This window comes from Leptosomus discolor, chromosome 1 (genome assembly GCF_034619465.1).
Source record: "Leptosomus discolor isolate bLepDis1 chromosome 1, bLepDis1.hap2, whole genome shotgun sequence".
Taxonomy (NCBI): domain Eukaryota; kingdom Metazoa; phylum Chordata; class Aves; order Leptosomiformes; family Leptosomidae; genus Leptosomus; species Leptosomus discolor.
Window position 1 is genome coordinate 8,255,366 of NC_141391.1, and position 288,358 is coordinate 8,543,723.

At 44.7% G+C, this 288,358-nt stretch overlaps 5 protein-coding genes across 6 annotated transcripts; 3 read left to right on the forward strand and 2 right to left on the reverse strand.

The window, feature by feature from the left end:
- Positions 1-1,850: 1,850 nt before the first annotated feature.
- Positions 1,851-10,770, reverse strand: DDIAS (DNA damage induced apoptosis suppressor). 2 transcript variants are annotated; one of them, XM_086481696.1, is made up of 5 exons: positions 10,734-10,770; positions 8,287-8,415; positions 7,152-7,313; positions 5,909-6,026; positions 1,851-4,092 (listed from the first exon to the last, which is right to left on the reverse strand). In XM_086481696.1, the coding sequence occupies exons 2-5, from the start codon at positions 8,397-8,399 to the stop codon at positions 1,897-1,899; spliced, it is 2,589 nt and encodes an 862-aa protein (XP_086337822.1). In that variant the 5' UTR covers positions 8,400-8,415; positions 10,734-10,770; the 3' UTR covers positions 1,851-1,896. The 2 variants fall into 2 exon arrangements, with proteins under 2 accessions (XP_086337822.1, XP_086337823.1); XM_086481697.1 differs by lacking the exons at positions 1,851-4,092; positions 5,909-6,026 and adding an exon at positions 6,858-6,965.
- A 768-nt stretch (positions 10,771-11,538) lies between these two features.
- PRCP (prolylcarboxypeptidase) lies at positions 11,539-42,819 on the forward strand. Its single transcript, XM_086481698.1, has 9 exons — positions 11,539-11,652; positions 27,990-28,130; positions 29,234-29,335; positions 29,652-29,833; positions 30,550-30,707; positions 32,033-32,205; positions 34,178-34,342; positions 35,114-35,301; positions 39,669-42,819. Exons 1-9 carry the CDS (start codon positions 11,539-11,541, stop codon positions 39,871-39,873), a joined length of 1,428 nt encoding a protein of 475 aa, XP_086337824.1. The 3' UTR covers positions 39,874-42,819.
- A 26,322-nt stretch (positions 42,820-69,141) lies between these two features.
- On the forward strand, positions 69,142-70,254 carry FAM181B (family with sequence similarity 181 member B). The gene has a single exon (XM_086481699.1). The coding sequence runs from the start codon at positions 69,142-69,144 to the stop codon at positions 70,252-70,254; it is 1,113 nt and encodes a 370-aa protein (XP_086337825.1).
- Positions 70,255-84,250: 13,996 nt separating this feature from the next.
- Positions 84,251-214,719, reverse strand: ME3 (malic enzyme 3). Its single transcript, XM_086481700.1, has 14 exons — positions 214,531-214,719; positions 144,165-144,298; positions 142,490-142,639; positions 124,741-124,816; positions 120,146-120,307; positions 117,114-117,217; positions 103,105-103,214; positions 89,599-89,696; positions 88,287-88,400; positions 87,578-87,683; positions 86,856-86,998; positions 85,786-85,959; positions 85,245-85,343; positions 84,251-84,412 (listed from the first exon to the last, which is right to left on the reverse strand). The coding sequence occupies exons 1-14, from the start codon at positions 214,717-214,719 to the stop codon at positions 84,251-84,253; spliced, it is 1,821 nt and encodes a 606-aa protein (XP_086337826.1).
- Positions 214,720-271,701: 56,982 nt separating this feature from the next.
- On the forward strand, positions 271,702-272,820 carry PRSS23 (serine protease 23). Its single transcript, XM_009961407.2, has one exon. It carries the CDS (start codon positions 271,702-271,704, stop codon positions 272,818-272,820), a length of 1,119 nt encoding a protein of 372 aa, XP_009959709.1.
- The last annotated feature ends 15,538 nt before the right edge of the window (positions 272,821-288,358 follow it).

A 288,358-nucleotide genomic window follows, 5' to 3' on the forward strand; every position in this document is an offset into this window, starting at 1 on the left:
AAACCTCGAGCCTCTTGCCACCACCACTTACTGTTGCAGCATCCTTAAACACCGGGAAGAATTCTGGGTTGTGCTCAAGTATCTTGCTGAGTAGGACAGCAAGGAGAAAAGGTGGTTTGCTGGTTAAGGGCTTCCAGGGATACCCAGGGCTCGGCTCCTCACTCTCTTAACGCCTTTGAACCTGTGCCTCAATTTCCTCAACTGTAAGTAGTGAAAAAAATAACCAACCAACAGTGGCTGCTATGGAAAAACTTCTCTGTAAAGTGAATTCGCCCGTGTGCAGCCTGGCTGTGCAGCCACGAAGCACCGCTCTGCAGGAACACCTGCACACTTGTGCCCTTAGTAGGAGGGGCCCTATCATCTCATTAATACCCTGCTTTGCTGCAGAACAAGTTTGTTCGATATCAAACACCCTTCTCCCTCCCATTCCCCAGTGGGAAATGCATTTGGTTAGAAGGTGCAGAACTCAGGGTAGAGTCCAAGAAACTGAAAAGGTTTACCTGTGTATTCTGTAAGGGTGATCCATGCTAAAAATAGTGGATAAGCAACAAGGTGGTGAGAGTAAATGCCCTCATACTTCCCCGAGTGTCCTGAAAAGAACGAGCTGGTAGATAATGATTTTACCGAAGAGATACAACAGCACACAAAGATTACAGCTCAAATTCCAAAGGTCTTATTTCTTTTCGTCCATCCCAAACACGGTTTCCACTGGCTGTCCTGGGCAGGTCCTGCCGTAACACGCTCGTTGCTGCGCATGCCCCAGTGAACGTACGGTGAGAGAAGCCTTTGAGCCACACAAGAAGCCCTTCTAGCCCCGACAGTGACTCACAACAGACAGGAGGTAAGGTGCACAGGAACAAGGTGAGCACAAAGTGACACATTCCCCCAACACTCTTCTAACTTCCTGCACCTTCTGCCTCTCAGACTTCCTGAGGCAGAGGCGGTGTCTTTAGAACCTGAAAGTGCTGTAGTTACCTGTCTCCATACAATTTGTTCCTTGCAGAGACACAAAACTCGTCTGAACAAACATGAGTTGGGGCTTAAGTAGGTGCATTAGAAATAAAGCTGCTCCCAGCCTCTCAGGATGGTCCCTTCCACCCAACTCAACTCTGTCACAGGATCCCAAGTGGGCTCAAACACACGGCTCCCGTATGGTGTCTGTAATTCTTTGATGAAAACTTGGCCCTTCCCCACAGAGAGCCATCAGATAAGAATCTGGAGTGGATGTGGACTCCAGGGCTCTTCTTGGGAAGCAAAGACAACACTGAACACTAAAACGCTTCACCTCCCTGTACTTTAGACAAAGTGAGATGTAGTAAACATTCACTCATTTACAAAAGTTTTTATTGCACAGTCTAGAGTTAATTTACAATAAAATACAGTAACTCCAAATTTTGTTTTCCCTGTCTCTGTGGTACAAAGATCTGCAAATAAACATAACTCATCTTAGGAAGACGGATGCAAATAGGTGTATAAACAATTTAATTGTTAAATAGCTCTTTTTCTTCTACTGGATCCTTCCCCAAAGTCTTAAAAATAATTAAAAAGAACACAGCATAGAAATGTCTTCTTTTAGTATTTTGGCTTACTGGAAAACAGGATGCGTGCTTGGAAGAACAACTCGGGAGACCAGCCAGCTGCCCCTTCCAATATACCCCCTGAGAGGAGACCCCTGCCTTCCGAAGGGGAACGAGTTCCCAGGACTGTATCACTGGAGAACAAGGCCTTGGTGACACCTGCAGGCACAGGAGTTGTCAGAACCCTGGCCGTCTCCCCAGGGTTTAATCTCTCCTATACATCATTTTCACTGTTCTTTTTGCTTTCAGAAATAGGGTTCCTGCCAGCGTGCCCCCGGGCCGCCTGCGAGTCAGCAGCCCAGCAAACTGGTTTTGAGTTTCAAGCCACAGTTGGTTTCCACCGTTTGGTGGCAGAGGGAGGGATCCACTCCTCCAGGTCGGCAGGCAGGGGGCTGCTAAGGAACCGCTGTGAAACAGAGCTATCGCGTCCTGCGGCTTCCCTGTCACGCTTCCCTGCCCGGCCAGCGAGCTGCTGCAGCAGAGTGTTTTGAAAGGAAGCCCTGGGTCGCTTGCATTTGGGGTGGACTTCAGCGGGATTTTTAGGGGTGAAGACAGGGACAAAAGAGCTTCTCTTCCCAACAGGCCACAGGTTTGGGAGGGGTTTTGTCATAGGAGTCGACTGTGAATAAGGAACGAAGTCTTGAGCGCTGAGGGAAAGGCATTCTGAATCACAAAAGGAGTGAGTCACTGGGGGACTGGGCTTACCAAAAGCAGGAGGGGACCTATACAGGGATGAGCTCGGGTTTGAACCCTTACAGGGAACGCGTCCAGGATAAAGCACCAATTCAGGAGCTGCGACCTCTTCTGTCAAAGTATCTTCCTCTATTAAAGAATGACATGATTTATTAAAGAATTCTACAGGTTTTGCTACCTCTCTTGCACTTGCATCAAAGAGATCAGCAGAAGCATTGTAGCTGCCCTCAGGGAAAACGCCGTTCCACAGCACCTCTCTCCTATTAACACCTCTGAGCGTATTTCCTGACAGTTCTGTCAACGGTTTTAATTCTTTTTTATATATCCTTCTTGTATTGCTGGGAGTTGCTGGATCAGAGTCCCATGCCCCTGTGAATACAAGACCTGTTCTTTGGCTTGGCGTACAAGAAGAATTTTCTTTATTTTCCCAACCAGCTAACCAGCTGTCGTGTGCGGAATGCACACAGGTAGCTGCATCGCTCCCTTTTAAAGAGGAGGTTTCTCCCTGTTCGGCAGTACGCTGGAGACTGATAAAAGACCAAGATGACTTTGAAATGTCAGTATTTGCTTCTTCGGACTGCACGGATCTGCTCTCAGAAACAGAACGCTCTGATGTAACTGGCAAGGACTGTGATAGAATAGGCAGACGAGGGTTAGGTATAAAGCAAGATGCAACACATTCCTTGTCAGCTAAAGATAAAACACTCGAGGAAGACTCACACTGTGACACCTCATCACTCGGAGGGTTTGCGTTCGACTGCAGACAAGCAAACACGTTCTCCCAACTCTCATTCTCTGCTGGCGGCAAGAACCTCCCCGAGACGCTCGCTTCAGGCAAACCACCAGCTCGGGTTTGCCTGGGGTACGACTTGTTAAGATTTACACCCAACTTGCCACTTTCAAGAAGGGCCTGTTTGCCTGCATCAAGGCTGGGTGACGTGACAACGCTCTTGCCATTTTCTATCCTGGCTAAAAATTCATTTAGGCTTTCTGAGAACGGGAGCTCATCCCAAAGCACAGAGTCCATCTGAGACACTCCAGCTGCATTTACGTGATCAGCAGCTGAGGCGTCTCTCTTGTAAAAAAGTGAGTTGTGGGATTTTTCTGGGTAAGAATAGTTTCTACTATTGGTCTTTGGGTAAATGCTTCTTACCCCAAATTCCAAGGGATGTTGTAACAACCTGGAACTGTTTCCACGTGAACACTCAGCCTTTGAAAAGGATACTCTCTCCAGTTTATCAGGCGCAGAGACACTGCTAGTCCAGCTAGGCTGCGAACTCAATTCATTTTCCTTCTCTTTATCCCCTTCCTCCACAGAAGCGCTGCAAAACCGCGAATCCCGAAAAGTCGGATTGTCGAGGCTCACACTGCACGGTTCTGCAGAGACAGGCCTCCCCTCTCGTTCATGCTGCTCACTCACCCGCTTTCCCACTTCCAGAGTGGGAAAGTCTTCCGCTGTTACCCAAGCAACAGATGAAGTCAGGCTGAAGGACTGCTGCCAGGACCCTAAAAAACTTTCTCTGCCGCTAGAATGAACAAAGCAGGAGTTCCTGCTCAGGCTGGACAAGCTGCTGAGCTCACTGACAGGTTCATCTGTTGGCGCTGAAGACACATCAGCTAAGTGTGAGCCGTTACTACAGCTCCCGAATTTTGCCGACTGCAGGAGCCGATGGACGTAGCTGATAACAGTAAAGCCAGAGACAGCAGCGTTTGGCAGGAAGATCTGGCAAGCTGTAAGGTTTTTTGTCCTTCTATTAATTCTGGACCAGTTTTGCAAGATGCTGCTGGCAGCAGAATGCCCTCCATCTTCCCTTGCACAGCCCTGCGGGGGAAACAAAGAAACTTAGTACAATGCTTTATTTTTGATAGGGGAAAAAAATAAATAATTAAAAAAAAAAAAATCATGGATGTCTTTTAAGCCGGGCTTAAATTTAGGTCTGACTTTTTGTCAGGATCTGCAGGGAAGGGAATACAAAACAGGCTGTCACACAAAGCAACGCTCCCTGGGAAATAAGGACTGGCAAGGGCTATAAAGGACACCACAGTGAGAGGTTCTTTGCTTGTTGCAATTACGCAGAGTTTTGGAGCCGCAAAAACAACCAAGAATTCTAAGAAAGGCCTTCACAGAAAATTCCCTCCTCCCTTTAGAGCACTGGGTGCTTCCAGGCTTCCTCCAGCGAAGTGCTGTGCGAATGGCCAGCTGCCCAAGGGCAACGCTTTTCCTTTATCTGGGAGGCACTGGGCAGTGCTTGAGGCAAAGCACTCTGGCACCAGGTACCTGACTTGGCAGCTCAGCTATCACAGCCCGCACGACACTTTCTATGCGCTACCTCTGTGAAAGGGAAATAAGCTACAACCTTTATCTTCTCAGATTTATTCTGAGAGAAGTGTTTCAAAGGAGCTTCAGCTGCAATTCCTTAGAGAATCTGCTTCTCTCTACACAGAAATTACAGGTGAAAAAATACATTAAAAGCAGAAGGAATTATCTAATGTTTCGAGAAGTGGATAAACCTTTTTTCACCTCCTGCTCAAGGTTTGGCAATGCCAGAGAGGCCAGAAAGCAAATAGAGCTGTCTTCAAACTCAACAACCCTCCTACCCCGAGCCTGTGCAAAGGCTGAGGCTGAAGGCTGTTGGGCAAGGACAATATCCTTCTAGGTAAGTCTTTCTAAAGTACGTTATGTGGCTTCTGAGTTTTACCTGGGGGAGTGCACTGCATGCACAGCTGACACAACCACACAGAAACATCTACAGCCAAAGGCTGAACAACGGGTTTTCGAATGTGAGTTCAGTCCTCGTGCGCGCATGAGCAGCAACAGGGCTGCTGATATGTAGGATTACTCGTATTTGTAAAGGCATCAGACCTAGAGACCTGCTAAATAGTTCCAGCTAAGTAAAGTTAACCCAGGAAGTCCTCTGACTTCCACGACTCGGGATGCTGCGCATTAGGACAGTCTCAGATACAACCTCATGGTACCTGTGGGAGAGGAAAAACACCTGCCAGGTAGGATTTAGTTCACAGACTTTATAAGATGAATGACTCACACTAATACCACTTGATGAGAACTTCAACGACTGTTTCTATGGAAATGCTACTAAGAACTAATATTTCAAAGTCTGTTAAGCACACGAGCGAGCCACAGATGCACACGCTGGACCGCTGTACTTCATCAACATTTTTAAACACGCTCTTGAATCCAGAAATATCAAAATGCTGCAAGGGGATGTGCTTCTCCTTACATTGCAGGCACAGGGAGACTCCGCTGCATGGGAAACGTAGGGCAGTGCTTGAAAAGACAGCCTGCTTCTTGCTTGAACTGTACAAGGCTTGTGACAGACTCCAAGCTGTTCCTGCTACGTGCAGGAGCTGGCACTGCTCAGGCTCGCTGTAAAGCAGCCCTGACAAGCTGTCAAGCTGACTACTGCCATTCAGGATGGCTTTTGGATGTGACTCATTTAAAATAACACAGGAGTCTGGGGGAAGAGGAGCAGAATCCTTCCCGTTGTCCTAGCCCTAAATTTTCTCAGACTCCCAGAAGATGTTGCGCACGATGCTTTGATAACTCAGTCTATGCCCCCAACTGGCTACATGCTAACGAAAAATCTCTTTATAAGAGAGTAATGTGGATTAAAAGTTACCTTCACTCCAAATATAAATCTTTTTCCAATGAAACAGGTTTCCACTGCTTGAACTAACACTCCTGGAGATGCATCTGTGTGTGTTTCTCCTGACAGCTGACTGAAGTCTTGAATACACCTTGAGTGAGAACATACAGAAGTATTGGACCAACACAGGAAGCCTCACATGGCACTTTAGCTGTAGTATAGGTAGGACGCACGCGAAAGCAAAGGTACTGTGGTAGCTTAAACTAAACGTAGAATGAAAACAGGAAACGATGAACCTATAAATTCAATTGTTCACATCACTTAATTAGTGAAAACACAACCCCCCTCTGAACAGGTTTAATGCAGACACAACTTCCAGGTGTTCCCTGTGCGGCTGCGGTTTTTGCATCAAGAGCAGGACCGCACAGCGCTGCCACCGGGCTGCGGCTGCTCACCCCTCCCTTCCGCCTGCACCTGCGCAGCGACAGCAGCAGCCGGACCAAGACATGCAACTCCCTGGTCTTCCCAGCCGGCAGGGGCACAGCGGCCTGGCGCAGAACGGCTGCCACCAGGACGTCGGCAGCGCTGCCAACAGGGGAGTCACAGAGCGTCCATCTTCGCCGGTGGTAACACAAGGCCCCGGGAAGTCACAGAACCGAGAGCCAAGCAGGGAATGTAGCCAGACATCCCGTCCCAGCAGTTTCACGGGAGGTGGTCAGGTCTCTGGGATCTAACAGAGGCTTTCTGAGACATCCCTCCTTGCTAAAGGAAAATCTGGTCCTACCGAACACCGGTCATAAGGTGCACAGCTTTTTTTTCCAAATCCAAAAAAAAAAACCCCAGGAGAGTCTCTATCTTTACCTTAAGACTCTTCTAAAATCTTCAGGAAAAATTAAGTCTAAATCTCTGGAAAAGCCAATTTACTTAGTAATCTCCCGTTAGACAACGAAAATTCAATCGTCTCAAATAAAGGAAGAAGGATGCAAGGAAGAAGCCCAGCCAGCCACACTGTGAAGCTCACTTCGCAGCTGGTAGCTGTCTTCAGTAGTCAAGTGGAGGATCTCTTATGTAGAAGTAATCCATCTCAAACCTTCAAGATTTCAAGAAGAAACCAACCATCAGCATTTTCTCAAGGTGATGGGTACCAAGGAAATGCTGGAAGGGAGCAATTTAGCAGCTTCTTCCCACTCATCTCCCCACCATCCCAGCTCATCTCAGTTTTTTTAGGCTGAAGAAAAAGCAGCAGCTAGACAGTTGGAATCAATCCATTCCTTACCTCTGCAGATGTTCCGCAGTGACCCCGAAGAACGGATCTAAGCAACTTCCAAACACGGTAACGTCAAGCACATCATTAGTGTCAGCCACCTTTAGGGACAGTCTGTACCTGTAGCTTGCATCCTTGGCTTCACCTGTGCAGCCACATTTTAGACAGTTAAACCTGACAAGACAGTAAAAGGATAAAAAAGATTGAATACGTGAACTTCTGTTAATCCCTGCTGAGGCAAGAACTCATCTGCGGCTGTAAATGTTACTCCTACCATGTATCAAATATTCCATTACAGACTGTAAGATTCTTTCTTATTCTTTACTCCTAGAGGCATTAACCTTGCCACAGGCTCAGCAAAGGGGTCGGTATCATGACAGAATCCCTCTGGCTCCTTTTATCGATTTATTAAATGCTCGCCTGTGGGGAAGTGGGAGATAGACAGTGGGCTTTGAGCGACCTGCTGGGGAGTAATCCTGAACTCCCTGCTCTCACAGTGTTTGCATTTTCCTCTGGTTTGGGATTTTTCTTCCTGTAGCTTTAGTATAATACCTAGATTTAAAAAATCATCAGGAAGCAGCACTGTCATCTTTTACTTCAGCATTTGAAACAACAGATATTCTTGCTTTGCAAAGTCAGCTCCTTGCATTTAGTGCTGACATTCACGGATTTACTGGTTTTCTGTGTGCCATAGATTTCACGTAACAGAGGGATTAAAAAGGAAAGCCCACTCGTTTCTGGACACACAGTAAGTGGAAGAGTCATACAGGGCTACCTGATGCATTGCACATATAAAATGAAAAGAAATTTTAAAAAAATAGGGCTTGATTTGGAGGGCTTTCCACAAATGCTTTCCAACTTTGGAAGAGCACTGAAGAACTGGACTGTGGGGGATGCACTTAGAAGATATTAACACAATTTATTCTCCTGCATGGCACTGAACAGAACTCTTGATCCAGAAGGACCTCCAAGTCCCTACTGGAATACAAAGAGATCTAAATAGTGGTAAGTAACACAAATACATGAAATTAGAGCTTATTGCTACGATGGCTGGATTTTCACCAATTTCTTTGAACTTGTGCTCAGCTAACAGAAATTCCCAAGGCCTCTGACAGTTACAGCTACTGGTCCCCAAAACAGGATGTACCTCCTAGAATCCAGTATCAGCCTAGAGAAGCATTTTTGACAGGCAGGATAGATGAAGCAGGAGTTCTGGATGGAAATCACAGAGGCAGCCAAGAGTCCTCTCACACTATTCATGTGCTCACAGCATCACCTGAAACAAGTTAAGTCAAAATGGTTCAAAGAATCCTCATTTTTTGAGATGGTAACATTAACTGCTTTTAGCAGGGTTTTGAATATTTTGAAGGGTGGCCCTGAGGAAACTATGATCTCTGCTTGGAAATGGCAGCCCAACTGAGGAAACATCTATTATTACCCTTTAAAAAGAAAAAAAAAAAAAAAAAGCTGAAGATATGTAATAAGAAGGAAGTGTTCACGATATCTGCACACCCTTGCAGATAAACATACAAATTCCCACTTGTGTTTAGGGAATCTTTATAGCAGAACTATCCTTGAGCACAGCACTGCAGCAAATCAGTTTCTGATTTTTTCCTTACTTTAGAAGGAAGTCACAGCATGGGGTTAAAACCTGAAATGATTCTACCCTTGTAAATCTGCCATACCCACGACTTGAAAGGAGAGGACGCTCAGAAGATCTCAGAAGGGCTTGCAACTGCACCTATATTCACACCCTTTGGGCCAGAGGGACAGCTCTACAGCATTTACCATTGATTTCAACAAAGAGGCTGCATGGATCTGACAAATAAATGAGAACTAAATGTTTAATAAATAGGAATTAATTAATTTTTATTCAGTATTGCTTTCCTGCAGAATTGTCATGCCTTTATTATCACCATACTGTCCAAAATATCAAGTTTTAGGAAACGTCCCCATTTTAGAAAGTTAACTTTGTTCTCATGAGATGCTAGAAACATGCAGACAAATATACTCTAAAATACCTCAAATAGAGTTCCAACTGAAAAGAATGTTCTTGAACTAAAGGCCACCTTAAAACCCCTTCTTTGCAAAAGCACTTTTATCCCAGTAATAGCTAAATACACACCTCTTCCCAAGGTAACCTGCAGAATAAACTCAGGATAGGAAGTGAATTTCAGATCTTCATCCCAGAACTCCCTCAGGGAGGCAGAAGGCCAAGGAGCTAAAGCAGACTTAAGTAGGGCTTTTACATGTTAAAAACCATTCAACTTTTGTTCGTATTTTGCCATAAAAAAAAGTTCAACTTACAGGCTACCCCTTTGCGCTTAGGGGCACCACTCAGCATTCTGGTAAAAACAACATCTATAACATGAGTACTAGAAAAATGTGAGTGACTAAACTCACTACTCTGAGTAGTTCAGAAAAGAAAAAACCAATAATGCCAGCTATCCCAACATTCCCTATGGCAGAAAGGCCAGGAAAACAGAGATAGGAAAAGGTAAATGCTTCACTGGAAGGCCAACCAAACTGAAAAAAAATCTCTCTTCAGAACCCATATTAACAGAGGCATATTTGACCTAATATATTAAATGCTGCATGCCTTCAATTCTGGCCAAAGCAGAACTATTTTTAGTTACAGTACAAGATATCAGGAAAAAGTACAAGGAAAACATACTAATACATAGAAAAGAAGTAATAAAACTAAGTCTGATTTTGTTATTGCCCGAGAAAGCGGACCTGAAGAAACCAGATGGTGCTCCACATTCCAACTGGTTTTCAACTCAGAACTATATAACCAAAGTATACTGTTATCTGCAGTTTTAAATGAAATAAAACCAAACCCCAACAGCCCCAAAGACACAGCAAACACTTCAAGTACTCCACTGGAATATGGGAGGCAAAGCATAGCATGTACGTATTCACACAGGTTCTGGCAAGAGCTCCCTTCAGAGCAAACAGACTCCAGATTTCCCCCCAGCATTGGGCACTTTGAAGATTCAGATGGACAGGGTGCTGGGCCATCGTGTCTAGACCGTGCCCCTGCCAAGGACTAGGTGACCCTCGAGGTGTCTTCCAACCTGGTATTCCGTGATTCTACGAAGATCTACACCTCTATTTCCCCTTGGTAGAAATGCAGCACTCGCTATCTAGACAGAAGTTAAAGAAGAACAGTACAAATAGATGGCTTTTATTTTTTTTTTCTTTTAATAAACGAACCAAACCAAATCTCACCACCTCACAGCCACACGACACTCCGGGTGCTCTCCGCCGTCCGGAGCTTTCCCTTTCAACAGCCCCCGTGTCCCACCGAGACTTCCACCAGCGCCCGCTGCCCTCTAGCGGCCCGCTGCCTTCAACTCTGCCCCCCCCCCCCAAGCCCCCAAGCCGAGCTGTTACCGGGGCTCACGCTGCCACTCCTAACCCCTTAACCCGCGGCCTCTCCCCGCTCCAGCCCCGAGGCGCCCCCGGAGGCGGCCAGCGAGCAGCCCGGCCGAGCCGGCCCAAGGCCGCTGCAGGCCGGACGGAGCCGCCCGCCTCCGCCCCGCTCCTCCTGGGCGCTGCAGCCTCCTGTTCCCGAGGCGTGACCGCTCTTACCGACGTGCCTGCTCCAGCGCTCCGGGGCCGAACCGCGTCTCCGCCCCCCGGCCCAGGCACGGCGCTGAAGCGCTGCCCTCCGGGCAAGGGAACGGGCAGCTGGCGGTGCCGCCGCCGCCCCTCGGCGCCCTCAGGCCCGCACGCGAGGCCGTTCCCAGGGCCGTGCCGCCGCCGCCGCCGCCGCCGCCTCCCCAGCGCTGGCCCCGGGGAAGCACCGCCCGCGGGTCGGCTCCACCGGAGCGGGCCCGGCTCTGAGGGGAGCCCGGAATGCGGAAGCGCACCTTGCCGAGGGTCGTCGCTGGGGGCGGGGAGGACGCAGCGCTCACCCAATCGTGACGCAGCCCTGAGGCAGGGCCGCCCCGCTTGCCCAATAACAAAGCGAGGGCGTCAGCCTCGCTCTCACACGCCCCTCACACGGCGCCTAGCGAAAGGGAAAGGCGGATCACGTGCTCCAAGCAGCCAATCGCTGCCTCCTTGCGGGACGCCGCGCGACCGAAACCCTGATCCCAGTCGCCGCAGCCAACCGCGAAAGCGCCCGCGGGCGATCCTTGCCTCCGTGGCCAATCGGAAAGCCCCGCTACTTAGTGCCCACCCCTCCACGTGCGGAGGGATAAACCCTCCCACTCCGGGGGCGGGGCCGCCTAGCGCTGCCCGCTCCGGGCGCATGCGCGGCACCGCCCGCTCCGCTGGGTCCCGCCGCCCGCCGCTCCCCGCGGGGCCGGGCCGGGCCGGGGCAGCCCGCCGGTGCGGGGCGGGGGCCGCTATAAAGCGGCGGGGCGGGGGGCGGCCTCCGCTTCTCCTGGCCATGCTGCGGCTCCTCCTGGTTCTCCTGCTGCTGGGCGCGCCCGGCGCCCTGCCCGCCCCCCGCGGTGCCTCACCGCCAGCCGCCCCGTACCTCACCCGGTACCTCCGGCAGCAGGTAGGGCCCGCCGCGGCGCCGGGACTCCCTCACCCCGCGCCGGGGCCGCTCCACTGAATGAAGAGGCTGGTTTTAGGCGGAGGGGGTGAGGAGGGGTGTCGCCGCTCGCTTCTGTGCCCCCCTGAGCCGTGCTGGACCGGGGGCGGGGGGGGAGCTGCTTTGGGCCGGGGCGGGGGGGCAATGCGCCCCCCGGGAGGGTGCCCGGCGGGGCTGGCAGGCGCTGCCGGGGCGGCTTCTGTCACCGAAGGGTCTGCCCGCAGGCCAGCCCAGCGCGGCTGCGGGCAGGGGGTTTCCGCGGGGGTTCAAGGGGCGTTTGTACAGCAGGCAGGGGTGTCTTTCTGGGGGTTTCTGGGTTTTGCGATGCTCCATCCCTTGTTCCAGGTCTTGAACATTCCAGCGAAGTTGGAATTACTTAAACTGACAAGTAGCGTGCTCTGTTGTGTCTCTACACCAAAGTCTGTGTTCCAAAACGCACTGCACAGTACACTGGCAGGGAGGGGCTGGGGACCTCAGTTGTACCCTGATGGTATTTGGGAATAACAGTTGTGTGATTTTGGTTGGTTTGTTTGTTTTAAATATGAGACAGATTTCCATTACTAACCTGGTCTTCATTTTTCTGCCTGCTCCAACCATTCTCCTCGCAATTTGTTGGCAAAATCCATGTATGCAGACAGAACAGAGAGCTCCACAGTGTTGGCTGTAAGCGCTGGTGTGGTCCCCTTGCAGAAAACTTGAAACCCTGCTTGTTTATGGGTTTTTTCATAAAAACAATCAACAGTTCCTTTGCACGTGTCAGGGAACATCTGCATCTTCACCTGTGCTGTACCTGATTTTGGGGAAGGTAATTGTTCCTTTTACTGGGAGGCGTAGAATCATTAGGTTGGAAAAGACCTCTGAGATCATCAAGTCCAACCATCAACCCAACACAACCATGCCCACTAAACCATGTCCTGAAGTGCCACATCTACATGCTTTTTAAACACCTCCAGGGCTGATCACTCCACCACTTCCCTGGGCAGCTTGACTGCTTTCTCAGTAAAGAAATTTTTCCTAATATCCAATCTAAACCTCCCCTGCCATAACTTGAGGCCGTTTCCTCTCTCCCATAGCAAGGGCAGAGGACACTTTTCTAGTATTCTCCTGCTTTGGTTAGAATCAGGCTTATAGCCTGCATCGGAATTTCGTGCCCTGGCCTATGTAGGGAACAGTCAGAAGGAGAAGGTGGTTACTTCACAGGCATTTTGGATGATATGTGGATTGAATGTCTCTTATTTCAACTTTGTAGAAGGTGAACTTAGGATGGAATGAGCAAAATGGGCAGATTTGATGTGCCTGTTTTAGAGATTTGAGGTTTGGGTCCCCTCCAGTAACTCCTCTAATAGCCCTGAAGCTTATTTTGGCAACACACTGCGGATGCCTTCTGCAATGTGTGGTCTGTGTTGGCCGGGATAGCAATCCTGCAGTAGTGTTGTAACTCCTAAGCGTGACACCTCATTGTTCTGGCCTATCAGTTACACATTGCTGTCATAGTATCAGCGCTACTAATTCCGTGCCGTGGTCTGAACCAACTTGCTGTCACACCTCTGTCCTCCCTGGGGTGTGTTATCACCTGGTTATTCTGCTCAGCTATCGGCAGAGACAGCCCATGTGCCCTCCAGTTGCCAGCAGAGCTGCTGTGTACCTGACACCTGTGGCTTTTGGGAGGTTGATAGATCTTGAGAGAAGGGAGGGAAGAGTCCCAGCAGTCATCCTGTTGTAAAGTTGATGCTACATCTTGCTCCTTTCAGTCTCTTCCACGTTCTCTTCCTCCTGTACTTCAGGCAAAATCATGTTGGCTGAGAGTGGCTGCTGTGGGAAAGAGGGGTCCTATTCACAGGTCTTGAAGTCCTTGCTTTCCTTGTCCAAAGACCTACTAGTATTGTTGAACATGGTGGGAGATGTGTGCATACTCATCTATTTTTTGTATTCATCAAAGATTTGAAGGCTGCTGCCTGGCACTTGAAAGATGTAGGGTTAGTGTAAGAGGTCTAATCACACGGAGGGTGTAAGGCTGCTTTTTACCAGTGGCGTGGAAGGCAAACTCTTCAGGCCTTATGAAACGTGCACCAAGTGCTGCTGTTCGGGAGTTTGTAATTACATCGTGATTCTGTAGTGGAACATAAATACCATGATTAGCATAATTAATAAGAGTCATGATACTTTGCTGCCTCTCAGGATTGTTGAAGTTTAATTATTTACGTTGTAGTTGCTTGCAGCATGAATCATCTGCTTCTGTTCCGTGCTGCTGAGTTTTTCTTCTTAGCTAAAGTTCCTGTTTTGATTCTTGTTTCTCTTTGGTGGTTTTCAATATCAGTGGAAACTAATTATATAAAAGTAATACAATATTAAAATTGCTTCATAATATGGCAAAATATTATGCTGTCACAAAGGAAACATTTCTTATACCTGTTGATATTTAAAAAAACCCTCATTGAATAGTCTTTAAATATTTAATACTTCCACAAAAGAAAATTTCAAAAAGTCTAAGTGGATTTCTTGTCTTTTTAAGCAACAGAATTCGTGCCTCTTCAGCACTGTCAACAATTGATCGTGTTGCATACTGGAGGAGTGAATTTCAGAAGCTGAGAAATTCCCTGGGGAATTCCAATCTCTATCTGGAGCCTCTTGGCATGAAGGTCTATAGACCTGTAGCATTGCTTGAGGGTTTCGTGTCTGCCTTTACCGAAAAGCAATGATATTCACGTCTGCTTTCACAGATGGACAAATAACAGGGTCAGAGTTAGCTCAACGCTCACTTACGCTGAACTTCCTTCTGTTTACCATTTCAAGTATCAGTCATCCTTGATGATGGGGCTGAAGTCTAGAATATTGAGAAATAAGTCAAGCAATGCCTGTGTCACTGTGACTAGGATCTTAGTGTGCTTACTGGCCTTTGTATGTCCTTAACAACTCTTATTATTTTGGCTTGGGGGGTGTGACTTCACCCTCTGCCTTCCCCCCTCTACTCCTCCAACGCATGAGTGACATTACCACAGTATAAAGGTACTTCATGCTGACCTAGATTAGTAGATGGCCCTTGAAGGAGAAGCTCTGCCATCACTCACATCTTTACATCACCAAATTTTATATTGAGGAAGTTGGTCTCTTTTGGCTCTTCTGATATACCAGCGTGACTTTTGTAGGCAAGACTATTCTCACTTCTGCTTTGGTAGCTTGCTTTCTGAAAGATTACTTAGGGTTTGTGTGTTAAATTAATCCATCCAAACCTGAACTTTACAGAGAGAATGATGTGTAGGGTGTCTAGAGGTGCAGGAAGGCCACCACTAGCTGAATGGCTTCTTTGTAGGCAGCTGCGTCCTTGACCACAGTTCAAATTCATTGGAAGGACTTGGTGAGGCACCCAAGAGCCATCTCTGTCTTTTTGCCCAAGTGGAAATAATCTCATAGCAGGGAGACTTGGGCAGCTTTTCTGACCTTTGGGGAGCCTTGTCTTGTGCCTTTGCATCCCTGTCTTCAACACACAAACTGGCATTGCAAAAACCATAGCCTGAGGTCTTGTGGTGGTTTAAGTGCAGTACTGCTGAAGGATGGTGCCTTAAATTTCCTGATGTTTGAAGGCTTCTCAGTGATAAACTATTGTCTTAGAAAAGAGAGCAGATGTGATGTCTCTTCACTAAATTTGGTAACTGATGGCTGTGTGAGATTTAATGTGCTGGTGGACTCTTCACCCCAGTCACACTTTGTAAGCATGTCACTTGCTTTGTGAACTCCTACGAATTTGGCTAAGAACCAATGTTACAAGTACAAATTAACTTTTGGTCAGCAAGTTGCTGAGCCTGGTGCTTCCATCAGATTGTCTTTTCAACTAATACATGTCAATCGTGTCACCGCTTCCAGAAGATGGGTTCTGATTGCATTTCATAACTTCCTAGATTTCACACCTATGTCAGTATTTCATAGCTTAGTAAATTCATGGGCAAGTCTTTGGGCTCTGAAACGCATCTGCTCTTCATATTGTGTGTACATCAAAGGAAGCTATGTTGAAGCTTCAAAGTAATGAAGTTTAAAAAAAGTAATGCAATTTGATCTCTTTAGCCTTATCAGTGTCTTTAATACCCTATTTTGTGTTAGACTGAAGTTCTGGGGCATACCAAATTAAGGCCTTGACTGAAAGCACAAAACTTAGAACACAACTTTCAAGCCAGAAAAGAGAATTTGAGGAGGACTGCAAAGGAGAAGCAAACATATTTTTATTTTTTTCCAAACACGGGTCTTTGTTTTACAGGAAGGGCTAATTTAGAGGAAGCCAGTGAATCCCAGAATTTTGCTGCTCTGACTGAAAAGCAGTTCAACATCAAAACCCAATTTTACTTCAGTCAGGTCGCTGCATGAATGCACAGAATAAAGGGAAGTGCAGTGAAGAGGCTGGATCACCTTTTTGATGAGAATGCTGACTTAAATTATCAAATTAATCCAAACTAGGGGTGCAGTTTTGCCCTTAAACAAATGTTGCATCTGTCTTACTCACAAAAAGGAAGTTTGCAATTATGGAACACGATATTTTTAGTCCAATTTAGCATTTTTTCAGTATTTGAAATTTTCACTATATGTAAATGGGTGTCACTAAAACCATATATACAACAGTTATGTATAAGCTCTTTTAATTCTGGTTAGCAGCTTTTTCTGCATCTTATTGTGACTCAGGTTGGTGTCTCAGAATAGTAACAGATGTTGGGGATGGTTGAGATGGGTTTGTTTTTCGTGGCTGGCACCATAATACAATAGCACTTTTAACTTACGGTGAAGGAAAAAACAAAGTACTTTTTACAGAGCCCCTTGGTACCAATTAAAAGATGTCAGTGGTTAGAGGAGAAGTGATGCTGCTGTTTGTTTCTGAGGTGAATGACTTGGCATATGTGTTTTACTCATCAAGTAGTACAGGAGTACTTGGCAGCTCTTACTCTGTGATTTCATAGTGTGATTTAAAACAGGAGCTGTAAGCTATAAACCAGGTTTATAAGCAGAAACAATAGCTCTTCTTCAGTGGACAGGAAAATGGGGAAGTACTTGTTAAAGCTTGTCAGTGAATTTTTATTTTTATGCACTGCTTATCTGTGGGTCACAATGCAGACATCAGCTTCTCAAATTAAGCAGGAAACACTTAATTTCCTCAGAACTTGCAGCCTTTTCCTTCAAGCAAACATTTACTACTAGAGACTAGAAAAAGCATCAATGATCACTACTCTCTGAAAAGAAGCATTTTTTAATCTCACTAGCTTTAATCATTAAAAGCTGTAAGAGGCCACTGAAAGATTTCTGATAGACTGTCTTGATTAACGAAAGTCTAAAGGACTAAACAATAAACAAAACCGCATATGGCTGAAGGAGCAAGCTGTTTACAGGCCGGACATGCATGAGATAAATCTTGTTAACTTCACTGAAGTTATTTTGACTTGTGCCAGTTGCCCTTGAGCTTCTAGCAGTTGAATCAAAGTCTTAGATCTGAATTTCTTGCTTTGGGGGGGGGCAGGCAGGGCAGGGCAGCTGGGTAGGGATATAGGAAGGAAAATGAAGTTCAAAATGGAATGTGATGCTAATGTGTTCTGTATTGATTTCTTCATCTGTCTTTGAGGAGATGGAGACCAGTCAACAGCATAAGAAGGTGTGGTAGGCTGCTGATAATTTGTAACGTTATGCTGAATTGGTGAGAGACTAGAGGTCACACTTGATTATTTCATTTTAAGTCTTCAAAACCTGAAAAAATACCTCAATTTTCTTCATTTCATCCATTCTGGAATATTTAGATTTTACATCTAAAGCAGTGAAACTTGTAAGATATGTAATGGGGAAAACCAGGCTGTACTTGGTCATTGTCCATGTACTTGCAAAATGGTTCGTTTCTTTGTCTTCCAGGCATGTGAATTCAGAGAATTAAAATACAGTCATAATAATGGCAATTGCAGTTCTTTTAATCACAGTCAGTAGGTACTGTACTCCTTCTCTGTGGTGTAGGGGGATAATTTTCTTTTTTGTTTCAAATTTTTTGTTGCTGTCTCCTATGCTTTTGTTCAGCCTTAACGTGCACGGAGTATTTTCTGATACTCAGTGCTGTTATAGTGCTACTGCCAAGTCAATGTCAGTTGTGCTGTGGTGTGGTTGCTGTCCTCTAAAATCATACAGTGAGCAAAGAACAAAACTTCTGATCCTTTTGGGCTGTTGTTTCTATCTTCAAATTGACATAACGGCTTTTTCCATTATTCATTCCTGCAGCTGAGATGCAAAGTTTGTGTCCAAGCTTACCCTTGTGTCAGGCCTAAAGTGAGAGTGATTAGGTGAAGTTTATCTCGAAAAGGTTGTTGTATCTCTTTCCTGAAGAGGTGAGGGTTCGCTGAAAGGCCTGCCTGCACGGCGTGTGTGTATGCAGGGAGCGATGATGCCGTGTGCTAGCTTCTCCCTCCGACTGCTGATATGGACACACTTGGTGGTGCATCTCCTTTCATCCCTAGTTAGTTTATGCTGCTTCCAAAAGGTGTAAGTTTTCTTGCATTATGAAGCAAAAAACCTTTCTAAAAAGCGTCCACGAAGGGATTTAATGTGAAAAAACTAGTCAGAGGTAGGCTTCAACAGTGGTTTCCACACAGGAACTTCGTTTCAAGACAACAGGAACAGAAAGTGATGGGCATCAGGCCCTTTGACTTCAGCAGGGCTTGGACTGAGGCCAGACTGAGCTAGGAAGTGGATGAAAGCAAAACTAGCGTTAACAAAACATTTGATTTATGCCTCAGAGCAGCAGCTTGCTTTGCGCTACTGCACGACTCCCTGAAAATGGAGTCTTCCACAAAAGCTGTTCAGAACCACATGCTGCTCTGGAAGTGCTGGCTTTTCTGTAGTGCTTCCTATACAGTGATAAATGGCTGGCCACCTACGAGTGTACAGTTTTCAGTCCTGCAAGTCACTGCTACTGGGGGGGAAGGTAGAGTTCTCCCTTGACTCCTTAAGCAGGAGCTCCAGTCCCACAAGATGGTGGCACATGGCTTTTAGCATGTCTGTGGAGTTGTTCAGAGTCTGTTCCTAACAGAGTAGTTCATAACAAGATGTTCTTGCCTATTTTTAAGTGGAAAAAGGAAAACAGAAATGCAAATAGAAAAATCTTTTTGGATAAAAGTCTGAGCGCCTCTCTTTAGATGAGAAAACTGTTGCTATGCTATGAGAAGAAAAGCATCTGTGGTCCATCTTGTTTCTGGATGTTAACTGCCCTGGTATAAAGACCCATTGTTTATCCATATGTTTGCTAGAGCTTTTCAGCCACTGGAGAACTTTTGTAATGGTTACCGGATGACACAGAATCACAGAATGGCAGGAGTTGGAAGGGACCTCTGGAGATCATCAGGTCCAACTCCCCTGCCAAAGCAGGTTAGCCTAGAGCAGGTCACACAGGAACACGTCCAGACAGGTTTTGAATATCTCCAGAGAAGGAGACTCCACAGCCTCCCTGGGCAGCCTGTTCCAGTGCTCTGCCACCGTCAGAGTAAAGAAGTTTTTCCTCATGTTGAGGCAGAACTTTCTGTGCTCCAGTTTGTGCCCGTTGCCCCTTGTCTTGTCACTGGGCCCCACTGAAAAGAGCCTGGCCCCATCCTCTTGACACCCACCCTTTAGATATTGATAAGTGTTGATGAAGTCCCCTCTGAGTCTTCTCTTCTCCAGGCTAAAGAGCCCCAGGTCTCTCAGCCTTTCCTTGTAGGAGAGATGCTCCAGCCCCCTCATCTTTGTAGTCCTCTGCTGGACTCTCTCCAGTAGCTCCTTGTCCTCCTTGAGCTGGGGAGCCCAGAACTGGACACAGTACTCCAGGGTGTCCTTACCAGGGGAGAGCGAAGTGGGAGGATGACCTCCCTTGACCTGTTGGCCAACCTGCTGGTTGTGACAAAAGACCTGAACGTTTGTTGTAAAGCGGAGCAATCTATAGAAAAACTTCCCACCTGCAGGGAGCCATGGATGTCATTTCCCTGAACGCTGCTGGCCTCCCTATCATCCCACCTACCCGTGTCTCAGAGCCCTGCAAGCAGGCAGCCGCTTTCCAGTGTTCAGATATGTTGCAAGCGTGCCAAAGCAGCAGTTGCTGTGTGGTGGTTTTGTTACTGCATAAGGGCTGGGTGACTAATTGCTGCCTTGATGCTGTGTTTCTGAATTTTTTTTTTTCCCCCCTCCCTCTTAGATGCTCATCAGAATTGGTGGCTGTTAAATAAATGATCCACAGTGGCATGTGTCAAATCCTGAGCACTGGACCTTGTGTGCCTCTTAATGCAAATAAACTGCCATCCCTCCACTGAGCTCCTGCCATTTTGCCTGTGCTTTGTCTAATTAGAAGAACATGGATGATAAGACAGTTTTCCTCTTTGCTTTCACTAAGTCTGTCTCTTCTTCCTTGGATCAGCTGACTTGTGTGGGATTAGCTGTAGAAAATAAAATACAAATAATAGTGGTTGAACTAAAGCTGGGAGAATGATAGAGCAGGTTTCTTTGTAGCTCTGAAAATCTGGAAAGTTAAACAATTGCAACTTGAGTTGAACCTTTAAAAATATTTGTCAAAGTAGAAAGTTCTGCCCTCTTTTGGGGGAGAGGTAAAGGTATGTTAAATTTTAATTTGACTAAATCAAATACTGTCTTGAATCTGAAATGCTGTTCTTCCCCATGTCTTTGCTTAAACCAAAGACTGAGGAAGCTGTTCAGATGAAAACCATTTTGATCAGAGAAGACCAAACTTACTTTGTAAAGTCTTTTGTTTAAACAATTGGTCCTACTCTAAACTTTAGGATGGTCTCAGCAAAACTGGAATATATTTTTATACTGCTTAATCTGTGACATACTGAAGGTTTAGGTCTTATTTTTTTTTTTTTTCCCCTCTCCTCTGAAGTTAATCCTCCAAATGTGATGGATTTGTAATTCAATCTGGAAGGCTGATGGAAAAAATGACAGGCCTTTGCCTGTTAAGGGTCTGAGAGACCTTTTGCAAGGGTAACTTTGTTTCTGCTGGTCTTTGGGCTTATTTCAGCCTTATGAAATAACGGTCTTTGGGTAATACAGCTTTGACCTCGTTGTTCCCAATGCCTTGACCTGTGGAAGAATTTCACCAGGATCATAATGCCTTGAATGGAAGCATCAATGATGTGAAAGTTTGGTGTGTTTATCACCATAGTGGTTTGTTATAAATTTATATAGCTGATTGGTTCTCAGCAGCACGAACCTCTCCATTGCTTGGAGGAGAACAGAGTGGCAGGGGAATGGAGAGCGTGGTTAAGGAGTGTCAGCAGTAAGGGTAATTGAAGTGATTCCTGCCATCTCCTGCTTTGGTCACCCATTCTTTCCCTTGTGCTGGAGCTTTGTGACCCTCGAGTCTGAATCAGGAAATGTTGGGAGGGCCTGTGGGACCTCTCAGACTGTCTTTCCAACTGGAGGAGTTTTAACAAGGAGTTGTAGCTTCACTGTGACTGCTGGAGGATTTTACGCCTAAGTAACTAGAGCCTAAATGTGCTCATGGGATTAATTTTTATACGGTAAGCAGCATCTGGAGTTTCAATTGCAGCACAAAACTACTAATGGTTTGTGGAAGTTGAAACCAACTTGTTTATGTTCTCATTAGCTGCTTAGGTTTCCAACATAAAAATAACGTTTCATCGTATACTGTTTGGGAACTGTTTGTTTCTAACAAGGGCTGACCTGAGTAGCGTGGTGCTTTCCTACAGTATATCCTGTATCTGTTTAAATGTTCTTTGGTCTTTTCAAGTGCCTTGTCCAAACTGTGTGACTCAATGCAGGGGTAGAGTTCCTGTCTGAGGTTTTCCTTGTCAGTGCTTTTTGATCACTAAAGTGATAAATGAGTGCCAAAAGCAGACTTACTCAAACAGTTGCCACTTCCCAAGGGTAGGTGACATGGTTTCTGCTGCACAAAAGAAGCTTCAGTAAAATGATTCTAGTCAAAGGCCAGTGTGTTCACAAGGACATAGTCTCAATGGAAGAGATCCCTCTATTACAAGGATCTTAAGCCTGCGTTTGTTTTGGGGAGCATGTTTGGCTGAAAGCTAATTCTAACCAATGAAAAATTGGTAGCAGTTGCTCTAGACCGTTGTTAGTTGGGTAGAAGTTGGAATCAATTCATAGGTGAAAAGCATATATATTGTTATGCCTGTGTGTTTTGTTAATTGTGACAGATTAATGAAATAAAATTAAATCTAGTGGATAAAACCTCTGAATTATGGGGAGTGTGGAAGATTACAATGACAGAGTCCATCTTTTCCAATTTTCTGATGTTATTTACATGTAGGACTTTCAAGTTAGTGCATTGACACAGCCTGATGCAAGAAGGTGCAGTTTCCATCTCCCTGCTCTTCCACAGAGCATCAAATGATTATGCATTTCAACAGATTGGTGCTAATCTTCCATCTCTGCTGTCCCTTGCACAAGTATCAACCTCGAAAGCAAGGAAACGCCTCATTCCTCGCATTTGAAATGGAAAAGATGAAACAAAGCTAACCTTGATTTTCTTGTCTTTTTTTTTTCTTCCTTCTGCAATAAATGAGCAGGAGCAAACTGAGAGAATCTTACCAGCTGTCAGTGAGATGAAGCCTTGGTCCTGTAAGGCTATGATACATGTAAATGTGCAATAGGAGGAAGCAAAGAAACAAGAATAGTGTCAGGGTGGGAGACTTTTTTAAAAAACTTTTTTTATTTAGCTTTCATTTCTGGTTCAGTGTCTCTCCTGCTAGGAAGACCTAAATAGTGTGTGACTTTGTATGTATTTTTTTTTTAGTGGTACTCTCCTGCTGCAATGGTTTTTATGAGCTTGAATGTTTAATTATATGTAGCAGTACTTGTAACAAAATTTGGGCCTCCCTCGAATAGGATGCTGTGCAAAGATGTCCAGGCAGTCCTTGCCCTCATGAACTTGCAACTTAAAGGAAGAAGCAGATTGTAAGAGGAAACAAAACTAATAGGGCCAGCTAACTGGGCTGGAGTCCCACAGCCTGTCAGGAGTAAAACCCGGAATAGAAACACATCAGTGAAATCCCAAAGAGGCCAGTGCCCACACTGCAGTTCATGCAGGAGGATATCCTCAGACGATCCTGTATCTTCCTGTCCTCAGGAAATAATTCAGACAGGATGAGCACTCAAAACAACTCCATGAACGTGTGGAGGGTGGAACGTGACTCTTAAAATCCCCTGGCTTCTCGCCAGTAAAACTACAAACTTGGTTTCATGTGGAATATCCAAGTTTGGTAAAATGAAGTTATTGCATAGAGGATTGAAATTCAAGGCATGACAGAAAGGCTTCCAGACACAGTCTTGCCAGAAGCTCAAAAGCGTGAAATCATCAGATGCTGATTTACTGCCTCAAATGACATTTTGATTAGAAGCTACCCTGTGAATGATAGTCTGTTTTTGGTCAAGGCTTGGGTTTGCTGGCCTGTCTCTGTAATTGCTAATGACCTTAAGGTGCTGCTGAGAAGGAAGCGAGTTTCAGCCCACATGTCCTGTTTTGTCTTTGTACTTTACTCATCACCATAGTTCCTGAATACTTCCAGGAGTATATTAAGCAGGCTAACCTCTGTACAATAACTAACATCTGTTGTGCCTTTTTTGTCTCCTCCTCAGGGGAGATGTGTGGCAGAGCGGCTTGTTTCATTTTAAATGAACTTTCAAAACCACAAAAAAGCACATTAAAAACCCCCACCCTGAGATAAGTCATCTCGGAGAGCTCAACAAAAGCACATGACACGTGTGCACATGTACCGTAAAGTGCCGTGTATTTCAAGCAGAAGGCAGCCAGGTGGGTTTTGGCCCTTCCTCCCAGTGTGGGTTTGTTCAGTACACTGCTCTGGAGAAGGCTCCTCATCCTGAGCCAGCAAGCTGCTCTTCACTGTAGAAAGGTTTTCTGAGCTAAAGGATGAAAGCTGCTGGCTTGAGCCTTCAGTCTGATCTCTCATCAGGCTCTTGGGCACAGTGTCCCGTGCTGCCTACTGCCATTTTTAATCAAACTCTGTGAGTACAGTTCTTGGCAGCCGTGACTTGGGTTGTGGCTGCAGTCTTCCGTCTGAAGCTTGTTGCCTCTTCAACAATCTGTTGTGCGTATGTTTGTGTTTTCCCAAAGCGCTTTGTGAGTCTTTGGACTCAAAGATGTGCAGGAAAATATATAACAATTCCTTTTTTTAATCAAATGTGGTTCATGAAGATTTTTGTACATGGAACTGAAATTTTATTGCTCGCTTTCTTTGCCTTACAGCTGTACCTCTCTAGAGTAATCCCATCTTGCCTACCTCTGCTGACAAAAGTTTCCCTTAAACTCGCTACTAACCTATTACTTGTGATACTCCTTTTTCTATTTTTATCTTTCCTTTTATTAGTACCAGAACAACTGTTTCTGTGTGTGTTTTATGTACATCGTACTTTCATTCCTAAAACATTGCTGTTGTGTTGCTGATGATGACTGTGTTCTTATTTCTAACCAGACTTGCTGGGTAGTCCTGTTTACAGAGGCTTAAAACTTCAGGCTGTGTAACTTGTTTGGATTAATCCTAGAATAGTTTAGTTTTGGAAGGGAGCTCTGCCCGTCATCTGGTCCCGCTCAAAGCAGGGCCAATTGCAAAGCTGTGTTAGGTTGCTCAGGACCTTGTACTCCTGACATCCATGATTGTAATTATGAAAACTGTAGTTAGAAAACCCCCATATATACCCGTATAGCTGTACCGTTGTTACTTTTAACCAACAGTGAAGGTGTTGTAAATGTGTACTAAACTGCTTTTTTCTTTTGCTGTTGTGATGTATTCTAATTAAGCCTGGTTGCAAAAGTCATTGCTTTTGTCTAACTTCCTTTGTGTAAGAGGGGAAAAGAAATTTCTGGTTCAACTTTTTAATGAAATCTGACTTAGGGAAAAAAGCTAAAAAAAAAGAAGTAATCTGAGTTATAAAGTGTACTTCACACAGTTCGTGGGGTTTATTCCTTGTTGACGTACCTGTTCTGTGAAGGAAAGCACTCGTTGAATGAGAACCAGCAGCTCCCGTGGGCAGCCCTGCATGTTCCTGCAGCGCATTTGGCTACACGAGAGCTCCATCTGCTGTTCATGAGCTAGAGCTTTCCCTTTGTGTCCAAACCTTTCCCTTCACAGTTTTATATTGATTCTTGTGCTTCTTCCCTCTGACTTAGTACATTTCCAGACAATTTTTACTCTTGTGAGGAGACACTCCTTGGGACATCTCCAAACTGTGTCTTGATGGTCTGGATTCAGAATTTCTTTGACTTTCTTGGTGATAACCAGCACTTGTGACACCTTTTTCTCTGTCTGCTTTATGAACATTAATGGTTTTTTAGTCATTTATGTGTCTTACCCTTGCAAAGACAAGCTACTACAAGGTATGAAGCCTCATTATCTAGCAATAAAGGAGTTCCTGCTCTTCAGTTGAGTAGTAGGTACCTGTCATTATTTTTTTTCTGGAGAAGTCTGGACTTGTGTCGTCTGCCTGGGATCTTACCCTTGTCCATGGTTTGATGTGTTAAGGATATGACCAACAGAGGCAGTTTTGCTGCTGTGAGGCTATCAAAATTTAACAGATTGAGGGCGGAATGGGAAAGAACAATGTGACTGATGGCAATGAGAGAGTCTACAGCATGGCTCAGCATCAAGATGGAGTGTGGTTACTAAAACTGGTGAAAGAAAACTGAAGTTCCTGTACTTTCTCCCTCTTGGTATTGAGAGGCAGAGTCATTAGAGCACTGAGATTTTGGGGTTTGTTTTGTGGGAGCAGACTGACATCTACTAAAGATGTCATCTTTTTCTAAAGAAAACCAGCCATCATTTAGGAAAATATATTCGTATTGGAATATTACTATTCTAATTTTCCAGCTCCTGTGGAATAGGAACAGTAAGTTGGGCTTTAGAATCTGTTCTGTGCAATACCTCATTGAATAACCTCAGCCTGGTACTAACAGGGTGCTTATCCGTTAAACTATTCTGATTTTTTTCCCCCTCTACTGTATGTTTTTGCTTGTTGCATATTAAGCTGCCTGCACTGGGAAGATTTTGGTACATACCTTTGTAGTTCAGGAAAGTTGAATGCTTTTTGTGGTGTAGCCTTGTAGTTGGCACTGTGGCTTCAGGCAGGAAGGATGCAGAATCAAGTTTTAAAGCTAAATGTTTAATTTTAGGTGATTCCATAAAAGGCAGACAGGACACCTGAGCCTATTTTTTTCCGATCTCTGGCTGGCAGCCTAACTAGAAAAGTTAAATAGAAAAAGATGCTTCTCCCCTTTACAAACAGACCTGGAACAAAAGATGTATCAGTTGTACTTTCTAATAGTGTTGGAGTTTATTAAACTGTACTGTGATTTTTATTAGATGTTCCTTATCTAATCTTTCTCTTTAAGTGTCCCAAGGTCTTGTGACCAAAGACTTTCTCAGTTGCTGACCTTGTTCTGGTTTTCTGCATGTAATCACTAAATCACTCTTATGCTTGATGTAGAAAGTGAAACTAAAATTAATAGTGACTGTGCAGATGGAAAAGAAGCAGATGAGTTGTCAGTGTAAAAGAAGCCCAACATATGTTGTCAGCACCCGAATTCAGTGAAAGAGCCCTTCAATACGTGCATGATAATATCACTATGTACTTATGTGTAAGTAGTAAACAGTTCCACTGAGCAAAACTCTATAACATACATAAATTAGTTTTATTTGGGTCTGGAAGCAGTCACTGAAGTTAACTTAGGGTGAAGACCTTGTCTCTTCTGTCTGCCAAGACCATGCACAGACCTTCAACTGCTCCTGCTGTTCTGCAAGCAGTGAGCTGCAACACAGCTGTACTCTCCCTTCAGTCCGTGAGTTGAGTAAGCTTTGGGAGAGTTTGGAAAAGACACTTTGCGGCAGATTGTACCTATTCAATAAGTTCCTGCACTCTCTTTGACCCAGAGCACGTGTAAGTACATGGTGTGGAGTAGCTGGATCCTGCGGGTCAAGAGTTAGGCTTCCCTGAGCTGCCTGGAGGAATCTGCCTAGCAGTCAGGTCACTGCATTAGCAGGGAGTGCTTGGATTTGTGTACGACTTGCTGCCTTTTTAGCATTAATTTGCAGATGTTCTCAAAGCAGGAAATGTGAAAGGTTGGTTCCTGGAGCATCTGAGAGTTTGTCGGTTACCGGTGTAAAGGCAGATGGGTGAGCAGAGATGCTCGAGCCAGCAGATGTCAGGCTGTTACCGCCAGCAAGAACCGATGAAAGGAAAAGATGATGCTTTGTGCTGACAGAAGTCAAAACTGGGAAGCTACAGGTCATCTTCAACTGATGAATAAGTAGTGATGATTTGTGAATACATGATAATTAAGCGGCATAGCTCTTCCGGAGTAGTTTTGTGTTTTGCTTTCTTTTTTTAAATTTTTTTTCATAATAGAAGCCTGCATGGGTATTCCAGAATAAGATTATACCCATGCAGGGAGTTACCTTGTGAAAGCAATCTGTAAACTTTCCAGTGTGGATGAATGCTTGGGGAAGGATCAAGGGAAATAGTGCATACAAAACAGTGTGAATAAAAGCTGAAAAACTGACTTTAGGAATTGAAATTGAATTTCTAATGAGGGAATAAAGCCAACACTGTGGGGTTTGGGTTAAGTGGTATGTGTAGACTTGCAACATTCGTAGGGCAGTGAAAAGAATTGGGGAGGGCATGGGCAGTAGTGAGAATTGCAAGGAGAGAAGAAGCATGCCATAAAACTGTCGGAAATATGTGTCAGTAGCACAACAACTACAGAGAATTACTGGTTTCTAAGAATTAAAAAAAAAACCCAAACTGTTTAAATTTCAATCTTATGCCAAAAGGAGAGAAGGAAGAGATGTTGGGTGTGGTTTTTTTGTTTTTTTTTAACCAAATTAGGCTAGTAAGAAATTTTCTTAAGACTCAAAAGACTGCAGGACAGTGACTGGTTCTGCTTGTTGATACAGTTTTATTATATCAGATACTTTGTGAACTCTCAGCAGATTTGCCTGATTTCCTAAATATCTATTTAGAATATCTCATGTTGAGTATGATACTATAAAAAGGGTATGGATTTTTTCAGCTATTAAAAAACCACTATATTTCTTCTTCAACATATACACTTGTAATTTTCACTGGTTTCCTTTGTAAAGCAGAAGAGTTTTGATGTATTTGGAATATAAATCAATTCAATGCCCTATTTTTTTAATCTTAGTAAAACTTTTTTGCTTTTCTTTCATTTTCACTTGCAAAGTGACTGTCAGCACTTCCAGTGGACTCCAGGATCAATTTTAGCTTTCTGAACATGTTGTTGTTCCTTGTTCTTACAGATTGATCACTTTGGATTTGATGAAAATCTTACATTCCAGCAGCGGTATCTAGTAGCAGATCAGCACTGGAAGAAAGACAATGGGCCAATACTATTTTATACAGGCAATGAAGGAGACATCACGTGGTTCTGCAACAACACGGTATGTAGAAAATTGATTCTTGAATCTTGAGTTACAGCCCTTTCCAGTAGTGGTGTACTGAAACAATAAGGAAGAACAAGGAGACAGTGTCAGAATATCGCTTAAAGAGAAGTTTGTAATGGTCGTTGTGATTGCTATAGGAGGAAGAGGAAGCTGAACAAAAGCACAGAAAAAGTTTTGGGAGGTTCAGGGTCCTGTTTGAAGCTCCTAGAAATCAAAAGGATGCACTTGCATTAACTTCCTGAGGTAGTGAAGAAAGTTTCTGGAGGAAACACTATAAGGTGTCTCAAACTTAGAATGCAAAATTTTAGACCAAATTACACCTATCCTAGTGCTTCAGATTCCTCAAGTGAAATGGGAGGTTTTGATAGGGTTTTTTACCTCTATAAGAAAAATATGAAGCAAAGTGAAGGGGACTGGAAATCAAAGATAGATGGTTCTTGTTCCCTGACAAGACCTGGGGAAGTTTCTACTTCCCTGACTGATACAAATGCAGAATGGGGTGTGTGGGTATTTTTCAGCCACTTTAATGTGAAGTCCAGTAACACAACAGGAGGTGGTGTGTGCTGAGCTCAAAGCAACCAAGGACTGCTTACACACTTGGTTCTGTCAGCAGGTGATCTCTGCCTGCCTGTTTCCATAACTGGTGGTAACAAGCTGCTGTCAACAAGTAATAACACGTTGTAGTTGAAAATAAGTGTATTGCAATGCTCTAGATTATTGCTTATTGCCAAACAAATGTTGTAGTCCTAACTCATCTGCATGCTTTCCTCCTGTAGTGTTTTTTATTTTCTATGGATTAAGCTCATGCCATAGGAGTTCTGGCAGGATTGCCTGTGTGTACTCACAAAACAATGCTGCTTAATATTTTTCAGCATTTATTTTCTTTGTATGTGTCCCTGTCTCTGGGTGGATATCTGTTCCCTGTGGGTTTTTTACTTCAGTGATACTTTAAAACCAAATTGCACTCTGTCTTTCTAGTTGTATTTTGGTGGTGATATCTTTCTAATCAAAGAGTAAGAATTGGAAAACCCTAGGCTGAAAGCAGAGACTTTGAAAATAATTGATTCAACTTATTTAAATGTCTCTTTTCCTCCAACCAGGGTTTTATGTGGGATGTGGCTGAAGAGCTTAATGCCATGTTAGTATTTGCTGAACATAGATATTATGGAGAATCTTTGCCCTTTGGGAATGAGTCTTTCAGTGTAAGTGTTGTCTTTTGTCTTCCTTAAGTGTGTTCTGTACAAACATATTTCCGCCTATTGTAATTCTTGCCAGTGCAATGACTGTTGGCCTGAGTAAGATTTAAATGTGCTAGAAGCACACAACTATCCTATTTTTGTAACTGTCAATTCTAGGATAAAAAAACCCCTGATATTTTCTAGCACTTCAAGGAACACTTGGAAATATTTCGTTTGTTCTCAGGCACAGATTTAGAGCTCTGCAGCGGCTGTGGGGAATAGAAAGGCTGCTGCTAGAAGTCACTCCCATGCTCTGTATAACCTGCTTGCTTTGTCTCAGGATTCCAAGCATCTGAACTACCTGACATCAGAACAAGCTCTGGCAGACTTCGCGGTACTAATTGAGTACTTAAAGACAACCATTGCAGGAGCCCGTTACAGTCCTGTCATAGCGATAGGAGGATCTTACGGAGGAATGCTTGCAGCCTGGTTTAGGATGAAGTACCCCCATGTGGTAGTTGGGTGAGTGTACTCATCCTGCTCAAACACGGAGCAGGCATTTGTTACTTCTCTGCTATAAGTATTACAGCACTGAGAGAAGCACCGTAATTGAAGCTGGCTTGAATTGTTCACTATTGAGAGGAGGAATTAAGTTATCTTGAATTTGGGAAGAGGCACTGTTTGCCTAATAAAGACAGCTGTAGGTCAGCAGGTACTGAATGGTGTATATCTTCAGAGCCACCTGTTAGTTTTGTAAAAGCAATTATTATGAACATTGACTTTACATCTCATTATTTTTAGGGTCATCAGACTTTCTGGTGACTTGAGGCAGGTCTTTAATCTCTTCCAGTGCCTTAGTTCCCCTCTGGGAAACAAGAGTACAAATTCCCCTACCTTTGCTAGAGAGTAGATTTTTGTGGGCAGGGGCTCTCTTCAGTTGAGTTGGCACAATGCCTCGTGAGGAGGACATAGTTGCTAGATGAGAATGAAAAATAATAAAAGTAGGCAAGGCTGAATTTCTACTTTATGTATTTACTGATATCTTTGTATGAGTGTCCAAGACTTAAAACCTTCAACACCGTTTGCACGCAGACCTATGTAATAGTTTTGCAACACTATGGCTAGTTTGCCTAGGGTTCAGTATCCAAGCTGAATTATAAGTGCTGCTTAGCTATGGGGAGGGTGTTGAGCAGAGATTACTTCGCAGGGGTTCAGCATCTTCTTATGTCCTTTTGCAGAGCTCTGGCAGCCTCTGCCCCAATCTGGCAGTTCGGTGATTTGGTTCCGTGTGGCACTTACTTCAGCATAGTGACCAATGATTTCAAAAAGGGTGGGAGAGGCTGTTCAGAAAGCATCCGGAATTCCTGGAATGCCATTAACCACCTTTCCTCGACAGGTAAGACCTCAACAATACTCTTTCAAAGGGTGGTAATGTTCAGGATGGTGTTGACTTCATAAAAATCAGTGAGCTTGTGTTATGGCTTCCACCTGTGTATGTACTGGTTTTTTTGAAACTCTACTCTTAGTTCTGAAAATTGCCAATGAGCTTAGCATTATTTTTTTTAAAAGTCTGTTTGGTTGGATCACAAGTTTCATTCAAGCCTGGTGTGATTCAGAGTCCAGGTCCAAACATCCCTAAGGTCAGACGGGAGCTGACTCCAGATCAGAACCTCAAGGCTTGTGTTCTTTTCTGACAAAGTAGGCCAGACAGTCATTACTCTTAAAAAAAAAAAAAAGTTTAAAACCAACTAAGGCAATTTGGTATAGGAAATCACTGCAGTCCTTATGGATTCAGAGCTAGGGAGTCAGCTGGACTTGATCTTACGGGTCTTTTCCAACCTAAATGATTCTATGGTGCTACAACTGCCTGAGAGGAGGTTGTAGTGAGGTGAGGGTCGGTCTCTTCTCCCAGGTAACAAGTGATAGGATGAGAGGAGATGGCCTCAAGTTGCACCAGGGGAGGTTTAGGTTGGATATTAGGAAAAATTTCTTCACTGAAAGGGTTGTCAAGCACTGGAACAGGCTGCCCAGGGAAGTGGTTGAGTCACCATCCCTGGAGGTACTTAAGATGTATAGGTGTGGCACATAGGGACATGGTTTAGTTGTGGACTTGACGGTGTTGGATGCAATGATCTTAAGAGTATTTTCCAACCTAAATGATTGTATGATTCTACATCTGCCGAATTCCTTTGCTGTACAGTGACCTCAGTTTTAAAAAGACAATCTTGCTGCTGCAGTTCAGTGTCCTAAAGAGAAAGCCTGGTATGATGAGTTAGCTAATTAAAATTAAGGAAGCTGAATTGGATGAGTTCTAGACCAAATAAAATAATGATAGGGGAAGCCAGGAGCATCTCAAGAGATCTATCTATTAATAGCCCTTGCACTATGATCTAGCTGGTTTGAAGTTTTTCCTTTCACTGGAAGAAGCATGCCCTGATGTTACTTCCTAGCAAAAAAATGCCAAATGTCTTGTCAATATATCCGATTTTTCAGATAATGTTACCTTAGCTGTGACATACCCGTGTACTGAAGTATGCAGATTGTATTTCCCTTCACTTAGAGGTGCTGACTAAAATTTGTTCTGCTATGCTTGTACGTATGTGGAATAATTTCACCAGATTAGTCATGCTAAGTGAAAATATTTTTTAGCAGCAGCACAACTGGCCTATGTGTTAATGATACAATACATTAAACATGATTTTATTTATTTTTTGATTGAAGATGCAGGTTTACAGTGGCTTTCCAGCACATTTCATTTGTGCAGCCCATTAAAAAATCCTCAGGATGCTGCTATATTGAAAAATTGGCTGAGTGAAACGTGGGTAAACTTGGCTATGGTGAACTATCCCTATAAAGCTGACTTCTTGCAGCCTCTGCCCGCCTGGCCTATACAGGTAACTGAGAATCAATGTCTTGTGGAATTGACCATTAGGTTCAACTAATTCTCTCCTTCTCTCCTAGCCTGCACCTTTTCCTTTATTTTTGGCTCTGTAGAACCAACATGGTTGAAAAGAGAGCCAGGGCAGTATCTTCTTCAGCTGGTTTGTTGACTAACTGCCACTTGTAGGGATAATAGGTTGCATCAAGAGCCCAGAAGAAGAAAGGTGCCAGGAATGACTGGAAAACCTTGGCTGTCCTGCAGATTTGTTCTTGAGGAGCAGAAATGCTGCACAAAAAGCCCATGCAATTAGAGCTGCTGATGCCAGGCTTGGGTGGCAGAGCTTGCAATTGAAAGAGAAAGTTTTGAGCCTATGTCCTTTTTGATGTGGGAGAGCTAGTAAGAGAGGAAGTCTGGATCCCCACAGATGTATTCCTTGCAGGGTCGATTCTCAAAGCAGAACCACTTTTCACACTTAAAAACCTTCACTTGTGTAGTTCTGCTTGCCTGCAGTTCTTTCTCCAAGATTTCTGTTTTCTTGGAGTGTTTTTGTTCTTTTAAGACCCTGGCTGAACATCCTGCATGGCTTTGGGTTACTGTGTGTGTCAGGTAAGGTAGATAAAATATTAGTATTTGTCATCATTAAACAGTAGTTAAATAAAAAATAAAAAATTTCCCTTATGTAGAGCTGCCAGATGGAGGAGGGGTGGGACATTCATCCTATGTGGCTGTCTGCAAAGGGCAGTATGAACACCTTGAAAATTATTTCTTCTTTGTTGTCCATCTGATACAACCTAAGAAATGTGCTCGCCTTAACCACTGTCCATGCTACCCCTCTGTTTGATTGAGGTATATACCTAAAATAGAAAAGGCTGTGGCTTGTCTGGACAATGCTGATGTATGAAATCTGAGTTAAGATGTTCAGATAATCTTCCTGGAACAGAAGCTCTAATCTGACACTGAGGGTGAGAAAGGGGGGAAAATGTGTTTGAGTAGCTGTGTGTATATGTATGTATATGTATGTTGGTTGATCTGTTCTTTGTTGTGGGCTGCCAGTACTTTCTCAGAAATACTGATTTATTTTTTTTTTCTCTACCACGCAATCTGAGCGTCACGTACAGGGCTGTCTGTAGCCCCCTGCTCTGCTCTCTGCCTGCGGTGCATGTTTGCACGAATTAGTGAGCTTTCCAAGCCCCTAACTGCTGAGTTAAGAACTGATGGCAGAACTAGCCAGACCGTAAAACCTCGTTGGAATGGCAAAATGTGAAAGCTGTGCTCTGACATTGTCTGTAGGGGATGAGGGAGGGATGAGTTTCCTAGCTTCCACAATGAAAATGAGGGGAAAAAGATTATACAGGGGAGGGAAGGAGGGATAGTAAGTGCACTTCTTGGAAGTTTGTTTTGGTTTTTTCAACTACTTGTGTCCTCAGTTAAGATTTTGGATTAAACTCTATCCAAGATTGCTCTTAATTTTTCACCAGCAAAACAGTGCCTTGTTCCACCATCTGGTATTTTCCAAACACAAAGAAGTAAGAATTTTGCAATGCTGTTGTATAAAAGGACTTAAAAATACTAGAACTTTCCTTACATGGATGTTTCCATTTGTACTACAGCAAATTGCAGGGAACCCCAATCTATATCTGGAGCTTCTTTGTTATATATTCGCATGTGTTATCTTTCATTACAGAGGAGCTAATTACACTTTATTATCTATTTTAAAGAACAGGAAATGGTGAACGAAATACTAAGGTTGCACTGTTTTTAAAGTTTTAATGAGGAAATGTAAAGTTTCAGGTTCTTCATAGTAGCATTCACTACACAAATGGAACAGTGTTTTTATGATAAAGCTCAGGGTGTATCATTGCATAGAAAGATGCTTTCTGGAAGTGGTCTGACTGTACATTGAAAAGAAATTGATATCCCATCAGGTATCATGTATTAATCTTTATTTCTTGCGGATTTAGACCATCCTCTTCTCTTTGTTGCAGGAAGTCTGCAAGTTCTTGAAGGATCCCAGTCTCTCTGACAAATCGTTGCTGCAGAATGTTTTTCAGGCAGTAAATTTATACTACAATTATTCAGGTGAAGCCTCATGCTTAGACATGTCTGAGACTGCAACAAAGAATCTGGGCCAATTGGGTTGGTACTATCAGGTATGTGCTCTGTCCTTTCTAAATTGTAACTCTGTGAGTGTGCCCAGGTGGCCAAGAAGGCCGACAGCATCCTGGCCTGTATCAGAAATAGTGTGGCCAGCAGGACCAGGGAAGTGATCGTGCCCCTGTACTCAGCACTGGTGAGGTTGCACCTCGAATCCTGTGTGCAGTTTTGGGCCCCTCACTGCAAGAAAGACATTGAGGTGCTGGAGCATGTCCAGAGAAGGGCAACGAAGCTGGTGAAGAGTCTGGAGAACAGGTCTGATGAGGAGCGGCTGAGGGAACTGGGGGTGTTTAGTCTGGAGAAGAGGAGGCTGAGGGGAGACCTCATTGCTCTCTGCAACTGCCTGAAAGGAGGTTGTAGTGAGGTGGGAGTCGGTCTCTTCTCCCGGGTAACAAGCGATAGGATGAGAGGGAACGGCCTCAAGTTGTACCAGGGGAGGTTTAGATTGGACATTAGGAAGAATTTCTTCACCAAAAGGCTTGTCAATCACTGGACCAGGCTGCCCAGAGAAGGGGTTGAGTCGCCATTCCTGGAGGTATTTGAGATGTGTAGATGTGGTGCTGAGGGACATGGTTTAGTGGTAGGCTGGACAGTGTTAGGTTAGCAGTTGGACTCAATGGTCTTAAGTCTTTTCCAACCTGAAGGATTCTATGATAGTTTGATGGTAATTGCTGATCAAATCCTGTTTGAGCTTATTTAAATACTGCACTAACAGCTATTGGACAGTATCCTGGGAATACATCTTGTTGCTCTGCTCTTTCTTTCAGGCATGCACTGAGATGGTGATGCCCATGTGCACAGATGGTGTCAATGACATGTTCGAGCCTCAGAAATGGGACTTTGATGCACTTTCAGAAGAGTGTTACAGGCTGTGGGGAGTGAGGCCTCGCCCCTCCTGGATTCTTTCTATGTATGGAGGGAAAAACATCAGTTCACACAGCAACATTATCTTCAGGTGAGCCTTGTTCCAGCTTCTAGAGTGGAGTCTTCCACCAGTTTGGGTTGTCAGTGCGGAGACCCTGCAAAAGGACCTGTCTCCAACACTCCAGCTGAGTAAATGAAGGGTATGCTTTGTGTTGCTCTTGAGAGTGAAGTGCCCAAGCCGCAGTGGCCAGAGAACTGTTCTGTCACTGCAAGTGTGACTCTAAAAGAGGAATCTGGGTTGGGATTCAGCCAAATGTAATTTTCTTCCCATGTGGATTCCTTCTTATCTTGTGGCTGAAGTCCAGGTTTCCCATGCTGGTAAATCCGTCTAGCTTTTATGAAGCCAAAGCACTGTCTCTTCCACATAAAAGGAAAGTCTCAACAAGCTCTAGCTGTAACACAGGATCTCGGTCACTAAAATTGTTGCTCTGGGTGATAGCCTTGCGGAGGGGCTGACGTGACATTCCTTCATCCTTTTGATACAGAAAAAAGAGGGAAGTAACTTGGGGAGCCTTCCTGTTACTGCCAATTGCCCTTTTGTTTTATTGGTAATTAGGCAAGTTTCAACAAACTTGTGTAAGATCCAAATACAAAGAGATGTTTCCATTCTAATAAGGCATACCGGTAATACAGCAGAAGTCTGTCTGAAACACCTTTGTACATGGACAAAAAGTGAAAGAAATGTTTCTGTCTAGTGCAAAAACTAATGAATTCTGCTTGCTATCCACTCAGCCTTCACTTTCCTTCTTTTTAAGGTTAAACTCTGCTTTCTTTAAAGGGAGGTTCATGTAGCTGTACTTCTGCTGTGAGGTGATACAGCATTTTGAACAGCTAAGTACTGGCTCTTCATCAGGCCGTTACATGGTAGGGAGGCACCTAATAAACCCATGGAAGCCTGTGCTTCAGGAGTTCTGACTTGGTGTGCTGATTGCCCACTGTGGGCAGCTCCTGCATATATGTTCCCCTGTGCTCTGGCGTTTTTAAAAACCCCTGCCACTTCTTTAAACAAAACTCAGAATTAGCCTGTTGGACTTGGCAAATAGATGGGTATTTTAAGAGTAGAAAGTCCTCACTTGAATTGGGAATTGTTCTCTGGATTTCAGCTGTTAGCGTGGTCTGTTTGGCTCCAAAGGCCTGTTGCTTTCCTCTTGTTTGCCTCTTGCTGTTTCTGTCACAGCAGGGTATCTGCTCTAGAGTAAGAAATTCTGCCTTTTTTTGGAAAACATTTTAATAAAAAAAAAATTGTTGGTTTAACTCAATTTCTGCAGGGTTGCTTATTTCCAAAGCTTCACAGCTCTGTACAGTAGAAATCCGCTTTGTAAGCGATAGACAAGCAAACAAATCTAAACAAGTGTTTAAGAATTTATGCCAGCTGAAGGAGCTTGAAATGAGAAAAGCTTGAAAGCAACCAAATGAATGAAGTAGTAGTGCTGTACACACAAAGCTTTGGATCTCAAGCTGCGTTGTTTCTCTTCAAACAAATACATTGTCAACACTGTACACTTCATATAAGAGCCTTTTATCCTCGAACACTGCAGAGTGCTTTACAAAAAATATCCGTATACTTACCGGGGGATGCAGCTCCCTGTGGGGTAGAAATCACTGTTTCAAGTGTCAAGCAACTTGCACAACAGTTCAGCACAGGAAGGGAAGAATACTCCATCTAAAGAGAACCGCTGTAGGGTGGATTTCTCTGGCCACAGCGGGGTTTGACCAGGATGCTTAAACTGGTGTTGCTGCTTCTCCCTCTGTGAGCAGCTCACCGCTCTGCAGATTCACAGTGTGGTGTATGTACCGTATGGTATCGACACACTCTGTTGCCACTTGGGCACCTTCTTGGAGGTATGTAGCACCTGGGTGGTTGCTTGGGCTGTAGGCAGGTATTACTTACCTGTCCTGGGCACCACGTCTTTATTATAACACCAGTTTGAGGAAATTGGGCTTTTCAGAACCCTCTTTGCCCTTTTCCAGCAGTTTCCACTCCTGATACTCTTACTGGAACATGCTGTGTATTCAGCAAGGAAGTGCTGCACAGTGGTGGAAACAGCTTTTTAACACTGCTCATGCATGTGGTGGCAGAGAGCTTGTAGCAGTTGGTAGTGTCTCGTCATCAACATACTATGGTAGCCAAAATCAGCCCAGGTTATATCAGTACAAAATTTGGTGTGCACAGGCTAAAACTTGATTTTTAATTTTTTTTATCTGGGTGGATCACTCCTAGGTTGTATACTTTGGAGTTGGGGCACCCACCTATCCAGTTCTGCACTGGCAGGGGAGACACAAAGTGAAGGCTCTGTTTTGAGAGGTACTGGAGCTGTGTGCAGAAAGGGGGACTGTTAGCGTGAAAGAAGTGAATGGAGGAAAAGGAGAGAAGGCAGAACAGTGCCTGGCTAAAGAGTAAAGGTGAGAGAAGAAAGTTAATGGAAGGAAACTTGGCAGTTGTGGAGAGTGGGCATGTTAAAAAAGGACGCATGGATGATGTGCTTAAGATGGTGCAAAACCTCGCCTTGTTCTGGGCAGGGCTGGAGCGCTGAGGAGGCTCTGAAGAGATGATGGGAAAGGAAACTGCTGTGGAATAGGCAGGACCCTATTTATGCTGTCAAGGAAATATGATGAACTGAAAATAGGACTAGTGTGCTGATACTTTGCCCTAGGTTTTTTCTGAAGCCCTACTTGCCTGGCCACTGCTAGAAAGGAATGGCTGACTCTTTGGTGTTGGTTTTTTTTTTTTCTTTCTTTTCTTTTACTTCTGTTTACATTGGGAAACTCGTGTCCTGTAAGATGGGCAACTGAGTACTTACCTGTGTAGTTTAACACAGAAATAATCCTTTCCAGTTGGTACTGAGTTACCTTATTCTGTAAAACTGTTAAGACTTATGATTATTTTGTGGTGAGCCCTCCCGCCCCCCTCTCACCAAGTACCACTTCCCAAACTGCGTCGGTGCCTCTGGTGCCATCATTTGGCAGGAGGCGCGGAGGACGCAGCCAGAAGCTCCCAGAAGAGCCAGAGACAGTGTTGTTTTCTTGTGGCATGCTTAGTTTCCACATGACTGGGACCAAAAGATCCAAGTTCATGTACATCTTGAGTCTCTCAGCAACTCATCCCCCTGTTGCCAAGGTGCTCTGCTGATTCAGGCGACCTTTTAAATCAAATGCTTTTTGCTTATTGGTCAGCTCTGTATGCTTTTTGTTTTGCAGGTACAAAATGTTTCTCTTCTCCTAAGTCATATTTAGAACCACTGAAAATGAAGAACTACAGAGATTCAAGATACTTAGTTGTTTGGTTTGGGTTTTTTTAATAGAGAAACAAATGAAGTACTAGTTCAGACCCCATCAGGTTTTTACTCTTAGTTATTTCTACAGAACTTTTTCACTCATTATTTCTTTCTGTTATTTTTTGGTGCTGCCATTGTGCTATTTTTCTAGCTTCATGTATCTGAATGCCCAAGGATGTTTTAATTTCTTAGATCCCCCTAGAAATTTACACTGACACACAATAGTCCATCTCTAATTTTTGCTTTTGTGTCCAGTGTTTTAAAGTGAGGAAGAGATCTAGATTTGTGTTGTTTCATGAGTGTATTTCTTTGTGCAGGAAGATGGACCATGTGTGGGAAGAACCTTGCAGTAAAGGAAAATAAGATGTAGTAGGGATTATTTGGTCAAGTCCAAAGCTAGGAATGAGAGAGGCAAAACTCTCATCCCTGTTTAGCCATTGGCTTGCTCCATGGACCAGGCATTATTTGGAGACAGATCTGCAGGGCAAGGAATCCTTTCATTGACTCAGAGTGAGGGAGGAGGGGGAGTAAATTGTCCTGTCCCAGAGGAAAAGTCATTGTAGAGAGTTTTTTGAGGGGTAAAATCTTTATTTTAATATGGTTGTTCTGAGAAATAAGGAGACTGATGGAAAATCCGAGCATTTCTTTGCAAAACCAGGCTGGCACCCAGCTGAGACAGCAAGAGGTAGAACTTCCTGAAAATTCAGCTCTAAAGGGTCCAGTTAGTTATTAGTTTATGGCAGACTGTGAAGAAGGAAAGCAAAGTGCTTTTATTTAGGAATTTGGACATGTCTTGGTACAGGGGAACATGAACCTTTTATGACAATGACAGGTGGCAGCAGATCGGTCTCCAGAGGCTGTGGCTCTATTATAGCTTGTTGTCTGAATTAGCAGGTAATTAATGACAGAAGTGTAGCCTAGCTTAAGCTGCTAATAGCTCGATATCTCTATCAAGAAGGCTTCTCTCAGCAGAGGGGTGGGCACAAGACATTGAGACAGGGCTGAGGTCTGTTTCTGTCGGCACACATGCAAAACTAGTTGAAAGCTGACATGGATATGTTGATGTGAGCTGCAGCCCCGCTGCTGTGCGGGTGTACCCTCATGTGGTCTTCTTTCCTTACAGCAATGGTGGCCTGGACCCATGGTCTGCTGGTGGGGTGACCCAGAACATCACAGATTCCCTCGTGGCAATTGTGATCCCGGATGGAGCCCATCACCTGGACTTACGTAGCCGCCACCCTTTGGACCCCAAATCCGTGCAGCAAGCTCGAGCCTTGGAAGTCTGCTACATGAAGCAGTGGATTGAGAAGGCCAGGCACAGCCACTGAAGTGGTACTGCAACAGCTCTGTTGGCCTCGCTGGGAATAGGCCCAGGCCTTAGCACGTGGTCGCTTGAACATTTCCCTGCTGCTTCCTCACCCGTGTTGCAGTGCTGACCGTTGCTTGTGCCTGTGAGAGAAGCAGGTGGCAGATGGATGGAGGGCATCCTCAGATAATAAACTGTAGTCAAAGTGCATGGATCGAGCTGCCTCCTCTGGCTTGCTTTCCTCTTCTGCTCTTCTCAAACGCTGTGCTTCATGGCAAAGAGTTTCTGTTCTGAGCTTCACGCCTTCCTCGCTGTGCAGTGATTGTCCTGACTGCTGGTTTATACAGTGGATTAGGTAGCAGTGCTGTTGGTGATGAAACTCCTGCTGCCTTCAGTGGGCTTGAATTTCAGACATCCTCAGCTGCTGTAAACTGTCATGGCAGGCGCATGGAGATAATGGGGGAATAGAAATCCCATCTTCCTGCGATGTCTGGTGGAGAGGTAGTGAAGGCACAGGGGAAGTGGCTGTGCTGTTTATAAAGAAACTAAGCAGCCCTTACCCTCTGGAATCAATGCTGGGAAAGAAGTAAATATATTTTTCTTTTTTTCTTAGTTTTCTGGCAGCTCCCTCAGGTGACTTTTCCGTTTTGTGCTGTACTGAATGGTCAGGGCTGGGCCCAGACTCACTCTGCTGATAACTGGCTGAGCTTGCACCATCCGCATCAGGGTTTTGTTTCTTCCTTTGCTGTTTGTCCTAATTCTGAAATATCTGCCACTGTGATGATGGTTGCCAAAGAAAACTCTGGGTGTATTGTGTGCGTGCATGTGTGTGTGTATATATGTGTGCATCCCCCACAAACACTTAGCTTTTTCAAATGGGGAAGCTTTCGAAGCTATTCTCTCAAAGAGCAAATGTGACACTTGTGCTGGCTGCATCTTATGAAGTGACAAATAATTGGGGCTGTGCCTTGTGTGGGTTCCTCCCTCCCCCCCATTCTGTGTATTGTTCAAATTCTGCATGATCTGTTTGCTGATGGCTCTTCAATAAAAGCCTTTTTAAAAAAAATTGTTTGCAGGACAAACTATTCAGAACACAGAATGCAGCTATCCTCTTGGATCAGCCTAAAGCCTGATGCTGAGCTCAACAAGCCAGGTGCACTGGGTTTTCTGTAAGGCTTCCAAAACAGACAAACTGCCCTGATTCATGAGACAGCATATTTGACATTAATAAATGGCTGGGGCAGTCCCCTCATTTTCCAGCTTTGGCTTCATTCACACTGAAGCCCTTCTTCAGAAAGGATTCTTTGCAGTTTAAAGGACAACTCCATTTCAGAAAGACTCAGGCAAGGCTTCTTGTCCCCAGACTTAAAATTCCAATTCTGTTGAAAAGTTTTTTTTCTCAGCTTTGATATGCCTGATAGTTGAGTGTTCTCCTAAGACACCAGGGGGCCTTTTTTGTTTCCAGTTTCCTCCTGTCCTCTGGGAACAAAGTGAACCCAACACTGAAATTTTCTTTTAAAACACTCCTGTGGATCTTCTTTCCAATAGAGTTCCCACCGTTCCCTAGTCTTGTGTTAAACATGGCACTTATGTTCAAACTCCACAATCTGAACTTCTCATGCTTCATACCACGAGTGAGGTACTGCCTTAAGAGACTACGGAGAACAAGATCAGAGAAGAACCATGAGAGGAAAGGAAGAGCTATGTAGAACTTGCCTGAAACCTGTTGGCAATCCCTTTTCCAATAGTTCTAATTTGTGATACTCTGCTGTAAATATACTCCAGTCTCTTGCTTGTGTATTTTACAGTGGCATGGTGGCCTTGAATTTTTTTGAAACAAAAATGCTTGTTTTTTAATCAAGTGAGTTACAGTCCAGTTTTTAGAAATACCATTGTATCTTGTGTGGTAGTTCCTGTACAGTAACATCCTGGTTTACTGCAAGGCAAGGAATGGAATCTGCAAGAGTAAATATAAATTTGGGGGTCACAAATGGTTTGTAACTGCAAAGCAAGAGTCTGGTCCAACTGCTCCTCCTGGTTGCTCAGGGTGCTGCTCTGAGTGCAAACTCTAGGAAAAACACTTCCCTCTTGTATCTTGTCAGGATATTCATGCAATGGGCTGTGAATGGTCCAAATGAACAGCCACTGCATACAGTAATATCCTGTAACCAGCTTGTGTCTCCTCTCTCTCCCCTGTTAGTGAACTTACTGTCTCAGGAAACAGCTTCTTTGTATGGAGTCAGAATAAGTGATCTAAATGTTCTTTCTTCCTTTTTTTTTCCCCACCTCCTTTCATAAGCAGGAAAACGTTGTCTTTAATGGAACTTAAACGGAAAACCCCTGCCACTTTGAATTTGGAGAAATTGCATTTAAAACCAAATTGTTCAGTGTTTTGTGGGTTGGGGTTTGTTGAGTTTTGGGTTTTTCTTTTTAAATTTTGCTATTCCATTCAGTTTCTGCCTGCAGGACTGATTCTAGTGCACTTTGGATCAGGTTCTTACTGCTTGGACCGGATTATGAATTAGGTGACTGGCTTGCTGTTATTTTTAATTGTTCTTCCTTTTTACTTTTTTTTTCTCTTTGAGTAGTTGAAACTGAAGGTCTTATTTACCTTAAGCATTCAGGTTTCATCTTGAAATGTATATACACATCTCTGTATGCTACCGAGGGACTGTCTGTGATGCTGGGCTACCTCATCTAAATCTTAGCTCTCCTGCTTGTTTCATGCAGGTGAGAACAAAATTTGCCATGGGAAATGGCTGATTCCTCTTTCCAGGTATATGATGATGAGCCATCTCAGGCTTATGTATGTCCTTGATGTGTGTATGAATGATTGGAATTTAAAAAATGTGCTTCCTACTCATTGGGGAAAACACAGAACGAAAAAGAATGAACCACTTGCCCAAAGCATGAATCTTCCTGGTGAAACTGCAGTTTGTATCAATAAAAATGCATTAAAATAATGAAACTTGAGTTTCTGAGACTGGATTTTGCTTTGCAAGGACATGGGGTTTTATCCTTTGGCAGATTTTGAGTTCTGCAAACGATGTTGTCTTGTTTGTGCTTGACTTGGGTGGAGTGGGAGGAAAACTAATTAAGGTAATCCTCAAGTTACAGAGCAGACAAGATGTCAGGTGGTGAGCCTCTGCACTCATTCAGAGGTTTAGCTGCGTGGTGAGGAGCAGGTGTATGAACTGGTTGTTCTCCGTAGGTGACCATGTTGAATGCAATCAGGCTAACTGTAATGGGGAAAAATGCATTTTGTCTGTGAAAGCTTATTCCTGTCCCAGGCAAACACACACTTCCTACGCATCAGTGACGATGAAGGTTGTGTGGATGGATTCGAAACACCCCTGACTTGGCAAGTGGAGGTTTTAACTGGGCTGTGTATCACAAAGAGTTAATCAGGCAGGGCTAAGGCTGCAGAGTCTTGGGAGGGAGCTAAACAGCTTCTGTAACTTCTTGTGTTTGTAGGTAATTTTAACTTTGAAGATCATCAAATATTGCATCATCAAAGGAGACTATGGAAAGCAAAGCCCCTCTGGGAACCTGGAGCGTGGTTCCTAAATCACAGGAAAAATGCATGTGAAGTGAGAATCAAGCTTTGCCTCCCATGCTCTCTGCCCATCAAGTATGTTGCAGACAAACATCAGTGTGCTTTAAAAAAAGATTTTTTTTTTTTTCTATCTCTGCTTTTAAAAAGGGTATTTAGCTGTTGTAAATCTAACCTCTATGGAATCAAGAACAACCTGAAGAGCTTTGTGTATGTTAAAGGCTTTGCCCATTGACACTCCGATTATTTTAGCTCCTTCCAGGACTAACGGTGGAATCATTGAGTCTTTCTGAGAGTCAGGAGGATGCTATGAAACCTGTAAACATGAGTTTGAAAGACCACTGGTTATAATGTACTCCAAGCCTACGTTTTTTGCCCTGCTATGTATTCCAATCACCATCACTATGCTGTGACTGGGGGCATGCATCTGTCAATCTGTGTGTTTAGAGGAAAAAAAAAAAAAAAAGATTTTTCTGGTAGTTTGAGTTAAAAATAGTATGTCTGAAACTACTGAGGCTTGTGACCCCATGATAGTTGCACTCACAGCCATAACCAGCTTGGAGGAATGTACTAAAAGACCACCGTGGGACAGATCTGTGCTGTTGGAATAATAAAGTAGGTCCTCACAGAGCTGAGTGAGTAACACATTTGTCACATCTTTCTGAAATATGCTGCTGCTCCTTAAAATAGAAATCTTTCTGAAGTTGAAACAGCGCATATGTGATTTTCACTCTGTAGGAACAATTTATAAATGATCATTTGGAGGGGTTGGTTTGAAACCTGTTACGCTTCTGTGTCTGTCATTTGCTGTGATAGTATAATTGGTGTTGATGTTTAGTGTATTACTAGGTGTTACCACTGTAGTTCTAGCCTCTTTGTTTTTAAACCAAAGCCTTGGTCTTACAAAAATCCAGCTTCTTTAAGACTGTCCCTGTTAAAAAACCTAAAATGGTCTGGTTTTGGCAGTGCAGGTTAGCAGAAAATGTTTGTTATCTTGTGTTACCTGAGCAGTGAAGCAATGGCAAAAGATCTGAACTAAGGATGATATCTGGGAAAATTCACTGTGTTTAAGTGCTTTTCAAATTTCCCCTTCTATTGTTTAAAAAAACCCCAAATATATTAAAAAAAAAAAAAAATCACAGTTTTATCAGTTTAAAGATGCTGGGCATGTGCTTGCACCTTCCACTGGTATGAACAGACTTGTGCTCCTGTATTATTTCAATTCCTTGATTTCACAGCGCTGCCTCCACATGCAGAGATGAGCATTGAAGCCTCAGGTCAGCCTTTCATTATTTTCACCAGTAAATCTGAAACTATTTGAGCCACATGCTTTAGGGCAGTTCCCTTCTCTGTGTCCTTTCACTAACACGAGCCCAACGAAGAAATTGCTTTGTAGCATTTGTTGCATCACTACCAGCTACTTGTATTGCTCCTGTGAGCCTTGCTGAGGTGGGGACCTGCTCTGTCCCCTCTGCAGATGGAGGTTCCCCCGGTCCTGGGGTGTGATGCAGGGCCAGCAAACGCCCACAGCAGTGAAGGAGGAGAACGTGCTCCTTTAGCGTGGAGCGCCCCGTGTTTGTGCTCTCCACGGCAGTAACAAACTCCATCAGCTGTTGCTTATCTTGCAGTTGGGTTTTGGGTGCCAGATATTCAGCCCAGGAAAATCAGCTGGCTGTCAGGGTGCTTTGGGTGTAACGTGGGCATCTCCATATGGAAAATGTATTTTCCGTGGTCCTCAGTGCTGTATCTGAGTGTTTCCTCGGTGGGGAGCGAGGGCTCCTCGGGGCGGGCGGGGGCGGTTGCTGCCCTGCTCTCTGGGGCTTTCCCCTCCGCTGGTGATTTGCAAAAGCTTTTAGTTCAATCCCCCAGTTTAGAAAGTAGGGGCAGCGAGACACTGAGACCGGGAATAGCAAATCCCTTCCGTTTGTCTTGTTGTTTTCTAATGTATGCGACCTCTCTGGGTGGTTTAAGCGGTTTAGGTACTTTCTATAAAAGGGATCTTTTAATGACAAAACTAATGTGATTATCTTACCAAGTGTGAGAGGCGTATTCAAGGTTTAAAGAAAATCTGTTAGAATAGCTGAATGTATCTGCTTAATCCCTTCTCTAATGTGGGTGGACAATGCTCTGGGAAGCAATTGGTCTTTCTTTCTTAGAGTAAATGCCTGGTCTCCAGAGGTAGGAACTTGTTTGCAGCTTTTTATACCCTTACGCTTCACCTTCTAGAGAATACAAAGGCGCAGGAGAGAGGCAGAGAGCTTTGAGAGGCCAAGTTTTTCCTCAAATAGCTGGGGGTGTAACCAATACGGGGCTAATTCTGGCAGGCAGCCGAGCACCCTCCGCTCCCTCTGTCACCTGAATAAAGGGTCCTCCTTTTGCCCTCCTCCAAAACCACGTCCCCCGCAACATGAAATACAGAAACGCTTTCTCCTTTCTGAGCGTGCGGGGAAGCTGCTCGTAGAAGCTGCTTGTAGATACGTGGGTGACGAGACCCTGGCTGGTTTTGCGTGTTGGGTGAGCAGCCCTTCCCACGTGGATCCACGGCTTGGGGAATTCTCCGAAGGTCCTGTTTTCCATATCAACATTTGGAAAGGTTTGGGCCTGCTGACAAATTATTGCAGGGTGATGCCTGAGCAGAGGTGAACACGGCCATGCTTGGACAGGGCGGACAGCACCGAGGGGTGATGCTGTGGGATGCAGCCATAGCTGGACCTTGGCTGGTACCAGGGTGGTGTTGCTCGGCTCCTCCACTGTTCATAGGTCTGTGCTTGTGAATCTTTGATTTCCCCATGTCCATCTGGATACACAGATCTTGGAAACGTTAGGAAATGCTGTTGTCCGCAACGGTTAGCAAGGCAGGTAGAACCTTCCACCTTGCAGAAGTATTTGACAAAGCAAGTAGTGGCTCTGGGACCCTTCAGCACATGGTTTTGGCTTTATAGCAGGTGCAAACAGGTTGCATTTTGTAATTTGTTATCTGAATGTCCTCAAAGCAGCACATAAGGAGGAAAAGGATATTGAGCTGCTGCCTTTCCCAGTTTGAGGGAAATGTGCTGTCTCCTCTCACCACCCAGTAGAGTAACACAGGGAAAAGACGTACCTTCACATCAGAGTGTCCTCTTCACAGAGACAGGCACTGAGCTATGTCCTTACATGCTTGTCTGGCTGCCCCAGCATGGACTTGGCACTGGGTCCTTGGTTGTGGAGAAACAATATTCAAGGACTTAGTGCACAACTTAAAAACCAGTCCCAGATTGTATTTTCTGAAGGAGGGGAAAGCAATTTGTACAGATAAAGCCTTGGCATCTCCCAGCAGGCTGCTGTAGGATCAGTAATCATAGGATGGTTCAGGTTGAAGGGACCTCAGGGGGTCTCTGGTCCAACCTCCTGCCCACATCAGGGTCAGTTATGGGGTCAGACCAGGATGCTCAGCGATGTATCAAGTTGGGTCCTGAAAACCTCCAAGGACGGAGCCTGCACAGCCTCTCTGAGCATGTTGCTCAACTTTTCACATGGTGGGAAAGTTTTGCAACTAGTCTTTTCAGCTTACGTGTGCTTTTATCCTCCCACCATGCACCACTATGAAGAGCCCTGCTCTGTCTTCTGGATGAGCTGCTGTTTGGTGCCCCCAAAGCTGTTCCTTTTCAAGGCTGAACAAGCCCAGCTCCCCCACTCTTTCCTCACAGGTCAAGTGCTCTAGCCCCAGCCATCCCAGTGGTCCTCCACTGAACTTGCTCCAATTGAGCAACGTCTCTCGTAGGAGGCCCAAAACTGGATGCAGTATTTGATTTGTGGTCACCAAGCACCAACTAGAGCGGCATGATCCGTTCCCTGGATCTCGTGGCTCTGCTCCTGTTCATATGGCCCAGGAGGCTGTTGGTCTCTGCTGCCAGGACACAGAGCTGGCTCATGCCCAGCTTGATGTCCACCAGGACCCCCAGGACCTTTCCACAGGGGCAGGACTTTGTGCTTGCTCTTATTGAATTCCGTGAGGCTCTTGTCTCCTTTCTTCAGCTGAGTGGCCACCCTTCTTGAGTGTATTGACTCCAATTGGATGTCATCTGCAAGACTAAGAAATGCCAAAGAAATTGAAACCTGAGAACAATGTAGTTTCTTTTTTATCTCTCTTGTAGAAGATATGCTTGGACTAGTCCTGAAAGCACTTGTTGTCTAAAGTATTTGCAGCACTGAAAGGATGATGTCTTTCCTGAGTACCTTCTTGCTGTCTACACCCCTACATCGATTCTGCCATGGATTCTGCAGCTGAGATCTGACTGGTTGCCAGGACAAGGGAGGAACCCTACACTGCTCTGCCCTCAAAGCCCTGATGTACTTCAGGGCTTCTAGATGTTCCCTGCTGCAATGCCTGATGTCATACAAATGAGCTTTAGAAGTGACATTCAGTCACCACAGCCTCCGTGCTGCAATGAAGACAGAACCCAGTCATTTCTGTGAGGAACTGTGGAACAGGTTTAACAGCTAAGCACTGTCCAAGCAGCTGGGATGGGGAAGAAGAGCGGCTGGGGCTACCTCCTTGCAAACAGCAAGGGTTTTCTTTTGGAGGGTGGTTCATATGATCAAATGAGTCTGAGAGAACTATGCGTTGGCTCACCATTATTTTATCACAGGTATTATATCACCATTTCATAAGTGAGGAATTTGGACCAGAATAAGACCGGAGAGGTCTTGACTCTTTTTCTTCAGGAGGAATTACAAACCTTTTAATGTGATATCATTGCCCAGATCTTGAGTGATGCTCCAGGGCTGCTCAGTGCTCCCAGGGAAGTTATCCAGTACAGCTGGACAGATGCCGGGGGGTGGTTTCAGGAGTGATGGCAGACACAGACCAGTGGGTCACTGTGTCCAACACTGGGCTTCCCTGAGCACCCAGAGCTCTGCTTCCACACCTGCTTGTGCATCGGTTTGACGGGAAGAAACTCAGCTTCTTGCTGTGTCCAGCGCCCATTGGCGTTCCTCCAAGCATCTCACAGATCCACTGGCTGCCCTTAGCTTCTTGGCTGAGGCAGGCTCTGGTGATCTGGAGCCCCATTCCTTTGGTCCAAGGGGAGAATGGTAGGCCCCCTTCTGTGAAATGTGTATATATGAATGAGCATGTGTGGGGGAAAAATAGTGTTCCTCCTCCAGAAAGTAAGGAAATACTGTCTTCCCCCCCCTTGCAGCCTGCTGATGCATGCAGCCTTGCAAACTGGGCCTTTTGGCTGCCCCTTAGCATTCCACTGTGTGCCACAGAGGACAGGAGAGGAAGCGAAGGATGTTATTTCCTTGCAAAGATCAGTCCCTCATTCTCAATCATCATGAATAAGGCCATTAAAAAAGGCCAGGCCCTCCCAGGTCACGCTGGAGGAGAGCGGAGGCTCCCACCTTTCCTCCCAACAGCTGAAGTCAGTACTTGCTACGCAAACTAGACTAATAAATGTCGGGGCAGCGGGAGGTGAGTGCAATCAAGTGCGAGAGCCTGAGTTATAGCGGTAACCTGCTGAATTCCTGGGTCACAAAGTAATTTACAGAACAACCCTAATGTCATTCAATAATTATTCAGACAGCCCGTACCCCGGGGGGCACAGCCTCCTGCTGGGTGTATTATTAATACCATCAACAAGCAGCAGGATGTTGGTGTGAAGAAAAGAACCGCAACACAAGCGTGTGAACCCAAGGAACAAATGGGAAATGGTATTAACAGAATATTGTACTGGTCTCTAACAAGTAAAAAAATCTATCTACTTGGTCCTAGCAAGTAGTTCAGCAAAATATGAGTGTGTCCCATTTGACAGCAAAAATTGCTCGTGGCCATTTGCAGCAGAAGGGAAGGAAGATCGGTGTGTCAGTGGCTGCTCATTTATATCTCCCAGCCTCTGCGATAGTCCCCATGGAGACTGAACGGGGCGGGAGGTGGTTTCCAAGCGCCCCAGAATAATTTAAATTAATATCCAGTGAACAATGTAAACCTTCTCTTTGACGTGGCGTGGGAATAGGCAGTCACAGCACTCGAACTGGGTCAGCTGAAAAGGAAGGTAATGCCACAGCCCGGGATTTGATCAGCAGAGTAAGCCAGGGGCTCGACCTCTGCTATCTCAGCCCCTCCCTTCTCCTCCCACCCCCCATCCTCCAAAACATCCAGAAATGGCAGCAGAAACTTCTTTTTGACAGTGGAGACTTCCTGGATGAAGAGGACGTATATAAAACCCGAGAGCGGGTGTAGAGGGCAACGTCTTCTGCAACGTGTACAGACCCTGGCACGCGGGTGCCAGGCGATGCAAGTGTCGATGGGGTAGCGTTGCCACAGCTGCAATTTTAAACCATTTTACATCACTGCTTTGGGTTTTGTGACCCTTCCTCACCCGGCTGAAGCTCTACATGGCCTAAACATTGCTGCAAAGCTGCAATAAGGAATTATGTGGGCAAAGCCCGAGTGAATCAAGCCTGAAGTAACCCTTGAGTTGTTTCTCAGCTGGGAAATGACAGCAGAGGGCTGCTTACTGCCTTGCTTTGATCTGGTACACACCATTAACAAACAGACAAGTAAAACCTCCCTGGTCTTGACCCTTCCTCATGCAGAGGAGCAAATAGTTTATTAAACATGGCGACAAATGTTTCTTAAGGGCATTTAAAGGATCAGAGAAGGCTTCCTGGCCATTATCTTGGGGATAAATAGCAGATGTTTGTTTATGGCAAAAGAGATTTTGCCTCAGAGCTATTCCTGCTGGGCTGTTGCCTCAGACACTACTTGAGGTGGTAGACCCATGTCCTCATTTGATCCACCACGTGTGTGGGAGACAGGTCACCACCAGTGACCAGCAAGTGGCTGTTGTGCCTGGGGTGCCCTGCTCTGTGTGGAGCCATCCTGGAGCATCACTCTGAGGTTGTTACAGGGCTAGTAGCATCAGCACTTTGACTTGGGGTATGAGATGAACTCAGTGGTTCTCTTTGGTCCTTAAAAATGCAAAATGAGTAAATTACCACAAAATTCTGCAGCAAAAAGAAGCTGGCCATGTGGAGCTGCCCAGTGGCAGGCAATACCCTGGACCAGTGCACTGGTTGACCAGTTCATCCTCCACTGGGAGTGCCTGGCATGTGAGGAGTGAACACGGATCTATTTGCAGAGCTGTCTGGGTACACGATCCAGTAAAGCACTTTACGATAACGAGACTCGCTGGCTCCGTTGTCAAACGAATTGTAACCGTGTAGCTGGACCAGGGGCTACCAGAGCACAGTCTGGAAGGCTGTCGCCTCCCCAGTGGAGACAGAGCAGAGCAGTGCCTGGGACCAGTTTTCACGTTTCCTACCAGTAAACAAAGCACACAGCGTGGCTCCCCTTTTCTATCTGTCACAACTTTGGCCAACTCACTGCTTTTTCATAGCTCAGGTAGACTTCAGGTGGCTGTTTAACTAAATCAGAATTAAGCAGGAGTCCAGCAGCTGATAGATGTCCATCTGCCCTGGAGAGGTGTCCCTGAACCTGCAAAGCCACCAGACTGGAGGGCCCCAGAAGTCCAGCAGGAAGGCATTTAATGTATTTGGGCAATGCAGGGATAGACAGTCCTATAACTGGATGAATGCCCCATCACTGGGAGCGTTCCAAGACCAGGTTGGATGGGACTTCGAGCAACCTGATCTAGAGAAAGGTGTCCACGCCCATGGCAGCGGGGACTCGAAGGTCCCTTCCAACCCAAACTGTTCTATCTATGTAAACAGATGCAGATGGGATCTCTGGCTGGGAATCGGCGGGATCTAGAGTTGATGAGTGTGTCCTACCCGCACAGTGGGCAGCCACAGCCCGAGATTTAAGAAGCAGCTTATCCACAGGGAATGTTTCAGTGGCCATGAATGACTCCACTTTCTGTGGCCTTTTCCAATGTTTGGCCAGTGCTCTTGTTCAATTTTCGGTTTTGCTTTGCTGTAATTTTGTGCCTGTGCTGCTTTTCTTGGTGAGACCCAGAAAAAGGGGTGAGACATGTTATTCTGATGTTATCGCTACTGCTGCCTAAGAACAGGATCACCAAAATACTTCTATTTTCTCTTTTGTGATTATGCACGGATGTTGCTGCTGATATTCCCCGAATTCCCCTGAAAAATAAAGAGTGTTTTATCCGTATTCCCCAAGTGCCCAATACAAATGCAAATCAGCTCCCGGTGGTAAACCTTGGTTTGCTGTGGTTTTTTTCCTGACTGACCAGCATCACTTGGCAGATCTTTTCTCACTTCTTTCTTTTCCTCCCTTTCCTTTAGCTGGTGTGTCCGAAGCGAAGTCCCCAGCAGGGTCAGAGACCTACTCTATTCCCATACCTCTGCCTTCCTCTTCATCCTCCCCTTCCTCCTGTTGCCCAACTTGTTTAAAGCTGGTTTGTTTATTAACCCCTTGAGCAGAAAGAGCCAAAGTGCTAAAAATAAACCAGGACTCACTCAAATTCCTAAAAATAATGGCCTGGTGGGCTGCATCGGTCCCAGATGAGAACATTTTGGTGCTTTATGTTCTTGCTTCGCTGCCTCTCCGCAGGGTTCATCTCTTGGACAAAATTGAGTAGGACATCATGGCGGCAGGGGGCCAAAATCAGAGGGAGGAAGGTGACTCTGAACTTCTCCAACACTTTAAATAGGTCAGTGCTTTTTACGTAATAAAATACCTAAATGAGGGACTCCTAAATCCCCCATGAGTGGAATTTGAACAAGTGAGATTCTAACCAGCAAGGCTGGTGAGAGGGAATGGTGCTCTAAACCCTTAGGCCAAAGCAGGTGTCTACTCACTTAGAAAATTCATGCACTATTTTTAAAAAAATACAAAATGTCTGTAAACTAGGCTGCTGGGTTAAAGACATGCCTGCCATTTCTTCTTCTGGAGTTGGCACGTTTTCTTACATGCCCAAATTTGAGACTGATGCAGACTTTCTGTGCTTTCAGGCCCTCTTGACTTTTTTAACAGAAATTGTTTTTAATTGTATTTAAAGCTACAGCTGAACAGGCCTGCACGTTATGTCAACTGCACATGGGATTACTGCAAGGAGAAGTTAAAAATGAGACATCAACATCAAAATTCAGCTCCAGCAATCCAGCAAAAGACAGCCTACAAGTCCTGCGAGCCTGGGCTGAGCATCGCTGCCAGGGGCAGCCACCAGCTTGGTCAGGATCCATCTCTTCCTCCCATGGGTTTCAGATCAGTCGAGCACTTAAACATACGCATCACTTCAAGTGCATGAGCAGCTCCTGCTTACCACCATGTTCTTGCAGTGGGCTTAGCATTTAAGGTGTCCTCAAACCCAAGTGAAGGGCTGGTGAAGCCCACGTGGGGCTGAGGGATGCCTCTTCCTTCCCCGCTTGGGTCCACCGAGGAGGCTTGAAGTCCTGCGAAGCGGCGGAGCCACGGGCCTGGCTGCGTGTCGCGGTGTTTGGGCTCACGAGGTGGCCTGAGCTGTCTGCTGGGAGTGACCGGATTTGGGTGGGAAACACACAGGGCCCAATCCGGCACCTGCATCGCTTCAGTGCCATCGCCCATCTGCCCGGTGCTGATAGTGAGCAGCTTGTTCTGCCCTGAATGCCGCAGCTGAGCTGGTTCCCAAAAAAAAAGACCTCAGAGTTAAAAAATTCATTTGTGTGGGTTTCCTTCTTTTTTTTTTTTTTTTTATTCCTTTTCATCTTCTTTCCTGCTGCTATTCATTTAGCATGAAATAACCTTCCAAATCAATCCGGAAGAAATCATTCGAAACTGTTGCTATTTTCCCATTGCTAATTGCTGGTTTGAAATCCCATTCGAACTGCCCTGAATACACAGCCTGGTGTTCCTAAGCTAAGTGCCTACCAGGTATTTTCCTCAACGGGCTTTTATTTTCCTGCAAAAAAAACCCCAGTCCTGGCTCGCTGGTTAGCTTTTAATGGGACAATAGCGTTTCCATAGTATGTCTTGTTTCCGAAGCAGAGCCGTGTTTTGGCAGGAACCAACTGCTGCTGTTTCACAGGGCTGGCAGAGCAGTTTGGTACTTTTGGTCCCAGAAACGAAGCAGTTAATTGCCCTACTGGGAAGGAGGAAATTTCTTGTAAAAATCCAGAATCTGGTTGAACAATGTGGCCTTTTATTTTTCAGCCTTGGAATCAAGCCTGGCTGCCCTTGTAAACAAAGAAAGGAAAGAATCACTGAACCAACCCAACACATAAAAACTGACCATGTCTGTCTTTGAAGTTCCCTTTATGTTGTTTGGAAAACTTGGGATTATAGAGGGGTTTTTTCTTTTTTTTTTTTTTTTTTTTTTAAGAAAAAGCGGGATGGGAGTTAAGGGAAACTTTTTCTTAAACAGAGCAGAAGTCATTAATTAAGTATCCCATTCATCCCTGAGGCACCGGCTCATCAATCAGATTTCTTATTAGCATTCTGATGACCTGCCTGACCCCCCGTCTCTGTACTGTCTGCATGACGACACGGAAAACCGGACCACACACCGAACGGAGGAGGATTATTTGACGCTTTTCCTTGCTCTGGGGGCAGACCGCGGCGGGAAGAGGACCGATGACTGACGTTGCTGTTTTGGGTTGGGGCGAGTCAATAAGCAGTTCCTGGAGAAACAGCCCTGAGAACTTGGGAGGGTGACAGAAGTGATGTCCTGGTGGGTTTGCTGATCCGTGCACGGGGCTGCTCTGGGGCTGGGACTTACAGCTTGGTGCCACCGCAGGGTCTCTCTGCTCCCGTTGTGGTCACGGTAGGCTCAAATCCAGAGCAAAGAACAGGATTTTAGCGCAGTGACCACCGTGCTCTTACCCTTGAGTAACCCTGGTAGGGAAACGATTGGCTCCCGAAAATGTGCTGGCAGCTTCAGGCCCCCTAAGTAGGCTGTGTCCTCAAGGTGGGTAAGGATCTACATTACCAGTCCTCCAGCCTTTCTCCCTCCAGATTACTCCGGTTACAAGTAATTAGCTGATTACATCTTTACAGAACTGCTTTTGGGCAAGTTTTTGCATTGAAAAAAAAAATAAATCGGACAGTGACAGCAGCAAGGTACCAGGTGTGCCCATATTTTCTTGTGAGAAAGTCAAACTACAGCGGCTCCTTGCTTAGCACGGGAATTTGCACCTACACACACGTGCACAGAGCGCGCAGCCAAGGATGACCCTGACCGACGCCAGGGAAAGCGGTGGCCAGCGGTGGGAGATCACCACGTGACCTCTGTTAGGTTTGCAGCGATGTTATGCGGAGCCGCAACTCAGGGAGGGAGAAAGGTAGCAGAGTAACGTGCCATCCAGCCGCCGTGGTGATGGATGCAGGAATACGGCGTGGCTCTTGGGGCGACTTGTTACCAAGAGCTGGCTGAACTTTCTAAATGAGATTGGTTTTACCAAGTATTAGTTTCAAAGCAAAAAAAATCTGACTTGCTTTTGTTGTTTTCTAAACGGGGAGGCTGTTTCTCTGGCAAGATAGAAAATTATTTGTTTTACCACTTCCTACTTCTTTTCTCTATTTTTCTCTCTGTTTCAAAAGCAAAGTATAATACAGTGTGTGGCAAATAGAAGAAGAAAAACTGGAAAATGTGGATAAAACTGTACAAATTTTCTAAACTATTTGGGAGTTTCATTTTAAAAAAAAATTATTTCTTCTTTTTTATTTACTTTAGTCGGAAGGGGTTGTACCTGACAAAGTGCGACATATTCTCCTTTAACACTTATAGCCCTGGATAGTTACCATCACAGCTCATCTCTGAATTCAGGCAATATTCTTTGAGTCACACCAGGAACTGGTAGGGACCAGGCACCTTTAGGGGTGTGAGCCTCAAGGTTTTGCCCAACAAGAAATGTCCCTCTGGGCAGGGAATTATATCTGGTCTCCAGCTAAAACCCCAATGGATAAAACATCCTTGTCTTTGGGGCTCATCCTCAAAGCAGAGGGTTGCTGTCACAGCTGAAGGGGAGATCAGGGAATGTCCTGGGGATGCAAAGATGTCCATCAGTCATTGCTGATGGGGAGAATGGAAATGAGAGGGGGCAGAAGTTTGGTCTTTCATGTTAAATACCAAAACAGGTACCTGAACCCAGGGCTTCGCTTCCCAAGCAGGTGCCTTGGGCATGAAGCTGCAGAAACACTTCTGCGCTCTGTCCCAATGGATCCTGAATTATCAGACACTAGTGTGAGGGGTGCAAGTCAACTTCTTCTGCACTGTGTTTTTAAATGAGCATTTTATTTTCCTTCTGCGTAGTGAAGCTTGGGGGACTTCATAGTATCATCTGAGCTTTTACTCCATGAACTCTCCGCTATTGCAGAAGACCAGACACTGACATTGCAGGTCTCCCCTCTCTCTTCCTCAGGCACATTATGGTTGTTGATTTGGTCTTTTGCTGGAGTTTATTTCTATGGCCCAGGGCATGAAGTGTCATGTGAAATGGATGCCCTACAGACCCTTCTGAACTGTATGTCTGCTACAGCAGCTTCATGTCCTCTCCCTGACAGAGGCCAGAGGAGACCCTTGGGAAGAGCTATAAGAATGGGATGAGCACAGAGCAATGCTCCCCATAGTCTGTCCTCACCCTCCTCCAGTTTGTGGTTTGGGGGCCTTTTGCTGCATAGCTGTCTGGGCTCCGTGACCCAGATGGTGTCTTCTGGTCCTGTATAAGCCTAAACACATACCACACAGGCAATCCCTGTGGGCCCAAGTGCCCAATTTTGGCTGATGTCATAGGGGAATAACTAACACCTCCTTGGCCAGTGACTATGGATGGGGGCCAGCAGGATCAACCAGGGCAAGGATCAGGGCAAGCCAGAAATCAGACTACTAGTCAAAGTGGCTGGAAACAAGCTCCCTGGCTACCAGCACAGACACGTCCTCCATGGGCTCAGAAAGGGACCTGTGTATCCCAGGCACTTAAAAAACTCATATTTTTTCATGGTGATGGGAAGAGCCGGGGGTGCTTCCCCCAGACAGCCCTTCCAGGCATGCTGATGGTACCTGGCCCAGGCATCCTCACAAAACCACCTCTGGTCTCAGCTCCCTTCTCCTCATATTCCAGAGGAGTCCTAAGGAAGCATTATCCACTTGGACTATTGCTGGACCCATCTACGTGGCTCTTCATGTCATGGGGCAAATCATGGACTGTGGGCATCAGGCTCATCTCCACGTCTCCATCACACCAGATTAGTGGTGTGTACTTTGCAGCTGGGAAACACAGAAATGCATTCAACCTGTTACACACTGAAGTGATGGGTATGTTTTAGATATTGACAATTAAGTCTAGTTTTCAACAGTGTCCTTGTTAACCAAAGTAGTTGGTCCTTGATCTAGTTCGTCCCTGAGGTATCTGCTATGGCCTGTGACTGTCAGTGGTCTTCTTGTGCTGTGCCATGCTCTTCAATATTCAGTGTATTTTGAATTTGGATCAGCTAAAATGTCAGGTATTTCTCTGATGTAGTCATTTTTTCCAACAGAGTGGCCTGGGAAGCAGCAAGTCAAAAAAAACAGGGAGGGAAGAATGTGTCTTGGATAGATACTGTCACAAAAGAGATCAGGTGGGGAGAGACTTGCAACATGGAAGACCTAAATAATGCACAAAGAGTTGTGAGGAAGAAGGCTCAAACCCCTTCCATCTCTCCAGTGCAGCGAATGAGGGGGTGAGTTCGGCTGGGTACAAGTTTGGCAGCTCCTGATCTGGTGCCGATCTGAGACAGCCATCAGATGTTGTTTGCAAAGCCTGAATATATTAAATTCCATGTACACAGAAAAAAATTAAACAGGATCTCTGGTGCCAGCAGCATCTCTTATCACTTTGTAGCCTGCTTGCATTCCCTGGCAGATAATCACCATGACTAACATTTATCTGACACAGCCAATTTTGCTACCAAAATCTGTTTTGCAACCTTAACTGACTATTCACAGAAATGACAACTCCCCCCCCAATAGTATAAATGCTACCAAAGCTCTCCTAGGCAATAGATGAGTTTTGTGATCGCTTTCTGGTAGCCAAAATAAGATGCAATGAGTGCTCCAGAGAGCTGGATGGAGGGGCTGAGTGCCTTTTATTTCTCCATCTTAGTATTTATGGTAGTTTTGTTCATTTGATTTATTTCCTTTGCTGTTGAGTGTTGCATCTTCCGATATTGAAAGTCTTTGTGCAGTTGGATGGCCACGCTGGGGAAAGAGCTGCCTGCCACCCTCTTCATGCCAACTTGATTTCTGCCCTTTCTTTCTCTGCTTTTTTCGAACCTGTATTTTCAAGAGGTCTGTAATGTAGGAAAAGCTGGTACAAGTGTTTGTCGACGCAGTGAAGGGTCCTGGGGAATTGATCAAGGTTCAGATGAACCTGGCAAGATCGAAAAGGGAGACGTTTAACTTTCAGCAGCTCCTCAGGCTGTTGACCATGGGGCTGCACATGATGCTGGCTCCAGAGGGTGGTGGGAGCTGGGGCTGAAACAAGGGAAGAGGGAAGGACCAGGGCAGATGCACACAGGTCTGCCTGTGGCTTGTTAGTAGATTTCTAATCTAACAGGGCTCTGCTGCCCAGACCAATTCCCTTTACTGACCTGTGTTTCCATAGAGCTCCACTCAAGTCCTGTGCATTATAAATCCCCAGTTTATCCTCTTGGGACACAGACTGGGCAGGAGGGCAAGGAGCACTTGTTGGCTAGATATAGGAACCTTTTATCCACAATGAGTTTTTAAGCCATTAACTTACCTTTCTCAAGAACTGAATTCTTCAAGTGGATCTGCCCATTCTTTCCAAAAGTCTGCAGTTTTCTTTGAGTCCTTCTGCCCTCTTTCTCCTTCTGATTCTTCCTCTATGAAGCCCACACCGTCCCATGAACCCACATGCTTCTTCTAAGTAAAATCCACCTTTAAATAGTGCATCTAGGTCTTGTGTTCACCCTGTGGCAGCCCAGACCTAGTGGTCCTCAAGATCAGAGCTGAAGGCCCCAGACTGCAGAGGGATGGCTTAAAGATGATCTCTTGCAAAAAAAAACCACTGGATTTCCTCCAAGCAGGACTAAATAAACTGCCTCTGAGCAAAACTGTGTGCACAACATCTGTATTTCCATATCTTGCGTGTTTGTGAAGGGTGCCAGGCTCAGCACTGGCTCGAGTCATCGGCTTAAGTGTCCACCCTGTCTGTGTCTGAGGATGTAGCCTGAATCCCCTCATCCCTCAGGGTTTCCCAGTGGTTTCTCTTCTTCCTCCTTGTGCTGCCGCCTGAAGACTGAATTTTGCCTATATTGATGACTCTCCCCACCCATGTTGTATGAGTTTTCTATATTCCCATTCAGATCCATCTGAAAAGTCCCTTCCATAGGCCCAAAATAAATGATTCAAAGCCCTACCCCAGAGAAGATAATTGCCCTTCATCACCTTCATTGTCCTAGAGCATCCAGCCATATGGACAAGGCTTACCACATCCAGCAACTATTTGTTGTAGTGTCTGTACATGAGGCTAATTATGGATATTTTGAGATTTTATTAAGCTTGTTAAGCTTAAAAATGGGAGTAGGAGGGTTTAGACGACTTGGATAATTTGGAGACGGAGATATGCTGAGATACATTTTTTCCAACTTCAGTCCCAGTCCAGTTTAAACCTACAAGAACTGGCTGTGAGTTTTCCCCCTCCAAAAGAAGTGTGGTGACCTCTGGTTAAAAAGCATTTTCAGGACATTTCTGGTCAATTGTCCTGTGCTGGTTTGACACCTGTAGCTCCGAAGGACATTGGGCTGAATTGGCAGGTGCCCCGAGTTTTTAAGATCTGGGTGGGATTATTTTGATTAGGTTTACCATGGGGGCTCTCTTCAAGGTCAGCAGGAAAACAGGCAATCGCAAGGCAGGATCACTAAAATAGGGCAGGCAAGTTACACAGGAGCTGCCTGTTTCTCTCCTCCAACAAGAATCATAGAATCATTTAGGTTGGAGCCCAACATTTAACCTAGGACTGCCAAGTCCATCACTAAACCATCTCCCTAAGTGCCATGCCCACAGAAGAAGAGCTGTGGGTGAGATGCTCATGTGAGGTCCTCTTTATCAGCCACGATCGGTGGCTTTTAGGTCTTTTTAAACCGCTTGCCAGTGTCTGTATTGGGCAATCTGGTGGGCAGCATCTTGTGGGCCTTATTGAGGTCCTTACTGAGGTGAATTATGGCTGTGCTGGGTTCAAGCTGCAATAGCTGGGCTCCTCCTGCAGCTCCCCATGGAGGGAGCATCGAGACCCTCACGTGGGTCACCCGAGGGAGGGTGGGCAGCGTACAAACCCTCCGTCCTTCAGCTGGGAACCCCCTGCGAGCACCAAAAGGAAGACGAGAGCATTAACATGCAGAAAGGGCAAAGCTTGAATGTCTTGATCAAAATCCAAGCCCCGGAGAAGGGTGCTGCCAAAATCCACCTGGCATGAAGGCAGCAGCCCCCAACACGCGTGGCGGTTCGGACACGCTAAGCAGGAGCGGCCGCGTTCCCACCGCCGGGCGCGCCGCGATATGACGGCGTGCCAAAGGATCTTGAGGGGCTGGGGTGGGGAGGGGGGGGGGGGGGAAAATCCTGGCATAGAATTTAAAATGTGCTCTAACCTTTTCTGCAAACTGAAAGCAAGAAAAATGCTCATAAAACTACTCTTTGTGCACAGAAAGAAGTCCGTTTTTACACTGTTGCTAAGTTCCTTATTGTTTTCTGGCTGTTTTTTGTGTTTCTGTGGCAGCCTTTTCTGTGGGCCTCTTTCAGTGACTTAGCTATATTGGCCTGCAGATAATTAGATCAGTGCTATCATTTTCACTGTCCTTTTTCCTCTGGGGCTATTTGCATGATAATGGCAGTTTGTGCGACTCTTTCCCTCCGTCTCCCTCTCTCTTTTAACAAGACACCATTTCTAAACATGAAATAATTCAGGGAACAATCTGCGAGCGGCTCTGTTAAGGAAAGACTGAAAACATCTGGTTAAGAAAACATTTCTGGTAACCAAATATCCAACATTTTTGTTAGGTATAGCTTTAAAAAAAAAAGAGTCTTTTTTTTTTTTTTTTTACAGTATTTTTAGTCTATGTGTACTTGCTGTATGCAAAGCTCCTAACCACAGTATGTTCCCACTCTGGGTATATATGTGTATATGATTTATTATGTGATTATCCAGACAATTTCTAGACAAGCAAGATATTGGGATTGAAGCTGTTAGTGATTCCTATGAACATTTAAAAGGTAGCTGTGCCCCACAGACTGGTTTTGAACCCCTCTTGCTGTGAACGAAGTCTTCCATTCAGCAAGATATGCCCAAATCTAAGCATGAGAGTAAACCCATCGGAATACAGAGGTTGACCTGGGTGGCTGATGCTTGTATTGCACTGATTTAGGGTGTGGGGCTTTCCATGCGAGAACGTATTGTGCCCAAGGGTGGGCCAAAGAAGAGCTTTGTGCAGGAGCAGGGACTCCTGCCATCCCCAAGTCCTGCAGACCAGTGGCCATCTCAGCCTGCAGACTGTGCTGCACCACCAAGATTATTTTTGCAGTAAGAAAGGGGTCTTGGGACCGATTCCTGCTCCTGATGGGATTAAAATCCCTGCAGACATACCTCAGCAGGGGAGAAAATAAATGGTGAAAAAAAATAAAGGGAGTTAATAAAGTTGGTGCTGGTATCAAGAGACCATGGATTTCATTTGAGATTTGGATTTCCCCACGGCAGCTCAGCAAGGGGCATCAGCTGTCCTACACCCAATGTTTTTTGACATGGATCTGTCAGATCTTCATGTCACCCTGGCAAAAATATGCCCCTGGTCCAGCTCCAGCTCTCAGAGGCCTCCTCAGAGCAGCCCAGTGCTGCAGTGGATGGGTGGTGAGGCTGGGAATAGAAAATCCTATTTGCCTGTTTAGTTAAGCTTATTAAAAACTCCTCAAACCTATGTAATGGACAATTTTCAAAAGGCAAAACTGGTCACAGTTTTTGATAGCATTTTCAATTAAAAATTCCACAACTGTTCTTTTCATGAAAAAAAAAAACAAACCTGGAAAAACCCCCAGGGTTTAATCATTTAAATACTGGGACACGGTGCTGACCAACATTTTTGAAGATGACCCTATGCTGCAAATATCTCATAACAATTATAACACACCTGGAAAAAAAATTCCATTGGGCTCTGTTGTTGTCTGCCATGGGGTCACACAGCTCCCACCATTTCAGCACCTGAGCCCCAGCTGTCTCCCTGGCGTGGACACGGATGAGATGGTGCCAGAGCAGCTTCCAGAGGCAGAGGTCACCTTGGTGCTGCTGTCATCACGTAACAGATCCATCAGCTGAGCTGCACTAAGTTTAAGAGATGTAAAGGAATAAGGAGAGTTGTGATAGCATTGCCATGGTCATAGTTACCCGAAGTCACCTCCAAGTCAAAGAGTCTTCAGCATGGTTGAAGCATCATTTGAGAGCTACCTGGCATGGGAGAGAGGGCTGAGCCTAGGCCATGGGAGAGCTGGAAGGACAAGCAGAGTTTAGCTTGTGACTTACAAGGAGGAAAGATGCCACGTGTCACAGGAAGATTTTGGCATGGGGTTTCCTGGCTCAAGAAAATTGGTTATTCTCAAATGGAGGGCAAAGAGACAGGGACTAGCTTGCCAGAGTCATGGGAGCCGCTGATGCTCAGCAATTCTGAAAATTAGGTTCATTAACAGGGGTTATTCATCACCCAATGAAAGTCAGTGGAAATGGCTTCCCTGGGAGTTGGACCAGGTCCTTATTTCAGAGCACAAATAGTGAATGAGAAGGCTTCTTTCTGAAACACTGGTGCCAAGCTATGTATGACCGTGGACCACACACCAACCAGCACCCAGCCTCCCTATGCTCTCCCCCACGTTGTGGACGGCACACAGCCGGACCTCTGAGAAACACCTCAGTGCCTTTGGTTTCAGTGACCAGAGATACTTGAAGACTGGACTAATCTCACTGTTTGCATCAGTTAAGATCTGAGGAGCTCCTGTCTTCCCCAAAGCCATGCAGCACCTCCCAGCAAAGCCTGTCAGGAACCGTCAAATAAACTGGTTCCTGCCAAGCAAACAGAGATTAGTGGAAGGATAGTGTGCAGCTTGACACTAGTTGCTATTTGTTTGCATTTCACATTTTATTTCCATCCAGCAAACCTCTTCCAAGCAGCACGCTGCACGACTAGTGAAAATAAAGGAATGAGTTTGATCTCAAAACCCACACATTTACCTGCAGAAATGTCTCTGAGTGAAGATAAAACCCTGCAAATTTCAAGGAATACACAAGGACCGAGGGGAAAAAAAATAAAAAGAAAAAATATTTCTCAGTAATATGAAAAGTAATTGCCTTTCTTATTCAGGTATCTGTAACTGTTTCCTCAATGCCTATTTCTACCAGTAGCCAAGTACCGGACCATGAGCAGGACTTCAGGAAATGAAATTGCAATTGCAACCCCCAAAACTCTTTCCTGAAGAGGCAAGTGGTGGTTTTGCACAGCTCTTGTGGTGGTGACAGAGAGCCACCAGCAACACACCCAAGTGCTGCGTTCAAGAAAGCAGCCCACAAAACTTAACCAAATGCACTATTTTTGTGGCAGACAAGTTCATGTTTTCACAACTTTTGTGGGATTTTGATCTACACCAAGTCATTTTTAATCAAGCCATGAATCATTATGCAAAATGTAGGTGCAAGACTAACATACTACAGCTGATACTCTTCCTGAATGCTCATGTTTTCAGAGTATGAAAAAATACTTAACCCAGCAAAGAGCTGAAAGCCTGCTGCCTCCACCTTTTAAATTATATAGAGGATTTGAATGGAAGTCACAATAGTGTTTCTCCAGCCGAGAATTTTATGTAATGAAAAACCAGCTACACTGAAACAGCGAAAGCAATATGAAGTTTTTTAAGCTGGCGCTGAGGTTTGTTTTGAGATGATCTAGCCCAGAAATTAGATTCGGACATGGTCCTTTCGCCATTGCATGCTTCTTCTGATCTTGTTTTCCTTAAGCTTCCAGTCTACCTTCCCATAGATAGATTTCCTTCGCAATATATCATATATGAAGTGCATAACAGAACTGTGGAACGGTATTTATGACTGTTCAGATGAAGGAGAATGAGATGGCTATGATGGAAGAGCTGATTCACTGCTAAGCAGCCCCAGTTTTACACTGGAGTAACCTTACTGAAATAAGGAATTCCACTCTTCTAAAACCAAGAGTTGGGTCAGGCTCAGCTGAACGATGGACTTGCTTTTTCATCCAGAGGATTAAATATAGTTCCCCGACATGTGGTCCACGTTTCAGCTGAGTCCTGCAGTCCTCACGTAGGTGAAACAACCATTGGCTTATGAGCAACATGATGTCAGAATGCGATGCTGCAGGACTGGGCTGTGTGAATCCCCAAAATTTCAGAAAGTACTGACAAATCTCTCTCTGACGAATTTATGAACTCAGTTCTAGTGGAAACTTGTACGAATGTATGAATGTATGAAGTTGATTGGATGAGGACTCGAAGTGACCCACTATTTCTTTTCAATTCTAAACCATATATTTTTTTTCCCTTGCTTGCTTATAAAAAATCTCAGATTAAATGTTTAGACATCACCTCAGACACTTGTGTCTAGCTCAGCAACACTTTGCTGAAACCCAGAAGTCTCCAGTGGCATCTCAGAGCTCAGCCCAGCCTGGGCAAGGATCAGGAGAGCCTTTACAGGATCTCCTGATGCAGTGATGATCCCCTAAACACAGACAACACATCTTTGTGCTTTATCCTTGCACAGCCCTTTCCAATGAGATGCAGTGCTGACAAACACAAGCCACCCACTCACGGGTGCCAGCAGAGCCACCAAAACTGCTTTGCCCTTTCTTCTGGAGGGAATATATCCCAGGAGAACATGAAACACACGCTGAGATTAAAAGAGGGGAAGGGAAACTAAGACAATGGCATCCACAGGCAGCAAGAGGAAAACAGCTTCACTTGCAGGGTGCCAAGTCTGCAGTCCTGTGTCCACTGGTAATTTCATCCCAATAAAATAGCATTTCTGCGATGCCAAGATCATAAAGGAAGGAGCCATATATATGCACATGTATGAACGTGCATCATTGGAAGTGGTCTACGGTGATTTACAGCAGGTGAGGACCTACATAAGCCACACAATCTTGTATGTACACACAGGTACTAAATTGAGGTGAAGTGGCTCAAATTTGGCTTAAGTGGAATACGCCTTTCATCCCTTCTTCTGATTTTATTGAACGTTTTATTGCCAAATTTTCTCTATTAGTGGGGAAGCAAACTGGTATGTTTTAAAATTTCTCCCACTGTTGTGAGTATAAACTTCCTGAAGATTTTAGCATGTTTGCAAGAGATCCAGGAAAATGAAGATTTTTTTTTTAGGTCAACATTTTCTTCTGGCAGACTGAGCCTGAAGTGCACTTTATTTCCCTTTAATTTAACAGCTCCAGCAGCTTTTCCAGTTAAATCGACTGTTCATTATTGAGCCCATTTATGAAGGGCTGTGCAGTGCAGTTTAATGAATCCCTGGCACAAAGCTCCCTTTCAGCGTAGGGAAAGAATAGCAGCCTATTTAGGTCCTGTAGGGCTGTATGTCAAAGGCTGCCTATAATACTTGTCAGGGAAGGGCAGAAATTCCCACTGATATAAGAATGTGCAAGAAATCAACTTTCACAACCAACTCGCCGATTAAGACGCGATCAGGAAATGAGACTGTAGGTTGCGAGTGGTGACACCTGTTTGGGCAGCCAGATTTTCCCATAACTCGAGAACCATATGGGCTGTACAACCGGGCAGGGAAAAAAAAAAAAGTCCTCCCTCCCCTGTCGTAGAGATTTTCTTACTTTCATGCTGCCTTCCTGATGCTGTGGTGAAAGGAAAATGGGTGTCGTGAATTGCGAGGGCTGGATTTGGTTTGCCTTCCTCAGGGGAAGGTTTTGCTAGTGATCACAGAATCATGGAACAGTTTAGGTGGGAAGGGACCTTTAAAGGTCATCTAGTTCAACCCCCCTGCAATAAGCAAGGACACTTTCCACTAGACCAGGTTGCTCAGAGCCTCGTCCAACCTGACCTTGAATGTTTCCAGGGATGGGACATCTACCACCTCTCCGGGCAGCCTGTGCCAGTGTTTCACCACCCCAGCTCATCACAAAAAAATTCTTCCTTATATCAGCCTGAATCTATCCTCTTTTAGTGATGGGGCATAGCATGAGGTGTTTCCTTCAGGATGGATCCTAGTGGGATCCTGTCCCTGCATTGCAGAGGATTTACCCTGGTGTTGGACACTGAGACGGATGGTCCGGCGAGCATCAGGAGGGCAGACTCAGCTTCTGCAACAGCCTCCGGTGAGGAGCTGCTCCACAAAAGCGCTGGCACCGCAACGCCGTCCTCAGCTGTGTGAGGCTTTCTTGTTTGCCTAAGCTGCTCTCTCCTTTCTGGTCCGCTCGGTCTGTAAGGATAACAAATTGTTCTTCTTGCAAAGAGCTCGATCGTGTGGCTATGAGCTCAATTTGTGGCCTGTGTGAAGCATTAGTGAGCACGGCGTGTCCCTGCTCCCTTCGGTTCACAGGGTGAACGTGCTGCGGCTCCCTCTAAAAATGCCAAGCGTGATGCCAAGGGCATCGTTCTGGAAAGGCTTGATTTAATCCCCAGAGCTGGTTGAGATGCTGCTACCTATAATGAGCAAGAAAACAAACAAAACCAGATAAATTTCCTACACAAAAGTGGACAAGAAAATAGCAGTAGAGCCCCTGGAGCCCCTTAGTGAGCCCTGAATGCTGTCCTGCAGGATGGAGGTTTGGGGTGGGGGAAGCGTTTCTGCAGCCACTTCACCCACCTCAGTCTGATGGGGGGAGAGAGAGGGATCAGGACATCTGCCTGGGGTTGGGGTTATTTTGTGGGTCTAATCCCAGCACTTCCCAGACATTAGACCTTGTCAGCGAGACGAGGTGGATGGCTGATGGGGTGCAAGTGTCACACTGCAGGGGCTGAGCATCATCATCCTGAAAGAGCATGGGCAGAAGACAAGCATTGGCTTGTAGAGCCACTAGGAAAGAGATGTTTTGCAGGAATAACCACACCGCTGTTTCCTTGGAAAAATTAAGTTTCTCTGCAAGTTGTTGACATCATGTGGCTTAGCAAATTTCCCTCCAGGCATTGCCCAACTTTGGGTAATCAGCTCTGCTTGAGAGAACATGGAGAATAAGCATGTTTAATGCAATTATGAAGGCTTTCTAAATCTCCGATCTGGTTGAGAATATGTAAATTCGGCTGCTTAGCACAACTGAATGCAAACTTTCCTTTGCATGCCTGACAATTGTTTTAATACTCTCCAATTTTTAGGAGGTAATCAAGTCTCCCACTAAACCGTAGCTGAGCTCTGAAAGCTGTTTAATTGAATGAATTCAGCCTTACAGAAGAGAAGCCAGGGCTTTCAGCTTTTTTTTCTCTGAGCCACCGGATATTTAGCCACTCTGCATATAATACCACCCAGACTCATTAACAACCCCCTTCAGACAGGCTATGAAATATTGCAGCTCTGACGCTGAAGCATATACTAACTTGAGGACAACTTAGTTGCTGCTCTATTAGAGCCATTTCACGTTGCTCAGATAAGAAATGGTCCCAAACTGACTGCACATCCAGCGGCAGACAGCGAGCCCCATTTTCTAGACCCACATGCAGGTTGAAGTGGCCTCCAAGTGGACACAAAACTGTCTCATGGAGCATGTGGTGGATAGTTATGTCGTTCTTTACATTTCCCTATCAATAAGGGAGCTTGGAGGAGGCTGCAAAGCTTGGCAAGGCTTGGCAGGGTAAAAGCTTGGGTAGCTAAACTGTATCAGTTGTATTGGAGCTAAGTAACTTAAATCCACCTTCTGTGTAGACATACTCATTCTGGTATGGAGAGAGAGATTTCCCATAGCCCTCTGCCTACCAGGGTTTTTTGCTTCAAGGACACAGTGGCAGTCAGAGCGACCCCCCCAGAGAAGAGACTCTGGGAGGCTCCAGCCGAGCAGGTTTTGCAAGGAGAGCCAGTCCAGATGTGTTGGCACCAAAGCCAAGGCTGTGTCTGGGACCGTGAGGCTCTGCCTGCTGCTGGGACCCTGCTGAGATGCAGGTGAGAGACCAAGAAAATCAGCATGTTTGTTTGGTAGAGGATTTTGAGACTTTTTTTTCCCCTCTCACATGAAATATGTGCTTTCTCCTCTTTTCTCCTTGCCACATTTGCTTTGCATTCAACAAGTGTTTGAAACCACAGTGAGGTGAATTTGGCTGGTTTTTCCATTTTACTACTCAGTACAGTCTCAGGAGCCTGTTTCCTTTCTCTTTTTGCAGTTTTCCTTCCCGTTTTTTCCTTCCAACACAGAACTGCTGCACTTCTAATGAATCGATGCAGACCAGGAAAACTCACTTAATTTCAGTCAAAATCAGATATGCAGCTTTTATATACTAAATAAATTTGTATTTAGATATACAAATCACTGCAAATCTGGAGCTCAAAGGGTTGAGTTTGTTCTGCATCAATGTAAAAGTTTTCTAAATCAACCAAATACCTTTTTCCCCCCAGAAAAGACAAGCTAGTTCCTTCAGGAGCTGTTAGTATTTTCAGTCGCCACTTCACCAATTTTTCTGCTTTCCATATGGAAGATTTATACTGCTGCTTCGTTAAACCTGTGCAAGTAAAAATCTTCAGTTTTAACTGAATGCAGCCCAGTCATTTAAACTCTCTTCTGGATCACAGTGCTGGATTTTCTCAAGATTTGACCTGATGAGGAACATACAATGTGCTGGGTGACGGGCATAGCAATGAGCTTGGAAAAAAAGCCAACCCTTTGCAAATTAACTGAGGCTTGTGCGTCCTGGCAGGTGCCAGAGCGTGTCTCCCGCCGTGCCCTCACACCCGGGGCTGTGCAGCTCCACCAGCTCTCACCTCGGGCACCGGGACGCGTTTTGGGCAGCTGAGAAGCTGCAGGAGCCGGGGGGGGGCGACACGACACACAGCGCTGGGGGTGGCTGCACGCACTGTGCTGGGGATCACACCGGTCGGGTCAGGGGATGCTGTGGAACTGCTCCAGGGCGGCTGTGTGTATCTGGTCGGGGGGTGGCTGTGTGTCTGGCCCCGGGGGGGTGGGTGGGTGGGTGCTGTATACCTGTCCCGGGGGGTTGTCTGCCTGTCCCGGGGGCTGTGTATCTGCCCCGGGGAGTGTGTGTCTGTCCCGGGGGCTGTGTGCCTGTCCCGGGTGGTGCGGACCCATCCCGGGGGGGCTGTGTACCTGTCCCAGGAGGTGTGTACCAATCCCGGGGGGGGGCTGTGTACCTGCCCCGGCGAGGCTGCATGCCGGTCCCGGGGGCTGTGTGCCTGTCCCGAGTGGTGCGTACCTGTCCCGGGGGGGGACCTGTGCACCTGTCCCGGGGGTGCGTACCTGTCCCGGGGGGGGGGGCTGTGTACCTGTCCCGGGGGGTGCGTACCGGTTCCGGGGGGCCTGTGTACCTGTCCCGGGGGTGCGTATCTGTCCCAGGGGGGGTGTACCTGTCCCGGGCGGCCTGTGTACCTGTCCCGGGGGTGATGCTTGCCCCGCCCCTCCGCCGCTGCCGGTGTCCCCGGCCGTGGGGCGGGGGGGGGGGGCGGAGTGGGTTTAGGCGGCCCGGCCCGGCCCCCGGGCGCCCGGCGGGGAGGCGGGGAGGGCCGGGGCCAGCCCCGCTCCTGAGCCCTCCTCCTCCGCCGCCCGCCGCCTTTTCCCCGCCGCCGGCCGCCCGCCCGGCGCATCCCTGCGGAGCTCGGGGCGGCGGCGCCCCGCCGCCGGCCATGGCCGTGCCAGCCGCCCTGCTCAGCCCCCACCACCTCCTCTCCTTCTGCTTCCCCGCCGCCGGCGGTCTCCTGGGCTATGCCGACCTGGAGAAAGGCTACGAGGGCGGCGGCGGGGGCGACGCGGCGGACTTTAAAGAAGCCACCAGGGACCTGCTGAGCTTCATCGACTCGGCCTCCAGCAACATCAAGCTGGCGCTGGACAAGCCGGTGAAGTCCAAGCGGAAGGTGAACCATAGGAAGTACCTGCAGAAGCAGATCAAGCGCTGCACCGGCATCATCGCCGCCGCCCCGCCGCCGCCGCCGCCGCCCGCTCCGCCACCCCCCGCCGCCGCTGCCACCGCCTCCCCGCCCGCCGCCTGCCCCGCCAAGCCCCCGCCGCGCCGGGAGGCCTCGCAGGCGGCCAGCAGCCTCCAGAGCAAGAGCCTGGCGGCCCTTTTCGGGTCCCTGCAGCAGGGCCGGGGGGCGGCGGGCAGCGGCGAGGCGGCGGGCGGCGGGGCGTCGGGCGGCGGCGGCGGCGGCGGCGGGGCGGCAGGCGGCCCGCGGAAGGTGCCGCTGCGGGACCGCAACCTGCCGCCCTCCTTCTTCACGGAGCCGGCGCTGCCCGCCGCCCCCCGCGGGCCGCCGCCGGGCGCCAAGGAGGTGGAGAAGGGCGGCGGTGGCGGTGGTGGCGGCGCGGAGGCCACCGAGTTCTTCGAGCTGCTGGGCCCCGAGTACGGCGCGCTGCTGCCGGAGCACGCCGCCCCGCCGGACGCCTTCCCCGCCGGCAGCGCCGCCGCCCGCCTGCCCGCCGAGCTGGGCCTGGAGCACGGCCTCTACGAGGCGCCGCTGCCGCTGCCCGCCGCCCACCACCCGCTGCTGGGCGGGCTGCTCTACCCCGAGCCGCCCTGGAGCCCGGCCGGGCCCTGCAGCCCGCCCAAGAAGGCGTCGGCCGAGGCCCTGCGCCCGCTCTACCCCGGCGGCGGAGAGCCGGCCCCCGGCGGCGGCGAGGAGCCCGGCGGGCCGCTTTCGGCGGGGTTCGCCCCCTTCTTCCCCGAGTGCCCGCTGCCCCCGCCGCAGGGGCCCTACGACTACAGCGCCGGCTTCCACCGCGCCGCCTACCCCGGGCTGTGAGGGCAGCGCCGCGGGGCTCGGCCCCCGCCCCGGGCGGAGGGGGAGAGGGGCGCGGGCCCCGAGGGCCGCCGGGGCAGAGCGGGGTCCCCCCCGCCGCTCACGCGTGGGGCTGGGGGCTCCGTTGTCCCCCCTCTTTCCCGCCGGGTGTCTGTCCGCGCCCCCCACCCCAGCGCGGGGCCGCGCAGGATTCGCCCTCGGCCCCTGCGAGTCGCCTCCTCCGGCGGGTTGGGAGACGCTGCAAATAAAATGTGAAATATTGGGTTCCTTCAGGTGTTTTTCTAGCGGCCGGTGACTGCCCTTTCCCTCGCCCGCCTGAGGCGCCAGGTTCTGTCCCGCTGCGGGCCCAGGCGCTGGGTGGGCTTCTCTTACGGGGGCTGCACTTCTCGCAGGCAGCCCTGACCACCTGTAAACGACTTCAGTCTAAATGTAAAACTCTGCCCGCCCTGGCGGTGCGCTTCAAATTTTGCCCAGGCTCGTGTGCGTCGCGAGTGCTGGCGGACGTTCGGCCGGGGACACAAAAGAAATGTCAAGGGAAGCAAAATTAAAAATGCTGCTACCAAAACTTAGCGTCCTGAAGTTTAACAATATGTCTTGCAGGATCTTGCAAACAGCAATTTACAGCGATACGTAAGTTAATTGACGGCATAAGTTCGGGACAAAAATGTACTGTAGCCACTGCGGCGATGCGATTCCTACAGACCGTTGGATTTCTTCCAGGAATGTGTCAAAGCTCGGAAAGCAACGGGGCTCGGTCTCATTGTGTACAGGAGATTATTTGATAATCATTTAAGTTATGTAAAAGAGTCTATGATAGGTCCTATAAAAATAAAGCTGCACAATAGATCTGAGGTCTGTGGTTGTTACTGCCGTTGAAATGCAGCGTTCAAGGGGCTTTCACTGCGCCTCCGTCCTCCGTAATGGTTTCTTGGCAGGAGTTAAGACAGGCAGTGGTTTTTGTCTTTCCTAAATCTTTTGAAATGCCGTATTTTATCCGCGGCGACCTGTGCTTGTTTTGCCTTCATTTGTACCGGCTGTTTCTTTAACTTACTAGAAAGAAGGGAACGATAATACGCTACAAAGCCAAGGGATAAAAATTGTTACAGTTATGAAAACAGATCAAAATACTTGGAGGTTTCCTATTGAGATGCGAGTCTCAGAAGGCAATCCCGCAGCCTGGCTCCCTGCCAGTCCCGAGTGGATTGTTTGTTTTTGAAACGGGATCCACATACGGATCAGCCGGAGGTTTTACCCTCACTGGTGACAAATCCTTGTGCCTTCTGTCTTTTAAAAGATCATGTGAAAGGTAAAAGGGTTTTCTTCATTCGTCAACCCAGATTTAACTTTTCAAAGACTTGGGGTCAAGATGTTGGGATGTGTGGGGAAGGTGAAGCAAGATCTTTTGGAAATAAACCGTGAGATAATTTGTTTTGGAAGTGGGCTTAATTTTACTTTTAAGCAGCAAAAGCTGTAATTTACGACGCCTCTTTCCTCCCCAAAAGCTGTCCAAGGTGTCCACAAGCTGTGTGGAAAGGAACCACCATGGATCAGTGCCCACAACACTCCGGTGTCTGATAACGGAACGCTGATAAGGAAATGCACTTTTCAAGTACAATTTTGCAGTAGCTTCTTTAACTGAGCTTCCCAAGAGGAGCAATGGGCGGCTGGTCCAGCCAAGGTAGCTACAAATTAGGTTAATCCTGCCCTGCTGCTGGTGTCGATGACGAGACAATGTCCTGCTCTGTGAACTCGGTCCTGCCTCCTCCTTTTTGGCAAACCTCCCAGTGAAGAGAGGGCAAGTTTGCATTCGCAAGCAGCTGTCTGCCAGGTCCAAGCAGAGCTTGCCTATAACTGCAGTGGAGATTAGCTAGACAAGACCAACTCGGGGATTATTTTGGTTGGGGAGGTGGTTTTTGTTGGGGTGTTTTTTGTTGTTGTTGAGCAACTGCTTCGAGCATGTGAGTTTGTAGCACGTGTTGGCAGCTGCTTGGAGTATTTCAGCTGGATGGTGCTGCTCTACTGTATCTTAGCGCCCGGCTTTCTCACCTGAGCCGTGCGCCCAAGATCTGCGCTAGCAGGCTGAGCAAACGAAGGGGAAGCTGATAATGCAATGGTCTCTGCTAAGGACAGAAAACACCTTTCTTTCGCTTAGGATTTCACCGAGCAATTTATTTATTTCACAAGCCCCATACGCAAACGTGTATTAACCAGGGATCTAATCCTGAAGACCTTACAGCCTGTCCTGTCAGCTGCCTCAGGCTTCAGTGAGATTTTGCTCAAAAAAAGTCTAAAAGAGGTCTTCAGGAATGGACTCTGGGGTATGCTATGTAGACATTGCAAACCTGAGTGGCTTGGTTGCCCACAAGCCTCACCTTTTTATTCCAAGTAGCCATGAAGTGCCACAAATCTGACCTGCCGGTGGTTTTCACTCGTTTGGTGCTCTGCTCCCTTGTAGATGGTGACCTGTGGTGCTCAGAAGCTGCCAACCTGGCCTCTTGGGTGAGATCTTGTCTCGGACCAGTGGGAGAAGTGGCTCTGTGGGTGTCAGCAGAGCTGGGCTGCTATAAAACAGGCCTGGCAGCCCTCTCCAGAGACTGCCAGGCTGGGAGGGTTCTTCGTGGGCTTGCAAGAACTTGGAGGCAGGCTCCAGGAGTCAGCCTGCCTGAGCAGCAGCTGCAGATGTTGCTTCAGCTTAGCTTCTAGTCTGCAGTAGTTCCTTAAAGAGGGGGGTTCAGCTTACAGGAGCATACACTGAAAAAAAAAAAGAAAATAAATTTAGTATCAGTATTCTTCGAAGTACCGCTGCATTTCTGCCAGAGGATGTGTTTGAGGAGTACCTGGTATGGGAAGTCCGAGAGGGCTGGAAAGGAGCTGACAATGGCTGGGTCGATCCCGGCTGCTTTCCCCACAGCAGAGGACAGACAAAGGACTTCTGTGCAGCTCCCGAGGAGGGCTGGAGCTCCTCTCCGCGCTGTGGAGGAGGCGAGCGCACGGCTACCAGACCAGGGGTTGCCATCTAGCGGGGCCGCGTCTTTTCTCTTCTTTGTGCATGTGTGGGCTCTTTTTGTTGTGGCTGTTTCCCCCAGCTTGAATAGTGCAGGCACTGAAAATGTCACATAAGGGTCTCGCTCAGAAACACCCTTGGGAAATTGTTTTCTCTGCTGAAACACTGAAGAGCATCATCTTAAGCATCTGTAAGAATAAAACCTTTTGTAATCAAGCAAGATATTTTGGTTTATCTGGTGCACTTTTATAAGGAGTCTGTCCCTAAGAACTAAAGCTGATTCTTTTCAGCTTTTCTGTCTTAAAAGAAGTGTGTCCCTTTGAGTGGAAGTGGGTTCTGTTTGGTTGGATCAGGGTCAGACTACCAAACTATTTTGTTTCAGAAAGCCTGTGTTCAGTTCCTCAGATACACTAAATTCCATTTTGTTGCTGATGTATTTTACACATATTGCTGGAGATTTTGGTGGAAAAGCACACACATCTTAATAATTTTTCATATGCCGTCAGAGATAATAAAGTGGAATGACAAGAACCCTTCGTTCTCTTTTTAAGTGAGGGAATCTTACCTTTTCTTAATGGTGATTTATTGACAAACAACAAAGGGTTCACCGTGAAGAGTTATTACTGCCTCTCAATATTTTGTGACTTAAACGGTCTGGGTCTTTTCCAAAGCTGCTTCACGAAAGCAAAAAGATTCCTTTATTTTCTTGGATGGGCTTTTGAAACAGGCCCGCTAACTATTTAATGACCTGAGCTTGGGACTCCTCTAACACAGCCTGACCGTTGATGATGAGTCACCTTCGATGAGCTTCACAGTTGTTCAAACAATATTAGTAAAAAAGATACAAAGTTTATTGTGAACTCTTTTTGTTTTCTGACTTTTGGAATAAACTGCTTTTGGCAATAGTGCAAAAACTGAAGGTCATTCTGCTGTTATTGGCAACAGGAGGAAAAAGGTGGCGGAGCAATTCTGCAGTGACGTGCAGGCAACTAAGACAGAAATGTGAACGTTCGAACCTATAAACCTGACTATATGAAATGAGAGTTGGGGATGCTTTTAGGATAGCTTTATGTCAACCGAAGAGATGGCAGCCTGCCTTCTCTGCGATAAACTCCTCTCTCATTTTTTATATTGGTAAACACTTGATTAAAATCCAATGTTTTTTTGTAACACATCTACATAAAAGAGTAAAAATAGATTGTATTATAGTCACTCCCTCTCCCAAAATCCGTGTGGATAAAGATTGGCAGAGGATGGCTGAAAAGTGATGTTGTGAAAAGTGAGTGGAGAACTTCCAGTTTCTGTGTTTTATAGTATTTTTTAATACCTCATCGTACCCTTGATTATCCTTGGTGACTCCCCTCCCTCCCTGGCAGGGAACTGCTTTACTACACTGGAGGTTTTTAGCCTTTTATGCTTTTTGGACCCCCTCCATATCAAATGTAAATATACTGTCAAAGCCTTATTTTTTCGTGGCTATTTTGGCTGTAGTCTGCAGACCAACAGTTGTCCAGTGACCACAGACTCAGCATCACTGCATTGCTGTCCATTGAAAATATTTTCAATTGCTTGAACTGGCCAGTGTAGGATTTGAGGAAAATGCAGCATTTCTCCAATGATCCTTCATGTCTCTCTCCTTCTCTATCACATCTTATTTGTGAAATCACTGTGACCCTCCCAGAGGCAGCGAATGCTTTACCCTGTGCTCCCTCCAGATATTCCTTGACCATGTTGGGCACACAAGAAAATAGGAATTGGTCTGTAATTGGGGTGGGAGGATAGGATTCAAGCTTTGCAGTAACGGGCTCTGGTGCTCCTGTTAGTGCAGTTTTCTGTGTTGGGATGTCTCCTGGTGGGCATTTTAGCCTGCCTCAGTCTTGGAAGCTAATTGTTATTCAGCCTGCAGGCTCTGCTGAACAAATTCTGGTGAATCCTGCTGTGCCAGATGGAGAGGGGACTGCCCCCGTTTGCTGCCCTGCCTCTTTGCCATAGGTGCCATCCCTTAGCTGTGTGCACTGAAGGGAGCTCTACTTGTGCCTCAGTGATCAGTGCCCAAGTCCATCTCCAAGGGTGGTTTGAAGTGAACGGGGGGCTGTCCTGATTAGCCCAGGAGTGGCTGGAGTTCAGCTCAGCTGCTTCAGCCACAGCTCAGCTAAGCAAATCTGCTTGCAGACTGGGAGTGAGTTAAAGCCAAGATACTGGGTGACAGCAAGGTTACTTTACTGGCAGCTATAGATAAGGAATACAGACAGCTTTCTGTTTCTTGAGTAGAAGCTGGGCGTAATTGTTATAGGTTTTTTTTGTTGTTCAGCTTTATAAAAGATGCAGGCCCACTGCTTAATCTTCTGTGTGCCTCCACAGTGGTGAAAACTCAGTGACTGATTTTTAATTTGATGTTGCCAAGACACGCTCCAAATGTAAAGAATCCTGCCTGAGACAGGCTACTGGACCAGGGAAGGTGGCACAGGAGAGGCAGTGGCCCAGATTTTGTCTCTTCTCATTTTTTTCAATTGCAGACTGTGATACAGGCTCTTCTACACTACAAGGTAAAGGAGTTTATAGGGACTGATCCCCACGGCCCGTTTCAATGGCATGTAGCAGACATGGCCCTTTCTGCAGGCAGTCATCCAAACCTCATGGTGAAGAGCTTGACCCTGTGCTGAGTGTACTCAGGTCTGTACTGTGCATTCGGGCTGAGACAATGCTCCAGGGTGGCCTTGAGAGCTATCCTCACCCTCTCTTAGTGTGACATACGTAATATTTCCTTCTCCTTCCATATCTCTTTGATGTGTTCAGCTCCTAAGCTAGCTGGAGTGCTTCTGTGGGTATTTGAGCAACCTGAAAGGTTCTCTTTCCTTCCAACAGTTAAAAATGAGGTTCATAGTGAATTTGTGAGATCTCTGGAAATCTCAGCGATTTTCTGAACCAGTCTGCAGGAGTTCTAGATTAAAATACCATTTATTGTCCTGACTGCTGACTACATGAGTACAGCCTGGGTGACTGTGACTTGAGGCAGACTCTGACAGATCTTGTGTTTGAGTAATGCCAGCCAGTGTCAGAATTCCGTGACCACATCCCCTCCCAGTTCCAGCAGTCTCTTCCCTGTCAGTGGTTTGTCAGCTAGATTCGTTAGCTCTGGAGCGAACAGCCCTGTTGTTCTCAACATACAGAAAGCAGAGATCAGATAGGGAAAATTATGTATGAATTCTAAATAAAAGGGAAATTCCATCCTTCTACCACCATTTTTCATCAGCGGGTAACCAATAAGGAATGATTTTTTGCATAGTAATGCTTCACAGTAGAACTGGGCTTTAAAGAATGGCTATAATTGCTTCCATGCACTCAAATAATTGAATGTAAATCAATTACCACCATTTTATATATTTGAACAGCCAAGCTTGCTTTATGAAGAAAAAACCCTTCTTTCCTGTTTAATAGCCAGACCTTTAGCTTCTTTGTTTATCCACATATCTGGAACAAATGATTCAAACTCAGTCATTAATTAGTGATTTTATCAAGATTTTTCTTTCAGGACTGAAAGGTCAGCACAGCCTTGAAGTGCTAGCAAAACAAATGTCTGTGATTTGCACATGAAGTCAAGGCTTGTGAGGAAGAATGCTGAGAAAATGACTTAAAGGACAGAGGTTTAATTCAGGGTGGCTGCTTGTAAGAACATGCCTGGTGTGCTAAGCACAACTACGATGACCAGATAGCCTGAATTTTATCCAAAAGTCTGTGGTTAATATTTTTTATGGATTAGAAGACCCTTCAGGCCTAGAGCCTGCTGACAGAAACACCAGGCACAAGGGCTGAAGTAAAAGTCAGGCCAGAGGAGCACAGCCCTGCCTTCGATGTAATTTATTTTTATCACATTGTCCAGAGACCCTTCAGGTGTCAGAGCCACCCACTGGCTCCTGGGTGCTGGGGATGAGCCAGTGCTGCAGCCTGCGGCAGAGTGCTCCGAGCAATGGTCGATGGGCCCTGCCTGGGAAGGAAGAACACGTCTTCCCGTGGGACAAACACTACCTGACTAACCCAGACCAGCTGGGATGGTAAATAAGATGCTGTTTTGTTAAATAAGAGGAGAGCCACGAGCGACTAGGCAAAGAGAAGTGAAGGGCTTTTTGTGGCAGAGGTAATTCAGGTATCAGTCAATTGCTAGGCTTAGCATCATGTTAGGATGCCATAGTGATCTTTTCTGGGCTTCAAATAGGTATTAATATGGACACATTATTACCTGTATTGGTATTTTTTTCTTGTGTTTATGCTATTTTTATCACTCGTTTCAAATCAGCTCATTTTTCAAAGGAAGGGAAAAAGAACAACTTAGGAATAGAGGATTTGTTCAGCTGCTAAAGAGAAAAAGTGGGAGCAAACAAAGAAATCCAAAATGATCTGCTGTAGATATACTTGCTTTGAATTAGAAAATATAGACAGACAGCAGCTAAAAGCCCCACAATATCCAGCTTGTGTTTTTCCTACACTGATTTAATCTCTTTTACTAGTTAATGTGCCTCGTAGGGCAGCCACACAGCAATTTCTGATTTCTGTAGGGAGTCTCTCTACAGGAGATTTTTCTTGTACAAGATGGGACAAGAAAAAAATATTCATCGCCACTGCTTAAGTCCCTGGTAAAATGTGATGTATCACCGACAGGACCATCTCAGCGAGGCAAAAGCTACGGAGCAAAGTCCTCTACAGCCCTCAAGTGGTCCGCTTTGACTCCTGCGCATTGGGAACACAACGCTCCAGCCTGGGCAAGGAAGCTCCCATGGCAGGCATAGGCTTCCCTCCCCTACCAAACTTGTTGTCCATCAGAAATATTTTTAATTGCTTGAATTGGCCAGTGCAGGATTTGAGGAATACGCAGCATTTCTCAGATGATCCTTCATCTCTTCTTCTCTATCACGTCTGGCCCTCGCCAGCCTTCCGCTTCCTTCCCAGCCCCATGAGCCGCAGGGAGGATGCGCCATCTTCCAGCAGCTTCAGCTTGTCAGCCAGCATTTTTGGCTACGGGGCAAGCAGAAGCACAGAACACATTTTAAACGGAGGCACAAAGCCAGGAGCTGTCACTCGATGGCGTGGCAGGCCTCCCAGCGGGGTTTGCCCAAGCTCAGGACAGTTTCCCCTGCAGCCTTGTGTCTCCAAGAGAGCCAGCAGGAAAGGCTTCAGCCCTTGGCCTCTGAAGCCAAGGGGAAGAAGGCTTTCCCTGCAGTGGGCTTGGAAGGAGTCCTCGTCCTCAAGGGGGGGAAAAAAGGCTCAGAAAGTGCCGAGCTTTCTCCTGGAGGGAAGATTACAGGTTCAGCTCAGAAAGGGAAAAGTGTCTGCAGTGGCCCCCCCATGGGCAGAGAAAGGTTGGGTTTTGGAGTGCTTTAAACCGCTTGACATGCCCAGGCCCTCTCTGCCTCATTCCTGCGTGCCTGGTACTCTGCCCACAGACGGATGCTCTTCCTCCCTTTCTTTCTGGAGCTGCTCCTCAGCCAGCGGTGCCCGCAGATTTCTTTCAGCCCGCTGCATACACAGGTAGCTTGCTTCCCGCTGGGAGTAAAAGCTGGCAACGGTGAGAGAGGCATCCATGAAGGAAATACCCAGAAGCAGCATCCGTCTAATGACACAGGCACGCTGTCCCCAGGGGGTACCTGTCCTGCTCTCCGGTGACCCTCACAGACCGAGGGTAGAGTTTGGGGCCGTAGCAGAGCAGTGTGTGCACGTGACAGCATGAGGCCCTGTAAGGAGGCAACGAGAAGGCTCTTCAGAGCAGCCCATTGGGGACCACGCAACCAGGCAGGGACTGAGCCTCACTGCATGCAGGTGGGGAAAAGGGCTAGCGGGGAGGAACAGGACTTTCGCTTGTGAAACAGGACGATACCTCCAGAAGCCATCTGGGAAAGGGTGCTCTTTCTACCTGATGTGGCCAAAACCATTGTCCCTGGGCTCTGCAGGAGAGACAGCCCCGGGTGAGACCATTGCCAGGAACGCGCCCTGTTGCCAACCAAGGCAGGCAGTGCTAAAAGCAGAGCAACCCCCTCAGCCAGGGAGGATCCCCCCACCCGAGTGCTTTCCAACAAGCAGCAAAGCTTGGAGAAATGGCTCAGGCTGGATGCTGGGCTGCCCACGCTGGCAGCAGTCTGTGGGTAAGCTCCAGGCTATATGGATCAGTTCCTTCTGCTGCAGCCAGGCTCTTCTTTTTGCCCTGCGTGTCAGAGCAGCAGGACCGGTGGCAGGTCTGCAGCCCGCAGGGTACCTCCAGGGTGTTTCTTTTGTGTTAGGAGACGGTTTGTGGGGTGAGGACTCCTGGGACAAGCAGGATGGTGGCTGATGCCAGTGTCCTTAAACACCCCCTCTCTCTTTCCAGGACAAATCCCAGCACAAGTGCTCTCCCCGCCTCTGTTCACAGCTCCGCAGCTGCAAGAGGGCAGCGCTGACTCCCAGCCTCTCCTCCCAGCTGCAGGACTTGGAGCCCTGTGGCCGCCTGAGCACTGCGGAGCTGAACTGTCCTAGACCTGTTTCTTCTCATGTACACGTGGTGCTGGTACTGCCGTGCAGATGGGGAAGAAGCACCGCAGCGGTGGGGACTGTGGTCCTCCCTGGCACATGGTGCCATGCTTGTCCCCCCTTGTGCTTGGAGCTGCTCCCATGCTGCTTCCCCCTCGCCTTCCCTGCCGCTCGCCCCCCTGCCTGCACACCTCCTCTTAATGCAACGTGCACTGCAGGACTGAGCTTGCGGGCAGCCCCCCCTCCGCCTCCTGCGGGAGACCACTCACTGCCGCCCAGAGCCCCCGCTGATGTTCGACGGCTTTGTGGAGCTCGCTGCGCGGCAGGGAGGACCGGTGGAATCTGCCGAGCCGAGCAGAGATGTCCCTGTGTAGAGTTGGCTGTGCAGAGTTGTCCTAGACCCTTCTCCATGAGCACTGGCTGGGGCACAACAGCCTTGCTCGGAGAAGCTATGGCCAATTTCAGAAATACTGAGCCCTGTCCTGCCTTTTTTCCTCTCTTTTTCAGAGTGTCAGAATACCTGGGCTGGGAACCATCTGCCTTATTGAACACTATTTGTCCATGGAAGGCCATGAGTTCCTCCATGCACAGAAGCCCGTCTTCCAGCTGTTGGAGAACTTCACATGGGTTCATGAGAAAGAAACTGCTCCTGGTAAGAAGGCAGATGAACAGGGTGGCTTCCTCTTGCGGGGCCTTTGGCGTGCATGCTGAACTGCTGCTGCCAGGGGACTGCCAGGACCTTCAGAAGGTCCTGAGGACAGCCTGAGCTCCTCACAAGCAAAGACAGCCCTCCACCTTCCACCACCTGTCAAGCAGCAGCTCCTGGAAAGGTCCCTCTCTGCACTGTTTGCACCCTGATGACTGCATTGGCCGTCATTTCTGCGCATGGCAGCAGGGAGGATGTAATCCATCCTCCAGCAATGCACCATGGGTGTGGGACACCAGGCCCTCAGACCCTGTTTTCAGTGATTGTCTTCTCTCCAGTGTCGATCCCCTTTGCTCTAGCACTCAGGGATATTGCCCCTGGGGATGAGACTTGGGCCCCAAAGCTGTGACACTTGGGTACAGCTTCCCTGGGAAAGGGAATGGCTGCATGTGGTGTGAAGGCAGAAGATTCCTCGCAGGAGCAGCCCAGGCCTGGTGTTTGGGAGAAATCCTTGCTGTCCCCTGGGCATCTCAGCCCGGAGAAAGCTTTGAGCTGAGGGCAGGAAGGGGCTACGCAGTCCTCATTTTTGAGCTGCACCAGAGGAATCTGCAAGACAGCTCTCTAGCAGAGCTTTGCCTGTGGGCTCAGCAGCTGCCCAAACTTGACTGTCCTCCACTTCAGCACTGTCTAACTTAATTTGCTCCCCGCTTGTTTTTCCCCAGGTTCTTCTATGATTGTTCTCTTGAATTATGCCTCGGTATCCTTGGACACCCGTGTTCCTTGGCACATGGTGCAGTGCTGCATGTTCCCGTGTTCCTCAGAACACTGTACTGCACTGTGCTCAGGAGACTCTGCTTTTTCTGTCTTACACCCTGGCAAAGAAGCAAGATGTAGACTTCATCTTCAAGGACACTGGCTGCCTGCACTTCTGGAAGAACAAAGTCAAAGCGTGGTTTTCCGCATTGGATAGCACCAGCTGCTGGCTGAAATCTCTGCTCAGCATGAGTGTCTCACTCTGCTAGTGCTGCCATGGGTTCTTGGGAAATGACCTGAAAGGCCATTGGCAGTGACTTCTCCTTGTGGGTCTGACTCATCTCCTGCTTCAGACGGATGGCTCTTGCCCTCACACAAAGCCAGGCAGTGTTTAAACCCGTCTGCAGGCACTCACTATGCAGCTCCTGCTTCTAATAAGGAGGGGTTAATGCTGAGGACAGGGAGCTCTGCCAGAAGGCAGCTTTCTGCCTTCATAGCCCAAAGGCTGGATGGGATTGGTTGGCAATGGGATCCTTTCCTGGCAATGGTCTCACCAGGGGCTGTCTCTCCTGCAGAGGCCAGGGACAATGGGTTTGGCCATATCAGGCAGAAAGAACGACCTTTCCCACATGGCTTCTGGCAATGTCATTGTGTTTCCCAAGTGAGTGCATTTGCTTCTGCAGCTTTGGGCACTGACCACATCAGCAGCTTTTCAGCTTCTCTTGGGTCAGATGGTAGTGCCAGGTCTTGCCCACTGCTTGGGAATGAGCTGGAGGGAGACATTTCCAAGGACTGGATCCTGTTGTCTTCTTCTTTCCAGGACTGGGCTCTATGTAGCACCTGGAAGAGCTGCTGGGGAAGGGCTGCTTCGGACTCCCAAGGGGCAGATGGAGAAAAAGAAGCAGCAAGGATGGAGGAAGAGCCTAACAAAACAAGCAATGTGGGAGCTGGCTCCTGGGAGTGCCCGTGTGTGCACGTTTTGCTTTACCTATTAATCTTTTATCTCAGCCCAGAGGTATTCTTACTTTTACCTTTCTGATTCTCTTCCCCATGCCACTGCCAGGGAGTGAGCGAGCTGTTGCATGGTACTTAGCTGCCTACAACCGTTAACCAAGAACAGATGGTAATAGTGATCAGGGATGAGTTCATGACAGGGGGAGAAGGGCCACACGCTCTTGGGATCACTCTGTGTGTGTCTGAACTTGTTCAGCGCCCTGGGCTGTTCCTGGAGTCCAATGGGAAATGGCTCAGACACTTACAGGGAGAAGGGCACAGGTATGGAAGGCACTTCCAGACTCCCCACGACGCAGCCATTGCCTCCTCCAGGGCAGCTAAGGGTTGGAGGTACCTAGGTCCTAGGAGTATTGTTGCCTCCATAAAGCCAGGCAGGAGCTGCTGTCTCTCTGGCCGGCCTCATCTCTTCAAGGCATGACACATAACACCTGAATCCAGAAGATAAAAAGAGACCCCTCTGTGGCAAGGGCATGGCTTGATCCTCTTTCTCTTGGACTTGGGTGTTGGCCTGGCCAAGACAAGCTGGACCAGAACCAGTATTCTGAAGAATAAACTGTGTTTCTGGAATAGTGAAGAATTAAAACTTTCAAGCTGCCTGTCAAAAAGTGTCTTGTCTTTGGCTTCATTGGTGGAGGCATGAAGCCTTCCTTGCTGGCAGTGTTTGAAGAGGAGGACTGTCAGGTGACTGTCATGAGACTAGCTGAGCACTGCCCTGTGCTCCCAGGCTGTCAGGAAATTTCCTGTCTTCGTGGCTCCACCTATAAGGCATTCTCTCTCTTTTATTTTTTTCTCTCTTTTTTTTTTTTTTTTTTTTCATTCTTGCCTAATAGAATGAGAGAAGTCAGGCCCAGAAGCTGAGCACACAGAAAGGTCAAACCTTTAACTGAGCAATGGGGAGGTGCGCGGGAAGAAGAGGGAGGAAACCAAGCTGTTTAGGCACCTTTCTGAAACAAAAGAAGTAATTGCCACCCTTCTACTTCCCTTCTCAAAAGCAGAGTTTTTTCCAGAAGCTATGGAAAAAGCAAGGAAACTTCAGTTTGAAGGTCTCTTGCTCAGGAAATGTGAGTATTTCTCAGTGTCTCCCTGAACCTGAAATATGACAGCCTTCTCTTTCCTTCCTTAACCTAGGTGAGAAGACCTACCTATGTGAGGAGCATGAAAGGTGCTGGCATTACAAGTACACGGACACTGGAGAGACCGTGGCTCATCAGCAAAGGGATGAGGTGCGTTTCCTGGTGCTAAAAGCCACTTGAAGATACTAAATAGAGACTGTGGTGACCAGCCTTGGCCTTGCTGTGTGTGAGCAATGAGAACTGGGAAGGGAAGAGCTGCCAGCAAGCCCCTCCATTCTTTCCCAGTTACAGTCAGGAACACTATCATCCCACTGGGAGAGTATTTGGTGGGGCCTGACAATTTTGCAGGGCTAGGAGAGGCCTCCCTGGCACTCTGTGACATGGGGAGAGACCCCCTAGGAGGGCCTTCGGCTGGCAGCCGTGTGTGGGTTTGGGGGTGCCCTGGTCTCCAGCTCGGCTGCCCCCTGCACGTCCCTTGGCTCCTGTTCACTTGGAGAGCAGCCTGGACTGCAGAGGGGAGGGAGTCTGTTGTCCCCATGGGGCTGAGGGACGTTTTGGGCTTTGTTTCCAAGGGGGTGGGGCACAGGACCACGCCAGGCTGTGTGGCCCATGCCCCAGCCTGGGTTGGATGAGACTCCCCAAACACTGGGGACTTTCGAAGCAGGAAAGGGTAGCGCTGCCCAAGGGCGCAGCTCTCCCAGGGCAATGCACGCGCTTCCCATCACATCCAGAGAGCCACGGGCAAAGTGTGGCTGTCGTGTGTGGGCAGTGCTGATTGACTGGGACGGGCTGCAGCCATCGTCTGTCCCTCTCCTTGGAGCACCGACTGCCCAGCTTGGACTCTGTTTTATCCCCTACTGATATGCTCCCACAGAGAAAAAGCAGCGGCAAGTAAAAAACTACTTGGATCCATTTACTTTTATCATTCTGCAAGCGTGGAGGTTCATTTGTATCAGCAATGACATGAAGCATGGGAACTGATGGTAAAAATGAGAAAACAGTTCTCACAAGAACTCATACATCTTGTGTTTGCATGGCTGCGGGGGGCCACCTGTACTCATCAATAACAAACGAATCATAATCAGGACTGTAAACGAGCTGCTTCACAAAGGCTTCCTTGTCTGCTGGCTCAGGGTACCAAGAAGCAAGACCATGCTTGTAGGCCCAGTCAACAATCTGCAAAAAGATAAGCAAAATGAGCTGATGAAACAACGTTGGCACGTTATGAAGTTGAAACCAACTGCAGTGTGGCCCTGGCTGTATTTCCCCTCTTTCCTCCCCTCAAAATTGTGTCCCTTTTTGCTTTTTTCTCTTTGTGCAATCCCGTGAGTCAGCTGCAGTTCCTCCCTTGGGTGCGGGAATGCAAGCTGCCTGCAGTTACTGGCTGTTTAGAAATGCACACCCCTGCCCTGGCAAAACGGTTGGAGTGTGCAATGAAAGAAGGAAGGCAGCCCTTTACCCACCTCCGCTCACACCCTTAAGCTCCTCAACTGCACTGTGCATCTGTCAGTGACTCCTAGCAGGCCAATGTGATTCTCAGTGGGTGTCCCCTGAATGGGAATTACAAATTTCATGTATACAGGGCACCAATCCCACAATTAGACAACAAGCCCAGAGCTGACATAGTATCTAGGTCCTTAGGCCCCTATCAAATGCAGGAGGAGAGGTTCCAAAATAGCAATTTGGAACCTAAAATCTTTCGGCAACTTCTGTCATGTTTGAATTTGACCCTAAACATGATTTTTCGAAGTGCTGAGCACTCACAGCTCCAAGCAATAAAGCAGAGCTTTGTGAGCTCTGAGGCACCCAGAATCAGAAGGTATTTTTCACATTTGGGCTTTAATGGTGGGAGAAATCAAAGCAGCAGTTCTGGCTGGAAGGATTCCTGAGAATCACTGCTTCAGGCTGTAAAATAAGTTGCATTAAAGAACCACAAAGCAAAAATGATGCGAGGGCAATTCTTGCCTTCCCTACCATGGAAAGCGGAAACAAAAGTGGAAATACTCACTTTCACAGCGATTTTGAGAGACACCTCTCTGATGCTGTCCAAGGGGGGATAGAGTCTTCCTTCTGCAAGATTCTGCTCTGTCACCTCAGCAGCAATAGACTAGAAAGAAGAGAAAGGTAGTTGATAGAAATGGTCTCAGGCACGTATGACATTCACTAGCACTACACGATATGCAGCTGAAACCCCAGCAGCAGCATGGAGCTGGGACTAGTTCTCAATGGGAACTGCTGAACTATTCAAAATACGTGTGTCTATACATTTCATTACAGACTTAAAAAACTGGAGCCAAAATGGTGGAATTGCTGTGCCAGGGCAGCAGTTGTGGAGAATGAGGAGAACTCTGTTATGGCTCCTGCACCTCTGTAGGTGCAATGGAAGCGTGAGCCTTTCTTGAGACAGGGAAAGGCTGCGGCTTTTTGCTGAGGCTGTGCCATTTCCATTCAATGCATTGCCCCAGGCAAGGTTCTTGACAACACCTGAAGTAGGTGCATGTGCCTCTTATAATCTTTTAAAAAATATCAGTTAAATGCCAGTTGGAAACCTCTGCTGTGATGAGGAAGATATCATCAGAGATGTGCCGGACTCCGCAGGCAATGACTCCGAGTGCCACTCCTGGGAAGACATAGGCATTGTTTCCTTGGCCAGGGAAGAAGATCTGTCCGTTGGGCAGGGTTACCTTTGAGAATGGACTCCCACTTGCAAATATTCCCCGGCCCTGATCAAAGAGAGAGAAAGAGGCATCCAAATTCAGAAGAAGTCTTACATTTCTGCTGCTCACAGGGGACTCCGGTGACCAAGTGAACAAATCTCCAGCCAGTCAGCAACAGGCATCTCCACCAGAGCCATCTCCAGTTGGCACTTCAGGAGGGCCTGGCCCCCAGAGCCATGAACAGGGCCGTGGACAGGGCTACTGAGCACTGAGTGGGTGTTTGCACTGCCCAACTGCAAGTGTTCTGAGCTGGCTGAGAAGGAGTCTCTCTTCCTCTCTATCAACCACCTGTGAAGTGTGAAGAGAGACTCGTGGGATAAAGGTCTGGGGGCTGTGTGATTGCTCTAGCCAGCAGCAGATGGTGGAGAGGGCAAAGGGGAGAGCGAGACAAGGCCTCCTCTCTCACGCCAAGTCAACTCACATGACAGTTCTTCAGTGACACTGGGTCCAAGTTGGGTGATGAAACTGTTACATTAACAACTAGGTTGGCAAAACACAGGGGACAGGAACCTGGGAGGACGGGACATCTCAGACAGCTATGGGTGGAGGAGGAAACCACTTTTCTTTAGAGGATCACAAAGTAATTCAGGCTGGTAGGAACCCAAACTCCTGCTCACAGCAAGGTCAGCTACGAAATCAGACCAGGTTGCTCAGGGCTTTATCCAGCCTGGTCTTGAGAACTTGCAAGGATAGAGACCGCATGAGCAATCTGGGCCTCTGTTCCACCTCCTGACTCTCCTCACAGCGTGAAAGTTTTGCTTTATGGCCAGCTTGAACTTCTCTTATTTCAATTTATGCCACTGTCACTTGTCCACCCACCATGCACCACTGTGGTTTCCTTGGTACAGTCATGGCCCCGGCGTGCCCGGAGCACCCAGCTTCCCTACGCTGAGCTCCAGTACCTCAGTGAGGCGGTAGCACTGCTCCGCTGTGCACTCCGCTTTACTTGTGGGGTTGCTCAGGGCAAACACGATGGGCCTCTCATTGAAGGCTGCCATGTCCTTCAAAATCTTCTCAGTGAAAGCTCCTGCAATGGCTGCGACACCTAAAACAACAACAGCAGAGTGAGACCGTGCTTTCTGACTGTCTGACTTCAGTGCATCGAGCTGATCCCTCTTGAATGGCTCTACTGGTAAATGAACTGTGGGAGAGAACAGGCTCCGCCCCTAGAGATGAAGGTGGAAATGTTTCTTTCTCATATTATGGTAAGATTAAAAGCCTGTCTCAAAATAAAGCCCTCTGCTTCTCTGGGCAGAGTGGGGATCAGTGTTCAGGCCAGCCTGGCTGCAGCACTTTGCCTCCCAAAGACCTGCTGGAGCTGCCTGTTGTCATCCTCATCCTGCCCAGCCTGCCAGGGCCACGTTTGCTGCCAAGAGCGCCTGATCCTGGCTCCCCCAGCACCTCCCTCTGCAGCCCTGTCTGAGAGGGCTCCTACAGCTCCAACAGAGAGGAAGCCTGTGCCCCATGGTTGAAGTGGAAAGGATGTGGAGAACTCAGCTGACAAAATGGGGGTAAAAAAAGCTCATTTCGTTTTGACTGGGAGAACAAAATGAGGCCCTACAAGAAAGAGAAAGTCTCCTAAGAAGTTAATTGATGTGAAAAAGTCATGCTAACGGAACTCCACCTATAATTGCTGTAGGCTTCACTTTCTGCACAACCTCTTCCAGCGTGTTCACGCTGGGGTGGTCCTGAGCAAACATTTCTTTCTCATGGTTCAGGTGGCTCCTGCCCTGTGAGGAAAAAGAAGGAGTCAAACTTTGGCCTGTTGGCAAAAGGTGGAGACATAACATAATAACTCATCAGTTCATTTCATCTCTTGGCCCGCTACTTAAATCAGATCAGGCCCTAAGCATCAGCCAGTGAGGCATCGAGCTGTTGGTGTAATGTCACATGGGACTGGTTTCTGCTCCTTTTGCTCTCCAAAATACATTGATTGTGTGGAGGAAGGATCTAGCTGCCAGGGCACAAGACTCCTCAAGTCTGAGGAGGGACAAGGGCAGAGGCCCTGAGGACCCAAGGAGTGCAAGTAGAGCTGGCCAGGCTGGATCACCAAGCAGGGCACAATGTTGCTGTTGTAACACTCCCTATGACATGTAAGACTTCCAGCACTGCTTGAGACGATGGCCAGCAGTGTATCCTACCACTTTAGAGGCCCAGCCCAAAGCAGTACTGTTGTCACCACGAGACCTAGTCCTGAAAGCAGGAACAGCTCTGCTGACACCAATAAAACTACAGCCTTTACTCCAGGGCTGAGTGGGGTTCCAAGGTATCTGCCTGCTCTGGCCATTCTCTAGCTTGCAGGAGGTGGCAGGGGAGTGGAGCTTAGCTCTTACCTTCACAATCAGTCCCTTGGAGTCCACCATCCAAATTTTCTTGATAGCATCCTCTCGTGAAATTCCTTCCTTTTCCATGGCCATGAGGATGAGATGAGCTATGCCCATTGCAGCCTGGAACACAGTATATAAACACTTCATTGGGGCATCATCATCTTTTGGCGGGGGGGAGATTTTAAAGGAGTGATGCGTTGGGGCATCGCCCAGCACTGCACACAAAGCAGGGAGGCTTTCTGCTCTGAGGTTGTACAGGAGGCGTGGGGCTGATTTTAGCACTGTAGGTGCTGCCATAAATAAAAAACCCCAACAATCGTCCAGCAGAGCAGGCTGCCTGTGAGGCTGGTGCAGTGGAGGTGGTACCTGGACAGGTAACGGCTGTCTCCAGCATTTAAACCAGCTGCTGCAGGGGAGGAAAAGGGGCAGACACTGAACAAACGGTGATGATGCCAATACAGAGGAACTCAAAAGTGAAGTGGCATTGCTGCATCTGAAGTACTGCCAAGAGGAAAGTCCTCTTCTATTCCTGCCTGAGGAAGCAGCCCTGGACATGCTCTTTGTGCTCGTGGTCCTACAGCTGTGCCTGGCCCTCCTGTCCAGATGGGGACTTACAAGGCAGGAGGGTCACAGAGACAGTGACCAGCACAGACGTGTCTGCCAGGAGGGGTGGAGAAAGAGAACAAACAGTATTTTTTTCACAGAGGGATAAACAAACAGTGAGTAACAGACCTCCCAAAGTCCCATAGGTGGGTGAGAGCTGAGCCAGGACCTGGAGCAATGCCTTTAGTCCACAGTCCAGGCTTTAGAGACTTTTTTCTTCACCCTCTCTCTTTGAGCAACGTGCCATACAGTCTATCTGACTTCTGCCATGGGGACAATATGACTGACTCCAAAAAGTGAGGTTATGTTCTTACAGTTCTTTGAGTCTAAGTCCTTTTGACTCTATTGCTAAAGAGGCTCTGATTTACCCTAAATACCAACCATGAGGACTCAAACCAGCCACTTGAATGGTCCTGCAGCACCTTGCCTCATAAGGGACTTCCCTCAAGGTACCTAAAGCCCCACTGACACCTGGGCAGCCTTGTAGTATCGAGGAAGTCTGCCCAGGAGTCACAGGCCAAGAGGTCACTGAAAGACTCTTGGCTACTTCTATGCAACAGCAACTGTGGGGCCCACTCCTGCCCAGTGACAAGCAACATGCTTCTGTGCTTTGTTTTCATGAAGCCAGGCCTTGCGTGAAGTTTCATGGTTGACTTTTCTCTCTTTAAATTTGAATGTAGATCATATTCAGGGACAAACTCAAGAACATTCCTACCTCTCCAGCTCCCTGGAAAACAAACTTATGGTCAGAGAGCTTGTTCTTGGTGATCCTTAAGGCTGCAAAGATGCCAGCGACTGCAACAGATGCAGTGCCTGAAAAGAGAGAAACACCATGAGTCGGACATCCTGTCAAATGGATTGTCTACCCTACTGATAGGCTGTTAGAAACCTTGTGGTAAGAACCATTCTCTTAGATCCTGTCACTAAAAAATCAGAGTGCCTTTCCTACTCTGAAATATTAATCCTCAGAAGACCCCTGCAAGGCAGGAGAACACCAATTTCCCTCTATACAGAGTCAAAGGGACACTGAAACCTAGAATGCCAGAAGTTAATACCCAGCTCCCAAGGGTTTAGGATGCATGTGCCTTGTCTAAGGTCACATAAGACATCTGTAGCAGAGTGGTGGTCTGAACTTGGGCATCCTTGTCACAAAATCCTCTGTGATCATGCAACTGCCATCCTCTTCTCCTCATTTACTATCACAGCACCACCTTCTCTTTTTTTACTTCCCTGCCACTCTGATACCCTGACTCAGAGCCATCATACCTCAGTGTCATGGGAAGTTTAGGCTGGGTATCAGGAAAAATTTCTTCACTGAAAGGTTTGTTAAGCATTGGAATAGGCTGCCCAGGGAAGGGGTTGAGTCACCATCCCTGGAGGTATTTAAAAGACGTGTAGATGCAGCACTTAGGGACATGGTTTAGTGATGGACTTGGCAATGTTTGGTTAATGGTTGGCCTCTTAAAGGTTTTTCCAACCTAAATGATTCTATGATTAAAGAGTCATTAAGAACATCAACTGGTCCCAGACTAGTAAGAAAGAATCCAGTATAGGGAGAGCACAGTCTTGCTGCTACAGCCACCCATGATATGTACAGCTTTCCATCCATCAAGGGAGGCAGATGTGTAGACTGAATAAGCCTGCCTTCACCCCACATCAATCACATATAGCATTCATCTAATGTCCTATCACAGGTGAAGGAACATGGTGGGAAGAAATCAAGTAAGGCACAGACTAATGAGGATTCAGGCACTGCTGGTATCTCAGGTCACCTGGGCAAGCTGGACACAAGTGTTAAAGGTGAGCTAGGAATGAAGGAGGCAGTTTTATCACAGAATATCTCAAGTTGGAAGGGACCCATAAGGATCATTGAGTCCATTAGTTTTATTTCTCTGCGTTTTAAAGGACATCGGTTTGGATGCGTCTCAGCTCCGATGCTGTCTCCAGCTCTAATGCTGGCCCCTCCAGAAGCTTTGTGAGAAATCAGAGAGTCCACAAGTAACAAGTCTTCTGTGGGCGGTTATGGGTGGGGCGGACAATGAACCCTTTTAGGCTAATAAACCTGATTTCACTAAATTTCCAGCATTTCCTATTTTCCTGCCCATTTAATCAGCCAGTGCATCAGGGTTTCAACCAGCCAGTGCACCAGTGGGACCCCTTGCAGGGTCCTTAGGGCCTGGGGTCCTGCCAGGCATCAGCGAACAGCCTGGTTGGGAAACAGAGCAGCTCATGAGCAAAGCATGACCATGAGCAGTGAGACCAGCAGATGGTGCTGCCTCATCTGTCAAGGACGAGAAAATAACTTCAGCTTTACCTGCTCCTTTTCTTTAGTGCAAAAGCCACAGCTAAACTGGAAATCTACTGGTATATCAAGCATTGGCGATTGATTTTATCTCTCATTAATTCCATGAACACAGAAAACCTAGTGGAAGGACAACTATTCTGACAGAGAAGTTACTTTCACTGACACAGTTTATTTTGCTTAGGGAACCCATGTAAGCAACTCTGGCAAAGAGAAACTTTATTTGCCAGGACAGAAGTGCTTGTCAGTACCATTAGCTCATCAACATTTTTGCTTTTATAACTCTGATGAGTTTAGTTCTCCAAACACGAATAATTAGTGCCACTGAAAATGATTCTGGTTAAGCAGAGGTGGCAGTGGCCACATTCCTGCAGCAAACCTTAGCGCCGTGGTGTCCGTACACAGGCACGCCGGTACAGAACGGCAGCAGCATCATTTCTTACTCATGAGGGCATCGCAAGCGTCCGTGTCTTAAACACAAAATGGACTACACTAATGGTTGGTGGCTTTGTAAGCTTCTTCCTTGCAATGCATCACTTGAGATGCTTGCTTCAGCACCAAGGATGAATGCCCTTCACCTTCATTAGCTCAGAAAACAATTTGTATAATTTTATTTCCAGATCCAGACCATCTGAGTTCAGTCAGTTTCAAAGGGAGTTGACTGGGAGGGAAGCAGCCACTGAGTGCTCTGCTGCTTCAGTATTAACATGTCAACTCAGACAACTGAAGGATGTAAATGAAGGATTTCCTCTTGCTTTTTCTCCACCAAGTCTCTGCCTTTTTAAGGTGTATTTAGAGTAATGCATTTACTTGGCGAAGTGCCGTGCCATTGGACTAGAAAAATTACAGAGGAAGATAATGAACATCCAAGGAATTTAAAGGAACACCAGATCACAGAACCACACAATGGCAGAGGTTGGAAGGGACCTCTGGAGATCATCCAGTCCAACCCCCCTGATAAAGCAGGTTCACCTACAGCAGGTTGCCCAGGAGATATAGTTTTTTAGATTTTGCATTTTATGGGTGTCACAGAGCTAGCGCACGCTCATTCTCTGTATTCCAGTAAGTCTATAATAACCAGCAGGACTGCTTGGCTTGCTGCCACACCAGATGCTAAGGATGGGACTCCTCTACACAAACATGTATGATCCTGCTCACGCTAAAGCAGACGCCTGAACGGGGTCAAATGAAATGCACCCTGGAAGTGTCACTAGCACCAATTTTTTAAGAGAGATAAGATAACTGGAACACATGCAGACACTTGCGTTGCAGACTCTGAACGGTGGAGGAAGGGATCCCACCCTGGCTGTCTGAACTGCAAAGTGGGGAGAGACCAGAGTCCCACAGTTGTCAGCGACACCAAGCTTGTGGCGTGCAGTAGAATATGAACACCTACACATATGCTCACGCATGCTCACATGCCATCTCTCAGGCTTACTTTGCACAGAAATCCCCAAATCCCTGTGTGGGTGGGAGTGGAGAACTGCTCAGAAAAAATCCAAAAGCGGAGCAATTACAGTGTGACAGTGTAAGTGTCAGGTTAGCAGCAGGAGATGCCTGAAAGTGTTTAAAAGAAAGAAAGGTAACTGGAGAAATACCTTATTTCTTTTGGTCTGGACCCAGGTAAAATTGCTTTATGCCCTATGATTGTCAAGAAGTCTGATGGGACAAATGCTGGTATCTGCAAACCCATTTAAATGGAAAATGCTCGTGGGACGCTCAGCAGAGGGACTTGAGGTTTTTCTAAAGATGTCACTAGCAGGAATTTGAGAAGTGGGGCATACAGAAAGGAAGGGTGCATGGATTCAGTCTGCAGAGCAGCGTGCATTTTGCAGAGCGGAGACCTGTGGGACTGGGTGTGCCGTTACTCATCCCCCTGCACTTGCACTGCAGCTCTGACTAACAGCAGGACTCTGTTCAGCTCTGCCATTCCTAATCCTCCTCCTCTCTCTCCAATGTGTTTCTAATCCCTCCGCGTCTCCCAGACCGCATCTCACCCCCATTACTCAAGGAACAAAGTTACTGTACCTTGGCCTCAGCTCAGTATTTTTCTTTGATAATTACAATTTCTGAGCATGGAACAGCAGAGCATCTCTATGGAGGACAGTTCGCAGCTGGTTCGTGTAAGGAATTGGCTAATCATTGTGCTTCAATGCCGAAAAGATCACAAAATGAGATGGCGGGGGGAACCCTTCACCATGAGTTGTGGCAGGAAAAAAACCACCACCCTTCAACATGTAGGTCTAACTGCTTTCCAAGGAGATTAAAAGCTGCTATTGCAGATAGCTACTTCCTTCAGTAATTAGCAAGAGACAGCTTGGTTCATCTGTATCTGAGGTGAGATATGAAGGGGCACAGAGAGAAGAAAGGAAAATCATTGCAAATCATCCTGTCTGTCCAAGACTCAAAGTGGATGCTCAACATAATATCGCAAAATAGCAAGCAGACCTCAGGAGCCTCTCTGGGGAGTTCAGAGCAACAGAACCAGCAAAGAAAAGAGGCATTTAAAACTAAGGTAAACTCTGGAAAATGGCCATGCCCGTAGGAATTAATCTCTGACACTCAGGCATGTTCAGAATATTGTAAAACATGCAGGAAAACCCCTCCGAGGCTGTGTGCACTAGTGGAAGTAAGAACAAGCCCCAGTAGATGTCAGTGGAGCTACACTGGAGCAAAACCCGGGGGGAAAGGACCTGCTCCACAGCTTCAAGACACTGCACAGATGGAAAAGGCTGCGGCCCAGAGGCACCCATGCCCAGGGACATGGGGTGGGGAGAGCAGACAGAGGGGCGAGGGGCTTCGCACGTGGAGTTACAGGCAGCGCTGGCACAAGTGCAACAAGGGCCATGCTGCCCAGCGCCGGTATCAAGGCTGTACCGCGTGTGACTGCACCCAGTGGCTAGGCAGGGGACATGGGGGAGAAGAGGGGGCCCTGCGGATGATTGGGGGCAGGAGTTCCCCCACGCTGAGGGCTGGCACTGCCCCATCACCTGGCCCAGGCACTGGCTGAGCGGAGCAGAGCATCACCACCATGCCGAATCCTTCTGACAGCAGCGGCGATGGAAGCACCATCTGCCCGTTTCTTCATACAACATCTGTGTGGGTGATTTCCCCTTCCCCACAGCATACTGGTGGAAGAGATGGTCAAATTCAGCCTGACCTTTTATTTTTCACCCTTGCCCCGCCTGCTTACACTTCACCCCATCAAAACCATGCCAAGATGAGGGCCCAGGGAATAGCAAACACCAGTTTAACGGCTCCAGCAAAGGGCAGCCAAGAAAATATATCTAGATTTATGGATGCAGAGGAAGCATAGGGCTTTTCCAAATCCTGGTTCACATTAACTCCCTGCAGCAGTTCCGCCTGTTACTGGAAAGCAGAGTGGAGCTTGTCCAGATCCACTCCGAATACATAATCAAAAGTCAAACACAACAAAGCTGAAGCAAAAGCTGCCGAAGTGTTTGCAGCTCAAGGTCTTCACCTCCATGGCTGTGGGCTAGTGTTAGCCTTCCCCCAAAGGGCCTCTGTAAGACATTAAGAAAATAAACCTAGAAATAGTGTGACGCAAGTCAACAAGAACAGCAGTAAAATGCAAAACATCGATGCTCAGGGAAGAAGCTCGCTTTCTCCACTAACAGATTTAGGGACACTGGTGACCCAGAAGAGGTGGTGGTATGGTGAAGAGGTGCCTGACAAGGGAGATGCAGAGCTCATCTTAAACTAGATGCCTAATACAGGTCACCTCTAGGTGCCTGTTTTTAATCCTTCCAGTGTAAAGTGCTTGGACTACACAGTGCAGTGCCTTAAAACTACGTCGCGGTGCTGGCCTGCAGCATGGCCCTCGCTCCTGCCTGAGCAGAGTGCCAGCCAGCTCACAGGCTGTGCCAACGGGCAGACTGAACCCCCTCGTCCACCACGGCAGAGGCTACCAGACAGCTGCCGGCACTTTGCAAGAAAGCATCCCCATCCCCATCGCAGCAGCCGAGACCCTGTGGATGCTGTTTTATACCAACAAGCTCAACCAAGTCAGAGCACAGCCCTGTTCTGTTCATCTGGCCTCCTTAGCTTGGACTTAAAAGATCATGGACAGCTTAACACAGTGGTGATGTATGCTGTTCTTTACTGCAAAGGAGGAGTTTGCAACGGCCATCCAGTGAACAAGAGAAACAGTGAACAAGAAAAGCAGGAAAGGAAAGGGAAACGAATGTTACGATCCCCAAAATGACAGAAGATATGGGCCAGATCTTTAGAGCTCTGTACCACTAAGCCCAAGAAGCTGAGGCCTATTGACACCCAGGAGTCCATACTGTTCTGCCCTGGCTTGTTTAGCAGTCAATGTAGACACAAGTCTAGGAGCCGGTCCTTAAGTAGTTAATGTAGTAGTAGCACCAAGGGAAAATGCAGGAGCCTCTTCTGCTGCAGGGCACAGCAGGTCCTGGTAATGGTGAACCCCTACAGGACTGAGAACATCTCCACGTCTATCTTCAGGCCGGGTAAATCCCCACAGGGAAAGCGTGCTGCTCAGGAGCTGCCTGGCAGGACATAGCCTGCTTTGTTCTGCGGCAGGGTATCATCCAGCGCTCCCTTCCTATTGTGCTTCCCCCCCTCCTTAGTTTCCTGTGATAATTACTGATGCATTTTCCACGCCAGCTGAAACAACAAAGTAAGATACTGTACCATTTTAATCTGCTGAAATTAGTTAATGTCGAGCCAAAACCGAGCTTTGCCTGCTTTCTCACAGCACATGGAAACGTGCCTGCAAAACAGGCCACGTTTGCACATGATTGATTTCTAACTTGCCCAAATGTTTGAAGCCGCTCAGATTTGCAGCGCTGGAGTCAGTCTGTTCCCAACCTCAGCTGAGGTCTGGGAGCAGTGTTCCTCCAGGCTGAGACACTGCTTCCTGAAGTGTCCTGGAAAGGTTATGGAAAGGTTATCTGCTAGGATAATGAGAAAAGGTGGTTGGTGGGTCAAGAGATATTTTGAGGCTCATCAGCAGTCACACATCCAACAACAAAGGGTAATCATTGCTCTAACGACTGGGAAAAGACTCAGAGAGGTTCTGCGAAAGTGATGACCCCGTGCATTGCCTGTAGACTACTTTAGCTGCAGAGGGACTATGGAAGTACAAAAGGCTGAGTGTTTTTAATGTGGCTAGTGATTTGGGGTTTCCCATCTTGAAGTGCCTTGAAGAAGACTCATTTTAGGAATTCTGTCTGTTTACAGCATCTCAAACTGGATATGGATATACCTGAAACACTCAGACTGGTGGTTCTTTGAGAAGCTATCCATGTTATATCAGGTCTAATTTTAAAAGACTGCTAAAGAGCCAGGACATAGTAGGCTTCATGCTTCTGTGCACTAATCTCTCTGCTCTGCCCATATCATAGAATCATAGAACCACAGAACCATAGAATAGTTTGGGTTGGAAGGGACCCTTACAGGTCATCCGGTCCAGCCCCCCCGCAGTAAGCAGGGACATCTTCAGCTAGATCAGGTTGCCCAGAGCCCCGTCTGTGTGAAATGCTTTTGAATGACATGATCAGATAGTTAATTAAATAATGTGTTAGAGATTTCTTAATTTTTCTGGAACTCTGACTAAACCTGCAGAACAACTGCTGCTGTTCCATAGTGAATAAGCAATCGAAGCTCAAAGAATTCATGTTTGATATGTGAATATGGAGGGTAACACACTGACCAACCAGGAGAATGAACTTGTCATAGAAAAAATAAGGTTGGAAGAGATGCCTGGAGGTCATCTAGTCCAGTATCTGCTTAAAGCGGGGCTAGCTTCAAAATTAGATTAGATTGCTTAGGGCCTTCTTGAAGAATAAAATTCCCAAAGCTTTTCTGCACAACTTGTCCCAGTGTTCAACCACTCTCATAGTGTTATGTCTGATCAGATAACTGAACCATGATACCGAAGGATCTCTGTTGCAGCATAGATTTCAGCTCAGCAAGCTGAGTCAACCAATTCCAATCACAGGTTGATGCATCTGATCCTACTTTTGCTTAGCCCAGGCACAAACTCCTGCTGATTCTTTGGCTACTCAGTGCACATCTTTGAAGGCTGTGCTGGAATTAGGCAGGCTCTTTACCACAAAGACAGTGAGGCACGTGCACGCAGAGCCCTAGTCCCATGCTGAGAACTTTAGGCATTCAAATTTACAGGGTTTCAATTGACTTCTGCCTATTTAGCAGGAATTATTCAACAGATGAAGTCCATGAGACCTGATGAGATGGACCTAAGGATGCTAAGGTTTATGGCCAACGGCATTACAAAGTCATTCTTTGAAAAGTTTTGGTAACTGGGGAGATTCCTAAGTCCTGAGAAAAGACAAAAGTCACACCTGTCTTCAAGAAGGGCTGGAAGAAAGATCCAGGGTATTTTAGATCCATCAGCCTAACCTTAGTACCTGGGGATTACAAAGCAAATCTCCTGGAAGGTACATCTAAGAACATGAAGGTGATTGACAACAGTAGGGTTCTCCCAAGTCAAATCATGCCTGACCAACTCAGCTGCCTTCTATGATAAGACAACCGGCTATGTGGACAAGGAGAGGGCAGCAGGTGTTGCTTCCCTTGACCTGCTTGAGGCCTTTGAATTAATCTCCTGAATCATCCTCGTAGCCAAACCAGAAAGATAAAGACTGAACAACTGGACTATCAGGTGAGTGGAAAAGTGGCTGGGCTGCTAGGCTCAAAGGCTTGTCGTCAGTGGTACAGAGAGGCCAATACTATTTAAGTTCTGTTAACAACCTGGCTGATAAGACAGCGAGCACTGCCAGCAAGTCCATGGATGATTACGAACTGGGGATAGTGACTGATGCACTGGTGGGTATGACTGTCACTCACAGGGATCTCAGCAGGCTGGAGAAATGGGCTCAAGGAAACCTCATGAAGGTCAGCAAAGGCAAATGCAAAGCCCTGTAGCTTTGCAGAAGACTTGTAGCGGTGGACAAGTTGAAGATGAGCCAGCAATGTGCCCTTGTGGGACAGAAGGTTAGCAGCCTTCTTGACTGCATCAACAGAAGTCTAGGTAGCAGGTCAAGGAAAGGGATCATTTCTTTCTTTTCCAGCACTTTTGAGGTCATCTCTAGACCAGCATCTCCAGTTCCGGGCCCTCAGCACAAGGAGTATATTGAAAAACTGGAGCAAGTTCAGAGGAGGGCAGTAAATATGACCAGTGTGTACAAAGAGGACTGAGGGAGCTGGGTTTGAACAGGCTGGAGGAGACTAAGAGGGCATCTAATTTCTGTCTACAACTACTTACTGAGTGTTTGTGAAGAAGCCAGATTCTTCTCAGAGGTGCACAGCAAAAGGATGGGGGGCAATGAAGGCAAGATGCATCTAGGGAAGGTCCAATTAGATATTAGGGGGAAAAAAATGCACAAGAAAGATGAGAAAACTTTGGAACAGGTAGCACAAGGAGATTGCAAATATCCATCATTGTAGAAAATTATTTGGCTGGACAAGGCTCTAAGGAACCTGATCTAATGTCAAAGTTGGATCTAAGTTTGAAATCATCTTTCATATGAGTGAGAGCTGGGTGATGTCCAGAGGTCCCATCCAAACTAACCTCTTCAATGATTTTATGTGTTTTCTTGTATGAAGCAGGAAGCCAGAGATACCTGTCTCAGGCATTCACAAGACCTGACACCTTTGTAAGACTTTTCAGTTGCCTACTTTCTGTTTATCACTGTGCACAATTAAGTGGAGCAAAGTTACAGTAAGAAGGCAAAGAGCAGGATTTAAACCATTCTCATGTCCTTCCAATTTCGTATGTGCTTCATCGCCTGCCCTGGTACTTCACTGGGAAAAAGGAAGAAGTGACAATCCATTTTCTCCCAGAGAGCTGAAATTGAAGCTGTTGTCCCTTGCATGAACCCAGCCAGAGCTGGGAAAGGACTGATGTCATCACCCCCACAAGGAAGGAGAAGCACTCCCTTAATGGGGAGCTCCCACGCGCGGGCACTGCGAGCCAGCTCCTGCTAGCTCCCAGGCTAATGGCTTTCAGAATAAGAGCAATCACCTCGTCCTGGGTTGTGGTACCTGGCAGACGTCCCACTCAGCATCAGCAGGCTGGCTTGAACTGGAAGGGGTCTGAGTCACTTTAATTCTGTGGGGTTATGATGGATTTGGCAATACAGTAATTTGTGTGACAAAAAAAACCACCCCAAAAAGTAGGTGTTAATATTTTAAACTGCTTTCCGTTCGTGTAGGCCCTCGAGCAGCAAGAGGGAGGCTCAAGGAAGATGTGGAGCAATTTATACTTCCTTCCCACATCTCGTCTGTAAGTGTGTGTGTAGGCACATTGCATTCAGAGTCCCACTAACCAATGGGCAATGAGTTTAAATTAGTATAGCTCAGGCCTGATCTAACTTGCATGGTTTGTGCCTAAGATGTTTTTAAATCAATGTACTTAAAACAATGCCGGCTCAGAAACCGGGATAATTCAGGCTTCAGGAGGTCTGTTCCTGCCTGACTTGAGTAAAAGGAATCAGGACTGCTTAAACAAGGCTTTGTATAATTCTCATTAATCATTTAAAACAGAATTTCCTTTGAACTCTCCCACTTTTTAAAGCAGGCAAGTCATGAAACATCAGCACATTAGAAAAGAGAGAGCCTAAGGCAAAACCAAAGAACAGGAGGGTGTAAGTAAGAAAATGGTACTTGCTAACTTTCTAATATCATGTAGGGATGCAGAGGGGTATATCAGGGTGGGTAAGTCAGATTGTCCACCCCAGCTTCAACTCCATTAATCTCTGACATGACTCTAAGACAGAGTTAACTGAGCAGATCCAAGTTACAACAGCTTCCCAAAGGTCAAGTCTCCAAAACTCATTCCTGACTATGACCCTGGCTTGGAATCCCTTTTTCTTTCTGACAGCTACATAAAACAGCCCGGAACAGTGGCTTGCTTCTCTTTACTCATCCCTTCTCTGTGCAATAGATCAGCAGGATTTCTTTCCTTATCTACTAGTGTGAAACCAGTGCCAGCTAGATACTTTATTTGAGAATATAAAGGAGTTTAGTAAGAGGTAAAATCCTATTGTTTTAACAGGTGGGACTCTGGGGAATTTTCAGGGGACTCGACATCTCCCATGCACCGTGACAGACATCTAACTGGGGAGAAGCAGACAAAGTCCATTTTATGGCAATGCCATTTTACAACATCCTCCTAGATGTGGTTTGCTCCTCTGAGGGAGTAATTTCCAGCAAGTGTCTGAGGCATTTAGCTATGATCTATGGCCAAAAAGACACTACAAAATAGTCTCCTGCTTCCCACTCAGAATCTTCAGTTTTGCTTGAATATCTTCTCCTCTCCTCTCCTCTCCTCTCCTCTCCTCTCCTCTCCTCTCCTCTCCTCTCCTCTCCTCTCCTCTCCTCTCCTCTCCTCTCCTCTCCTCTCCTCTCCTCTCCTCTCCTCTCCTCTCCTCTCCTCTCCTCTCCTCTCCTCTCCTCTCCTCTCCTCTCCTCTCCTCTCCTCTCCTCTCCAAAAACTGTTCCAATTCACCAAGAAACCTTTCCAATTCACTTTAGTTCCCTCAAGAAACTCTACATCCAGGCCCACAGATCTGCCACATTGCCTGGCCTTTTTTCCTTTCAACTGCTGAGTCCCCTTCCACTTGCAGAGAGAGAAACTAATATATAAAAAAAATTACATCATTGGCTTCTTATTATGGGCTTCTTCTACCCATCTCCAGAATGAGTTCTTGGTTCCTCCATTCAAGACTTCAATTCAAAAATGTATCTCCTTTTCCTGTGTATCTCCTTTCCTTTTCCTCTCTCCACTGAAAGCTTTTGTGGGTGGCAAGAATACCTAATGAGTCTTCTTGTACAGGAGAATCTACCTCACCGTCCAGTGCTGTTTAACATCTTTGTCGGCGACATGCACAGTGACATCGAGTGCACCCTCAGCAAGTTTGCTGATGACACCAAGCTGTGTGGCGCGGTCGACACGCTGGAGGGAAGGGAGGCCATCCAGAGGGACCTGGACAGGCTGGAGAGGTGGGCCCGTGCAAACCTCCTGAAGTTCAACAAGGCCAACTGCAAGGTCCTGCAGCTGGGCTGGGGCAATCCCAAGCACAGATACAGGCTGGGTAATGAGAGGATTGAGAGCAGTCCTGGGGAGAAGGACTTGGGGGTGCTGGTGGATGAAAAACTGAATATGAGCAGCAATGGGCACCCAGAAAGCCAATCAGATCCTGGGCTGCATCACAAGTGTGGCCAGCAGGTCAAGGGAGGTGATTTTCCCCCTCTACTCTGCTCTAGTGAGACCCCACCTGAGTACCGCATCCATCTCTGGGGCTCCCAGCAAAAGAAAGACATGGACCTGCTCGAGTGGGTCCAGAGGAGGGTCACAAAGATGATCAGGGGGCTGGAGCACCTCCCCTATGAGGCCAGGCTGAGAGAGTTGGGGTTGTTCAGCCTGGAGAAGAGAAGGCTCCAGGGAGACCTTAGAGCGGCCTTCCAGTGCTGAAAGGGGGCTGCAGGAAAGGTGGGGAGGGACTCTTGATCAGGGAGTGTGGTGATAGGACAAGGGGTAATGGTTGGAAGCTCGGACAGGGCAGGTTTAGACTAGATACAAGGAAGAAGTTCTTCACCCTGAGGGTGGTGAGACACTGGCACAGGTTGCCCAGAGAGGTTATAGATCCCCCTCCCTGGAAGTGCTCAAGGCCAGGTTGGATGGGGCTTTGAGCAACCTGGTCTAGTGGAAGGTGTCTCTGGCCATTACAGGGGGATTGGACCTAGATGGTCTTTAAGGTCCCTTCCAACCCAAACCATTCTATGATTCTCTGAAATGCCTTAAGCTCCTCTGCTTCTAAACCCCCTTCATGAAAGTGTCTTTGAGCAGGACCGTGCATCCCTTCACACCAACAATATTCCCACAAGCCAGGGTCTTACTCCCTCTTGTGCCATGACAGATATGAGCAAGCTGTTACACACACTGCCAAATATTGCTAGATGGGTAGCAGATGCAGAAATAGTGCTGGAAAATCTGCTCACAAAGGAGTCATCATTGTGTGAAAAAATGACACTGGCATTTCTTTCAGTGTCTTTCAAGTACAAGTGAGGACAAGCCCAACTGACTGCAAATAATTAAATCAACAAACCTTGGAAATTTCTGCATGTTGCAAGCAGGATTAGACAAAAGAAGAAAGGATGAAGAGAGTCACAGGAGAAGAACTGGTTATTTGTAATCACTTGGGAAGATCTTGTCCCTGTCAGATGGGCAAACAGCCCTTCCAATGGTTTAATGCAAAGTCAGCACCAGACCAGGATGCCACCAATATGTAGCTTGCATCCCGCTGTGCATTTGAGCATTTCTGCTGACCACTGAGCCTCACAGGGCCTGGGAAACATGCTGGTTATAGCCCAGCTTTGCTGCTGCCATTTCTCTTTTGCGCTGGAAGAGTTATCTTAGCCATCCTAGGGGAGAACATATCTGTTCTCAGACTACTGTGGAGTTAGCAGTCACAGAGAGGAAAGAAGCAGGTTTACCTTTTTGTTTCGGCATGTAAAAAGGAGGATGACAATAGAAGGACAATGCCAGGATCAGCTAATGACCACCTGGCTCACGGGAACTGAAAGCCTTGCATAACTGTTAAAACATCATAATTTTTTTAGCTAAATTAGACAATTAATGGAACTCTCTAAATTACCTTAATAATCTAAAGCACATGATACATGTTCTCCCTTGAACATTTCTGCAGTGAATAGCTAAGTTCCTAAAAACAACGGAGACCCACTTTTCAACTTGACAGCTGCGCTTTTGTTTATATTTTAAGTGCTTATGTGTAAACTGTAAAATTTACCACACATCTGAGTATTGTATTATAAACAGTCCTGCAATCTTAATTACCTTTCCCCATGACAAGGTGAAGGTTGAATTTGCCTTTCCCTAACAGTACTTACCCTGAATATCATCATTGAATGTACAGTATTTGTTGCGGTATTTATTGAGGAGACGAAAAGCGTTAGCATTGGCAAAATCTTCAAACTGGATCAGACAATTCATGCCATACCTGCAAGTTAAAGGGTAATTAAAAATGAATAAAGATATTTCCATAACACAGGATGATATATACATATTTTACCAGGACAATGTAGCTAGAGACTCTAATGCAGAGATAAAAATATCATAAGAGAAATGCATCACAGTAGCAGCAAACAGGATCACAGCCTTCCTGAGGTCCATACACTTAGAAATGTGGAGTCACCAAGAATAAATTGTATTCACAGCTCAAGGGGCTTCTTATACCTATACCTATGTACCTACATATATACATATATATGTATCTTTGGAACATTGGTATGGCAAATTTTCAGCGGCGTGTTTACTGAGGAGCTTCTTAAAGTGAAGGAGATGCTCTTTTGCAATGGATATTGCAACTGCCGTGTTGCAATACAGCAAAACTGACTGCCAAGTGAATGTCAGTTAAAGGGACACCACCGAGTGCCCACTTCAACTGTACATGACCAAGAGATGACAGAAAAACTGCTTGTAGGATCCCACGGACCCAGTGCTTCACGATGTGATTTCATAGCCACATTTTTGTGCTTCGGAAATGTTTCTCTCCACTGAGTTGCTTTGCGGAAACCAGCACGCAATGACAGCTAGTGACCTGTAGAGTCGAAAGGCAGGAAATAATTGCAAACTTTCCATAATTGTCCAGTAATATCAGGGCAAGCATGCAGTTTCTAAAAATCGGGTAATACTCAGACTGCTCCATATCTATACACTTTCAGCACTCTCTATGACTCTAGGCTGCATTAAAGCTTTGCAAATAAAATCTAAAAGGGCCCTAAGTACTCTTTACTCTCACATAAATGTGAGAGGGCAGTGGGAGAACCTCAGGGAATGAGTAACACAATGATTAGCAACCTCTGGGCTGCAGATAGGTGAAAGGGCTCTAAATAGCTGCATTGTGTTAGAGACCCTCTCTGGGACTGTGAGCAGTGCAGAGGCAGCATCACCTTACATATCTCCCATTCAGACTTTCCTCCTTTGACACTGAAATCTGAGGTAGTGGACACTCCTGCTTTAAACTAGAAATTGATACTGGATAAAACATGCCCCATTTGAGAACCATGCCTCCTGTCATGAAAAGCTCTTTTCATGGGACTCTCGGTGCAGGCAGCCAGGCTTTCCTGCAAGGGCCTTGAATTTTTTATTATTATTATTATTATTTTCCATTTCAAGTATGTCTGTCAGCAAGGAGACAAAGATAAGCACATGCATTGTGCTCCTTTATTTGTCCATCATGAGAAACTCACGTTTCATAAACCCTCTGGTCTCAAAAAGAGAAAAGGGTTGGCTCTTACACTTGCTTCACATTCTCTGCTTGCTTTGAGAAAAGCACCACAATGGGGACAGACTTTTTAGCAGGCCCTGTAGCGACAGGACACGGGGCAATGGTTTTAAACTAAAAGAGGGTAGATTCAGACTAGATATAAGGAAGAATTATTGATTGTGTGCCGTCTGATAGCTCCTACTTTAAGAAGCATACTTACTCCCCACTCTGCAATGTCAGAGTCTGGTGAACCCTGACTGGTAGGCAGATGCAAGCATGACTGGTCATACTGGCGAGAAAGGCAGCAACTTCTTGTTTACTACGCTGAAAGGGGCAACACAAGAGCCCTGTGCAATATCCCTGTTGTAGTTGCACCGCAACTCTCACCCTGGGTATGGTGGTTTAGGCATGGATTGTCCAGGGGACCAACAGGCTTTGAAATTCAGCAAGATCTAGATGCTCAGGTGGGGAAATTCCAGCTTGCTGTACTTCATAAGGAAAAACCCCTAGAAAAGGGACCGGACAGCTGCTCCCATTTGTGACTTTGAAAAGGACAAATTCTTTTTGCACCCTGTATGACAGGCCATGATACACAGCTCAACAGCAACTGGAGTCTATTGAAATTTTGCATTTCTTTTTACAAAGTGCTCTTAAGGTGTCCCCAGTGTGCTGCCAACTACAAGTTACACTGGGTATTTGAGGGACAGACTGCTTATGCACTTTAAGCCTCCCCACTGCAGATTCTGGCAGCAATCAAGTAGACATCCAGTATCAAAATTTCTTCTGAAATGCTAAGCAACACTCTGAAAAACAATAGATGAAGATTCCCAAGTCTTTTTCTCTCTGTAAAGTCTTCGAAGTGAAAATGAACACTGTGGATATCCAAGGAATTTGTGCAAATAAACAATATAAAGTGCCTGTGAAAATCAGTTTTCTAATGGATGATCCTCTTATCCATCGTTTGAACGTGTAAGGAAAACATGGCTAAGAGGGAGATGACACACCATCCAGAACATCTGCTAATATCTCACAGCAAAGAATTAGCAAATCTTTCAGCAACTTTAGTTGCTATAGAAACTATTTCTGTAACACGAGTCTTATTTATTTGTATCACTGAGGAAGTAACATTACTGACTTGCTTAATAAAATCAGTGATCTCAGCCAGCACTAATGTATGTGTGACCAGCTCTCCAAAGAGCATAAGGGTAGGTGGGTGGGTTTCGCTGACTACAGAGCCAAATTTGCAAAAGTATTAAGCTGAACATTTTTTTCTTTTTTCTCTTTTGAGCACAGAATTCTTTCCTCACTTCACATTCCTGGTCAGCAGCATGAGACAGTGCACAGTTACTTCTACCTATTATTGTCTTTGATCATTTTTTATTAAGCAGAGCACAAGGAAAGCATGATGGCCCATAAATTCTTCAAGGTATGGTGGCCCATAAACTCTTCATTTCTCTTCATGTTCCTCAGTACAATGCGATGGTGCTGGAAGGCAAAGTCATTTCACTCAGGCATTTTTGGAAGATTACTTTCTTTTTCTCTGCAATATGTCCACTGAGCCTTTTAAAGTGTAAATGACATTCCTGAACCTAAGCAAGCCTTTGCAGAATGTGAGAACTAAAGTTTTCATTAATAAAGACCACAAATTGGTCATGGCAAGACCCTAAGACCTGATGCTGTAAATGAAAGAACAAAATATTTAAGATTGTGAGTCTTAAAGATGGGAATCTCCAGATGATGCCTCAAGAACTACCCACCTTACTGGGGTTTTGAACTGACTTTATAGAACTTATGCTGCTCAAAGTCACTGAAATTAAACACCAATTAGGCAGCTGACTTACTGAGCATCTTAGAAATCCATCAGTTAATGCTTCGTGCTCTTTCCTAATGGTACTTTGGTGGCTGTGTGCAGTGCTCCACCTTAGGATGACCTAAGCAGCCTAAGGATAAACTTAGCAAGGAGTATGAACAAAACAGCTGATGGGGCCGTTTGCAGTAACATCCTTGTGAGTATCAACACGATGAGTCAGTTCTACTGTCCTTCCTCCACAGCACAGTAACTCACAGTAACTTCTGTAACCTGTTTCATCCCAAAGGAATTCAGAGCGCTCTACGAAGAGTATTTGGGTAGCACCCAAGAGTAAAACGTAGCCAACTTGGGACTGGAGCACAGAAGTGCCTTATTATGCAACAATGCTAAAAAAAACCTCCAGCTCAGGAGAGCAGGTGGAAAATACTTGTTACTGGAAAGGGTGGCCAGAGAGCTGCTACTTGTACTGGAATTCAGCCAACAAAATGCAGCGCAGGATGGGATTTCTTCCACTACCTTTACATATCTAAAGTTTGTCCGTGTAATGCTCAGGTAGGCAACTCTGGCTGACTTCTCAGATAATGGAGAGAAAGAGGCATGTCCAATGGCAACTTCTTTGAACTAGTCTAAGTGGAAAATGGAAGTAGATAACATCCCTGGAGATGCCTCTTGCTCCACAGTCTCTGAAGACAAAGATGAACGGCTTGAATTTAGATATTTCACTTTAGATACCTAAATTAGGAGAGATAATCTAATATTATCTAATTATCACAGCTGGTTAGGCAGATCTTAAATACATGTCATGCACCCTAGGTCACTGGCTTAACACCCTTTTGACTGCACTGCTTTGCTCTCCTTCAAAGCCTGTAATTTATTTGTTGATCTTCTCTACAGAAACTGCCCTGCTCCGTCCCTTGTGTATGGTATCCAAGTGGTCCCCTGTCGGCGTACATGGAAATACTTGAAGATGGAATGAAATACACTGGCCAGTCTCCCCCCATCATGTTAGGTTAACGGTTGGATTCAATGATCTTAAGGGTCTTTTCCAACCTAAATGACTCTATGATTCTATGATCACTACATTTCTTTAAATGAAAAAGATTTTGGCAAAACTGATTTTGCAAAATTGTCGTGCTTCATTGGAAACATTGTAGTTCCCATTAAGAAACCAAAATGAATGATTTCTTTTTGGCTGAATGATTTTTAGTGAGGTATGCTTTTGTCTAACCAGCTAAGAAATTTTGCTCTGTTTAACTTGTGAGACCTGATACGAATGCAGTCCCAGCTAGTACACACCAAAGCACTGACACCGTGCTTGCTGTCTATAGGTGCAGGATGCCTCTTTTTAGAACAAGTGATTGTAAAGTCAGTATTTGAACAAGGATTTCTAAAGATCCCCTCTGCCACATTTAAATACCCTTAAATTTGTGGCTAGATTTGAGGGTGGCCCTGCAGAGAGATCTTGCAACCTGCTGTGGTAGGAAGAGGTTCCTGAGGTCAGTCTGTCTGGCTTGTTGCCAGTTCTCATAGATTCTTCCGTGTTTCAACTGATCTGCGTGACTCACCTCCTAACTTTCACCTCAGAGCCCAGAGGAGAGTCTGAAGCCAAGAGCAGCAGGTCACATCAGGACTAAATGTTTTCCAGTCCAGGAAAGGCATGGCCAGCTGAGGTTGGCTCCCTCCAGTAATCTCATCCTGACTGTCAGTGACTCATCTTCTCTAGAGCATTCTATCATCTTCTTGGCATCTGGGACACTAGTAGTCAACCACCCAGGATCTAATTGCCTTTATCTAAAAGGAAAGCTCAAATGTAGACTATCAGGATTTCAGACTGACAAAGTACGTTGAAACAGAGCAAGTGCCAATCTCCAGTTTGGTTTCTTCCATTCCCCACTTCTTTCATCCCCTTTCAAAAAAGGAAGGTTTTGACCTTCTGATTTTGGATTCAAAGCTGTTCCCATTCCTCTTGGGCACGCTGAAGTGTGCATTTCTTGGGATCTCTTCAGTCTTATGTCTCCTTATGGAGCTTTTGCCTTAGCACAAGTAATTCTTATATTTGCAGGCTGGGGAAAAGGATGCTTGGACAGTTCGTTTCTGTACCTCTGACAGAGGTGGTTTTGAAAGAATTCAAATATGCTGGATAGAAAGGGGGAGAGACTATAACAACAGTCTTTTATGGTCCAGGTTAATGTCTTAACACCCAGCCCTCAATCACCACAACACATACACACTCTTCAGCAAGAATGAGACCTTTTGGAGTTACAAGCCAAACTCTGCTGTACTGGTTTGTCGTATGGCAGGTTAATGTCAGGTGCAAACTCTGACATCCTTTGTTGATGGCACTGTGTGTTTTTTTCTGATAAAACATTGAATCTAATTTCTCTCTAAAACCAGTTCCTCACTTCTGTCTTTAACTGGTGACACTACAAAAGTCATTATTTAATACTATCACCATGTCTCCTGGTTCACTGATGGCTAGACCACCATCAGGGACCCTGTTCTCTATCATCTCTGGAATTAATTTGGCCATTTTATAGAATTGCAAACAAAAAGATGTACTTTGTCAGTTCTTCCTCATAAAAAAAAAATATCACTAGTCTTTCATGGTAAAGATTATATTACCATCTCATTAGTTTGCATATTTTGGGGTTTTGTGCCATAAATAATTATGACCCAAATTTTGGCATTCTCTCCTATACCTTGCAAAGACTTCTGTAAAAATAGCCTCACTGGGAAATGCTTTATAGAATGGTCCCGTACACTCATTTTAGTCCAATCTCCAGACTTAGCCTAGTAAATTTTGCACAAAAAGGATTTTTAATTAAATAATATACTATTGATCAAAATGATAGTATAAGACTGTCACCCTAATGAAGGGTGACTCTACGAGCTAAACATATAGAATATTACAATTTAGTTGTAAAAATTACCACCCAAAAATCTTTGTTAAAAAATGATTCTGTTTCCTGGAAAACAAGCATAGGATTCACATTTTGTTTATCACTGCGGTGTTGTTCCAGAACTGTTACTATCAAACCAGAGCTACACTAAATCTATGGGCTGTGCTAACAGGAAAGATGCTGTTAGCAAAGTCTGTATCCCCTGTAGAGGATGATACACATCTCTTTTGGATGAGCACGAAGCGTGGAACAAAAGAGCGTGAATCCCAGAAGAGGGAGACAGATGTTTTCCTGATGACACTGCTTTTAGCTTCTTTATTAAGAGACTTCTCAATTGCCTGAACGATCTCATTATGCAACTTGCTTCTTTCATCCTCATTTGTATGTACCTCTTTGAGTTCATCCAGCCTCATTAAGAGCCACGAGGTCAGAGAGGAAAAAATTCATGAGGCAGCAGTTACCATTTGAGAAGCATCTGACCAAAACTGCACAAGTCAGAACTTCACGGGTGGCCTAAGGACCTGTGCAGTGCCTTTGCTGACCAGTATCAAAAGGGCATTTTTTTCACCATCCATGAGCAGGGAGTATAAAACATTCCTACATGCATGAAAAAAATGGGTATTTGCAAGAAGGTCTAGTTCCTTTATGGAAGGAATCACAAGAAGGAGGTTCCAATCCTTGTCTGAATTTAGCATTTTATAGCACTGCTTTCAGTATTCATGATACAAGGAATCTGCTTTGATGCTCTGCAATTCCTACTCATAGTCTTACACAAAACCAGGCAGAGAAGAACCAAATTGTCCCTGCCCTTGTCCTTGAGATCTTCTTACTGTTGCTTGATATACCAGCAACCAAAGTTCTGATTTCCAAGAAAAATGAAATTTTCATAAAGGAGCCTGTCATCAGAAAAAAAGTCATGCTTGGCAAGTGATCAGCAGTCACTATTGGAAAACCAAAGTCCACTCTAGCACATCAAACAACACTAGCACTTGAGTCTGGCCAGTGTCCTGAGGCCATTCTTACTGATAAATTGCTAGCATGATCCTTGGCAGGCTTTTGGTCAGACCAGCAGTACTCTGTCATACAACTCCTGGCCACAGTTTAGGGGTTAATTTGGTCAGGCACCTCCTCAAGAGGCCAACTGGGGCATTCAGAGAGAGAAAAGGCAAGTCATTTCCATAAGGTCTTTGGAAACCGAGTTTTCACAAACAAGAGCGGAAGATGAGGCTGTTGTCCCATCTGATGCCAAGGTTGACTCAAGGCACAGAACAAGATACGCTTTAATCTACATTAGAAATAGAGACAGAACCAGCAATCTTAAATAACACTGTTGCCAAGCTAAGAAGAGGCTTAGAGGTAAAAAGGTACCTTTGTTCATCCCATGGAAAAATGGTGCAAGGCTCAGGCTCATTCTTGCTATTGGAGATCCTGTTCATTCCCACCTCTGAGCCTGCTGATAGCCCAAGTGGCAGCTCTGGTGTGGTTGTTGGGCTCTTTGCAACAGGCAGGGTTACCCAAAAGCATAAGTACGTCCCAGGCGGCTAAGGCTTTTCGACTACTGTCTCAGAAATTGCACGTCAGGACTGCACTGTTTGCGTATTTGTATGCGTTTCTGGCCAAGAAGAGGAAACCCAGACAGGTAAAGAGACAACAACATGGCAAGTTTACTACTTGGAGGCATGGGGCCAGGCAAGTGCACTATTGTTTACAGGGAGAGCTTACAACATTTGTGTGCTTACAGGCCACAGACAGATGTTACACTTAACATCAGAAAAAGCCTTTCATTTTTAAGACTTCCACATAGCTAAGAGGAAGGCAAGTTTTCCCTTAAAAAATTGACAAAAACTAAAATTTCGGTAAATTAAAATAAAAGTTGATCTTCTGGTTCTGAATCCACTGAATAAAATGTTCAAACCCTCACTCGGTACCACGATGTGATTTAATAACACTATTTATATCACTCATTAAATAGTTCTAATAGTGTTAAAAGGAGAGATGAAGAGATAAGTTAGAAAACACAATCATATCTTTGTTTTGAAATGGAAATGTAATGAGTAAGGTTCATTGATTGCCAGGTTAATCACAGCATGTTGAAAGTTGGACCCAAGGATCCACAGTAGAGGTCATGACTGTTACAGCAGATATAGCACTTATGGTGGTCGCCATGACTGAGACAAAAATGCAATTGCTTTTATGCTAGAAAGTGTGTTTTGAGACAACAGATGGGAGTTTTGCAAAAACTGGTAGCCTTTTGTATTGTAGTCAATACAAAACTTAGAACTCTGGGTCTTGGGTTTAGAAATCCCATGCCAGGGAGCTGCATCATGAACCCAACAGGACCTGCTGCCTGCCTCACCATCATCTCAAGCTGCAGACAATTTCTAATGTTGGGTAGGAGTCTCATTAGGTTTCTGCTAACATAAACACAGCCACCATGCTCTGAGGCATAGAGCCTGCTGTGGATTCAGTGCATGCTAAGTCAATGAAAGTGACCCTTGAAGCACAAAGATAGCAGGAAATCCCTGAATCTCACCTTACTGGAAGCTGGAGGGTATGCCAAGGATTGCATGCTGGCTGTTCTTAGTCATATGCCAGGGCACCTGCTATGAGCTACTGTTAGAGACAGGATATGGGGCAAGATCAAGCCAAGACAATTCCAAAGTTCTTTGAAAAAAAAACTTGAGAAATCATAGTCAACCTTCATTATAGTTCTTACAGCAGAAAAAACCCAACAGCTCTTTTTCACAGCATATCTCATGACTTCCAAGTGCTAAGAGCAGCACTAATGGCTGCTATGGGCATCCTTGTGTTTTTATGCAAAATGATGTCATCCTCCTTGCAGTGGGTCTGAGCACAGACTGCAGCTGGAGGCACAAGGCTTCTTAGGGCATAAGCAGGGGATGCAACCATATTAGTGTTGCCCCCAAGATGTAGCCTTGAGCTACCCTGTGATAGACAACAAGGAATGAAGCCTCACCTCCTGCCTTCCACAAAACCAGATGGTCTCCAGCCACATCTTTCTGAAGCAGCTGTGGTAATCTGGTGGAAAGCACAGACAGAAAGCCTAGAGCAGAGGGCTCTTTGACATCTGTAACTGCATTATCCCAAAGGATTTGAAGGCAAGGTAATAAAAGCCCATTACCACAGTGATTCTGTAGAAGCACATCTGGAGCTCAATCATTCCTCAGTAGCAGAAAATGAAGCTAATAAAACTTCAATATTGTTCTTTGACTACAAACATCACCCAGTGGCTAAAAGCAGATCACGGGAGCTGGCTGATGAGCTCATCCCATATCAAGCCAGGATAACGGACAGCAGGGGTGGCTCTTCCCATCACCATCACTTCTCCCTTCTGGAGTGTCAGAGTCCCTCTGGCCACGGGAACTGGGGCAGATGGGTAAGGAGAATATCCACCTTGTATTCCCATAAAGGCTGGAGTCAGTCTATACCATTAGCCCTACAGGTCTTCTAACAGACACATAGATGCTGATGAGGGACTTTAGGTGTTAGCAATATTACACAAGGGGGTTTTGGAGGCCAGTGGTGCCTAAAGACTTAAGCCTAGTCTTTCAGGTTCAATTAGCCAAGTTACCTAGAGCATCTGAAGAAATAACATGGGGACACTTGCACTGGTGATTTTGTTTCCAAAAGGTGCTGGTGAATTTGCGATCCATGGCCCTGAAGAACTGCTGAAACAGAGGCTGCTCGTTTTCGAGGAGGCTCTGCTTGTTGGAGAGCACATGGGACCTGACTTGCTATGTTTGTGGGTAAAAGTACTGGGAAAGGATTAGGCAAAGAGAAATCAGGTACAGAACAAGCACAAGGGAAAACAAACTCAGCAGAGCTACTTTCCTTCTTCTCCCATTTTGAGAAACTGAGTGCTTGATCTCCTGATGTCTTCTGTGCTCTGCTATGTGGCACAGGCTGATAGAAAGCTTCTGTTTCCCTGGTCACCCTGTTAATAAGCACTGATGGGAAAGGAAAGGGGAGTGAAGTTATGACAGCTTAATGAGGCTTCTGTGACATGGTTTGCTGGCATGTGGAGGTGCCTCTCGCAGGGTCTCAAGCTGCATGCTCAGCATCTGCCAGCAAGCGACTGAGGCCAGCATTCAAAACGGAGGCTGGAGCTCGGGACAGGCCACCCATCAACACCTCTGGCCACTTGGAGCCACCAAGCTGCACTGTTACTGCATGATGAAACTACAGAAGGAGTGAATGGAATAGGACAGATAAGGAACTGGTCTCCGGTTTCTATCCCAGTTTAGGAGAAAAGGGGAAGGAGTAAGAAAATTTCCAGTGGTAGTTTGCTTTGAAAGAGAGTCTGAGGATTAACGCATATTGTCACTGTAGGCGGTGGGTTGAAGCCCTTCAGAGCCCAGAGAACATGCCCCAGCACAATGGCATTTTGATTTCAACCTTAATTTGCTCATATAGACAAGCCCCAGAAATTCTGTGGGTTACTCCAGTTATGATCCTTGGACACTTTAGGTGAATATTTATTCTAGCCTACAAAAATGTACCGGTTCAAGAATAAGACTGACTTGCCCTTTGCCATGGTAACTGAGGAGAGGGAAAACTGAAGCAGTGGATTTTCCCATACACAACATATTACTCATTGTGAGAGACCAGCAATTTGTCAGGCTGCTTCGTTCAGTCATGGGCTAGGCTCAACAGGTCAAATTTTGCACATAGTTGCCTCCCAAGAGGAGCAAAATGCATAGCTTGGAGCTCTTGTTAAAGAGCTCAGTCATTTCATGTGTTTTAGGTGCAAGAGTAATGAATGGAGGTTTAAGCAGCAGGAAAACCCAGAAATTTATCCAGCTGTTTCAGAAAGGGCTTTTCTTTCTAAAATTGCCCAGAAGTCGCACCTTATTTCAAAATAATGTAAGTGCTAACCCTGAAGCCTCTGACACACTCCTTGTTGCATTACCAGGTGGCTATTATGAGACGGGGAGCCCTTTCTGCTGACTGTAGGGGTCTCCAGCTATAGAAATTTGACATCTGTTTGATATTATTATTCCATTAGAAGAGTAAATCTTTACTCCCCTGGCTTTCTTGTGGGCTCAGACACATTCCACTTCAGTGACAAATGTCCCTTAAGCCAGCAGTGATTTGACAGGGTGGGAGGTACCCCTGCAGAGGAACTGACCAATGGTTTCCATGAGAAGCTGAAGTACCCTCAGGAAGTAGACAGAATTTCTGCATGAACTTCAAGTTGAAAAGGAAACCCCCAAATTGCAAGAGATTTGTTGCAACCCAGAAAGTTCCTCCCCAAATAACTGAATTTGCATGTGACATTATAGACTTGCATAAGAAGATCACAGCAGTTCATACAGGTTTCCTCAAATGTGGAAGCAGGCTCCAATAAAGCAGCATGCTCTTGACCTCCTGAACAATTTCTGCTTCCTTTTGCAACAGAAGTGAGAGCTCCTACTGGGTTGCATCCAGCCATTCCAGTGGAAATCTGAGACCAAATGAATCTGTTTCATATAAGTTTGCCAAACCCAGGCTGACAGCAGGATTATTCACCAGCCCAGAGCTCACAGAGGATCGCACTCCAGCAACACTTTAAAGTGTGCTGGTGGTCAGGATGATAATATAGGGTAATAGCTCCTTTCACTCAAGGATCTCCAAATACTTTACAGATGTGAATGGAGAAGTGCAAAGTGGAATTTCCCAGCCCCACTTTGCAGAGAACTTTTTGGGGGCTTACCACAAGCAATTCATCCTGGATAAGAGAAATAGAAAAGCTGGGACAGGGGCCCCAGGAACTTCGTTCCCATTACTTGGATGAAAGCATTAGATATTACATCACCTCCTCATAAGATAAGAGTTCATTGTTTCATGGCTAAGTGTCTTCTCCCTTCAATGCGGAGATTAGCTCATGTAAAAGAAACACAGGAAAATAACAGCCAACTCTTCCTCTCCAGCAGCAAGCACAGAAAAGGCAAATTGTCTTTCTGGCCCTGTCACAGACATTGTGGGAGTAGCGAGTGCAATAAACTTTGCATTTAACACCACAAGCATAAATCTCAGAGCCAAATTTGTGATGGCTGAGACCATCATCTGGATTCTCGTTCTATTGTTCCCATCCTATCATCAACACCAACACTGCAATACCCCTGTCGTCTCCTGGCCAGAAGGAAGTGGGACAGTTTCCTTGAAGGATTAATTAGTGACTACAATCAAAGCAAACAAAAAAACCCACAAGTCAACCCTGGCAACTCTCAAATCTTTTATACTTGTAGAGCCTCTTCTGATTTCCTAGTTGTGTTTTACTGGTTTTCTGGCTGCCAAGAATTTCTTCCTCCTAGATAACACACAAGTTTCTAACATAAAACTACATTGCAATTAACTGACGTTCCAGTCAAGCTTTTTTACTGAATATAAAGAAGGACAAACCAGAGCACAAACACAAAATTCTCTCCTCTGTAGTCATCCTTAGGTATTTCAAAACAAACAGGCAAGGCAGCGTTGTTGTGTTTATATTTACAAATATAGTGGCTATAGCACCGTCTGATAGCAAGTGTCTTTAAACAGTAAGAGGGTAACTGCAGCCGGGTGGGTTGATGTACTAGCCGGCCATCATACAGGACATGTCTACACCATGCTGCCGGACAGCAAAGGGGAGACTCCTGGCCCAACAGCAGCACTGCATGTGCACAGGGCGCAGCACAACGCTGCACAGAGCCACCACATCAACAGCTGCTAAAATTCTCCATGATGCACTCACCCCCTCTCAAAACTTGGTTCGTCAGCTGCGACTGAATGGTCCTCAGCACCTCAGCCCCTATTTCCTACATCCCTCCACCCTCACCCAGCTGGCAGTCAGACCATATGTAAAGATATGCTTCTCAGTGGACGGGTAGGTGTTGTCATTACACACTGGACATGATGCCTCCTACCTCACGGGAGAGAAGATGAACTGTGAGCTGGTTAAACACCTACCACCTGCTCCCTTCCATTTACGCAGGAACACACACACACATACAGCCAGCTGGAGACAAAGAAAGAGGGAAGATCAAACGTAGCTCCTTCAGCTGGGAAGGAAAGACCCTACAGCATACAGACAGGCAGAGCCTATTCATCAGGCGCAGACAGCAGCTCTCTGACACTCCTTATCAATATCATCTGCTGCTTTATGAAAGGCAGAAAAAGCTGCTAAGGGAGCTTGGGGCTTTCCAAATATTATTTTTCTCCTTAGCAGTTGTTCTCACCTATGATAATCTCTCCAGACAGTCATGGAGACTTTTAATATATTTTCTTTTTCGAGAAAGAGGAACTTAATGCAGTGTCATAGGTGCACATACAATGCTGAGGTAGCGGTTCTGCTCTTCCCATACCAAACTCCCTGGTACCCCAGAGACCCTCTATCCCAGCTATGCACTTGGTCTATCCCATCATTGAAAAGACAACACTTATAATCTTGGCCTTCTCACTCAGCAAATTTAAATGCCAGCAGGAAAGCTCCTATTTTTAACAATGCGATAGTTTTGCAGACTCACACAGACATCACCGTGCGGAGTAACACGCCATTTCCAGTTAAGTGATTTCCTTCACAATGGTGAAAGCTAGAAACTTCCTTTACAAAATGTAAATAACCCAAAGTTTAGATTCTGCTTATGCTGAATGAGGCTTATAAATGCATGATGGAGGCCAGATACAGCCCACAGGGCATATGTCTGACACCTCTGGCCTATACGGACAGGAAATGGTCCCATTTCAGTTCTCCGAAGACAAATATTTTTGACACAGAGTGCTCAAGCACAAAGAGTCATTTGTAGACCACCCAGGAGACTTGCATTTAAATGACCTTTCTTTGCTTGGACAATCAATTATACTAGTGCTTACTTCATGAGTTGCAACATTTGTTCTTAAATGGAAGCAGCCCAGAGGAGCCATGTATATAATCCTACTTACTTGTTGGTAACTGCCTGCATAAACTCATCAATCAGTTCGTCGTACTGTTTCCCACGAACCCGCTTGTGTTTCAGTCCAATATAGAGTGGATCACTCAGGAGAGCCTAGGACATAAAGCAATTCTGTTGACATCTTCTCTTCCATGGGTGGATGGAGATTTATGTCACAGACTACCCAAAAAGTTTGTGTGTTTGGTCATATTAATTTTACTTACTGCACAGTGAAGGCCAGCTCATGCAGCTCTTCCTAAGCAGAAAGTGTTTTCATAAGAAGCTACGGATTATCTTTTTATGCAAATAAAGTTGGAGGGATGTAATGCTTCTTGACTGCTGTAGGAAACGGAGCTCTGCATCCCCTGAACAGCTCTGCCAAAGGCTCCCTGCCAAGGTGCGTCTCTACTTAGTGAACAAAACTGACCTTGTCTGGGGAATGTTTACTCTTCATTCAGTTCTTAATTTTGCACTGAGGTCACCAGGAAGGTCGCTGACCATAAACAGTGCTTTGGGCAATGAAGATCGCCTGAGGTAACTTGAAATGACATGTGTCATTTGGGCCTTTAGGTGGCAGCCCAGAGTGGACCAGAACCAGTGATCAGATGTCAAAACATTCCCAAGCCCTGCACCTACCTAGCACTCACCTTGGTTATCTGCAGGTGTCAAGGCAAGGTATTTCTATCCAACAGATTAGTTTATTTTTTGGCCTCTGCTAGGAATATAAACCCAGGCCATTCTTCCAACAAAAAGTTGGGACCCCTAAGCCACCTAAAAAGGACTGGGTCAGTATGGAAATAGCACATGTTTTGGGGAAAATTACAGGACAAACGGTGGCAGGAGACAGGTGGGCCAACACCTCTGTGAGTCACTGCAAAGCAACTCTACTTCCCTTCTAATTTCAGGAACTGAATCATCCACATGAGAAGCGGACGAGCCATCTCAAACCTATTGTCCTGCAGCCATATGGGCCCTAAATATTGGCAGGTATGTTAAAATTAGATCTGTTTTTACAGCCACAGCTGTTTTCCCTTAGAAGGAAAGATGAAAGAGGTTTTCCTCTGGGTTTGATAAATTAACTCTGCAGGGCCATGAAGGAGAAAGCAGACCCATTTGCGTTACTGCACCGATGGCTACTAGAGTACCATGTGCTCTGGGGCTGGTTCATGGAGTATGAAATTATCCCATAGGCAAGCTGAGAAATGCCAAGCTCTGAAAAAAGACCAATTTGCTGAAAGAGTATACAAACTGTTACGGACTGTCAGAAAGACAAGCTGGGGACTGATGCTAAATATATAATACAACTGGTATATTTACTCCATTCTACCTGAGGCTTCTGTGTTAGCAACACAGTTATCCTAGGCTAACCATACATTAAAAGGCAGAGATGAACAGGATGAATGCCTTTAAGAGGTGTCTTATTTCTGCACTGATAAACAAGTTTAGTCGTAGGGCAGGATGCTCCTAGGACATGCTTAGGGTTCAGTTAAGGTGGGTTTATGCACATGAGAAAGCCATGAAATAAATAAGCAAATTATATATATCATGTTCATATTGCTGGAAACCAGCAACTTCTATATGTTAATCCCAGATGTGGAAACTGCCTCCACAGAGAAGTTCCTGGACACATAACTAACACTTGATCTTGGGCAGCACAAAAGAGTCCAAGACTGACTCTGGGAATCCCTTTTTCTGACACCACCTGACGCTTGGAGATGCCTAAAAATCATTGGTGCCACTTTGGATTTTACTGTTCTCTGGATGCTGAGACAGAAAAAGATGCTTCCCCCATGGGAAGGGAAGCACTGGCACTCAGATCCCTCTGGAGGGAAACTACAGCTGGGGAGCTCAGAGCATGCCAGCACTTGGTGGTGTGCAGACCAGCATGGAGGATAAGGAAGAGATGGAGGAGAAGGAAAAGATGAAGGAGCCAAAGTCAAATACAATGCTCTATTGACTGGAAACTCCAAGAAGTGAGAGGCTGAGACTTAATTCCCGCTTTAGCCTCAGAGGGTCCAAACTCAGAGTTCCCACTTTTCAGGAAAGACCATGGATCAGGCTGAGATGAGCACACCCTATATTCCACCAGCCCATGACAGGCCTCTGTGCTAAAGGGATAAAATAATCCTAGGACCAGGGACCAAAGAGGTAATTGGGACTCTCATCCCAGATGTCATCTGTGGCTGCTGATTTTGCTTTCTTTCATTCTTTTCAAATGTCCAGTGTGAGACACTTGGGGCTGGAGTGAAAGAGGTGCAGAAAATCTAGCTTTCCTGTGAGCATATCTGAAAATGTCGTACTCATTTGTCTTCATACACAAACTCAAAGCTCTTATACCCCAAATCTGTTATTTCTCTCAAGAAACATTTGTTTGGTTTACTTGGGGTCAAGTGAGGTACAAGTACATTTTAAAAAAATGGACAAACCCAGGCCATCACAAATAACTATAGGATATTCATTTTTAAAAAGACATCCTCACAGATGTCCATTCTGGCATTGCTAAAGTGTTGCTCTTCGGCCTTTCTGAGCCAGAGTCATAAGGCAAAAATCTGCAAACAGATGGAGTCCTCTTGTCTGGTTATCATGTGCAGTAAAGTGTGCAATCTGACAAAACACTGAAATTAATCATTCCCAAACCACCCACCAGGGATTCTCCATTTTCTGGAATAGAGTCACCTCTATGCAGAACCGAGTATCCGCCTGTTTTCTCACAATTACCAGAGGAAGAATAACAGGGACTTCCTGTACAAAACCTTTCAACTCACCTTGCCATGCTGAAAGGCTCCAACTGGCAACACTCTGAGCCTTCTCACCAGGGGACCATGAGGCTATTTAGTGTTTATTTCAGTTCCCCATAAAAGCAAAAGTTTTCTGAGCATCAAACAGGAATGAAACCTGCCCACTTCCCTGCAGTGCTGGTCTAGCCATCTTCTCATCTTGGATGTCTCTGGCTTTGCCTCCACATTTAAGGGAACTGGCTCAGATAAGCATTAATCTCAATCCCTTCTCCCCTCTGAGAGATTTGCGAAAAAAATGTCTTACCTCGTTGTCTGTGCCAACATCCAGCAGGACAGGGAGACACTGTTGTGGGTGAACTCCACCACAAGCTGTGTACAAAGCAAGCTTCCCGACTGGGATACCCATGCCGTAACTTCCCAGATCTCCTAAACCGAGAATCCTCTCTCCATCTGTCACCACGATAGCCTAGGAGGATCAAAAAAGACTGTTGTATGGTGTTGCCAAGGCTCTAGAAGCAAAACCAGCTCCACTGCCTTCACACCAATGCAGTTTTGCAGTTGCATTGTTGTCACGGTCCACTCAGTGGAGTCATGATGGTTCGTTTGCTGTGATCTCTGATTGCTGACCGACCCTTACAATTGTGCAATGGGTATTTGTTCCTTCTACATGACACCATGTCACTTAGCTGTTTGTGATGGAGGGCTGTTCATTTTTGGGGGTAGAGAAAATGTGGTTGGTGGGTAGCTGCTCAGCTTTGCTTGCCAACACTTCAATTCACTTGTGGCAGAGCCCAGCCCACAGGGCTTTTGGTGCATCCTCAGCTGTATAACAAGAAGAATCACAAAGGAGATCTGCTCTCGATTTTTCCTCTCTTTTTCTGGAAAAAGAGCTCTGTACAAAAGCATTTGTGCTTATGAACTGCATCTCTGGAAGTAACCAGCTCATGTCTTCACACTGTTGCAGAGTGGCTGTGGAGTAGCCAACATCAGATAATCAAACCAAAACTCATTATAACTGGGTCCCTTTGCCTCTGGTGCCCCTGACTGCAAGGCAGGTAGACAGAAGCCATCAGCATGGGCAGCAGCATGGACTGCGGAGGGGCTCCCACTCTATGTGTTTAATATTAGACCTTCTTCCCACCCAGCTGGGAGCTAAACAATTGCCATTTAACTCTTTGTGCAATTGGCCTTTTTCATTTCAGCAATACTATAATGTGCCACCTCACCAAAATCTATGATCCACAGCTTTCTGGTTTTCTCATCACTGTATCATTTCTTTGTGACAAAAAAGGAAATAAAAGCCTGCTTAATGATGTCCAAATTAGAAGCCTAAAGCTGAGCTGTTCAACCCACGCTGTACATCACTGAGACCTTAGGAGGCAAATGACCAAACAAATCTGACTAAACATCCCCATTTTTAGGTTAACTACTATCAGTCTTGTCCCCAGGGTCCAGCACTCTTTGGGGCAGTTCTGAAATCCAGTAAGAAGAGGAGTATACTTGTGTCCAGTCCCACTGTGGGAGACAAGCTGTAAATACAATAATAAATTTCAACTTTCAGCACTGTCCCAGCACTTCAGAGAACAGAGCGCTCACATCAAATGGTTTACCAGACTGTGGGGGTCTCAAGTGCACAGTCTAGGTTGGATCAAAGGAAAAGACTGCAGAGAAGTTCTTTATTGGCTGATCTGCAAAGTAAAGGCTAAACTTAGGACATACACATGCGTGTGCTTTAGTGAGAAATAAGAGAATGGGGGATCAGAAGCTATCTCAATAGCTTCTAATGTACTTTCCTGGGGGGGGTGGATGTAATAAAGATGCATTGGTTTAATGCTGTGATGGAGAGGCAGTTCCTTGTTTAGGACTGGAATAAACCTCTTGCTGCACTTTCCTCTTTCAAGAAGAATTGTACTCATCTGTTGCAGTGCCCTTTCCCTGCATATTTCAGATGACTAAAGGGAGAAGCCATGGAAGGACTTAAGCTTTCACACCGTAGCTTCACAATGAGCAACCAAATGCTCTTATTCAATATAAACTATATACACATCCCAATGCTATTTTCTCCTTCAGCATAAACCACTGTTGGTAATGGCAGAACAGAATTACATTACATTACATAGTTCAGGAACAAGCCCGAGGAGAAACTACAGATACAGCAGACACATGCATCTATTCTGCTGTTTACATCTATTTTGCCATCTAGCAAAAAAAACCCTCTGGTAGTATGAGGCATGATGCATTCCAGGGTTGTAATGCATGTAATAACAGTGACAACCAATGTGTAATAGGAATTATTTTGAAATGGTCCTCCTATATGTAGAATATTTGTTGTTGTGCTATTGCCACTTTCTTGTCACTAGGAGTTAGAATTCCTAAAAGTGATCCTTCAATGAAAAGTCTATTAAAACTAAAAGGACTATACACCTATCCTTAGGCTAGAGGTGGGACAATCCCCTACACAGGAAATTCAGTCATCGCAGTGATACACTCATCCACCTCCATTTTTGAACATTTTCCTATTTGTTTTTCCTTCTGAGTCAATGTGAAGTGTTAGCAATGAGAAAGTCTCTTTTTGGGTGGGCTCCATCTGTTTCTGGGTATGCGCTCACTGCTTTACCACACCCAGAGGATGCAATTGGGACTGGAAGGCAGTAATGGGAATAGGGAAAGCAGCAAGCACATGCGCTGCTACAGGTTTATCCTGAAACTGATGTAAATTATATGAAAAAGAGTTAAAATCCCAACTCTGCAGTGAATGTTTTTTGGTTTTGTTTTTGTTTTTTTTTTTTAAATGACATTATAATGAATCAAAATGCTTCTCTGGACCACAGATACCCTTTCATCCAAACAAGTAAGTGTTCTCAGGCAAGCCTAAAAACTGCTCAATAGCACGTAGATATCCATCAGAGAGTGGAAATTTCTTCAGCCTTAGATGTGCTGCACTCTGTAGGTACCCATAGCCCTGTATAGCAGTAATCCTGATGGAGATTCAAGATGTTGAGTGCACTTCTCAGGGCGAGCATCCTACAGCAGGAGGGAGAGAAGTAAGGTAGGAAGGCCAGTCTGGTAGCTTGCAGGGCAACACACTTGTCTAGGAATAGGAGATACAGTTTCTACATTACCCTCACTTTGAGCTAGTTTGTTCAAACTACCGCAGGATGACACCCTACCACAACGCATTCCTCCAGCTCTAGTTGGGCCATCATACAGAAAAGAGTACAAGATCAAGGAACCAGAGGGAAATTTAGGAAGGGGAGGCACTGATGAGTGTTATTGACATTTTATCCAATGTTTCTTCATGGCAGGATTCATTAGCAACTATAGAAGAGACATAAAACCCCCACACTCCCAGGTGAGTATACTCAGAAATGGCTTCTTCTCACTCATTCTGCTTGCAGCAGTTTCTTTCAGAGCAGCCCAGCCTCAACAGAAAGGGTGCAAGTGGGGCACAGTGGAACTTGGCTGAGGCTTTGCTAAGCTAAGCAGAGCACCCTTCCAGGCAGACGATGAAAGCCTATGACCCAGATTTCCCATTTCCACAGTAAATGCTGTTGCCACGAAGCTCTAAGGAGCCACAAAGCAAGAGGTGGGGCAGCATCTCCAGGTATTTCTTCACTGTCTTTAACAGGACTTAGTCTTGTTGGTGCTCAGTATGGTCTAAGCCTTTTTTTCAAAAAACTGGGTCCCTCCAGGGACTTAGGTGCAGTGCAGGTGCCTCTCTACATATCTCATAATCTCAAGTGTTCCAGTGCCTACCAGTTTAGGCATGGAGAAGTCTGTGTACAAATACACAGGGAACCCTGCGGTCCAAAACAGCAATACTGATGAAATTATCTGCCTTTGTAGTCTGGCAAACCTGGAAAGTAGATAGTCTGAATCTCTTCCATGGACCACTGCCCTTCCTATGGTCTGTTTTGGGTGCCAGAGGGGGTTGTTTCAACAACAGTCTCTAATCTTTCTGTGCCAGTTTCCCCATCTGCAAAAACACCTCTACTAGCCATAATGAGTTCTGCTCATAGTCCTGAGTCAGAAACAAATGGAAATACTTAGATCTTTGGACAGAGCAAGGGCAAAGTATCTACTTTGCATCTGTTCTCCATGGTTCCAAAGACAAGGTTATAGGAATATGATCACTTTTTCTGGAAACATGTTAAATTCCTTTTTTTCTTTCCTTAGAAATGGAAAATGTTTGCAAGATTTCCTCAGCTGCCAAACCTTTGTTCCTGGAAGAAACAGCTAACTGATATGGGACTGAAGCTCTGTCAATAGCCAGGGAAATTCCCAGGCACACGTACTTTCAGACTGATGGAAGGAGGTGACTGGCAAGACCTGTCTTAAGTGTTGACTTTATTTCATGCCAGGGACTTGCCCAGCCCCAAGCTCTAGTGAAAAACACTTCAGAAGATCACTTTTTGGGTGGAGTGTCAGTAATAATTTCAGCTGCTGGATATCAAACATTATTTGTGGAGTTGCCAGTGCTCTGGATGCTGCATGACTCATTGGATTTGGGAAGCAGTCCTATGAGCAAGTCGGTTACAGAGATATCCTAAAGAGCTTTAGTACATCTAACAAGTTGCAAGTTAGCCACAGAGTTCTTCAACACACACATCTTACTTCTTTGCTAGGGCCGCTATTCTGTACAGATTTATTATCATGCATGCTCTTTTCATTGCCCAAGGTCCTGCTACCTTTGATAAAGATCTTCTTGACCACATACACACATGACAGGAGCTCTGAAGCCCAACCACTAGCCTGGAAACTCTCCGAGGAAGGGAGTATCTCTTAGCTTGTCCTTTTAAATCGGCAATTCTGTAAATAATGCTGAGCAGTTCCATTCGCTATCCCTTTTTCCACCCAACTCCCTGTAATTTCCCAGCTCACAGATGACATGCCACATACCTTAATATTTTCTTCAGGCCAAGAGTTTAGCATTGTTGCAATATGGCCTTTGTCATGGATGGTGATAAACAACCCCCTAAGAATAGGAAAAAAAATAAGAAAAAGAAGCCTTGTCATAAAATTAATAACTCCAAGATAAAATAAAACAGGTGAAACTTAAAAATGCAGGGAAATGAGCTACTGAGCACAAAAGAAGGCTATTCACTAGCATGGAAATGAGACCTCAAGGGACTGCTAATAACAAGTTTAGCTCTCATTACAAACCCCAAAGCTCAAGATCTTTAATGGCAACTTCAGCCAACAGCCACTGGTGTTGCACATTTCACCCTTGCGAAACATCTTTGCTTCAGGGAGCAAACTGCTTTACTGCGGAAGAGCTTTCTAGTTAAAATAATTCTGATAAATGCGGGAGAGGCTGATGGTTTTACCTTAAACCTTGTTACACGTTCTTTCCTGGGGAGCTTATTGCTGGCAGTTCAAACAGTGAAAGCATGATCCTTCTCACCCAGCTACCAATGTCAATGATGTGGATGGCTATTGCAGAGCTAGACAATTTGGGTCCCCTCTCTAGTCAACAGAGCTCCAACTGGATGCAATTAGATCAATACTTGCCGTGGCATTTGCTTTGACCAAGCCAAACCTGCCCTTGCAACACCATTTCCCCCCCCCCCCCGAATATCTGGCTCCAGTTTTTGACACTCGCACTCACCAAATGAAAAACATCAATAATTATGAGAAGTGAAACAGAAAATTAAATGTTTGGATGAAACCTCACTAATGAAGTCTTTGCACAGACAATAGCATACCTGATCGTACTAAGGCTAATCACTTCCCAGCACCAAGGTCTTCAAGCTTTAAATGAAAAAGCCTTCTTTTTAATAAAATTAGGAACTGGAAGACAGAATTCTTGAAACATGTTTTAGACCTGTGGCTTATTTTTCCCCTCTTTGCTGTTATTACCAAAAATAGTATCCTTAGCAAGGATTCTTCCAATACCCAGGAGAGTATTATTTCCATTCACTGATCTCTGCTCAGGTATTTTGGGATTTTTTAAAGCTCCTTTTAGGTAGCACTAACCCCAAAGAAACAATCTCCTCCGTATCTGTCTCGGGAAATTGCTTATGTTGCTCACAGTGCTCTCTAATCAGCACAAACCAAGGGCTCTAACTCAATGACTCTGCTTAGTAGGTGGAGGCACCCCATTTCCTTGCCTTATTATCTGCTCACAAAAGCAGGAGTTGTTATCAGTGATTAGTATCTGCTGGAACAATGGGGAAATGCATTTTTGCTGCTTACATCTCTCTACTGCTGCTCAGCCCCAGAAGTTCAGATCAGCTCACGGTTTGGGGTTCTAATGTGAAATATTAGCTAGAAAAAGCCTAATTTTTAGAGAAGACTGAAAAAAACTTCCATTGTAAGCCCATATGAGTGATGAATAATCAGACATAATTGGGCTATCCCTCTACAGACAGGACTTCTCTCACAAGACTCTTCTAGGTGGGCAGATATCTTCCCACAGTTAACTGTGGGAATCCTAATGAAAAAACACTTTACTTTGAAAAGAAGAAAAACAAAAGTGCTGACTTCAACACTGATCAAGTTGCAATCACACAGAAAGATCAGAAATGAAAAAAAAAAAAAAAGAAAAGGAAAGTAATGGTTCATTTATTCAGCATAATTGTTTAAAACTGTGGCCAGTAACTAAGGAACTAATCACATACACATGGCCTATCTCAAAGGCAGTATTCACAGATGTTAATCTTCATAAAAAAGGGGTACTGTACTGCTGCCATCTACGTTTAGAAAATAGCTGTTAAGCAGGAATTAAAAGCACAAATTAATAACATCATTGCAGATACTTCAAGTTATGACATGCTTTTAAAAAGAATGCTGTTGTTTAATGTAACATTTTCCATACATGATACTATTACTTAAGTGTCTGGCTGCATGTCTCATACATTCATATCTCTTCAGTGCTGAAGGGACTCCACCAGCTATTTAACCTTTGAAAGACATCTACTGCTTGCAGGAAAAGCCGAAACCCAACTGTCTACCCACCACTGGCCCTGCAGCTTGATGAATTACTAGTTGTTTCATACAAAGTGAAGAGGGCAGACACCCACTGCCTCTGAAGAGCTCCTGACTCTGACTGTTGTCTTGGGAGGGCAGTGGGCTGGTTTCCAACCCCAGCTCTGGATCTGGCAAAAGAGAGAGTTCCAAAATCTGATGACTGCCCTCACCATGTTGCGTGGGAGAAGGGCTCTCACAGCTATCACCATGGCATGTCTTGCCTGGGGAAGGACTAGGTTGGCATAGATAGCCAGGCTGGTGACTGAAAACCAAGCATGGAGAGGCACCCCCCTTAGAATTTCCGTTCCTTTCCTTAAGGAAAATACATTTATTTGACGTTAAGCAGACCCTCCCATTGACTCTACTGACTTCCATGGATCCTTTTCTGACAACAAAATGGCTGTGACACACATTAACTCTCCCTCCAGGCCGTGCCATGGACCAGACCTCTAGTCCTAGCTGCTTATGTCCGCTGTCACATGCATGGAGTAATTCAGGTGAACAATTGCTCCTTACTTTACTCCAGGCAACATCAGACGGCTTAATTTAGACTAACAATTAACACGCTTATGGCACTACCAGCTTTGGGACGGAAACCTTCAGGAGCAGAAGGGGGAAAGTGACCTCTCTCACTGACGCAACCACATCGGGAAGTGGGCACATACCTGAGCAAGCCTCATATTTCCCTAACACCAAATCCAAGAGCCAAGGACCCAGTTTCAATAAAACACAAGTTTACAATGCCTTTAGGCACCCAGCTGAAGCATGTTACTGAACCTGGTCCAGGCACTGTGGACTCCATCAGGTGTTCAAGCAATGAGAAGAGGATCCTGGTAGTGGTGAGCTGGAAGTCCCTTTGTAGAGCGAGTATGAAACAACCAACTGTGACAGGCAGTTCAGTGAGCTCACGGCGTTTTTAAGAAGATGTAAAAGGAAACAAATGCATGTCAGACTTTAGACTCAGGAGTCACAAATAAGTCCTCATTTTGAATGGTCCCCAGGAGAGTTGTGCTCTCTCCCCTGATGATTGTTCAGCCTGAAGAAAAGAAGGCTCTGGGGAGACTTTCTAGCAGACTTCCAGTATTTAAGGGGGCTACAGGAAAGGTGGGGAGGGACTCTTTATCAGGGAGCATAGTGATCGGACGAGAGGTAATGGTTTCAAACTGAAAGGGAATAGATTGAGATTAGATATTAGGAAGAAGTTCTTCACTGTGAGGGTGGTGAGATACTGGAACAGGTTGCCCAGAGAGGTTATGGATCCCCCCTCCTTGGAAGTGCTCAAGGCCAGGTTGGATGGGGCTTTGAGCAACCTGGTCTAGTGGAAGGTGTCCCTGCCCGTGGCAGGGGGGTTGGACCTAGATGGTCTTTAAGGTCCTTTCCAAACCAAACCATTCTATGATTCTACAATTCTATGATTCTATGATAATGGTCACCCACAGAGATGAGCTGGCCAACTTACCTGTTTAAATAAGACGCCTAATTTTGGAAGAGGGTTAATCTTTCCCAAAATCCCTTCTGCAAGGCAGGCAGAAGGAATAGACAAGCTCTGCAAACTGAACTCAGGAGAAGGTTTGCTTATGAGTGAACAGGGAAGACTAACAGCCAGATTTCTCTCAAGGGTACACAGCTTACAGGAGAGGTAACAGGAGCAAAAGCTTATTTCCGCCTTTGAGGACAGCAACGTAGAGCTCTGAATACTGAGAAGGACAGGTTGATCTATGTGGACCAGTAGTAAATAAGAAACATCCAAGCAGCAATAAAGCGAATTAACTTGTTTTTTTCTGAGGAAAAGATGCAGCCTAAGCATTCTGAAGAGGGACTGCAACAGATGCTGCCTTTATCATCCTGCCTTCTCGATCTCTTTTGGGATTACATTTGATAAATTGCTTCAGAAAAATAAAAAGAGAATGAGGCAATTTTCCTTTAGTCTCCCTGGGACTCAATAAAAATGATTCAATTAAAATAAAACGCCAAAACAGTAAGTCATTTTGATCAAGTCACATTACATGGGCACTGTGTGGGGCAAACACACACCCTGGTTTACTGGACCAGAAGACTCACCTGGGCCCAGGATCTTGCCATTCTACATGGGCTTAAGTCATTGTATATCTTTGTCCCCCACAGAGAAGCAGCTATGCACACAGTTAGCTGGAAGCCAAACACACATGCATGGGGATAAAAATACAAGAAACAGAGCTTAGTAAAAATTAACTGCCCCAACAATGTCAAGCCACACCGTACCACTATTTCTGGCTAAACAGTAACCTTCGGAGAGCTGTTACCTTTGTGGGGGTAATTCAGAGTGGGGAGTGCTCCAACCTGCATTCATTAGGGTTTCAGAGCTCCAGTCTCCTATTCAGTACATTAACGTCGCAGGTTTCACTACAGCTGCCTTTAGTTAAGGTGGAAGTCAGGCTAGATTTTATTGTGCCACTGAGCACGTCTGTAAGGTTCCAGGAAACTCTGAGGAGTGTTACAGCTTCTTAATTTGTCACTGAGCCAGTATTTCTATCTGGCTTTCAGCAAGTCAAGTCACACTGCCCAAAGTGGACTGCACAATCTGTCAAAGGGGTTGGATATGTTCACCTACACCAGACAAGGCCTTTTCTCATCCCTAAGTCAGGGACATTTTCTTTTCCTTTCAGATTTTGATCTGGCTGAGTTCATGGAAGTGCTTCAGGAATTATAAAGCTACACACTACCATGCAAGCCATGGGAAGGATCCTTCCATGGTGCTCAGTACTGGTTAGATCTTGGCCATCCTGATGGCACTTTGAAAGAGCCACAATGAAGACAGTCCCAGAATTGCTAGGTTCATCTTAGAAAGAGTTCAGTGACAAGGCAGACAGGACACACTTGATGCCCAGAGGAGGCAATGCCAGACACTGGTGATGGCTTTTTAGAGTAACTTTCATTTCTTTTAGCCATTTGGGAAGGAACAAGTTTTAACACATCTCAGGTATTAGGAAACAAAAATAATTCTTTAATGCTTTCATTCAATGAGCAGATACTTCTTCAAAAAGGCAAAGTAGTGTTCCCCTTTCTGACCTTTGTGGTTAGCAGTGCTGCCTTGTGAGCCATTTCCCATCAGAAGAAACAGTGTATGATGGAGCCAGCAGTGCTATCTCTAAAGCACTATTTATTTACAGAGAGTGTGCAAAGCTTCATTTCCCAAAACACAGAGGGGAGTGAAAAACATTATGCAACTTGTTTCCTCACAGCTCCAAATCTCTCCTCACTTCTCTTCTACCCAAAAGTGTCCCTCCCTCTCCCTAATAGCTTTCCTTGGTAATTATCAGTGCTTCTGTGCTGTGTTTGCAACCCTCCTGGTGCTGTCTTGCCCCACTTTTCTAGCCTACTGCTGCCTCTCTCATGCAATTAAACAGAAATCCAATGCAATCAAATGCCATCAATGCCTTTGCTTTATCAAGCTCCATGTAAAGCTTCTTTGGCCAGAGCTGTGCTCCTCTTACAGCCTTGTCCTGTGCTGTGGTTTTGGGTAGCACTCCTATGACTTCAGTTAGCTGTTTACATCTATACAATTAATTGCCTCTTGACACTTACCATACATGAATAACAGTCAGCAATTATATCCACCTACTTTACCACACAGGTCAAAAGCCAAGGAAGAGCAAAGCAGATGATGGGCGCTGGATCACTGATACGTATACTAGCATGAAGCAAAAGAACACCCACTCTTTGCGTGAATGTCCCCTACTAGCTGAGATAGGACCATATTTGTATATTTATGTCCCTGTGGAGGAAGAGAGACACTGCTAGAAGGATCTCAAAAGCTCCTGAGTTGACAGGAGCTGAAAACCAGAAAACACCCCACTCAACCATTGCAGCTTCATCCTTCTTTTCCTCTCTCACTCCTCCGAAAGGACTACTCTCTGAAGAAAAAGATACTTGCTCATAAGGGAGGAATATATTTGCACAGCATTAACCATTATTTACAGATACTGCAATGGTCAGGCTTGCTCAGGGTTTAGTATATAGCATGAAAACACAAAAAACTCAACTGCAAGGTCCACATGCTTTCTGCACAGTCATCAGTCCATCAATCTTGTTTATTTGATTTCAGAAAAGAAACATCAGTTATCTTCTTTAATGGACTACCAGTCTTTGCCTTACTTGTTCCTGAGAAGAGGGACTGATGAAGGGAAGAAGATTAGAATAGTACTTAAGGCCCCTGATCCTCCAGTTACTTACACTCTGCTTGTCATCCAACACAAGAAAGGGTGCTTGCAATGAGTCCGGCTCCTCGTGTGTGCTGCCGTACCAGCATGCAAGGATTTGCAAGACTAAATCATGAATAGGCCAACGAAACTCAGGCTTTTGTTTCACTTTCTTTCCACTTGTTAACTTCTAGTCTAGGTACTATGAGGGGAACTTGCTTCACAAGCGAGGAGAGGATAAAGACTACTTGGGTGGGTTAGCATTAAGAAAATGAACATACTCATGATACTTACATCAGGGGGGCAGGCATCATGATTCAATGTTTTCATCCAGATAGGAAAAGCTCATTCTCAGAACAAAAATGCTCAGGTCAAAGGTTAGGCATTTCCACTCACAACCTGAAGGTGAAGAAATCCTGCCCACATAAAAATCCTTGAATGTTTTTACTTAGTAGGGCCTGGGCTTCCCTCAGAACGGGTAGGAAGTCCATGGGAAGCCATTGCTTAAAAAAGCAACAAACAAAAGAGATGAGTCAGATCTTTGCCAACATCTGAGACTGCACGAGGCTGCCATTAAACAGTGATGAAAAAGTTGTGAGACAGCGGTCAGAAACCTACACTGAGATACGAGGATGCACAGGAAAGGGCTCTGACAGGCACGGCACGAGGCGACCTTCTGCAGTGACCACAGCCACTGCTTTACATTAAGTCATGATGCCTTTGGAAAGCTTTGAGCAAGACCATCTCAGAGTAACATTGAGGTTCAGCTGGCAAAACTATCTTCACACTCAGGAAAGAAAAAGACAAGCTGGCTTGTCACGGTGGAAGGATGCTGACTGCTGCTGCAAGCCACTCTGTGCTCTTTGGAGTTTGGTTGAATTATGCCCCAAGTCCAGATGACCAGTAGGTATTTTGGCTGTTCACAGCTGCAACAGGGACACACGCGAGGGAGAGATCAGCTGGCGGCCTTGGCTTTCGTTGCATACTAACCACAGAAAATTGTCACTCTTGTGCCAGAAGAACAGGCTGGAGGACCTGCTCTGGATGCAAGGCCAGTCTGTGCTAGAGATGCAGTAAAATGTGGTTACAGTAAATCCCTACGTTTGGTTTTATTTATTTACACTCTCAAGACTCATACAGAAAATTGACAGGTTGAGCAATATGAGCCTCTAGAGACATTTCCACCAGCTGCACCCCTATTGTTCATTTTTTTTGGTACAGGTGTCTGCCAGAACAGGATAAGAGGCTTCAGAATAACAAAATAAACTTTGAAAACGCTTGGCTCTTTTAGGGATCTTGAGATTACAAATGCCTGTGGGCTACAGGCTTTGGAAAGAAAGTATGTGCTAGCATGCACTGATTTGTCTAAATACAGTACAACCATCAAATTGGACAAAATCTCTGTGGTGATTCATCAGCTATTTTTGCAGATTTGTTTATAACAAAAGCCAAGAACTTTTGTTGGTTTAGATAATTGTCTTTGTAAATTGTAGGATGCCGAACATTAAGAACTGATGAAAAAATAATAGAAACCAAGCACAATCAACTATTAATGAAATCTAGATTTATAAGGCAATATCCTATAATTTAAGTATGCTAAGAGTTTTAATTTCAAATAATCTTCAAGGTGAATGATTGCATTAATATTATAAATGTCCTTAAATTGTCATTCTGTATTTCAGGCAGGAAAACCAAAATTCAGTGTGGGAGCCAGAAGATGCAGGCTCCAAGGTACAATAATGAAATATATGCTACCCACACCAAACCCCCAAACCCACGCAGGGAAATCTCCATGATCCTGAGGGACAGAAAGCAGCTAAGCTGTCGGAAACTGCCAAAGATCAGAGAGATTTGAATGAGCAGCTACGAGTGAGTGCTCCCAAATGCAGAGAGCAGTGCACACAGACTTCAGTGCAAGCTGCAGCCCTCCCAGTTCTTTGGCATAGTCCAACCCATGCCACAGCAGGAAGGTCCAGGTCAGAGCCTAAACCAAAGCTTTTGAATCCATCTCCTAGTCTGCGAAGTAATTAACACCCAGCACTAATTTTAGTAGTTTTTTTTTTCCCCAGGAAAAGGGAGCTTATATAATCACTCTGTGTCCTGACTTACCTGCTAGCTCATTGCAAGCACATTTATCAGAAAGGCAAAGGTCTCAAAGATGTTTGTTCCTACACCCTTTTATGGAAATCACTGTTGAGATACTGGGGAAAGATAATGGAGTTCATGTCCCCACCACTCTGGGGAGGGGAGCATACACTTTCCTCTAACAATTATTCTGACACTTGGCCAAAAAGATAGCTTGCAGCTAGACGCAACATGTGCCACTTCACACCTAGTTCCTACTGAGCCCTCACAAGCCCAGCCCTAGCAAAACCTTGGAGTCTTCCTGGGCTGCAAGACTAAGCAGAGGGCAGAGAAAAGGAGGAAAAAGCTCACTGTAGAGGAAACCAAATGAAAAAAAGGGAATGGTTATGGAGCAGGATCAAAAATGCATATAGGAAACCAGAGGGGACAGCAAGCAGAGCACTCAAAGCTGTGACTGCTGCTCCCTAAAGAATCACAGAATGGTAGGGGTTGGAAGGGACCTCTGGAGATCATCTAGTCCAACCCCAAAGACGAGGTGAGAGAACGGGAGAAGCACAAGCTGGTGCGGGTAGCTATGGTGGAGCACAGGTGGATATGGAGAAGGGATGAAAGGGATGTGGAAGGGAACAGAAGCTGTAATAAATGTGAAGTGTTAGGGGACAGTGGGCAGAAAACAGAAGGAATCCTGGATTCACTGGTTCTGCTAGTCAGGAAACAACCTAAAGAATAAATAATCCTTTCTTCCTCTGCAGAGGGCAGTCAATGGAGAAAGACCAGCTCAGTAACTACTGTTACTGGTCATTATGTGGCAACGTGAAAATGCAGAGTGTTGACAGCAAGTCCCCAAGGAATCTCTGTTATCCACAGTCTAGGATTAAGGGAGGAGGCAAACAGACGCATCTTGGCTTGTCATGAGCTGCTTGTCCTTACTGGATTCTCAGGACTGGATTCTCAGGTTTAACCAGAGAACTGGCATGTCATAGCATAAATCAGTGGTTAAATCTTTTTGAAAACTTCAGAAACCAATTTTTCCCAGTGTCCTTTTCAGCAGTGGTGTTTCAATAGTCGTGTTTAAGAGGACCTCTAAGAAGGTCTATGTTAAGATTGAGCCTCTGGAGCCAAGGGCTGGGCAAAAGCCAAGCAAGGTCTGACTCCTGCTTACCCTCAGCACTCAGAGCTCCCTTCTTGCCGGTGTGCAGAAGGGAAAGGGAGAAACCAGGCTGTTCATAGCTACTCTGCCACCCATGTGCAAATTTACAGATGCACATCGGTCAAGACCAGACTTTGAGGTGAGACATAAGATACCACCACTCAGAGATTCCACCAACAAGTAAGTGTGGGCATTTCCCAAATTCAGTTTCCTTTGCTGCATTTATACTCATCATGCTCAAGGGGCTTGAAGCCCTCCATTCAAAAACAACTTTAGGTGTAGGAAAATCCAACTCAGCCCTGACTTTTCTCTGTCTTTTTGGAGGCTCAGTCCTAGACCTGTCTGTATGTTGGATCCTGGCAGTATCTCAGTAATTGGAAGATTACAGGGTTTCGAAGAGAAACATGTTGAGATGGGCAATCAGTGCTGTGGCTCGGTGATGTTGACCAAGAAGCCCTTATCTGTTTTCACTGCTAAGTACATAATGTATTCTGTTTTACTTGATAGCACAGAGGTTAAGGTAGGATCAAAAATCCCTGGGAAGTTAAATTAAGTCCTACCCTGATTATATTTCCTTCCTACGGTGTGCAAATTCTTCCAAGACCCACACCTTCACTTTTAAAGCGCACTGCAGGGAGCCCCAAGAAGGAACACAGGATTAGGACAAAGTTTGACAAAGAAAATAAGCATTATTTTGACAATACCAGAGCAATCAGCTTTCAGATAAATTAAATCTAACTTGGCATACTCTGTTTCAGTAAATTCACCTAACAAAAAAATGTAACTTTTGCCATAAATTGCAGTAAAATACAGACAATACCAGCAGCTTTTACAGCAGGTTTTCCACAATCAGATAGTGAAGATGTGTGTGGCTTGCCTTGTTAAAATGTCTGAATGGTGTATCCGCACATGGAGTTCTCCAGAAACAAAACACAAAATGCAGCAAAACCCAAGGAAGGTAAGAATTACAGTATCAAAGCACAGAAGCCTTCACTCTGTGCAGACCTGTTGGGAAGTCTCTGGCAAATGCAAAACAGCTCTTTATGCTGCCTATTGCTTTCTCTTCTCTTTCTGAAATGGATGCCCTGTTATCAGAGGATAAGGGTGCTGGCTTGCTAGCTCTGACACAGCAACATGAGACTGCATCTCACAGTTACCTTGCAGTGGCATATAAAAGCCGATATAAACGATATAACAAAAATGTATCATTTATTGATATAAATATTCCATAAACTAAACAGTTAAAAAAAGAGGATTGCTCCTCAGAAAAAATGTCCCCAGGTCACAATGCATAGTCCATGGGAGATTGTCCTACAGCCCAATGGATATTGCTTTCTGAGGTCTTCATGATAGCTGGTGTTATTTCCCCTCCAATTTACATCCTGGTATTCATTATTCTAAATAATTCTCCTCCCTGTCTTTGGCATTTTTTGTTTAAGGTGGGGTTGGTTCCTTGTGGCAGCAGCATAAATTTATGCCAGATTAAAGGCAAACACATCCTCTTGAATTTCCTTCACCAGGTCAACCTCTTTCTCTTGGCCAACTCCACCTCTTCCTTTGAGGTTCTGCTGGTAAATCAGGGAATTTCAACAGACTTAAATCTAATTCATCTCTGACAACAGGGGAAAGCCTGACCTTCATAAATTAATATAAGGCTTTGCTGTTAACTTCATTGGGCCTGAGATTTTACCTCATGTCCATGGAAGTTTCTCTTGATTGTTAGAGCCACTGAACATACATTTTGCTCAGGAAAAGTAAGGCAGAGAGAAAGAGAAGAGTGGAGATACGGAAGGGAGCACTGATTGTTTTTCAAATGAAAAAGTGGATCTAAGTCCTTTTTCACTCACATCGCAATGTAATAACTGTGGTACAGCCTCACAACACCAACAGGGTCCGTCCTATTCCCCAGGCTTCATGGCACCTCAGATCACGGCTGATACACTACCTCTTCTCTCCGTACGCCCAGAAATTGATCTGTGCTCCTCTCCCCATTTTAAGAACCACTTAACTGAAGGGGGAACAGAGAAGGGACAAGATTGCGGGTACAGCATGCTGAAAAGACTTGCCTGGAAAAAGGGGGGTCAGCACAGAGCAAAGAGTGGCAACCCTTGAACTACTTTGCCACCCCTCAGCAGAGGTTCCCAGACAGGCTGAGCCATTCTCAGCAGCCCTGGGCTCCCTCTGCACTAACTGCTTCCTCTTCACCTACTCCAACCATGTTCTTCTCCTCCTCATTCCATAACCTGGTCCCATACCAAGGACTGTCTCCCACCTACAGTTTCTTTCAGGGCTTCCTGACTACACACTGCCTCCATGATACTTTCTACAGATCCCCCCGCCTCATCCGTTACAAGACCAGTCTGCTTGTGGTGATGTTATCTAAATGCAGCTCATTAAACACGTTCATCTTCTCTCACACTGACTTCATGTTCTTCTGGAAGAAGGCTAAACCAGGCAACAGGCTGGTGGCAAAAAGAGAAGTTACAACAACCAGTGTTTTTACAACAAGTAGAGATTGCCTAAAGGGGCTTCAAAGCACAATTTTCAGCACGATAATCCAAAGCCCAGTCTTCCCATCCACTTTTGGTCTCCAGTGTTTTATAGAAGAGGGTGTGCAGACAATGCTATGGTTAGGGACAAGTCTATGGGATTTACACCTTTATTCTAATTTCCATTTGGTTTGGGCTTAAAGTGTCTAGAAACGGCAGCTAACTTTCTCTCCTGCTGCTCAGACTATGCAATGCCATTAAAAAAAAAGAGCCTCAGCAGAGCCAGATCTCTTGACAAGATAATTCTGTAGATTGACTGATGTTTCACTTGCTCATTTTTCATCAGAGACACAGATCATTATTCTGTCAGACTTAATTTTCGCACCATCTGCATCCTGTTAACATTCATTCTCCAGGTTCAGCTTCACCCCAACGTTTTGCATTGTTCTGTGATCAGTCCTCAAGGATATTTATGTCTCCAGAAAAGAAGAGTGAACTTAAGCAAGATTTTTCTGTCCCCATAGCTTTCCTCCAATGGTAATGCACCAACCTGTTCCAGTCCTGCTCTCAGGGGATGCCAAGAGCTTTTGAGGAGCAGCTGACAACTTTATACTTTTAAACACCAGTATGCTCATGAATTACCCAGTGTCTTGAAAGACTGTGATCTTACGCCACTGTAATAAACTACCCCTCACTATCACAGATTAAATGATTCCTTGCACTGAGATAAGCGCTCTCTATGCTTTCTCTTTGTGAAAAATTATAAAGTCTCTTTCCAAAGATACTATCACAATTAAAAGAGATTCTCCAGCTTAACAAATACCTTTTAAATAGCATTGTACATGTTCAGTCCTGTGCTGCATAAGGATCCTCATGATATTCATTAAGTACATTTTACATCGAAAAAAAAAAGAGAAAAAGGAAAAAAGATCACAAAACTTGTCTTCTTTTTCTTCCGCTTTTCTTCATAAAGGACTTTGTATCTTCACTCTAAAGAAAAAGGACTCTCAATCACAATCTGAAAGCTTTTAGAGTTGGTAGAAGCATTTCCTAAGATAACAGTGACTCTTTCTGTTAATGGGATCAAAGAACAGAGATTCCTCCTTCCTTCCCTCTTTTAGTGTCTCAGAAAGCTGCGAGCCCTGCTCTGTTACATTTCATTCCTTCCTCCTACCAAATTTCTGATGAGGATAAAGGATCCCTGGGCTTTGAAAAGCAAACACTTCCAAGGCCCATGTTCCTTAGTACCTAGGGTAACCTGCTCTTTGCTTGAAGCTACAACTGTGTCATCACTGCTGCTGAACATAAGCAAACCTGGTCTCCCCATGCCTCGAGTAGCTTGCTCCTGCTTCTGCACATCCCTGTCATCATGCCTGCACAACTCCTGTTGCAGCTGACAGTGAACTGGCTATCTGGATTACCACTAGTCTGGCCCCAAAAGGATTTGGATGTCCCCAGATTTATTCCTGAATCAGATCATTGCACAGCTGCATGGCCATCTGTGGAGGCGCAGGGCTGGTGGGAGGGAGGAGTGAATAACCAGGGATGGGTTGTGGCAGACAGACTGCAAAGCTGCCTATGCGCAGCCACAGGATCCAAAGCTGTACAACTGTGCAAGGGATCTCCCTCAAGCCTGCGTCACCCTTGATCATCTGGAATTACACCTATATGTGAAACAAGGCTTGTCACCTTGGGACACTATTTCTAGCCATATCCTTTGGCCTTGACAACATGCATACATCTGGGTCCCCTCGCAACCGTTCCAGACCTTGCGAAGCCAAACACAGCAGCAGATCCTGAGACACAAAATGAGGAAGAGCATAACCCAAGAAGCCCTCAAGAAGTGAGCGTATTTGCCTACCCTAGTCTTATCCTGTCGTTACTGGCCACTGCTGCAGACAAGATCTGTGGCTAGGAAGACTTCTCTTTGGAGATGGTTGCTCTTCTCTCGTGCTTATTTAATGTGGTCTGATCACAGAAGAGAGATTTTGACAGGGTCCTTAATCGTAAGCGTGACAGAGGTGCTTGGTACTTCTACCTGTACTTACAAATTACACAATAATATGTATTTTTTAAAAATTCAAAATATAAAATTATACTGTTCTTTGGCCTAAGATTTTAATGCTCATTGCACGACTGAATAAATAAATATTGGTAACTCATCAGGCAGCTGGCTGGAAAACCAGACAGGAAAAATGTGATTCAACATAAGACACCTTCCAGCACAAACTTCTGAGCTCTTAAGGGACAGTGCCAGAATGCCCTTTTTAATAACTGGATGGTTCAACCTCTCTTCCAGTCATTCTAAACCCCTGAGTCTTCATCACACAGGAAAAAGCCTGAGGCCACAGAAAAAAAATAAAAGTCTGCTTGAAGAATTTAAAGTGACTCCTGAAGAGAAAGGCAGTAGGAGTTTGGGGAAGGCAGAGACAGGAACCTGCTGGGGCATCAGGAGCTCTGCCTGGCCCACCAGAAGAAGTGGGGAGGCCATTGTAGATAAGCATATCAAGAGCTGGATGTTTGCAAGTGTTTTTTTTTTTTTCCTAGTAGCTCTTTTCTACTGGTAAAGAGAGAAAGCCTGTGCTTTCAGACTGCTGGCTGGGTAGCCTTTTGAAAGAAAAGAACAGCAGGTGTCTGATCCCATTTGAAGCATATAAATCTGCTGGCAGAGAGGAAGCCAGAGCCCTGGCCTGGAAGGGGAACTCCGGACACCAGCCCCATAAGAGTGCAGGTAAAAGGTCCACTCTTAGAGAGTTTGCATATAGAGACCAGGAAAGGTAAAAGAGGCATTGAGCCCTGCAATTACGACAGCAGTATCTGGCAAACAAAATCTGCAGCCATGCGAACACTGATAACTGTATTCTGATGAGAGAAGCCCTGCTGGACCTTATAGGACTATTTTCAGATGCTCTTCTTCAAGAGTTGCTTTGTAAGCAAGTTACTTGTGCTTTAGTCTTTCCAGGCTCACCTTCAAATATAAAGCCAAGCACTAATGGGGCTGAGAAAGATCTCAGCACAGAGAAGAAGTTTATTGTCTCCACAGGTCGCTAATTGGTGCTGTTGTGGCTGCAGAAAGACTGCATAACATTCTAAAGATGCCCCTCCTCACCGTAAGCTGTGCTGTATGTGCACATCCGTCCACGCTGGAGTACCAACGTGGTGTTTTAAAACTGAGATATCTCGCCTGCCTGATCAACAGCATTAAATGTGACAGTTTGGATGAATAGGGAGCAAACATTCAAACCGGTTCCCTGTTGCCCAAAAAGTCGGGCTGGGAAACACGGCACTCCAGAGGACAGGTTCAGAAAGACTTTGGTTCACTAGAGAGATGACCCAAAACCAACAGGACAGAGTTCACAGAAGGACATGTAGTGAGCAGAAATGCTACGCACAATTATAGAGTGGCACATATCTGGTGGGGTAATTGTGTCAAAGAAAAGCCTCACAGGGAGAAGATGACAAAATGAATTACAGTGACCAGACCACTCAACTAATCCCAAAATAGGTGAGGGCATGCTGAGACAAGCAGAGCAAGTCTGAATGGCTGGGACATCCTCTCCAGTTCTAGGTGCTATGTTCTCCCTAGAACACCAGTGAAATATATTTATATGGGTGTCATTTTGTTTTAGAAACCTTCTAATACAAAGAAAATTAGGTTAGAAGAATCAGCTTTTCAGACTGCCAGTGCATCTTAGAATAACAAACATGGGAAGAGCTAGAAATTCAAATTTAGATTTTAATTCCTGAGCTCCCCAAATCTGCAGGTCACAATGATTGTAGCAGAAAGTGTTGGCATCCTACCCTGAACTAAGTGTCTTGCAGGCCAGCTCCTGATGTACATAATATGTTCCAGGAGAGAAAATATATACTGCAAGACAATAAGAGTCAGATTGACAAAAAAAAAGCACATATGAATGCTTCTCATTTTAATCTCATCACCTTCCATGATATACTAGGTCTTTTCTTTTTGGTTGAAAAACACTCTTTTGCTAAAACAACATTGATTAAAATAAAATCTGAGGCTAGGCTGAAATTCACTCTACATCTTCAGGGAAACAAACTCTCTGCCTCAGGAAGTTCAGTGTACTAAGGGCATGATAGTTTTCCCTTTCCTGCAGAAACCACAGGCTGGAATCCAGAACAGCTCCAAGCCCAACTTCAGCAGCAAAACTGTCAGACTAGGAGAACAGATGTTCTTACCACATTGGTAAGATACTGTGGATTTAAAACATGAGAAAGAAGTGAGTTACAGGAAGGGGAATTCTCCAACAGCAACAAGTGCAGAAAGAGTCCAGTACATGGAAATACACCCCTGCTTTCCTGAGGATAACATCAGGGCTGAAAAATAAAAGAAGCAAAGCTCCCAAATATTGTTTTAACTTCTTGCGAGGTAAAGGCAGACTGAAGGCAAAGACGCAGTGGCTGTACAGCAGGAATTGCTGCTGTGAATTTTGATTAGCTAAGAACCAGCAGTGTGCTCTTCCCTGCCTGACAGTGCTCACAGCTCAACACTTGGAGACGGAGTCTGGGCTCTCTTACCTCTGCTACCTTTTTACTCCTGCTCAGAAGAAGAAATTGTCTTTCCCCAGTACAAAGAGCAATTCTTTCTCTGCTTTCCTCATACACACTGAGGAGGAGGAGGGGATATGATCAAGGCTTGACTAGATGAATGACTTCACCACAGCCCAGCAGATGCAGAAGCTGAGTATCAGGGAACAGAGCACCATTACCCGGGATAGATACCCGGGATAGACACACGCCAAAACACGGTCCTGAGAAGCAGTTCATGTGAAGCAATACAGTGGCTTTACTAGAAATTTTGATGACAAGCAGGATGCAAGCATGTTTGCCAAGATAATCTTACCCATAGTATGTTATTCATCTGTCTACACAGCCCTTACATATTCGAGGTCTGCCTCAGGGTGCCCCTGTGACCTTGAGCCAGTTAATAGAACTTGCCTCAGCTTCCACACCTACCACACTACTCTCAGCGGAAACTGCAGTTAAACCTCAGGCTTGTTAATGCTTTTAAAATGGTATTATTCTATTCCTTTACTCTGCTTATTTCTACAGTAAAAGCTAAACCTTTTTATCTGCCTACTGGTACATTTCAAGGATAAAAAATTAAAAAGCTTGCAAATAAAACTGAGCCTTACCATTGAATTTTCAGGCTAGGACTAAAACGTATTTCAGAATGCTAATAAGGGCTTTATCTAAACATAAAGCATTAAAAAGAATTATGCAGAACAGGGCGTTCCAACATGGTACAGAGTGTTTAATGTTGCATGAATATACACAGTAACTGTTCTGACAGCAGAGAAGGCATTGATGCAGAGCATCATCTCCTATGAAAATGATTCTTGTGGGGTGGTCTGTAGAAGTGCATACAGAAATTCAAAATCAGCACAACGTATCCAAAACCCAACAATTACTCAAACGCCAGCACTGCAGAAGGCACTCAGTGCTCCTGAGACAGCAGATGGGGAGGGGTGCAGCCATAAGTTCAGAGAGCTGTTTGGAGCTAAGCTGCACAGACTGTACAGTACTGTTTGAGAACAAAACCACTCTGTTCGCTGTTTATAGGAAGAAGGCAGAGCTATTCTCGACTCCCCAGCTCATCATCAAATGTACACACGTGAAGCTGCTTGCTGGTCCATCTTTTGATGCGGGATCGAGTTTTATATGTTTCAGGCCACCCACATAAAGATGGACTGTCAATACAAAAGGAACATTGACATGAAATTAAAAAAGGGGGCAAGAACAGTCTCTTTGCTCACCGTGGTCTCCTGAAAGCCAAACCATACTGCTGACAAGCTAGGCCAACTGTTGGGGTGTAGACGATGGGCATGAATCTCTCAATGTCAGAGGTCAGCACTCGGTAGAAAAGCTTCTCATTCCTGTCTTGTAATGTCATAAGAACAATATACCTTAAAAGTAAAATAAAATAGATATATATCAGTATTTATGGATGTCGGCAGCAGTTGGCTCACTCAGTATGTACTCAGTTCTTCCAAGCCCTGACACTCCTCATGCTACATCACGAGCAGGTGCTTGGAGTAAAATTTCCCAGAGGACCTGACCAGCTCCACCATCCTCACTGACAGCTCACAAAGACTTGGTAGGGCTGGAAGTCAGACTCATGCATAACCTCAGAATTTTGGAATTTGATTAAAAACAAATGCAACGGAAAAGGTCAAAAGTAGATTTGGGGGCTATTTGGAAGAGGACATCAGCTTTATTATCAACATTTATTAATGCAATCTAGAATACAAAATATGCATATATGCAAATGTTAATATGCACATTTCAAAGCACTGTCTTTCCTAAAATATTTCCGTGAAACCTCTCTCTCCATTATCCTGCATTCTCAATTAATCACTAAAACCAGAAGGATAGCTAATTTCCATCTTTAAAAAAAAAAGCCAAACCCATTAATTTAGAAAATGAAAATGTTAAATCAGCTTAGTGTTCTTAGTGTTGTCCGGACTCACGCTTGCATCACCAGGTTTATATGAATGCTCAGTGACTTAGCATACGTTACATTTCTCCAAAAATTTTTCTTTATTGAAAATGCTTCATTGGCTAAGATTGAATTTGTCAAATTGAAGCCAGAAAAAATGAAAAACTCAGAAAAATAAAGACAGATTGCAAATGACTTTCTGTCTGAGAAACTTGTATGAACACAATGACAAACTCCCTTTGTTCAGCACCCAATCTTGCAGCGTAGCTTCAAAAAGGCATCACACACTGCCAAGGATATATATTTTGCAAGATGGACACAGGCATCTGTGGCACAGAAAAGTCAATGGAATCGTTCTACAGGGAAGAGTCCTGCTGCCTCAGTCCCCAGATCAATGGCAGCTGAGACAGATGGAGAGGCAAACCCTACCATCCGTCACAACACGAGTCAAACACCATCTCACATCAATAACCCTGATGCACAATACAGGATGCGATGGAAGCTCAGGAACAGAAAGATTAGTTCAACACACACCATTGCTTCTGTTGTTTTTATTTTTTTCCTACCAGTTGGCAGGTTCTTTTTGTTCTTCCATCCAGTATTTCAGTGAATGCACTGATGAGCGTACAGATAGGTACGTGCAGTACATGTGTTCACTCCACCTCCAGTGCTCTGGGGCAGGGACTGCCTTTTCGTTCTGCACTTGTACCCAAAGTATAGTGAATTGCTAGGCTAATACCAGAGCTCTCCAGCAATATGCTGCTAGAAAAAAGCAGTACCAGTGCTATTTTGGGACTGGGATGGCATGTAACTGAGGTGAAGGTGGACAGGCCAGAATAAACACTCTTGGTGCTGGAGGGTATGTTGCTGGCAAACATGACTCTAAGGGAAACCTGTGTGCCTTGAAGTAGGTTCCTCAAGTCTTCCTGGGGGCTTTAAAGAACTGGAAATTAAAGGGGGAGTAAGGAGGAAATAAGATGTTTTTGACATACTTGTCTAGATCGTTAGATTTGTTCTCGTAGTTTTTCATCACACGGAGGACTTGTACGTCTTGGCTCAAGAAGCAGGGAGGAAGGAGGCCATGAATTCCCAGCTGAAGCCTCTCCTCAAGTGTAAAAGCCATTCCCTGGAAAGAAAAGAGCAAGGCATGTTCAAATGGCACAATATGCACTACCAGGTAGGATATTCAAGAGGAAAGCAAGCAACAGCATGCAGCCCTCAAGGGCCTGGAGATGGTCCTTCACTGCAGGGACCATGGGGCTTGGACCACCCGGATCCTACGGCTTCTGGATCAGCAGTCCCAGTGCCAACAGGGCTTTGATTATTCACACTCTTTTGCCATTTGAATTTGGTTAGTCTCTATAGTATATACAACTTTATAGTGTATATATTCTTATAGTTTCTTTATGGTCTTCTTATAACACTTAATTATCTCACGCTTACTAGTTTCAACGGCCTTCCTGAAAGCCCAGCCCTCACAATCCTTTAAAACCCACATAATAGGTTTAGAATCATAGTATCACTTAGGTTGGAAAAGGCCTTTAAGATCAGCAAGTCCAAACATAAATCCAACACTACCAAGTCCACCACTAAACCACGTCCCTAAGTGCCACACCTACACATCTTTCAAATACCTCCAGGGATGGTGACTCAGGCAGCCTGTTCCAGTGCTTGACAACCCTTTCGACGAAGAAATTTTCCTAATGTCCAATCTAAACCTCCCCTGGTGTAACTTGAGGCCATCTCCTTTTGTCCTATCACCACTTTTTCCTTGGGAGAAAAGACTGACCCCCACCTCTCTATAACCTCCTTTCAGGCAGTTGCAGAGAGCGATGAGGTGTCCTCTCAGTTCCCTCAGCTGCTCCTCATCAGACCTGTTCTCCAGACCCTTCACCAGCTTCGTTGCCCTTCTCTGGACACGCTCCAGCACCTCAATGTCTTTCTTGCAGTGAGGGGCCCAAAACTGCACACAGGATTTGAGGTGCGGCCTCACCAGTGCTGAGTACAGGGGCACGATCACTTCCCTACTCCTGCTGGCCACACCATTGCTGATACAGGCCAGGATGCTGCTGGCCTTCTTGGCCACCTGGGCACACTGCTGGCTCATGTTCAGCCGGCTGTCGACCAGCACCCCCAGGTCCCTTTCCCGCAGACAGCTTTCCAGCCACTCCTTCCCAAGCCTGTAGTGCTCCATGGGGTTATGTGACCCAAGGGCAGGACCTGGCACTTGGCCTTGTTAAACCTCATACAATTGACCTTGACCCATCGATCCAGCCTGTCCAGATCCCTCTGCAGAGCCTTCCTACCCTCGAGCAGATCAACACTCCCACTCAATTTAGTGTCATCTACAAACTCACTGAGGGAGCACTCGATCCCCTCACCCAGATCATTGATAAAGATATTAGACAGAACTGGCCCTGACACTGAGCCCTGGAGAATACCACTTGTGACCGGCCACCAACTGCATTGAGCTCCATTCACCACCACTCTGGACCTGGCCATCCAGCCCGTTTTTTACCCAGAAAAGAGTACACCCATCCAAGCCATGAGCAGCCAGGTTCTCCAGGAAAATGCTGTGAGAAGCCGTGACAAATGCTTTACTAAAGTCCAGGTAGACAACATCCACAGCCTTTCCCTCATCCACTAAGTGGGTCACCTTGTCATAGAAGGAGAACGGGTTAGTCAAGCAGGGCCTGCCTTTCATAAACTTATTCTGACTGGGCCTGATCACCTGGTTGTCCTGGACACACCACGTGGTGGCACTCAAATGATCTGCTCCATAACATTTCCTGGCACCAAGGTCAGACTGACAGGCCTATAGTTCCCCAGATCCTGCTTATGGCCCTTCTTGTAGATGGGCGTCACATTTGCTAACCTCCAGTTAGCAAAGATTTAGATTTGGATACTGATTACTATACACAACTCATCAACTCATCATAGTACACCCAACTCATCAACTTCAGTTACTGTCTAGTTTTCCACTAGACACAATGTGTATTAATGGCATATTAGCAGCACAGGAGACAGACACGACACGTAGGATGCTTTTTCAGTGCTTTTTTTTTTTATTCAGTGAGCACACAGAGTGCCACAAGTTTTATTAAGTAGCTGACACGCGCCCACAGCTGAAGCTTGAATGTGAGATTGTGTAGGATAACCTTGTTCTTACAGGACAATTTCATCCTTCCTAAGCAGAAGCCTGAGCATGTCCTGCTCCTGTCCATGCAGGGACTGATGCTCCAGACAACTAGCAGTTCCCTGTGCTGGATCCAGCCTGATAAACAGCAATAGAAAATGAATTCTGCAGTCTGGGAGGAAGATTATAAAAGGTCTTAGTCCTTAATTAATGGGATTTCTGCTATGCTGATAGCAGATTAGACAGCAGGATAGAAGGAAACATTTTCAGAAGCATCTAAGGAGCTTAAATCCTAATGAAAACTTCACCCATAACTAAGCAACTGATTCATATCTTGATGAACAGCTGGCAGTAAAATATTCAAAATTAGTAATTATTGGACTACGTCTACTCAAGACTTTTGAAAAAATCTTAATGAGCAGCTTTATGACTGCATAGCTGTTATCTGCTATTTTCTTCCATGGATTTAGTGTTTCTCTATGACAAATAACTTATTATTGTTGCACAAGAAAAACTGAGGACATATCTCGATGAACTTGGTTTTGGCAGCCTTCCCTTGCCTCCTGTTGCTTGTTCCTGTCCCCATGCCATCCCAACAGTTGTGCCAGCACAAGCATGTGTGCAGTCACATGGTTAATCAGCGAGAGGAAGTACCTGGATTAAAAATAACCAGGTCATCTGAGCTCAGAGCAGCTTCCCTGGTGGATGACACACCATAGATGGCTCTACAGACATTGGCAAACCTGGGCACAGCCACTGGGGACATACAGCCATGGGAACTGACCACTGTAAGAGCCGCTCACTTGTAAGTGGTGCAGACGCTGGTGAAAATGTTTGTCAAGCTATCAGTGATGCCAAGTAACCTGTGACAGGATAGAGGAAAGGACCAAAACTGATTCTTCTGTTTGCCAGATTCATGCTTTGTAGATTGTGTGACACTTCTTTTATTAGTAAATTGTGCACTAGTGCAAATTAAAAAAAAGAAAAAAAAAAAGGAAGTCTTCATATATTTCAGAAAAGATATTCAGCCTCCAGGACATCTGAGAAGAAACTGATCTTGACCCCACAAGCATTTTCATAGCTTTTTTTTTCAGCTCTGTATCAGGATAGGGCCAAGTATTTTTGCAATCTTTGATGTAAGAACATGGCAGAGGGAAATCTTTCCTCTTCCAGCCAGCAGACAAGGAGTCAGCACTTGCCCAGGAGGCAGGAGGTCAAGATTTTGCTGTCAAACCCAGAATTGGCATCAAGGTCTCTGCAGTTGTTGAATGTTGTACGTGGCTGGTTCTGCTGAAGTGCCTGACATTTCTGACCCAAATTTCCTTCCTCGACCTGAGAAACCTTCCCCCAAATGAGTTTCACAGCAGAACTGGTATGTTCCCACAAGATAAAGTTTGAGTTTTTGTGAGTCATTATTTCTGAATTTAAAAAAAACCCAAAAAATTCTCGTCAGAAAACTTGCAACCATCTGTATTCTGCAGACTGGAGATTTCTGAAATACTTGACTAAGATCAACACTGGACATCAGCTCTACGTCAGTATTTGGCTTTACACTGACACTGACACTATTGTATCACAGCAGGGAAAATACAGCTACTGCGAATGTCAAAGTTTATCTGCAATGAATGGAAAAAATAAAAGATACCATTTCAAACCATTTACTTCTTGTAACCTTTGAACATGGAGGATAGATAATGGGTGACAGAAATATTTGGCAGTAAATGCTCCACTTGCTTGGCTAGAGGGAGCCACATCACGGGTTGGTTGGTCAGAGACACAGACCTGAGCCCTGCTCATCCCCTGGGATAGAAATGCTCAGCAAAAAAAAAGTAAACTAGTGGTGGTTACTCTTCTAAAAGAGACAGAAAAGGAAGAAACAGAGTATCACAGGCATTGCTGCCCCCAACCACTAAAAATCTTCTTGCACTATTTTTTTCAATAGGAAAAAAAGGCCTCTCAGTTATTTTCCAGGCACTAAATTAGCAAAAAGTTTCAATACGTAATCAAATGATCACACACCCTATACAAGAAAAAAAATCCTGTATTTCAGCTCATTTCTGTTCAAAATAACACCATGATGCCTTACACAAACGGCAGTCTGCATGGCCACTAGTAACCCCTATTTTTTTTTTTCCAGTACGTTGGGCTCTGCCTGGATGACATCTCCAACAACCCAGCATGGCCAGGAGCATCCAGCATCCAGCAGTGGGAGAGCTGTGATGAAATTACAGCTGCCATGAGGGTGAAGCACTTGTATCTGGACACTGGCCCTTCAGTCCTGCTGAGGTTTTTTTCTCCTTTTAGGAGGAACTCACCAGGCTGAAAAGTGTTCAGCAGTGTGCCGGGAAACCTCTCGATGTGGTATTGGGAATTAATGTAATAATTAATAACATTGAACAGGGTCAAAAGGGAGTGTGGGGTTGTAGAGCAGTTTGTCTGTGTAACTTGGGCTGGGAGGGACATTCGTGCATACCTTGGGCACAGCTCTGCCCTGCGTCTTAATTCCTCGCTAGTTTTTAGGTCTGCATAGTGCCAGGGGTCCGGTCACCCATGCCAACTCACTATTTCAAGACACAGCAAATGCAAGACTCTGAACTCTAATTTTAAGCAATTTGGAGATCTATGCGCATGAATGCATGTTTTTGGATTGTGAGAGCAGATTAAACCATTGAAACACAGCCACAGTTGTGCTGATGATAGTCTAAGGGTAAGCATGGTCATACAACATCTCTAGCTCACTGCACTTGTGCATTTATTGCATCTGAATGAGACATACCAGTATAACCATCTTCATACTGGAGCAATTGCAACCCCATGAGATGAGGAAGTCACTCCCTTCACAACTAGTTAAATCTCCAAAACACTTTTAAGTACAGAGCTGGTCCATCACACAGTGCCTCTGTGGCAGGGTCTGTGTGGAGCAGAAATTGCCTGCCCTAACTTTGAAGGCTGCTTTCTGAAGTTTCTCAGGTCTAGGAGTAGGACCCCTGGGTGAAGTGGTTATATTCACTGAAACAGCACAGCGTGAAATGAATTTGGAAACACATTCTGCCCCAGATCAAAAGCTAGAATTCACTGAGGTACTGCTAAGTTTAAGATTAAAGCTTTTAGGGTTGGGATTTTTTTTAAGACTGCCTGAAAGCCATATTGTACCTCTCTCTTTCTGGTCTTGAAAGGTCCAATGATTAGATGGTGAGCCACAGCCCTGCAGAGCTAAAGCCAGGTGCTCCAATTCGTTTTTAAATGTGTGGGAAATGAGTTGGCATGGAGAGGGCAGATGCTATGTCACTACCCAAAAACAAAGGCAAAAATATCAGCTGCCCACAAGGCTTCATGCTATGTAGGAGCTAAGGGAGGGGTTTTGTGCTGAAAAAGGCTTCCTGCAAAGAACCCCAAATGCTTCTGCTTTCTTACTGCTAGCAGCACTGAACGTGTTAGGTGGCAGCTCCCTCTTTGCAGCTCAAGCCAGTAACAGCCACTTATTTCAGAAACTGAAGGGCAGAGCCAATTCACAGATAACGATTAGTTTTATCACAGCCTGCACTCTCCAGCACTGAGAAGAGAGTGTTTCACTCAGGGATGAATACAAGCAAGAGGGATGCAAGCATGGCTTAGCCTTATAATTTACTCATTATAGATCATACTTCTGTAGGTGGGAACACAGACACAAAATGGTAGTTCCTAGGGTATCAGAAAACTGTCGTTAAGACAGTGGGGGCTTAATCAAGGGCTGAATAAGGCCTTACCTAGTGCAGAACATGCAGAGTCCACTGCAGCTCGGATCACCTCCAGCTACTCAGCATCTTTTTGGAGCAGAGTCTTGGCTTACTGCATCTTTCTATATCCCTGTGCTCTAGAGTGCAACTAGCAGCCACAGCACAGGGAGGGCTGTGGGGCGGCTTGCACGGCCAAAGCAAGGGGTTTATGCAGTTTGTACGGTCCCAGGCCACCGCCCTCCGTGATGCCAGCACTCAAGCTGTGGTTCTCAGCCCGCCTTCAGGGACCACAGTCCCTAATCCACGCCACTGAAAGCTGGCCTGGCAGTCTCTGAGCTGAGTAAACAAGGATCAGCGAACATCTCCCAACCTTTTGGGAACAGTCCCTGGAACAGGGAACTTCCTAGTCTGATAAGAGCAGAGGACACAGGGGAAATACAGACACAGAGGGATCACCGCTGCAGGAGCAGGCACAGCTAATCCACCTCTACTTTACAATTAGTACGTTAACAGCCATGCTAGGGGAGTCCTAACAGTCAGGGAACTTAATAAGCTTATTCTATACAGATTTTTCCTGTAATGTGTTTTCCATAGATATTTGCACCCGTCCAATTTTACAGCCAGGATGTACTTTGACTATTTGCAAGCAAAAGTTCCTCCCATAAGGGGTCAGTACCAGAAAATAAACTAATCCCCACTGAGACTGCAAACAGGGGATGGGAAGTAGAGAGCCACAGCAGAAAACATAAATTTTCTACACTGTGAAAGATTTTCCTAGAAAGGTCAGATCCTACTGTGGCCTCCTTGGCTCTGTCTGACTTGATAACCCTCTTCACAGCGCTCCTTCTCAGCTACTCAAACTTCTCTTGCTGGTGTGGATGAGGTGCCACAGGCCCTGTCCTGCATTGCATCCCACCCTGGAAAAGCTGTATCGAAAATATTGCTTGCATAAAAAGAGAGAAGGAGGCACATTGGAGGGGTAATCCTTTAATTTCTCATTTTATACATCTTGTAGCTTCTTATTACCTTTAATTTGTATGTGTTTGTGCTTTTAAGCTTGGAAAAAACCCAAATCTGTGATGCTTTGGAGTATGAGGAAGACATCATTCAGCGTGTCTTCTTTGAAACTTGGAAAGAAGATTCCCCACTGTGCCTTCTCAACAGTTACTGCTGGACAAACCTTTTGTTGACTGTGATTTGAAAACTCTTCTCACAGTGTCTAGGCCTCTTTCTGGATTCAAAGTCACTAGCTGAAAAATCCCACACTCTTGGCCATCCCCTTTGTTACAAAGTGATATAATTGTGGATTTCTAATTCTTTCAGATTGTTGTTTTTTCCTCTCCCACAGAGCCTGGGAATGCAAAAAAACCCCTCCAAGACAAAGATAATTAAGCAACCCCATGTTTGTTTCAGTTCCTGGGGAACCATCTTTAATGAGGTACACTAATTCAATTACAACGTAAGTTGTCCCTACTATTAACGACATTTTACCACTAACTGTTTTGTTCTGTGCAAGTAACTTCCTTTCACTGGATTAGAGGGACATATTTCCATTATTATCCTCATTTTTACCTTGTCTTAACAATGGTGACTTTTGATTTACACCAATGTTAAGAGTGAGCAGAATTGGAACACGACAAAATCCCTGTGCCAGAGTACTTACTGACCAGGGACCTGATCCTGCACAGTTTATCTCACAGAAGTAAACACTTTCCTGATGAGGACATCCCTGACGGGCATGTGCCGGGCAAGATGTGACAGGGTCACAGGCAAGAAGAAGCAAAGCCATGCTGTTCCCACATATTACGGGAGGTTCACCTCAATAAATAAAACTCATAAGCCAAATGTCTTCAGGGTTTTATTCCTTAATCCATAGGAAGAACTTCAGTGCAAAGCTCCTCAAGCCCCACACTGTGATTTCAGACTGCAGGGGCACAGCTCCCTATCGAATTTATCAGAGAACTCATTACTATTTCCCACAGTCTGCCAGCCTCCAGGGCAGAAATTTTTCCTCTGTAGGAAAAAAAATAAAAATCCATACACTAGAAATTATATGTGTTTTGTCTGCAAACAAGATTCTCGTGCATTGAGACATTGAAACAAACAGATTTTTTTAAGACTGAGCTAGACAAACTTCCCCAAAGAACAGCTGGTTTGGCAGGCTGGTTTTGCGAAGGATCTATGAACTTCACAAACAGTTAAAAACAGCATCATTGCTCTATTGATAGGAAAGGTGGAAACAGACAATTGATGCCAAGTAACAGGCGACAAGATACAACTGTTGTTTCAAGAAACCCAAATTTTGGGCCAAATTCAATGCCTTCCTTCTCACAAAAGCAATATTAAGATCCTCACGGAGTTCTGGCCAACCTAATGGGAATACTTCTTTGGCTTTAGTGAGAAATAAATCAGGCTGACATTTCTTTTGATTTTGACTAGATTCACAAATGTCTTTGCATGCGTGAAATGTCTAAATGCAAGCTTCAGTGTCTTTCAGTAAAGGAGAAGAGTAAAATCATTGCATGGAGAATAGGACTGTCATGCTAAAGAAAAACGTGGTGTATCAGGGAAAAAAAACCCGACAAATCCTGAGAAATTATTAGGAGCAATAGGGCAGCACAGAGTCCCAAATGGGGTGGGACACATGGTGCATGCATACATGCATGCATCCTGCCTGGATGAGCTTAAAACATGAAGCACTTGCTGGTTGTCTCTTCATGTATGGCAAAATATTTGATAGAGAAGGAAATTTGATAGAGAAGGAAGGCCTGATGGAGCAAGCAGTAATGAGGACATCAGGTTTTGTGCTACAGCCAAGCTCATGGGTCAGATTCCTGAGCAGAATCCAAACTTCTCAGCCCCCTATCAAAAATATCCCATGTGATCCTGGCACACAGATCCCAATGGATTAGCCTTCTTGACTCCCAAGAAAATGAAGACACCCTGGTGTCTCCTCTACATGATTCCCATCTTGTGCTGTTTTACACCTACCACTGCCACACCTTTTTATGCCAACTAGCGAGTGAAAGGAGCTAGTCCAAGAGAGAAATGAGAAGCTGGTAGTCCACATGGCTATCTCTCTCCTCTGTGGGGGATGCTATTCTTTCACCTCATGGGGAGAGAAAGCAGGTTAAATCAGTTTCTGCAGGAGGTCTGCCATGCACAAAACTCAGTATTTCTGTCAGAGTACAGCAGTTTCTGTGATGCTGCAGACACACATTTCTCCCAAACATGATGTTTTTCCTAGATGGGAAGAATTCAGCATAAATTACAACATTCACATTCCTATGTCTATGAAAACCAGCCATCATCTTCAATTCAAACAAGCAAGTATGTCTGAGAAGAAAGATCAAGACCATTTTAAGGTTTAAATGTGATCCAAAACATTAAGAGAATACAGTTTTAAAAGCCAGTTTTTCAATGTCTGGAAACATCTTCCATTGAATAGGCAGCTGGTCATGTGAATCGTGGCTGCATATAATTTGGGTTCGGTGCTACAGAGAGCACTAACTTCCTTTTGAGGTTCCAGCAAATTACACAAAATGAGGCCTGTGTGCTTACTGCTCGCACGCAAACTGCATCATGCTGTGGGTTTGGAGGATGCGAGTCTCTCCTCAATTTGTGTCTCACTTGCTATCAGCAAATGAGGTTGCTCCAAATGTGGGCTGGAGCTGGACTACAGTTCATGGATGACTGCTGATGGCTGTATTTGATTGAACACCACCGGAAAGTACTGCCTAAGCCATTGAAATAGCTGTTTCACAAGAAGATCGCTTGGATGAAAGCTTAATCTGAACGAAACCAAGAGTTTAGCAGAGATAATTCCTCCACTGTACCATTCATATGTCCTTGTATGCTCCTTCTACCAAAGCTCTGTAGAAAGAAACCAGCAGCAGCAGCTTCCTGAGCAGTACCAGATGCTCTCTGCTCATTCCCATCTAATCCAGAACAAGCAGGCTTGGCTTCTGAACCACATTTTTGATAGCTGTTTAATAAGGTGTAATATATGCCTGCTTCAGAGCACTATAGGCCATTTGAGAGGCTTACAAAACATTCAGCTATGCCCTCAGATAAAAGATTCTAGAGAAAGGCAATGTTTTCCTTTAAAAATTAGGAATATGAGAAATAAAGAAGGCTCTAACAAAGGAATCGGTCATCTCGGTAAAACAAACGCACTAGAAAAAACACCACTAAGCTCTCCTCCAATTACACAACCACCACTTGAAGACCACTAAACATGCAGGTAAACACAGAGCATCCCACAGGAAATCTGTGTGAGCCTCCACTTCCCGTTTGAGTAATTCGCACTGCTTTTGTTTCTCTCCCACCGCTTCTGCAGTCCATCCGCACTGCAAGGTCGTTGATGGACTTCAACCCAGGAAGCTCACGCTGGGGCTCAACAGAGAAACTGCAGCTACCGTGGTTTGCATGGGGCCGAGGTACAGTCACCCATTGTGGTGCCCATCGGCAGTGGAGCACACCAGCTCAGAGACGTACAGCACTCTCAAGTGTCCAGCTGCCCTTTGGAAGGCAAGAGGAGATCTTCATGCTGTCCTCATTTGGAAGCTCACCCTAGAGCTTAGCTGTGCTTTGCACCATGACGATACTTTTCTTCCCACTTCTCAGCCTTCTACAGACTCAGCCCACCGATGGTCTTATTTTGCCTCTCAAGGCATGAAGCATCTTGCTTCCCTCTACTCCAGCATTTCTACAACTGTATTTCACAAACCCCTTTTTAACACTGACAGGCAGCTAAAGATGTTATGTGTGCCCCGGCGCATGTCCTTTTCCAATCTGGCCTCCAGCCTGCCCTAAGACCATCTCCGTGCTGACCTCAGGGGCTGTTGTGTTGCCAAGCACAAGTTTTGCTGAAATGCTGAGATCAGTCATCCAGCTGTCCAAACTACTTTTGGCATCACCAGGAATGTAGCTAGCCTACCGTGACTACCCTCTGACCCGCCCTCTCGTCCTCCTCCTTGTCTGAACATTTTACTTCAAACTTTTTCTTCCTTTTCAATGCAGAGAGGAAAAAGGAAGATGTGTGAAGTGCTCACATACGTGCAATGTGACCTTTCGTGTCTACAGCTCTCATCACCTTTGCGTGCACTCCCCCTACTATCTTGGTCTATTGTCAATTTGATTTGAGCTGTCTCTGAATTATATGCAGTTGAATGCACAGCGCTCAGCATGCTTGGCCCCGATACCAGAGCATCTGGACTGCAATCTGTACATTAACACAGATACAAAATGATACATCCTTTCTACCAAACTTCCCCCGAGGACCTCTAAATATTCTTCCAATGATATAGTCCTTTCATTTTCCACTTTCTTTGCTCCTCAAAATTTCAGCTCTATTTTTTCCATATGGTGTGAGTAGAACTATGTCCAAATATCCCAGATGATAAAACACCACTAATTTCATACAAGTGCTTTAATTTTTATCCCTTTCTTGAGATTGAGCTTAACCACTTCCAGTTTCAAAAGCACTCGTTGCACTAGAAAGATATTTGCACTAGACTATAAATCAAATATCTAATAAAGTTCCTGAGATTTTTTCAAAAAAGTTCAAAATGTAAAACTCCCATCCTCCTGTTCCAACTGTTTTTAATCAAGGGCAGTATGAAACAAGTTATCCAAGTTCAGAAAGGAAAAAAAAAAAAAGTACAATTATTCTGAGATGAAATTTAAAGATTAAAACTCTTTTGATCCCCTAAACTGTTTGACAACACTTCTGTGGAACAGGAATTGCAGCAAGACGTTATAAAATATTTATGTCAGTTTGCAACATGCGTGACCACATGTTGGTCAAGACAGCTGAACTCTTCATTATTACTAGGAAGCTGTAAATCGCCCTTTTGGCAAACCTTCAAATGAGTTTAGAAAAAAACTGGTTCTGTTCTCGATTCCATTAGATGCTATAACTTAAAATGCAAATAATATTGTTCTTGGCATGGCTGCTGCCTGTCCACCTCGGCACAATTACTCCAGCCTCTCCTAGCTTAGACAAGCATCGTCCGAGGCCAACGCAGCAGCTTCCTTCCTCCAACAGAACATCTATTCTTCTGTAACTGAAATAATTTGGCCAGCTGACGCAAAGATGAAGTGTGACTGCAGTAAGGCTAACAAAACAGTCCGGGCTCCTTGAAGACACAAGTGTTATTGCAAAACGATTTGCTATATGGATGATCAGGAGAAAGTAATGGCTAAAACACTGGTTTCACTCATGCACCTCTGTTTGTTAGGAGGCACCAGCTGATACATCAAACCTTCAAACCTGCCATTCAAAGTTGGGTTTCAACTTAATAACATGTGCCTTGCTGAAAGAGCATGGTGCAGTGTGGGGAGCACTGGAGGCAGAGCCAGCCAGAGTCTGCAAAGACTGGGAAGGTTGAAGTGATGTTCACTTATGACCTGCTGTGGAAGACCTGCATGCAGGAAAACATGATGGCCACTGATTTTGTTTTCTTCAAAATCAGTTGATGACAATGGGCACATCTTTGGGAATAGACCCCTCAAACACAGGTTTCATTCCAAGTTTTTTGATTCACCTCTGCCTGGCACCACAGTCATGCAGCAACATCAGAGTAAAGCAAATGTAAAATCACTTTGAGCTTGCTCAGGGTTTGAAATAACTAAAGCCCTGGCTATTCAGAGCTGAAAAGCTAGATGGAGACCTTACTGTGGTCTTTTAAAATATAAATGGAACTTCTAAGAAGGATGGGAACAGACTGTTTAGTAGGGCCTGTTGCAATAGGACAAGGGGTAACGGTTTTAAATGGAAAGAGGGTAGGTTTAGATTGGACATAAGGAAGACATTTTATAAGATGAGGGCAGTGAGACACTGGAAGAGGTTGCCTAGAGAAGTTGTGGATGCCCCATTGCTGGAAGCATTCACGGCCAGGTTGGATGGGGCTTTGAGCAACCTGGTCTAGTGGAAGGTGTCCCTGCCTCATGGCTGGGGGGTTGGACTAGGTGATCTTTAAAGGTCCCTTCCAACCCAACCCATTCAATGAGTCTATATTCTGGGTAAAACAAGGCTACACTTCAGTGTTAGTATGATTTTGTCAGTCCTCAATGGCTATATGATGTTTTATCAGACCCAATCGCCTTCCTCCTGGGGCTGAAACTCAGATATAAGAACTTATCACAATATCCATAAAATCTGAGTGAGGGAGCACTCACTCCTGAAGTTGTTGGGTTACCATTATATTTGGTATTGAACAAAACCTAAAAAGTCACTTTCTGCTTTATTATCTTTCACAATAAAAGCATGGTTGTCAGAGCACATGTCCGTATGGCATGTCTTTTGTGTGTTTAAAAAAGCTTTGTCTTCTCTTCCAACTTTATGTAGAAGTGATGACTCTGCCAGGTCAGTCAATAACCAACATTTTTTACCTTCTGGCTGTGTCTCTGCCTTGCTGCCACAGGACAGCACCCTTTCCCAACCCAGGAGAAGAGGTCAGTAGTTTTGACTGACTGATCCATTATTGATGTTGATGAACTAAAGGATGCTCTCAGAGGGAAGTCATGAAGCTGAACGGCACCCCAGGGAGTTATTTAACAGTTATTTAAGGATGTGCATGCAACTGCATCAACAGCCTCCTCAATAAAAAAAAAAACATGCTCTGGACAAAGGTCCAGGATCCCTAAAGATGGGATCCCAGTCGGGATACCCGTGTAAGCAAACTGACAGCTTTTTTTGTTGGTTCCAAGAACCCAAAAGCAATTTAAGAAGAACAGCACAGTGTTTTGCTTGTGCCTTCATACTTCTGTAATTGTTTCAGTGGTACGTGCGTGATGCCATATCCTTGTGTCTGAAAACTTGCCTAAGAGCAACAGAGTAGCTGGAAAAGCCCAGGTGATCTCTACCTGAGGAAGCAGCAGTCTCTACATGAGGGTGCTAGTCCAGTCCCTCTGCACCCAGAAATCAGTACAAGATGGGAGTGAGAGGCACCAGGCTTTTCCTTCACTGAGCTGTACAGATTGGTTCGCGAGCCGGTAACATTGGGGCCCGTTTGAGGAAAATGTTTTCTGCTGGGAAGCCCTAATCAGGGCAGCAAGAGGCATACCTGAGCATAAGGTCTCTTGCAGTTGTTAATGCCACCATGTCTTACACTTGGTAATTCAAGAGGATCATATCCTGCAGCTCTGAAAGGCTGTAATGACAACAGAAGTCCATACTAACCAAATGCCAAGCGAGTCCAGCCAGCTGGTTAAGAACCTAGCTTGACACACTTCCTAGACCTTTCTGTCAAAAACAACATGACCAAAAAGAAGTAGAATGGGACAGGCAAGGGGAAAATGAGCAGTTAATGGGTTATGAACTGTGCAGCTCTCTAATACTATGCAATGGTCAGGAGGAAGTCCATGGGATACTTCAGCCCCCGCAGCAGAGTCATGCACTGCCCCAAGAGCTGACTCCGTCCCTCCAGGGCCCAAGGGGAGCTCCCAGAGAAAGCCACTTGGGCAGCAGCATTTCCAAGCTCAATGGCATTTCCATTCCTAAAGCAGTTTCAACTGCTCTATTACAACACAGACGTAGCTGGCTGATTCAGTCCCCTATCTTTCTCTCTCTTCCGATTTTCTTTTGCAGAAAACGCAAAGAAGTGGCAGAGCTGATAATTAATGCCAGATTATCTTGTGGAAGTTGCTATTTCCAGGATGTATTATTTGAAGCTTCCAAGGATGTCAGTGAACATTGTGTTTGGGCTGCAGCAGTCACACATTGTCATCGTATTTCCTCTGATGACTTCCTGAAGCAAGGTTTTTGTTTTAGCTGATGTTAGATGTGTGTGACTCAGAAACTAAGGAAACAAATACCGTTAGTGCCAAATCTGCAGGATGAACCTTACTGCTACTTCACCACACAATAAAAACATCTTGCCACTAAAACTTGGTTATTTTCATAATTATTAGTAGCTCAGGTTACTTTCATGAAAATGTTCTGAGTACGAATACTGTCAGTGATAAATACAGAGGATCCTTCAGACAGTTCCCAAGCATTTGTTGCTCTAGGCTGTGTTAGGCAACTCTCTGCACACTGATTTGAAGATCACAAAATAATTCCAGTTGGCACAGGGTGGATATCTGCTCCTTTTGGGACAGCGGCTGCTGTGAGTCCACCAGCCTTTTGTTCAAGTGTATACACTGGTTTCCAGATGGCAATGTTAAACCTTGGGTCTTGGGTTTTTAAAGAAATCAATGGACTGAGCCCTTCTGATACAGAGCTTGATCCCTGAACTGCCACAGGGTCTGGTCTTCTGAGAGCAGGCCAGACACCACGTCCCAGGGCAAGCTGTGTGCAAGCTGCGTACATGCTGCCAAGGATGTCTAGCTCTGGAAGAAGCTTTTGGAGAAAGTGAAGTAGATCCAGGGTGTGACCTTCTGGAAACAACCAAAAGCCTCTCCCTTCAGCAACTATACTACTCACAATTCAAAATGAACTTTTATTCCTAAAGCCCTGTCAACTCAACACTTCAAAAACACAAAGCACAATGAAGAAGAGTCTAACAACAAAGAGAGTCTGGACTCCCCAAAGGAAGGAGGGCAGCGTCTCTGTAGCTCTGTCCCAGGATGACAGCCAGTGATAGGAAGTCTAAAGATGAGCATCTAGGAGGATTTGAAGACAAAAGTGCTGAGTTAATCCCTCTGCTAGAATAAATTTCAAAAATGAAAACTTTAAAGCCAATTTCAGAAGTCTGTCTGAAAGCCATCTCTTCTGCCCAAGGCTTGCAGTTTTGTTCTGAGCTTAACTCAGGCCTTTGTTCAGCAGCAGGCTAGGGTGGAAAGTATGAAGCTGGCATTTAGGCCATGCAAAATCATACCCTCTATGTACTGAAAGGGAAAGCAAAGTGGACTAAGCTTTCTTTGTTCATTAGCCTAGCCCTTCTTTCCAGCTTAAGACAAATTGGATTCCAGTGGTAAAACCCTGGCACCAGTGAATTACACAGCAAAACTCATGTTGAATCCAGAGCAGATCAGATATGATAAGTCTTTGGGACAAAAACATAAATGTAAATAATTACAATTATTCTGTTGTTATTCAAAATAAAACCTCCTTTCAGTGAAAGTTGAAGCGATGGCAAGACATACCAAGGTTTAATCATATTAAACCATGCGAGGAGCAGGCTGTTGGACTCAATGATCCTCATGGGTCCCTTCCAACTTGAGATACTCTATGACTCTGTGATACTATAGACTTAAGTTTTTTAAAATAACAAAAATAACAAAATAAATGTTACATTATTAAGCTACATTTCTTGGAAGGAAAACTCAGGCTTTTTAATTTACATAGAATCAGTAGAGTAAAAGTACAGTATCAGGCTCCGTATGTAACAAATACCAATGAGGCACACTCTTCCAGATATAAATCCTTTCATTTCTGCTACTCTCAAATGTCTCACCTTAATGTCATTGGATTTTAGTTTAGTTAGCAGGTACAATATTTTTTTTCCATTTGGGCTAGCCACAAAGTTGGAAAACCAACTCATATTTGATAAAGGAGAACTTGTTTTCCTTCTCCATTCTTTTACCAAAACAGAATCAAGAATCAAATCTGTTTAGTCAAAACGAAAATAAAGTTTCTATTTATTTAATGAAAACAGAGCCATATTTTCCAGGGCTATTTAGGTACTTGTAGATGCAGACACTTATCTACTGGGAATATCAAAGACATATGAATAGGATAGGTCTCTAACTCAGGTCCCAGAGATTTAATATAGCACTGCCTAAATACTTCCGCAACTCTGATTGGAAAGGTAATAAAAAACTCTAGTGGCTGTTAGTATTTCATTAATACATTTGCTTTCTCAGTAAAATGAAATTATCCTAAGAGGGGGTGGCTACACACAAAAAAAGGGCCATTAAAAATTGCTTTCAAAGACAGCTCTAATTTCTAGCCAAATAGCCCTAATAGAAAATCAGAGTAAAAGCATCTGGAAAAGGAAGAAAGCGTATGAATGGATCTAGACAAGCTACTTGACTGCTTAAGTAAAAACAAATTTTTGGGGCTGCCTTCTGATAACAAGAACTTGCTTACAGACAAACACAGACAAACACACGCATAAGCATTGCCAGCCAAGGAGAAAGAACATCTAGGAAAACAAAGGAAAAATATAAAATCAGGTTTCCTGCTTGTTATAGGTCAGGCCATCTCACCTTAATGAGCCAGCACTTCCCTCCAGATCATTTAGTGCAGCTGGATGCTGTTTCTGCACCACAGGGCTGTAACCAGTGAGTTGCTTCCCCTACAGGGTTTCACTTCATTCAGAGGGCTACATGAGTTTTCTAGATGTACAGTTTGATGGACAACCAAGTTCCTCACCTTCTAATTTTGAGGGGTCCTCTGCAATTTCCAAGGCTCAAAGCATGCCAGTATATTAAGAGGATGTGCATGTGCTTGGCATTTATTGTTTTATTAATGAGAGAGTCCAGAATCACTAATTAGGAGGTTCGTGCCCCTAGCAGAAGTGTTTAAGATAAAACAGCATTTTGGGAAAGCCTCTATGAGTTGATTTATTCTATTTAACCATTAACACAAAAAAATATAGAAAAAAAACCCCAAAAATAAATACGTAACCCATTTTTCACACGGAGCCATGTAAATGTAATTTTTCAATTTTTTTTTTTGTTGGGTTTTTTTTTTGATTTAGAGGGAGAGGAAATAACGATGCTCGGGTATTAAACTGTACCATGGAGACAGACACATTCTGTTAGCGTGGTTTTGTCAGCAACTGTTTGATTACTTGGAGCTTTCTTTAGAGCCTGGAGCAGAGCCAGGTGGTGCCTACTGATGGCACTGAAAGCAGAGAAAGGCGGCGGAGGTCAGTCACCAGAAGAGACCTTTCTGCTTCCGCTTTGCCAAGTTGCCTGACAAGGTGGCTGATGGAAACATCTTCTTTTCATCAGTTACAATGCAATTCTTTCAGGATTTTTCTCATCTCAGCCTTATTGTCAGCACCGTACACAGGCCAGTGCTGAGTTCTGCAATGAAGCCACCATGGAAATGACATGGCGAGTGTTTACTGACCTCCCAACTGCATTTCCTTGTCCTGAAATAAATTTGAGCTCAGCTATTATGGTGCCTCTGATTTAATAATTGGCTTTTGGGAGACACTCAAATGCTTCAAATGGAATCTTTTCTTAGGGTCAAATCCTGTCCCTATTGTAGCCTATGGGAATTTTGCCATTGGACTTTAATGAGACAACAATTTGGCCATTAATCCATGAAAAATTGCTACTGTAGTTCACACTGCACTCCCATTTAGGACCCTGTTGCTCAATTCACTCTGAACCAGCTTGTTTTCACTTTCAAGAGAATCGCACAGACTAGAGAGTAATTCAAACAACAAATTCAGCAATAGCAGACTTTAGCTGCATTAACTGTATGACTGCTGGACGGACACCGCCAAACCCAGCTGCAGAATCTTCCCAAACCAGCTAACAGTCACTAAGTCAATGAAAACATTGAAGAAGCATCTTCCCCGTCATTTCACCAAAAAGACAACAAAAGCCCCACAAACAAGTAGTTTCTGTGGTGACAGCCTGGGGCCATTAATACCTTTCACTTCCAAGAGCAGGAGCTGATTCTTTAGGTCAGGGAACACCAAGGATCAAATTCTGCTCTAGATGTACATCAGGGCTCACAATGATGACAACGTACCTTAGGGCAGGCCTTCCAAACTGGCACTTGCACATCTCAGCTGACTTCTATAAGCTTCTATCTATCAAAACGTATTGCATTTTTGTAGTTTCGTTTGAGTTGTAGCTCACTGAAGATCTTCCAGCAAGATGCAAATGTTCTTTTAGAAATGCCCATACATTGTTTGCTGTTTAGCAGACGTGCACTTGTGCTCCTAACCACCCTTCACAGACATGCTTAGAAGCAATTCACAGACTCCTGGAGTTCACAGGTTAAGTACCAGTGGTACAGAAAACACAGCAGATTTTCAGAGGTGACCAAGGTCAGAGTAACTCCCACTAATTTTAAGTCTGTTGGCTGACTTCTTCTACCTTGGCAATCGCTCATCACTCTTGTACACAGCTAATTCCAAGTTATACTCCTGGACTTCATTCCTACTACATTTTGCAACACCTGGAGAAATACCTTTATAAATACAATGGCAGATTTCTGTGTGTGGAAGGGGGTTAAATAAGATAATATCCAGCTTTCTGTGTCTCTGGTTAATAAAACACACAATTTCTCTCCTGTTGCCTCTCATCAACCCTGTTTAAGTGATCTGGCATGCTCTGAAAATGCACAACAAGGGCTCTATTATGTACACACACTAGGTACAGCAGGTTTCACTGGACTGTAACTGATTTGTTTCAGATGAAGAGATGCTGTTAACCACCACTGTGAATATAATTGCTTAGTTGATTTCCACATTCTTGTCATTGTTGGCCTGGCTACCGCAAGAACAAGCTGGTGAGGAATTCCCTAATGCTGGTTAAAAAAAGAAAAAAAAAAAAAAGGAAGTCTTCATGTCAAACCAGGAGTTCATCCAGACATGCCCACACCAGAGGCAATATGAATAGCCCCTTTCACCACTTCACTCCTTGTCCTTTGCTCCTTCTTTAGACCAGAACCAACTGGAGGAGGACAAACCCTGCAGGTGAAGAGGAAAAGGAACTTTCACAGATGGCCAAAATACCGATGTGCCACCTCCGCAAGCTCTGGGATGCACAATATCCGATTCCTTTCATCACACGTGGCAGGGGGCTCAGGAGGCTTTAGCAGACTTTCACTACAGGCTGTCACTCACAGCCCGTCCTTCCACAAAGCATGGCTCTGCTCCTGACATGTTCCCTCTGTAGCATCTCATGTGCTATCAAGTTTGGGGGAAAACCCCCAAATTCCAGCTGAGATCAGAGCTGGGTGCTCCCACCACAGTGGAAAGAAAACCTACAGCTAATTCATCACAGGGGGACTTGCCACTTCTGGATTCAGTTCCTGCCCCTCTCCCAGGCTCAGAGCAGAGTGTTCCCACCTTGGAGCCTGGTGGCACCTGCAGCCTCCAACAAAGCCTGATCCCTGCCTGTGCCAGACACTGAATATACACAGGGTGCATATATTCTGGTTTAAAGCTTGTTGAGCAGCGTAGCACTACGAGTGGGAATGCTGCGGAGAAGGCTTTTGCAAAGGCATAACTGGAGAAGCCTGGTAGTCCATGGGGACTGGTTATCCAGGAGACCTTAATGTCTCTTCTCTACTGCCATTTCACACTGCATTTCTAATCCAGATTCTTTCACCTGAGCGAGGAGAAAGTTTTTTCATTGTGTTCATCACTGCAGTTTTATGGTCATTTTGTCCCTCTCATGGAAAACTCCCCTGCACATCCTTCCTCCTCTGATACATTCCTCTCCAAAACCAGAAATGAAGGTCTCCTGATTTTACAAAGGCTTTTGGACACACTTTTTTTCCTCATTTGACATGTAATGTCAAGCGTACACATATTTCTTTAGAGAATGAGTGTCCCAGGCTTGCTTTCTTACCTTTAAACTTATCTCTTTTGTCATTATTATCTAAATCTAGGGTGTACTGTATTATTCATTTCTCAGTAAAACTCCCTTGAAAATAAGGAGGAAATACTATCATTTATAGCATTTTTAACATTTTACTTCTTTTAAGTAATTAATCAACATTAGTTCTCCTTATGAAAAAAAAACAGTGGTGAGACACAGCCCTTTATAGAAACAGCCTGGCAGCATTTAGTATAGACGACTACACTTAAGAGCGTCACTTAACAACAGCGCAGACAAATAAGCTCAATGCATTCCAGGTACTAGGAGAGGACTGTGAGTTGCAGACGGACTGAAAGAATGGGAGCATATTTCTTTTCAATGAATGCTAAAGTTTTGTTCTGGACTATGAACAAACCCTCAAAAATATTCATATCAAGATAGTTCTTGTCATGCATCACAGCCTTAGGGTCCAAAGCACATTGTAAAAACAAGAAAGAGGAGATCAAAAGGAAGCAGTGAAATGAAGATAGGCTCTATCCCAAAGAGACAACTGGTAAAGAGAGGCAGGAGACAACAGAGGAGCAATACTGATCAGCACGATGAGCTTCGTCCTCAGCACAAGTCTCGCAGTAGTCTCAGCACGCCCCCAGCCAAGTCAGTAAGTCAGCTCAAAAATATTTGTTATGTTAAAGTAATCCTTCTGTGCAAGTCGTTTTTCTCTAGGATGGCATTCATCTCAGAGGTAAAACACAGAGGATCTTTGGCTGAATTCTTATCGTGAGTGACACGGATAAAAAGCCCTCGCCATAGGACACCGACTTATTGCCTATGGCTCCATTGAAATGTTTGCATAGAAAATCAGGCAGCTCCCAAGGAGCTGCATGACACCCAGCTGAGCCTGCCGCGCAAATTAGGAGCTCACAGTGCCAGCTTTGGCAATAACCCGGCCTGTGGGGGAAAGACGTGGCTAAGCAGGAAAATCATGCTATAGCGTAACAGGCAGCCAAGGAATGCTTCCTCAGAGGGACTATGTATCTATTGAACAGCCACTATGGATCTATACAGTAGAGCAGAAAAGAGAGCATGTTTGTGAGGGCAAGAAACACCCATCAGAGATGCTCCAAATTTCTGCCTTGCTTCACGCAATTGGGATGCATTACCAGCCACAGGAGGTACATAATCAGCATAAATTACTTGATCATTAGCTACCTAATATGCAACAGTTTCCCTCAGAATTAATTGGGTGAACTAGGAAGGGCAGAATGAAAGTAGACAGTGACACTGTAAGAGAATTTTCCTGCTAATGCCAGTCAGTAGCAGCAGTAGACCAGCCATAACTGCTTCTCCCAAAATTTTAATCAAAATCTTCCTAGGAACATTCAAAAGGAAAAAGGCCAGGAAGGCATAACAGTGTGATGCCCATAATGATATGATGCCCACAACAATGTGATGCCAATGACTCTCCATACGAAGAACCCCAAAAGTAGAATTACAGAATTGGCATAAACTGCGGAAGACCCTAAGGGGGAAGCTGTGGGGCTAAAGATCTTGTGTTTCTTTGGTGGAGAAATGATCATGTGCCTGTAAAGTAATTTCATGGCATTTACCTGGGCAGGCATATTTCCACAGAACATTGCTATATATGTTTTTGCTGATCAAACTTAGCTAGTCATAGCACTACATTATGTTACAGTTCATCTACGTATTTATACTAGCAAGCAACAAAAATAAAGACAAATACTAAAGCCCAACAATCTAAACAAATCTTAAAAAAGATAGTTAATGTTCCAAGTAGTGTATAGGAACATTCAGAAATCTGGTATTTGAGTTCATAAACCCATTATTTTTATCAGTCATTCACTTCTAAAGGAAAAAAAAATTGTAATGTGGATTGTTATATGGTGACTCTTCTTAGGAGAGCTCAAAGAAAACCAAACTCCTCCTGGGCTGTATAATTTGTGTAAAGCTTTATATATATACGTACATATGAAAACTCACTTTTCATGAGAGAGAGTCCTTCCCCGTGTTCTCTTGCTTGGTGGCTCAGGCTCAGCCTGGATTAATGCCACCCAGCCCTCACACCAGGAATGCCTCATACTGTTAATGCTGGTGGTCTCCTGTCTGACCAGAGAGGTCCCAGCAGGGCACAGGTATCTAAGCCAAGCTAAGGTTTGGGTAAAGCAACATCATTTCTCACAGCTGAAAAAAATGCCTAACAGAGGCAATACTGCTGTAGCTCATCTGCACGCGGATTTCTCAGCTCGGGTCGTAGTAGGTGCTTACTCCTTCCCACTGGGCATAAGGGAAGCCCAGGGAACCACCTCTGGTGTAGATGTCTACACCCTGTGTGTGTCAAAAGCAGACCAAGGAGAACACGGGTCAGGAGGCTGTTAAGGAGGAGTTTTGGGATGGCACTACACCAAAGGGTACAGATGGCTCCCATTCCTAGGGACATTGTACTTCAGTCCTGTTACATTCTTTCACAAATTTTGTGATTACATCATCCATCCTATGAAGCCGACATGGAGTAAATAAGCAGTTAAACATGATCCAAATTCCCCCAACAGCTCACTTTCCATACACGTTTTACTGAGAACAGAAAGCCACTTCAGCTTTCCAACCCCGCTGCCGTGCAAATTTCACAAGTTGAATTTTGTGGTCTGCGGCTGAAATGGGCAAAATGAGTTTTCAGTTTTACTGCACCAAAGGGAAGTTTTTCCAGACTGCGGAAGAACTGCAGCCAAACATGGATGTTTCGCTTCAGCCTTGCAGGAAGGGCTGAGAAGCACACGCAGAGAGCGCTCCTGCCAGCACAGCCTTTCAGGGAGGTCACAGGCTAAAGGTTTACAGCACTTTCCCTAAAACGAGAAAGGAATTAATTCATTGTTTCCATACAGGACAAAAGGTTAAAGAAAGACTCTCAAAGGCCAGGGCTCAGAGGTAAGCAGATGGAGCTTCTGCAAACTTCTTTCTCCTTTTGAATTACTGTGGTACCTAAGGGGGCGGGTCTCAGCCAGTAAGATCCAGAGCGATTGTCCTGGAGGTGGTACTAACAGAGCAAAAACCTGCCCCAAATAGATTATAAGGCACAGGAACGTCCATCTGGTACAGGCACACAGCAGAGCACAAACATGTACCTGCAAGATAAGCAGTTATTGATCTATCAGTAGCCTAACTTGATAAGGTTCTATCAGCCTTAAAACAGCCACAAGGCATGAAGTCTTGCACTCCTTAAAAATAAATTCCTAGCCTTCAAAAACCCTGCTGAGGAACCTGCCCTGTCCAAAAGCTCCAGATCTCGGCATCGTCCTCTACATGGAGGCTACAAATGAGGCAACACCACTACCAGCAGCAGTACTAGGCTACTCCGGTAGGATCTGGAGCAAGGTCTTCAGCTGGGCCAGCAACCTCCTGCAGCTAACGTCACGGCAGAAGGCAACTGTCAAGAGAGGAGATTCCCTGCAGTTCAGGGTCCCTCTCTCTTTTTTTCTCTTTTGATTCCTTCTGAATACTGAACAGCTCATCAGTGTGATTCTTAGATCCAGGGCCAAAACAATTTGAACGCTCATAATGTGGAAGTTATTGAACACTTCCCCCAATAGCATGCATCCTTGTTTATAGTCCCTTTGACTAACGCAGGCCCTTCCCAGTTCAGAACCTAAAGGTCCGCATATTTTAACAGGGTATTCATCCTGTGTTAAAAAAGCATCCCTTAACCGTAGCCAGATGTCCACTGAACTCTGCAAAAAGCTTTTTCTACCAGTGCCACTTGGTTTACCCTTACATCTGTTGCGTAGCTCAGGAATTAGTAGAATGTAAAACGTTTTACGAATTCCCTCCGCTCTCCTTCAGTGTTAATATATTCAACATGTTTTTCTAAAACCACATGCAGGCACACACATGCATGCTTTTCCCCTTTTCTTTTAATTTATTTGCATAACTTAACTCCCAAAGCTAACCTGGAAAATTCACAGAAATTGGAGACTAACCTCGTCCACCTCTATAAAAGCTCAGCCTATTTCTAGCCACAGGGAGGATCATTTCCAAAGGGTGAAATCTGACCTTACTGAAGGTAGTGGCAAAACTTTGAGGGGCTTCGTTAAAAGCAAGTTTGGCCCAAAACTACCCCCAGGACTATTCCGACATCCCTTTTATTTATGGTTAAGGCACACTATCCACTTTATACGAACATGTTTGAATTAGTATTCAGGAGTTTAAAGCTCCTTGGACTGTGCTTAAGCCTATACACACCATAATGGCATCATGCTGGAACTATTAGCATCACAGTTGGGTTTTTTCTACAAATTTTTTTTTTGTCTGAGATGGAACTTTCCAACTTGCTTTCTCCCCTTCAATCCCAGGAAGTAAGCACAGGTGTCAAATCTGCCAAATAAATCCCAAATCATCTCAGTCTTTTATTTTTTGGAAACAAGTAAGGGAAAAATGACAAACTGTAATTAACATCTTATTCCCTACTGCGCAAAGCTCAAATTGCTTCATATTCTGCACAAATGGTAATTTGGTTTGCTAAAGTAAACTCTGACCTGATTCCAATTTTCTCCTTCGTTAAAAAGATGGTTGGTTGTTGCACGGAAGAAGGGAGAAAGCAAGTGCTCAGAGCTGCTTATACAGTACAGACTTAACAAGAAGCGTTATGAAAATCAATGAACAGGAATTTGCTGTTCTGGGTGCTGCTTTTCTGTCATTCTGATCTCAGGCTCTGCTCGCAGTGCCAACACAAATTCACAGACAGCAGAAGTCTCTACAAATCTTGTGCTTCCAGCTGAACTTGCTACTTTAATGGAGGTGAACTCCCTCTGCACACTGTTACCCCAGCTGAAGGCTTCAAGGGGATGATCCAGCTCCTCTCTCATTGCCGCTGCCCTGCTAGCATAGCCCACACAATGTTATTGCATGTTGGCACAGGGTAGGAAATACATCTGGAGGGAGATCTATGTACAATTTTACAGCCATGAACCAATTTTTTTTGCCTAATGCTGCTTGCTCCTATTAGTTTTCCTGGGGTGGAGAGAAGGAAACATATGATTATTGATCTAGCTGAAGAGATTACATTCCCCATCAAGCGGCCTTGGGAGAGGATTCATTTAACTGTGTCTGTTTCCTTCAGTTCAATAACCTGAAACTGCCAAAAAGTGAACTGCTCATCTTAGTGTGAATAAACTGAATTGTATTTGTCATTTTTGAGCTTGCTGATGGTTTCTCTCCCCAGCAAAGTACAATCTTTTGTGAGAGAAGAAATATTGTGTATTTAACTGCACACTGGGCTTTGTTGTCTTTTCATTTCCTTCTCACTCAGTCAAGCCTCCATGGAAATACAACAGCCAACATACCCTTTGGGTCTAAGGGCCACTCAGGTGCAAAGTTACTGTCCTTTGGTGCCAGAATCAGAGAAAAAAGGAAGGAGCATGAGAGAGTCATCTAGCTCATTCTTCCGCAATAAGGCAAAATGAGCTACACCTACTTCTCTCCGGACAGACCCTTGCTTTAGTCCTAACAGTCTCCCACATTGCAGGTTCCACATTGCCCATTCAGTTCACTCCAGAAAGACCTTCCTGTCACGCAAACCTCACTGCAATGAAGCTCGCTACTTCCCATCGTATCTCTCACAGCTACAAAAGACAATTTATCCCCCTGTGTTACTGCTCCACTTTACATTATTTGAAGACCACTGTCTTATCACCCTCACTTCTTTACTCAGTGGCTACCTTCTGGCCAAGTGGGCCACATCTTTTTGGAAGCACCATGCCCCACATGGGGCACAGCACCCAGTTCAACTACACAGGCCAGAGGAGCTGGTTTACTAAACACATCTTGCAAACAACACTCCAGTCTACACATCCTAGTACGAAGACTGCTTTTTTTTTTTCACAGCAGTATGACATTGTCGTGTGTTTGGTTTGAGATCCATCACAAGCTCCCCCCAGATCCTTTCCCGCAGAACTGCTCTCTGGCTGGGTTTCTCCCCTCATCCTGTGTTTGCACTATTGACTACTGCAAATCAACCTCTCAAGTATGCTTTTCCACATCATTTCTAGAGTTTCTGCAAATCGTTTTGAATTCTAGTTCTGCCCTCAGATGTGCTCACAGGCTCTCTGCAGCCCATTATTGTCAGCAAATGTAGTGAACAAATACAATAATTGCATTGCATTGCTTAAATTTCCTTCAGAATCACTGCTAACTCAGAGCCTACAATATTCAGAAAGCAGTAAAAAGCACGAAAAAGACAGACATCTTCTCTATCACTGCTGGCTTTTGAATTTCTAACAGCCAGCTTAAAGGAGTGATTTTTCAGTTTCTGTCTTCTGCCATGGCAAAGCGCATGGGAGCACGATGGGAGGTTCTTGTTTCAATAAACTCAGGAAGGGGGAACATTCGCTGTCAGTGCCAGCATTCACAGGATCTCAAGCAGCAGCAACCACCAGCATCTGACAAACGCAGGTTGCTTAAAACTCCCCAGTCCATGAGGACTTAGAAGGAGCAGTGAGTGGAGTGAAAGGGGAGATAACATACCAACTAGTCATTTTACCATATCATTTCTACATATTGCATCCAAAACATGCAAAGCACAAGCTGTTCAGGTGAACAAAAAGTAAATACTGCTGCTGCCACCACCAGAAATGTTGGCTACACCTCACATTTCAGGAGTAAACATCCTAGACTGGATGTTTCAAAGAGCAGCAGGTTCCCACCAGAATGAGTTACTCAATGGCTATTGCCAGAGGATGTCTGCACTGTGCTTCTAGGGGGAAACAGTGCAGGACTGGAAAACTCAAAACGACACAAGTGATTTGTTTTACTTTATGGGCCATGGTCATTATAAAAGTATAAAAATTAGGCAGAAAAATTCCTCTGAAATCATGAACCAAAGCAAAAATGAGTTAAGGGAACAGTCAATGTACATCTTTCTATCCTTCCGTCTTGTACATCTTCTCTATCTTCTTGACCCATCTTCTCTCCCTTCCATTCTTTTAAGCTCAGGCACAGCTGTTACTATGTTGTAGTAATGAGCGCTCTTGAATGATTTCTTCACACTAACATGGTCTACACACCGTCTTCACACTAACACAGCCTTGTGTATAGCATCCAGGCAGCTCACTGCTGTCAGGAATTATCCTTCACCTGGAGACATACCTCTCAGGTCTGGCTGCAATCAACCAGGACAGCTCGGGGCTGCAGGCAGAAGTGGCTGCCACCTCACATTTAGAGCCTGCTGATGGCTGCTTCAGTCAGCTAAAGGACTTGTTTCTCATTGCAAAGACCCTGCAATGCCACCTGTAGTCCGTGACTTCTCCAGTTTCCCTGCAAGTCCCCTGTGCGGAAATGTAAAGGGAAAGAGATGCACAGGGCTTGGGTATCAGCTTCTCTCCCCACTAAGAAAAACCTTTTATATCAGCTCTACCTGTCTGGTTCACAGGCCTTTTATGACCCTGCATCAGCCAACCTACAAACCACATGTTGAGCACAGCATCGTTGCATTCATAACTTGTGCTGGGGGAGTGAAAAGAAAAATTTCCTGATTCCCTAACCTACAGTTAGGGAGGACAAACACCATAATTCATGCTTCAGAAGGTCTTTTCTTCCAGACTTGGACAATAACCTAGTGGTAGACAAGGAAAAATAGCAAAAATCAAGAAGGTGTCTCCTGCCTCCCTATGAGACCTGAGTAAGTAACAACGTTCAGCTATGTTTTCCCATTTCTCCTAGACTCTCCAAAGGCCAAATTGAAAAGGTAATAGGAACCAGACAATTTGGAGAAGTGATCCTGCCGCATTACATCTGCCCATGCCACAGGCTACTTTTTCCAAGCTTCAGTCAGCAAGCTGTGGAGGTAGCAGCACGTTGGCTTGAAAGGCTTTCACCCACAGGGAAGGGTGCAGAAGCAGCAGCAGCAGAGCACCTTGGCAAGGTCCCCTCCACCACACAGCACCTTCAAGGGCAGCGAGCGCCCTTGTAGCCCGGTAGCAAAGCTGGGTGTCTGTGTTTCTGGAGAGCTGGGAATTGCAGTGCAGGAGCAGATGGCATGTGTCCTACTCAAGCTGGAGAAAAGGCAGGAGGTGTGGGCAAGATGCAGAGCAGCTGGCAGCCAGGTAGGTGCAGTGGCACAGCCAGAAGACCAATGATCCCAGCAACCTGCTCTCCTGGCTCAGACAACGGCCAGCACCAACAGTTTGAAAAAGTGGGAAACAATTTGCAAGGACTGCAAATGGGCATTCCCTTTGCATCTAGTGGGTTTCCTTTTGAAGGTCTGGGCTTTACGGCTACAACAGTCTGTCTGCACCTACTTAGGTACCAGCTGAGGCTTTCACGCATTCAGCTTAAGTCCTTTGGAAGTAGCAAATAAGGACCTGTATTTTTATTGTGATCCAGAAATGCTCCAAACCTTCAAGTTCATTCAGTAAATAACAGGAAAATCCAGGGAACTACCCCAGGTATCTTAAATGCCAACTTTCTGTAACCGAACCTCCCTTGAGAAAATGGGTGATGATGTTCCCCATTTCACCGCTTCTTTCCACCTCTCCCTCTGTCTCAGGGCTGTTCCTGCTGCCTCTTCAGCATCCGTCTGGAGCACAGCACAGACCCATCAGTGCTGGTCCTGCTGCCCCAGCTCCATCGCTCCAACATGCCAGCAAAGCTCTGCACTGGGCTATGTCTCAAGCAGAGAGCATTGTACTTCTTCCTGGAGTTAAGGTTTGCAACCCAATGCCTTTCCAATCTCATCTCAGGTGACTGTAAATATCGGCCCTAATCATTGTATTAAAAAGTAGCTTCAACAATGTCCAGGGTTTCATGGGTTTTATAAGCAATTTCCTTTTTTGTAGCTACACTCTGAAACTGGGGCATTATCGAAAAAATAAAAAAAGATAGGGCAGCAACAAAAATGTTTAAAAATCTCATATTATGACATGGCACAAACCCATTTTTATTTCGCCAAAGCAAGAGATATGGGCTGAAATGTTTGAATACTTCAGATTTCTGAACACAGTAGAGTAGGAAGAAATTTGCAAACAACTTGGGTACCTTACTGAACAAAGCACAGAAATGGGTCAGGGCAGGTCAAATAGCTAAACCCAGCTTTTCAGGCCAAATGGATCTGAACTCAAACCAATGATGTCCAATTCTGTAATTTACAGCTTAGTAGCATCTCCCTCTGGAATGTCAAAATAGCAACTCAATACATAGTCCAGTGCTTTCACATTTCCCTAATGGAGCTATTCACATGCTGAACAAAGCCTGAAAGGAGCCAGGCTAGGGGGGGAAAAAGTATGAATCTCACTAAATATTCAGTATTTAAAATGCAGGTCAGAGAACACAATGGAGTTTAATTAGAAAACTAAAATGGGATCCTGCATGTTAATGCACTTGCTCACTGCTGGGGTTCATTTCAAAGTGTTCCCATTTGATTGTCCTTGGAGACATTTGTGTTTATATCTAACAAAGGAGACAAAAAATGTCAGGAAATGTTTGTTCTGGGTGTATCTGTGTAAATCTGCTTGCAGCAAAGATGTTATTGCAGCCCTCCACTACAGCACTGAGTTCATGAGACAGGAACAGTTGGACACTCAGCGCTGCACAAACCCTCTCCCCTGGAAAAGCCCTTACTAACCTGCATCCGCAGCAAAATCTAGTTTCCGGTGCAGTGGCTTTTGACTTTTACAACTTCTGAAAACCGTGGCAAGAATTAGTGCTGTGACATAGATCTGTGTCACAACCTGCCTGGAAGTGATCGGGTTTTCAGTGCCTGGTGGCCAATTCCCAGCTGTAGTGCACAGGGATGCTGCTGAAATGCACAGATGCAACGATGGTGGATTTTAAAATTAAAACTTTACATGTGTTTTTAGGGTTATAAATAACATTGCTTCTTGAAATCACTCAGTGTAATACTGAAGGCAGAAAACCCCAAGTGAAGGATAGTCCCCACTGAAGCTCATCAGCTACTCCTGTTGACTCTACTTGAATGTAATTATAGTGCAACAAGTTGGCTAGCATTCCTAGAAACAAATTTTTCAAAGAGCTCTCTAGAGCTCTTCACAATCTGTTTTTCAAAAGTTGTGATATAATATAAACCAGCAATTGTTATAGCTGGATTTAATAAATTCTGTGTAATCAAGAAATAAGGATGTGTTGTGCTTATGTTTCCTTCAATTTATGGCTTTTGTGGAAAAAAACATGGGGCAGAAATCACAGCTGAATCACAGACTATGAAATGCATTCAAGAAACAGCTCAGGACTAACCTGCAGGGAAGATACTAGGGGGTTATTCCCAGTATCCCTATGAAAGACTGTCCTCCTTCCTTGACCACATTATATAAAGTACGTATATGGGTACAAGGAAAAAGAAAATTAAATACTGACTGGAGACACTGAATATTGTCTGTGTTTGCAATGGACCTGAAAAAAACAGCCCAACAGGAATAGTCAAAAAAGTCCGATTGTTTTCAGACTACTCCCGTTTTCCTGTTGCATGTGCAGTTCCGAAGTTTCAATACTAAACCGGTGCACTGGTTCTCAAATTTTCCACACAGAGATCTTTCCTTCACAGAGATCTTTCCTGGCTAAAAGATACCCCTTCTATTTGTAAGACGCAGGAAGGGATGGAGGGCTGGAGTCCCAGGGCTGGGGCAAGCAAGGAATTGAGCTGGAATCAAACCAGATTACAAACAGAAGATTGGTCCCTGTAGATGCTTGTTATTTCAGCTGAGGAAAATGCAACTATAGCAAGTGGCAGCAAACATAACATACATACACATGAAAGCTAAGCTTAACACCAATTGTAAGATGTAAATCATACTTCTGAAGAAACATTCAAACTCATTTTAGAGTATTATCCACAGGTATAGACATAAACAAATCACAATAATACAACCAGGTGAAGATTAGGAGGAATCTGCTCTTTGTCACTATCTCAGCCTCAAGAGTAAGACTGGGGCATGGCTGTGGGATTGTCCTGTTCCGGGTAACAGCCACTTGTAAAATGGCCAGTGCGTGGACCATGAAAGCCTTACTTTGTGTTGCTTCATGCTAGACTTAAGTGGTTGCTTATTGAAATAACTGAATCCCCAGGTCAGTGCAGCGGTGGGTGGGTCATCCCGCTCAGTGTGACCCAGATTCACGGGACAGTCCCGAGGAGTCCATCCACAGTTCATTGCTCACCAGTGTCCTTCCCACAATTGGTACATTGTGGCACCAGCCATAGGGACCTTTCTGAGTTTTAATCTCAGAGAACAACTGGTCCTAGACAAGGTCTGCTGCAGCTACAGGCTGTCCCATGAGGAGCATTCCCTGCCCACATGGACTGAGTGCACTCAAGACCAATCTCAATATAACACCCACCTCCAGCAGCTGGAGGTGGGACTTGACGAAGGCACAATTCTTCTTCCCATCTTCTTCCCCTCATTCTCTCCTGTGGTCATCAACAAATCCCATGCCCATTTGAGAAGCCAGCTGGGATGAAAGAGAAACCCCAAACAGATCGCCCTACCTTACTCTTAGGAGGGACTAGCAGAACTGGAGTATCTCTCCAGGGACCCTCATCTGAAGGACACACAGCGCTCTTCAGAGAAACAGACTGAAACCTGGGAGGAATGTTAACCACCTCATTTGAACCAAACCTTATCCAAAGGTACTGGCCCAAACAAAACCAGAATCTGCTTTTAAATCCCTCATCTCTTCATTTATGGTGAAGGATTTTCTTTGGCTTGCAGATGCTTGTATGCTTGTATTCTGTCTAGATGAGAGCCGTTCCCCTGCCTGCCCTTAGCGTTGCACGGCTGCAGTTCAGGACAGATTTCACTCACCAGCAGCGCAGCAGGAATTTGAGGGCTGCATTTTTCTTTCCCAAAGAGGAGACAAAAGCTACCAAGCATTTCTGCTCCTTTGAACCTTGCAGATAAACTGACACACACAAAAAATCTCATTACTTGGGACATATTTTACCTCCTGCAAAGGGTGAAACAGGCCAAGTGCAGAGATACTTTAAAAAAAAAAACCCAAACCCAGCCACCCCCCCCCCCCCCCCCATTCCTGCAAACTCACTCGAGCCTAAAGCATTACCAGAGATCTCCCACTGTGGGGAGCTACAGACCACAGCGCCCTCGGCTCACCCAGAGAACAAAATTAAGGGGCTTTAATACAGCAGGTAAGAACTGGCTGTCAGGTTTTCCTCCCGTACGATGTGTAACAAATGCTGCGGTGAAGAGAGAGCCAGAGATGGGTATCCACATGCCAGAGCCAAGCTGGTCCCCTAAGCAAAGGGCTGGCAGGTCCCGTGCTGCACGTCCCCCTGGAAGCCGCAGGTAGCTGATGCCCTGGAGGAATGTGAGCTTGTCCCTCCTTCAGGAATGCTCCTGGCTCTTTGTGTGCTGCTCCTGATAGAGGAATTCCCTTCCCGACCCCCAGCAGGAGTTCGGTCTAGGCATGTGCACAGACACAGACGGACAGCCTGCTACGCCAGCCAAAACAGGCTTTCTTAAATCCTTCACCATGACATCAGGTCGTGAGGTGATGCCTAAGAAAAAAATCTGTTTGTTTTAAACTCCTGCCTGAGTGGGAAAGCTCGCAGCTGTAAACAGATGACCCTGCTTCACCTAGTAGAGAGCAACGGGAAAAACTAAGTAACTGTTCGATGAACACTTGATTGAAGTGAGGCAGAGTAGCCCAAGGATTTCAACATGAACATGTAACAGAGCTGAAATCAGACGTGAGCTTTTGGATCCCAACAAAAAGCCTTCACAGAAACAACGACAATGCAACACAGAAGGCCACGGAGGAGTGGCAGCAAGTCAGCCATAATCAGAAGAGAAGTTGTTGCTCCTTAAGTTAGCTCCAGGGCTGACTTGTATTTGAAGATTTAGCTCAAACACCCACTCACCTACACGACTCTAGGGTGCACCAAGACACTGACCTCTCAAAAGGTCAAATTCTTAATAAGCAGCAGAGTGAAGAAAGCACAAGAAACAGCCTGTTTCTCAAATTCCAGACAGGACAAATCCAGCCCCATCAGCGGTGGAGAAGTGTCCAACGGTGCCAAATTCAGCCCTGCTTGGAGCTGGACTTCTGCTGCTGGGCTGAATCTGTTCCATACAGTTCAAAGACGGTTGTTTCGGTTCTTCCCACACACCCACCCAAACTGCTACTACTTTTCCACCTTTTAGTTTATTCATAAAAAAATAAAGACCCAGAACAAAGAACATAGTCCAGACAAACAAAAGTTGCTCCAGCTGAAATTACTAACGAGAGAGGCCTCGCCTTCTGGCAGGGAGTTTGAATCGAGTTCACTCACAGGGCTGTTTAAGTTGGTTAGATACAGAGTGGAGGCCATGAAGTATACAAAAAGCATTCACAGATACAGCAGTGAAGGCATTATGATCCCCAGAGCTTACCAGGTTGAATAAGCAAGTACTTTTCTGCAGCAGGTTGTATCAGTATAAAATCCTTCTTTCCTGTATTTTCTGTATCTGCTGTATTTTCACACACATAACCACTGGGTAATTTGTTAAAAACACAAGATCTGATGATTCAGCAGAAGCGTTGATGATATATGACACACATAAAATGAGACTAAATTGATATCAGTTCCTCCCTTCCATCTGCCCTACAGCCTCTCGTGTCTATCGACTACCCCTTCTCCTTCAAAACCTCTCCCTTCCCTCTGCATCTGATTTTGGTAGATTATCTGGAGGTGTTGACTTTTTGTACTTCTAGAAGGTTCACTTTATACAAGTGAAAGAAAAATGACCAAACAACACAGCTACATTTAAATGTTTGCTCACTACTTCAGAGAGGTTGAGCACCTTGGAGCAAAGAGGTTTCTTTTAAATACCTGCAGAGTTTGGTGGATTACAGTACTGCAGCACCACACCACCAGCTCAAAGCCTCTCTCACCCGCTGTGGGAACAGCTTAGAGCTTTATTGAGCACATATAGCCTAAAATAGGATAACTGCATTCCTGGCAATAGCTGAGGAGCTCTTAAGTAAACAGTCTTAGGGAAAAGTTGATGAAAGGAGACAACAAACACCCATCTTAAATCTCTGGGCAGTGCTGTCCGTGTTTATGATGTGCTGCAGCAATTCCTTTTTTGCTCTCTTCCCATTACTTCTTCCACAGCTCGGTGTTGAGTTTCCCTGGCTATATTAGGATTACAGAAGATGCAACATGTATTTATCTGTAGGATGGCCCCAAAGTCAGAAAACATTTGCGTAGAAGCACACACTCACTTCCCATTAACTTCAGCATCATGCTGAGATGAGGCCACAGTTTACGTCTTGCTCTGCTTCTAACGAATGCAAGTAGTTTTTCTTCCATAATTGTACACAGGCACACACACAGCTGCTGAAGTGGATGTAGGTAGGAAATACATTATCTGTGAAACTTTTAAATAGTCAGAAAAAACGGTTGGCTAATACTCTTTTTTTCTCTCAATGGCAATAGACATTTTAGCAAGATACACACCGAGGCTTTAAATGAAAACCAGAATTCGAAGACATTACAGGTATATATCTCTAGATCTTTCGTTGTTAAAGCAGTTGAGCTTTCTGTGCCCTATACATTAGAATGCCCCTATATTTTCATATCAAATGTACATGGCCAGAGTGAATGAAAAGTGAAGTGACAACAAATCACAGGCAAGATACAGTCCAGGCAGCAGAGTGACACTGTGAATCTTCTAGATTTTAAGGTCCCTGCAGAAACTGCCTTTCTGGAGTTTCTGAATGCAACACTAATAGAAATGTAACATTCATAGTGCATGCCAAGCGTCTGCATTTTCATCTTCAAAAGGAAGCAAACTGTGGAACTGGCAGAACATAATCTTGCCTTAAGGTGAGCACACTCAGAGGCAACGAAGCAATCCGTGGATGCTGTAATAGCAAAATCCCCAAACTAACACGAAGGGAGGGCAGGCAGGTGAGGGGAGTAATTTTAGAACAGGACTCTGCCAAATCTGGTATATAAATTACTGTACTGTGCATGAAGTGCTTGCAGCAAGCTCCACATGGCAAATCCAATGAGATATGTGTGCATTTAAACATCTTGGATTTTCTGAAGGCTACAAACAAGAAAAATCAGCTTAAAGCCAGATTAAATCCCAGAGCCCAGATGCAAAGGGCAGAAAAGATAGAGATTTTAAAGATATATTAAATGTAAGTCCTAAAGCAGAACTTCTACTGAAAAATCCCCAAACAAGAAACCTAAAAGGACAGAGAAAGCAGGAAACATCATCCCATCCTACAGAAGGCCAAGTCTCAGCCTGAGTGGCCCAAGGGTCCAACAAAGAAGAGAGTCAGCTCTTTGGCAAACCAGCCTCGGGTGGCTGGAAGAGAAGTCAGCTGCAGTGAACCAAGACACTGCCACTGAAAAGGAAGGGTATTTGCCTAATACTCTCTAGAAACGCATTTCTTACTATTTTCTTTTGCAGATGTTCAGAGTAGTACAATCATAACATGATTATCTTCACTCTATGAAGATAATGGTCAAACCTAACTCTTACCTTTTTGTCTGGCAATAAAACAATATCCCAGTGATCTGACAGCTGTGGGGAACTTCTGGGAGCAGGAATTCATTAAACAGAGTGAAGGACAAATAGTCTCAGATGTAAGCTAACTAGTTCTCTAAAGCTGGAGATAGGCTTTACGTCCTCCCAAAAGCAGCTGATTTAGGGACTGGTGGGACAATAAACTTCTTCAGGTCTCTTTAGTGAGTGAGAAATCATTGCCTGAAGGCAAAGAGCAGGAGTGTGGAATCAGCTGCTGACCCTGAAAATACTATCTTATTTCATCATTCAGAAATGAATACAGTTAAATTAAATGTCCTGGGAAGAAATAAGTCATTTGAAGGGCACAGTATAAAAAGGATAGTTTGGGCATTCAGGACTTTGGGTTGGTTTTTGAAATTATTTGCTGGGCATCTTGCAAACATGTCCATTTCTGTGACTGCACACGCAACAGCAGTAGTACATTATTGTCTCTAAAAGTTGGTATGTGCTTCAGAGACCTAAGTCTACTCAAGAGTCTTTACTTGTGTTTTAATTGCAAATGCAGTGCCCTAGGACAAGACAAACACTTCTTTGCCAAATGTGATCAACCTTCACGTTCTGATGATTGCAAAATTTCATTTTTTAGCAATTTTCATGGTCTTCAAACACAAGCATTTGTAATTATTGCATTATCTAGATCAACACTTTAATACATAAATTAAAATTAATTAGTTAAGCTCCAGATCTTGCCTAGCAGCGTTTCCTGTTCAGTGATTCGGATCAGTGTGGGCTGATCCTTATTGGAATGCCTGAAACCTTTAATTGTATCGCACGTGAACACAACAGGATTTTATGTTCATGGCAGTGATTTAATGTCCACTCCCCTTTAATGAAGTAAGTCTTTTAAGTGATGCACAGAGAAAAAGTTAACAGCTTTAATACTTTGGTCCATTCAGCTCCTGGGAATCCCTTTACTGATCAGCATAAACCCCAATGCTTTTGCAACAACTCTCATAGCAAATAAATGTCAGCAATGGTTGGGCTGGTTTGGAACTGAGCGCTGCTCTCCTTCTGGCAACAGCTAAGGGAACGGTTCTCCCTTGAAATAGTAAGCCTAGTTCTCATTAAAAGTCTGATTTTGATATCACTTATCAGCAATAACTGGAGCAACTCCACCGATGTTAATAACATAACAACAAGGTAAAATCAGGCTAAGTGAAAATAAGGACTCGGGGCCACAGGCAATAAAAACTTTGTGTTTATTTACATCAGATCCAAGCCTGACCTGGCTGATCTAACTCTCATGTGTATTCATGAAAAACAAGTATGTACAATGCAGGAGAGATACCAAGTAAACTCAAAGGAGCACTCGCTGAAATGTTTTTGGCTGCTTCTAATCTCGTCATCCTTTATTTACCCAGCGAATGCAAATTGCTTTAAATGGTATTTCTGCCCCAATACAGATAAAACTTGAAAATGCCTTTCCTTTCCTCTCTTCCTTCTATTCTGGCAGGTCTGTAACATCCTTCAGAAGACTATGAACCATCTGGGGGCTATACTGAACACCCACATGAAAGAGGACAAATTCACTGTTCTCACACTCCAATCTAAACGAACCACAAGGTGCTCCACTCTGCAAAGAAGGCAGCAGGCTGCTTCATCAGTGACTAATGTGGCCGCAGGCTTCTGAAATGGAGCTGCATTATTTCTGGCCAGTTTTCTAGCAGAAACACGTAAACTCAAGTCTCTTTAGACCCATTCACTTAGATACAATGTGTGTCTTAGAAAAAAAAAACAACCCTGAGAAATACTCAGAAATTTGAAAATTGTCACTAATTTTGAGTTCTTGTGTTGAAGCACTTTGTGTTTGACTTTTAGATACCGGGAGAAGATATGACTTCATCAAGCCCTGGAGATGTCCAGGACTTCAGAAACAAAAAGAAAGCAGAAAGACTGAAACCAATCAAATTAAAGTCACCTCTCAATTTGGGGTCTGAAAATTAAAGAAAGTGCTAAGAAATTCAGAGGGAACTTTGAGATTTTCATCTCCCTGTTTTAATTCCGGGGGATTTTCTTCCAAGAGATAACTCATGAAAAGGGTATTCTACATTTCATACATGCTGGGAAAACTAAAATCATCTTTGTCCACCCTTTCTGTGCCACTCACAATTTTGGAAACCACATAGTCCCAATCCGATCAATTGTTCCTTATATGGAAGCCCTTCTACATCTCTGATCAGCCCTGCTGCCCTTCTGTGGACCTTTGCCAGGACATCCCTTTTTGCAGGGCACTTATGAATAATCTGAGCAGGACAGATCTCAGCACGGATTCCTCTGGGACTTCATCAGTAACTTCCCTCCATTCACCCCAAGACTTTGCTTCTGATCTTTCAATTACTGATACAACCATGCCAGGATCTCCCCTCCTCTATCACAATCGCGTTGCCTCCTAAAAAGCCTTTGGCAAGGGCTGCATCAAAACGTTATCAAAATCCACACAGACAATACCAACCAAACCACGTTACCTACATATCTGTTGATCCCTTTGGAGATTCACAAACCAAGAGGTTTACGGAAGCCTTTAAAGAAGCCATACAGATTCTTCCTCAGCAGATTTTATTTGTTCAAGCATCTACTCATTCTACCCTTTAGCAGAGCTAATCAGCTGATGTTGCAGGCTTACAGCTCCCCACATTCCCTCAGAATTTTTTTAAGGTGGACTTCCAATGTCCACCTTGTAGTCTTCAGATACTGAGGAAGTTTTAAGTGACGATACAATTTACTGTAAGCAACGCAGCTACTTAATGTTTGAGTTCCCTACAGCTCTTAGGTGAGCACCATCATGTTTGCAGTATCTACTGTAACATAACTTCTTCCACAGTAGCTTCAATATTGGACATACTCTCTTGAGTTTACCCCAAAATGCTCCATGGCTGTCTCAGCTGTTTCTTCCACAGTGAATAACAATGCAAATAATCAATTTGGCTTCTCTGCAATGGGGTGTCCATCATCTCCAGCTGCTCTTTTTTAAACTGTGATTGTAAAGTGACTCTGCACTCTTTCTGGTCAGCTTTTTGCTTCTGATATGTTTGAAGAATTTAGTGCTAGTTTTGAATCCTTTAGCTAGTTGTTCCTTATTTTTGCTATATTTTTACATCTCCTCTGACAGAGATTTGGATCCTTTCCATTTTTATCCTTTGGATATGCTTTCAGCTTCTTGAGGAGTGCCTTTCCATCATTTCATCACCTAATTTACTTTGTTTTTTAGCCCATACCTGCTCCCTTTGACCATTGTCTAAGCCCTTATTAAAAGGTGATACGTATTAGAGATTCTGGTGTGGTATTGTTCAGCATCTCCATACCTTCTGTAAGTGTTTAATTCTCTTAAAAGCCCCTTTTAACAACTTTGTATCACTCTTCCTCATACATACATACTTAATCTTACAGAAGCTGAGCACAACTGTGGTGGATGTCCCGCCTTTCTGTCTCTGTAGGGACACCGAATGTAAAACACCTCATAGATGCTGGTATGAGCAGCACTTCAAACTGCAAAATTTTCAGCCAGATCTGGCACCTTACTTAATGCCAAATCAAGGGTTCTGTTTTCTTTTGTGGTGCACCTTGATCAGCTGCTGCAGGAAACAATCACTGACAGTGTCTCCCCATTTCACCTCTGGGCAAATATTACACAAAACATGAAGCAACAGATATGGTGGTAACTGGGTTTTCCACATACAAGAGTATTTTCTGCCCCTGTGATCCCTGTATACGCAATTAGAGTCACAGTCCTGGTAGAAGAGCCAATAGTAAGGATCCAATGTCATATTCTTCCTATTCAGACATGAAATTTCAATCCAGGTTGCACAGAATCCCTGGCAACTCCTGCTACCGAACTTGGCCTTTAAACTATGGTGTGGGGTTTTGTTGAGTAAGCTCAAGCACTACAAATTCATGTCCAGACTTGCACCTCACTGTGAATTAAGCCTTTTCTTGATGGCAGGTGATATCTAAATGTTGGAAGTACAGTTGTTCTGCTCTCTCGCCTCTAAAATAAGCCACTGACAAGTCCTCCTGGTGGCCTTTAAAGAAAGAAATCACCTATGTACAAATCTTTCTCAAATAATAATAAAGAGTCTGAAAAATTGTTGCAAAATATGGATCCATTTTTGTGTGGGACTGCTATTTGTAAGGATTTTACCTCGGTGCCTGTGAGAGATGAGATGGCAGCAGCTATCTGTCTGCCCGGCTTCCACATAAACAAAGCACTGTTAGGAGATGCTATTCTCAGAATTAATTTTTCACATCCCTATAGTGCCATATCAAGCACACGGACTACCGTCTTGAGCAATGGTCCTAGTATTTCTAGTGGAAAACAGGTCCAGCCCTGGCTTCAAGTTTTAAATGAACCAGAGACTTTTGTGCATGAAAACAAGTTGTCAAAGAGCAGGTTTAAGTTATCTGTGAAGACCTAGCTAGCAAGAGCAATGTCCTTGCTCCTCATTGCTTCAGAGATGCTGTATGGATGTGCATGGTTTTTAATTGTGTGTGCTCTGTGCTAAGAAATACAGAAGGAGAAATGAAAAACTACGACACAGATTAAACTAAAATATGTTTTCTGCCAAAAGTTGTAGTTTAATTTTGGTGTCACTTTTAAAATAAACATTACAGAACATTAAAATCCAACATTTTATATCCCTTAAGAAGCAGCAAAGTATCAATTAATGTCAAGCTAAAGAAAAAGAAACAAATCAAATTTTTTTTTTAATAGCTAGAAATTAACAGCTAGAAATGAGAATCTTCAACCCCTTAAGCTCCTGGCTTCAACCAAAAGGACAGAGTTGTTCTTTGAGCTGCCCAGGGCAGCAGTGGAGGCAAACTCCAAATACCGTAACACAATTCACTGAAGTACAATCTCCCTCAGTTACATGAGTGTGTCATACAGTCACAGATTAATTTAGGTAGATTAGTACCTCCAGAGGTCATCTCGTCCTACCCCTGCTCAGAGAAGATCAGCTTGCTCAGGACCACGCCTCCTTAGTAGCTGGCAAAAATCAGGTAGGTTTGACAGAGAAGAGAGAATAATGTGACTGGAGCACAACACTGATCGCCTAATTTAGATTCACTTTTCAGAATAAAAGGGATGAAAACAGTAGAACACGTTTTTGGATACCCATAGTAAGCCAAGTTTTATTGTGTTTTTTAATAACAAAATGCCCAGGAACAGAGACAAGAAAAACATTTATTGTTGCCGAGACTTAGCACGCTGTGCAAGGTGATCTGAACCAGGCATGCCAGACTTTCTCATCCTGCTGAAGTTCTGCACTGACTCTCACTGACCGAGGGTCTGCATCTTTGTTCAGCTGCCTGAAGGAACCAAAGCCAAGTGCCTCTGGATCTTTAATCGTTCCTTCTCCTATTCCCTGCTTCTCTTGTGTGGCAGAGGAGAGCAGAACAGTGTCTCTCGCTATTTGAATTAACCATAATTAGCACAATGAGACCAGGTCACATATGCTGTACAGCTCTAGACAATGTAATTACAGGAATACATTTATTGTGACAATTTTTCCATTTGCATATTCCCCTTTTGCCTCATTTTTCCTCAGATGGATTACTAAAACACTCAGCTGGTTGTGTTCAGTGAGTTTATCTCTGCCCACAGGACCTTTGGAGAAGGCTGGATTTTGTTATTTAAACCTTTTATCCTCCTCTTCTGTTCTGTCTTTCTAAAAGAAAATATATAGATATCAGTTCCCTCCTCCATCCACATTTTAAACTCCCTTCTCATTATTCTAGCTTCTTAAGTTTGAGCTATTAAAATAAAAAACCCTGCAATGTGGTAACAGGAAGAAGAGCAAAAACCAGCAGGTAGTGACAAAAAGTAAAAGTTTCTTAAAAAGAGTAAATGAAAAACTAGAGAAACCAGAATAAAAGTTTTCCACTGAAAATATTTGAAAGATACTTTTGTAAAGGAAAAAGTTTTAAACAGCAAAGAAATGAAACCCCATAGTAAGTTCTCACCTTAGAACCTCAGGGACAGACATTTTAGCAGGGCCTGTTGCGATAGGACAAGGGGTAATGGTTTTAAACTAAAAGAGAGCAGATACAGACTAGATACATGGAAGAAATTATTTACAATGAGGGTGGTGAAACACTGGCACAGGCTGCCCAGAGAGGTGGTAGATGCCACATTCCTGGAAACATTCAAGGTCAGGTTGGACGGGGCTCTGAGCCACCTGATGTAGCTGAAGATGTCCCTGCTCACTGCAGGGGGGCTGGACTAGATGGCCTTTGACAGTTCCTTCCAACCCAAACTATTCAATGATTCTATGAACTGAAGGGCTGTTTCTAGCTGTTCCTATTCACAAAGACACTGGGTCGACCACTTGTCCAGCACTACCAGTCCTACTGGAAAAGCTGCCTAATAATTTTCAGCTGATTCCGAATTTCTAAGTAGGCTTCAGGACAAAACAGCTTGTACTCCACTGCAAATCAACAGAGACCCACAAAAAGATTCCAGGTCAAATTCCCTGGGTGCAAGGGAGCTGAATTATGACAACCATAACACAGGTCCCAATTACAGTCTGAAAGAAAAAAAAAACAACAACCAACTCAAAAAAACCAAAACCAAAACACCCAAACCAGAAAACCCAACCACGATGATGACAAACAGCCAAGACAGACAAAACTGCACAGACCTCTTGGGCTTCCTGCAGAAGAAGCTTGGAACCACATGCCAAGAGAGCTGCTTAGGCACCTGGGGTGCAAAAGTTGACAGATTAAAGTTACAAATGGTAAGTCAGGAAAGAAACGTACTTTAGAGCCAAAGCTGAAGAACACTTTACCAGAGCTGCACCTCTCCAGAGAGCAGATGAGCACTACAGGTCATACTAGTCCTCACGGGTGTCTTCATGGGCACACTGTCACTCTGAGGACAACACTGAAGGCTAAGTTCACAGTTGCCCTGGCTCCCCTCCTGCACTCAGGTCATCCTCATGTGTCTTCTCCAGCATCATAGTGGCAGAATCCTCTCCACAATTTTGAATGAAGGGACAGGGCTTTCTGTCCCCATATTTCCCCAATCAGCAATTTTTTTTCCTTAGTTCTAGGTTGCAGTTAAATCTGAACATTTTTTCACATTCTCTCCAGAACTGAAGCCCAGTGAGATACTCAGTCAAGCTCAGAGATACTCCTCAGTGAAGCAGATGAGTGCCTGGTAAGATCAAGTAGATGGACTGTCAGTCAGGTGAAGTCCCTGGTGACTGGAAGAAAGGAAACTTGCGCCCATTTTTAAAAAGGCTAGAAAGGAGGACCCTGGGAACCACTGACCTGTCAGCCTCACCTCTGGGCCTGGGAAGATCATGGAACAGATCCTTCTAGAAGACATGCTAAGGCACACGGAGGACGTGATCCAAGACAGCCAGCATGGCTTTACTAGGGGCAAGTCCTGCCTCACCAACCTAGTGGCTTTCTACAATGGAGTGACTGCATCAGTGGACAAGGGAAGAGCTACAGATGTCATCTATCTGGACTTCTGCAAGGAGTTTGACACAGTCCCCCCCAACATCCTTCTCTCTAAGTTGGAGAGATACGGGTTCAGTGGGTGGACTGTTCAGTGGATAAGGAATTGGCTGGATGGTCGCATCCAGAGTGTGGTGGTCAATGGCTTGATGTCCAGATGGAAAACGGTGACAAGTGGTGTCCCTCAGGGGCCTGTACTGGGACCAGTGTTGTTTAATATCTTCATTAATGATATTGACAGTGGCATTGAGTGCACCTTCAGTCAGTTTGCTGATGACACCAAGCTGGGTGGTGCAGTCGATATGCCAGAGGGATGTGATGCCATCCAGAGGGACCTGGACAAGCTGGAGAGGTGGGCCCAGGGGAACCTCATGAGGTTCAACAAGGCCAAGTGCAGGGTCCTGCACCTGGGCTGGGGCAACTGCTGATATCAATGTAGGCTGGGAGAAGACATGCTAGGGAGCAGGCCTGTGGGAAAAGACTTGGGGGTACTGCTGGATGAAAAGCTGGACATGAGCCACCAGTGCGCAACTGCAGCCCAGAAGGCCAATTGCGTCCTGGGCTGCATCAGCAGAAGTGTGGCCAGGAGATCGAGAGAGGTGATTCTGCCCCTCTACTCTGCCCTGGTGAGACCCCACCTGCAGTATTGCGTCCAGCTCTGGAGCCAACACAAGGACGTGGACCTGTTGGAGCGTGTCCAGAGGAGGGCCATGAAGATGATCAGAGGGCTGGAGCAGCTCTCCTATGAGGACAGGCTGAGAGAATTGGGGTTGTTCAGCCTGGAGAAAATAAGGCCCCATGGGGACCTTATAGTGACCTTCCAATACCTGAAAGGGCCTATAAGAAGTCAGGGGAAGAACTGTTCACGGGTTTGTAGCGACAGGACAAGGGGCAATGGTTTTAGGCTAGAAAATGGAGCCAGGAGACCCACATGGTTAAACAGGGAACTAATGGGCAAACTCAAGTGGAAGAAGAGAGTCTATAGATCTTGGAAGGAGGGTATGACCACTTGGGAGGAATGTAAGACTGTTGTCAGAGGATGTAGGGAGGCAACTAGGAAATCTAAGGCCTCCTTGGAGTTAAGCCCTGCAAGGGAGGTCAAGGACAACAGAAAGGACTTCTTCAAATACACTGCAGACAAAACTAACACTAGAGGCAATGGAGGCCCACTGTTGAATGAGCCAGGTGCCCTGGTGACAGAGGATGCAATGAAGGCAGAGTTACTGAATGCCTTCTTGGCCTCTGTCTGTACTGCTGGAGACTGTCCTCAGGAGTCCCAGACCCCTGAGGCGCCAGAGGAAGTCCGGATAAAGGAGGAGTTTGACTTGGTTGATGAGGACTGAGTTAGGGATCAGTTAAGCGAGGTGGACATACATAAATCCATGGGCTCTGATGGGATGCACCCACGGGTGATGAGGGAGCTGGCGGAAGTCATCGCTAGACCAATCTCCATCATCTTGGGTAAGTCGTGGGGAACAGGTGAGGTGCCCGAGGACTGGAGGAAAGCAAATGTCACTCCAGTCTTCAGAAAGGGCAAGAAGGAGGACCCGGGTAACTACAGACCAGTCAGCCTCACCTCCATCCCTGGAAAAGTGATGGAACAACTTATCCCCAGCACTGTCTCTAGGTATATCAAGGATAAGAGGGTCATTAGGAACAGTCAACATGGCTTCACCAAGGGGAAGTCATGTTTGACCAACCTGATAGCCTTTTATGAAGACATAACCAGGTGGACAGATGATGGGAGTGCAGTGGATGTGGTTTATCTTGATTTCAGTAAAGCATTTGACACCATCTCCCACAGCATCCTTGCAGTTAAACTGAGGAAGTGTGGTCTGGATGATTGGGTAGTGAGGTGGATTGTGAATTGGTTGAAGGAAAGAAGTCAGAGAGTTGCAGTCAATGGGACAGAGTCTAGTTGGAGGCCTGTATCTACTGGAGTCCCTCAGGGGTCAGTACTGGGACCAGAACTATTCAATATATTCATCAGTGACCTGGATGAGGGACCAGAGAGCACTGTCAGCAAGTTTGCTGATGACACAAAGCTGGGAGGAGTGGCTGACACACCAGAAGGCTGTGCTGCCATTCAGAGAGACCTGGACAGGCTGGAGAGCTGGGCAGGGAGAAATGTAATGAAATACAATAAGGGCAAGTGTAGAGTCTTGCATCTGGGAAAGAACAACCCCATGGACCAGTACAGGTTGGGGACTGAGCTGTTAGAGAGTAGTGTAGGGGACAGGGACCTGGGGGTCCTGGTGGACAGGAGGATGACCATGAGCCAGCCATGTGCCGTTGTGGCCAAGAAGGCCAATGGCATCCTGGGGTGGATTAGAAGGGATGTGGTCAGTAGGTTGAGAGAGGTTCTCCTCCCCCTCTCCTCTGCCCTGGTGAGACCCCATCTGGAATTGTGTGTCCAGTTCTGGGTCCCTCAGTTCAAGGAGGACAGGGAACTGCTGGAAAGAGTCCATCACAGAGCCACAAAGGGGATGAAGGGGGTGGAACATCTCCCTTGTGATGAAAGGCTGAGGGAGCTGGGTCTCTTTAGCTTGGAGGCGACTGAGGGGTGACCTCATCAATGTTTATAAATACGTAAAGGGTGAATGTCAGGAGGATGGAGCCGGGCTCTTCTTGGTGATGGCAGTGACAGGACAAGGGGCAACGGGTGCAAGCTGGAGCACAGGAAGCTCCACATTAACCTAAGGAAAAACTTTTTCCCTGTGAGGGTGACAGAGCCCTGGAACAGGCTGCCCAGAGAGGTTGTGGAGTCTCCTTCTCCAGAGACATTCAAAACCCACCTGGATGCATTCCTGCGTGATCTACTCTAGATGGTCCTGCTCTGGCAGCGGGGTTGGACTCGATGATCTTCTGAGATCCCTTCCAACCCCTAACATTCTGTGATTCTATGAGAGGTAGTAGAAGCCCCATCCCTGGAGACATTCAAGGTCAGGCTTAATGTGGCTCTGAGCAACCTGACCCAGATAGAGATGTCCCTGCTTATTGTAGGGGGGTTGCACTAGATTACCTTTACAGGTCCCTTCCAACACAATACATTTTATAATTCTATGACTGGGAGCATAAATAAGCTTTAGAGTCTGCTCCTGCAGCTCACAGGACATCCTAGGGAGTTTCCACTGAGGCTGCAAGGATGAACCTGCTGATTTTGCATTCATTCCTTCCCAGCTAATAATGAATCCTCAGCGCCTGCTGTGCAGCTGAGGACTTCAAAATATGTGGAAACTTCAAGCCCAGCCTGTGGCATCACAGCTATTTATTTATTTTAAATCAAAGCCAGGCTCAGAGTAGACTATCACATAAAATAGACAAGGACTGTCTGCTTATGAAAAAATGTATTTTACAGTTGTCTTTTGAAAAATCCAACATATAAAAACTGCTGTAAAGACCCTTAAGGCTTACCTCTACAGCTTTACCACCATGGTGGCATTTACTCTTTCACAGAGCTATTTTTTTATTGAAATTCTATCACATCAATTTATTAAATATGTTTTGAGGCTGTGGAATATGTGTTTATGTGATGCACTTGAAGTTACAGCTTCAGTTTATGGAATTAATTTTCATTGCACAGCTGTATTCTAGACATGGCTTTAGAATTCTTATTTTCTTATGAAATGAGAAAATTTACTTCATATAACTACACATTTCAAATTCATTTTCTGGCTCTACTCCATCACACTAGGGCTTTTCACTACCAACTCTCCATCCTATTTCCAAATTTTCCACTCATTTCCCATGAGAATTTAAGCAATGGGCTGAGAACCAATTACTTTTTAAAAATTCATTGATTTTTAGATGTGCTAATTTTTTGGTGATCAACTTGTGTGTGGTTGGGGGCTATTTTTTGTTTGTTCGTTGCTTTTTAAACTTGCTGTAACTCAAAATTTATCTGCTTCAAAGGGAATCCACATTTCCTGAGTCTTAGCATTATTCTCTTCCCCACACACACTGGAAAACATGGTGTTGAGATCCAGGAAGTCATGAACTAATGTATTACGTGAAGCAGAAAACTTGATAACAAAGAAGAGATATCCACCCTATCTAGTTAGCCCTAGTAAAAAGTCTCTAAATCTGAGAAACTCAATTAAGCTAGTACACGTTGTCCTGATGCAGAGCCTTCAATCCACCACCACAAGGCCTTCACCAGTAACTCCTTCATCCTGCCACCACCTTGGGCACTGAGATTTTCTAGAATTCTCTCAAGAAGCTGCTGGAAATCATATTTCTCTTGGAGGGACAGAGAAATCTGTGGTTATTCACAGTCTCTTCTAATAGAAGAGCAAGAAGGCATCAAACAGTATCACCAAACTGCAGGTTCAAAATACAATGAGACATCCCTTTACACAACACTCAGTCATCTTAAAGAACCCCCTGCCTTGTATGTTACTACTTTGAATATGGAGTTTAAACACATTTAACAAACAGGGGAAACAAATACTTTGAAGGCTGTTAAATGCAATGATTGAAGCTAGTAGGTCCCTGAGCTGCTAACTGCTGGCAGCATGTAGCACTGTTGCTGCTTGCTTGCCTATCCCCATTTTTCCCTAAGCATCTGCTGTTGGCCACTGTAAGAACAGGATACTAGAATAAACGGCCTGGTCTAATCAAAGCCACGTAGATATCCAAGCAGTAAAATTATCAAGTTACCCGAGATAGAAGAGAAGGTAGGATACAAAGAGCCATTTGGCTGGCAGAATATAAATAAACCTCAAAGTAGTTAAAAGTTTCTCACGTCTTTTCATACTGTTTCTTGCTGTGGGGTTCTCCACAGGCGTCTTTAGCATTGATGCTTTGAGGCCAATTCATCGCGGAGTTGAGGCATGTGCCAGGGGATCCTACCACACAGTTTGTGCAGAAACCAAAATTCTGCAACTACCAAGTAGTGGCTTGTAACAAGATCCCCTAAAAAGGCAAAAGTATGTTCTACTAGTTTATAAAGCACTGAAACAGCATCAGGAGCGACTCAAGTAGCTGCATATCACGGAATAAGATTCTTAACGCCAACAGAAGGTTGCACTTTCTCTACAGTCAGCTTTGCACCGAGGTGATTATTTACGGGGGAACTGGATTTCCTAATGGCAGAGGACTGGAAACGAAGCAGTGGAATCTCTGAGATCTCTTCACTTTCAGATTTTTCCTTTCCAAGCTTTGGAACAGGGGAAAACAAATAAGAGGGTGGGTGGAAGGAGGACAGCATAGAGTCAGCTTGACCAGCCAAACCCTGCTGACAGAGCCAAATACCATCTAGCATCAGTTATTGGCCAAAAAGCCCTAGCCAGACTCGAGCATGTTCTGTAATCGAGATACAAGTAGTTCCAGCCACCGCAGCTAGGCAAAAACGCTGAAATAAGCTCAAACACAGTTTAGGTAGTGCTACAGAAATAGCACCCCTGACACAGTGAAATATGTATGAATGGCTTTAGAACAGGCTGTAAAGTAACAGTTGAAAGAGCGCTTTTTGCCATTTGAAACTGTTTGGATGTAACGCCACTGTCAATGCAAGGCTATCCAGAAGGAACTTTTACTCTAGAAAGTAAGATTAAAAAGCAGCTACATCATGTTTGGTTGTTTTTTTTTTTTTCCTATGCGTACACACAGAGAACTCCTAAACATATCAGGATGTCCCTCAAACTTCCGTTTGTGGGGGAACTACCTGTCCATGAATGGTCTTTACAGAAAAGAAGCTGACTATGTGAACTGAAAAGACTAGCAAGGCACATCCTTTGGAACAGCAGCATAAACCCCATCACACACTCTCTACTACTAACATGTTTGCTTGTAGCCAGCTAACACCACTGACAGGATTTATGCCTGTTTCCCTCAGAAAAACAGCCAAGACAAAACTGATGTCTCGCAAGTTTGTGAAATTAGAAACTACAGTGCTCCTTGAAAGATGCTTAATATACTTAAGAACTGAATGCCTTTCTGAAGTGCTGAAGCATAGCACAGAAAAAGTATGTGTCATTCAGTTAGATCCCCATGCCAGTGCCAGATCCATCTGAACCCCATGCTAACACCCAACAACGCTTCTGAACTGAGTCTTGCTAAGCATAAACACCACAGGCTTTTCTTAACGTTTAATCAATGTGAGATCTGTCTGAAAAAAAATACCCCAGAATGTCTTTTCCCTTTCTATACAGAACCACATCCTTTATTTGTAGAAAGACTTGACAACACTCTATGAGTGAGTAGAGCCCCTTTGGGGCTCACAGATGCAGCAAACCCTTTCAAAATGCAAACACCCACATAGGAGGGGTTGTACCACAAGACAGATGAGGGTCTGTGAATCCTATGGTGGTAGAGCTTTATGTTCAAGCATGAACATTTGCTTTAGGGTAGAACGTGTGTCACAAGGCCCTGAAGATAATTGCTGCAGCAGTTTAAGATCTTACAGTCTCTGATGGTCCAATTTGATTGTCTGGCCCTGCTGAAGTTGATTGCCTCTGGAGAAGCGTGAGCAAGAGTCTACCGCATCCACATAAAGCACGAAGCAATGAGCTTAAACCACTGATGGACAATTACGAAGCAAGATAGACCTAACTTTCCAAACTCCCTCTGAACTTGGCTCATTAATTCCAGAAAAAACAACTACCTGATTACTGAACACCATCCAACATATTTCGCTTGACAAGCATCTTTATTTGGAAGTATAATGAACTACTGTTTGAAACACAAGTCATCACTTATTCTGGGGCTGATGGAGTACTACTTTTTGGAGGGCCATCAGACTACTTGCCTTGTATTTGGGACCTCTTCTACCCACACATCTCCATGGAAACCTTTTGTATGTACCTTCCAACCACAGAAACCTTACAGGTGTTGCAGGTTGGAAGGCACTTCTACCAACTGGCCAAAAAACCCCAAGACTACTGGCAATCACCAGAAGTCGTGGTGTTCTAAGCACCCCTGTTCCAGAAAACAGACCTGATAAATGGGCTCTAGGTCTTCATTCCTCTCTGAAAGTGCTGCCTCCTTCAGATGAGAAGCAGCAAGCAACATACCATGATCTATAACTAGTTAGTACAAAGCAATTAGGAACCCAAGATTTAAAAGACATTATTATGGAACTAAATATTCTAAATAAAAGTTTGAAAACTAAAAAGGCCAATGCAATTGTATAGAGTTATTTGCAATTACTTTCTCAGCTTTCATACTAATAGTTATTGTTAAAGACTAGTCCACAAGAAATGATCGTCCTGGGGCAACAAACAACTTTCCACTTGGAAATGCCCCACAAAAGCATTTCTGGATTAGACATATGCATTGCCATTCTCAGCATCAGAATTATAAGCTCCTAGCATATGTCAATCATTCCCATAGAGCTTGGCTAAGCCAATCAATACAGTCAGAGGAAAAACCGGACGAGGTTTCAGGGTCACAAATTCTTCTTCAAATACTGGAAATTTTTGTTTACTCTAGACCACTTAACCAAGCTATAATTTGTGGGTTTAGTGCCACATGATTCACCAACGTTGAGGTAGCCCACAAGAAATATAATTTTCAAAGAATTCCTTAAAAATGGGGGTGAGAAATCCCTGTTTGTGCACAAGAGGTCTTAAACTCTGACTCTGCTGTGGACTAGGATAAAAATTGGCAAGCAGCTGCCATACAGACCACAGTGGATTTACACCGAAAAGGTGCAGGCACAGAGGTCAGAGGAAGCAGAGCTGTACTGGCGCTCAAAGGGGACAGTGTACTTTTCCATATTCTAAGATTTTAGCCACCACTTTGTAAGTCTTACAAAAGCAAGACACCATCACACACAAAAAAAAGAAAAAAAAGAAGAGAGTAATTCATAATTTGCACATCCTATTCCAAAGCAACAGAAACAGACATAACAGCACAACTGAGGTACATCAAGAGCAGTAAGGTAATGTGAAGTACATTTGCATATTTTGTAGTTTAAGAATAGAATTATATACAGATTCTGCTCCAAAACCAAATTCTACTTCTATCCAGAAGTGGTTCATACAGGGATGAGACTCTAAGTAGAAAACACGTAGCAAAAGAAATGAGACCCTGGGGTCATCACTGATGGAAAAAAACCCACCCAACAACACAAGCCCAAACAAAACAAACAAACAAAAAATACCCCAACACCCCCCAAAAAACCCCAGTATGAAAAGTCTCCCTAGCTGAAAAAATTGAAATAGTACAGGGAAATGAAAGACTACAGGCAAGCTGCAAACCAGAACTAAACCCCTAGTCCTTATTTTGAGATTTAAAGAAAACTTTGCTAACAAAAACTGAACTGTACTTTGTTAATACGAAAGTAGAATTGCAGTTTCATAACAAATTATTTAAAAAACAAGTGCAGGGGAATAATTAAATAAATACATAACAGCTGCTGATTATCAAAAGCTGTAATTACCAATACCATATTTTAACTGAAACTCCATGACGCCTCTCAATAATAGTTAGATTCAAAACTTCTGCAGCAGTCTATTTATAGGACTGGTAATTCCTGGACTGGCCATTTGGGAGTTACGGCAGGTCTCAGACCATACCCAGTAAGCAGACCCACTGTTTTGAAGGGTTAGAGTCTAGTAGTGAACATCCAGACCTTGCAGTTGGCCTCAGAGGAAAAAAAATGATCTTGGGTACATTTAATTTGTCAGGACAGATACTGCCTACGTCAGATGTATGTCATTTGGTGTTTCTTGAGTTTTCACATCAGCAGGAATCCAGTAGAGCACAACATTCAAGTAGCCCCACTCAAAGAAAGCGTTGGCTGAAGTGTTCTCATGAAATAGGAATGAACTTGAGCTATAAAGCCTGTATTAAGAGATTATAAACAGATTATGAATGCAAACATTTAATTATGTCATTGAGACCGGCTCACAGGGCAAAGCAGCCCATCAGCCGTGGTTTTAAATGAGTGTCAGGCTGTACTTGTCCATTACGAGTCCAAGGAAGGCTGCTAGTGATCAAAAAACAGTTGAGATCTGGCAGATTACCTGGATGTTGAAATGCGCAATACATCTTATTTGATTTTGATTGTAGAGGTCAAGCTACAACCTTCCTGGATATCACACACACAGAGAAACCTCTAACCACTTTCAAAAAGCTCATAAGCTCGTGGGGAAACAGTGGCCATGTTATCTGCAATGCCTACCCTTTACAACTATTAAGAGAGTTACAAATACCTCTTTTAACACCATCATACCACCAAAACCTGTCTAATGAAGCACAGTGGATACAAACAGGTATTTCTAATGGAAAATCCTCAATTAAAATTCAAATTAGATGTTTTCCTAAAGCATTCCTAGATGTACCAGAAAGCTCAGTAAACTGGGGACAATTAAAGTAGTTATATGCTCACATCCAACAAATGAATTTATTTGTGGCCAAAAATGCTTAAAAAAATGGTTTCTCTTTTCTTCCCTTGGTAGCTGAACAGGTTGCCAGACGAACAGAAAAATCTCATGAATCTTAAACTTGACTGTGAATTCTGAATACTTTTTAAGTCCTCAAAGGGCAAGAGAGAGGCATACTACCGTTGGCTTCCTGAGATATACCAGTAAAGTTTAAAAGAATGATCCTCGACTTCAGGGTGGCACAAGATACCCATTTCTGTACTAATGTGCTGCGAACTCAAAGAGCTACTGACAGAGAATGGAGAGGCAACGTACACTGTGCTGCAGTTCTGAGATATTTTATACCTGTAAACGGCATTATGCAGCCTTCACTTACTTCCCCACTGTACATGGTCATCCTTTTATTCATTTTGAGAAATTTATTTTTGCTTAAAGATTTAGAACAGCAAACTAACCGGAAACAAAAATATTTTATATGAGATTTCATAAACAGAAATACCACCTACTTCTACAATGTCATCTAAAAAGCCAGGTTCAAGGCCTGTTTCACCCACTTGCCCATCCTGTTCACCCTCAAAAGCCCTCCAGGGAGCATTACCAGGATGATCAGGCTGCTATGGCTACGGACGGGTCCAAAGTACAGTCTGTGCTTTACAGTACGCTCAAGCATGTGTCTGTCTGCTGTGGGGCAGCAGAGCACTGTGAGGTTCAGGTGCCTCTCATTTTATTTTATTTTTTCAGTGACCTGATGCCAACAGACAAGACGACACAGGTTTCTTTCTGAAAGGGTCTGCATAAGGGTCTTTCAACTTCACAAACAAGCTGAAGTCAGGCTGCTTACCGGGATAAATGGGCAGACACAACCAGGACCTGGATTCCTCCAAGCCAGCCCAAGTAGAGCATAGACACAGGCAACACACCAAACTGCTTTTGCTACGACTCTTCATTTTATTACAGAGCAGAGATTTTGCTTCTTATCTCCTTACCTTATACTGCTGATGGTAAAAAACCCCTCCCACTGTTATATTAAAGTATGTACATCATATTCAAAATAAGCTTATACTAACAGCATGCAATGTTTCACACTTTTCTCAGAGGTGTTACAGATCATCCACAGAAAGCAGCTTTAGGTTTGAAGCTATAAATGTATTTCCCAAGCATTTCCATTCATGATCTACATCCAATATTCATAAAAGGAGACCTCTGAAAGAGATGGCTTCTGTAAATACATCCAGAATGTTCTGTTCAAAACTCAGCACCTGAAAGCTGTTACTGCTTCACAGAAATGACAACTGTAAAATACAGAAGTGCACAAAATAATGAGTTAATACAAAGTAGATAAACAAATTTTTCCATCACCAGAATACAAGACCTGAAGCATGGATTCATGACTGACATGAAACACCATAAGTTAACCGATGCCCACCTTAAATTAGTTACACGACAAGACATATTCAGTCTCAACTCCAGTGTTTAACAGAAGATAAGGATATGCCTTTGAACATTCTTTAAAAGTCATCATATGCTGAGAGGTCAGGGTGATTTTAGCACGATGTAGAAGATGTTGATGTTTTGCAGATGGCAGTAGCAATGCCTCTTCCTGCAGGAGAATCAGAAGGTTTTCATTTCAGAGAACAGCAGGGGTGAATTAGGACTCTGAATACAGAGGCCAGATTCTGCTAAAAATCATGGTCTAGGCACATGCATGTGCTGGGTGGGTGAGGGAGAAGCAGTTTCAGACAAATTTCATGTGAAGTTCTACTTTGATGAGTATTCAAATTATACTGAAGTTCCTCAAATCCTATACTGTTGAGGACACAGATTTTGTACTTATCAAAACCTTACTTCAGACTAAAATGTCGAGATAAGTGCAGAGGGGTGTCCCTGCAGTTGCACATTGTAAATTAGCTTCCTATTACACATAAAGTTTATAGAATCAGGTACCTCCCTATTCCATTATGCTGGCCTCAGTCAAAATTTCTGGATAAAAGTCGCCCTGATGCTTCTCCAAGCCTTTTTCTCCCCAGACAAAAGAAAGCAGTTCTGCAAAGCTTGAGGTTACCTGAATAACTTAAACATAAATTCGTTTTTTCCAAAAGCCAACAACTTCTGAACTACGCTTAGGTTGGAACAGCATTGCTAGGACTCAGCACAAAGCAAACATTCTGGATTTATTTTTATCCTCACTGAAAATCCATGCCTTGCTGGTTTTTTGGGTTTTTTTTTTGTTTGTTTGGTTGTTTTTTTTTTAACCACAGGTCTGGCCATCCACATTCACGTTATTCACAAACCTTTCTACCACTGAATTTTCCCACCAGATCTCAGAACTTGTGCACCATCCTGAACCTGCTATCAGGATCAAGGAGACAGGATTCCACTTCCTCCTAACTGTAAGCACTACATCTAAGGACCCGCAGGATCAAAACCCATTTACACAACATTGCTGATCGCTTGTTTTCTTTTCAAGAAATACACAGACTTTTTGCTTGCAAAGGTGCCTGGTATGTAGAAGAGGGACCAAGTTTACCATGGCTGTAGGGTTTTATTCCTTTTGTCATACCTTACAGGCAATCCTCACTATGCTCTTTGTCACTGCTACACTTTGCTTTGTTCTCCCTACTTCCCAAACCTAGGAACGAGGGACTAACAAATGCATCAGAATAGGTACTTTTGCACCAAAACAAAGTGAACCAAAATTTAACATCTAACTACTTGGAGAGGAGAAAAGGTTTGCTCTCCATGCCTTGGAGGCAAGCCCTGTCTCCAAACACCCTTAATGTGTCTATTTAATCAACCATACTTTAATCAAACTGCTCAGTTACTGCATAGTACACGCGAAGGTCAAACTTCTAGACTAGCATTAAAGAATGTAGGACCTACACCCACCACTAATACAACATTCTGTCATACTGCTTCAGGACTTTCCTTTCATCCACTACTCTTCCACTCCTCCTTTTTCAAATTAAAGGAAGAAAGTGATTCAACAAGAAAATTCCATGTTACCTCAGCAGTACAAAGTTGAAAGCAAATGTATACATTCAAGAGTTTTGAATGTGTCGCTGTGTCACTTCATGGGATATTTATTTCTAGGCTTTTTTCTCATTTATTCAATAAAGTAAATGCCAGCTGGAGACATTATAAGCTGTCTGAACTTCATCCTGCAAGTTCATTTCACTTTTGCAGTTGATTTTCTTCTCTCTGGTACTCAATAATACAGATATATTACTGGTTTTTATTATTGCTTCTCTTCCCTCTGAATGCAGAGCAGAAGTGCATCACTGCTTGTTTACAATCCAGCTGTGCTCCCATAAAGCCACTCCTCAGACAGGTTTTGGCCAGAAGAGTCTTACAGCAGTGGGATACTAAATCAAAAACCCATGCTCTAGTTCAGCAAAGCACTTTCTTAAATAATATGAAGCCAGTAAGGCTATAACTCTGAATAATTTACCGCAGAGGGCTGTAATTACTCATTTGTTTCCCATCAAATTTAATCTGCTTTGGATCTAGTCCTAGACATTTGCTGGAAGGTGTCATTAAATAAAGTGAGAGGAAAGTCAGGCCAATAATCTCTCGATTTCTAAGAAATCACTCATTGTAGCATCTGTCCAATCAGACGCTTAAGCAGCAGCCACAGGGGGACCACACATCACACCCAGATCTCTGGCCCATGCATAAATATTTACCCTATTTTGGTTCTTTCTTTGAATTATTACTTTTGTAATATAGACAAGGTAATTGTCTCAAGTTTACAGGTACTGGCATCTGTAACTCATACACAGTGTGATGAAGTTTTGAACTGTTACATAATAAAAACAGAAATTTTAAATTATTAACTAAGCATATTAATGGAAAAAACGAAGCAAGTTCTGGTAAACAGAATTAAAATAAACTTCCTAGAACAGCTGCTCATTAGAGCTTGCTTCCTTCGCACACAGCTTTTGGGAAATATTTCACAAAATGCTTTTCATTTTATAAAACAATGCATATTTGATGGCATGGACGGGATAGAGAAACACATGCTGTATCAACGGTGAACAGGCTGTGGTTGAGATCACTGTTGGTACAGATAAAAGTTGCTATGGTAAGGTAACGGAGCACACAGGTACGCTGGCTGAACAGTTCGGGAAATAATCTGGAGACACCCAAGTTCACCCACTTGGTCTGCCACAAATGCCCTGTATCACCTTGGGCAAGCTACGTTCAGTTCCCCACCGAAGCCAGAAGAACTCTATTCCCCCGTCTCAGAGGGATGCTCCAAAACTACATGCGAAGCGTGCCAACATGAAGCCTGCGACTGCCCAATCCTTTCCCGAGTGCTATCAGCGAGCCAGAAACTGCCCTCCACAGCTATCTGATAAGAAACGCAACAGAGCTCAGAAGTGCTCGATGTAACGCAGCGAGCGTGTTCAGGGTCCCATAGCTTGAACTTCAATACCCGAATGAATCTCATTAATGAAAAGCAGAAGCTGAATGACACATGCCTTGAAAGTCATATTACTTGCTAAGTGCCTCCAAGAGTTAGGAATAAGAAATAATAATCCACCAATATTTCTCCCAGTCACATTGTTTTGTTTTCTTCTTCCCCTCAAGTCTCGATGTTCAAACTCACTAGTTCCTATATTTTGCCACAATCTGGCCACCACAGCCAGGGATGATGTGTCTAACCACAATCTCACTGGACTGACAAAGTAATCTGTTCAGGCTCAAGTTGAAGAAAATTCTAAACCTAAGTGGTGCATTCTAGATAATGAAGATGTTTCTTAATTTGTAGAGCAACAAGTACCTACCTTTACAACTTCTAGTATCTTTTTTCTTCACCTCATATTTGTCAAGTGCGTTACCAAACATGTACACAGATGTTCTCTCTAAAGCATGAGCTTTAAGGTCTTCTCTCTCACATACTGGTGTCTTAAGGCATGCCCTCTGTTTCCACCTAGATCCTTTTATTGGAGAACAATGTAAGGGCTTTGGCCATTGCCCCAGGATATCTGGAAGTCCAGAAGCTGGCTCAGAGCTACAGTCTTGCGTGGAGAGTTAGCCTGCAAGCGGACAGTAAATCCAACACATCCAAAACACGATCAGCCTCTGCATATGTACAGACTATATGCAAAGCAGATGCTGGATGTCCCAAAGTCCCAGATATATGGCCCATCTCATCCAACACGGAGATGAGGAATATCTGCAATGCACAAAGTAACATGAGTCCAAATGGTCCCACCACCGTGCACACCAAAGATCTGGAAACTCTCACATACTAGAGGGTCCTCAGCCCAAGTGCCTCACCTCTCCTAGCAGCATTCTTCTGCCTGGATAGGAAAAAACAATGCTGCCTCAAAGTTAAGCTTGAAACCTCTTTTTAAGAGAAATAAAGCATTTCCTATAGTATGAAATGACTATGAACCTGAAGTTGCTATGAACCTGAAAGGTAAGAGGCTCACAGGACTTCAAGCAAGTCTGGTTTGGGCCCCAGATCAGGGTTCACAGCAGTCAGCTCAGAGTTTAAGAAAAATTTGCAACACGGGGAAACTTGAAGCCATTGGTGAACTGACCAAGTGACAGTTTCATCAACAAGACTGAAGTTTGCGCCCCCTACAAGCACACTTGACACAGTATCACAGTTCACTTGATACAGTACTACAGTTCAGAGATTATATTACGATGAAGTCATTCAAACACATTGAGAAAGACTGGAGAACGGTTTTAGCTTCCTAGTAGATCTGTAGCAACCACTGCTCTTCCCTACGCCAACACTGTGGAACATTTAAGGTCCTGTGAGCTGAGTTATCTATTCTCTGACAAAAAAAAAAAAGTTAAAAGCATCCACTTTACTGAACTTGCTGTTCCTCAGGAAATACTAATTGAAAACTTCTTGCCCTGCATTACAAATTGCAGTGCAAATATTATGATTCTGCAAGTCAAACAAGATTAATATCCCTCTTTCCCTGCAGGAAGCCTTAACAAATGCTACAAGGGTTTCCAGCTTTGCAGGAAGTGAAACTGCTGGAGTCTCATACACTTTTATACTTGGCTGCAGTGGGAAACTCATTTTGCAACTTCACCAAATACCAGTGACATTCCTACAAGCAAAGCAGTCCAGCTGCCAGTCAATAGGACATTTGACCTTGCAGAGCAACCTGAAAGGCACTTGTACAAAACAACGAGCTCTGGTTACAGTTGCACTCTCACTGCCAAAGCCATTAAACCTTATCTTTAAAACACAATTACCTTTTTAAGAACTGGCCAACACCAAACCTATTTTCCAGCAGCAGCCAGAGTCTTGCTGCTGCTTTCCAGCTCCGTTGCATCACTTCTACCTATACAAGAAATGACTTTGTTATCTTACAACTTCAAATCCAGTTAACATGTTAAACCCAAAACAATCACTTGCCTTTAGGGAGAATGCCCCAGTTTCAGCAAGCATCAGTCACGCATTCATTCTGGTTTCATAATCCCAGTTACCCGTGACCAGTGGACATTTGGAAGGTCACAATTCAAAGGCACTTTTCTAAGTTTTATTAAGCTACAAGAACTCTCCAGGGCAGCTTCAAGCTCTCCAAGGTATCTCGCTTAGTGCCCTCATTTTTCCTCCAGCAGCTCTTGCTGAGAAGTCCAGCTCTTCTTGCTTGCACGCCAGAAGACAACTTTTGGCATTGGAAAAGCATCACTGAGTTGGTTGCTCCAAGATGATGAGCTTGGAAAAGATAATATTAAAATAGAGTACTAAAAAGCACTTTCAGTTTTTGGGACACACAACTATGGAAGCAGCTGGAGCCTTCATGTGATCCTCTATCATTAGAAATTGATGATATTGGCAAATTCCATTTTTGCTTTGAGATTTTGGCTTAAAACATTGATAAGTACAATTTTTCACATATGCTTCCATTTTAATTACCATCTATTAACAAAGCAAGATGGTGAAATTTCACACTATACCACCTTTACTCTTATCCTTTCATGATCAAATGATCTCACCTCTTGAATAGTGCAGTTGCTTATTCCTAAATTCAAAAAAGGCTCGATGCAAAGTTGATTGAAATCAACAGAAAGCCTCCCAACAGCTTAAGCCTATGCTCCCTTTTAGTAACCAAAAAGGAATACTGGGGGAGACCTCTGTGCTGTTGCAAGCAGTTCTTCTTCCCCCTGCCCAGATATAAGCCAGTAAAAGCTGCTGGCATCAGCACATGGAGTGAAAGGCATGTCACACATGTCTCCTCCTAATAAATACTGCTGCACATCACAACCTGGGCAATTTACCAAACCTAAGAGGAATCTGTTGCAAGTGTGCAATGAGAAACAACTCCCAGCACTATGTGCACTGAAAATCCTCCAAACTTGAGAGGGGAAAACCCCTGTTTTATTACCTTTGAGCAACCAAATTTGTGTTTGCACGTGATTTACTTGACAAGCTTATAAGACACCAGTGTAAGCAAATTCACTAGGGAGTATAAAATAGCAAACATGGCAGAACACAAGCCATTCTGGTTATGACCAGCATCAACTTGCGCTTGGAAAGTTTTCTGTGGATGCACCTATCTGGAGCACGCGGTCACATTTATCATTGCTTTCCACCTCTTTCGCTGCCAAGCCATCTGCTAGGCACTGGGGGAAGAGAGAATTTTTCAATTCTTCTTCCCAACACCCTCATCACTTCAAACACTCCAAGATCCTCTTGTGCAAACTGAGTCTCTCAGCCAGAAACCATCTGAACTGCTAAACTATTCTAGTACAAGTACTTCTCATGCGCCTGCAACCATCGCACAGCTCTTTTCTCTTCCCTACAAGAGCATCTGCTGGAATTCAGGCTTTGTGCACATTGCACTAGCACAAACGGACTTGTCCCTCCAATAACTGCGATCAAGGGGTCTGATTTACAGCCGCAGTTGTTCTACCCAGCAGTGAGCTACAGGCACAAATGGCAACATGAAGACATCCAATTCCCTGTGAGGTAGGAAATGGCTAACAGGGAGAGGTTTTGGGTGGGATTTTTTGGTTGTGGGGTGGTTTTTTTTTGTTTGTTTGTTTATTGGATCAACTGATCTAGTTGGGGATAAAACAAATTGAGTTGCTAGAAGAACAGCCAGGAACATCAAAATCCCTAGCTTTACTTCTCCCCCCCATCTAAATCAGTTAGCCTAATAAAACACATTATCTCTCCCTCCAGCCCCTGCCCTGCTTACACGCTTAGACCATCTTGACAACAGAAACTCTTAATAATCTGGACACTTCTGAGAATTACAAGACTCAGCACATATAATCCATTCTCATTTGCAAATAATCACAGCTAAAATCACCTTCATGTTTAACATCAAACTCTTCAAATGAAGAATAAACAGAGTTTAGCAGTTTCTATAATGAATTTAACCACTAGGCAAAGTGACAAATCCATGAGCCAAGCCAAAGAGTAAAAGTTCAAGATGTCTTCTCCAGGAGAACATAGTACTGCTGTATTTGAAATAACTAATTCCTTCCTATGTTGAGAAACACAGCAAAGCCTTAACTACATGTTTTACGAGGCTGAACAGAGCTAATCCATATGGACATACTACAAAACAGACATTACCACTTTATAAGCTAGACACACAGAAAAGAATTGCTCTGAGATGCGAAGCTAATCTTTTCTTAAGCATAACACAGAAATTTACTGAAAATCTGTTTCAGTTCCATGGTTCCACATGTTGAAAAAGGATACGTGCGCAACAGAGAGCTGCAGAGTGAAGCAAAGCAGAAAACATTGATAGACAGAAAACTTCTGCGTTAGTGTTATTTTCTTTGTCAGAACCACAGTCTGCCCAGTTTATGTCTGAGTTTTGTGTTTGGCAGCTGCAGAACTATGAAAAGCTTTGCCATTTGAAACATTTTTAAAAGAAAGATACTGTATTAGGCTGACAATACATAAGTCATGTATCAAAAGGTCATGTTGTTTGGGGAGACAGTGTCACCCCTGGGCCTCAAAGAGGAGGTTAAAAATTAAAACGTGCTCATCATCTCTACTAGAGCACATTATAAGCTGCAAGTATCAAGTTTGCTGTTGTGCTAAGCCTTCTATTGAAAGAGAGGGAATTACAGCACAGTGTTTATTCTCCCCCAAGCATCAAGGCCTGTCTGACCTGCTCACAACAGCTCTAAAACAAAGTCTGTCCCAAAAGAATTTATCTGGGTAAAAGCTACAATAGGCTGTTCAAGGCTTGGTAGCAGGTCTGACAGGTCAGCGAGAAAAAAAAAGACAGAAAAATAAGTAACGATCAGAGGAAAAGCAAGAGACAAAGCAATCCCTTTGTTTTTTCAGCCTGACTAGTCTCCTAGGTTTTGCCAGTGTAAGAATATTTCTAGATCCAGAACCCTAAGAATAATTAAAACAATCATTTGCCTCTTAGCTCCCTGCTCCCTTAGTAAAAACAAACAAACAACAAACCAACAACAACAAAACGGGACAATCTGTACTCCTGCATGGCATTTAATCAGAGATAGATATAGGCAAGGCTTCTCCCGCACAGGGCAGCATCCAGCTTTCAGGCAAAGCAGGGACGTACTTTGGCAGCTCCATCATCAAACTCCAGGCCCTAACTCTGCAAGGGGCTCGGTGCTAGAAATGCCTGGGTGCCGTCTGCATGGAGGCACATGCTGGCAGTGGTACTCTTTGAAGTGAAGAATGAGGAGAACATTGAAACCACAGGAAAGCTGCCAAAAGCAGCTGTTTGCACAGTTCTTCCCATCAGCCAGGCAAGTTGGGTGGGCAGGAAGGTAAATGAGCATCACTTATAGTCAGTCAGAGAAAGCCCAAAGCTCTGGAGAAACCTAAATATTATAAACAATCATAACCTCCCCCTTCAGCAAGGGGTATCAATAGAGTGCAGTTATTGGTTAAAGACCCACCCTTCCTTTCTCAGCTCTGAATGAATGCCCGTAACAGCAGCTGGAGTATTCTTCTGGATGTGGCTGCTGTAGAAGCTAAAGAGGAATTCAATTTACCTTCTCTTTATCCAAAACCAAGTCCAATGGAATTTGCTCTAGGTCCAGTTTTGTTCAGCAAGTTCCAGATCTGACACACCAAATCCAAAAATTCAGGGGTCTAACTCTGCCACACAGCACTACAAAGCTGCCAGACCCATCTCTAGTAGGTACCTTACTGCATGGTAAATCCATCTGAATTCAAAACCAAGCCACAAACTACTGCTCTTCACTTCACCTTGTGAATTAGCCCTGCCTTTCAGCAGCTTCAGTTAAATCATCACCAATTCTGATAAGCACCAATGACTCATATCAACATCCAGCAGCACACAGTTTTAACATCAATGACATTATATGTCATGTCACTTACGTGGGGCAAGGCTTGAAGCCTGCTGGGGTCAGTGGAGTGATGACTGTTTACAGGCCCAGCCCCACATCTAACATGCTCAGTCTTCCCGCCAACACCTACAGTGCTTCCAAAGTAATCAACTGGTTGTTTTCACTAGATGCAATAAATAGGAATGCTGAAGAAGCTGTAACATGCAGGCCTAGATCCATTCTAACTGTAACAACATCAATTTTCATACTATATATCAGTTTGTGTTATTGAAGTGCAATTCTTGCTCAAGTGCCAAAATACTTTGTCCACCCTATGAAACAAGAGCTACATTCAGCCTTGGCTCCGCCCTAGCAAAACGTGCCTGCTGTAAGGATTAAGGCTTCTCTGGAAGAAAGGACACAAAAAGAAAGCAACATAGGCGCCTACCAAACTGATGAACATCCACACTGTAAAGGCAATTTAAAAGGTATTTTTATAACACAAACTGCTCAGAAAACAGAAACAACCATTTCAGTCCAAACACAATTTATTTTTATTAATATCTTAGAGTGACTGCAAGCATAAACTCAGCACTTATAAAAGCTGCCCAACCAATACTTTCAAGACCTCTCAATGCATTTACAAGGACTAAAGGCAAAAGGAGGACCAACACATTACAGGCTTAGTACAACACAGCCAGAGGCACGGTCTGCATCAAAGCCCCTCTCACCTTGGCAGCAACAGACTTGCTCTGCAATTCCAAGCTTTTCCACAAGAGCTCTACTCCCAAAGCATTGGTGGTATCCCAAAGGGGAGAGTGACAGTGTTGGCAAGAGATTATGCAGAGGGACAGGAAGGCTGATGGCCTCCTCATTTGGCCATGATAAGGGAGAGGGACTGGAATCCAAGCTGGAGAAGGCAAGAGACTTTTGCAGGCTGCTGCCAATACCAGAAGCAGTGACAGATTTAGTTTGGGCTTAGTTTGCTTCTTTGGTACCAAAACATTAGGAAATGTCATTACCAAAAGTCACTTTGGATTCAAAAGATATTGACATTAACACCAAACAAACAAAAATGAAACTCCACAGGTCAGGAGGAAGGCCAAAACAATTCTAACAGCAATCATATTTCCAGAACACCATCACATTTGCCTAAATACTGGGCCAAGCTCATCTCCTCAGACTTTGCTTCCACTGAAGCCAACGGCAATACACCTAGGCTTGACTGATGAAATAAGGAACACATAAAAACATGAAAACAGCCTCTCTGCTCTGGACACCACTTAAGACTTCGCACACCGCTCCAGCTGACTCACATTTCAACTCTAGAACAGAGAAGAGCTGGAGCACGATTTCCCAAAGAGCTCGCTCTCCACTTTGGTTTGGCTCAGGTTTGAAGTGGTCCATGTGCTGCAGGGTTTGGCCATGAAATGTCTTGTTTGATATCCCTAGAAGCATGAGTCCTGTCATGTCAGTTCATCTACACGAGCATCCTGTCTCCAGCAGCAGCCATAAACCTTAAGAAGAGTAAATAGCACAGGCAAATAAGATACTGCTCCCCTGCACACTCCCATTCTGTCATTAGTTTCACAGAATCACAGAATGGCAGAGGTTGGAAGGGACCTCAAAAGATCATCTAGTCCAACCCCGCTGCCAGAGCAGGAGCACCTAGAGTAGATCACACAGGAATGCATCTAGGCAGGTTTTGAATGTCTCCAGAGAAGGAGACTCCACAACCTCTCTGGGCAGCCTGTTCCAGGGCTCTGTCACCCTCACAGGGAAAAAGTTTTTCCTTAGATTAATGTGGAGCCTCCTATGTTCCAGCTTGCACCCATTGCCCCTTGTCCTGTCGTTGGACATCACTGAGAAGAGCCCGGCTCCATCCTCCTGACACTTGCCCTTTACATATTTATAAACATTGATGAGGTCACCCCTCAGTCTTCTCCAAGCTCAAGAGACCCAGCTCCCTCAGCCTTCCATCAGAAGGGAGATGTTCCACCCCCTTCATCACCTTTGTGGCTCTGCGCTGGACTCTTTCCAGCAGTTCCCTGTCTTTCTGGAACTGAGGGGCCCAGAACTGGACACACTATTCCAGATGGGCTCTCACCAGGGCAGAGGAGAGGGGAGGAGAACCTCTCCCGACCTACTGACTACACCCCTTCTAACACATCCCAGGATGCCATTGGCCTTCTTGGCCACGAGGGCACATGGCTGGCTCATGGGCATCCTCCTGTCTACCTGGACCTGCAGGTCCCTTTCTCCTATGCTACTCTCTAACAGTTTGAGGACTCTCCTCAGTTTGATGACTTTCTAAACCAGGTGTGGTTTTAATGTATCTAGTAACCCCCAGTGGATTTTTTAATTTATTTTTTTTAAATTTAATTAAATTTAAATTGCCCAGCTCAGTCCAATAGCTATAGACTCCTAAAAAATAAAAGGGGAACCTCCAAACTCTGCCCATCTCGTACTCTCTGCAAAACATGAGCAGATGGTAAGTTAACAAATGCTGGGAGTTGCACAGCCACTTAAAGCCCTCAGTGCTTAGCCTATCGAGGCCTACATCTAGCCAACTGGAAACTGTAGTTGTAAGAACAAAACGTCGTGCGTTTAGACAAGACTAATTTGAAAACAAAATCCTGCCTTGATTTGATCTTGTCAACTGCCATTTCAGATGCACCGTTCTTGTGCTCATTACTAATTTTGTTTAAGTGCCTTCGTTTTACAAATCCAGTTAATTTTAGGCCTGTTTCACCACAGTTGAGGAGTACAGCCATGTGCAAGAGTGTATCATTTTTTCCTCAGCTGCAGTGGCAAATTACTGACCCTATGTTCAAAGAACCCTTAGTTAGCTCAATTCTGACCCTGTAAAGCTGAAGGACAAACCAACTTTCCGCATTTTAATGATGTGTACAGCAGTACATTCCAAAAACGCTGCAGAAACCTAGAGCAATCCTTCAAAGTTTCATTCTTACAGATTCAGGCTGCTAATTTTGTTTTGTTGGAGTTTTAGTGTTTGTTTTCTTTTTTTTTAATTTGTTATGACACATACCATAAAAAAAAAAAAAATCAATGGAGAACCTGCACACACATCAAAAGAGTAGAGGGTATTATCTACACAGAAGACCCCAAATTCCAGTCTCTGTGCTGCACCTTGCAGAAAAGTTTAGTGTAATATCTCAACCCTTCAAATACCGCAATATCCTGCCACTCTGAAAACAAACTGTGACCTCCAGTTGTGCATCTGTTTGTGATGGCAGATCTCCAAGCAGGAATGATTTATCTCAAAATTAGGACTTCCAGCAAAATGTATCAAGTGCTATCAACCTTCCAACTGAACAGTACAGTCAGATGTCACAAACAAACTTAGTCAGTTTTGGACAAGACAAGATTTTTGAGTCCTACAGGTGTGTGGTCAAACTGGGAATTGTCCAGCTCAGTCCGTGTTTGTTAAAAACACAGAGAGGGCATATGAATTTGACAGAGTCCCTGGAGGGACTAGGGAATCATGAACAGCACATCCAAGACGAGCAGAACTGCACAAATATTCAGAACTAAGAGCAGTGTCAGAGGCAGGACACAACACGGCCTTGGTCACACCAAACACAAGGCAACTTTGATAAACAAGCTAGTGGGTAAGAGCTGCCCCATCTTTCCTCCCAGGGCCTGAGTGCTGAATTAGCTTTTCACAAGGCTGAGGCCCCACAGTAGAACAGACTTGTCTCTCAGCAAGTCCAGCGCTGCTGCTGCCCTGTCAGCAAGTCACCTACTTGCACGTGGTCAAAGCTTCAAACAACTCCTCTTGGAATCCAGCTTGCACTTGGACTGCCACAGAAAGGTCTCAACAGTTCCCTGCAGTTATGTGACATTGTTAAAGTTTTTAGGTTTTCCAATTTTGCAGTATTCAAAGGCAGGAAAAGAACTACTTCATGAGGCACTTCATGAAAACATGTGACAAGCTCTTCTTCATCCTCCTATTATTTCTCAGACTGTTCTGTCAACTGAGAACAACTGCTATTGCCTTTTAGGGCCACAAGTACCTCTCAGAAGAATGATGACATTTCCCGAGTCTGGCCTGTGGATCAGACGTGGGCTGTGATACTTCACAGCAGAAGGAAGAACAGCATATTTGAATTGTACAGAAACATGCAGTGCACTTAAAGTCTCATCAGCATAGATGAAGCATTACCGGTTCGGTCTTCAAAGTTCCTCCTTTAAGGATTTAAGCTACAAAATTTCCTTGCATGTGACGTCCCCAATGTCACACAGAAGTCTAAGACATCATCAAACCCAGCCTCAGAGATGCAACACAGTCTTGCCTTAACTGCAAGACAGATTTTTCCTCTAAATTTTCCCCAAAATGCCTAGTCAAGCAAGCTCTTATACACAATGCATACATTGGGCAAATAATTTAAGGACTGGAGGTAACTCACAATTCATGCTTAATACAGTGTTGACACCCTTGATCAATATTTAGGAACTAAATTCCTTTACATCAGAAAAACCAGCCAGCTTCATAGTTAAACAATGACCAAAGGAAAGAAACAAGTGCAAGTTTCTTACATCCATCACCAGTTTTTCTATTGATTTTTTTTTTTTTCTCAGGCAGATTTGAAAAACAGTGGAGCTTCTCAGAGGACTGCCTGCTTTTACTGATACTCAGGGTATTACAGAGGACCTGGCAGCAGTAGCTTCCAAGTCTGCTGCTTCTTCAAAGCACCTTCAATGCAGTAAGCAAGCAAAGCCTTGGATCAATAACCTCAGACTATAAATCCGTCTGTGATTCTGCTGGAGGGACACAGTCTTCTTCACTGAATAAATACCACAGGCTTCACAGCTTTAGACTGACACTTTAAACTTCACCCAAAAGCTACAAAACAGCTAGGACGTTGAATAAAGCAGCAAAACACTTGCTGCCCAAAGCCTCACTCCCGAAAAAACTTTTTCAGAGGTTCTTGGAGAGATGTAAGGACTATCCCCTGCAGAGCAGCCTTCAATCAGATGAAAGCTTAGATTAAAGTAAAATCCACCACAGAAAAACAGTGATGACCCCATGCCCATGTTTAGCTACCAAAGGGGTAAACAGTAATTGCTATGTGATCAGAGTACAACAGCTGAAAACCTATCGAGATCCCTCATTTTGACCTACACAACTGCAGCACAGCAGACCAAAGGGCCATCACTCATACACTGACAAGATATGAACTGCCTGAAATATCCCATTTTGGTTGAATATATTGATTCCTTAGGTACTACAACAAACTCTTAAGAGCAATAGAGAAATAGAAGCTGTTCAGAAAAGTTTGGAAAGCGGGCCTGAGAGTTTCCTAATGACTTGTCACACAGAATCACAGAATGGCAGGAGTCAGAAGGGACCTCTGGAGATCATCTAGTCCAATCCCCTGCCAAAGCAGGTTCACCTACAACAGGACACACAGGATTGTGTCCAGGCGGGTTTTGAATATCTCCAGAGAAGGAGACTCCACAACCCCCCTGGGCAGCCTGTTCCAGAGCTCTGTCAGCCTTAATGTAAGGAAGTTTTTCCTCATGTTGAGGTGGAACATCCTGTGCTCCAGTTTGTGCCCACTGCCCCTTGTCCTGTCACTGGGCCCCACTGAAAAGAGCCTGGCCCCACCCTCTTGACACCCACCCTTTAGATATTGGTAAGTATTGATAAGATCCCCAGGTTACCTAGGTACATAACAGGCAGTCCTTCTCTCTTATTACAGGTGTCAGCTGTTTCTGTCCTCACTTGGGTGTTCTGTAGATGACTGTATCGATGAGTGTAAGGTCTGTACTGACAGAGGAACACAACAACATAAACAGCAAACATCCAGGCTGCAGACCAGCAGGAGGTTTCTCACGGCCAATTACACACAGCACCCTAGAATATATTTTCCCTCTGACAGAAGCTGTTTCCTTCCCTTCTCTCCACACAGACCAAAATTCCATTGAGACTTAAAGAAAAATACTTCATTTCACCAGAAGGGCAGAAAACGCTTTAAAACCCCTCAGTTTTGAAAATTATCAAATGGGACATTCAAAATCTACTTCTGCGGAGGCCAGATCAATTTAAAATATGATAGAGTCAACTGTTTGTGTGTTATTATTGCATTACACTGAGCAACGGTCCAAGTATTAATTTCTCAGTTTGAACTGATATATGCAAGACGAGTAGAAACAGCAGCTATGTAACTCCCCATTACTGCCACTGAACACCAAAGAGAACAATCCAGATGTTGAACAAAACGCCATCAAAACCATGTAATGCTGATGAATTACTGTTGCTTATGAGCTGGTTGGCAAAACGTCTTCTCTTCAGCCTTACAGACACGCACTGTATAACAATTCAAAGCAGATTGCCTACAAAGACGCCTATTCACTAACATCCTGTGTCATCGCGTGCCTTTGTCCTTAGGGCTGCACCTCCACGGATGCTGAAATGGTACCAGGAGATACAAGTCCCGCGCATCGTGTGCTACACAAAGTAAAAGTTGTCATCCAAAGAGTCTCCTGTCCAGAAGAAGACAGAGGAGGCTTGTATACCAGATAACTACATACCAAGCAGATGACAAATAGTCACAGCCCCATCAACTACTGATACCATCTTTAGTATCTGCTCATTTTTAATGTAATTAAGGTATTTGTAGTTATTTCTAGCAATATTAACTCAAGAACATCAGGTTTCAGTTTCTTGTATGTGACATATTTGATCCCAAAATTTGCATCCAGCTTATTTTTTTTCCTTCAAATTACGCAAAGGGATGGAAAAGTAGTGTGGGGCTAAATTACAGGGTCTCATTTTGACACCTTGCAGACCTTGTTGAAAACATTTCTCCTGAAGGTGTGGGGTTTTTTTAAATAACATTGAGGTTTCCACAGTACTTCATCCCAGCAAAACATGCTGCTTTGGTAATGGAACACACAGCGCTGTGGGTAACCTTTGAAAGGAAATTTTACAAGAACAACCACACACGCTTGTTTTAACACGAAGGTGTAAACGATCAGTTCCACTGTTACATGCTTAATACAACGTATATCAAAATACCGCAGGTATTTTCGTGGTTTCAAGCAAGTTTCAGGTCCTTACCGAAGGAACTTCTGCCCTACACAGGCTCTCCCAGGGCCACCCCGGCAGCGGGCAGCCAGACACCGGCTCCGAAGGAGGACACCGATGCCCAAACAGCAGGTGCTCACCTACAAAACCCTCCCAGCGCTCTGTCCGGGTCAGTCCGCGACCGCTTCCCCGCCTCCCGCAGCGTTCCAGCCCCTTTCAGAGCGGGGCTGCACCCGGGGATGGACACCCCGACACTGCCAGTCTCACCCACCAGGACACCCACCACCCAGCCAGGCACCTTCCTCCACCTCCCATCCGCCCGCCAGCTGCCACCGAGCCCCTCTCGCCCAGGCCCCGGCAAAAACAACCCCCCGGCGGCACCGACCTTGTTGAGGTGGGGGTTCCTGGTGATGTCGTAGCCCCGCTTTTTGACGGCCAAGGCCCTGCCGTGGGCGGTCGGGCTGCCCCCCGCCTGGCAGCCGCGGCCGCGGGGGACGCCCAGGAGAAGCGGCCTCCGGCCGGCCCCCGCCATCCGCAGCAGGCGGCCGCCCGCCCCGCCGCACACCGGCACCATCGCCCCGCCGCGGCTCCTGCGGGCGCGGGCGGAGGCGGCGTTAGCGGACAGGGGCGCCCGGCGGGGCGGGAAGGGCGCGGCGAGAGGGCGGACCCGGCCCAGCCCAGGTGCGCCCGCCCGGCCCCTCACGGCGCGGCGGCCCCCGCCGAAGCGAAAGGAAACCCAGGAAGCAGATCCCGCCTCGACCCCACGGCGGTCGCGCCTCCTCCGTTACCTGTTAAGGCTCAGGCGGTGGCTGAGGGGAGGGGGGTGCCCGCCGGGGCCCCGCCTCCGCCGGGGACAGCGGGTCCGTCCGCCCCGGGACCCGGCGGCGGCCTCAGGGGAGGCGGTTTGCCCGGCCGGGACTTCGCCTTCCCGCCATGGCGGGGCCGGAGGAAGCCCCTCGCCCCGCCGCGGCGTTGCGGTCCTCGCTCCTTTTATATTTGTGTTTTCTCCATTCGCCTTAATAAAGGGCACCGCGAGGGAAGAGCCCGGGCCCTTGCTGTGGAGGGCGGGGGGCAGCGCCGGCCCCCGTCGTCGGGGTGGGTGCCGCGGCGCCGGCTTTGGGTGCCGGGGTCCCTGGGCGAAGAACGGGACCTCCACCGGGGGGGGGGGGGGGGGGGGGAGGGCAGTAAAGCAGCGTGGGGGGGTTGTTAGTCCTTGGGAAGCGCTTTGAAAGGGCTTGTCCGGGGTCATCCCCCTGTCACACCCAGCTGTGGGTAGTGACGAGTGTCACTCCACCTGGGATCCACACGTTCTTGATATAAAATACCTATACACACTATACCCCATTATATAATGTGTATACTAGAATGTACATAGTATATATTATGTATCTTACATGTATCGTTTATGTATTGCAATCTATATATTCTATTCACTGAAGAAGGCAGGTCCCTGCATCCATTATTTCAAAGAAATTAGCTCTTTTATCCTTTAAAATGATGAGATCATCACTGCTACCACTTCTCATACAAAAACCCAGCGGCTGGATGACTCCCCAAGAGAGAGGAAGATTCAAGTTCACAGAATGGCAGGGGTTGGAAGGGACCTCTGGAGATCATCTAGTCCACCCCCCCTGCTAAAGCAGGTTCATCTACAGCTGGTTGCATAGAATCACGCCTAGGTGGGTTTTGAATATCTCCAGGGAATGAGACTCCACAACCCCCCTGGGCAGCCTGTTCCAGTGCTCTGTCACCCTCAGAGTAAAGAAGTTTTTCCTCATGTTGAGGCACAACTTTCTGTGCTCCAGTTTGTGCCCATTGCCCCTTGTCCTGTCACTGGGCACCACTTAAAAGAGCCTGGCCCCATCCTCTTGACACCCACCGTTTAGATATTTATAAGAGTTGCTAAGGTCCCCTCTCTGTCTTCTCCAGGCTAAACAGACCCAGGTCTCATTCTCATCTCTTCTCTCAAAAAAGACCCAGCCTTTCCTCATAAAAGAGATGCTGCAGTTCCCTCATCATCTTCATATCCCTCCGCTGGACTCTCTCCAGTAGTTCCTTGTCTCTCTTGAACTGGGGAGCCCAGAACTAGGTACAGTACTTCAGATGCAGCCTCACCAGGGCAGAGTAGAGGGGGAGAATAACCTCCCTCAACCTGCTGGCCACACTCCTCTTCATGCACCCCAGGATACCATTGGCCTTCTTGGCCACAAGGGCCCATTGCTAGCTCGTAGTCAACTTGCTGTCCACCAGAACTCCCAAGTCCTCTGCAGAGCTTCTCTCCAGCAGGTCAACCCCCAGCCTGTACTGGTGCGTGGGGTTATTCCTCCCCAGGTGCAGGACCCTACACTTGCCCTCATTGAACCTCATCAGGTTCCTCCCCACCCAGCTCTCCAGCCTGTCCAGGTCTCGCTGAATGGCAGCACAGCCTTCTGGAGTGTCAGCCACTCCTCCCAGTTGAGTATCACCAGCAAACTTGCTGAGGGTGCGCTCTGTCCCTTCATCCAGGTCACTGATGAATATGTTGAACAAGACCGGACCCAGTACTGACCCCTGCGGAGCACCGCTAGTTACAGGCCTCCAGCTGGACTCTGCGCCACTGATCATGACCCTCCGAGTTCTGCCATTCAGCCGGTTCAATTCCATCTTCAGATCAGCACTGCTCCCATACCTGTGCCCCCATCACAAAGCTCAGGTCTGCTTTGGGTGAGGGACACTCTCCAGCTTCTCCTCCCATTTGTGTTGCTGTCTGCAGATGTATTTTTTAATATGCTGTAATATTTTGGAGGATAAATGATACAGTCCATGCAGAAAGGAATAGACTGCAGAGTGAAAGATGTTGATTAGATGGATATGGTTGTCTTTTCTCAACTTGGCATTTTATAGGCACTCCATAGAATAGAATAGAATGGAATGGGATGGAATGGAATGGAATGGAATGGAATGGAATGGAATAGAATAGAATAGAATAGAATAGAATAGAATAGAATAGAATAGAATAGAATAGGACTATTTCAGTTTGATTCCATGACCTTATGAGTTCTCCCTAAAGAGTATATGGCTTCATGCCTTGCCCTCGGTGTGCCCAGGATATTTACATCTCTGCTGTAAGACAATGATTATATTCAAAGGTCATACTCAAGGACTATGGCCACTTAATAACTACTAGAACCATGAGGGAAAAACCCTTTTGTTTTTCTCCCCTTCCCCAGTCAGATACATTCTGAGAGTGAGGTTGTTTGTCTGGTCCTTGTTTTTTTCCGCCTTTCCTTTCAAATAGTAGAAATTGTCCATAAATGGAGACACAGTACTGGGGAGACCCAGACAGTGGAGATAAGGAATATGTATGTACATCACTGAGGCCAGATTGTAATCAGGGAGATTCTTAGTGCATGGATGACACAAGAGGGAATTTGCCACTATTACTGCTTTTTTGCATAGCTATAAATTGGAAATTATTTTGATCTTTGATCTTGTGAGGATCATTTTGCATAAAAACAAAGTCGATATCTTACCATCTTGTCAAAGCTTTCCTGCCCCTGCCAGCCACCACCATACTGGTCTCAGCCAGCCTAAATTCGAGTGTGCTGTGCTCCATCCCACCACAGCTTCGCTGCAGATGTTGCGATGTCTTTGCGGTGGTTGTGGCCAGGTGCGTAGCAAACAGGACATTTGACACTGCTGTCTGTAGGAGAGTCCATAACACTAAATCTCTGGATTCTTGAGCTGCTCCTAGTGAGCAATGATAAAAAAGAGGAGAAGCTTCCCTGACTGCTTTGCAGAAGTGCATCATTAAGTTGTTTGAGGAGATTTATATGATGGAGGAAAAGGTGCCAAGCTGAGAGCCTGCACAATGAGGCTGCTCTGCGCAGCTGAGAAGTGTCTAGGGCAGTAGGCTCAGCTCTCCTCACGAGAGGAGTCTACCCTCAGGCTCAGAGCAAATGTATTTACTGTGCCTTGGAGAATCTAGACAAGCCCTTCCTGCCCACAAGACCTAATTCCACCATCTAGTGCTTTCTGGTGGAAAGATTCACCACCACCACAACTCAAAATAAACCAGTTCACTTTGCCTGCTTTGTAAATACTGCATGCCTCTTCTTGGAAAAAGCATCCTGCTGTTTCATGCTGAAAATGATCTACAAGAAGAACAGAACTTCAGCATAATTTGGCTGTGTATGTCTAAGAGTTAACTTAAACTGGTTTAGACTACAGGCAGAAGGTCTCTTCGTGGGGTCCGTGTGCTTGTCACTGCTGTGAACAGCAGAAAGAGTGCCAGTTAGTTTCATTTGAACTGGTTCACTAACTAGTAGCTTTAGCATCTTGAATTGTCAGAAGTCAAAACCATTGTGTGTTATGAAAATGTCTGGGAGGTGAACCATGGGCTTCATCACCACCTCTTTCATAAAGGAAAAACTCCATTCTGAGTGATACAGAGACAGTGTTTCCAAAAAATCTGCACTGCAACCTGAAAGGTATTCAGTGCAAATTTTTCACAAAGTATTTTTAAGTTTTTAACCCAATATCTGCAGACAGAAAAGGTTTCCTTGCGTGTTGAAGACTGTATCTTCTATGCCTAAGTAACAGCTGGACACATACACGAGCTGCATGAGAGAGGGAAAGAGAACTTCGGGGCTGGATAAAATCCCTCATTATGGCAGTGTAAGTAGGTGAAACAAATAATCTGGGAGGATTTCAGACCTGCTATGGACTAAATTTCCATCTTTTTGGAAATACGGAAAGGCCTATAAAAGTGTAAGATATTAAGTATGAATATGATCTAGTGAAAACAATTTTTTTTTACAATAATGATGTTTTACTGATGGAAATGGCTGTTATCAGAGAATATTTTCATTTCTATGGAAGTTTTCAGTGAAGCTGAAACCCTAGATAGCGTCAATTTTAAATTAAAAAACAATTATAAGAAAATAATTTACTAAGAACAGATTTTCTAAGTTTTTTTACTGTGTGGATTGACTTTTGAGTTTGATTTACTAAATATAATGCATTTAACATCTAAAGTTCCAAAATTTCATCTGAAGTAGATTTGAATCTTTAGATCAGCCCAAGCAAGAATAACTTTCATTGGGTCTTTTGCAGAACTGATTGCTTAAATTTACTCATCTGTAGCAAATACTGAGGCTATAATACTTCCCTGTCTGAGAAAAAGGCAGGACATTGCTGGTTTCTATCTACAACCCATGTAGCCTGCAGCCTCCTAATCCTCTAAACCTTCTGGTAGACCTTACTTGTGCCAGAGGAGAAGTAGGAGAATAAATACTATTAAAGACAAGATGCAGAAACACAGACATCAGCTTAGCTACCATGGAAGGCAGGTACCAGTAATGAAAAACAAAGTTACGATCCATGCTTGCTTGATAAAGCACAGGGAAGCTGTGGGAGGAGGAAATAAGACATCAAAAGGCCTTTCCCACGCCATGGGGCTGCTGGTCAGGCTGACAGCTTTGGTCTGTTATTTCTTGACATTGGACCTGAGTGGGTGAAGGTAACTGTGACACCTCTTTGGGCTGGGCTCCAATTTTCTGCACACTACAGGAATTTTATTCTATTTTTTAATGTTCTTTGAGACGCTTTCTCCGAACTCGTGAATCACGGCCTCTTTTTGTACGAGCGTGAGCAGGACACCTTTTTTAACTAGGAATGCCCATAAACTAGCACACAGTGAGCTAACTGAATTAACTCATTGTCATCGAAGGGATTTCACACAGTTTTCTCAAAAGTAAATCAGCTTCTCCTGCTTAATGCTGTTCCAAAGCACAACAAAATAAAGGGGCATCATAGCTTGCTTTGGAGCTTGTCAGGCAGCGTTATCCCAAAGCAGCAATGGGAAATCAAGAAAGCTCCCTGAGTTGTTGATTCAGCCTCTGGCTCGGGGTATATCCCCGGGAGAGAGCTGCCATATAAATCTGGACTTTGTAGATCTATTTTCTCCCCATCAGTGCTGGATCGAGGGTCATGACCAAACCATAAAGCTGTGTGTGAACTGTCAGAAGAGAAGTCTGTTTTCTTTTCCTGGCCCTGAATTGATAGAATTATTATCTGGATTTCAAGAGTGCCTAGAAATATGTCTCACAGTACCTCCTCAGAAGTTTATGGTCTGTATGTGAAAGGGGGACGAATGTAGGTAGGGAAACTGAGACAGTCACTTGCCTGGGGCTACACGGCAGGTCCAATGGCAAAGGTGGGAATTCCTGCACACCCCTTCCACAACGGACTGACAAAAAGTGCAAGATGGGAGTGAGGGAAGTGCTGTATCTGTAGTATCTCATTCCTAAATGGGCTGCAGAAACGGCTGCATGTAAGATCTCCCACTATTGACTGCTGAGGATATGGGACAGGATTATAAGGAGGGTTATTTTTAACAAGCTCACAGCATTTGGGACATTTCTGGCTCATGCACCCACTGCCACAGGAAGATATATATGTACACACACACATATGTATGCTTTTGACTTTGTTGTTACTGCATGGACTCTTTCACATATTTTATTTCCTTCATTTTAAAATTCTGGCTTATATGCTTCTCCGACCAGGGATGTATTGTATATTTATAAAAGTGAAAATAAGATTTCCTCTGCAGCCATGAACTGTCCCCCTACCATTGTGCAGACACTGAACAGTGCCTTGCCAGGGAGCTTCTCATCTTTTCCTCCTTTTGGCTGACAATAGCCATCAAACGGATTTTTTGCCACTTAGTGAGAAACAAATTACAAATGCTGGGTTTCTAAAATTTACCTGGCACTGCAAATTAAAGCTTGAATCTGATTTAGATTCTTTATCTCCAAGATGCAGAGTGCTTGCTGTCAGATGCACATGAATGCACTTTGTCTAACGTGCAAGCATCTCTTGAATACAAATTTGATTGAAGCACTGGAGAAATTCTTGATTAAAAAACTAGGAAGAATGTTACAGAAAAAGCTATAAAACCGATGAAATGCACACTTATATGCCAGCATTGAGCTCTTAGGATTTTATTTAAGCTATTTTTCAGCAGCAGGAAGGAAACAATGGTTTGTAGAGTGGGATTCTATATACACTTGGGGATTTGCGGGTTGCTGCAGAATGCAATTGAAGTTTCAAAGCGTGTTATAAGAGCTAATTTATTCCTCCAGTAATTTAAGAAACCTCTTTGTGCTGTGGCCTTGCATTTAACAGTTTGGCATCTAAGAGAATGCCAGTGAAATACTCTTTAAACTTACTAGAGAATGAGTGTCTGACATATAAAGAGAGACCATATAGTGTCTATTCTTCTACGGCATTATCTTTCCTCTCAGGAAATGAATCGAGCTGCAGTTATAGCTTACATTGGTGTGCTTTTCAATCCACATACCTTGAGAATTCTTGGCATTGTGCAGCCGTGTGTTTCCCGGTTTATTAGATTTTGCAGAGACCATATAGTATCCATTCATGCAGACTGTTAATTTAAGTTCATCGTGACATAACAGGCGAGAGAGTTTTGCTTGGGAGCCCCCTGTACAACAGACAGTGGCAAGAAAAACTATAAGTGCTATAGAAGAGTCTGGAGCCAGCTGGATCACAGACAGCTATGGTGAGCTCCCCATATACAGGATACACCACTTCCATCTGCTGTAGCGTTTAGACAGCTCTTCTTAGTCATACTGCTATACAGAATGTATATTTATGCATACATACATGGAGAGAGAATATCTGTAGAGTAATGTATGTATCGTAAAATATATACGTTATAAAGGTATGCTTTAGCTCAGTTAGAAGTTATGGGCTCAATTAATATGACATATACAGGGTTTCAGATGGGGTCAGACCATGGGATTTGAAGGCACCACAGGGATCATCGCACCAGCCTTTTGCAACTGCAAGCAATTATATACTCGGTGTTTAATCCACAAGGATTCAGAAAAGCCTGCTCCAGATGCGGCAGCCCCAGAACCCTTCTGTTCACCTCAAACTAATACAAGGCCTAAGGTTACAGGCAAAATGCCACAGATGATCGCATGCCACCATAAAATAGAAGATCCCTGCAATGGGATAACAATCCTCTCCAGTCTTAAAAATCTTTATTACTGCAGCCTGTCCCATGCAGCAAAGTTCAAAGGTTTTTTTGTTTTTTGTTTTTTTTTGGGTTTTTTTTTTTGAATATAAGCACGGTTAATGCCACTGTGCTAACTCCATGTTTTCTCATACACGTTACAGATGGAGGGACATGCAGGGGGCTCTTGTTCTTGGTCACATATTCAGACAGTGATGGAGCTGGGACAGGATCCACACATCCTGGCTGTCAGTCCCTCGCTTACTTTGTCATCTATCACTAGGGTCCCTTTGTCACAGTTTACTTCCTTGACATATGGTCTCATGATGTTATTCTTCATCAGCGAGAGACTTCACTGTCGTCCAGACAAAAAACATCTGCAGTTGTGCAATTAAGGCCTCAGTCAGACCTTTGGACCTCTTTCCTGGCTTTGGCTAGTTTTAAGTGGTAATGATGATGGTTTATACTTACACCTCTTAAAATGAAAAATGACCATGGAGATAAACGTCAGTCAATAAATTCTCCTGTCCTCTCTAATGTAAATGTTGGCTTTTTCTTTTTGCTTTCCTGCCACCTCACTACAGATGTCCTAAGCAGTACATTAACCCTGTAGTGCACATGCATGATCCTCAGTGTCCAAATTCTTGAAGAGAAATGGAGTGAATAGCAAAGACTGCACTATTTAACATCTTCATTTCTACTGAACAGAATCCGTTTATAGTGAAACACAAGCATATAATTTTGATTTATTTTACAATCAAAATTTTTTTTCCCATAGGCATGAGCTTTGAGCTTCCTCCCATAGAAGGTGGCATAGTTTTTATGGCTGGCTTCAACAGGACTTCAATACTGCTATAGTCCAGTCATAAATTTTAGTCATATTTGAAATTCATAAATAGTTCTCTCTACAGTGCAAGAGTAGAGAGTAGTTTTACACCTAGCACGATGATAGTATTTTTGAGTAACATCATACATGTCTAAACAGAAGGTTTTGAAGACAAAAATGAGGTGGGTAATCTTTTTCCTTAGAAGTTAATTTGTTATTTGAAGGAGCACAACTGACTTTCCAACTAGTAATGTGCCAGAAGTCTGACCTGGACTGTTATTTTTCCTAAACTTTGTGCAATTGAAAGATTGCATTAACAATGTGGATTCGTTGAAAAGGTGCTGAGTGAGACTTTGCAGCTTGCAAAAAAAAAAGCACATAAGCTATCCTGATAATGCCTTGTGATATAAAAGAAGGCAAGGAGGTGATCAAAGGCTCAGACATATGAACAAGAGCTGTTATACAAGTTACTGAGGGGTAAAACTGCTGTGTCAGCTGATCCACCCATGCACATCCTCACTCACTGCTGCTGTGAAGGCAGTTTGAGGTGGGTTTGTAGTTACAAGTGAAAATACACTACAGCGATCTACAGTATTACCTTCAGCCTGACTGAGCTAAGCCAACAGATGGTTGGGTTGACCTGTTTCTGAATAGCTCACATCTGTCATGGCATGGGAACATGTCCGTGTACGGCTGATATGCAGCAAGTTTAACAATTCATGCTAACCGAAGTTTTAACAGTCCTCTCTGGCTTTAAAGCAATGAAATATTTACCATCATACAAGAGTTTGGTCAAAGGAGGTTTAAATAATGACTTGCTGCCACAGAAGCAAGTGTAACATGTTTCTGAACAATCTTTTTTGATTGTGCAAAATTGCAGTTAGCAGTTGACTTTATCAGTTCAATAGTTTCAGACTAGATATAAGGAAGAAAATTATTTACGAGGATGGTGAAACACTGAAACAGACTTCCCAGAGAGGTGGTAGATGCCTCATCCCTGAAAACATTCAAGGTCAGGTTGAGCAATCTGATGTAGCTAAAGATGTCCCTGCTCACTGCAGGGGGATTGAACTAGATGACCTCTAAAGTTCCCTTCCAACCCAACCTATTCTATGATTCTAATTATTTTAGGTCATGTTCTGACATTCCTAAGTCTTTGAGGGCAGTACGAGTCTATATGATGAAAGAACAGAACAGTGTGAGAAGCTTTTAATGAGAGATGATAATTTATACTTCGTAAACATTGTATTCATTGGCTTCTTTGCCAATGTGATTTTTAAATGTTTTACTTGTATGTGTGAAAAGATGAGGTTTAAAAATAGCTATTTTTGAATATTGCAAAATGAGAAAATAATACCAGGTTGCCCATAAGTGAACATTATGAAAATGCCGGCAGAGCCAAGTAAACCTGGCTATCATGGAAGAGAAAATGTCATGAAGAAATCTGCATGCCTGCATGCAAAGCATTTCTTCACCCTTCTCCCTACAACCAGGCAGTTGCCGTCCCTTCATTTTTTGAATCTCATTCCTAGAAGACAAGCCTTTTTAGTGTTAGGTGGAGCATTTTCCAAGTGCTATATTTATGTATTACTCCTTATAGTCATCCCTATCCCAAAGGACATCTTCCTCAGTGGGCAAGTCTCCAATTCAAACTGTAGTAAGAGTAAGGACTGGAAGAATTCATCTGTTGAAGATTTCTCAGGCTCTTAGAGAAACTGGTGCCAGTGTGGTATAAAGCCCTTTTAGAAATCCACCTTAACTCAGCTGGCCTCTGTATAATTATATTAGCTCTGCAATTAACAATCAGTAGCTATCAAGTGAAATTGCAGCCATGGCCTCCTATAAAGTCATCTCGTTAGCGTCGTATCCAAAAGCGTGCCTTCCTGAAACCCTTTGGCAAAGGGAAAAGGCCGGCACGAAATTTCCGAGCGGTAACCAGTTCACAGAGGGCAGCAGCCTCCTACTGACCTTTCCTGTGCAGCCAGTTACGCACGGCAGAGCTCTTCAGAGGTATATTGATGGGATACAACACTGATAAGGAAAGTAAACAGCTAAAAGTGAGAAGTAGCTTGAAAGGTCAGCTTGCCACTGGATAGGTACAGATGTACTCAGCCGCTGGCGCGCTCTCGTACCAGGAGCGGAGCTCTGTCTCACTGCCACTTAAAAAACCTGTGTGTAACGTCAGCACAAATGTTTTGCAGGGTCCTACGCAACGATAAAAGGAAAAAAAGATGACAGGCTTCTTAAATCATGCAGCATAAAAGCATGTTATTTACATAAGTAGAGCAGAAATGTTTGCTGGTTTTCTCATTAAGTGCTCTTTTTTGGCAAAAAAAAAGGTTTGCAAAAATTTTATCTGTTCATCAAGTCTTCAATCAATTCTATAACCTCCAAGATAATCTTCCAAAAAGCCTTTGGGTCTGATTTTAGGAGACTTTGAGTCTCTTATGCCTCTTAAAATAAATCAGGACAAACATTTTTGAAGCCTATATTTTTGACTGATATAAATCATTGTCGCTTTTTTTGACATCAGTATTCCTCTTATTTACACTAGCAGAAGTTTAGCAGATTTGTATCACTGACTTGATCACATCATTCCAAACACACAGCATTTTTCCTGAGTGCTTGTAGTTATAAATACATATTTATTACAGAGACAAGAAAACCAGAAAATAGGAAATTGATACCTTAAAAGGCCATTTAATAGAAGAGCAGGAAAGCTTGCACTGCTAAAAGTCAATTAATCTGGATAGTTTGTTGAGAAATCTCTCTCAGATGCTCTGCTGAGAAGGTAAAACACAGTTTAGGTAATATACTTTATGTCATGGAGTCTGCATGCATGAGCCAACCATAGGAAGCAATTTTAATCAATGTGTTCATTTTCTAGTCAGAACTGCTGCCCATCATTAAAAATCGTGGCCTGCCAAGCTCCAGCTGAAGCTAGACTTCGCACTGAAGCTGCTGGGGCCTGGGCGGATCTTCACTTCTGCTGACTTTGCTGTGAGAAATTAATTCTGGCAAAGGGGGGGGAACAGCTGGGTCTGCTGATGTTGTAAACTCCTGCAGCACAAGTTGCCAGACTCAAGTGTCAGAGAGAGATTTTCTTAAAGGAGAGGGAGAGAACAGCAATCATAACACTGTACCAGTCAGACAAGAATTTAGGGTTTGGGGTTGTTTTTTGGCAGACACTCTTTAGGTCACAGTGGGGAATTTTGATATTGCGAAGGGGATGAATGGATCAGTAGGCAGAATAAGAACAGCCTCCACTTGTAGCTGTAGTGTGCAGAAGCTGCCAGCATTCCGTACAGGCTGACGGGTCCATGCAGAAGTCTAGGAGGCTTCCAAAAGACTTTTTAACCCATGGAAAATGCTGCATGCAAAAATTAACGCTTTGTGAATTGCCATCTACTACTTGGGGGAAACATAGAGCACTGTAAAGTTGTACTGTGCAAAATGGCTGATTCATGCCATGATGAATAATTAATTTGTGTTACTTCTAGAATAGGAGGGAAGGATACAGCAAGCCAAAGGTCCATCCCTGGGGAGCTCCAACTAACTCCATTAACACTTATTGGCACATCCAGTGCTCTTGAATAAGCTCCTTCTTCAGGGCTGAGTGGAGGCAATTCATCACCCATACACAGAAATCTGATTTGCAAGCAGCAAAGATCGCCGTGAGCTGTTCTTAAATGAGGAGACACTCCTGCAGAATCTTAAAAATCAATTTGATATCAAAATATCTTCACGTCCAAAACTTCTATCAAGATCAATGTAAGACTATATGCCTGTGCCCCAACAAAACTATGGCCAGCAATGGAAGGAATAGGAGGGGAAAGGAAGAGAGACATGTCAAGTTCCAAGCGCACACACAAATTATAGATCATCTAAAATCTAAAGAGCTGCTAAGATCAAAACCTTTCCACAGCATACATCATGTTTCTAGCAGCAATATGTGGATGGAGAATTTGTTCATATTATCCAGAGGAGAATATTTCACTGAAACAGAGCTGTGAATGTCAACTCTTAAGTACCCTCCTCTCCTTTGACATTTGATTAGCAGAATATATAAGGGTTCAGCACAGTGAGCAACCAAGTGTTAGTGGAAGAAATTCTCCAAACCGAACCACCTGAACAAACAAGAGGGAAGTTCTATCATCTCTTTATCCCAAGACAAACTATCACCTGCTCAGGTGTCAAATTGCCAATGTGGTGGAATAAAACTTTGTGTGATGGAAGACAATGAATGAAGGACCTTTCAAAGCCTCAAACCATATAAAATCCTCGTCAGACATTAGATGTTGCTAAACCACTAGAATTGGGGTGGCTATTCTAAACTAGGGGAACAGAGTCTAATCCTGAGTCTAATCTTGAGCAAATAGAGAAAGATGTCTGCAGAGGGGACTTTCTCCCATCCTAAGCTACGAGTTTAAGGGGTGGTGAATCACCACCTGGGAAGTGCCTGACTCCTCTCATCCTAAAGCATGGAGGCGTATCTTTGAGCTGCTGTCTAATATTTAAACAGGCAAAATTGATTAGGATTGATCCTTACAGACCACTTGTGACCAGCCTGGTGCGCGTGCCTTGTTCACTACAGTTTAGGAACTGAGTTACAGCAAAGATTAGTTTCCTCTGGCTGAAGCTGGCTGCCTCCTTCACTGCATATTTGCATCAGTATTCATTGGGAAAAGCAAGACTTTCCCTACAGCCAGAGAAGGGTTTCAGCTGACAGCTAACTCCTGGTTAGATGTTGCATCTCTAGAAGTGAAATCTTGGTAACAGAAGGATTAAATCCAAAAAAAAAGCAAGGTCTGTGTGTGTATGCTGGAAGGAGGGTGGAGGAGAAGACACAATACAGAAGCAAAATTCCTCTGGAGTACTGAATGTGCTGGGAACCTCTGGTATGATGTGTTTGCATACCAACAGCTGCAATGAGGAGCACAAGCCCCCTTACAGCGTGCCAGGCTTCTCCTTCTTCCCGCTATAGGCAGATACAAGAGATCTTCCCCTTCCCACTCACATTTTTTAAAACCTGGATGCTTATTGACACACACTCAGCTGCATTTCAGAGCCTGTGTGAGTCACTGAGCTAGGGTTTATTGCTCACTGCTGAGCAATACCTAAGGAATGAGGAGCTCTGGGGCTCCTGTGTCAGTGGTCACTGTATACATGATGTGAACTGTGGCAGGTTTGCCTGGGAACCCTCCGAGTCATCCCTCTTTTTCTTTTATTTATTTATTTAGTTTTCAACAGGGTTCAGGGACAGGGTGTTCCTGCTTTCTGGGTTATTTTGTTACCCTTGGGTGAACAAGCAGACAAACTGTGCAAGAAAATGGATTTTATTCATTGTGGGAAAGTGAGTGTATACAGGGGGAAAAAATGTGTTCCACATTCTCTCCACATGATGAATTTAAGATTCATGTGGAGATAAACCAAAAATACCCATGAAAGGGCTTTGGTTTTTGCATTTCATTTCCACAGGAGTTTCCCAGAGTTGTTTGTTTGAAATAAACAACATAAAAGGAGACACTCTGCTCACTCTCTGATGTGAAGTAATTAATGGCTGGATCAGCATTTCCACTCTTAATTCTGCTTTTCATATGGTTTGTTTTAAAAATTTGCTCCAGACATAAACTTAACATGTAATAATACTTTGCATTTAGGAAAGTCTTTCATCTGAGCAGCACAAAGTGCTTTGAAAATATTAATCAATTAAGAGTCACGACATCATGAGAGATACAGGCTTTTTTTTCAAAGCAAAACTGAGGCATTCAGGGTCAAACACCCTGGTGACATTTTGCCTAGTGATATGACAGAGTATCAGAAACCCAGATTTCCGTTTGTTAATTCTGACAGTCATTTGAACCCATCACTCTTTCCATGTCCTACTTAAAGATGGATTTTTTATTTTTCATACTGTGAAGAAATTTGAAACAATTATTTAACTAAAAATGTTATATGTGTGTAGATGCAGCTTTATGATATGAGATAATGGTGGATGACAAGCTCAACATGAGTGAACAGTGTGCTGCAGTGGCAAAGAAAGCCAATAGGATGCTGGGTTGCATCAACAAGGGCATCACCAGCAGAGATGAAGTTCTACTCAGTGCTGGTCAGACCACACCTTGAGTACTGCGTTCAGTTCTGTCCCCGCTATGCAAAAAAGATGCAGACAAGCTGGAAAGGGTCCAGAGAAGGGCCACGAGGATGATCAGAGGACTGGAAGACCTGCCATATGAAGAAAGGCTGAGAAAACTGGGTTTGTTCAGCCTTGAGACAAGAAGGCTTAAGGGAGACCTCATTACCATGTACCAGTACATAAAGGGTGGCTACCAAGAAGATGGAGACTCCCTTTTTACGAGGAGTCACATGGAAAAGACAAGGGGTAACGGATACAAGTTAATCCTGGGGAGATTCCGACTGGACTCCAGAAGAAGGTTTCTCACCGTGAGGACAATCAGACATTGGAATAGTCTCCCAAGGGAAGTGGTGGATTCCCCTACACTGGACAGTTTTAAGACTCAATTTGACAGGGTGCAGGGCCATATCATTTAAACTATACTTTTACCTTGAAAGGTTGGACTAGATAATCCTTGAGGTTCCTTCCAACCTGGTATTCCATGATTCTACAATAACAATAAATAATTGATGATAATAAAGATCTCGTGGTGTGTATAAACATCCCGTGTTATTGTAACAGACCTCATTAATGACATAGTGGGAGTCACCCACTGCTGATCTGCAGCCATCTTACGGGTGTCGAGCACCAAATGTTAACAGCACACTACAGCTGCACCGCTGTACCTTTAAAACTTATAATGCAGATCGGAAGAGGAACTGTGAATTGTACTTACCTGCGGCAGAATCGGCCCTCGGTTATTGAGAGTCTTCATGGGGTTTACTCTGGGTAATTAGGCAACTACCTTACACCCTAAATTTCCAAAACCTAGTATAACAATTCTTGTCCATTATAGGCTGGGTTTCCTGTACAGTCACTGGAGAGCTAGGTGCTGCTGAAGGCTGCCAGCAGGAAACCTTGTCTAGATTTAAGCACCCAATTTAGGTGGAAACCTGCCTCTGGAGCCTTCCAAAGGCATTTACCTCTTTCCATTGATCACACAGACCATGTGTGTTCGGACTTCTAAAAGATAGCTGGCTGGCTGGATACAATGCAGGGTACTGCTTAGGTGCTTCCATTAGACAGATTGGATGCATGTCTCCTCCTGATGTTCTGCAAAAATTGCAGTGGAATCTACGATGTCCCAAGTGTCGTCCCCGCCTGCCCCGAGCGTCATTTCAGCACTTGCTGCAGCATTTGCTGCAGTATTTAAGTGTTGCTCAGGGATCTCTCAGCCCAGTATTTGAAGCTGGCCTTCTGCATAAGAATGTGTAAGTTCACAACACAATACAGCCAAACCACAGGTGAAAATCTTTCTTTTACAGCACAAGAAAGTAAGTGTAAAAGTCTCAGTATTTTTTGTTCTTGCTCATTTTGCTCAGCACCGTGCTTTGCAGCGTGGGAGGGAAGATTACGCCACCCTACTTTGCATGGTGGGACATCCAGCCTAAGCCTGTGGCTGCTCTGTGTATTATGGGAATGACCTATAAATAACCAAGTCAGAAATGATCCTTGTCCCCTTCCAACCTTGCTACCTGATTTATGGAAGACTGCAGAAGGTGGTTGTAACAAGTAATCAGAAGGAACTGAAGGAGGGAAAGAGATTTTATAGGAAACCACAGGATTACATAGCTCTAATGAATGCACAATCAAGCGGTTTCAAGTCAAGTAATTACGAAAGAGTAAATGATATGAAGCAGGCATAAAATCAGTGAACGAGAGATAAGATGCCTCTCCTGACCATCTACTCAGCTGCAAGCAGTTGCCATTTCCCTGTAAGAATAACAGAACAGCATGGCACACAAAGCAGTGGCAGATGTGGGAAAAGCCAACAGACACACTGCAGGAGCTGAAGCTGGGCTATTAAGGTCCTAACTAGCTCCTGAGTGCCAGAATTCACAAAATTAAGCCAATGTGGACAGCAGTGCTCTGATATCCTACTTGGTTTGTGACATTCAGTTTGCCACCAATATCCCATTTTGGAACAAGGCAATCCAATACCTTAGTTGAGAAACAAGAGCCCTGGAAAGAAGACCATGGTAGGCTCCATTTGTGGTACTGCAGAGAGAAACATGGAGGGAAGGGCTAAGTCCTCATTAGTCCTGTTCATCTTTGTTTCTCTTTCTGAACATATTGTTTCCCAGCAATTACAATGATTGATGAAATTTCAGTAGTCAACCACCACCATATCTGCTCCTCTCATAGTGTAATCTCCAATGCAGAGATTAATTATCAGTGTTTTACACTTAATGGCATAATTAAGGCCAAAAAGTACTAGTATTTCAGTAAGTTTGCCTCCAAACAAATAAATTTAAACTTTGTATTACATGCTGTTCAAATCCCCCCCAAAACCACAATGTCACAGTTTGCATATAAACTGGTTCCCTGACCTTTATGAGGAGAAAATGTATTTCAGCTTTAACTCTGGAGAGGCAAGAGTAAGGACTATATGTGATTGCTAATAAGTTATGCAGCACATGACATGCTGGAAAGATTGCAGAGTCATGCATTACTCTAATGACTTTGAGGGGGAGTGACAGCCCTGCTTCACAGTATATTGATCACCAAAGCAGCTGCCAAAAAAAACCAGCAGTGAAATATTAAATATACATTGAACTCGGTCCTTTTTCACAGTATCTCCTTGCAGGATTTGTAATTGAACAACTTGGGGCATGAAATGGTCCTGTTTGCATTAGCTGTGTGTTCCTCCCGAGGAGCCCTCTGTAACTATGGTGTCAAAACACTTCTTGCCTTCAACCTGGTCATTCTCACTCCAGCCTCCTGTGATTTCCCCTTTTCAGTAGGGGATCTGCACCATAACTAAATAGTGACTTTTCTGGGATCACATGGGAAGTCTGTGTCAAAATGGAGGAGTTTCACCTGTCCAGCCTAGTGCCCTAAGACCAAGGCCATCTTTCCCGTTCGGATTTTCCATAGGTTCGTGGGTGTAATCGTATTCTCTGTTGAGCTGTTACAACGCCGAGTGCCACAGGTTTTCTGACTGCTAGTGCAGTAGATACGAGTAGAAGCAATCCTCGTGGCCCAGTACCTGAAGCTGGGGAAGCTGCATACAGTCACAGGAGGTGACTCTAAACTGATGTATAGCACAGAAAGCGACGGCAGCAAAGGGACTGATGTAGGGATTGTAGCGAGAAGGTACGTCCCTGCTGCGTACAGAGTTCAGACTTTGGTTTGTGTGGAAGCTTGTGATTTTGCATCTTCTTTTTTTTTGGTTTGGATTAATCTAGTGCCATTGTTAATGGCACATAATCCTTTTAACGGATCGCCTAGGGCATGGCCCACTGTGATCAAGGGCAGCACATTCAGTCCCTGTCATTAAACAGTGCTGCCTTTAATCCCTGGCGGTGAATGACATTCTGTATTTTACAATGCGGCAAATGCATCTGGCAATGTTCAGACATGGGTTATGAGAAAGCATTTTTTACAGGCACATATGCAAACATATAAAGCTGTTCCGAGCAAGGTCAGTATGATTCACAATACATATTTTGGCTCAGCTTGAAGATCATCTGCAAAACCTATAGAAATACAGAAAATTGCAGGCAAGACTAATAAAAACGTTAATGACCCTTGAGCAGCAGGAATAGTTTATTATGATTTGGTTTAATAGTCCTTTCAGCTACTCTTTCCTCATGCCAATAAATATGGCCATTACCTGCCCATGAACCTGCTCTCAGCTCGCCATGAATCACACCTCAGAAAAGACACTATGTGGGAAGCAAGTTTGTGTAGACACTCAGTAGGTTGCAAGGACCAAAGCCAGATCTGGTATTTCACGTCCACACCCAGAACAGTTACATCGGAGTCACTTCTCTGTGTCAAAGGTTAGTTTCAAAATACAGTCTTGTTTATAATGAGCTATTCCTTTTTAAGGTTAATGCCAGAAGATTAAATGCCTTTGGATTGCTTTACCTATTATTTGAGGTTATTTTGTTTGTCTGATAAAAGTCCTACTTGAATATTTGAGATTTATGCTGGGGAGCCCATAACAGGATATGGTCAGACCAGCAACTGGCTGGGAGGTTCACTAGCAGTGAACTTCTAACATTTCAGCTGTTTTGTGGTAACAGCCCTTTGCGTGCTTCATCCTCAGTCGCCAGGGAGCAAGCTCCCTGCAATCAGGCCACGTTTCCCATGGAGTTACCAGGACGTGACCAACGCTCTGGGAACCCACATCCCAACTAAACCCTCAACGACATGTTCATAGGCCTAAGCCTGAGACGTTTACAGCTGCAACATACAATAATGGGGACTCTTTCACATCAGATAGGGAACTCTTTTGTCATGTGAAAGATTTTGGATGTTAACAGAGGGTGGGAGCAAGAGATTTGCTAGTGAGTGGGTTTTGAGATGAGCTTTGAAGGAAGAGAGGGGAGGATTCTTGGAGTGTAGAAAGCCTGAAGTGCTAGATTTTTTTTCCCCATCTAAATAACAAACAAAGCTGTGACCACAGGGTCTGCCCATCCTGAGTCCCTGGGATACTGGAGGGAGACGGTGAGTGATTAGAAACAGCTGAAATATTGCTTTAAATCTCCATTAATTAATCCTGTAGCAATTCCACTGTCTTCACAACTTCCTTTAACAGGAAATTTTCCTTCTGCTGTCTGCATGCTGAAAACTATTTTTGTCTTATTATTATATGTCAAAAACTTGTTTTGAAATGAGTTTGTCAGATTGCCCCGAGTCACGCTGCGCCTACCAAATTAACCTGCAGATGCGAAGAGCCACCACAAAGCATTAAACAAATCACTCCACCTATAGGAAGCAGTTTGTAGTGCATAAGCATCCCCCTGGGCACGATCACATCTGCGTTCCCAGTGCCAGGCATCCAACTTGGCAGGACAGAACCCTTCAGCTTCTGAAAACAAACCTGTGACACAGCAGGATGGTGTCACAGGCTCTCTCCCACGACCAACTTTAGCAGTCTTCCAAAGCTGGAGCTGGGAAACAGCCTTTGGAGAGGTGTCAACAAGGAGAATTGTCCCAACTATCCTAAAGGGCAAGTCTGCACCTCTGAATGTACGTGTATGGATCCTATCGGTACTAATGCGCAGGTAAGGCAATGTATAGGACACCTGGGAGGCTGTGCTGAAAACCCCAACGGTTCAAAACCCTCATCTGCAAGATAAGGCGACAGGAACACACATGAAATAGGTGTTAATTGTGCTATTCTTGCTCTGCACAACACTGACTCATTCCTTCCATTTTGACAGGCTATATCCGGAAAAACAGTCCTGGATGGCGGCTGTGTGTTGCCTACAGTCCTGGCAGAGGTACAGCAAGATAGATCACACCTCTTTTTGTAGATGTAAAAAGGCCAATGGTGAGAAACATTCAGGATGGAATGAGGCATTTTTGTTTACTCCACAAAGCTGTTTGAGAAGTAGGTGCGTACTGTCCTGTCCTCTCCTCTCCACCCTTTTGTCTGGGTTACTCCCTGGAACAGGTTCTTATCTTGCCTACCTGGAGATAAAAACGTGTGGTCGGTGTAGGTAACCTGGCCGTGCATCTGTGAGCTCAGCTTGCCCTGAGCTTGCTTTGCTCCTGAGTGTGTTAGATGGGTGCGTGTGATCTGGGAGAGCCGGAGGATTTCTTTGAGACTGACACAAAATTCACATGGGAATAATTCCTTAAAGCAAAGCCACATCCTCTTAATGGAGCTCTACGCAGAGCAGGGAGGAGTGCTGGGAAGGTTTAGAAGAACTGCTATGGGTCAGGAGCAGAAACTGAAGGATGTGGCTGCTGCCAGGAGACGGGAGGAGGGTCCCAAGTAGCTTGAAAGAGTGAACCTCAGCTACCAACAGGTCTTGCTGCTGTCCTGTTTTGAGGATGACCTAGCTTGAATGCTTAAGATAGGACTGGCACTTGAGCTTGGTGGTGTAAAAATATGCTGCAAGGTCCTCTGAAAGTTTGTGGGATATAAAGTGAGACAGGGAGCGTGTGGGAGAAGGTTGCTGTTCCTTCCTGTTACACAGTGATTCACCCACGGCCATGTAGGAAGCTGTGGCAGAGCTGGACTTTGCACATGGTTTCTCTGGAGCCCCAGCACCTCTCTAACCCCAGCCAACCTTCTTTGCTGGTTGCAGATGATATGCTTTTCTCATTGACTGGACAAAGCCTGAATACCACAAATATCTGAAAGGCAGGGACGCTAAACTGGTATTATCTCACATAATGAAACAAAAAGAAGCACAAACATCTCTCATACAAATCCACAGGATTATGAACATTTATAAGAAAATAAAACTAACCCCAAAACCTGAACACACTCAGTCCCAGTTCCCTCTGGAGTGTGCTGCAGTGTGTTTGCCTTTAGCCGTAGGGAAGGGATGGGAGAACAAACACAAAATGCCAGATGTTGTATACATTGCATAATGTATTACTGGAAAAGAGTATAGGAATGAATGAAGAGATTAATGGTGAATAATACAAAATAAGTAATAATAAAATGCATAGATACAAACCAGAACAAACAGCTCTCATGCAAGAAGCACTACTTGGCTGAGAAACTGTTACCTATAGGAACCAGAGGAAACTCCATCCCTTGTCAGAGTTTCAGCTAGACTGGACAGGGCACTAATATACACCCACCAGGAATACTCCTAGGAGACTGATGGATCATATCTGGATCACTTTCCCATCTCTAGATAAACATCAGACTATAGATAATTTGGTTATAAGACATTCAGTTAACGTACAAATGAGCTGTCTTTTTGTCTTGGTAAGATAACTTCTCAGAAGCAGACTTCCTTATTTATTCCCTTGAAGATTTTCCTAATGTTAGATAAAAATTAGGAAAATATCTTTTTTTATCTTACTAAAAAAAAAGAATCTTTACTCTAATAGTGATTGCTCCACTGCTTCCAAACATTGGAACTCGTTGTAAAACAGGCCTACAATTACACTCCTGGCGTATAGCTACACACATTTGCCCACACCACCGACTCCTACCAGATGGAACCTGAACTCTGAGTCACACAGCCCCATGACACCAACAGCTATCAGTGACTCTCCTTTAGTTCAGTGTCTGCTTTCTCCGGGGTGGAGCTCTGAGCCACATGTTCCTTCATGTGGTGAAATTTTAAGTAACCATAGCTCGAAGGCAACATCTATTCTAAAAGGTGAACTTCTTAAAAGGCCTCTGGATAAAGGTACCAGCAGATATTGAGATCACATTTGAACAGATGGTTTCCTGGGTTACTATGCCACTTATTTATAAGGAGCAAGGTCCATTGCATGCTTTAAACCCTAAGATGTGACTTACACAGAGGCAAACAGCTTGGTGCAGCATAGACTATCTTTTGGCAGAACCACTGAAAGTCAGTGGTTGTTTTCCTCGCCTCTGCTTTTCTCCATGCCTTGCTCCCTACTGTTTCCTGGCTCCAACATGACTAGCTGAATACACCGTGAAACCAGCAGCACACTGAGCCTGAGCCTATTTCCTAGAGAAATGCTTGTGATACCTATTGAGAAAGGATACGGCACAAGAGGGCGGTGACAGATGGCAGGGAGAAGGCACGGAGAGGAAAGGAGAAAGGTAAAGGTACAGAAATTAAGTTTCTATGCATTGCCGTGATGAATGCAGTAGGAACACCTAGAAGGGGACTAGGGCATGGAAAGTGCTGATATAAAGAGCCAGTGTGAGTGCACAAAGACCAATTGCTTGAGATGTATACAGTGGCTTCATCCTAATGCCAGGGAAAGAGCAGGGAAAGGGAAGGATAGATGAAGATACTGGTGTTACTAAGGGCTCTGTCATATGGGCATCCCTGTGCAGAGACCAAAGCACATGGTTTCATATTGTAGGACGGAACCGAGGCTTTGAGCTTCGGGGTTCAGGGGGGAGCACAGGGGCAGCGGTTTCAGGCATCCGACTGAGAGCACAGGAATGCAACAAATGGGCTGCGTTCGTACAGCTTAATGAATCAGCTAAGCTGCTGTGCACACCAACACAAAACAACTTCACCAGTCATATCTGCAAACGAAAATGTGTTAACTGACGCTAGCAGCAAGGTGGATCCTTTCCAGACAGGCTTAAAACAAACCTGAGGTGCATCTTATCTGACAGATGGTAAAGGCACAGCAACCATATTGCCTTTATTCAGACAGTCATGTAAACCGCCACGGTTTGGGTTTTGGCACCGATAGTCCACGGTCAGTTATTTCCCCATATATTCCATGGGCTTTCCTTATAACACACACTGAGCGACTTCCCAAAGTCATTTTTCCTTCCTCCTTTGGACCCTGTATTAATAAGAAATATGAATATTATAAAACTGCCTTGGGAACAAGAGGGAGGACTGAGTTTCATACCTATAGCTACACTTTTTTTTTTGCTTAATCCAAGGTATCCCTTGTGCATTATAAAACATGGCACGTAAATAAATCATAAGCCCCTTAAGTGGAGGAGGAGTTAGGGATTGTAAACCTTTCCCTTTATGGTCTGTGCTCTAAGTAGCTTAGAAACCTCCTTTTTTTGTGTGCTCCAGGCAGTTTTTGAGTTCAGCTTAGCCATTCCAGCAGACCTTTTCTAGCATGCCTGTGCCCTGTGTGATACCCTCCATGCCAGCATAACCAAGCAAGCAGTCATTGGCGCTGCTGGTGAAAGGCAAGGTCGCTCACTCACTCTGTTAGGAAGGGACTAGTAAGAGTGTGTGGGACCCTACTGAGCCAGGAACATCCTTTATGAGATTACCTTTGTACTACCTGTGACTGTATGAGCGTCACAGTCCACTCAGTGGACTCCTGATGGTTCGTTTGTTGTTGTCCAAAACGCACCCGGTGGTATTTTTAGCTAGTGAGGGAGACTTTGACCGTGAGCACAGAAGGTTTCAAGCCCTTTGCAACATTTTTTTGGAAAAACTATTAGACTCAGAGTCCCACCGTGGTTTAAGCAAATCACCTTCTATTCTTTGTGATAATTTTCTGCCATATTCTCCCGTTGCTGTGGCATTTGAGAACCATAGAGCCTATTTTCAGCACCAGTGTAAATTGCTCAGAGGTCACACAATGTTTATAAAACCATTAAACACCAAGTCTTTTCCCATAAAAAGCAGCTACGTCGCTCTAGGCCTCTTTTTAACATGTTCATTCAGGTTATGATGGAGAGGTAAATTTAAAAATAATCGTTGCATTGTCCCTGAACCTAGGGAAGCACCAAAGGTGCAGAGTACTCAGTTGCCTAGTACTCATCCTTCTCACGGCTGAATCAAGCCCTGTGTTTACGCAGCATCACCTGGTGTGAAAAAGACTATCATTCTGTTTCCTGTTTTTAAGAACTTTGGTCCTTGCCTATTCAAAACCCAGTGGGTCCCAGTTCAAACTGGGCTGTTGGATATAAAAGTAAATGTGGCCAAATCCAATAGAAGACATGTAAACTTTACACACACAAACATTTGGCATACATACATGTAAATAGTGCATCTGAGGCATATATATGCTTAAACAGTAGGTTTGTGTGCCCTGAATACTGTACCCTTGAATGAACTTTCCCTCAGAGCAAAAGTGTAGGGTTTTTTATGTGTACTCATCTTTTTTTTTTCCTATAAAAATATTTTAATGATTTAAGTCCCATAAGCCCAGAGTTCCAGATGCATATTTTAGTTGTTTGTCATAAGAACTATCCAACATAAAAAATGACCGTTCTTTCTGCCAGAATGAGTTTGCACAACACTTAAAGTGAAATAAGCGCTCATGAAAGTGTCATTTGTGAAGCTTTAAAACAGGCAGTGGCAAATTAAGATTTTTGCCATCTGAAATGCTTTAAAAGGAACTAGGTCTCTAGAAGGTGAACTCCAGTTCCTATCAAAGGCAGCAATAATCTTTCAGTTGATTTCAGTGGTGCTTAGGTTTTACACAGAGATACAGCTTTTAGGTTTTTCACCTTTTGACTTTCTGGGGTCTTGAATTATTACCATGCTACCAGTAACTCTTTTGGGAAGAACTATGTACCCACCATACATTAACCAAACTCCCCTGCAAGGGTAAGTTAGTAAGTCAGACATATTTTTTCCTAAGTTGTCATAACAGATTAATGAAACTAAGTACTGATTTTTCCAGAGGGCCACACAACACATCGCTCACCTGCCTGTGATGTTGCTAGATCAAGTCAAGACATGGACTCACCTGTCCGGCTTCATATTTCTTCTTCTGGGAGCATCCAGCTCCTTTGTTAGGGCCTGGATGTGAATGCAACAGAGGAACCCAATGGAATTGCCTGTATATGTGGAAATGTATGCTTGTGCTTCAGAACAAACTTGCACTGATTTCAGGAGACAAAACTCACTGTAATCCCCCTAGGAACAGGATTCGAATGCATCTCTTATGGCCCTTTCTTCCAAACATACCTATCTCTACCTCTTTGTGGTAAGTGCTTGCAGAGGGATCTGCCGGAGGGAGCGGACTGGTTCAAGTCAGGTGTGGTTAACAGAACATCCACTTCTCATCTCTATATAAGACAGTGTCATCAATTATCCAATTCTTTTTCAAACTGCTTATCTTTCAGTCTTTGTTAATGATTTTCCCGTAAGCAACACTGTTTGCTTCTGGAGTTACTTGGGTGATGCCCACCTAATTGCCTTTTGTCCTTTTCACCTTGGGATGAACTCAGATATGAGCAGTGATTTACCTAAAAGGAAAAGTTCTTGCAGTCTTCAGTTAAATATTTACTTATGCCTTTTTTGGTTTGCCTTGTCCTTGGTATTCCCAAGTCCTTTGAGACATCAATTTCAACTCCCACTGACTCCATAGGCACTTCTCTCCTCAAGCAGGGTTACTCAATACTGTTTTGGATGCGTTTTCTACTACTTAACTTGACTGCAAATATTTTCATATTTGTGTTACAAAGGCCAACAGAGACCTTGTGGACAATTTCCTCCTGTTCTTAAAAAAGTACATGCAAGAGTGGTTAGGATGCAGACATTTCAAATGGGGTTCAGACTGGACTGCAGGACCAGGCTGGAGTACTAACCTGTATAACACAGAGTGACTAAGAAATTACTGAACAAAGAACCCAGGTCACCCTTCCCTCATCAAAGCACATTTACCGAATATCAGTAAATTAAGACCAGTGCCAAGGTGCCTTGAAACCTCTTGGCTATTCATGAAAGGAAGCAGCAGAGAAGGAAGAGAAACTAGGGGAACACCATGGGCCAGAAACACAAGAAAAGTGAGAACAGATTCAGGATAATGTATGGATGTGGCTCAGCACTGAAGCTGCCCCTCATACTCTCCATTGCAGCACGTTGGTTACTTAGACTGCCCATTTTCTGAGGAGGGAGCATTTGTGAAAATGAAGAAGAGAGTATGCTGCATGGGGAATTTCCACAGCCTTGTGGTTAGGGGACTCCCTTGACACCCACAATGTCTCTACTCAAAGGCCTTCCCGCAACAGGGACTTGCTCTCCAGCTGCTGTTACCTTTGGTGACTGCCCCAAGTACCATCTTACTTGTTATTATGAAGCTGATCTTTCTTCAGCTCTCTTACTTCCCACATTATATTAAAAAAATAAATATTTTTAAGGTCAGATAGAATTGTCTGAGCCAGCTTTGGGTATAATTGGTTGAACAAAGTGGGAGTAGTTCCAAAAGGCTGAAGCGACTGAAGGCAGTCCCTGGTGAGGACACCACTCACCTGGAATGTGGATGAATTCAGATGCAGAAAGAGTTTAAACAGGAGCTTCCCTCCTGCCCCAGCTGAGTGATGCTGAGGAGTTACACGTAAAGGGCAGCACATGAAACAGAGGCACTTCCCAGATGTCCTGCCCTGGCTGGTTTTTATGCCAGACCAGGCAGGTAGATACTCTCTGAGCCCTGGGAAGAAGACAGAATGCCCATCCTGAGGGTCTCACCAGAACTTCATCTTTAATAAAGACCCCCAGTGATGAGGTGGTGGCAGGATGTAGGTGGCTTTATTCGTACCAAAATGTTTCTTAATGAGGACTTTTCCTTTAGTCTAATGCAGCAGCTGACATGGGTTCAAGGCTGCCAGTGGCACTTCAGTATTGGACTTCTGTACCTAAATAACTATTTTGGTGGTTGAAGTCTGTTAGGAACCTAGACTTTAATGTCTGCACTCCAGAAAACCGATTTTTTTATACTCCTAGCCTGTATGTGTAGCTGAACAGAGAAGCTTTTCTGTGTTTCCCACTCTTTCCCAACAAGGATCCCTCCCTCTCCATTCAGTTGTACCTACACACTTGGGATCTCCTCACGGGCTGGAGTTCAGCAGGAACTGGTGGCTCAGTCAGCTTTCTGCCAGAGCCTTCACCTCCCCAAATGATTTAGCATTACCAGAATTGCTCATGGTGAAAAGTAACACCCATGCTTTCTGGAATGCAATGTGTATAATTTCTGCTTGTACCTTGTCTAGAACTGACATTTATATGGCAAACATACCATACTGAAACAAAATGGAGATGTAACAGAATTGTCTCTATGATGTTTATGAACTCCTTCCCATGTATTAGTATAACAGTTCTACCAAACTCAGCCATGCATTTTTTAATCTCAATATTTGATTTTACAAACCATAGTGATGCTGGTTTGCCTTTTTACCTTTTACTGAGCGAACTATCAATCCACTGACCCTTAGGTATCCCGCCCAGTCTGTACCCACAGGTGTCCAGCTTCTGTGGCCTCCAACAACTGAAACAAGAGGGAAAAAGAGTGCTGGCAAGAAGCAGAGTCTTCAAGTCGATCCTTTCCAGCATCCAAATTCTCTACACAAGTGGCACACAGGAGCAAAGAGGTATTCTTCACCTCTGTGAAAATATCTGTGTGCTGTCAATCTGAAGACCTATTTAGGGTGGTGGCTGGCCTAGGCGATTCAAACCTCCATTTGGTTATTCACGTAAGAGCACCTCAGGTTAGAAGGTGTTGGTGTTTACCTCGAAGATAACTGATCAGATTCAAGCCAAGCTGTCTTGAACAAGCCTTGAACATGTCCACAGGCACGGAAAGGTATTTGGGAGGGACAGTGCCAAGCCTTCTTTGTGCACGTTTAGTCTTAGGTTGCTGATAAAATTTGGGAAGTGTGGCGAAAACCTTACAACACAGTCTGTGCTTTGACGCAGCGCCAAGCCCTTTGTGGAAATGTTTTCTTCCCCTGAAGGGGATCAGGCTACTATCTGCATATTACGGGCTTTCTTCAAAAGGTACCCAGTGATGCTTTTCACAGTTTGCTTCATTGTTCCATGGAGTTTGTCACTAAAAGGTTCTACTGGCTACATCTGTACTACTAAATGCAACAGACCAGTGACTGTTGCCTGGCATGAAGCCAAAGGGCATGTTATGATTCATATCCACATGACTGAACTCTTTCCCCCCTAGAACCAGGGCAGCCACACCCAGGCTGCCTATTGGGAATGATCCCAAGAATGTGCTGTTCTCTACACTCCGTGCAGATATTGTCTGCTAGCTGATGCTAATCCATGTCAAGGGACCATGAAACAATATAGACAAGCATGCACCAGTGTTAGAGCTAGTGTTGTGGCCCTGTTTCATTTACTAGTCTAGACATAGCCATTAATATCAAGAATTTAGCAGGATTCTTGAAAGGGCTGATGCATTTATATGGCTAACAAGAATATCCAGAGGAACAGGGAAAATATTTGGAAAGCAAAAACTAAAACCAGATCAGGTGGCAGTGATAAAGTGCTAAGATCCTCCAGGAACAGAATACACAGAACTGCTTCTTATAGGGTTCCTGGTATCCTCCCCAGCAACATCTGGGGAGGTGCTGCAGGTTGTTGGGAAGAGGATGCTGGACACAATGGCCCTCTGCCCACTCTGCTATGGCAGTCCTGGTGCGGACTGCCACGCAATGTCACACTTTTGGTAAAAGGTGTGGAAAGACTGTGAAAATACCCCTCAGGACCTCTGATGTCCTTGACTTGCTCCCTAGTCTGAACAGGGCAAAGATTGGAGCTGGGAGCTGACAGCCGGCTTTTGCCCAGTGCTGCATCGAGATTAGCAGGCCTGAGTGCTGAATGAAGCTGTGCTGTTTCACACCTGGGCTGGCAGATTGTGGGTTTGGTTTGTACGGTAGCTTTACTGCCTGGCATCTTTATACTTGTGGGAAATATACTGCTAAGTTGTGTCTGTCATGATTTTTGAGCTGAATTCTACTTATGGCCAGCTTAAGCTTTTTCTTACGATTTTTCACTTAAATCTAAATAAAGACATTTAGTCTCTCCCATGCACACATACCATGCCTTGCCTCCTGTGTTCATTCTCTTACCTCCAGGATGCAATTCAGGATCTTGTTCCAAACATGCTCGTGGTGGGATGAGTTGGAGAGTTTTAACAACTTCCGCTTGAGCTTCCTTTTTGTGAAATAAGAAAGGACCAGAGCAGTTGTGTAGAAATGGCACCATGGGCAGACCCAGTCAGCAGAGGCACTGATTCTTCTAGCAGCCAACTCGTGATTGACCTGGCTGGAAATACCAATAGATGATGGGAAGTTCAGAATAGCCATGAACAACATCTGCACCCTCTTTCCTGAAGCTGGAACCTGGGACACAAATGTAGACATTATATGAAAAAATACAGTGATGCCTGAGTGAAGAACCAGCTTAGCATCCCACTTGGAGTCCCACATGGAATCTGTAGCAGGATCTCAGGGAACCACATGCACAGGTCTGTTTGCATGGTTAGGGCCCAGCTCGCGTACAGACACAATGCCTCTTAGTGTGGGAATGAAGACACGGATTGCGAAATCCCTATGGGAGACCCTGAGCCAAAATGACTCACATCACAATGTTGCCTTCAGATGAGTGGCACTACCTTTGATCAACAGTAATTGGTCTGCAGATATTTTATGTGCAGTGTCCATTTACATCCAATATTATCATGGGCAACAGATCTGTATGCCCCTTTCATTACAAAGGCAGGTTTCAGGTATGAAGTGAAAGGTGAAGCTACATCCTACATCCCATGCTGACTCCAAATTCCCAACAAAAAAGGGCTGTGGAAATACAAAATCAGATCCAGGCAAAATCCAAGTGCAGTTTGTCCCTGTTCTTTCTTGTGGATGATGTTCAATCCATTACTGAGGCTTAGCACAAAGCCTAGCCAGCACTTAAGCCCCTCAGCAGGATGTTTAAGTGGTGTCTTGGCTTTGTGCTGGGTCTCCGCACTAATGTGAATTTTTGCCAGTGGGGAGAAGGGTTGCTTTGTCCATATTGAAAAGTACACAGCCAGCCTTCTCTGTAGTACATCTCTTCACTTAGTTTTGACTTAATCCTTTGCATTGAGGGAATTGCTGGTTGCCCTAAAGGAATAGAAGCTGACACTCAGAGGCATGTGCCTTTTACTATCCATGCAATCCAGACAGTTACATTCAAATAAAATCAAAGCACTTCTAGAGCCAAATCTAGAGCAGTTTTTCTTAATTGGCATGTAAAGTTTTAGTTCCTTTTGTTAATATTTTAAGGCAAGTTAGAAGCAGTATTTAAAATGCTGAGGATTAAGCTCATAGGCTCAGACATGTGAATACTTCCACACCTCTTACTTCCTACCGTCTACCTGAGCTCTGACTAATTGTAACCACAAGCCTTTGAAGACAGGACCTAATCCTTATGAGCTGCAATAGCTGTATTAAGTATGGTTCATCATAGAAATATTAATATATGTAAATAGATATCCACTTACAATGCTAAAGACATTTTCACTTTGGACTGTATGCACAGATTTCCCTTCATTTCTGTTCTGCTGCCACTAGCAGCTGCTTTTTGGACACTAGGACATCAGATGCTGGCCATGTTGCCATTGCATAGTGGGTTTCTGGTGAAAGACTCAAGGATTTTGGCTGTAAAATGAGGGGCTGAAAAGCTCTGAAAAACTGGCAGCTGGAATATAAACCCAAAGTTTTGATTCAGTGGCTTGGCAAATATTCCAGGAACTACTCTTCTTTCTGTGGGATTAGGGTGGCAATCCTCCCTCATTTTCCCTGTCTCCCTGTGGAGGTGGATGTATCTGGTACTCATTAGGGGGTGGTTACAGCAGTGGGATCGGAAAAGCTCAGATTACAGTCGTGAGGCACTGTGGTCTCCTGGTTCAGGCACAGGGCTGAGACTCAGACATCCTGACCTCCATTCCCGGGTTTGTCACACTGACTCATAGTCAGGCCAAGGACAAGTCCTGGGTGCCCAGATTCCTTTTACCTGTACATTCGGCATACACGGTGCTCTCCAGCTGTGCACAGAGGCCAGGAGATGCTTCAGTGAGAAGGGCTATAAATGCAAAGATGCTGGCACATGGGTGATGAGGAAGAAGTGTTTTACTGAGCCGACCTACAGATATCATGATCAGGAAGGGGACAGTGGAAACAACAGTCAGTAGCTGGCAACACTGGACAGAAGAGCGTGATGACTGGTGACCCAGATGACCAGTACCAGCTGAGAGCATGGTCCCTTGCTTGGCTCTAGAAGGTCTCAAGTACAGGGCTGTGAGCACAACATGGGCTTAATCACTGAGCTTAAATCCATAAATAAGCAGCTGCTTTCCAGGACCGCTGAGCACCAAAATGAGGTTCTCTTGAGTTGCTTTAAAGTATTACCTTATGTAGTCTTACCTTGTCAACTTAGATGTTGGCCTGTCCCTCCTTTCTGATGAGTAGAATCATCACATGGCTACAGGATAGAAAGACTTAACCCTTCCCTCACATAGCCATGTTGTCGTAGCTCATCCCAGCTAACTGCAGACTCTTATCTCTTACATCTAAGGCTACACCTCCACTAATAAATGAAACAGGCCAAGGAATGTTACAGGGCACAGGGACTTGAACTGCTGCTACACTGTCAGAAGGGCCCCTGACATTGGTGTAGCGGAGGGTACTAGCCCTGTCCCAACAGTCCCTGATCATGACCTGGGAGCCCACCAGGCTGGGACTGCTCCCAGCTGGTGGTCCCTAGGAGACACCTTGATTAGGAGAGCAAGATAATTTCCTTGCCTGGATGGCAGCTGCATGGTGCCAACTGGCCTCAGGGCTAGAGCTTGGATGCATTTAACTTACTAATACAGACCAAGCCTGAGATCTGGAAAGATAAAGACACTTCCAGAGACTGAGTCAGCCCACCCAGGATGTGAAACAGTCCTGGAGGTGTCCGTCTGTCTCTCTGCACTGGGAGACTTAGGTGCTACCTTCCTGTGCAGCTGCCTCAGCTGCAGGCATAGAGCCAGGGCAGATGAATCTGGGCGAGTAAGGGTAGCCAATGTGTGTGGGATTAGACTGGAGGAATGTGTTTTCCCTGGTACTGTGCTGCATGAGAAATTAATTAAATGATTGATATTGTTTTTAATACTCCTATCCTCAGTCTCCAATCACTGTAATAATAAAATATAGTGCTTTGAAAGCTAATCTGGATGGTTTTGGAATAAGAAATTAATACTTTGCATCAATCCATGGCCACAGAATGCTTTACAAATCGTAATTCATTTCCATAATGTTTTCAAGAGGACTCCGAGTCGTAGTGTCCCTGCTTGATAAATATGTAAACTGAGGTACAGAGAGCTGAAAGGACTTTTTGTCCTTTTTTTTTTTTCCCATATAGCTAGTCAGAGATGAAGCTGAAGTGCAGCCCCTGGGGCTCGGTTCCTACTCTTCCAAACCTGCCAGCCGAGAAAGTGTCTCACTTTGTTTTAATGAAGTTCTGTTTGCCTTTTCATTTTACAGACTGTTAGCCCAGAATAATGGGAAGTGGGTACCCTGATGGATGACAGGAAGCCTTTCTAATTTGTCAAAGTACAATTAATAGCTGGCAAGCTCAAGACCAGCTCTCTGTCAGTAAATACAGTTTGGGCCAGAGTCACTTAAAGGTTTCTGTCCTTTTGGCAGTGTCAGCTGCAGCTCAGTCTGGGATTGGAATCCTCAAGTGCAGAAGCAACCCTGATCCTGCAGAGCCTTCTTAGAAAAGACATCCCAGGCCTCCAAGACCACGAGTCTTTTACATCTGGTCAGAATAAAGGAAGAGAGACAGTCAGTAAAGGGCGAGGTCTGATTTGTGTTTTTTAGTGGAGTTTTGTTGTCCTCAAGCTTTTCTCCAAGGTGAATTTTCTTGCCAGACATTATCAGCTTCAGTGGTTTGGCTCAGATTTTTGCTCCAGATTCTTTTGTCCTGTTGACTTTTGGATCAACTCTGCACTGGCTCTGTTTTGAAAGTTGCTTTACTCGTATTAATGTTTAATTTAAACAAGTATTAAATCAAAAATCTAACAGGGAAATGTTGTAGTCTCTGGACAGTTCCTTTCCTTGCTCTTTCAAGCTGTACATGAGTACAGCTTCACTTGGCACGACTTCTTCTGTTTGGTGTTGGTCTCATGACACTCCGTTATTACTGTTGCTTTAATGCAGTGGAAAACAACAAAAAAAACCCCGCTATGGTATTGTAGGCAATGCTGTGGACTCCTGTGAGTTAAAGTGGCCCAAGGTGAGGGGACAGAAGCCTGAAACTTGTTTATTTCACATTATATCCATCCAGTCTCCACAGAGAGTGTTTTGGGGCTGGGAACTAGGTGGTGGATCTAGAGGCTCTGTGAGGAAGGAAAATGTCTCTTACTGTTGTCATATACCTCTTTATGACTCATCAGGCATGGTCTGGGCATTAAAAGCCAATTACAATAGGAATGGGAGAGGAAACCAAATATTACGTGTACCAGGGCAGTTATCTCCATGAAGAGTAACACAGCTTTCCATGTTGGTATCTACTTTGTGCAGATAATCCAGGGAACATGCTGATAGAGTTGCTGCTGTTCCCAGTGCCCTGAGTTGCCTTCAAGATCTCAAAGAGGGGCTTCTGAAGGCTAAATACCCTGAATAGCATGAGCCTACCACTTTCCTTTTCTGATGCTACTTTGTGAAGGCATCTCGTCAAGGTCCTTGCTGCCTCTCCCTAATCATTGAATCATAGAATATCTCAAGTTGAAAGAGGACCATAATGAGTGAGAACAGAAACAGTTTCAGTTATCAGACAACAGACATTGGTCAAAAAATTCTGCCAGCCTCAATGGCAACAGAGTTTGAACCCACACTGACTTGTGACTGTCCCCTCCATACCTCTGAAAGACTCAGACTGATGTTCTTCCATGTGGTACCACCTCTGCATGGTCCCTCTGGTCCCAGTTTGCAGAGGTTGTCTGTGAGCACCTTACGGACCATGCTCACTGTACCTGAAGTCATTTCCACTCTCCACCATGCATGTTTAGTAGCCAGACTGCATGGGCTTTGGTCTTCTCTTTGGGCAGTTACAGAGCCATGGCAGGACAGTGGAAATAGGACCTAAGGCCTCTCCAAATGCCTACAGACCTCATTCCATCTGTATTTGCCTAAGAAAAGTGTTTCAGAGAAAGAATGACTTATTTAATCTTTATTTCCAGCACACCCATCAACAAATAACCCTTGATTTGGGGCAAAAGACATCTAATGATCATCTAATGGTCGTCTTCTGCATGGTAGTTGTAGGTTCCCTGCCTTTGCTCCTGCAGGTGCTTGCATTGCTTCAACTCACTCTCCTGCTGTGTCTCCACTGGGACACATTTTGAAGGAAAAGCTGTCGTCGTGCTCAGTGAGGGAAAGCACAGCAGCCCGGGAGTGAGGAGAAGAGCTCCACATGTTAATCTCAGGGTATTATCTTGCTTCTCTACCTCCCTCTACAGCCCCAGTAGAAAGCTCTGCCTTTGTAGAAAGCCATCCTTCCTAGCATCTGAGTGAGCTTTCTAGACCTTTCTACTTGGCTGTGTACAGCACACCCTACCTGCCCATTCATATCCATGGCAGAGTCTTAGATGCTGCACATAAAGCACATCAAACCCTTTAAGCCATAGGTTGCTGAGGCTGCTGACCACCTTCTGGGGCAGAAACGCAGTGCAGGTGCCTAATGTCTACCTTGTTCAGATGAACTGGGGGACAATCAAAGGGCCCAGAGCTGTGCTTCCCCTCTTAGCACTCCCCAGAGCAGTGAGCATGCTGCTTGTGGCCTGATGACGCTGAGGCTATCTGGGTTCACCAAGCCCTCTTTGTCACCATTCAGGTTCTGGGTGCATATGCTCATGGTTTTCAATAAGCTTGCAATTTATTCTCAAGGCATTTTATAAATGCAATGCTTAAAGCACACTCTGCTTGCCACTGCAATACTGTCATCTAGGCTGGTGCTCAGCAGAGCAACTACTCAAACAGCATTGGTAGAGCTGTTAAGGTCAGAGAGTGACAGACAAGTCTCCAACTGCTACTGTCAAATCAGTGCAGATATATTCATTGTACTTCCAATTGGAATTTATCTAAGACTTAGAACTGAACAGCTTTGTCTTACAAAAAGATCTCAGGGTCTTCAGGGAGCACGGGCAGTTTGGTCTTCAGATTTATATCCCCTGCTCTTCTGGCAGTACATGTGCCGTAATATGCAATGGGATGTTTGCCTGCTGTTTAGTCAAATAAAAGTCATTTTCTACAAAGACTAGGAGGGTCTTTTGGAACCTATCTACTCTCTCCTGACTTCTGCTGCTGCTGCTGGCAGAGGAGATATCAGCCTGAGGGTAACTCTGGCATCTCTGTCCAGTTTCACAAAATGGAGCCAGAAGCCAGCAGTATGAGTAAGGCAGGATCCCATGTGACTGCATAACCACTGCTTTCCATGGGAAGATATTTCTCACATTAGAAAGTCCAGCGAGTGGGAGGGGGAAATCTATAGCAGTGGTTTGGCTTGGGACTGTGGAAAAGATATGTGATGCCAGCTAAACTACCGGCCTCTTTCACCTTTACTTGGCATTGGAAAACTGTCTCTTCTTTCCAGCTCACAACTGGCAAAGGCTATGCAAATGGTTATTGACTAAAAGGTGCTTCAGTTCTGGGTTCCTCATTGTGATTTGTATTTTATTAGATGAAAAAACTCAAAAACTTTGGCTTTGTCATGGCTATAAATAAAAAGACTGGGCGGAATCACTTCTCCAACACAGTCACCCAGAAATATGAGGATGAAGTTCACTCAGTGAAGCAACAGGGTGGTAAGGGGACCTGTGCACACCGTTCCTGGCTCCATCCAGCTTACTGACATAGCTTGCCAACCTCGCTTATCAATGATAATATATTGAATTTTCCTCCCCATGACATGTGAAGTTTAAATTAATCGAAGCAGCAAATGGAGACAGAATCTCTATTGACTGATTTTGGCCGGGAGTACATTTTCTGACTTCCAACAAAATTTTTCAGGGAGGTTAAGATTGTTTTATGACACAACCGTGTCTCCATGCTTTTATGAGAATACAGCTGGATTCTGCAAAACAGGTGTGAGTCCCTGCTCTTAAAGTTTTAGTCTATATTAAAATAGGGAAATAGTCTATATTTAGTCTATATTAAAAAGGGAATAGATACAAGGGAAACTTTTCTCCCTTTCTGTGAAGCAGATGCTATTAGATCTAGCGGAAACCTCAAGTTTCCATTCCACAAGAAATGCCAACATTTTCATTCCAGTTCTATTATGGTAAGAACAAAGAATGCTATTCTGACTTTAGCTTTTTGGAATATTGATATAATGTAATATTGAACAAAATATATTTGGAGACAACAAGTTGTGAAATGAAAAATTAGTCAAAGAAGTCAGACCAAAATATCTTCAATGTCAGCACTGTTACAGAGGAAGTTTTCAATGTAGATGAAACAGGACAAATATGCTGCCAGTATATTCTCAGGCAGTCATGGATGCTTTAATTATAGTTGCATTGTCATAGATGCCAAAGTAGACATAGTAGACAAAGCTGAAATAAATGTATGGCTCTTTTTCTGGTGAAATCCAGATACTAAGTCAAAGTGTCCTTTGGTTTGCTCTTAGATAGTGTTAGCACAGTTTAGTGAGAGGTGCAGATAGCGCATATATATATATGTGTGTGTGTGTGCGTGGTACAATCCAGCAACTAGGTGGATGAAAACTTTCCACAGTGATACGTTCCCAGGAACAGTGTGAGAAGACTTCCAGAAAGAAAGTCTCCAGCTTTGAGGAGAAGGTGACGGAGGAATAAGCTGTCTTTTGCAGTGAGGATTTACCTAGGGATGACGGTAGAGGCAGCTGCTCTGTCATCAGCACTGCCCAGAGCTCCTCCTCATCTCTGTCTGAGAAGAGCTGTATATCTGTTTCCCCACTTGCTATTACAGAATCATACAGAATCACAGAATTTAGGGGTTGGAAGTGACCTCAAAAAATCATCTAGTCCAACCCCGCTGCCAGAGCAGGACCACCTAGAGTAGATCACACAGGAAAGCGTCCAGGCAGGTTTTGAATATCTCCAGAGAAGGAGACTCCACAACCTCTCTGGGCAGCCTGTTCCAGGGCTCTGCCACCCTCACAGGGAAAAAGTTTTTCTTTAGGTTAACGTGGAACCTCCTGTGCTCCAGCTTGCACCCATTGTCCCTTGTCCTGTCATTGGCCATCACTGAGAAGAGCCCAGCTCCATCCTCCTGACACTCACCTTTTACATATTTATAAATATTAATGAGGTCAGCCCTCAGTCTTCTCCAAGCTCAAGAGACCCAGCTCCCTCGGCCTTTCATCAGAAGGGAGATGTTCCACCCCCTTCATCCCCTTTGTGGCTCTGCGCTGGACTCTTTCCAGCAGTTCCCTGTCTTTCCTGAACTGAGGGGCCCAGAACTGGACACACTATTCCAGATGGGGTCTCACCAGGGCAGAGGAGAGGGGGAGGAGAACCTCTCTCAACCTACTGACCACATCCCTTCTAATCCACCCCAGGATGTCATTGGCCTTCTTGGCCACGAGGGCCCATGGCTGGCTCATGGGCATCCTGCTGCCCACCAGGACCCCCAGGTCCCTGTCCCCTACGCTGCTCTCTAACAGCTCAGTCCCCAACCTGTACTGGTCCATGGGGTTGTTCTTTCCCAGATGCAAGACTCTACACTTGCCCTTGTATTTCATTACATTTCTCCCTGCCCATCTCTCCAGCCTGTCCAGGTCTCTCTGAATGGCAGCACAGTCTTCTGGTGTGTCAGCCACTCCTCCCAGTTTTGTGTCATATTAGCCCCGCAGATACCTCCACCCTGGCTTTGCGTTGCTGCAGGTTCACAGGGGTATGTACACAGGGCACGGAACCAGCTGAGTCCCCCACTTTTGAGTCACCTGTTTTTACCAGGGGGATATTTTCAGGCTGCCTGACCCAGAAAAGATAATTTATCCCTGAGCCATGCAGCAAGAGAATTGCTGACATTTTAGAATGGTTGGCACGAACTCCTGCCTGGCCACTGGCTCCTTGTCCTTGTGACATTCAAGTTCACCTGTGATTTTGATTTGATTGCTGTTTCCCAGCAACCCCTTTTTGCCTCCCTGAGTGCCAGGAGCTCCCTGCATTGCACTGCAGCCCCACGGACCCTGTCAAACTGCATCTCTCAGCCGCAGGTAACTTGGTCCTAATTCCCTTATGGCAGCATTGTGCATCCTTCCCAGTTCATGTGGCTTCTTTTCTCCATACAAAGATCTGGATCCTACAGTGTGAAGACAAGAGATGGCAAAAATAAAGTATCAGCATGGTTACCTATACGTATCTCATTTAATCATTTGCTTATTGCCATTTGCTTTCTTCTGCTGGAGACAGGAGCAGTGCCTGATTCCATAGAGTATTTGAAGTTGGCTGCAGTCAGCTTTTTGGAAAAATCTCTTTTTTTTTTTTTTTTGGACAAAACTGCTGTCCTTTTGGTCACCAAGGGACCTCTAAGTGAAAGAGACTTTGCCAATCTGCAGTCATTTCCAGTTAAGCACCAAAGGACTTCTTCCTTGGAAATCACTGGAAAACATGACTGCAGAATTAAGGCGGCAACAACCCCCAATCCCAGTCTTCTGTTTCAACTTCCAGAAGGCTGTTTCTGACAGTGTCTAGCATCCAAATGAGGAGGCTAGAACTACCCAAAGCAGTTAAGCATGATACTACGTACTTCCTACCCATTGCATTTAAACCACAGTCTAATAACACAATTAGCTGCTTCCATCACCAGACATTAGTTTTCACCTGCTGTAAATTAATGTAATTGAATAGGCAAAGTGATCGGTCAGAATAACTTCTGACAGATTTTAAGAAAAAGCTGAAATAAAAGATTTCAAAATTTGACGTGGCATTTCTTTATGTTACGGCTCTGACAGTACTTTCCTTCAAATAATGGTTTGCAAAGGAGCTTTCAAAGGGAATTTTTATTCCAGGTTACTATTTGCTGTAAGGATGGAGAATAATACTGCCTGCAGCTGGGCATGGAAATGATTAAGGCCTTCTGGGCAGCACAGGTAAAAGTTCCCTCTTCTGATGGTGCCAGGGCAAAGGCCAGAGGGAGACATAGAGGGCTGGGGAAGACAAAATGTCACCAGGCTTTTCACAGAAAGTCCAGTTAAGCATAAAGTAACTTGGAAACATCAGTGCAGGTTTAGTTCCCTCTGTTTAGCCCACCCCTCTGTCTGAGGACCCTTTATCCCAGCCCAGCCCTTCATGAGATCCACAGCTCTAATTTTTTGCTGTGACTGCTCCTTAACAGGCTTTTGGGCTTCTAATATTTCACAGTAGGAAAATGCCTACTTCTAGTGCAGAAAACCTGCCCTGCTTCTGCTCTTATCATTTAACTGATCTCAGTTTCTTAGGTTGCCCTGTTTTCCTCTATAAATGCAATGCTTGCAAGAAGCAATTGAATATGAGTCTACCAAAACAAGAACTAAATACTGACTGACATTCCCAACCACAAGCAGTTTTTCAGCAGAGGATGTCAGGAACTTGTCTTCTGGCAGTGTCTTTGTAATTCCAGTTTTATCACCAATTTCAGCAAATTACCAGGAGGGGAAAAAAGATTTGTCTAGCAGAATGCAAAGGGAATAAACTGTGAAAAGGGAAAACTGACAATGTAGGCTGGCCTCCTGATGAGAGATCTGTGAGGCTGAAGAATAATCCTCCGTGGCAAATGTCTCATGGAGAATTGTAGAGAAATTTTGTTTGTAAGAGACCTCTGGAGATGTCTAGCCCCACATCCTGCACCCTGGAGCTCTGCACTGAGCACAGCCTTCTTTCCATCTTCTCTGTGTCTCCTAAAGCGTGAGTATGCATGTATTACTGCTCCACCTGAGTGCATCTGTGCCCTCCAGCCATGCAAACATCCCACCCCATCTCTGTAATTCCAGCGATGGCGTAGCTCTGCAGCTGCACAGACCTCCCGTTCCTCCTATTTGTTTCCCAGACGGTGTGTTAGTGTGCAGGAGCTCCCCAGGATGTCCTCTGCCTCTGGGGAGCATAAGAGCCTCTCACAGTGCCCTGTCTCCTCTGTGACTTTGTCTCCATGCACAGAAGAACCTAGTTTAAAGTCTTCCTCAGTGGGTTAGAAAAGACACCCAGAGGAGCCCAGGCCAGACAATGACACATGGAGCCTTTCCCTTTTGTCAGGCATTCCAACCAGGTCCAAGGCCACAGCAAACAGTTACTGTTAGTTTGGAGACATGGGTGTGTAATCTAAACCCAGCCTTCCTACAGCACCACTTTTTGACATATTTATCAGTTGTCTCAGCAGAAAGGCCAGAGACTGAGCGAGTGAGGAAGACCAGAGGGTCCCTTTGCCCCAGCACGGAGACTGCCCCATGCTAAAGGAGCAGGTTGCCGGTGCACAAGAGGTCCCTCTGATGCTACAGCACACTGCCGACCCTATGGGGAAATCACAGAGGTTGTTACCTAAACTGAGAGCCTCTTTTTAATTCCCACACTGCATGATCTCTGTCAGACTATGAAATTAATTAACTACCATGAGGAAACAAACAGCTCCTCAGATAGCTTTCTAAAAGAGAATAGTTTAATCTCAAAAGCTGCTGTTTTCCAACTCCGCATTTCTTTTGCTTTCTGCCCCTCAAACTTTTCCCAGAAGAAAGAAAATCAGCTCCACAAATTTATTTCTATCATCTTCTCAAGTATATTAGAGACAAATTAAAAGGTCTGTCCTTCACTGAATGTCACATGGGGTTGTATTACAGGATCTCTGTCAGTCTCCTGAAGCTACTATAGGAATATGGAATATGAAAATAAAACAAAATTCAAAGGTGAGTTAAGTACTAAGGTTAGGGATGTAGCGGAGAAACCTAATTAAATAACAGTAATATTGCCTACTGGACAGAGCTTCAGGGGCCATTGGCTTTATTCCAGGTTGTGCCCGTAACATGGTGTGCAAACATGGGCAGATAGACTGTTTTTTCTGTCTTAATTGCAAAATAGGCCAAGAAAGTATCTTTTATTTTTCTTTTCTGTAAAACACAGCACGGTGCAGTTCCAAACTGCATTAGGACTTGTGGATTCTGCAGAAATACGAATAATGCATATAGCAATATAATACAATGCTGTTCTCAATCAGACAGAGCTCCCATTTATTTCAGTGAGAATATTGCCTGCAGGATCAGGTTGTCAGGTCCTAATTAGGGCTCAGTCAGCTGTCAGCTTTCCCTGCCGAGTTCAGTACAGGGCACTCAACTTCTTCTCACCCTCCTTCTGCTACTCGCCTCCCCTCACAACAGAAACTCCATAGTCACATTCAGAACAAGAGCATTCACGACACACTGATTTAATTCTGACCAGGCCTGGCATTCCCCTGGCTTTGTTACCGTCTGCGCTTGCTTCTTGCTTTGGTGCCGTCCTTTATTGTAAGCCTAATAAGTACAAGAAAGCCGAGGAATGGGGATCCGGGCAGACTCACAGCAATGAGCTTCGAGGAGCTTGTTTGCCTGGGCAGACAGACTGGGTAAACAATTAGATCCAGCTCAAACGTTCAGGTCCTGTAGAAGAATTGGATGCTTGGCGCTGGCCATTCTCCATGGCATTCAAAATTTGGCTTTTCTCCAATCAAATATTTAAACATTTGTGACCGTTTGTCCAGCCCCACAGGCTCGGTTAGGAATTTCTGCTCCATTCTATTTTTGTAAATGGAGATACGGTGATTATTTACTAAGAACTTTGAAAAAATGTGCTTAGCTTTACAGCAAGGGTAAAAGAGAGTTTGTTTGAAAGTCATATAATGGAACACGTCAGCAGCTACCAGCATAATACTATAAGCAATGTACCCTTAGACAAAGTATAACTTGGAGCGTTGCTGTCACAGACCCTTCTGTGTTCATTGCTGGTAGCAAATAGCTGGCTTTTAATGAAACATAATAGAGAATTTGTTATTTTAAAACTGCCTTTCCATTTATAATCATGCCTGTTGCAGTATAATGGAGAATTGTATCCTTATTCCTTCACGCTGGCAATGCAGGAAATATTTAACAAGTGCTTGTTAAGTATTTATTTTAAAATCCGTTAATAGCTTGTCTCCAAATCAGTAAAGTTAGCATAATTTGAGTCATGCATGCACGTGGTACCTTCTGTGTCAGGACATCCTGTTTATTATAATCCGTGGCTTTCGTAGTTTCAGATTGACACAGTAAAAGATGCACAGTATTATCTAAGTCAATCTCCTGTATATCACAAACACTTATGTTTCACCCAATTTAGCTTTATCCAACCCATCTCTTCAGTTAGAGTCAGGAACTTGAGTAAGTTCTCAGGAAATTAACCTGCTGTATGCCACAGGTCTGCCAACCCAGCTTCAACACAGGAAATAAATAAATAAAATCTGGTAATCAACAGATGAAAAACTGCAGGAAAATTTCTTTGTAAGACACTTGAAGAAAAAGAGAAAAAAAGCTTGCTTGTTTTCATTGTTTTTCACTTGTTTGAGAACAGAATCAAGACACTCTTGCACATAAGCACTAAACTTGCTGTTAATTGTTTTCTTCAGCCATATACGCACAAGACGTTGAGAAGAGAACAGAGGGTATGGGGTAGATCGCTGTGGAAATCTGTACTTGTTCCCATAAAGAACCTGAAACCCCTTCAAAGGCAGCAGATGGTCCTTGATGGATATTCTGCAAGAGAAGGGCTTTACTGGACTTAAGAGGTGCATCCAAGTCTCACCTTTGGACTCGGTCCTGCTTTGAGCAGGAGGTTGGACTAGAAGACCACCAGAGGCAACCTAAATTATTCTATGGGTCTCTAAATAGATTTAATGACTACTCATGGTCTAAATGAATACTAACGACAGGTACTACTGAAAGTAGAGATCTCAGCAGGCAGCCGCTAAGAAGAACATTCAAGTGATCTGGAAGAACTGGCAAATGCTAGGCAGAAGCTAGGTAAGAGCAAGGTCAATAGTTCAAGTTAAAGCCTTGAGAAATGTTGGCCTGCTTTTCTACAGAAACGGGACAGTTTAGATGGCTTCCAAATCAAAAGAAAGGACTATAGATTTCTCTGGGATCAGGCTGGGGCATTAAGCTGATAGAAAAAAGGGCAAAGTGAAAAGCTAGAGCAGAAGGACACTCATTAGCACAAATTTAAAACGTGAAAGAAATCAGCAAAGCATCCAAGACACTTTTCCTTAAGGTAACTCTCAGTCTGGAAAATAAGCAAGAGGAATTTGCCTGCTCATTAATAAACATCAATTTGACTTAACTGGTATTGCTGAATTTAGGGGCAGGATTTCTGTGATCAGACAGTTTAAATCACTTGCTACAATTAAGCCAGCAAGTAATGATCTCAAAATAGCAGAAAATGTATGTCAAAAATGACATCACCTCCTTCTGTCACTGGTGATGGAAACCATTGATCTCAAAAATTTTTGAACCACAGGATAAATGTCTACTTAAAACATGTCTGCAACGTATAGAGAAAGTGGCTTAGTCTGAACGATGTATTCTGGATTTCCCACAGTGACAGTGGGACTTTCTAAAAATTACATCCAACAGTTTCCTAGACCAAAAATCAACATGGAAAATCTGTATTAGCCTTGCCAGCTAACAGAGGTATCGTTCAGGGACTTAAATATTATTGCTTACAGCTGTCACTAAAATTAGAAATTTTAAAATCAGGAGTTTTCAAACACTTGTCAAGAAGCTCTCTTGACCATTACTGTCAATTTTCAATTAGTCCTAAAGCAGAAGGGAAACTAAAGGTCTGGAAGAAGGTGAAGGTGATATGGGTATTTGAATGGGATATATGGAATTACCCAGATAACTGTGGGCTTTTCTACTTGATTCCAATCTCAGATCACATAATCAGATCAATGATGTATTTCACAAAGGATTAAAGTAATATAACTAAGATTTATGGAACCAGATTTTGTCAAAGAATAATAGTGCTTTTGAGGAAATCGCAAGCTTTAGAATAACAGTAATTCTGCTGATACAGGATACTTAGACCTTTAAGGCCTTTGATTATAACACAACTTGATAAACAGCTGAAGTATAAATAGAAATAACCAGGCAATGATGAACCAAAGGCTGTAACGTATAACTAACTGTGACAAATTTCAGCTCAGGACTGACTTTTCTTTAGCATGTCTTTCTAGCTCAAACAAGAGTAGTGACCAGGCGCAGAGAAGTCCACTGGGTAGCGCAGGGTGCCAGGCTGGGTCACAGTGCTTCCTTCCAGCTATAAAACCCTCTTCGTGTGCGTAACTTGATTACCAAGTGAAGACAGACCAAAGGGTTTTGCAGCACCTGGTACTTCTGCCTGGGGTCTTCCCTCACAGCCCAGGCCCACTACTCCAAACAACAGCTATAAGGCATCCTCTTACTAATACACCAGGACGAGGGCAGTGTCAGGACCTTTACTTCTCCTGAGTGTGCCTGAACTACCATTCGAGGAGCACCCGTGTAGATGCCTGGGTCGGGTGCACTGCTCACTCCTCTCCTGTCCCAGGAAGTCTTCTGCCAAGGTGGCCATGGAACGATGCCATGGAGCTATATGGGATGCCTCTCAGACTTACTGTCTTAGGCTGTTGCTAAAAGTAGGCAGATATCTATACTCTGCTTGTCTTAGTTCATGATTTCGATGAGGATGAGAAAATTATGTTAAATTCTAAATAATATTTACAGGTTTGATGCATCACTCGGCTCCTGGTGAGGTGTGGAGGTCCTAGATTCAGGTCCGTAGTATCTACATCTTTATTTGATTTGGCTCATGCAAAGCTGAATACATGTCATTAAAAATTAAATTTGTCCACTTAAATCTCTCTCCTTTGTACAGAAGAGAACCCAACCCAACTGAAAGGGCGTAGACTGAATGCATGGATTTGACATTTTGGAAACAGGCTTTTTTGCTGAGTACATTTGAGAGAGGAAACATTTACAGACACCAGTAAGTACCTGGTACGTAGTGTGGAGCAGCAGAGGCCTATTTTTAGACGTTCATCTTTGAATTCTGAAATGCACTCAAAGGCACACTGTGTCGGAAATAAGTTCTGAGAAACCCAGACTTGCTATAAATATTCCTTATGGGATGTGTCTCTGCAAGACATATCACCAAATGGTTTTCTTATCTTCCAGGCTTTGAACTGTAGATTGTAGTAATTAGTGCTAGGAAAGACCGATTGGATTACTTAAACTGCTATATGATATTCAGGATTGTTCCCTTTCCTAATGTTTTGCCTCACACAGTTTATATATCCTTGGGGGGAAAAAAAAACCCTGGGATACTATTTCACAACCAGTTTGCACAGTCAGAATTTTTTCTGGTGACATTTAGCCCAAATATATCTTTTCTTATTGCATTATACTCTTGCCATTATACTCTTTAGTGCCATGTGAAATAATTCCTCCTTAGGGTCCTATATACACTACACTGCAAGTGTAGACTGTTAGATTCATCCTGTGATAAACTAGACAAGTTTTCTTTATTTACCATTAATCATTTTTTGTTTATTTTTTTCTTAAAAAAATTTCACCTGAAATTTGTCTACGTCTCACATGGAACTAGGTAGCCAGAACTAAATACAGTACAGCAGCTGCAGTCACAGCTCAGAGGCATAAAATCACACTTATTACCTTGCAAATGAAAGATGTCATCTGCCACAAGGGAAGGAAAAGGATTATAGGTTAGTGAAACAGGTTGCCTGTTTGGGAGAAAAATCATCACTGTTTTCATAGCTGGATACACTAGATTTGGAAAACGAGCCAAGCTCATCTTAAGAAGATGTGAACAAGAGCTGCCCGAGAGTAATTCTCTGATGAAAAGCACTTAACTCTGAATGGTGTATTGCCATCTAACTTTAAAAGCCAAATGTCCTCTCTGCATGAGCTGTCTTGGCTGCCTCTATCGACACCCAAGAGAAAATAATTCCAGACTGCAGTTCATTCCATAATAACGGCAGCATCTAACATGGGTGGGATGGATTGCCCTCTGGAGATGGCTCCTCTCCTCTAACTTAAAGATGGCCTTCCTTAGGCTACTGCTGTAATTTTCAGGGGGCTAAAATTAGCTGAGGTTCATCTTGTTTACTTGTTCCCAAGCTAATCATAACTGAGCCCTCCTGGTTCTAACACGACTCCTCTTCCCGTTTCAGACCAGAGGCTCCTATCAGACAGTCCCATGTGCTGGCTCTGATGGCTAAACAGCACTCCCGTACGCCCTGGACCCCTGTGTTCACTCCCCTTAGGAGCACCGATTCACAGGTGTTATGTGGACTCACAGAAATCCTGCCAGCAAAGGCTTATTTGACTGAGAAATTAAGGCAGAACTGCTCATTAAAATAGTCCCAATCCCTGCCTGGCTTTTCTTTTCTTTGTCTCCCTAAACTGGGGGGATACACCTGCTTTAGGTGTCCCCACAGAGCCTACATCCATTGCAGGATGATGTTGCCAAGAACACCACCTTCAACCCTTCCTTCTCCTGAGGGAAGTTCTAACTGCATAGGCTCTGATGTGCTGCCAGGGGGGCTGTAGCTAGAACATAGTCTGAAATACAATGTGGTCCCTCGCTTAGGAGTCACACTGCTAACTTCAGGGTGCCTGCAGGCTGGGTGCAACATGACCAGGCATCAAACTAAGTCTGAGCTCAAGCATCTTGTTAGATATCCTACCAATTCTTACTGTGCGACAGGACTAGGAAAGGCCCTTGGCAGCATTAGCCACGTAACGTCCTCGCAAAGGCTGGCAAGCAGATGGCGAAAGGTTTGACCAAACCTTTCGGGCAAGCTGTGCCCAGCTCATCTGCTCTGCAGGCGTGGCTCTCACTGCGGGGAGAACCTTCTCTTTTGCTGTGTGCATTGAACACGGGCTTCTCTCCAAACCAGCCCGGCACGAGGTGAGTACGATCTCCAACAGGAGCTGAAAAGCCGTCCTTTAATACCCTCAATGACCTTCTAACTACACAGAAACGTTGTGGGCACATACAGCACTCACAAAACGTTATAGCTCCCTATTCTGAGTATATGGTGGATTCAAAACTGCCAGCCGGAGCAGTGAAACCTACAGCAGAATCTAAAACCAGCAGATAGACACAGGCTAGCACAAAACCAAAACCAGTGGTGATGAATGTGATGCAGTTTTGCATAACACTGAAGATTCCCTTTTTCAGGAAATTCCTGAAGTGCTCAGGGAGTGCAGTTTCAGTGGATGTTTTATTTTTAAGGTGTCATTTTGGGATTACTTCACTGTAGTGATATGCTGTTTATCCAAATGGTGAAGATGCAGTGTCTTACAAGAATCTCAGTCTTGTTGGAGCAAATCCAGATGCCTGTTTTATTTCAACAAGTTTTCACTATCATGAAATTAAAGGGGAACTGATAATTTAAATGTCATTTGTCAGAAATATTTTCAGTAATATGAATAGCAGTAATCCCCAAGATCTGTATAGTTAAGAGCATATATAATATATATAGCTGTGAATTTTGAACCAAGCTGAATTAAAAATGTTCTTCCTCATTTTCTTCTTTCTATGTATCTCATAGTTTGATCAAAACCATCTACATAATATACTCAAGCAGATATTTAGAGAATCCCATGCCCTGTCTGACAGATACAGATAATCCCCCATAAGCCTTTCAATTGAGAATTCAGGGGGAGATGACTACAAAATTGTTCCTAAACATACTATATTTGCAATCCAATGTTACCTCTTGTAATAACAATTTTAGAAACTTTCTGTAAAGCTTGGGTTGTCTCAGGCAAAGCTCTTTATTTGCACAGTTATGTCTGCAGGTGGAACTGTGCAGGAGAAACCTTCCCCTGTCAGTATGAATTGCAACTACATGCTCAGATATCCCTATTCACCAAAGAAGAAGATGGAGACACTGAGAGGGATTCACTTCATGTAACTGTAGGCATCCAAAAGTTAGATTTAACCTCTCCTAAGAGACGATGGAAGGAAATGAGTGCTTTTAAGGAATGACTGGCCTATCTTATATCCACTTTTAGGATATAATAAACTGCCTTTTGAGGTAGCCCCTAAAGGCCTGCAAAAGGAACCCAGAGTGGTCATGCCTAGCTTTTAGTTGCCTTTATTCGGGCAGAGGCACCCTCTCCAAGGCTAGAGTCCTCCTCCCTGCTCCACTGTGCCACAGTCGCTGACGACAAGATTTTTGCCAGCACAGGAAGGACACTGTATACATTCAGCTGTCAGTTCTCCCACTTGGCAATCTTTTTCATAAACCAAACAACTCAAATTGTCTGTCCTCACGTGCTTCCTTTAAGAGCCGACAGCAAAAGCATCTTGCTTCTGGGAACTAGGAATAAGCGCTTCCCCCACCACCCTTGCATCCATAGTGTTGGAAAACCCAAGAAAAAGACTTTATTTTCTCTGGGTGGTATCATCTTATGGTGCGACATATCTGAGGCAAATGCCTGGCCTTCCGCTTCCCGTCATCACAGCACCCAGTCGTGGGACAGCTGTGTTTATCGTCGTAAGACTGCATTGAGATCGAACATGCTCTCACACTCCTTGCTCAGATCGGGAACCGAGGCAGCAGAGCCTTCCTGAAGTCCTGCAGTGAAGTAGGGGGCAGAGAGGGGATAGGACATGCTTCTCCAAAGTCCCCGTCTGCATCCTCCTCGCCTTCAAAATAGACTGTTTTCAAAAGGATAGAGAAGGTCTTCACCTTTAACTTCTTCCCCCTGCAGTTAGAAAGAGCTTTGGGAAATGGGGCATCTGTGAGCAGGGGTCTCTGTCCCAGGCAAGGCAGAGGGAGCCTGCTGGATAGCTGCCATTGCAGTGGGGAACTCCACAGCCTTTTCTGCAGCATTACATCAGCAGTGAGCAATGGGAGGACTCATTTGAGCCAACTGTGAGTTGTCATTCTTCCTTCCAGACTCAGTGGCCTCTGAAATCACTCCATTGTCTGCAGCGGAATCTGGCACAGGCCCATAATGCCAGGTTACTTCCCTTCCCTGCAGAATAAAAGATTTCTTCAACCATGAGAAATTATCTCCTGGCAGTGCCATTCATTAGGGCTCCCACCTGTAGGCTGTTTCATTTTCAGATTACTCGCAAGGTGCTGAAAAGCCAGCCTGTGTGTTATCACTTGACAATATAGTACAGCTAATACCTCTTCACCCTTACGTATGTTGTCACTTACTGCTCCTTGCCTCAACAATGGCTCACAGTAACACTCAGATCTTGGCCTTCACTCTCTTCTTAAAAAAGCTTGTGCAGCCAAATTTCACCAGAGCTCTTATTTCTTAAGAATTATAGGGAAAAAAAAATCTGTAATTGTTTCTTTTCCCCCCTCTTTTGAATTAGAAAGTTAAACCATTAGATTTTGTCTATAGCTGCAGGAGAGAACTGGGCAGTGGTTCATTTGTTCTTAAGGCAGGCATTAAGATGGGCCAGGCGAACTCTCTTTTCTGAGCTTATGGTCCAATGTATGCCCTAAAAACAAAATCTAGAAAGTCTTGTGGCAACCAGTTGTCTCATAACTCAATTTCAAACTAAACGTTCTTCTCCACAGCTTTTGGCATGGAAGTTTTGCGCGACACTTTCTTTAAGGTTTCATTCTCAGGAGGAGTCCTGCAGACACCAAGCCTTGTGGCTCCTGTACACCTATCTCTGTTGTGCACAGAAGTATGTAATGCCCTGTAATTTGTCTCACTGCAATACTGTGGGCTGGTAGCTATGGACCAGCTCCCCACTGTGGCAGGTGCTGTACAAACAAAACACCGAATGATCCTTTCCCCTAGTCAGAAGTAGAGAGACAGCAGTCAGTCACAGGAAGACACAGCCACACTAGGGAACTACGAGAAGTGTGGTGGGACGATTCTAACTATGGGCATTCACACAGGCACCTTTTTTGGATGGCAGGCCTTCAGCTTTTCCTGTTGAAGTGTCTAATATAAGTCAGACAACTTCATCCCCGACAGTGCCTCCTTCTCTTCATTGGCAATTAAGGTGCACAGAGTGAGCACCTCACACGCAGACCACTACATACAAATGCTTATGGTTTGAATGAGGTTTCTAGTCTCATTTGAGATGCCTTAGAGCATCCACCTGACTTTCAGCTGCTGCTCCAGACAGGGAAGGTCTATAGCCCTGTATGGTATCATGTCTAGCCCAGGGCATCCCAAACCCCTGCAGCTAAGTGAGGTGAATCCCACCATATGTACCTTAGCAGTGTCTTGTATCTCCGCCTCCCTGTCTGCTGTAAACATTTCTATCAGTGTCTTGTCTTCTAGGATTGTATCTATTTGAATTTGTGTCTCAAACAGTCCTCCTTTAGTCATAATTTATTCACAGTCACTGTAAATAAAATATTGGAGAAAACAAGAAGGAAACAATTATGCTAATATTTATTCCTTCTTCCCACTGAGACGAAAACAGCAGCTTTCAAGTGATAGAGGAAGGCTGGTGCATTTGAGATAAAGCAGGAAAGGGACATCCAGGGAGTTGTTCAGTGGAGGGTTTGTGGTCATCTAGAAGTGACTGCTGGGCAATCTGTACCTTGTCAGACGGGCAGAAGTGACCAAGATGCCTCATTTGGTGTGGTGACCTACTACAGACAGGAAGACCTGGAGCGCACATGGCAGCTGTGACAGAAGAGGCTGTATGCCCATGGAAAGCAAGAGCCCACCTGGACCACTGCTGCAGCCCTGACTCCCACTACATAACCACACCTCACAACGCTTCCACCCCCTACAAGGCCAAGGCATGGACCACCTCCTCTGCCCATGCAAAACAGCAGAGATGCACAGGGCAAAGCTTCCTGAGCAGCGGGGCTGCGTATCTAATCGGGAGCTGAGTAGATGCAGAGCCCAGACAAAGGAGGGACCTGTGACTGGTATGGTACTGCTGATGCAGTCTTACTTGTTAGCCACCTACTGGTACTCCAGGTATCTTCCTCGCTGTTGCATGATCATTTCCTGGTAGCCCAAGAGCAGTGGAACTGGTATCACCAGCCCTAGCTTCCCCCTGACACCAGTTGTGTTCTCTAGCTGTGTTTCTGCTGGAGATGTTTGCCTTCTACGCTTGGGGACCTCTCCCTCACGTTGTAATTCTCCTCTAATCATTCCCAGTTGAGAAAGGCTTGTCTGAGGAGTTACGATTTTTGTAGTACTTGCTTTTTCCAATCATTTGTTAAAACCTTTCCAGAGACCCAAATGGGGTTGGTGCTTGGCCCAAGTAAATGCAAATTAGAAAAATCACATCTAAGAATGTGAGATCCTGCAATGTCTCAGCTGCTCATGTAGGGTCTGTGCGTGGGGCAGAGTAGAGCTTTTGCTGAGCTTGAAGATCTCCTGGTCCTTTGTAACGATAGCAGCAGGGTGAAGAGGTCAGTAGAAGGCAGCAAATAAATTGATTCCTGTAAAATGTATATTTCCTTTCTGGGGTAACGGGGATCAGCCAGGAATTTTGGCAAAACCTTTTGTGGATTCATCTTTTCTTGCCAGGTATCATTATAAGGATTCAAGAAGGATGAGTAATTAAAACCCGTGCAAAGAATGTGTCTGGCAATTAAATTCGAACATCTGCCTGATGAGGCAACACAGGAGACAGCTGGCCGAGCTCCTGGGGCTCACACCCTGCGATGGCAGCAGGGACCCCCAGGGCTCACCCCACACCCGGGGACTCTCTGGGAAGGGACCTGCCACGCTGGGGCCCCAGATGTTGGTGACAGAGAGCCCGGTGTCCTCGGGGCCGTGGAGGTGCCACCCCTGGACCCCAAAACCTTCCACCCCCCCAGCCCTGAGGTGGCCTGTCCATCCCCGGGGTGGGTGGCGACGGCGGCCCCTGAGCTGCCCGCAGTGCTGGGACATCGCGAATAAAAACAAGGATGAGGAAAAAAAAAATACGGTTTTCCTCAGGAAATAAATGAAAATAGCAGTAAAAGAGAGAGAAAAAAAAACCAAACCAAAAGGGGGTGACCACCTCACAGGGACGGCGGCCCGCGGGGGGAGGCCTGCGCGGACAGGCGGCCTCGGCCTGCGCGGGGCGGCCGGTGGGGCGGGCGGAGGGCGCCGGGGCCGCCGGGAGCGGGGAGCGCAGCCCGGGAGCGGGGAGCGGAGCCGCGGAGCGGGGCCCGGCGGCGGCGGGAGCCGGAGCCACCTGCGGGAGGCGCCGCTCCGCCCCGCGCCGCCCCGCCCCGCTCGGAGCGCGCCTCTGAGGGCAGGCGGCCGGCGGGAGGGAGGGGGGAGGCGCCCCCGAGCCCCGCGGAGGCGGCGGGAGGGATGGGACCGGCCCCGCCACCTGCCTGAGCGGCGCCCGGAGACGCCGCCGCCGCGGGGAGCTGGTAGGTAGCGGGGTCCCGCCGGCCGGGAGCGTGCCGCGGGGTGCGGGTCACCCAGGGGGACAAAGGGGTGGCGGGGCGGATGGCGAGGGCCCCGGGGCCAGCGCCTCACCTGCCGGCGGGCGGGCGCGAAGCCGGGGGCACCGGTCGTCCCCGCCGGGCTGCGGGAGCCGCTGTCCCGGTTCGGGGCGAGCCCTCCGCGCGGAGCTTAATGTTTAACCCCGCTCGGAGCAACGGGAGCGCAGCCGGCGCCGCCTCTCCGGCGGCGGGCGAACAAAAGGGATAACGCGGCTTCTGCCCCCGGCTCCGGGTCCCCGCCGCTGGGGCGGCCGGGCGGCGGGCACGCCCGCTCGCTGGGCCCGTGGCGAACTTTGAAAGGGCGTCTGGTGAGGAAACAGCTGGCGAAAAATTCGCCTTTGCTGCGTTTCACGCTTGGGAGGCGTCGGAAGGAGCTCTCCGGTTGAGCCGCGGCGGTCCTGTACTTTGGTTCATCAGCGTGAGTGAGAACAGCGGTATTTTGGGTTGGTTTTGGTTGTGTGGTTTTTTGGGTTTTTTTTGTTTGTTTGTTTGTTTTTAAGAAATACGTGACACGATCTCGTCAGTGAAGCGGCTGCCGGAGCCTGCGGCAGTTGTTCACCTCCTGCCCCGAGCGGGCTCCGGGGGTCGGTAAGGTCCTGCCGGAGACCCCATTTGCGCGGCGGCCCCGTCGCTCAGGTGCTTTGGTGGCCCTGGGAATGCGTGTCCTGGCTTACAGCTTGCCGGGCTATTCCAGTCCGCCGTCACTGTCCGCCTGTAGCACAGTTTGCTCTTGTACAATGAAGCTGAAGCTGCTTCACATGCAGGGAGAGAGGAAAGAAAGGAGGGCGAAAGGAGGCAGTAAAATTGTTCTATAGGAGTCGGACTAACTGGTAAGCACCTAACGTGGTCTCTTTCTTCTGTGTGTGCTTGTGTGGCTGACACACGTGTCAAAATACCCGCTGTGTGTGTTAACAGCCACCCTTGGCCTGCCAGTATCGACGTTCATCTCAGGTTTTCTGAGACATCTCTTCTTACAGCCCTCGGTCTGGCAGGTAAGGCGGTGTAACTCTCACACCATCCTCAGCATCGCAGGCAGGCTAATGGAGATGTTAGATTTTAATGTCAGCGAGGCTTCTGTAATTCTTAAAGCACGACTCAATTATTTTTGCTGTGTTTTAACAAGTTCTGTGACTTAAGGAAAGCAGCAGAGGTATTTTGGCACGGCAGTGACAGTAATTCAGTACACCTTTAGAATTTGGTTTGAGGCAGGTTTTTCTCTCTTACTGTCTTGGTTTTCTTTCTTCATTTTTTCTTTCCATGTTAATCATTCTGGCTTCCAGCACTGTGGAAAATCTTTCTTAATTTCAAAAAGTAATGGAGACTGTTCAGTTCATGGGCTCTCATACTGGATGTTCCAAGATCTATTGATATTTAACCATCTATTACAAGAACCACCCCTGAAGTCGTGAACTTTTCCAGAAAAATTACTTGCTTATTAGAAAATGATTCGCGTCCGTCCTGAACAAGGCAGTTCTCTTTCACCAGCATCTATCTCAAGGCGTGAATGCCCATAGCAGGCAGGAAAATGTGTCTGTAAAGTGTTTTAGCAGCATGGGGAGCCCCGGGGTAGCTGTCACTGTTTCCATTCTCTAAACAATTTTAATGCCATTAGCAAGTGTGATTATGTACAAACCGCTTTCTAGGGGGTTCCTAGGCTGGATATCAGAGCAGGGCTTTGTACTGAGTCAAAGGGTGGATTGAGTTTATGACACAGTTTAAATAGAAACAGAAGAGCAGTTCTACAGTAGAGCAGCACATCGTAATTCATCCAGGGTTGTTTTGTGATAGCTGTTCAGGGAAGTGCTCGCTTCTTCTACCAGTTTGTTCGATTTGAGAACATCTTTCAGCATCACCCACTGAAAGCAGCTGAAGGTAGAGACTGTTAACCCTGATTTTTGCAGCTTTTTAATTTACTTTTAAGCAAAAAGGAAAAGAGAAGGGAAAAGGAAAGAAGAGGCTCCCTTGTAGGTCCCTCTTCAAATTTAGACTGCTTTTAAAATTCCTTCATTTTTCTGCTTAACCATTTATTTTTTAAGGAAGAAGGATTTACAAAGAAGAGGTACTATGTGCTAATTTGGCATGTCATTGTAAGTAAGACATATTTATTCTATTTATTACAGCCCAGAGCTGATTTAGTACCAGTTATGTCTCCAGAAAAGACATAATTATGAAGACTTCAGTAAATGCCTTGGTTTGTGAGCACTGTTTATCTTCTATGGTCAGGTATAAACTCAACAACTGTATTTTATTGTTAGGTTTTAATAACATTTTAAATAATAGAAAAGTTCTGTAGCTGATGAAAAGGCTTTTTTTGTCCCATATATCTGCAATGTAGATCCTAGCACAGAAGCAGCAGGGGAGGGATGTGGGGAGGCTTTCTCAGAGACTTGAAGTCTCATGAAGAAAGAGTGCCTCTTTACAGAGCACAGCACAGACACAGATACCATCTTCTGAAGGCTTTTTTGGGGACCTGCTTGAGTCTCAGCTCCTGTCTTGTTCTCCTCATAGGGCGGCTGCCCTCTGCTGTCTAAAAGTGCCTTTCCAGCGTTGGCCTTGCTGTAGTGGTGATGGTAGGGAGATAAGGGAGGGCAGGTTGCGGGGAGAGGTAGTTTCTCTTCTCGGCACAGACGAGGCTCTCGGAGGAAGCAGAGGAGTTGCTGGGCACACGGTCCCATCATCAGGTCGCTGTGCTGACAGGCACGAGGGAATCTGCTGCTTGTGCAAGTAACAACTGACAAGACACTCCTAATTTTCCCGTGCCAGCTAAATAAACCAGCCAAAGGCCAGCATTGGCTTAGTTAGCATGAATGATTTTTTGATCCAAGAAGTGGCATGAATGGTGCAATTTAGACAGAGATTCCGTCTCTCAGGAAAGTTTCAAATGTAATTTGTGGGAATAACTTTGGTGTGAAGCAGATGAGAGCAGACTGCTTATAAATATGTCCTCTTAATGATGGGATCTGCTACGTGATACACAGTGCAACAGTGATTTAGTCTGTTCTCAGCTTCTAACTGGGAGACCAGTAAACATTTCTGTGTGCAGTCCTTGCTGTCACAAGTAGGACAGTTAGCAGCTGACCTGTGCTCCTGGGTATTGTCTTTGTGGGGATGGTGTGGTGTCATTTGACCCTGTTACCTTCTTTTTCTATGTTTTCCTAATCGCTGGTATACGATGAATATATTTGATACACAGCAAGTGTTCCCTGGGCTATCCTTATACCGATGTGAGAGTACCCCATTTCATAGCTTGCAAAACCCAGCCACAGCCACTATTGATCTCTGCTGTGGAAGGAGCCAGAGGAGCTGACAGTTTTCCTTGAATACATAAACAAGTATTTTCCAATTTTGGGACATCCAAAATTATGCAGTTCTGATTCATGTTTAAAATGGCCTGCATTTTCCAGCATGACTTGCCCATTAGGTATAAAGCAACACATTGATTAGAGTTTAACCCTTCTAGAAACAAATACGTCTCGTTAAAGATGAGCTGTTTGTTGATGAAAGAACTACCAACAGAATGTCCAGTCGCTTCTGGAAGAGTCGATACCTGCCTCTGTGGTATCACTAGCATCAGCTTTGTTTGTCTATGTCTGTTTTTTGGAATGGAAATGTTTTGATATCCTGCATGAGTCAATTGATATCTTGAACATCGTGTGCTTTAATTATGGCCTCCATTCCCAAAGAGGATGCAACCAACAGTGGGAGAATCCAGGCCAAATACTTGAGTTGGACACCTTGGGACTTTAGCAGTCTGTAGCTTCCAGTGTCTATGTCAGTGCAGCTTAGGGATGGAGTATTCCTACAAAAAGCATTGGAGAGAAGGATTTATCTTTTTTGTTCTTAGATAGTTGTGATAATCTCCTGCATGATTTGCTTTGGTTTACTCATTTGAGGTATTCCAGGAATGATCCTGCAGTTGTGATCAGTGTAACCTCAGCAGGGTTTTAAATATGTGTAAGCTCAACATAATGGCAAAGTTTTGTTTGAATAATCTTTGTATGAGGGAGATCCTGCCTGCCTTCTTGCCCAGGGCGCAATGCCTCCCGCAGCGATTCAGCTGTATGGCTAATTTTCAAATAAACTAAAGCTACACAGTTTCTTGACACAGTACTAGTGCACGCTGTTCTCTGCAGTCTGAGGCGCTCTGCCTGTGGTTCATAAACACATTTACAGTCCCATTTGCCTCCCTGTGCTCAGAGGGGGTTGGTTTGCATTTCTAATTAATTGAGTTTATAAAGGAATAAGCCAGTATGTTAACTGAAAATGCCCTCAAGAATTGTAAACTTGCTTCATTAGCTGCCCTTGTGTAATTATATCACCCTTTCTCATGTAAGCCTGGGGGAGAGCAAATGCTACACAGAGCAGAAACCTTCCTCCGGTATGAGTTGCAAGGGGAAGTGAGTCTCACGTGTGGTTGTGTTCTGCCACCCAGCTCCTGTTCAGGTTCCCTTCTTTGTCCACCCGACTGTTCCTATCACCAGCTTGATGTCTCTGGATAAGACAGCAAACGGTGTGAGGTGATTTAAGGACCTCTCTCAGGGGAGTCAGAGAGTAGGTTGGAGCTTTCAGAGAATGCTGTACTCTGGCTGAAGTAAGACACATCTACTCTTTGCAGGAGCTGTGGTTTCCAAATGCAGGAATTTACACAGAGTCTGAATTTTCCTTACAGCATGTGAAAACAAATACCATAACTTCCCACTGATGTCAACTGGGAGTTGGTGACTAAGCACACCTAAGGGTTAAATGCTCTGTGTTTCAGTGTTAATTTCAAGATACAGGTTAAGGCACTAGTTTAACACTGAGAAATCTGAAGTACTTAATGATAATTGGCTTCATTCAAATCGCTTGACCCTTATTATAGTATACTTGGTTAGCAAGCCATTACTTAGCAAGGTAGATTAATCTTGCAACGTGTTTGGGTGAGTAACTGGACTTCCTTTTGCTTTCCACAGACCAGCATTCAGAATGGCAGGCTTGTCCACTTTAATCCTCCTTTTGTGTGCTGCTAAAGATGTGGTGCCCTCCAGTTCCCACTGGAAGCCAACTTGGCCATCTTACAGAGTTCCAGTTATCCTGCCACAGTCAACCCTTAACTTGGACAAACCACAGTTCGATGCTGAAGCTAGACTGGAAGTGGTATCTCCCTGTGGCCCAGCATGTCACAAAAGTTCTCCGCTGCCAACTTACGAAGAAGTGAAGAACTACCTGTCCTATGAAACCTTGTACGCTAATGGTAGCCTCACCGAAACTGAAGTGGGCATATATATTCTGAGCAACAGCGGTGATGGGTCTCAAGGCAAATCTCGAACTAAGAGGCAGATTTATGGCTATGACAGCAGGTTTAGCATTTTTGGGAAAGACTTCTTGTTGAATTATCCATTCTCTACATCGGTGAAGCTGTCTACAGGTTGCACAGGGACGCTGGTGGCTGAAAAGCATGTTCTTACTGCAGCTCATTGTATCCATGATGGCAAGAGTTATGTCAAAGGAGCTCAGAAACTGCGGGTGGGGTTCCTGAAGCCCAAACTGAAAGATGGCAGCAAAGGGGCCAATATCACCAACTCGGCAATGCCTGAGAAAATGAAATTCCAGTGGATCCGAGTGAAACGGACACATGTCCCGAAAGGATGGATCAAAGGCAATGCCAATGACATTGGCATGGATTATGACTATGCCCTGCTGGAGCTGAAAAAGCCTCATAAAAGAAAGTTTATGAAGATAGGTGTGAGCCCACCAGCAAGACACTTGCCTGGAGGGAGGATTCACTTCTCTGGCTATGACAATGATCGTCCGGGAAACCTGGTTTACCGTTTCTGTGATGTCAAAGATGAAACGTATGACCTGTTGTACCAGCAGTGCGATGCCCAGCCAGGTGCAAGTGGATCTGGGGTGTACGTGAGGATGTGGAAGAGGCAGAATCACAAATGGGAGCGTAAAATTATTGGAATATTTTCAGGCCATCAGTGGGTGGACATGAATGGCACCCCACAGGATTTCAATGTAGCTGTTCGCATCACACCCCTCAAATATGCACAGATCTGTTACTGGATCAAAGGCAACTACCTTGACTGCAGGGAAGGATAAAGACAATGAAACTCCTTGAAAGCACTTAATGACTGATTTTAATTACTCATCTGAGGAAAGGCTAGACTTCTGCTGCAAACGTGTGTGATACGATCTTGTAACACTGGGATGTGATATATAACTTGTCAAGCAAGCCACCTTGTTCTTGGGACAGGGGCTGTGTGGTGTTGTCGTTACAGCTCGAAACTGGGGAGAAAGGAACGTCTGCTGGGTGGGGAAGGAGCAGGTGGACTTGCAGAATTTGCAGCTGAGTAACTGAAGATTAATTAGGGGCGGATCAGTAAACAGTACAAAATCAGAACCGTCTCCAAAGAATCTTATAAAAGGGACGCTGTTGACTATCTCATGCCTACAATGTTTGTTTTAATAAATCCTAGGATTAGTAGAAATGCTTTGATCTGAACTTTTAAAAGAAAATATTTCTATGCTGTTGGGGGCTGAAGAGGGGCATTTAACGGTGTTTGCAACCCAAACATTACAGCTTTGTGTTCCTGCATGAGAAAGGGAGTGTGAAAAGGGCAAGGCATGCGCTGTGGGAGATGAATGTCGCACAAATAGCGTGAAGGGTAAATAACTGTATAACATTCTAACCTTCTTTCGGCCTGAGTGATTTGAGACTTTATTAGTAACATAGTTAATAAAAATGCCTTTTGAGCAAACAGACCTTGATGTTGCAAGGACCTGACTGTGAAGATGATCTTGGCCACGTGAGCAGTGCTATTGCATCCTGCTTTGGGAAACACAAATCAGACGTGGGCTTAAATCTTTAGAGCAGCTGGGACATAGTCTTACACCTAGCAGGTTCCTTATGAATATACTGTTATAGAAAGTGTATGGGGACAGAGGCTTGTTTTCTGTTATGACCTACTTAGATCTGTTAAGGAAAATCTCATGTCAGCAACTCAGATTTTCAGAGGGGAAGCCTGTCTTTGGTCTTGCTGGCCATCTGAATGGCTGCCTGCGGAGCAGGTAAAGGGAAGAGTAGGACAAGGGTTCTACTGAGTTTTCCCTTTTTTTGTTGAAGATCCACGCTGTTATACCTAAAAATACACCAGGTGGATGGACCCTAGATTTGTAAGTGTCTCTTTGTCATATCCCTTTGACAGTGTAATTTGTACGGCATCGTGACTTCCGTTTCTTCTGTTGTTTGGGACAGGAATCCTCCTTCCCATCAAATTGCTGAGTTACAGATAGTTCTTGGCAAATGCACAGTTCAGTAATTCTGCAGCTGGAATAGAGCCACGTTATAGGATGCAATCTGGGTTTGCTATGGGGTGATGCTCTGCTCGCTCTTGCAAATAAGTGACTTACATTTTTACTATAGCAGAATTGGAGTTTAAAACAGAAACTGTCTTTTATAGATAAAATCAGCAGAGCCAAATACTTGTAGCTCAGCAAACAGTGTTGGGAAGTCAGTGTGGTTTGTACAAACAATGTTTCCGAGGTGGATTGCGCCACTGTATTGCCGTAACATGGTTAAGTACATGCTGCCATGCCAATATTTTTTTAAATAGAGGATAGACACTGGCTTCAGTTCCAGTTTCTCTTCCATCCATCTCTCATGTCTCCTGAAGCTTACCAAGTTGCCTGTGGTGCTTGGTGTTGTGGAGCAAGTGCAAGTCCCTGGTGTGAAATGGCAGAGCTGGGAAGGAATGAATCTAAGCAGAGCTTCCCTATGCTATACAAGGAAAATGTTAATTCAGCTAAGCCTTTCTTACACTCTACTAATTACTATGGCATTTGTAAACATATGCCTGATGGTGCTTTATCTTTGTGATGGCTTTGGCTCTAGTTCTGAAAAACATTTTTTGCTAGAGCTGCCTATGATTTTTATAGGTGCAGCGTACAAAAACATGGACCCTCATGTGGGCTTTTGGTGCACTCAGATACAAGCAGTTACTAATGCTTTGAAATATGAATAATCACCATATGTATCTGATGGTCTTTTTCTGTGTTTTTATTTTAATTTCCTTTACTTTATGGCTGTTATCTGGAGCACTTTTGTTTGAATGTATCACAGTGAATAAAGAAAAGTTATGGAATTTCAATGCAGACATTCTTGTGTTTCTACTATACTTGGGTTGCACTTTCAATCTTGTTTCTGTTACTTATTTGGAAGGACATTCAGATACAGAACAGATGTATTAATATCCTCGATGCTGTTTGCTTTCCTTCCTTTTTTTTTTGTCCCACTTGTTATAGAAATAATTCAGGTTTTTTTTCAGTAGGCTTAATTACTCTATGTCTTTGGACAGTAATAATCAATCTTAGCTTTCATATAATTGTTGCAGTTCCAAAGCCAGTCATGAGCTCAGGTTAGTTAAAGCTGAAAATAACCTATTAGACTAGAGAATCACATTTTTTAAATTAACTTTAGGGTTGATAAACTATGGAGGCATTTGAACCAGTCAGTATAAGGTTTTACATCAGGTCTATCTTTTCTTGTAGTTGGTGCAGTAAGAAAAAAGTTCCTCTGAAGCCAACAGTGAGACCCACAGTTTTCTGAGGACCACGGGACCGTGTTCCACTGTTTGATTTTAGGAATTGCTACTTGTACACCTTTCCTGATTTCTGGATGTGCATGCTATGTCCTGTGGCCCTGAGAACACCAGTCCTGGCTTATGAGACATATTTAACATCCACTGGTCCTGTGTTCTCAACTGCTTCATTGGATTGTAGACTGAGATCTTTTATTCTCTCTAGATGACTGGCAGAGTTGAGTTGTGCAGAAGGAAAATGAGCCTGAGTAGTGTAAGCAAGGTTTTTTTTTTAAAAAAAAAAAAAAAAAAGTATGCAGCAAGTTTAGTGTAATCGGGGTGGGAGAGTCTCTTTCTACTGTACACCCTATGCAAACATTCAAGATATTGTTTTTGGAAAGAAAAGGAAATCTCAGATAATGTGGTCAGAATTGTTGTGCTGAGGCTCAACATTGTTTTACTTGGGCCCACCTGAGTTGATGGTAATTTTGCCAGCGTATTCATTCAGAGTGGGGTTGGGCCATTGCTAGGCAGGTCTGGAAACTGCATTCTGCTTTGATGCTGTACATAGGGGTCTTCTAAAACTAGGCCTTTAAACCCTGAAAAAGGTAGCCGTGCAGCTAACATAGTTCATCAAGGAAACACGAGCATCTAAACCATATACAGGCATGACACTAGATATTTTATTGTCCGGCTGATCATGACTGCCAATAATCTGCAGAACTGGATCACGTGCCTTGTTGTTCTTGTATCCTAAGGCAAGACAGCAGATGGGTATAGAGGGGCTGTTTTGGTGAGTGGAAAGGATTAGTCTTCTGCTCCCGCATCTTTAAGAGTCTGACATATATGAAAAATCCTAGTTAAAGTGGTACAACTCCCTTGGAGAACAGTGCTGGAGATGGAAACTGAGGTCTCGAGAAAGCACAGACCATGCTGAGCTCTTCCAGAGCACAGAGTGAACTTAGCGTAGTGAAGACTGCAAAATATCGTCAAGTTTCTTTCTCAGAGGAAAGGTATTTTCCTTGCATCTGTAATTGTTTTGCAACTGAATTCCCAGGCCTGCCTGTTTAGAGGACAGCCCTCGTCTTAAAAGTTGCACGCTGAACTCCAAGCAAGTATAATACATGCTTGAAATTCTTTTCCGTGTTTCCACTTAATCTGCCATTTGTTAGTGGGTTTTGGTAGCGTGCCAATGCAATACGCACAGGCCTTGAGAAGGGAAGCTTTCAAAGAGTGGATAAAGTGTGATGGGTGGGTAAAAACGTCTTTCCTTTCCTGCGGTAAAAAGGAAGCATGGACAGAGCAGAGTGGCAGAGAAGAGTAAAAGGGCTGTATGATACGTATGGCAAGAGCAAGATTCCTAGTGAATCAGTTGCTGTGTATACATGCACGTGTATGCGTATGGACGTCTGTAGTGTTTTTATGAATAATACTGTTCATTTCCATTCCCTCTTCCACTAGGTATAGCAGAAAAAGTTTCAAGCTGAAGTACATTAAGCCTCTTAAAATCAGTGCGTAAATGAAGCGTGCAGCACATATGAGAAGTTTAGACTGTGACTTGTCTATAGGTACACAAGAAAAGCGTGTCCGTGACATTGGAGTTAGGAACCTGATCTTTTCCACCCAGAAGATGTGTTTTCCTGTCTCACAAAGTGACTGTTAGGTTGCACGTGCTTTGTGCCTGCTGTTAAAGGGAGTGTGGGCTTTTACAGGTAAATGATTAAACAAGAGAAGACAAACATCTTAGCATGCCCCAAACGCTATTATCAACACTGATTATTCCCAGGATAAAACTATCAGTGGTGCTGTGGGTGTGGATTGATTTTGAACTGAATGGGAGTAGATTGAGTCATGTAGCAGGCTCATACTGTTTTTTTTTTTTTTATCTAAAGATCTCTAACAGTAATTAAGTGATTGTGGCTCAAGGGGAGACAATGAATGTTCATCTACAAATGTTTTATGAATGTTTATTTTTTTTACCATAAATTCCATTTAGAAGATAAGTATGCATCAGCAGAGATCTACAAGAAGTTAAACACTTCTATTACTTCACTAAGCAAGTGATCATGATATAAAATAACCCCATTTAAATAGCACCTGTAAGGAAAATATCTGATACATGTTAACTGCCATTTGCTTATTTGCACTCGTTTCAGTTCTGGAATTCACCGTTCATGCCGATTTGGTGAGGAGAGAGTATTTTTCTGGCAAGCCTGGCCAACTCCAATACAAAGAGCATGTTCATGAAATATTGACATGTGATGGGAGTATGAAGGTTGTTGGTTCTTACTGGAGTGACAACAGTAATAAGATATAATATTTTTTTCCAGCTTATCCTAAACATTTTCCTGTAACTATTTTGCGCTACATTATCATGGTCACGAGGGACATGGAGAAGGCTGAGGTTCTCAATGACTTCTTTGTCTCAGTCTTCACCAGCAAGGGCTCTAGCTGCACTGACCAAGTTACAGAAGCCGAAGATGGGAACTGGGAGGAAGATCCACCTACTGTAAGTGAAGAGCAGGTTCATGACTATCTAAAGAACCTGAAGGTGTACAAGTCCATGTGACCTAATGAGATCCATCCATGGGTCCTGAGAGAGCTAGCAGACCAAGTTGCTAGGCCACTTTCCATCATGTTTGAGAAGTCATGGCAGTCTGGTGAAGTGCCCACTGACTGGAAAAGGGGAAACACCACCCATATTTTCTAAAAGGGAAAAAGGAAGACACAGGCAACCGCAGGCTGGTCAGTCTCACCTCTGTGCCTGGCATGGTCATGGAGCAGATCCTCCTGAAGGCTCTGCTATGGCACATGGAAAATGTGGAGGTGATTGGTGGCAACCAACATGGCTTCACCAAAAGAAAATCCTGCCTGACAAATCTGTTGGCCTTTTATGATGGAGTTACAGCATCAATTGACATGGGAAGAGCAACTGACATCATCTATCTGGACCATGCGAAGCCTTTGATGCTGTCCCGCACGACATCCTGGTTTCCAAATGGGAAAGACATGGATTTGGTGGATGGACCACTTGGTGGATAAGAAATTGGCTGGAAGGTTGCACTCAAAAGAGTTGCGACCAATGACTCGATGTCTGAGTAGAGACCAGTGACAAGCAGTGTTCCTCAGGGATCAGTACTGGGACTGGTGCTATTTAACACCTTTGTCAGCAGCATGGACAGCAGCATCAAGTGCACCCTCAGCAAGTTTGCTGGTGTCATCAAGTCATGTGGTGAGGTCGACACACCAGAGGGAAGGGGTGCCATCCAGAGGGACCTTGACAGGCTGGAGAGGTGAGCCCGTGCAAACCTCATGGAGTTTAACAAGGCCAAGTGTAAGGTCCTGCACCTGGCCTGGGGCAATCCCAAGCACAAATTCAGGCTGGGTGATGAGTGGGTTGAGAGCAGCCCTGGGGAGAAGGGCTTGGGGGTGCTCGTGGATGAATATGAGCCAACAGTATGCGCTTGCAGCCCAAAGAGCCAACCGTTTCCTGGGCTGCATCAAAAGGTGTGTGGCCAGTAGGTCGAGGTAGAGGGCAGGTTTAGACTAGATACAACGAAGTTCTTCATTCTGAGGGTGGCGAGACAATGGAAGAGGTTGCCTAAGGAAGTTGTGGCTGCCCCTTCCCTGGCAGTGTTCAAGACCGGGCTGGATGGGGCTTTGAGCAACCTGGTCTAGTGGAAGGTGTCCCTGCCATGGCAGGGGGGTTGGAACTAGGTGATCTTTGAGGTCCCTTCCAACCCAAACCATTCTATGATTCTGTGATTCTATGGTCATAGATTTGGTGATTTTCCACAGGTTGCATACATGAAGAAGATGATTTAGATTTTTTTTTGCATCCCCTTACCTGTGAAGCCACATGTATTTACTGATATGGGCAGGTCAGAAAAGGACAAAAATGTTCACATTTACAAAAGTTCATTAAAGTCTCACTTCTGAATTGAAGTTGAAAGGGGTAGATTTATATGGGGTAGCTTAGATGAGTTTAAAACTGAGCTAGCCGGAAGAGTTTCTTTTTGCTATTTTCCCACTGTCTTCATCCTTCTTCCTGCCCATCCTTGAAAAAGAAAACTTCCTGTGATGAAAAAGAATGGAGATCTTTAAAACTGAGGGGATAAGGTCCACTTCAGAAAACCTATTCAACTGGTACATTTGTGCTTTTGTGCTGCAAAGAGGGTGCCTACCCAATGGCTTGGCTGTTCTGATCGTTCTGGGGCAGGCAGGTGGCACTTGCTTTGATTCTGACCAAAAATTTCCATCTGGGTGAAAGAAGCTTTTCTGATAAAAACTTGTTTGAAATCAGGATTTCAACAAAGCTGTTTCTGTAAATTGATATAAAAGGCTATTTTTCTAATGAATTTCCAATCAGACCCTGCTTTGGTTAACTTTTCCTGGGGTGGTATTCTGATCCCCATGGGAAAGCGGATGGTGTCCCTGCTTGGAAGATGATATTATTGCTTATCAACAGCATTCAACAAAATTATCTTGTCCAAAAGTAATTTTTTATCTGAATTTATTGCAGTCTTGTTCATTCTGGAGCGCACAGGAGGGGCTTGTTTTATTGTTGGTAGGGGAAGGAGCATGTGAGGGGGTGCACACCACTGCAGCACAGGGTCAACCGACTGTGGGACCAGAGGCTACAGAAACAGGTGGAATGACAGGGGCTTTCTGGCCTCCGCGGTCTCACAAAAGCTTCACTCAGCAAAGAAGCGTGGGGTGGAAGAAAATGTCACACTGGGCTTCATCCCGCACCCACCAAAGTCTGCTATTGTGTGGGGTGGGAGCGGGATCCGTGCGCAAAGGGATCTGCCACACGGCTTAAATGTCACCAGTCGTGTGGGAGCACTTCTCTTCAGCCAGCCCTTCTGAGGGGTCATTGTGGGCAATGAAAGGGCAGGAAAGACTTTTCCAGAGCGTGTGGGTGGGGGAAAAGCAACCCTTCATGTTGGGAACGCATTGGATGTGTGGATATCTATGAAATGTCTCTTTTCCTGAAGTAAAAGGTTAGGCTGAGCGAGCTCTGCAGGTGGAAGGAGAGCAGCTTTGCTGCTGACTCCTCCCCATGCCCAGAGACGTCTCTGGCTACAGCTGAGTGGGCATGGGATTGCCACACTCTCACTGTAATGGATGAACCACTCAATACCTGCCTCCTGCGAGAAGTAATTATTTAACAGGAAGAATAACGAAAAATGAGAGAATAATCTGAAGGAAGCTGTGAGATGTGTTCAGTTCACAGTACCAATGAAGTAACTCTTTACAAACATGTACCAAAACATACTTGTATTTCTTCTAAGTACCTGTGGCCACTGCCGTTGTTGCCAGTGCTAAGAACTGTAACTGCCTAGGCTGGACTTGCAGGTACTGTGGAGACATCCGCATTAGAAATTCACAATTCCCAGGCTTCACCATAAAAACAGACTTTCTGTCTCCTCATTTCCACCAGATCTCATTCAGGAAACACAATCCCCTTTTAAGTACATGATCTTAAGCTTTGTACAATGAAATAATTTAGGGTATTTCTCAGTAATAGGCTCCCTGAGTTCTTCCTGTGAGATGTTCTGCTGCTCTTCCCAGCTTTATGTCATCAGCAAATTTCATTAATGTGCTCCTTCTTCTTGTTCAAATGTTGCTGTTGAATACATTTAGTTAAGACTGGCTAAGAGTGATGCTTGAGAATCTGTGCTTATAACCTCCCTCTACCCTGACAGTACCCCTTTCAGCACCTTTTGTCTCTGCTTCAGCCAGACCCTTTTGCTAATAATTCCCTATACAGCACTGTTTCAATTGCTTTGCTGAAATCCGGTTGGATGAGGTCCACCAAAACCAATTATTATAAATTAAATCATTGACTGAGCAATGCTAAGAATCTGCAATAAATTAATGTGCAAAATAGATGGCCAATTTCATCATGCTCACTTTAATCTTTATTTAAATGTTCACCAGAAAGAAATACTTCAATTAAGATTGCAGTTTCTGGGGCATATCGGTTAGTGTAATATTATCAAAATAATTAGGGGCCTTATAGGACAAAATTCAAAATTATCTAGGTTTCAAGCTTATGAAAAAGTTGTGTACATTCATTTTTATTAAGCTCTCATCTGAATCATAAACACTGTATTTGTTCTCTTTCTTCATATAACTGATTGTTTAGAAGCTGATAAACCACAGATAAAGCCTAAGGACACAACTGTGATTTTTTTAATTCTCCATATCTGCTTTATTTGCTTTGTTGCTAGTCTGATCAGACACAAGATCTTTAGCATCGTCATGACAGTAAAACAGCTCATTCTTTTGATGTCAGATAAAACACAATTTTGATATGATTCTGAAGCCAAGAATTGTAAAATCTGCTGTCATAATATCTTCCTCTATGCTTGAAAGAGCTGTGAGACATCTGGAAATAGAAGAATCTTTTCTTTTACCCCATAAAATATAGTGTTGCTCTCTTTTGTCTCCCAGTTTTGACTTTTGCAATCTGGAAAGATTACAAAAACAGTCTGTGAAGTCAGTTTATGGAAGGCTTTAGTAGAAATCCTCTGTTTGGGGTAAGAAATATTTTGCATAATTGAATGGAAGAGTTAAATCAGGAATCAAAGTTTTACAAATATTGTCAACACTATGTCACCCAACTCCCTGCTCCTTCAGAGCTGCCGCTGATGAGAAGGACATGGTTTCCTGCATCACCACCTTGCCTCTGCCACAGCCTTGGAGGGATCTCCAGCGTGCACGGGTGATGTGGCATGAGCTGGGGGATGCCAGGTCCCCTGTTTTCCCTGCTGCAGGGCAGCAGGCGCAGCCTAGGTAGTTCTGGATGCTTGGCACGGAGCTGGGATTTGTGGTTTCCAGCAACATCATGATGAAATTGCCAGAGTCATGTACACATCTGACCTGAAAAAATCCTGTTTGATCACTCTTTGGTTTGACTAAGGTACTTCCCTAGCTCCTTCTTGGGTTATTTGGGTTTGGGGTTTGTTTTTGTTTTGCTCATCTCTGTTGTTAGCTGCCCCCAAATTTCCATAATAATGTCTTCCCTTGTGATACAGGGAGAATTGCAGCTTCTGGACTGATGTGCAGGGAGAGTTTTTGTTACGTTTGTACCAAACACTGGCACCTTTGCTGTAGTTAGTTGCTTTCAAGCGTATTATTTTTCCAGAAATCCTGTTGCTGAAGGAGCAAGCCAGAGGAAGCCATGTGCCCAGCAATGCATGCTTGCTTTTGTGAAAGGTCTGTAGATTGAAGGTGAAATGGGAACAGGCTGCAGGATTTAAGGAAGTATTTCACATGATCCCTCTGAATTTAATACATATGGTGGCTTCAGGTCTCACAAGACTTCACATGAGACCAAGTACAATTGCTACTGTATTTTTTAATAAATGTGGAAGTCAAAGTCTCCAACTTCTGAGTTCTGCTCATATTTTTGATGCTTAGTGCATGATATGTGCCTGCTAAATGTTCTTACCAAGGCAGAATATGACATATTAAAAGGCATGTAAAAGACAAAGCATGGCTTGCTTAGATCTTTGGGGTTCCTGCGCTACTTGGCACTGAAAGTTTACATTTGCTTTTCATACACTGTATGGAATTTGTTTGGCTTTCAATAAAAATGACAGACAGAATTAATAATAGCCCTGATATCTCATCAGGAGATGCATTCCAAAAATATCTGTCTGTCTACACAGGGAGCGTATGAAAGCCTATATAGGATCCTTGTCAATAAAATTCTTCTGCTTCACTCTAAGAGAGACTTTTCATTAGTTTGGGAAAATGCTTTCCTCATTACAATGCCTTCATTTCGTGCATCTGGAAAGACATTGAAGGTAACTGGTTATTTCTAAAGAATAAACCTTTCATGCTACCACTGCCTAAGTTTGCCTTTTGTTTATTAAAAAGATATTTAAAGAAAGTTCTTTGTGGTGAAGGATGAGACTGTGTTGTAGTGCTCTGGGACATGCTGGAAAAAGCACATGGTAGTGTTTAGTTAAGAAGTTTTATCAATGTACATCAACGCTGAATTAGAATCATAGAATCCTTTAGATTGGAAAAGACCTTTAAGATCATTGAGTCCAACTGCTAACCTAGCACTGCCAAGCCCACCACTAAACCATGTCCCTAAGCACCACATCCACACTTTTAAATACCTCCAGGGATGGTGACTCAGCCACTTCCCTGGGCAGCCTGTTCCAGTGCTTGACAACCCTTTCTGTGAAGAAATTTTCCCTAATATCCTGTCTAAACCTCCTCTCATGCAACTTGAGGCCATTTCCTCTTGTCCTGTCTCTTGTTACCTGGGAGAAAAGACCGATCCCCACCCCGCTACAACCTCCTTTCAGGCAGTTGCAGAAAGCGATCAGGTCTCCCCTCAGCTCCTTTTCTCCAGGCTAAACAACCCCAGTTCCCTCAGCTGCTCCTCATCAGTCTTGTGCTCTAGGCCATTCACCAGCTTTGTTGCTCCTCTCTGGACTCGCTCCAGCACCTCAATTTCTTTCTTGGCATGAGGGGCCCAAAACTGAACACGGTATTCGAGGTGCAGCCTCGCCAGAAATAAAGCTGCTTGGGCCAGGAGGATGCTCACATTTTTGAACTTTGGAACAGTTTGGAGGCTGCAAACTTAAACTGTTCTACAGGGATCCATCTGGTACCCACACTGGTCAGCAGCACACATGGAGCATGGTTTTACACCATGGACTTGAGCTAAATCAGAAATTGCATCACTAGATAGTTGGGTTTTCTGAGGGTGGGCCAGCTCTGTAGCCAGGGGTGGGAGTTATCTTTGTCCTTATGCTTCTCAGACACTTCCTGACAACAAAGGAATGGTTAAACATAGGACTCAGATTCCAATCTCTGCCCTAACACACAGAAATTCCTCTGTATATTTTCCTGCCAAGTTTTATCTTGTCTGCTGTGCTCCTCTTTCATTCTCATCACTACCATCTGGTGCTGGAGACATTCCGTTTTGTGTTGTCTAAAGTGGTTATCAGAGAGTTAATGAGTACCTAGGTAATATGTGATGGAGACATGCTCCATCCTTCCCACTAGTCCTGTTTAGTCAGTGGGATTTCCCCCTCTCCTCAGCTTTATTTGTGATGCAGTAAAAATAGACCAGCAGAGTTCCCTGCAGTATTGTGAGCAGAATTTACTTTTAATCAAACTATGTGGTCTTTTACAAAATCAGTGACAAAGCTGCTGTTAAATACCTTTGAAGTTCTTCATAGCCTCCAACCTCAAATTCTCTAGCAAAACAGATCCATTAAAGCTCTTAGCTAACAGATAAAGTGAGTAATAGGAGCTTGGAAACAAAGCTGGCTCAGTTTTCTTTGCAGTGTTGAATGACTTTTCAAATACCAATGGGCATGAGCAAGCCCAGCCTAGGAAGGGAAGGAAGATAAGAACATGTTTGGATGCAATCCATTCTCAAGAAGACGCAAATGATGAGGGAGCAATGTTCTTACAAACAAAATTGTAGTTTTGTGTCAAACACAGTGTCAAACCCAAGGACTGTATTTATTTCAAAAATGGAGATATCCACCAGCTGCTGCATGGTCTGGGTACCAGCAAGTTGAAAACAAGACCCTGGGCTCTTAAACTGCATGGGCTTTATGTCTTGCGGGGTCCATCTGTAAGACCATGTCTATCCACAAGGTGATAGGTGATGTTCAGCCCTTTTCCCTGACTGATGACTGTCCGAACACCAAAAGCTTTTTCTACTACAGTCAAAGTGAAGAGTTGTCTATAAAAGTGCTCTACCAGGAGGCTGGTTAAGAGTAGGCCTCTGCCTGGAGACAGCCTGACTGCCATAGAGAGAAGCTGATCTGTAAATCAGTAAGAAGCTCATCCAGCCAGAAAAAAGAAAGCATTAGAGATGAAAATAATGAGGTCACAGTACACAGGGTTGCTGTGAATGTGCCAATCTGGAACCATTCTCCACCCCTGCACTATTTCAGTGGGAAATGCTCCTCCCCTGCCCATGTGAAACGTTAACTGAAGCTGCACGTTCCTTGGAGAAGATTGAATGCAAACCCTTCTTTCTCCAAGGCCACTCCCCAGGCTTCCCAGTCCAGTCCTCATCTCCTTCCACAGCCAGTTACGTCTTTACTGGTTTTTCATAGAATCATAGAATCATTAGATTGGAATAGACCTCTAAGATCATCAAGTCCAACCGTTGACCTAATACAACTATGCCCAGTAAACCATGTCCAGAAGTGCTACATAAACACGTTTTTTAAAGTCATCTCCAGGGATGGTGACTCCACCAGTTCCCTGGGCAGCCTGTTCCAATGCTTGACTACTCTTTCAGTGAAGAAATTTTTCCTAATGTCCTATCTAAGCCTCCCCGGTGCAACTTGAGGCCATTTCCTCTTGTCCTATCGCTTGTTACTTGGGAGAAGAGACCGACCCCCACCTCACTACAACCTCCTTTCTCTCCTAATTTTAGAGAATGATCAGGTCTCCCCTCAGCCCCTTCTCCAGACTAAACAACCCCAGTTCCTTCAGCCGCTCCTCATAAGACTTGTGCTCTAGACCCCTCACCAGCTTCGTTGCCCTTCTCTGGACACACTCCAGCACCTCAATGTCTTTCTTGGAGTGAGGGGCCCAAAACTGAAATTTGAGGTGCGACCTCACCAGTGCTGAGTACAAGGCCATGCTGTTTCTGATACAGGCCAGGATGCTGTTGGCCTTCTTGGCCACCTGGGCACACTGCTGGCTCATGTTCAGCCGGCTGTTGACCAGCACCCCCAGGACTTTTTCTGCTGGACAGCTTTCCAATCACTCACCCCCAAGCCTGTAGTGCTGCATGGGGTTGTTGTGACCCAAGGGCAGGACTCGGCACTTGGCCTTGCTAAAACCTCATACAATTGGCCTCAGCCCATCGATCCAGCCTGTCCAGGTCCCTCTGCAGAGCCTTCCTAACCCCTCCCTACCCTTTGTCTTTTTAAGCTCACCCATTCACCTGGGCTTGTTCCTGTCACTGGTGGTCTGACCTGGCTTCTCATCTCCCCACAGAGGTAGAAGAGGACATCCTGACCATGCATTCCCTTCTTCAGCCTGTATGCCACCTCTGCATTGACTCCAAGTCTGTATCTTTGACTACCTGTCCTGAGCCAGGTCCCCCAAGTCACAGTCTCACATGAAAATTGAGATCCTTCTCAACTTATGTCTTATGAGGAGCACCTGAGGGAACTGGGATTGTTTAACCTAGTGAAGAGGAGGTTGAGAGGAGATCTTATTGCTCTCTACAACTCTACAACTTAAAACGAAGTTGTAGTGAGGCCGATGTTGGTCTCTTTTCTCAAGTATCTAATGGCAGGACAAGAGGTAATGGCCTCAAGTTGCGCCAGGGGAGATTTAGATTGGCTATTAGGAAAAATTTCTTTACTGAAAGAGCAGTTAGACATTGGAACAGGCTGCCCAGGGAGGTGATGGAGCCTCCGTCCCTGGAGGTGTTCAAAAGACATATAGATGTGGTTCCTGGGGACATGGTTTAGTGGTGGGCTTGGTAGTGTTAGCATAAAGGTTGAGCTTGATGATCTTAAAGGTCTTTTCTATCCAAAATGATTCTGTGATTTTATGAACTTCCCTGCCACTTCTTCCTAATACCAAATTTCCAGCTGATCGCTAATCCTTTCCCTTTTCCTACTCCTATCTTAAACATTTCCGTGTTGAATTAAAACATTTCTTTCTTGGTGCTTCTGGGAGTCTGGGTTACCTGGAGCAGAGCAAATACCAAGTCCCAACCCTCAGTTCCAGCGCCAGCCGCAGCTCTTCATCGTTGGAAAGGTCCATGTTTGTCCCTGCTGTCTTCAACTGAAGCAGTCATAGAGGTCTGGTGGATTTGATGCATTTGCAGTCAGGTAAGTGCCAGGCCCTGGTTAGCACCACGCTCTCATGAGTGTGAATGATTTGAGCACATCAGAAAAAAATGAAAGTTTTGAGCATGGTTTCAACCCAGGAATGAGTGAAGTTTCTGAGACTATGTCAGCAGAAAGCTGAACATCAGGAACATCACTACCTTACAGCTTGAGTTTGCCAAGATCTTAGGACCTTTAACCAGGATCTTATAAAGGAAAGTAGCAGGGACCCTCAATAACAGGCAGAGTCCATGAGCTCTGAGACTTGTAGTTGAGGGCTGACAGGAATTAGGGACCAGAGGATCTGAGACAGGAGAGGTCAAGGGCTCTAGAGCTGCTCAAAGTGTTTTGAAGGCCATGCCAGGAAGAGCTGCTTATGGAGTTGGATGACTGGAGAAGGAGAGTTAAGGCAGCAAAAAGGGTGTGAAAGATGGACTGGACATCTGTTTCCTCATTATGGAAATTGTGATTCAGTTATAGATAGAAGTGGGTGGAAACTGCCTTTCCACCTCCACAGTGAAGGAGAAAGTCTCTAGTAAAGGAGGGGAGAAAATTGGCATGGAAGAAAAGAGGCATATGAAGAGAAGAGAAAGGCAAGATGATTGTTTTCCCTGGGAAATATGGTGTTCTAGTTGAGTTAGAAGAGAAATTTACTGCAACCTTTAATAACTGAGTGATATCACTACAAAGAAATCCTACGAACAATTTTCAACCTATTGTACAACTTCATCTAACCTATGGCAGAGGACCAGTCAAACAGCTGTAGAGCTTTCTGACAAGATTGAAATATAGATTCACGGCAAAATAATCTGGACAGATGTGATTTTAGATGGATTTGGTGTGGGGTAAATTTGAGGCAATTAGAGTTAGGATTAAGTTTTAAATGAGCAGACAATTTAATTCTCAGCAAGAATTCTAACATGGAGGAAATACTGAGATTTAACCTTTTGGGGATGTTTATGCTCTGTTGAACAGAAGAACTCAAACCATATTGGCCTGTTTGGAGAATTTAGTTGTAACTGAAAGAGAAGCTAAAAAAACCCCATTTCTCATTTTATACCAGACCCAGAAGGAAGGTAATCCAGTGATCAGAGGTTAGACTGGAATTCAGACCTGGATTTACTTCCCCTGTCTGTGTAACCACGCACATATTTGGAAGACATTTAAATGTCAAACTGCAATGAAATAAAGAGAATTAGTCTGGGCATTAGCTTC

Bases quoted from the DNA above. Each gene is read 5' to 3' on its own strand.
- PRCP (XM_086481698.1), top strand. From the start codon at position 11,539: ATGCTGCGGCTCCTCCTGGTTCTCCTGCTGCTGGGCGCGCCCGGCGCC. The intron at 29,336-29,651 runs GTAAGTGTTGTC...GCTTTGTCTCAG, and splicing joins TTGGGAATGAGTCTTTCAGT to GATTCCAAGCATCTGAACTA. The intron at 32,206-34,177 runs GTAACTGAGAAT...TCTTTGTTGCAG, and splicing joins TGCCCGCCTGGCCTATACAG to GAAGTCTGCAAGTTCTTGAA.
- ME3 (XM_086481700.1), bottom strand. From the start codon at position 214,719: ATGGTGCCGGTGTGCGGCGGGGCGGGCGGCCGCCTGCTGCGGATGGCG. The intron at 120,308-124,740 runs GTATGTGGCATG...TGATCCTCCTAG, and splicing joins GGCCTGAAGAAAATATTAAG to GCTATCGTGGTGACAGATGG. The intron at 89,697-103,104 runs GTAAGTACTGTT...CTCTCTTTTCAG, and splicing joins ATTCAATGATGATATTCAGG to GCACTGCATCTGTTGCAGTC.
- PRSS23 (XM_009961407.2), top strand. From the start codon at position 271,702: ATGGCAGGCTTGTCCACTTTAATCCTCCTTTTGTGTGCTGCTAAAGAT.
- FAM181B (XM_086481699.1), top strand. From the start codon at position 69,142: ATGGCCGTGCCAGCCGCCCTGCTCAGCCCCCACCACCTCCTCTCCTTC.
- DDIAS (XM_086481696.1), bottom strand. From the start codon at position 8,399: ATGAATAGTGTGAGAGGACTCTTGGCTGCCTCTGTGATTTCCATCCAG. The intron at 6,027-7,151 runs GTAAGGAATGGA...TTCTCACTCAAG, and splicing joins ACTGCGGAACATCTGCAGAG to GTGTATTCAAGACTTCAGTC. The intron at 4,093-5,908 runs GTAACTTTTAAT...TTTCCCCCGCAG, and splicing joins GATTTATATTTGGAGTGAAG to GGCTGTGCAAGGGAAGATGG.